A 228,803-nucleotide genomic window follows, 5' to 3' on the forward strand; every position below is an offset into this window, starting at 1 on the left:
ATTTTTATTATGTAACAATTTTGTAGTTTATTAATACATATATGGTTTCCTGAATTTTTCGATACATATACAAGAAACATTATTAGATCTCAACGACATTTTTGCAAACGTTCTACTCTTGTCCGAACTTTTCAATCAACCCATCCCCTAATTTCAGGGGCCAAAAACCTAAATCTTTACAAAATTTAAAATGTAGTTTTCCACGTATTATGGTTTCCCAATGTTTAACGCAAAATTGGAACCACACCTACAATGTTTAGCCCAACTAAGTTTATTTAATACACAAACATAAACATGACACAACATCTTATTAGTTAACTGATTAAATCTAAATTTTACTGATTAAAATATTTGGGGTGAACCTTGGCGGTGGCGATACTAATGATGTACTCAATCTCCTCCACCACTTGTTTCATCGAAGGCCGATTCTGCCTCTTCTCTTCCAAGCATCCCATCGCCAGAAATCCCAAAGCCTTCATCGTCTCCACCTCCAACTCCGTCGCGCCCTTCCTCAGCGCCGGATCAATGGCGTCCACCAATTTCTGCTCCTCCACCATCCTCTGCACATAAACCGCCAAATTCACGTCCTCCGCCTCCCTCCCGAAATCGATCGCCTTCTCCGACGTCAACAGCTCCAGCAGCACCACTCCGAAGCTGTACACGTCGCTCTTGTCCGTCAGCTGGTAGCTCCGGTAGTATTCCGGATCTAGGTATCCCAGAGTCCCCTGAGCGCAGGTTGAGATGTGGCTCAGATCCGTCTCCGCCAATCTCGACAGTCCAAAATCCGATACCTTCGGATTCAGCTTCTCGTCCACAAGGATGTTGCTCGATTTCACGTCTCGGTGGTAGATTGCCGTCGCCGCCGAGAAGTGGAGGTACGATAGACCCTCCGCCGTCCCCGCCGCGATCCGCAGCCGTTCTTCCCACGATAATGATCTCGTATGATTATTACCTGATTTCAGAAATTAATTAGATGTGAAAATTGATGTAATTAATGTGAATCGATTGCAAATTGATGCGCATACCTTGTAAATGGTCGAGCAGAGTGCCGTTGGGGATGTACTCGTACACCAGAATTGGCTGCTCCAACTCGACGCAGCAGCCGAGGAGGCGGACGAGGCTGCGGTGGTTGACTTGGCAGAGGATTCTGACTTCATTGAGGACTTGATCGGTGCCTTTGGCGTTCCCAAGCTTGGCGCACTTGACGGCGACGGCAGTGCCGTCTCCGAGAAGGCCTTTGTAGACCTCGCCGTATCCGCCGGCACCGAGGAGGCGGTCGGCGGAGAAGTTGTGGGTGGCTCTCTTGATCTCTTTGCCCGTGAAGATCTTTGCGGCCCTTCCGACTCCTCCGTTGGAGTTCAGAATTGCTTCCCGCTCCCTGGTTAAACGCTCTTGAGCTTCTTTCGCTCGTCTATGGCGACTGTACAGTAGGAAGGCAATCGTTGACACGATGAGCGCGGCTCCGACGCCGGATACTAAGCCTACAAGGATAAATCTTAAATTCTAAAACATTGATTTATGTAAAATTATTTGGTTCACGGGGTTTTCAAATTATGTCTATTTAAATAAGTCATTATTTGAACTTATTTAAATAAGTTTAAAATACATTCCACCCACTTTACATTCTGAAATAGTTTGTCTTTATTTTATCCAACCAATTTAGTCTCCCTAGTGTGTCATTTGTGACCTTATCATGTTCAATCATCAAAATGAATCGAAACTAAAAATTAAAAAAGAAAAAAAAAATAACGATAATTTTTTATAAACTAGACCACGTTAAAATTGTAACTTAAAACGGTGTCTTGAACTTTTACTTCCACTCAGTAAAAAGGGCAAAAAGGGGAGAGAGAAGAAATTACTGGCAATTAGTGCAGTTCGGGACTTGCTACAACCGTCAGGATCTTGACACGTATCTGGACAGAAATAAAGCAACTGTGATTAGTAATTAAGTTCTTTTAATTTCTCGGTCAAAAAAAGTGCGGTACTGACTTTGGGAGCAGACGCCAGCAACCGCGTCCCACACGAACCCAGGCTTACAGAAACACCGTCTGAGCCCCGCCCCATTGGGATCAACGCCGCAGGCCGCGTTCCCGTCACAATCACCGGCCCTCTCACACACTGGCTCACGCGGCGCCACCCACTGCAACTCCAACCCCGGCTCCGGCCACCCCCCTGCACTCGGATTCAAGTTCACGAAGCTCGTGTACGCGCTGCACCCAGACTCTCGAACCCGTATCATGTATGAATTCGACGATCCCCCCGCCCGAAACGTGCAGCACAACGGCGCCGCCTCGCACGGCTTCACGGCGCTCGTGCCGTTGATATAGCTGTGGCACAGGCTCGTGGAGGAGCAGTTCAACGGCGAGCGAAGGAGTGATTCGGTGCAGTTGAAGTAGAGGATCGTGTTCCCGCTGGTGACGTTGAAGGGTAAGGAACTGTTGAGTTTGATTCCGTCGTGGGCGATATCCGCTGTGACGCAGGTGTTGGGGAGGAAGCCCGAGGGGCGGATCACCAGCCGTTGGATTTTGGGGTTGATGGAGATGATCGGGTAGGAGTTGTTGAGCGTGTCGAATCTCAGAGAGCCCGCGTCGCACCGGATCTTGTACGATTGGCCCCCACAGGTGGAGCTAGTGCTCAGAGGATAGGGGACGGGGGTGCCGCCGCAATTCGGGCATCGGGTGGTGGAGGTTTCGATTTCCGCGGTTGCGAGTAGCGCCGCCGCCAAGAGGAGTAGCCGCCGGGAAATTGTTGCCATTGATGACGGAGAAAGTCGTTGAATGGAAGGTGAATGGGATGGGTTTAATTTCAAATTGCTGCCTTTAATAATATATTTTAAAAGTAAGTAGGATAGTCAAAGTCAAACTGAATGCGGGGGCGAAATTGAGAGCTTGTTGAGCTGTTTTATGGAGAAAATATTTTGTCAACTTTACGTTTATAAAATGAAGACCATCACCTCTTTGCCCATTTTTCTATTAGGGAAAATGGAATTCTGGTAAGTCTGAGGAGGGTTTTCTTTTTTTTTTTCGGAAGACGAAGGGGGCAATTGCCCAGAAAGAAAACTACACAATAGCTAAACGGGGTATGGTGACCCCAGATAAATCTGTCATCAGCAATGGATATAACCCTCGAGGAGGATTTTCACAAATATGGACCCCAATAGGGCGTCGACAGGCTCTGATAGCAAACCAGTCCGCACAGTAATTGGCCTCTCTATAGATATGCTTAATCGAAACATTCCAATCCTGATCCATCAGTTGTGTGATCTTCCTCAACAATGGTTGGATGATGGTATTAGGCCGAGAGTGGTTCAGAATCATATTGCAAGCTACAATAGAATCTGTTTCTATTTTCAAAGAGCGGCACCCTAGCTCCCAAGCCAACTCTAAACCCGTTAAGATTCCCCATAACTCTGCTACCAGAGCCGTTGTGCTTCCAATATTTTGCTGAAAGCCTTTAATCCAATTCCCCTGGAGGGTATTCATTTAGACGATGAAATTTCACAATATTTTTAATTTTTGAATTTTGAGAATTATTCAAATGGTCAATCAACTCCTGTAAATTGAATAATGGTAATATAACATAGAAGTTAATATATTATTTTATCAGTTACCTATTGTCGATGCTGATTGATCACCAATCTCGCAACTCTGGAAGGAGGAACGTTCCTCTTTCAACATCGGTTCCTCGCTCGACTAGAACTAGAATGAAGATGGCAACTGCAGGCAATTGAAACGAAGACGGTGGTTGGTGAGAATTTTCGACCACGAGCCAGTGTTAAAATTGATACTTGATAAAGACTTTCCACGATGAATTGAGGTAAGGAGGAAGATGAAAATTTTGTCAAAAGAGGAGAATGGATTGAGAATTGCCTATTCACTTAATAAAGTACCCATCAACAACTTAATTTCTTACTATTAGTCAGCCAAATCATTAGCTGAAGAGCGTTTAAAATATTTTCTTAAAACTTAGTTCTTTTAAAACTTTAAAAACCAAATTAATATCAACCTCATAACATATAACAAAACAACCTACACCAAATAAAATAAATTAAATGAAGTTACATCATCCCATCACATTTCCCAACAGCAAAGGAGAGACAGTGATGGTGCATATCTTTGAGATTGAACTTATCGATAAGACTTTAGAATGGGAAAGTGACAAAAAGTAAATAATATAAAGTCTTCCTTCGGAAATTTGAAACCCTTAGTCAAACCCCAAATTCCGGCCCACTGAATTTCCTTAACCACCCCTTCCCCGTGAGCTTCCAGAAGTTCATTTCTCATATATAATTTTTTAATTTACTCCATATTATTTTAATGTTTAATTTTTTTCAATTATGTTAAAAGTCGTCGCATACGAGCAGCATTGAAAAGCCCAATAGAAAATAGAAAGTCCAAATCCAGAAGAAGGGTTGGCCCAAATCTCAGCCAAGTTGTTGATGAATGATGAGAAAATTGCATAGAGAGAGCATGAGAAGTTAGATCAAGCAATCCTTGTGTCCTTCCCATGCCTCCTGTGCCGCCCTCTCCCACAGGCCTATAATTGAGACGCCTCCGAGCACATTATTATATATCAACATTCAAGAATATAATCAACAAAGAACAAACATGGAGAAGCAAGAGAAGATCAAGATGAAACCAAGCTTCTTTCAAATGCCCCTTCACTATCCTAGATACTCGAAGAAGGACTACGAGGACATGCCTGAATGGAAGCTCGACCGCCTCCTCGCCGACTACGGCCTCCCGACCTCGGGTGACTTGCCCTTCAAACGCCGCTTCGCCATGGGTGCATTCCTCTGGCCTGAGTTCCACCATCCCTCTCTTCTCAACAAAAAACTCATCTAGTACTTCAAGTTTTGCCACCTTTTCTTTTCTTCCTCTTTCTCTATGCTTTATAATACAATGCTGATGGGAGTCTCTCAATGGCCATCCAATATACTAGCCTTTTAACTGATCTTCACTTTCATACTTCATGCAAAGGAATATGGGATTATTACAAACTGTTGTGTTATATTGACTCTCTTTTCATGTGTCCCCTATTGCATATAAATAAGAAAAATTTTAGGTTCAAACTTTCAATGTTATATCTGTTTAATTAAATGTACTTTAAAAAGTTTTTAATACATTCCGTAATTTATTTTGTGTCTAATAATTAATATTGTCAATATTGTTAGCTTAATGTTGATGTGACAGATTAACCGTTTTATTTAAAGATTAAGCGGTAGGGTGAGATTTGGAATAGGTTTACGGAAAATTTATAACTACTCTTACAATTCATACTCTCCTTATCATTTATATTGTGAATTCTTCTACGCAAATTGTTCTTTAGAGTTGATAGGCTAACATCATTCTTAAATGATATTGGCATCTATACTATATATGAAATTTTCGTGTAGGTTTAGACACTTGGTGGCATAAACGTTAAATCAATTGAATTAATGTAGAGAGCTATTAAATAGAAAATTAAATATTCAAATGTTCCTGCCCTTGGAATAAACACACCTCAAACATTATTACAAATTTTGTAAAAGAAGTTTCTAAAAAGGGATGAAGTGCGACTATGTCAATACGAGCGTAACTCAAAGTAATTAACATCGACTAAAAAGTTATAAGTTCGAATTTCCAACCCTAAATTTTGTACTAAAAGAGAGAAAAGGAAAAGAAGTGCGACTTTTCCTACGTTCATGTTAGTGGATTGAGAATTAAGATTGATGATTGATTTAAACATTCAAATATTCGACTAATTTGGTTGAGATATCTTCTCGCACAACTCGCTTGGCTCAATTCAACTAGTCACCTCAAGCAGATCTCAAACCCTGAGTTAAATATAAACAAACATAGTTCATTATTATCTGTTTATGCAAGGATATGCACAACAGTGTATTTCTGATTGCAGCTCGAACTTGGCCTCCGGATCGATCTGAATACTTGGGCGGACCTGCACAAAAAAGGTGAGCACTCCGACGATCAAGTCAGTATAGGTCGGATTCCCAGTTTAGTTCAAGGTCAGAAATCATCATACCTGATCGTGGAGTGAGGTCCTCTACTTATGGGTGGTAGTCCCGCTAATCTCGCGACGGTTACACCCGGTAATCTCGGGACCGTCGGTTACACCCGGTAATCTCGGGACCGACGGTTACACCCAATAATCACGCCGCTGACAGTAGCTCACCTCGGCCCCCACCGAGCTTCCCGGTAGATCGGACCTCGGCCCTCATACTTAGCATCTGTCAACGCTAGTGGTGGTGATCTCGGCGGCCCGAGCTGGGCATGACTCATGAGTCATCTTGGAGCACCAATAGGGGTCCTCCACGTGTCTAGGGTATTCTCTTCCCCAAACATTATCTATTCAATTTTTTAAAGTTAGAAGTTGAAATCTAAATGCCGTATGGTTTATTTTTCAATTACAATCAAAACCATATGGTAAAAAAGATTTGATTGTAATATGGAAGAATATTTGACAGAGAAAAATTTCCATTTTCCAAGGCTGTGTATATTGGCAACGCCATCTGTACGGACAGGTCAGCGTCGAGGTGCGCCACCGACATTGGTTACAGAAACTGGACGCGGCTTTCCCTTCCATTTATGAACGCCATCTGGATCCGTGTGGCGCATTTCGGACATCCTCTTACCGGAAATTCGATCCCCTATTCCGACGGGACGCTCGCCGTTGTAATCAAATTTGTAATCATCATCCTCAAAAATCCAAATCCGCCAACTTCACTCCCATATTTATATTTATACTTCGAGTGGAAGTAAATAATAATAAAATAGACTCCTAAATTCTGCAATATCTCCTTGAATTTTCCACCTTCCATTCCACTCCCCAATTGCTTCGAGTGTAGAGAAAGTGCCCATTTCCCCATACCCATAAGCATATCCCACTCAGTGGAGAAGATCTCAGATCTGGAACTCTGCAATTGAAGAAGCCCCATGAGATCCTCCGTGAATGGCGATTCGTTTACAACTCCTCCGATATTCAAGATCGCCGCCTTCGTTGTCGTTTCCGTTACCTTCTTTTACTTCGGGAAGCATTGGTCCGACGGGTACCAGCAGCTCATCTTCTTCTCCAGCACTGCACAAGCTCCTTCCGTTGCCATTTCCCCCAACTTCAATAAGCACTTCAATGTTTCTAATCTCATTGATCTCAACGAAACGCAGTCTGTTCCTGATAAGACACTGAACCCGGACCCCACTGCACCGCCGTTGCTCGCTACGAGTCCTCCTCCTCCTCCTACGCCGTCTGATTCGGTGCAGAGATTTGGAATCGTGGATGAGAATGGGACAATGTCGGATCAGTTTGAGGTTGGGGATTTCGATCCCGAGTTTGTGGATAACTGGGGGAATGCCACTGAGCTTGACAATGGGGAGGGTGGTTCTCAGAAATTCCGGATTAAGAAGTTTGGGCTATGCCCTCAGAACATGAGCGAGTTTATACCTTGTCTGGATAATGCGGAGGCAATTGCAAAGCTGACGTCGACGGATAGAGGGGAGAAGTACGAGCGGCATTGCCCAAAGGCTGGTGGAGATTTCGATTGCTTGATTCCGCCGCCCAAGGGGTATCGAACACCAATCCCTTGGCCAAGAAGCAGGGACGAGGTATTTGCTCGCTTACAATTATGAGTAATTCCAGAAATTGAATGAATAAGAAGAAGACTGAGTTCTTTACTCTTTTAAACCACTACAACTAAGCTTGATTCTTTTATATATGAAATTCCGCTCCATGAAGTTCTGATGGGAAGTATAGTAATTCTCTTTATCTGCGCGTTTATGTTTCGAAATCTTATTTTGTTGAAAGTATTTGGAGTTTTCTTACCTTGGGTATATCATCGGTTTTAGGTCTGGTTCAGCAATGTTCCTCATACTCGTCTAGTTGAGGATAAAGGGGGCCAAAACTGGATTACCAGAGACAAGGATAAGTTCAGGTTTCCTGGAGGTGGTACACAGTTCATACATGGTGCAGATGAATATTTGGATCATATCTCAAAGGTAAATAATACTCCAATTCTGACAGTTCAGTATAGAAATAAGCACTCAGTGACACGGCATTTGATGTTGTTTCTCATCATATTGACTAGATGATACCTGATATTGCATTTGGTCATCATACCCGTGTTGTCTTGGATATTGGATGTGGCGTTGCGAGTTTTGGCGCCTATTTGCTGTCACGGGATGTTGTTACCATGTCCGTTGCTCCAAAAGATGTTCATGAGAATCAGATTCAGTTTGCTCTTGAACGTGGTGTGCCTGCAATGGTTGCTGCATTTGCAACTCATCGTTTATTATATCCTAGTCAAGCTTTTGATTTGATACATTGTTCACGTTGCAGAATCAACTGGACTCGTGATGGTACCTTTTTCCAATTTCATCCATCATTTATTTCACAAAAGTATGAATAGGTTAAAGAATGGAATGCTCTATGGCACTCAATTTAAGAATACATTCTTCTTTGCTAGAACTAAACCAGAGGTCCACTGGCTTTGCTTCCACACCAGACTCTTTGATATACGGAATACTACATTACAAATTAATATGATTTTGCTGGAACCTAGCCCTATAACTTAAACTCCCTAGTACTTGTGAAGAGTGGAACTTTTTATTCTTTCCCCCTGGACCATAAATCATTGCTGTAAAAGATAAACATCATGATTGCCATTTCACTTTGTTGCTCATCAAGATCTCTGTGAATTGTGAGTATCAAGTAGGTTTTTGTGAAATTCATGTTTCTGGTCTGCCTGGTTAAATTATTATCCTTTACCCTAGTGAAGTCTTGTGAAGCATATCCACTATAAGATTATGTCGTGGTTGTTGACTTTTCATCTTCAATTTGTCATATGAAGATGGCATTTTGCTGCTTGAGCTCAACCGGATGCTCAGGGCTGGAGGATACTTTGCCTGGGCGGCGCAACCTGTTTATAAGCATGAAGAACTTTTGGAGGAACAGTGGGAAGGTAACTAAAAGCTTTTTTTTTATGATTTTCTGCTGACGATGTGTTTTAGCGTTAGAAGTTTGGTTTGGCTGGGCATTCTTAGTTACAGCTTTGAAATTTTGCACTCTGCACTCTTGCACACACCATTTGCTTTCTTAGGAACTCAAACACTCTTCTCTTGCAAGTTCTTCCTGTCCTCTTGTAATAAGAATTTGAACTTTTTCTATGCTAGTTTTAAGTATAAGCATCCAAGATTACTGTGGCAAGGTATATGTTGTCCGTACTTGTTATTAGTTCAGGTGAAGTTGTCCTGATGTTTTATGCCCTTTCAAGTGTGGTTTATATGTGTATTCTTCTTCCTCTTTGGTTGTCAGAGATGCTCAATTTGACCACCCGACTTTGTTGGGATTTCGTGAAAAAGGATGGTTATATTGCAATTTGGCAGAAGCCATTAAATAACAGTTGTTATCTAAATCGTGAGGTGGGAACCAAACCTCTACTTTGTGATCAAAACGACGACCCAGATAGAGTATGGTATGAATGCAGTTATAAGGTTATTAGAGAATTGTAGTGTGTGTTTGTTTGTATGTTTTATTTTTTTTAGGGTTAGTTTTATTTGTACATAATTTTTGTGCGTAATCCTTAATTACTTCTTTGTGGACAGGAATGTCGATCTTAGGACATGCATCTCTCGTCTTCCAGAAGTTGGTTATGGGGCAAATATCACCGCTTGGCCTGCGCGGTTGCATACACCACCTGATAGGCTTCAGACAATTCAATACGATGCCTACATTTCCAGAAATGAACTCTTCAAGGCGGAATCTAAATACTGGAATGAGATTATAGACAGTTACGTTCGTGCATTTCATTGGAAGACCTTTAAATTAAGAAACGTAATGGATATGAAAGCTGGATTTGGAGGGTATGTTTATCAACTACTTTCTCTCTGATCTGGTATTTATTCATTCTTTCCCTGATATATATGGTTAAATCTGCATTAACAGATTCGCAGCAGCATTGATCGATCTCAAACTAGACTGCTGGGTGTTGAACGTTGTCCCTGTTAGTGGGCCCAACACCTTGCCTGTTATTTATGATCGCGGACTTCTTGGAGTTATGCACGATTGGTAACATATGCTACTTTTTTTTAATTGATTAGCATGAAGCTTTTGAAGGCATGTTTTAAACTACAGTGATATAAAAAGAAGTGATGATTATTGATAACAGAACATAAAATATTGTAACATGTCAGGTGCGAACCAATTGATACATATCCAAGAACCTACGACCTATTGCACGCAGCTGGTTTATTCTCAATCGAAAGAAAACGGTATCCCAAGTTTCTGTTTAAGTTTTTTATTTTAGATGTAATCTATTCCTGCTTTATCTTTTTTTCCCTCCCTTTTTCTTATGAAATCTGTGGAATTAATCTGGATAATTACTTGACGGATACCAGCTGCCAGATTGATGTGAACTGGTTCATTGTAATGATGTGTGTTTCAGGTGCAATATGTCGTCTATAATGCTCGAGATGGATAGAATACTGAGACCGGGTGGACGGGTGTACATTCGAGACTCCGTTGCAGTCATAAACGAGCTTCAAGACATCGGAAATGCCATGGGTTGGCACGTGAATGTTCGCGATACGTCAGAAGGTCCTCATGCAAGTTATAAGATCTTGATGGCAGATAAGCTTCTCCTAAATGCATAAAAAAGAAATGAAAACGAAAACCTTTTAGTCCCTGTGTCTCTACTAACCCCCTTATCAAGGCCAGATTAACGAAGCAAAGAAATGCCAAACACTGTCTTAAGAAGCAATAAAAGATGTCTACCGAGAGACGATCATCGAGAGAGTGAAGACTTCGGGATGCCCTTGGTTTACCAATCCCAACTTGTAATCAATCACATAGGTACTCTCTATTATACCTCAATTAAAGCTGACAGTTACAATAGCTGATATAGTTCATTTCATTCTATTCTGTTAAATTATTGAATTAAGGTGGCCTCAAAATAAAGAGCCAAATTTGTTGTATTGATTTTTGTCACTCAATGGTAAACCTCAATTCACTGTTTGTAATTTTGCTAATTAGCGGGTCGTGCCCGATCTATGTGCTTGTTGTGTCCACAGTAGGAGGCGTTTCGTTTACGGATTAAACTGGTATAACTTGTAGTGGAAAAGTGTTAGTCTCGTGAATTATACATTCTGGTTTCTGTTATTTAGCTTTTATAGAATCACAAGTCTACTTACCGAACATATCCATACAAATTTAAGTTTCTTAAATTCAGTTCTTTGGAGTTCAAACGTAAACAAGTTTTAGGCTTTTCTAAATCTTATGGAACACTCACACTAGTAATTCTTTGTTAGATACATGATCTAGTGGGGGGTGTAGGTCCCCAAAAATTGACCTCCTTTTTCACGGCTACTTCTGTGTTCCACATGCAGAGTATTAGATTCTGAAATCATGGAATCTGAATGATGAAATGGTTGTTGTGCATGAATTATAGAGTTTGTGTTGAATGGAGGCATAACAAGAGACGTCATTCCATTTATTTTCTTGGGTTGGGCTCTCTGTGATCTCTTGTTTAAGGCTGCAAAGAAAGAGAAAAAGTACTGGATACTGGATTCTTTGATTCTTAGAAACAGGGGCGATTAGATTATTCTTTTTTCGTCATTCTTCTCAGGATGTGAAGCTCCTCTCTCTCTCTCTCTCTCTCTCTCTCTCTCTATATATATATATATATTTGTTTCTCTCTCATGCAGTGCAGTTGCAGCCTGCAGGGTGCAGATTAGCAGGCAGTATTACGTAATGTGGACCAGGGACACAGTAGAAATACATATGAGAATAAATTCCAATTCCAAAGATTAAAAGAAAAGTGGTTCGGAAATGGTTGATGACGTACATTACAGACATTTTTGAAATTTTCAACTCTGTTTCTTTCGGTTGGCTTTGGATTGAGGCAGGGGGAAAAGTTGATCATCACTTTCTAAACAATTCTAGATTCTGAGATTCATAAATTCAAATACACCTTAAATTAAATTGAAGCTCAAAATATAGGTTTGTTTTTCAAAGTATACAAAAAGTTTCACGTTGAGTAATAAATAACAACGTTTTTATCTTTGAATAATTAAAAAAAAAACAAATTAACACTCATGTATGATCATACTATTTTCGTTCCTAGTTTTATACTTTAAAATGTTCAGTTTGATATCTTATTTTAAAATTTTGTTCATTTTAATCATGATATTTTTAAAAAGATTATTTTGATCTCTATTTGTAAATTTTTAACACAAATTTTATACATTAAACTGTAAATTTAGTGAGTAAAGTATAATGCTAAAATTAGAAATGAAATAAATAAGATAAAAATAAAATAAAATTATTCAATAGAAAAATTAAAATGAATAAAAACTAAAATACATAAACTAAACATTTTGGAAATATATACATAACACCAATATATAAAAATAATACGTTTTGGAAATATATACATAACACCAACATATAAAAATAATTTTACTATGTACTTTCAAAGCGAACGAGCATACCCAGCAATAATTGACATATACCTCCAACCTTAAGGTTGTGAGCTCGATCCTCCACCCCACATAAATTTGTTAGTGTAAACGGTAAAGGTAATTCAAGTTTAGCTATATCCGTATAATGCTTAATTACATCAAATTCTTATCAAATCAACACAACCATAATAACTTTTTGTCTACATTTTGAAGGCTTTTGATTTGATTTTAAAATAACAATTGAAATTTTTAATATATATTTTTTAATGCCATATTTGATGAAAGAAATTATTTAAAATTTTGAAATACGTACAAACGCGCATTCCAATTCCAAGGAAAAGGAAAAATATGGCATCCTTATGGCATGTAATAAAACATCATTCCCTTTCATCTGTCAGAAAATAAATAAATAATTAATAAACACGAAAACAAAAATCCCATGATATTGAAAAATAATGGTTAAAAAAGTTGCACAATTAATTTCTAAAACCACAATATCTAAGCTACGATTAAGCACACATTAATTAAATTTACCAATATATGATCTCCGCATTATCAAACCTCAGAATACACTTAAGCTATATATACCCTTCCCTCTTCATCCCCTAATTTCCATAATCCTTAACATTGAACCCTAGCTAATTGTTAAACAAAAATTAAAATTTTTTCCCCTACATGGGTGTGTTCGGAATCAAGTTTTGGATGCTTCAATTCTGTCTCTTCTCAAATCTATGACTACTACGCTAATGTTGTCTGAACTGTGTCTGGCCATGGCCAACTTGGTGAGAACAATGGAGGCATCGGAGCAAGTTTTGTCGCAGCTGCAGCCCATGCCCCTCGGCGACGACTGCGACGGCGCAAGCGAGGACGTGGGGCGGTCCCTCTGCGCCCTCATGCACGTGCGAACAGCCTCGCATGCCGTGTCATTGGACACCACGTCCCACAGCCCATCCGTGGCTAGTACCACAAACTCATCCTCCGCCGTCCGATCCATTACCACCACCTCCGGCTCCGATATCACGTACGGCTTCAAATTGCCGTCTCCGATGGCTCTCGAGGTCGCCAAAACCCCCAGCACTCTCGGGCCATCCCAGTTTATCACTCGCCCGCCGCTCGATTCAATACGCACCAATTCGTCTGGCCGATCCGGCTATACTCCAACAAAATTAATAAACGCTTTAAAAAAATTTAATAAAATCTGAATTAAATTTATCCAACAGCTTAAGCTTTTGAATTGACGACCACCTACCTTGTGGTCGTTGGAGAGGGGAATGGCGAGCTTTTTGCGGCAGAGGACGGCGCGTGAATCGCCGCAATTGGAAATGATGAAGTTGTGGGGGGTGAGGACGGCAACAAGAGCGGTGGATCCAACGGTGTCGTATTGATGAAGAGTATGAAGTTGGCACCTACAAGAGGTCGTTTGGTTGGCATCATCAGAATCAGTATCACGACGGTACTCCCTCACTTCCTCATCCATTCTTGCGAAGCTTCGTTGCATCAATCTCTTCCACTCCTCCTGATCCGCCACCGTTTCTCCTCCCAATTCATTCTCAATCATCTCTTCCTTCACAATTTCGTGCATCCGATTCTCGCAGCTCATCGACACCTACCCAAAACAAACAAAAACCCAAAATCAAATTTTGAATTTTGAAGAGGTGGGTAATTTGTAATTTGTAATTTGTAATCGTTGTTACGTGAGAGCAGCCGTGGCCGTCGAAGACTCCAAAAAAGTGAAGGGGGTGATCAGTTTTGAGAGCGGCGAAGAAGGGATGAACCGAAACCGCGTCCTCCATGTCTCTTCTTATCCCGCAAACAGAAGTGACCCCATATTTAACTTTCACCACATAGTTGTTGTTTTCGTCGTCGTCGGCGTTTTGGCAGTGGCGGCCGGGGAAGACGTCGTGGACTCCACGGCGTTTCCGGCCGGCGAGGTGAAGATAGTCCATTCGGCGGCGCCTAGAATTTCAAGGTCCAGATTTAGGGGGAGGGGCAGGGGCAGGGGAGGACTCGCCATCTCCAACAAACCAAATATCGGCCATGTCCAATGGGATTTAAAAGCTGCTGCAAAATCTCTACATTCATCTCCCCTTTTTCCCCTATAAATATTTAATCACCCACTATATAACATCTCAACCTTTTACACACTTTCTCTAATTAATTATCGAATAAAAATCATTTCTAAATACCTGTTCAAATATTTCCACAAATATATACCAACAATTTTTTAATTCTGTAATTATGATAGAATATTTGAAATTTAATCTTTTTTACTAACTAAATTTTTAAAAAACAGAAACTATTTTTGAAAATTACTTTTAAAATTAAAAATAAAAAATTAACTTAAAGTATGAAAATGTTTATCAAAATTATAAAAAAACTAACACAAAGATTAGAGTAATGTTAATTTAATTTTTAGGAAAAAAAAAGTAAAATGCAAAATGATTATGAATCGGATCTTAGTTATTATGATTTAATAATCCTTCTAAATTTTTAAGTATATATCAAAATGAGCATGTCAGTGTAATTAATTTCTTCAGTAGTATAAATATAGGCATTTAAATTTTATAAAAAGATAAATATTTAATCTCAATCTAAAATTTTTAGACAACACCATTTAATTAGGATGAAAAAATAACTGAACGCAATAAAAATATATCTCAAATATATTATTGATATTCAAACATTTTATTCTTATCAAATATATGGTATTATATAATTATTATAATCAAATATATCAATAATATATCAAATCGAGTCATAACTATATAAGTATATCAAATCAAATCGATCATTAGATAAATTGCCATCTCAATTTCATGTTCATTGAGATTATGTTAGACTTTGCTTCGTCATCGAATTGAACCTTCAATTTATACTACTTTTGTAAAAAATATTATTATTTATTATTTGGCTTGAAAGTAAAAAATAAGAATTTATTTTCCGAGGGGGGTGTACGTGGCACAATACGGCGTCAAGTTATGACACGCCTAGGCGACCGCCTCCCACTTTCTCTCTCTTTTACTATTTATAATATTCGTTTTGCCGTTTCTTTTTTAGCAGTTCGATAGAATCTTATACGTGGCATCATACTACCACCCCACTTTTACCCCTTCTTGAAAACCAAACACTCATCCGTGGGCCCCACCCCAGATTCTCCTCGCTCACGTGGCACATTCTCAAGCAGTCGGACGAAACTAATCACGCCCACCAATATTTTATATTTTTCTTTTATTAATCTTTATTTCATTCTCTTCAAGTTTTCGCCCTTATTACAATCAAAGCTATATTTGGTTAGAAATCGATGAAAGTAGGATTTTAATCGAGCATATTTTTAAATACAATACTTTTGTATGATAAACTATTAAATTTATTTAAACAGGAAAATATATTTCTTTTATTTTAAATGATTCACCCACCTAAACACTTTTATGCAAAGAAGGTACGTTTTAACTTAATAAATTGTCCACATTTTTTTTCTTTCTTTTTTTGTTTCATAATAATTTGTTAATCATTAGTTAGCTAACTTTGCAAAGATATATTTTCTTTTTAAATTCACTCACCGCGACGAAGAGTTGAAATGGTAATTAAGTACATCAATTATTGCATCCTTCAAAATTCAAGATTCTTTAAATTAAATTTTATTATTCAGATGTATCCGACAATTTCAAGACTATCTAACTATGTTCTTGCGGTCTATTATAATTAATCATGTCAAAATATTAACAGCAAAGAAAGCTCTTGATACATTATTTAAAATCATACACTTGAATTAGTATGATAAAGAACAATATGGAAGGCCTTAAAATAGGTCATAATGTGGTCATTGATGCAAAAAAAAAAAAAAAGTGTGGCTTTAATTTATCCAATAAACTGACACCTCATCAAATGTGATGGATTGTGAGGAAAACGATATTGTATAAATAAAGAAAACTTGAAAAAAAACTGTAAGTAATATCTATACCAATAACATATATTTTTATTTTTTTAACTAATTTAGCTTAGAGTAATTATATAGGTGAATTTTTGTTTTTGTTTTTTTGGTTTAATAATATTAGAATGAGAACTTTAAATTTTAATATTTTTGACAGATATATAATACTTTAATCAGTTCAATTATACTCGAATAAAAGCATTCTTTAAATTTTGTCAAGAAAGTGTGTAATTTGATGGGTCTAATATTCAATCCTGTAAAATTAAATAAGAATTGTGGTTGGAATAGTGGGCTTGGGATGGTAGAAATTTGGGAGATTATTTAAAAGCCCAAACCCAAGCTTGACGTCAACAGAAGTTTCCGGATCAGAAATTATTTGGGAATGATTTAAATCAGCGTCAGAAGCAAACAGGCGTTATTTTGAAAAAAGAAAAAAGGAGTAGTCGGTTTTTTTTTCTCTTTTTGATAATAAAGTAGTCGGTTTTATTATTTATGACGTAAGGAAATTTATGGAACACGTGGCCGTTGGCAATTGGTTGCATCACTATTGTGTTGGCCTACATAAAAATTGTAAGAACGAATCAACGATAGGGTAGGTGTAGCGTGTAGGCAGGGTTAGAGTAGTACAAGTGTTACGTTTCATCAACGCTCGCCGCTCAACGCTACGTATGAAAATAAGAATTGATATGACAAGTTTTGAAAATATTAACCCAATTTTAATAATGTTGATGGATGCTTGAAAGAAACAAAAAAGAGAAAAAAGAAAAGAAAAGAAAAAAAGTTTTTGTTAATTCTTTATTATCAAATTTTAATTTCATCAAATTACATCTTATTTTAATTTTAAAATTTAAAAGTAGGATTGTTGACGCCGAATTTTGGAGAGGCCACGCGTCCCTCAGACAAGTAGCTTCGTCAATGATCAAATGAGTCTGCAATCGAAAACTCGACGTCGGTGACCCCGCCTATTACACTCCGACGCTTAAGTTAGGAATTAGAATTCAAAAACATTTAGGGTTTTAGTGACAAAGTTTTCACTTACCACACAAACATGAGGGTTCCTTCATTTTATAGGTTTGGATGGCCGACCAGAAAGGACGACAGTTGGGATGACAGAGATGCGCAGTGTCATACAGTACCTGACAAGGAGTTACGCCCCCCGACAATTAGCAGGTGGCGCATCTACCTACATACTTGAAACCTATCGTTTGCAGCTGTCTGATCGCAGTGCTTGGCGTGTTTCCCGTACAGCAAGAGAGGAGGCGTGTTCCTTTGCCGCTGCAGTGTACGACAGGTAACCATATGTAGTCCCGCGCCTTGTAGCCGTTGATGCGTGTCCTGCTCGATTTTACACTCAACAATGATAATTTTAATCTTTTGATACATTTTTGCTACAATAATCTTTGAAAACAAATATTCACACGTGTCTATTAAATTATAATACATGTATCTAGTATGAATTTCGCAAGATTTAAGTCTAAATAAGATTATTTAGAGTTTTTAGTATTATTAATTTTTACATTAATCCAACTTAATTTTAAACAGAATTTTATTTTTATAAGTAACGAGTTTTGTTTAATTAAGTTTTTTAATTTTTTTTTGTTTGGTTAAAATAGAAAGTAAAATTTGTAACACATATCTATATATAAGATCTAATTGGATTTGAATAAAAAAAAATCTAATTTAATGTATTTATTATTACCAAATCAAAATAGGATGACTCCAACTTGTATAAATCATTAGATTCTAGAAATCCAATTAGAATGATAAATTCATTGAATTGTAAAAATTAAATGGATTGTTAGACTTTAAGGATGTTACTAGATTAATTTGATTATGTACTATCATTAATTTGATTGTCGAACTATTTGACAACATCAAAAATCATCGGAAGGTTCCAATCCTTATTATATAAATATGTAGAAAAATTATTGTATATTGTATGGTACTAATGATTGAAGAGTTTAGGGGTAGAAATTGAGGAAATTACGAAAAGACTCATTGTGGCGCACTCTTTAAGAGAAAAGGGTTAACTTTTGCGAATTTCATGTCCTTTATGCACGTATACAACCGCCATAAAAGCTCTGACTCAAGGTGGGCCCTACCCATACAAATCAAATTACCATAAGGGCCCTTAAATTAATGTTCTTACATTTCATGTCCAACTCCAAGGGTACGTACATTTCACCATACATTTCATCTCTAACTATTCACTAATTTAATTGCAAACAACACCATTCAAACTCAAAAGTTACCCAAACGCCGTTGAAAGAAAAGAAGAGAAAAAAAAAAAATCACCCACAGTTCCTTCAAAAATTAAACAACAATGGTTCACTGTTTGCTTTGTACATTTAAAGGAGTATCCATCACAAATTTTGAGTTATATTTTAAGTTTATAATATTCAGCCTTTATATTCCAACATTCATTGATTAAGACGGTTACTTCAATTGTTTAGAATTCCACCTTTTCTTTATAGAAAAAATCCATGATGGGGTTATTCAAAATTAAAAAGTTAAAATCATAAGATCAATTTAGATTTTGAGATATGTTTCATTTAATTGAAGCCCAGAAAACAGAGAATTTGTAGGTGGCACAACTCAGGAGTGGAAATCCCATTTGGCAGTTAAAGAATGGCATTCTTTATCTTTGTAAAGCACAGCAGGAATCTCCACCCGCATACTCACCATTCGAAATCACACAACAGGTAAAAAAAAAAGTGACCACTTTCCCGTCTTTTCCCTTTTAATTTTCTTCCTCAAAACTTTGTCTCTCTTCTCTGAATTTTCCTTCTTCTCTGTACCAACAAATTAAACCCCATACCATACCAATTTAGTTTTCCCATTTCATCATGCAAGTAGAAAACCGAAACATGACTCTCAAAAAATGCTTCGTCTTCCTCGAGAAAGTGTCTGATTTCTTCGTTCTCTTCGCTCGGGCTGGCCTCCTCCTCTGCCTCGTTGCGTCTATGTCACTCGCCCTCCACTCCGCTTTCACCACCCGCTCCCGCCGGTTCGTTCTCCCGGACCGCGCCCGACTCGTCGTCTCCGAGCCGGACCACAAATCCACCCCCGCCACCAGCATCTCGCACGTCGTGTTCGGAATCGGCGCGTCGGTTCGCACGTGGCGGGATCGCAGCCTGTACACGCATCTCTGGTGGGACCCGAACCGGACACGTGGGTTCGTCTGGCTGGACGAAGAACCCACAGAAAACCAACTCCGGCCGGGGAATCGGGTCCCGTATCGGGTGTCGGAGAGGTGCCGGGGGGCGGGGTACTCGTGTGGGGCGGCGGCGGCGGTTCGAATCGCGAGAATAGTAGTGGAGAGTTACAAATTGGGACTGGAAAACGTGAGATGGTTCGTGATGGGAGACGACGATACGGTATTTTTTACTCACAACTTGGTTTCGGTGTTGGGGAAATACGATCACAATGAGATGTACTACATTGGCGCCAACTCCGAGAGCGTGGAGCAGGACCAGGTTCACACCTACGAGATGGCCTTCGGCGGCGGAGGATTTGCGATCAGTTACCCACTCGCGGCGCGACTGGTCAACGCCATGGACGGCTGTCTTCAACGCTACGCTAATTTCTACGGCTCTGATCAGAGGGTGTGGGCATGTGTCGCCGAATTCGGGGTTCCACTCACCATACACCGTGGCTTTCACCAGGTAACTATTTTTCCTTTTTCCTTTTCCGTTTTAATAATGACACAGGTGGCGGACTGTCAGTGGTTATTGGAACGTAAATACTGCGTTCTATTATTTTTCTGACACGTGTAATGAGTGCTTGATCGTTAGGTGACCGATGAAACCCCCTTCCTACGTCGACGTGGAAAATGGGAAAAGGAACAAGGGAGTCAGATGTCATATTTATTTTATTTTCGCTATGCAATGCTTAAAATAAAAATGATAGAATCAAAAAAGACTGATTGGGAAAAAAATATATTTTAAATTTTTTTCTTAAGAATGAAAAACAAGAAATTGCTTAGATTTATATCCGATTGAGTCTAGAGGGAGCTATTTTAGATTATAACTTTGACCTATTGAATAAGTACTTGTCCCGTAACATTTTTAAAATTTACTATGTGAAGTTCACTAGTAATATGTGGCAATAAGTTTAAAGGAGTACTTACAGTTGGATCATTTTCCCCATATTGTATCCGTAGGGTTAGGTTTAGAGAAGGACATTGAAAATTGAAATTACTTTCAAGGACTTGTCCTTCTTCATTTTCTGGGCCTTCACTTGGTTAAAGTTACTATTTTGCGGGTCAAACTTATACTATTAAACCTTAAATATGGTGCATTTTATAAGAGTCTTATGTATTGAATTTATCTTTTAATAGAATCAACATGAAGAGATAGGATTTAGACTACTTATTTTGTTGATGGTTTTGTTTTCTGATGTGCTTGTTTCCTTTCAAATTTGTGCAGTTTGATGTTAGAGGTAACCCATATGGGATTTTGGCTGCGCATCCATTGGCGCCACTTGTATCGCTCCATCACCTTGACCATGTGGAGCCTTTGTTTCCTAACCGAACTAGGATTGATTCATTGACGTCACTTATGCGAGCATACCAAATTGACCCGAATCGAATTCTTCAGCAAAGTTTCTGCTACGATAGACGGAAAAAATGGTCCATCTCCATCGCATGGGGCTACACTGTTCAGATAAGCTCTTTCCTGGAGACAGCCAAGGACTTGCAGACTCCATTACGGACGTTCAAGACGTGGAGGAGCTGGAGCAATGGGCCTTTCACCTTCAATACACGAGCCGTGAGTTCTGACCCGTGCAGGCGACCTGTTGTTTATTTTCTGAATCGTGTTCAGGAGGTGCAGACAAGGGGTACTCAAACCCGATACGAGAGGTTTGTAGCCAAGGAAGAGAAAGTATGTGAGACAGCTGATTACGCTCATGTAATGGCAGTTAAAGAAGTTACTGTCTCCTCAATGAAGATGGACGCTGAGCTTTGGAAGAAGGTCATTTCTCTTCCTTTCCATAACAAGTTCGGTTATACATCGTCTCGTTTCTACTTCTTGTTGACGTTTTTAGTTTGATTGAATGTACAGGCACCACAAAGACAGTGTTGTGAGATTATGGATCGAGGAAGCGATGACAGTATTTGGATCAGGATTAGAAAGTGCAGGAAGAGGGAAACAATTACCATATAGATTCTAAATTTTGTAAGAATTTTTTCCTAGTTTGAATTGAGTTTTAGGCCCGAGAATAATGATGGCTGATTGCCCGTCTTGTAAATATCACAGTTATAATACTCACAGATAGAAAGATTTATGTATATTTAGCAGGACCAGATTCTTTTTATTCTGGGGTGTAAACTTTTCTGCTAAGTGAGTGAGACAGTAAGACAAGACAATTAGCTGCATTATTAAAGTTGTTAAGAACATCATTGTTTCTGGTCTCAAGTCAAAACTATAGTGTTTGGAGTGGACTAAACACTGAAAAGTTTCGAAAGATTAAGCCAATGGTTTAAAGTCGAGAAGGATGTGCTAATTGCCAAATATGTGCGCTTGTAGTGGAGCTTTGCAACTTCTGCTGCTGCCATTGGTGGGTTGAAGTAAATTACCAACTGGGTAATGATGGAAAATCCTAGTGGTTTCTAATATGGTTCTCCATAAAGGATGTCTGTAGGCCAACCATCTAATAACTACAACGACAAAGTATTCAGTAATTCCTAAGCTCTTTCCTTTATATCAACTCCTACACCTTCTAAAATCAATTTCATTTTCTTAGTACCCTGTTCTTAAAGCTAACTGGATATTGAATTCAGTAGCAAAGTAGTCCAATGTGCTTTAAATCTGTCACCTCCTAAGCTTTATGATATCGACAAGCCATAAGAAAGAAAATATAATATGAGCTAAGGAAATATTAATAGCTGAATTGCAAAATTTAACTCATTGGATTGGACATTGATAGTTATTAACTTCTTTACATTTTTAAATTGATCTGTACGACTCTTGTACCTCAGTACCCCGAGGTATGATTTGAGTCTCAATTGCAGAGCAACGTATCCCGGGTTGCATTTCCAGTTGTTGGGTTCACCCTGTCAACATAAAGGCCCAAGTTTCTAAGAACAGATCTTTTTCAGTCAAACTAAAACATAGTAGAATTGTCCTTACCCATCTGCGACTTTGCAAAGGTATTCTCGCTGATCCTCTCTCAGAGGCACGTCTGTGAAGTCTGATGTTATGAGGTAAATCAACCGTGAGCATTTCATCGTCACATTAAACGACTCTATCATCATTTCTCATAACGTTATGAAGTAAGCTAATTGTCATTTCCAGTTATTATATTTCTACTTCTGCTTTAGTGCATCTCCAACAAAAATGAGTTTATCAGCAGAGACTGAAACATGCCAAATGAATTGGGACTAAAGCTAGGAAGGGTAGAATGTTAAATTTAAGAAAAATGAAGAGCTAATAATATGATTGACAGATCCCATAACAACCTATATTAATGAATTTTTCGCAGAGGAATCCCAACGAGATACTCGAAGCTACTTAAATGTTAGCTTTACATACCAGCTCCTTCTATTGTTGATCCACGAAACGAAGTATTTCCCGTGGCGAGTGCACCTTCTAGGTTGGCATTGCTTAAATTAGCCTGCTCAAAGCAGAATAATACACCATCGAGGACAGAGATTATAATTTCAGTAGCTTATAATATTTAAGCACAAAAGACCAACCCAAATGCTTAAGCTGATGGGTTGGATAAATTTAATTCATATATGGATATCAACACAATTTAAGGTTATCACATTACATCAATGTGCTGAGGGATGTGATGACGATGCCGAATACCCAACAGATTAATAGTTAAGTTTTGCATATAATTGTTGTGCAAAGTAGTTTCCTATTATGTTTTTCTTGACTTGATCAAAATATTGGACATTCAAGAATGAGATTGAGATCAACTAAGTATGACATTGCTAACAGGAATAGTCAGCACCAATCGTTAACAAGAAAGCATATCATTATAAATTATCATCAATCACCTTTGTAACATTGGCCAGGGAAAAGTCAGCACCTCTGAGATCAGCATCTGATAGATCCGCCCCTAACAATCAGGCAAAGAAACATCAGAATCAGTCTTATCGGATTTCGCTGTCCATGTCACAGGAGGAAATCCTCAACATGACATTGCAGTCCACAAACCTACTTAAAGCACTGTAACGAATATACCTGTTAAATCAGCATCGAAGAAGCTGGCACCTAATAACTTCGCACCTTTAAAATTAGCTTGCCGTAATATAGACTGCACAAAAAGAAAGTCACAAATACATATCATTGTAGTACAACATGAAGAATAGTGAATTTGGTCGGAGAGGGAGAGAGACCGTTTTGAAATCTTGCTTGATTAACGTCTTCCCACTGAAATCTTTCCCGGAGAGATCCTGACCTCTAGTGACCCCGGCACCGTAAGGACCTCCGCCCTAATTCGAAATTGAAGCCGTTCACCAAAAATCAATCAATGATCAAATTGAAGAAGCTTCACACACGCACATACAAACACACATATACATATCAACAGACATTTACTCAAAACAATCAAGAGAAGAAAAATATATTATCATCCGATAAGTTTGGAGATTTTCAGGGGAAGATTTACCTTGAAAGCAAGCGCAGGATCCGCGAGGAACAAAGAGGCGGAAAGCAAAGCGAGGAAGGTGGCTTTGGAGGCGGATTCTCCGACGGAAAGTATCAAATTCCGCGAGGCTTCCAATTGCTGCTTTAGAACCTTAATTTTTCGTAAAAACGATAGGATTTCAGTAGAAATGAGAGAAGCAGAGGAGAAATGGAGCGGCGGAGTTTGTTACCGGCGGCGTAGGGTGGGCGGAAATGGAGGGAGGAAGATGAAGGTGAGGCGCGGGAGGAATTCTGGAAGTGGAACAACATAAGGAGGCGTTGAGCAGAGCCATTTCCAAAACTCTGCAACAGCAGCTGTATCTCTTCGCTCTCTCGTGTTCTTCTTTGGATAATGTGGGCGCATAATCTGTAAACGGATTATGAGTTCTGTTTCTATGCACCCGCTTACATCTTTCTTCTGGTCCTTTCTCCACTTGGGTTCCGCCACGTGTTGCAAAACTAATCCAACCCAATATTTTACCTTTGGTTTTTTTAAGTGACGAACTTAATACTAAATCACTTCAATGAGAGGTGAGAGGTGTGTCTCGCTTTCCTTAAATTGGCAACTAAATTGTAACTAATATGTATTTGTACTATTTCTCTATTTTTTTATTGTGCTTACCAACCAGGTCAAAAAATGTTCGGTCTCCCAAGCGTAGGACCATGCTCAAAGTGGACAATATTATACCATTGTAAAGATATCTTGAGGTACGAGAATAACTTCGAAGTTTGCAATAAATTATTTATTTAGTTTATTCATGATATTTGAAGAGGGTATTGATGAATGAGACAATTTTTTTCAATAAAGATATACTTTGTAAAAATATATGTACAATTAATCTTCACATCATTTTGTGTCTAAAGTGATTCTTTTTGTTAGCAATGCAAATTCATGAATATTACTTGTGGCACCCTTGACTTGAGAAGTGTTGATACAGATGAACATTAGGTTTGGGATTTATAACGAATCTAATTATGGTTGGCTTGTAGGAGTGTTATCAAAGGCAGGACAAAGAGATGAGGATGACTTATTCGTTCTCGTCCCGGCTTCCATTTCATTTCTTATTCGAACAATATTCTTTACAAAACTATCTGTGAGTTCATGCATGGAATTATTCCCTTTTTTAGAAAGAAATTAAAAATAAGAAAAATACAGTGTAAGATCTTCATTTAAATGGTTAAATTATAATGAAGAGCCTAAAATTGGTTAAATTTACTAAGAATTGAGAGAAAGAGTGTGAGAATAGGATCCCAATAGGAGGGAAGGAAAAACATGAGAGGCAGTTAACTAGGAAAGGGTTGGCATTTTGGTAAAATTAGAAATCTAATTGGGATTTTTTTTTAAAAAAAAAAATATATATATATATATAGAGGGGACATGGATTATAAGTAGAGTATTTTTCATTCCCGTCTCCGTTTAGCTGTTGTTTTGACTTTTCCTATATTTGCCTAACTTTAAGCAAACTTGGGACGACTTTATATGGTAAAATTTTTAAAATAGGTAGATTAAAGAAAATAAAAAAGGGCACTAAAATTGTAATTTTAACTCTAAATAGAAAACCACACTTTACAGTTAATCATTTCATAAAACATATATACTTGATCTTGCTCTATATTTTTTTAGTGACTTAGCAATATTGATTGGTGACAAATGGTACCAACAATTGGTGACGTGGATGGTAAATAGTAGTTTAAAAGAGTTCTACTGGATGATGGTAAATCCAATTACTTGAATTTTGGTACTTCCAAAGACTTGTACAGAACGGTAAATAGTAGTTTAAAAGTCTAGAAATACACATTACAAATTTTTTGAAAGTGTCAAACAAAAAATTGGAGATTAAAATAGCAATGAATTAAACTTGAAATAGGAAAATGAAAAATGAAAAGAAATGAGCATCGGTGAAATCAGAGTCTGGTACATAAAAAATTGTGCGATTTGGAAGTGGATGGCTGGGCGGCACGTAGAGACACAGCGCCATCTTGGGTCATGAGTTCCGAATCCGTCTGGCGTGTGCAGGCTGCGGCTACGGCCTTGGGGTGGGCGTTTCTGCGGCGATAGCGATACTTAACATTACAGCCACACAGATACTGATACTGTTACTTACCACTTACCACTGCCACTGCCACCGCCACCGCCACCCATCCAATTCCCAATTCCAATTCTAATTCTGTTGTTATTCCACCCAAATCCGGAAAAATGACCTTAACTTGGCCATCGCCACATGAATAATCCAATCAACCACATCAGCTGATCGGAATTTGGAATGTAAAATCATATTCAAATTCAACCTCAAGGCCTAGCCAAGCCAAGCGAGCTCGGAACTTGAACTCCACTCCGCACCAACCAACCAAACCCATAAACCAACACTTTTTAATAAAAGGGAACAATGGAATCAAATCAACGACTCTAGGCGGTGTACCCAAAAACAGCCTTTGCTTTAGGCTTTTTTTTTTTTTGTTTTTGTTTTTGGAGTAGTGAGTAGTGAGTAGTGAGTAGTGGGGGATGCTGCAAAAATCTTTAAATGTTTTCTCCAGAAGCTGTCAGTCACTTAGAGCTTCGAAACACGGACCCTCCCCCCCTACGCCCTAACCAAAGCAACTACAACTACAATTCCGTCCCAAATATTTTATTATATTTCCTCATCCATCTCTACCCAACCCCAAAACCCTTCTCCACCTTTTCCCCCCCTTTCTCCGATTTCTTCATGCAACACACATTCAACCCTTCTTCTTGTTTTTCTTTTTTGGATCAATTTTTTGTATATTTGAATCGAGAATATGGCGAATAGATCTTGGTGGGCTGGAATTGGGAATCTTAGCATGACTGGAATCGACGATCCTTCCAATTTATCTTCATCTCCATCCTTCGATCATCCCAAAATTACGCAACACCAAGAGGAGGAGGACCATCAAATTGGGCCATCCAGAAACCCTAAGCCACGCGGCCAAGACTACTCCGAAGAAGACGATACTAAAAAACAGCGCCGCCCACGAGGCCGCCCCCCGGGCTCCAAAAACAAGCCCAAGCCCCCCATTGTCATCACCAAACACAGCCCCAACGCCCTCCACAGCCACGTCCTCGAGATCACCGCCGGCACCGACATCGCCCACTCCATCTCCGCCTTCGCCCACCGCCGCCGCTGCGGCGTCTCCATCCTCAGCGGTAGTGGCGCCGTCGCCGACGTCACCCTCCGCCAGCCGGCCGCGCCCGGCGGGGTTGTAACCTTCCGCGACCGGTTCGAGATATTGTCCCTCTCCGGCGCGTTCCTGCCGGCGCCGACGCCGACGCCGCATGGGGCGAACGGGCTGACGGTGTACCTGGCCGGCGGGCAAGGGCGGGTCGTGGGAGGGCTGGTGGCGGGCCCGCTGATGGCAGCCGGTCCGGTGATTGTAATTGCGGCGTCGTTTACGAATGCAATTTACGAGAAATTGCCAATCGAGGAATTAGATGATGAAGAGATGAATGCGAATAATGATGAGGAAATGGGATTAGAGAAACAATCGGGAGATGGAGATAACAGTAATGGGAATAATTCAGCATCTCAGGCACGGGCAGTGGGAGAATCGGTATATAATTTGATTCCAAATAATTCTCAAATTTCCCATGATGTTTTTTGGGGTCCTCTTCCTCCTCCTCCATCTTATTAATGCATGTAACATAAACCCTTTTATGTTGGTTTTTTTTAATATTCCACTCGTCAAAATTATCATTTCTTGATTTCTTTAGACATTATATTAAATTAATTAATGTTGTTGTGTTTAAATACATAGGTAATTAATAGCATTCCTTGGTCGTATGCTTCTAAAATGTTGCTGAAATTTTCCAATTTTTAAGGGATTATGAACTTCCTTTAATATGATCAAGTGAATTCATTGCAAAATCCAATAATGTAGGTGCATTAATTTCTTGATATTATTATTATTACTATTACGAGTTGTTTGTGAGAAGTGAGGGTTTGATGGCTTGGGCGCGTTGGGACTTTACATCTGGTTTTACCTGAGAAATGCCTCGTACCAATAAATTAGTGTTCTCTATAAATTTCTTATTTTCTCTATGAATTACAAATCCAACAGATGAGTGAGTTTTTAATGAGGGTAGGGATTTTTGGCCTCAGAAGTTGGTTATGATGGAGGCATCCAAATCCAGGGTCGGTTTTTCTGCAAAATGGCTGTTTGACACTTGGCCTTCTGAATAGTGTCCATGCCCTTTCTTCTAACATTCTTTTCAATTCCATTTTTCTAACTTTCCCCTAATGTATAGTATGCTGACCCAAATACTCAAATATTGAAAAGATCAGAAACAATGAATTTGAGCTATTATGTAACAGGTAATGAAATTATTCTTATACATCCTTTTCATGCACTATGATGGCCTAATGGATTGTATTAGTATATGGGTAGGTTCAAAGTTTATAATTAATGTTTCTGATGGAGTTTGTATTTTGAATTTTGATGGAGTCAAAGATGTGGTTTCGTTGGATATTACAAAAAAGTGGCACACATTTGTGACGTGAACAAATTTCTTGGAATCGAAAAAATTCACTGTGTTTTTCCTAATAATGAACATAAAATTTTGTCATAATGTCTTTTTTTTTTTTTTTTTCAGATTTTGAACTTTCAACCACTAGAAAATGAGTAAATGTCAATTTCGCTTGTTATAATGTCTTAAAAGTTACTCTATCATGGGCATAACAATATGATTATTTCTTCAATTTCTTAATCTTCTATTAATTGCTAAAGTGTAAATGTATATAATAATTTTCTTTTTCTTTTCTTCGTATCGAAGTTAAAATTCTCGCACCCTCATCCAATAATTTTAGATATTTTAATCAACAAGAGTTTATATATTATATATAAATATATACACACGTGATATTTTATTATTATTAGTATTAGTATTATGTTGATGTAGAATTAATTAAATAACAAAAGTTAGTCTCTAAAGTCTAAACACCTTATTTAATGTCATCACTATCTTTCTTCAAACCTTTATAATTTTTACCAATAACTGTGTGTGTATATACTTCTTATCATAAATAAATATTATTTTTTGACGCACGTTATTTCTCAAGGAATATAAATATTGTTTTGGTATATGTTCATGTTCAGAAAGTGTTTCTACTAATAAAAGTAAAAGCAAATAATCTAAGCTATATAAAAAAAAACATTAAAGTCATTTATTATTAAAATATTGTTCATATGCATTAATTCAAAACACTCTCCAACATACTTTGTGTCTGGTTCATGAATCAGGAATTATGGCAAATGCTCGAGACAATAATTCAAAAAGTAGCTCTTTTTAAAAATAATAATAATAATAATTATTATTATTATTATATATATATATGTGTTATATATATATTATTATGTGCAAAGCGAATATTAGTGCATATATATTGTTGTCTATATGCATTAAGGTATAGTTTTGATGGTTTCTAAATATTTCTACAATTGTATGGTACTAAAACTTGCATGATTTTATTTTAAATTACACTCAAAATATTTAATACTAACAAAGACGTTGCCGTTACTTATATATCATGAATTTTTCTAAATTCTAGATAAACGTGAGACATTATTTGCATTCTCAAGATTGATATGAAATGTGAACATGATCTCCCATCAATTTGAAGTAGGAAAGATCCACAATAGCAAGAAAAATATTTTCATCAATATGAATCCTTTTGGTAAAATTAAAAGGCAAACTCATACATACTTTGGGCCTAAAATGGAAAGCTAACTAGTTGGGCCTGTGATTGATATTAATGGGCCCAGAACTTCCAAAGACAGACTATCAGAAAATATGTTGTTTTTGTTTTTTGGTTTTTTTTGAGTGAAGAAAAAAAAGAAGAAAACCTATGAATATGTTGTTGATAACCGTTTGGAGATGCCACGTCACTTATTTCTTTTGGCACATCACATTTCGACAACCATAATTAATGCAACCCGCCATTTCTCCTCTATCTTTGTCGTATATATTTCCACCAATATTAATATTCTTTTAAATACAACTCAAACTTCTACTTCTTCTTGCGTCCCTTTTTAGTCCTTTTAAGACAAATATTTGGGTATTTATAGGATAGTTATCTCTCAATTAATTTTTGATAAATAGGAGAGAGAAATATATAAAACAATTATTTTTTTAAAATAAGAAGATGGACGTTGACTAATAAACATATATTTATGTTATTTTGTAATAACCGATTTGGGGAAATTGATATGGTTTGCGGTGAATATGGGACATGAAATTTGAGGTGCCACGTGGCATACCAGCAACCTTAGTTGTGTGGTCGTTAACAATTTGAAAGGCTATCCACTGGCGACATCGATTTTTGAACACTCGAAAGTTCCAAATGTGGTGTCCCCCTTCATAAGCTACAACTTCATACTTGAAACTGTGCACACTCCAAACTTTACTCCTTCCACTCAATTGCCTTATTTTCTCTCCGACCTCTGAAACCCATGGCCACCGCTATCTCCACCGCCGGAGCCGTCAACAGGATTCCGGTAATTCAAATCTTTCCCGCCATTACAACAATATTCCACTCGAACCTTGATAGTTTTCTTTCTTTCTTTCTTTCTTTCTTCTCTGTTGTTCAATTAGAATTGTTGGTCTTCTGGGTTTGTAGAGATCATGGGAAAAATTTAAACTTTTTACCTTCTCCTCAACTCATGTTCAACTGTTTGTTACCAACGATATAAACGGTGTTTACTGACAAATCGTTCTAATGCTTGGTTTCACACTTTTGAAAGTGATTTTGGTCATGTCTTTAGAGTTAGAGTTTGTGAATTTATGGTCACAAGATGTGGAATTAGAGAGGTGAAGAATGGTAAATTGGGTGAATGAAAGCGTGGGGGATTGTTTATTGCAGGTGAGTTTAAATGGCGCCATGTCTGGAGCTTCAGTTCAGAGCTCTGCATTCTTCGGCAGCAGCTTGAAGAAAGTGAACTCAAAATCATACCCCAATTCAAAGATCTCCTCAGGAAGCAGCTTTAAGGTAGTTGCTGTGGCAGAGGAAATTGATGAAAAGAAGCAAACTGAAAAGGATAGATGGAAGGGTCTTGCTTTTGATGTCTCTGATGATCAGCAAGACATCACCAGAGGAAAGGGAATGGTGGATTCACTCTTCCAAGCCCCCACAGGAGCAGGAACTCATGACCCTGTTCTGAGTTCTTATGAATATTTAAGCGCAGGACTTCGTCAGTAAGTCTAAACAAAACAAAGTTCAGATTTTTCTTTTCTTTTTCTTTTCGGTCTCTGGTTTTCATTGTAGTAATTAAGGAAGGAACTGATGGTCTAGAATGTTGTGGTTTTGATGATGATATAGGTACAATTTAGACAACAGCGTGGATGGCTTTTACATTGCTCCTGCCTTCATGGACAAACTAGTTGTTCACATCACTAAGAACTTCATGAAACTTCCCAACATCAAGGTTCGACAGAAAACTGATTTACTGTTTATTAGCTTCATGCTGGATTTGGCTAGAGTTTTCTTTAGCTTATTGATTGATCTAATCCTTCTGCCTTAGGTTCCTCTTATTTTGGGTGTTTGGGGAGGCAAAGGTCAAGGAAAATCTTTCCAATGTGAACTTGTCTTTGCCAAGATGGGAATCAAGTGAGTTTCATCCTTCTCCATCCTGTTTTTTTCAGCCATTTCAGATCATTTTCTTGATTGTGATGTGGTGCTTTCAGTGTTCTACACATTTGTATTTCTTCACCCTGCTGCTAACGCTCTGTTTCATTACTTCAGCCCCATTATGATGAGTGCCGGAGAATTGGAGAGTGGAAATGCTGGAGAACCTGCAAAATTGATTCGACAGAGGTACCGTGAAGCGGCAGACATTATCAAGAAGGGAAAGATGTGCGTTCTCTTCATCAACGATCTTGATGCCGGAGCTGGTCGTCTCGGTGGAACCACCCAATACACTGTGAACAACCAGATGGTTAACGCTACCCTCATGAACATAGCTGATAACCCTACTAATGTCCAGCTCCCTGGTATGTACAACAAAGAGGACAATCCTCGTGTTCCCATTGTTGTCACGGGTAACGACTTCTCGACATTGTATGCTCCTCTCATCCGTGATGGTCGTATGGAAAAATTCTACTGGGCACCCACACGAGATGATCGAATTGGTGTCTGCTCAGGAATCTTTAGCACTGACAATGTATCAAAAGAAGACATAATCAAAATTGTTGATACATTCCCTGGCCAATCCATTGGTAAGCGTCAAAGTGTAAACTACGAATCAAATACATAAATATTTTGGTTCATTTCCCTTCTATGTTCCAACCTGATAAACTAAATCATGATCATACAGATTTCTTTGGTGCCCTGAGGGCAAGAATATACGATGATGAAGTGAGGAAGTGGGTTGTTTCCGTTGGAGTTGATAATATCGGGAAGAAGCTCGTCAACTCAAAGGATCCACCGCCGAAATTCGAGCAGCCAAAGATAACATTGAAGAAGCTCCTCGAGTATGGAAACATGCTTGTTGAGGAGCAAGAGAACGTGAAGAGAGTCCAGTTGGCTGACAAGTACTTGAGCGATGCTGCTCTTGGTGATGCCAATGAAGATGCTATAAAAAGTGGAGCATTCTACGGTTAGATCTCTCTCTTGATTCTTTTATAGACCTTTAAGAATTGCACAAAAGCAGATTCTCCTAAGCTGTTGCTTCTGTTTGTTGCAGGGAAAGCCGCCCAGCAGGTGCATATTCCTGTCCCTGAAGGTTGCACAGACCCAAATGCATCAAACTTTGACCCAACTGCTAGGAGTGATGATGGAAGCTGCAGTTATCAGTTATAAGCCTTCCGCCAATAGCTGTTCGAGTGGAAAAAGATCACCTTCTACTCATGCTATACAAGGAGAATACTGTCACTGACTCACCTGTTTGAATCAAAATAGCCACTGGTTTGCTTTACTGTATGCTTCAGAGTTTGTGGGGGGTTTCAGTTCTCATTTCTTTTTCCCTTTTTTCCCTTGTGTTGCCACGACATTGAGATATCTTTTGTGAGTGTCCATAAAGGACGTAACCTGGCGTCTCATAGATTTTTGTGATATTGAGATATTTTCTTCAGTCTTGATTATACCATACATCCACAAAATGAATGCAGAATCATTAAGGATTGAGAACCTTGAAGACAAACAGATTTCCTTGAACGCAGCATCATATAATATCGTTAGAGATGCATTATGCATGAAACTGATTCGATCAGAGCAACAAAAACGCAGCAGCTTCACTTAAATTTATTTCATCAATAGAATAGACCAGGAATGTGACAGAAGGCAAGACAAAATCGCAACTTTAACGAGTATCTTGCAATCAAGAGCGATGGGAAAGAATTTCACAATGAGTGTTTGCTATAACAGTTTCATTCATAAAGTTTATGGATGGCGATTTCGAAGGGATGCATAGAATTTTCAGCATGGAAAGCTCAACAGAAATATCATTCATTTAACTGAAAGGTCTCTCCATCATTTGCATACACAGCTTCAATTTGAATAATCTAAATCACAAGTTACATAAAAGCCTTGTAATCTACAAAACTACCTGCTTAGCTATAAGATACAGTGACCTAGTGACCTACTATACTACGAGGCATACAACATTCAATCTGGCTCTAGAAGAGCTCGACTAAATCATACCATCTCGCCATTCCTTCCTGCACGATAGACAAAAGTTAAATATCCACCAACGGAAATGGTGTTATCTTGAAGCCATTATTGGCTAGGTACTATGAAGTATTATCATCTTCACTCTCCTTTTGTCTCCTAAAAACCTCCAAGTCATCGAACCCTGCACATCCGAGAGATCCTTTCAGTAAGGATTGTGGTTTTATGATAAGTAATAAAGCCATAATAAATTAGTCACCTGCAAGCAAGCTATCATAGTCTTCATTCAGGGGTAAAGGCATATTGGAATCAGAGGGAGGATTATCAAGTACTGTCCATTCCAGATTTCCACAGTCCTCTGCGCATAAATCCTTTCTCCAAATCCAGTCGTCAAGAATACCGAGCCCATCAAAGGAAAGGGGGTCAACTGGACACTGTTCATTGGCTTTAGCGACCCTGCCATAAAATTAAGTGGAGAACACTTCAGCAACATCCCTAACTTTCAAACATGAGACTCGTGTAATAAATGTTCATTTGACTTACATTTGTTCAAGTTGCAAGTTGAAGCGCACAAATACAAGATCACTAAGGCGTTGATGTTCAATGTGATTCCTTGTCTCATGTAATTTATCAAAAAGGATTTGATTTTTCTTAAACCCCTCCGCGGAGCAGGTTTGACTAAGAATTCTAATGGCCAAGCGAGCTAAATTTGGGCAGCCTGCTCCATATGTTGACCACCACTCAGCTGCAAGAAACATAAACAAACAAAAAGATCAACCAAAAAATCAGTCAACTAGGGGGCCAATAAGAAGATAACCATGCAAATAAAGAGTAGCTTTTGATATGTATGGAAGATAATAAAGGAGCAAACGTGCTACAAATCATAAGTATAGTTTCTACAGTCCTAGATTCCTACAGGTATAGGACATGAAAGCCTATGCAGAATTATGATTTTTTTTCTTTTTCTTTTTCTTTTTTTTTTTTACAACAAATGTGCGGATCGGGGATTAAACCTCTAATTTATAGGAAAGAAGTAAGATGTTTTAACCACTTAGCTATGCTCATATTCACCGGAATTATGAAATTTAATGGTTAGTATGATCCGAAACATTGCCTAAAATCATTATTCAAGATCATTATGCTACAATAGCATGCAAGTTATATAAACAGTCTTAGAATGTGTAATCAGCCGTATATCTGCTGTTGCCTTGTTCTAGGTTACAAGCATATTTCAGAAAGCAAGTCAGTACACCAGCAAGCTGGTAAAGTGCTAGGATGCATAATGGAAACCGAGAAATAGCAATAGAATAGGTCCTCACCTGGAAGCAGTGTCTCTCTTGCTCTTATAGCCATCTTTCTTCCCAAATCTCCAACAGCGTTCTTGTACAAGTTTATTTCTTTTATTATTTTGTCTTGAATTTTTGTATCAGAAACCAGTCTTTCTATGCAATCAAACATTCCCGATAGGATCTCACTATGCATATCTCCTTCAACGCTATAAAAGAACTTGGGGTTCAGGTAGAATCCAGCAGCATGAAGAGGATGATTCCAATGTTGCTCCCATCTCTGATCTATAATGTTCCAGTAGACCATGTAACGCTCTCTATCAACAAGCTCTGTCTTAATTGCTAGCTTAGCATTATATATTGCTGCATAAACGTATCCCATCGCAGGTCTCTTACCACTACCCACTATTCTCAAAACCCTTAAGAGAGGATTTGTCAAACGAACAATTGAACTGCATGAGGACCAAAATGATTCACTGCTGATTAAATCCAACATTTCTAGTCCCCCTGGCCTCTTTGAATATGGGCTGTCCATCCACTCTTGAGAAGTAACCACAGTCTGCAGACATCGTTTCAGATTGACCATCCGATTCAATGTGGCAAAGTTTGTGGCAGATTTTGTGGCACAAGGTTCTAAGATATCATTGCCATAGGTATACCTTCTCACAATGTTTAAAACCATACTATTGTTATAGACAAACCTTGTAATTGATCTAGCTTGTTCAAGAACGGTATTTACACTCTCAATGTTTCCAAAATCCCCAAGTATCATATCCACACAACTAGCGGCGCATGGGGTCCAATAGAGGGTTGGATATGTATCAGAAAGCTTTTTACCGGCAATAGCATAATTTTCTTCACTCCTAGTAATCACCTGCAGTACATGTTTCACCCCTACTTGTTCAACCACTTTTTTGAGTAATTCATAAAGCATATCTGGGGAATCCATAATTCCAGACGCATCCACAGATTCCAAAAATACTGTTCCCTCAGGGGAATACACCAAGAAAATCAGCATGGTTCGACATGTTTCAGTACGCCACTGATCAACCATGACAGAACAACCGGTCCTTCCCCATGTTGCTTTGAATCTATCGAAATCACTCCTCACTTCTTCCACTGAATTCTTCAATATCCAACCCCGAATATCATGGTACGAGGGTGGAATAATCCCTGTACCTGCTGAAACAATGGATTCTATCATTGGCTGGAAATAGGCTGAGTTTACTGCATCTAGAGATGCCCCAATGTCAAACAAAAATCGCCCAACTGCCATATGCACTTGATTGTTGACCTTATTAGAATCTAATATGCCACCACCATTTGGAATAACAATCATGTCTCTTTCCACACAAGAACTCTTACCTTTGCTACCCCTTTTCCTCCCCAGTTTATTACTCGCTCCTTCCTCATGACTTAATAGCAAACCTGGAGCTTCAACTGGCTCAGAAACTTCAATCAAATGAATACTAGAATCAATTTCCATATGATTGGGAATTGCATCTACCTCACCAGTCATCGCATTCACATTAGTCATCTCTTCATCAAGCTTCTGTCTCTTCCTCTTCTTCATCATAACCCCATCTAAACTCTCTTGCATTATATTCTGAACCTCAGGGGGAACGCTGTGGCAAGTAGAAGCATTACCTTTATGCCCAGCAAGATGTTCTTTTATTCTATGAATCCCACCACCCTTAAAAAGCTTGTGACAGTATAAACATTTGAGCTGCACTCTATCCCCATTCTTAAACATTTGACAGTGCTTCCACGCGGGGTCATGTTTTTGGGGCGTGATTGGAACTGGTTGCAAACCGGAAGTCATTTGAGCAATCTCAACAGACACCTTCCAGAAAAATAAAAACAAAACAAAACAAAATCAACAAAACAGGTCGATTAAAATTTCCGTTTAATAAAAAATTGAAAACTTGATTCTACCCCAAACGAAAATTTTGAATCTCATAGCGGTGCATAAATCATTAGAAGTATCAATGCTACAATAAACCATTAATCGATAGAAGCATGAATAAATCTTCAAAATTAAACAGTACTACAGAGGGATGAGATAGAAGTTGGAACCTTTTACTGGAAGTCCAGACGGGTTCGGCTTGGGGAGAAGAAAGAAACCGAGTTGGGTTTTAGGGTTTGAGTTATGAGGGCATAAAATAAGAGCTCTGGGTTTTCGTATCGTAACTGGATGGGCCGGTTAGGGCAACTACAGCCGGTTAAGTTTACTCGTTTTAGGGCTGGTCAACCGAATTATCCGGTTATTAGCTGTCAGCTTTTCTTCGTCGAACCGGTTTTGTTGAGAAGGCAACCGGAAGGCCCGGTTGCGTTTCTGGAAAACTAGACCGAGCGCCGACCTCAGACGATGTAATATTCGATTTTGGGTGAACAACTCACTGATTCTCCCTCCCTCCCAACGTTAAATAATTAATTTTAATATATCTATTTAATCTCTTTAATAAATCTTAAAAATTTTATATTTTAGCCTATAGATACTTAGCTCAGCGATAATTATCATTTATATTTTAATCAAATATATGTGATAATTACCCTCCGAGCTAAATCATGTACGTGGAATAATTAGAAGACATTTTAAATCGTTTTTCTTGTCACCTATTTGCATCACGAGTTTTAAAATAAATTGAAAAGTACTATTTTTTTCTTTTAGTACAACATGTGGAGGTGGAGTATCGAACTATCGTTGAATTATACTCAGCTTTGGTAAATTGAAAAATACTATTGTGTTAAACTTGACTTTTTCTTTAAGTTTTAGTTCAACCTTGATATGATAAAGAGTTTATTTGTTAAAATATTCGAGAAAGTTCCTAATACTATTTGATGAATCATACTTTTAGTTTCTTTGTCGGTCACATCAAGATCCATTAAAAAGGATTAAGAGATTATCATAAACAAAAAATCACATGGAGAATGAATTTTCTTCTATCCAAAAGTTACGGAGAATGAGCTCAAAACTTTAAAATCTTAATTTATTTTATATAATTTTTTTTAATATAAGACATCTAAGAAGGCGAACTTTCTTTTCTTTGCCTTCGACCTCTTCAAAAGGGGTGAGTTCATATCCGCACAAATGTTAAATTTCTATCAATATATTGATATTTTCATCATATTTCTATGTATATAATGAGTTTAACATCAATATGAGAGACAAATTGATATTTTCATGATATTAAAAAAATCGACAAAATATAAAAATATCAACAAAACAATGCTAATATTTATAGAGGTATCCATCCATCCACATCTACCTTTTATAAATTGTGATCTCATTCAAAGTGAAATTCTCAATTTGTATCTCCATTGAAGGTCCACGTTTAAAACCTTAATCCTTACTCAATATTAAGAAACAAAAGCTTGGATAAATAAATGCTCCACATCATGGATGCACAAATACATAACACTCATGACAAGCTCAATATAAAATCCTTTAATCCACTTCCATTTATCAACAGGTCATAATTAAAAGGAATACTTTCATCTTTCATCATTCGGTGTTAGGCCAAAAGATAAGAATCTTATGCCATAAAGAGAGTATAATGTTGGAGAAATGATTAGTTCCTTAAAAGAAAAAAAAAAAAAAAGGACACACCAATCAAATTCCAAGTTAAAGACAGAGCAAATTGAAGTCTGAAAATTTCCACAGAAACATCTCAACTCAACTTGTTTCGAATTAAAACCGTTTCTCGAATTACAGTTCCTCAAACTCAAAATCATGGTGCCTGTAAATTAGGAATTTAGGAACCCACTTTCTTTTCATAAATTTACACAGCACTGCGCCAGTTTCCCTCACGAAAATCTCAATCTAATGCCGAACCACTCATATTTCCTCTTCTTCTTCTCTGTGCTGTTCTTCTCTTTTGCAGGTTCATTTATTGTGTTCTTCATTTGATTTTTGTACAGAGCAACTTTCATTTCTCTTTTCCTTATGCGTGGTGTTTTGGTTTACAGATGGGGTTCAATTGATCATGGTGAACAACTGCAAAGAGAGCATCTGGCCGGGAATTCTAGGAAACGCCGGCCACCCAATTCCCAGAGACGGCGGATTACACCTCTCCGGCGGAGAACAGACGGTTGTGGAAATGCCGGAGAGATGGTCCGGCAGAATCTGGCCGAGACAGGGCTGTTGTTTCGACCCAAAAACCGGGCGGGGCTCCTGCCAAACCGGCGACTGCGCCGGGCTCCTCCAGTGCAGAGGCACCGGCGGGACGCCGCCGGCGACGCTGGTGGAGATGACATTGGGGACCTCGAAATCATCAATGCATTACTACGACGTAAGCCTGGTGGACGGATTCAATGTCCCGGTGGCGATGACTCCGATCGGCGGCGGCGTCGGGTGTGGGGTAGCGTCGTGCACGGCGGATGTGAACCAGTGCTGCCCGTCGGCGCTGGAGGTGAAGAGAGGGGGAAAAGTTGTGGGCTGCAAAAGCGCTTGTTTGGCTGCGAAATCGGACAAGTACTGCTGCACAGGAAAATTTGCTGACCCAAAAATTTGTAAGCCTTCGATTTTCGCCCATCTTTTTAAGGCAATCTGCCCCAAGGCTTATAGCTACGCATATGATGAATCCACAGGCCTTAAAAACTGTAGGGCTCCTCGATACGTCCTTACATTTTGCCCTCCTGAAGAACCCTAAATTCTGCATTTAATGGCTATTTTATAAACATTTGCATTTCGAGCCCAATGAAATGGCAAAGCCCAATTTTTTGTGCTTGTTTTAGTCTAAGCCCAATAATTTTTTTTTTTTTTAAAAACGACATAATAGACTAAGAAGGTGCAATTGGTACATGAAAAGTTCAATTTAAATGTTGAAATTGAAATTGAGATTATTTATGTCACTCACTGAATATAACCAACGAAATTTGGCGTTTTTCATTGGTCAAAGAAAACGGTGTTTGTCACTGTCGTGCGATAAACTAAGATTAAGATTAACCACTAATTTCTTTTTGATAAGATTACCCACCTGTGACAATCCACCATGTGTCCCATACATTTATCTATTGATAATGCCTTTCATGGTAATGATTTATTGGTTTTTCTTTTTTTCTTGGAAGAAACAAAAAGATGTTCTAATATAATTTTATTTGCTTTACCTTTAACTAATCTTTTCATTTGCAAGGAGAAGCTTCTTTCTTGCTTTCTTACCCAACCTATTTTTATTGATTTATTTAAGTAAAAATCTCACAATACCTTTAATTTATTAAGAATAAATTACATTAAAAAGTAAAAAGTAGTTCTTTCTTATCGAGGTAAAATCAGGATCATTTTCTATTTGCTATGACTTGTTTTTTTTTTCAACCCTCACCTTTTTTTCTCTCTCCCATCTCTAAGATTCAATATCTTTTTGTCTATTTATTAGTCTTTGATTGTCATGGTGGCATGACATGTACGGTATTATTTACGTGAAATTGCGAGAAGATTTTTTTTCCTCTATTACTATTTTTTTCTATTTTTTTTAATAGAGGATGGACAAGATAAAATACAAATTACATTAAAACTATGAGTTTAAGTATTAGTTCATGAAGAAGCTAAAATCTAATTAGGTAGGGCTATCTATTTGATCTCTACAACTTGATTCGCACACTCAATAAATATGTGAAAAGGAAAACAAAACAATAAATACATTTGAACTTTAAGCCAAATTTGAAAAGTATGTTTTTTTTTAAGTTAGTTTTGATTTTGGAAATGTTATGAAAAATTAGATAACAAAACAAAGAACCCATAATAGAAGTTAATTGTTTTATATATAAGATTATTTTTCAAACACAAAACTAAAAACAAAATGGTTATAGAATGGAATTTTAAGGATCATTTGGTAACATTCAAACATTTGTTATTTTTAGAAACGTTTCATTAAAAACATTTCTTTTCCAATAAAAAAAGAAAGAAATAAAGAAACACTGCAACATTTTTTTTTTTTTTGTTAGGGTCCTTAAATGATTTGATAAGAACTAAGAAGCTCAGACACAAATTGAATCAAGTTCTTGCATATTGGCACTATCTGTAGCGAATTTGATGGTGAAATCTCAACGCTCAACTAATTCATTGGTTTTTATGTTAAATTTTAATTTCTTTAGAAATTGCCACTTGTTAAAGCAACCCTCCCATCAAATAATATATAATGCCATCTACTCGTCCATGCAGCAGCTTGGAGTTTGCTTAAAGCTCACTTTTTTGTGCCATTTTTGAAGTTTTCAACCAACCCTACAACCCTGGCCCCTGCCTCTTACCTTTCCTTCTAAACCATCATGTATCACAAAAATTTCATACTTTAGTAAAACCCCTATTTTGATCCTCTCTCTCTACATTTGTTGAAGTGAAAGGAAAAAAAGAACAATGTTATACCTCCAATTTAGCTATTAAGATAAGGTTGGGGTCATAGTCCACCATTAAGCTTGCCAAAATGTGTATAGTAGAAGGTCTCTATCTCAAGTAGAGTTATCAAACCTGTCTAAAGTTAGTCGATTAGGGTTTTCACAATTTAATTGAAATAATAATGATTAAATTTATTGTATATAACTCATCAACCTAAGCTTTTGGGTTCATTGGTTGTTTAATCATGTTTAAGATGAGTACCGAAGTAGGATGCATTCGAAACCCAGTATTGTCAATTTCTCCTCATCAGCTTTTAAACCTTGTAGGGTCATTGGTCATTTAATCATGTTTGAGAGATATGATAATTATGATCACTTCTTGGTGTTTGGTAGTCAATAAATCCTTAATAATTAAACTATTAGTACGTACTCTTACTCGAGTTTTGGGGCTGTGTAATTAACCCTAGCTTTAATTCTCTGGTAAGCTCAATCTTCTTTTGAATGATTTATGTTGTTTACTAGTATACAGTCAAAGCTATGCTCTTGGTCATGATTAGTAGTAAATTAATTGTTAGTTTGGTCTCAATATAGATCACTAAAGTGGATTTATTTAGTTAAGGAGCTGACTTTTTTCTAATTGACATCTTCTTTAATTTATTTTTCATATATAGAAGAATGTTTCTTAATCTTTTTGAATCTATAATCTCATAGCTAGGTATATGAAAAATTTAAAACATCAAAAGAATTGAAGTCTTATTAAACGGACAAAAAGAAATATATATATATATATATATATATATAGCATTTGATAAGTCTGGATCAAAAGTAGTCTATAGAATCTCTATGGATAAGTATGAATGGCCAATATAATTTTGATGAGACCTCTTGCATTGATATTATTGAAGCGTAGAAGTAGAAAATAGGACAAAAAAGGAAATGCATAGTATAAGACATTTACATTAAAAGAGACAGCTAAGAGTAGAAAATTTTGTGAGCTCAAATGTTGTTTGGTTTTGCCTAAAACCGAAGGCTGTAATAAATATGTGGTGTGATATTTGATTTCGAAAGCAGAGACAATTTTGTTTTATTAATTTGATGGTCATATTTCTTTAGACTCCATGCTTCTGAAAGCTACAGACAACAAGTCTAATTTGAAGCCAAAAACAAATTTTTCCAGCTATCATTCACATATCATATTCTAATTTCACTCTTAATTCAAACCTTCTCACCTTTAAATTGAATTAATTTTAATAAGGTTCTACTCTTTCTATAGAGCAGAGATGAGGAGTTGGTTCAAAGATATTTTTTTTTTACAACTAAATTTAACCTTTCCACAATGATATTAAAGGTGTTGGTAAATAGAGGCGGATCTACAATATAGAGATTTATAATAATAATTGGAGGGAAAAATCTCACAAAATAGAACATGTAGAAGAGTTTGAAATATAGATTTATAAATTAAAGGGACAGAGATTTGTTGGCGGTGCAATTTGATCATATATTATAATTTAATTACATGAATAAAATAGGGTTACAAAGATCAAATATTATTTATATGGAAGAATAAAGATACTTTACCGACAATCCCTTTGAATTTGATAAGCATAATTACAAAATTAGACAGACTTTATTTTTTATTATTATTATTTTTTTTTTTTTGAGTTCAGAAATCAGAACTACTTTATTTTTAGAAAGAGTTTCAACTTTGTCAGGCGGCTGGGAACTTATTTGACAATGTAATTGGAAAGCACGAGAAAAAGAAGAGCAGCATATTTCCTTTTCGGTCAAATGTTGTCGTTGATGTAATGTCTCACACATAAATTCCCTACAAATTAATCAGGATAAAGATAATATTTTTATTAATACAAGACATTTTTAAGTAAAATAAAAAATAAATATATTCGACTTTAAATTCTGAATGATATTCTACTACGTCAACATTAACTATTTTCTCAATTAATTCGTCATAGATAGTTGTTTAGGTTTTTTATTAGAGAATTTACTTTCAATGATTTTTCTTCTGGAAACGATTCTTCCTCTATAATTTGGTTGGAGGAAGCTTTCTAAATTTCCTTTTTAATTTGACATATGCATATATCAAATCATCTTCATGTTGATGCATTGAATTTATTGCAAAAAAATTTTAAAAATGACAAAAACAAGTTTGACTCAACTCAGCCACCAAAATTGTGATATTTTACCGATATTTGAAGCCTCAATTGATTATCAATATCAAATTGATTTTGATGTTAGATATAATCAACTAAATTTATGTAGTGGTATATAATAAATGTCTATGATTTTTTTTTTATTGTCAACTATGGTTAGAATAAACATAAATCAACTAGTCAAAGCATTACTTAACTTTCTATAGATTAGAAGTTCGAATTTTCCACTTTCTTACCTGATTATAAATGATTTATTCATTTGGGAATAATTTTGAAAATTTTCAAAATAATGTTAAATTTGTTAAAACAAGAATAACAATGAAAGGGGTCTGGAAATGGTGCAGTGGCAAGTATTTGGGGTCTTGTGGTACCACTTACTTTGAGGTCTCAAATTCAAACTCTACTCTATCACAGTGTTGTTCAACTAAGACAAAGGATCTCAAGTATTACAGATATTTAGTAGCATAATTCACAAGAACTCGATTCTGAAAAGTAAAAATAAAAAAAATAATAGTGAAAGGGAATTGTAATGGAAGCTGATCCCCGGTTGGGCTGTTCCCCACTAGCTACCCAACATCAAAATTCAGATGCAGGTCTTATTTGGGAAGTATAGGATCACATTTAATTGTCAACCTGCATATTTAATAAGCTTTTACAAATTTATCAGAACCAAAGTTTTTATTACGTTATTAGAAATAGATTGATTTGATATAAAATCATCTTGACTTTTCTTTAGAAGTATATTATGGTTTATTTCTAGTGTAACTACACAATACGTGGTACATTGTTAATGATTTTACATTAAGAAAAATAATTGGATCTAACAAAATTTATAGGATTGAACTACTCTTTTCAATGTCAATTAATTTTGAAATGAAATTTTATAAATCTTGATATATATATATATATCTATAAATAAAAACATTGTATATCGATATAATTTTAGTTGTCGTTATTTTTTTTTATCAAATTATTTTTCTTAAACTTTTGAGATATAAAATTGAGAATTATGTTAAATAATTAATAAAATTTTGAGAGAAACGAAAATAGTTGAAACTTGAAAACGAGATATTCAAGGAAATAAATATATGTAAAGAAAAAGCAATAAATTTGTGATAATAAAGTATGAAATTTTGTCTCCAGCTGTAAATTGTAGAGGGCGCTTAATACTAGGACATGTTTGGTCATCGAAAAACACCAAATTGAAAATTCAAAATGGGTGAACAGTCGGATCCCATTTTCGAGGAAAAAAAGAAGAAGAAAATTATAATAATTTAGATTTCGAAAATAAAATATTTAATACAAGAGCAAGAGGTATATTTGTACGCGGAGTCCGCCAATCACTCATCAAACTCCAATCAAGGGACCATCATACTTAATTGGTAATGTATTTTTTTTACTCCCCACTTTTTAGAAACTTTTTTTTAATTGTATAGAAATGATAAAAAAAAAAAAAGAGAGTTATTGCTTTATCATTTTTGAGTCAACAAGTATTGGGGCCATTCAAAAAAATTTTTTTTTTAAACCGGGTGTTACCAAAACATGTGTTATATTTTTAGTTTTTATTCATTTTAGGTTGTATACTTTCAAAATATTTGTTTTGGTATATTTCTTTCGAATAAGGAGTGATTTTTACCTCCACTTACAAAATTTCAACACATTTTATATATAGTATAAACTTTTAAATACAAATTTATGGCTACGTTTCAACAATTTTAACAAGTGAAGTGTCATGTTAAAATTATAATAAAAAATAACATAAAAATTAAAATGAATAGACTAAAGTAGCCACTTTTTAAAAGTTTAAGAATCAAAATGAACGTTTTTAAAATACAATAATCAAAATCAAAAGTATAGAGACCAAATTAATTTCTTGGTATGGTTGATTTATTTTCTTAATATAAGATAAGGTTGACTTGAATTTTTAAAGCATGAAGTAACTTATGCGAGGTCAGAGATTCGAATCTCTACCAAACCCATGATCGATGTACTAAAAAAATGTGAAAATAGAAATTCTAACTTTTTGACTTGTAAAAGGTTAAATGACTACTCGTTTAACAAATTTTTTTTAGTATAGTCAGATATAATATAACTCAACTTATCAGGATATTAATTGTATGATTTTTAGTATTATGTATACATGTTTTTTATTAGAACATAAATTATTCTAAATCCTTGTCTGTTGACCTTCAATTTAGAAGGAAAAAAAACCATATTGACACGATTATGTTAGATTACTGACTTTATATGAAAAAACTGAGGATGCAAGCCGTTGTTCTATAAAGTTACTAACATGTTGTGAGCATAACTCAGCAGTAATTGGTATATATCTCTAATCAAAAGATTGTAAGTTTCATCCCTACTCTATATGTTGTAAAAAAAAAATAATAAAGTTGCTAACCTAGCAAAAACTTTGAATTCTTGAACATTATGCAATGAAAGCACAATATTCAATGGATTGATCACAAAATTAAATTATGTGATTAGCATGTATTTGTGATTGCTATATTTATGTCAATAAAATATCTATATTAATGAGGATGCATGCTGTTGTTACAACATATAATTATGTAAGTGAAAATATTAAAGTTGGTTATTTAAAAAACAATCTTAAAAATCAAGACTTTGTAAAGAGACGTAATAACAAATAAACAAATAAAAAAAATCAAACAAATCAACCATTCATTTCACATTATCAGTGACCTATACAATAATACAAGTCTCATTTTCAATCATTTGATTCTAAAAACACCTCATTCGAAAGCTTCCCATTCTTATTTTTCCATACTAAAAGCCTCTTTGCACAAGTTAAAAAAAATTAATGTGGCCACATATAATATATTATTAAATACAAAAAAAAAATGATAATGTAAATTAATGGTACAATCATACAATGTTTTTGCCTACTCCTTATTGCACGTTTTCGTACACAAAACCCACTATTTAAGAAACTCAGAGAACAGTCCCCTCTTTCTTGCTCCCTCACTCTGATTTTCAGTCCCAACAAATCCATTCGAAAAAAAATAAACAACCCATTGTATTTTCCTTCAGTCTTCGAGAATTGGAAATTAGATTTGGGTTCATCACGAAACCATGGCCTTCTTCATCCACCTTCTGCAACTCCTCATCTGCTGTCTCTCTGTGAAACAGAGCCTCTGTTTTTCTTCAACTCAGGCGCTTATTTTACCCCTCAAAACCCAGGCGGGTTTGGTTTCGCAGCCTTCTAATAAGCTCAGCTTTCAGCATAATGTCACTTTGACTGTTTCCTTGACCGTTGGATCGCCTCCTCAGCCCGTCACCATGGTTCTCGACACAGGGAGTGAACTCTCATGGCTTCACTGCAAAAAATCCCCAAATTTGAGCTCTGTTTTTAACCCACTTTCCTCCACTTCTTACACGCCAATCCCCTGTTCTTCCCCCACTTGCCGGACCCGAACCAGGGATTTGCCAAACCCGGTTTCGTGCGACCCGAAGAATCTCTGCCACGCCATTGTCACATACGCCGACGCCACATCTCTCGAGGGCAACCTCGCTTCCGATACATTCCGAGTCGGGTCGTCGGCTCAACCCGGAACCATTTTCGGGTGTATGGATTCGGGTTCCAGTTCGAATTCGGAGGAGGATTCCAAGACCACTGGGCTCATGGGGATGAACCGGGGCTCGCTCTCGTTCGTGACTCAATTGGGTCTGCCGAAATTCTCTTACTGCATATCGGGGCGGGATTCGTCGGGGGTTTTGCTTTTCGGAGACGCCAGTCTTTCGTGGCTCGGGAATTTGAACTACACGCCTTTAATTCAAATGTCGACGCCGCTGCCGTACTACGATCGGGTCGCCTACACGGTCCAGCTCGAAGGAATTAGGGTCTCGAATAGAATCCTAGCCCTCCCGAAATCAGTATTCGTGCCGGACCACACCGGCGCCGGGCAGACGATGGTGGATTCGGGGACCCAGTTCACGTTTCTCCTCGGCCCGGTTTACACGGCTCTGAAGAACGAGTTTCTGCTGCAAACGAAGGGAATCCTGGCCCCATTGGAGGACCCGAATTTCGTGTTCCAAGGAGCCATGGATTTGTGCTACCGAGTGCCGGGAAATCGGGGGGGTCGTCTGCCGGCGCTGCCGGCGGTGAGCCTGATGTTTCGCGGGGCGGAGATGGTAGTGTCCGGCGAGAGGCTGATGTATCGAGTACCGGGAATGGCGAAGGGCAGCGATTGGGTGTATTGCTTCACGTTTGGGAATTCGGATTTGTTGGGGATTGAAGCGTTTGTGATTGGGCACCATCATCAACAGAACGTGTGGATGGAGTTTGATCTGGCGAAATCAAGGGTGGGATTTGCGGCGACGAGGTGTGACCTGGCGGGTCAACGGCTCGGGTTGGGCCTTTGAAATGGGACCCTGGTTTTGGGTCCAATCCATGGCCCACCTTAAGCAATAGGGGTGGCCCATTGATCGGACAATGACAAGGACGGGGTCTTCCTCTTCTCCTAAAACGACAGGAGAGGGTTTTAATTTTAATTTGATTGCTCTGTGAGATTCTCTGAAAAACATTGGAGAGTAGTGGTGATGTGTCAGAATTTTTTAAATGTGGTTTCTTGGGTTTTGTTCCAATTTTTGTTTCTTTTTTTATTTTTATTTTATTGGGTTTGGTGTTGGGTCAGTGGACTCGGTAAAATTCAGCATTGTACATAATATAGATATATATAAAAATATGACCAAACATTATTGATTAGTGTTGGTTTTTTCTCCTACTCGCTACTTCTGACTTTTGAAAAAGTTGGCTAATTTGGCAGCTCAGCTCAGCCTCTCAATTCCCCACCTGCCGCCAGCCGTCCCATTTTTAACTTTTTTAACTATTGATTATGTCTCGTTCAGTGTGGCATGGTTTGGATCGCGGAATGTGTTACATAATTGTATTAAAGTTTTTTTTAGAAAAAGAAGAATGAATGAACGAACGGTTTTAGATTTTTAGATGCAAACTTTAGTTTGATAAGATAAAATAGGAAAAGTTGGTGGATGGAGTGGTATCACGTGAGATGAAGATCACGTGGGGCAGCACGCACGTGTGGATTGCTTTGAAATTAAAAGGAAAGATGTAATTTAATTTGCCAATCGACCGGCGTCAATAAAATGGGACACGCGTCAGAAGAATAAGGCTTGGAGTGTTTGTTACGCATACGTCAACGACAAACTATCTCTGACCGCTCACCGTCGTATTAGCATAAGGGTCCCATGTAGGTATCATCAGCTTCGTAAATTGAATTCCGGCCTCGTTATTTTGCTAAAGGATTTTGTCAAATCTGTATCTGATATATATATATCTCCAATTAAAAAGTTGTAAATTTCGTTCTCTATTTTGTATGTTTTTTTTAACTACAGTCAAGATCTTGAATTTTTTTTTAATATTTAAATGCTCGAAAGTTTATAGAAAAAAAACAAATAATATTGAAAAGTGCAATAACTAAAATAAATCTTTTAAGATTTTAGGACTATAATAATTTTGAATATTCAGGGTTCTAAGTGAGATTACTCATTCATAATATATTTTTTAGATATATTTAAAAATGTTATATCAAAGATATAGGAAACTACGTGAAAAAAACAAACAATTGCTTGTGGAGAAGATTTTGATTATTTCTTTTAAATATACGTTTGCAAAAATGATTTCTCTATGATTCACTATAATTTTAGAATTATTTGGAACCTTTTTAAAGGAGAAAAAAAATCCCCAATCTCCAACCCTGACCTCAACCAATTTGAGGTTTGGTTGTCTCATTTGACCCCTCTGATTAAGACAATTGTTCTGCTATATTTGAGATGGTTTCATTGTTTAAATATTTATGTTAATGGAGTCATTTTAGACATTAATTCATTTTGACATGATGTCATCGCTGCACTGCAAGAAAGTAAAAAGAAGATGTTTAAATCCTACTTTACTTCTTAAATTTTTTAAGATTTCTTATATAGTTTGGTACATTTTCAAGTTTATTGTATAATTTAAAGAACAACAATTTAAATCTATTTCCTATGAATTGATAATATGACTTCGAGTGAATATATTATTGGGTATGTATTTGAACCAATAGGTTAGTCGATAGTAGATAAAAATATATATATAAGAAAAAAAAAAACCTTAGGCTACCATAATAAGTAAAATGAAACAAATTTGCTCCATTTGCTTGATTGCCCAGAATTGTGGGAAATTATCATTCATGTATCAATTTTTGGTTTTAGAATTTTTGATCGTTTTTTTAAAAAATAAATATTATGTTCTTTTCAGTCAAACCTTGAACCTAAAATTGTTTTCTGTCCATTTCTCTTCTCACCTTTCTTTCTTTAATCCCTCACTAAGAAAAAACTCTATTTCTCTGACTTTACTATCATAGATAAAATAAAATAAAATAACTTTCTTTCTTAAACATCTCTCACAAAAAGAAAGGAAAAAACTTTTTTTTAGAACAAAAACTTTACAACCTCATTTTTATTTATTTTTTAAACTAAATTTCGCATATGAAAATATAAAGAAAACTGAAATCTCATGCTGCAACTTTATAAATAGATACCTAGAGATCAAATTGTACTGACATTAAGGAAAAAAAAAGGCTAAATTAGAAGTTCGTGACAAGGGTTAACAGTGTTATGTCTAATAAATTCTTATGTTTTATAGACCTTCAAACAAATTACAAGTTTTTAAATTTTCAATTTTGTTCTTAATAAATCTCAATGTTAATTCTTTTTATTTTAATGCTCATGCAATATGCTAAGTATATCTAAGAGGAAAAAACTTCCCTCAATTAAGGAGGAAGTTGCTCCTGAATTATTACGTGGTCAAGTAGCATGTAAACAAGTTTTTATTTTATTTTATATAATTTCTGTGTGATTCACTTGTATATATGTTATTGGACCACGTAGGAAATTAGAATCAGCTCCACTCTGAATCTTGGAGAGGGAAGTTGTGTCCTCCAACAATTATATAAGAGTATTTTGTGAGATCGTATCAGTAATTGGAATTAATAGCATAGGCCTATTAAATATTTATAAAATGAAAAAAAAAGGCTATATAACTACGATCGAAAGAAATTGTAGACTTATTAAAAACTTATATATTGGATAAGTTTATGATAAAAACTTGTAAATTATGACACGACAGGATCCCATAGAGTGGATCGGGTCATTCGTTTTGGGGAGATTAGAGATGCAAAAGCAGGCGCAAGAATTTGACGAGAGGAATACTACGTCGTTTTGTGCATTCAACAGTTGCAGAGCGGACAGGTCACAACTCACAAGCAACTCAACGCGTCCGAGTCACCTCGACTCGCTCCCTCATCTTCTCCATCGACGGAGCCGTGTCTCCCATTTCTACATAATTAAGCATCCTATCTTTTCGATTCAAAGCAATCCCTTGTCGCTTTTGGACCTACACTACAAACAAAATCAACCCCATTGACTCGATTCTGTTCTGTAAGTCTCTACCCCCTTCTCCCATCATCTGATTTCTCTCATCAAGGCTCTTTCTAGGTTCCGTTATTTGCTGATCGCCGTTTTCTTTTGCCTTCTTTTATTGGGATTCTTTACTGAAGTGATTATTGATCATTTGGATTTCACTTGTTTAGCTGTCATCGTTGTACGATTTTTGTGTCGGTCTGATTCTGTTTACTGATTAGAGTTTTCGCTCTTTGGAAGTTGGTTGGGAATGTTGAGAATTGAGAAATTTAGGAGGGAAAAAGAATTAAAATCGATCTGATACAATCGACCGACAGCTCTGGCTTTTAAGTTGGGCATTTGCATTTGAGTAGAGACCTCAATCTTGCACTTGAGTGCAGTAATCTTACAGTCTTTTGGTGCCCTTTTGATTGGATGCCCAGATGAAGGGGAAACGTCTTGTGTACTTCTGGATATCTTTTCAGACAATGCAGTTCCATTTCTTAAAGGGTTTTCAGGATTAATGTGTTGTCGTCTATGTTGTCTGGAAGAATCAATCAATTTGTGCTAGCTTTTTTTAGCAGATGATTAGCTCATGAATGTGGCTAATGCATCGAATTTTAAGACTAAGATGACAATGGACAATTACTCGTTGAATTTCACGTGTATTGGATAAACCGTGGTGTACGAATGCGTCACTTTTAACTCTCTGAAATTATTCATGATTATATTTTTGTTGAGGGGTTTATTTAGGCATTAAATTTATAGGGTTAAGGGATTTCAAAACTTAGGCCACGAGTTTTTTATTCTTCAAATTTGCTTCTTATGTTATTTATTTGCTGAATAATCCATTTATTCCCGAGGGCTGAGAAAGATGAATGATGGGTTAGTTGTAGTAAGGAGATGCGGGCACTTTCAGTTTATATCTATTTAGATATTGGAGCCTCTTTCTTTTATTTTGGATTCTGCAGATTATTACCATAAGATTTTGGATTCTGTAGATTCATATTTCCCGAGTTCAACTAACTGACGCAGCTACTTCAGACATGAGTTTTGTTTTCCGTGGAACAAGAGTGCCAGATATAGAAAATGGTCTATCTGGATTTATACCCGAGCGACGTGCAATGGTATGCTTGATATTTAACTGAATTGACTTGTTCACTGCCAATGCTTGCAAATTTTAGATATTGCATTATATATATTTCTAATTATCTCAAGATTTTTCTTGAAAATGTTTCTTTTTCTTCTCCCAATCAGCGGGTCCATGCAGCACGGCCTGTTAACTCAAACTCACTTGCCTTTCTTGTCACAGGTACCATTTCACCTCTGCTTAGAACTGGTGTCTACTTTCTGTGATAATTTTTATCTATTCCATTATTTTTAACTCTTTGGCTTTGTTGCAGTTCTGTTGTTATTCATGATATTAAACTCTCACCAGATGTCGCCAAACTTTCTAGTGAGTTCCATACTTCACAATGTGGGTGTCTTGTAGACTAGTTTTACTCTTACCCTTGGTGCAAAACTTGACATTTTCTTCTTCTGAAAATGCATATTTAGCTCTGGCTTGTGCTTGGTGTCTTCTTGATGGCTACAACATTAAGGATGTACGCAACGTGTCAACAACTTCAGGCTCAAGCCCAAGCTCGAGCTATGGCAGCCAGTGGCCTTCTTGGTCACACTGAATTGAGGCTACATATGCCACCATCAATAGCACTTGCAACCAGAGGGCGTTTACAAGGGCTAAGGCTTCAACTTGCTCTGCTTGATCGTGAATTTGATGATTTAGGTATGGTTCAAATCTATGCAATGCAAGTTCTTAGAATTATCAAAGCTGTAGGTGGGTATTCAAATAAAGTGGAGCACCTTGCTATCATGAAAACGCCAGCTCCACACATCCCCTCCCCCCCCCCCCCCCCCCAAAATTTTTTTGTGTGTGGTTGGGGTCATTTAAACTTGATTCGTGGCAAATATTGGGAAATTCTATAAATCAGACTTCTGTGACAAGATTCTGACATGATAAGCTTGCCATAATTTTTATATTGTGAATTGTCGAAAAGCAAATACCATGAACATGTGTTTGATATAATATTTCCAGTTGTATAAATTTGTTATGTACCAAGGTTCTTATATTATTCTTGTCGATAATACCATGTTAACATTTTGTTTAACTTCCCTATCAAAAACATTTTGTTTAACTTCAGACTATGAGACTTTGAGAGCATTGGATTCTGATAATGTTCCAACAACACCTTCTATGAGTGAGGAACAAATAAACGCTCTTCCTGTTCATAAATACAAGGTTTCTGGTCCTCAAAGGTAATCAATCCTGTATTCTACATCCCATAATTATAGGATAACTGTAGCTTTATTTTTAAAATTTTTGCTTGCAATCCACATTTTCTCCGCTGAAAGATTTTTTTCCAATGATGAAATCCGTACTCTTCAGCTTATCAAAAACCTAGCTTAGGTTCTTTAATTGTATGCAGCGACTCCGCTATGAATCAACAAGCTTCATCTTCTGAATCTAATGAGGTGAGGCATCAGACTCTTTTTCTTCCCTGCTTGTTTGATACTCTTTAAGTCTTATGTTGACCTGAATGGTGTGTATAAAGACAATAATTACTCCTTTTAGAAGAAAATGTAATGTAGCATTTTCTGGCTTCTTATATGTGTGACACCCTACTCATTAATTATCAATTTTGAAGTAAATGTTCTAAAATGTGATTGCAGAAGAGGCAAGATTCTGTTAGTGCAGTTGGCGGTACTAAGACCTTAGAGGATGAACTGACTTGCAGTGTTTGCTTGGAGCAAGTAAATGTTGGTGAGCTCATACGTAGTTTGCCATGCTTGCATCAGGTTTATCTCTATCTCTTTGCCAAGTTGCCGATATTTCATCAAAAAATTCACGTTGGTTTGTTTCAATTTTCTTATAAATGACTTCCGTCTTGTAGTTCCATACAAACTGCATCGATCCATGGCTGCGACAGCAGGGAACATGCCCTGTTTGTAAATTCAGAGCGGTGACCGGGTGGTCAGAACACGGGCATGGGGAAACCGATGCTTATATGGTTTAATTGGATGCAGAGCAAGTAATCAAACAATGCTTGATGCCTGATTAAAGAGCAGAGGATATGGACAGACGTGGTGTAATTATGTTGAGAGTAGGAATTGAAGCTCCGCTGTGATGTATCTTTGAACTTCTGACGACCCATTTGATTGTATTCTTGAAGTTAATCGTCTTTTGTGATACAGAGTCTCTGACCTGTGTTAGTGAGCAGAATTTTGTTCTTTCACTGTCGTCCATGTACTATTCCAATCCTTACTAAAGCATTGAATTTGGTTGTCTCTAGAACTCTCTTTCGTGATTCTGAAACTCATACCTGATGCATTTTGACGCACTGTTTAAAAGTAAAGTTCTCTGGTATATCTAAATCTTCATTCACACATTTATAATAATAAGCATTCGGCGTCATCTTCTCACGAGTAAATATGCAGATGCAAAACATATAAATGTGTCATCATCAGCCAAGTATGGGCTAATTATGCTAAGTTAATATTCAGCGTACAATCAGAATACTGAGCACTCAATTACTGTACCATGCCATTCGCTGCAGCAAATGCAAATGTATTACAAACATAGGCTTCAAAGTTTCGTTTCATTTTATTCTGTTCTTTGTGTTGTAACAACGATATGGTTTATGAGCGACTAGGGATATATCGACATTATTTGGCTTTGTTCTTCCCCTTTCCCTGGCCCTTCTTAGACTCTAGCTTGGCTTGAATTCGGGCAGCTGCAGCTGCTTTCGCCTCATCTCTCTTTCTTTTCTCTTCCTCTTTTACGGCAGCAGCAGCCTCCCTTTGTCTTTTCAATTCTCTGATGCACCAATGTTGATGTAAGAAAGAGATCATTATCATTAACAATGTTTGAGAAAAGTGGATCGTTGAAGTAGTAGATTACTTACTCGAGCCTGGCCCTTTCCTCAGAAACACTGCCCAGACTCGAGCCTTTCCGGGGCTTGCAGGCCACTAATTCCACCTCGAAAACAAGCGTTGCACTGCATAAAATAGAGGAGCACGTACGAGACAATAAACAGCCATTTTAATTGAGGAATTCATTGCAATTGTAGTGGCCAGCATACTTCATGAGCAAATTTTCCAGCAAAATAGCCACCTTGATACTTAAAAAGTGGAAGAAGAAAGAGAAAGGACATTACTCTGGTGGGATATCTGGTGGAGAACCAGCACTTCCATAAGCATATTCTGGTTTGCAAGTGATTTTTGCAACCTCTCCCACCTGTTGGAACAATACAGAACATCACTCAAAAAGAAAAATGCACCAGATATTCCTGATGGAAAGCATGTTTTTTCTTTACCTTCATCGTCTTCACAGCAATTTCCCAAGCCTGGATAACGGATCCTTTTCCAAGCTCAAAAGAGAAGACAGTATTATCCTCAAGAGTTGAATCAAATACTTCCCCAGATTCCGCTAGAGTTCCTTCATAATGTACTGCTCAACCGCCAACATATGGCAAGAATTAACGAAACTTTTGAATAAGCAAGCTTTAAAATTTTATCAACAAGGAAGGTTCTAATACAAATACAAGTTTGAAGAGGCCAGAATGCGGTGCAGGGAAGATCTATTAAATGACGGGGAACCGGGTTAATCAATTGTATATTCTAACTCATGGGAACTTCAATCATCAAAAAGCAGTATTCTGAATGAAATTATAATTAAACAGTCAGGTCATCAGACATAGACAGTAGGAATTCATAAAGGTGGGTACACATTCCTTTAGATCAATAGCACATCCGTATCTGCCACAAATTAAGTTAATAACAAAAGGGAAGCTTCTATCTATCCACTGACTACTCAATAAGCAGCCAAAAACACTAACAAACTGAAGCTCGAAGGTACCTTGTCCAAATCTTCCTCTTGAATTTTACTCATATACTATTAGTCTCAGTACTAAGTAATGCATTGTCAGTGAGAAAAGAAACCATAGTTTTGCTAAGAAAAAGTACCATCAACAAGAGGAAGGTCATCTGTTGGAGCATCAGCATTGGCTTTGGCATGCCTTACAATTGTCTTCACAACACCTCCATTCCCCGTCAAATCTACTGTATCGCCCATCGCTCACCAATTCTGAATGTACTGTATCAAACAAATTACCAGAGATTCGTCAGAACTAGGTAAATATTCAAGCAAGACACCATTTGTCTATGACATTTCTAGTTGTCAGCCAAAATATAATCAAGTAAAGCAACCAAGCCATAGTCGTACAACGCTAATTTCTAGAACTCTCATCTGTTAAAATAGTACTGCAAAATGGGCACCAACTAAATGGGAATAAAATCCCCAATGCAGTTGAAAGATTATTGAGACACAAATAGAAAGAAAGAAATATAGGGAGAGAGAGAGAAATAGAAGTCAAATATGTTTCTCCCAATTCCTACACCAAATACCAAGAACAGCCAAAAAGAAAAAGAAAGAAACCAAATGTGCCAGAAGGTGTACATAAAACACACGCAAAACGAACAAGTATATATAAGACATCAAAAGAAGGGGAACAAACTGGGAATTTGATAATATATGCAAGCAGAAAAGTCTATGCAAAACCAACATAAATGAACTATTCTTCGTGAGTGGATGGGATAGTACTGCAGAGAAAGATGCAAAACCAAGAAAAGAATCAAGTTCCGGCAATCTAAAGAATTTTGGGTTTTCCCCTTTAGCAAACTTCAAAGTTCCACACTTCACTCCGTCCATTCATGCCAATTCATATCGATTCTTTTACCCTTTGGGAAGCAAAATTAACTGACATGAAATTTTGCAATCAAGAAGTGATACATCCTGAAATCTAGATTGAAAAGACAGAATTTACGAACCCTACGGGAAAATTTGAAAGTCGGGCCGATTCTTGTATGTTTAATCGGGTCGGATCGTCGCGTCTGCAGGTGGCCATAAGCGGCGCGGCGGAAGTAGCGCTCGTTTTGGAAGAAGTGCGCTGGTTTAACACCAGTGCCCGTGTAACCTATGCTTCAATACGACGCAGTTTTGGGTACGCAAACAAAATTAGTAATAAATTATCTTTTAGGACTAAAAAAACAAACAATTTGATCGTATTTTTCTTTTTTCTTTTTATTTTCCAATAGAAAGCAATTTTTATTTTATTATTCAAGTTAGTTAGCGACCTTTAGGCCTTTATGTTTTTATACCTAGGGATATGTGTATTCTGTATTGTCTTCGTACTCATACATACTACTCGAACTTAAAATTTTGAAATTCAAAATTATCCAAACTATCCCTTATAAACCAATTTGATCGGTAAATTTTCAAAATATATCTATAGCTGAGTGGAGATTTCAAATGTGTTAATATGTGTCCACCTTACTATACTAATACATATTATAAATTGATGTTTTCATTTTGGGAAAGAAAAAACAATCGTAAAATTCAAAAAAGCCAATCAATATGAGTTAACCACGTCTTGTAAATAAAATAATAATAAAAGAAATTGATCAGAGGTGGGACCCATCCATCCCCAAAAAGGGACAACATTTGAACGGCACGATTCAATTTTTTTAAACACGACAGCCTCTGATAACGAATTGCACGATGTTACACGTAACGTATTCCATGACCTACACGCGCCTCCACCGGAACTTTCACCACGGCCCAATCTAGTTTTGCCACGTAATTCCATTGTCAATCGAATTAACCTCCGTTTACTCCCTCTATATTTCTTTTTAAATGCTGACGTGGGTGACAAATACTACTAGAGTAGAGATTTTCATTGATTTTCAACTGTTTTTTATTATTGGTAAAATTGATTACGCATTAGTTTAAATTGGATCAAATATTCAGTCGTTATGATTTGCAAATTTCGATTCACAATACTTTTTTAAATTGGATTCCTCAAAATGTTAACATATTTGCGTAAAAATCTCCATTCCAACAAATATTTTCAATTTGAGTGGTTTTTTTTTTTTAAGTACAAATAGCTATATGTAATCTTTATCATTTTTTCAATTACTATTATCATTATTAAATTATTGTTTCTATTGTTTGGTTTAATTCAAACATAATTTGTTTCTCTTCCTTTTTTTTATTTATTTTTCTTATCTCTCAACACGAAATATATATGTTAATATTATACCTTTTGAATATTTTATGATTTAGCGTATATCGTTTAAGGAAAATAAATTTAGCCTTTACCTTTTAACATTTTCAATTATACTAATTTTCTTCATAAACGTTGTAATTGACTCACGATAAGTTATGACATTCAATCTAAATGCACGTTTCCAAAAAATTATGATGAAAAAAAAGATTGTAATTTATCTTATAAATTTTGTCGACTTACAAAATATCATATCATGTAAATTTATTATCAACCATATAAAATATAATAATTGAAGACACTAAATTAAAAAAATAATAATAATGAACAATGAGATTAAGTTAGAGAGAGAAAATTAAATCTAGGCTACTTTGCAAAAGTAAAAAGATAAAACAAAATTGTAAAACAAATAAAAAAAAGTAGAATTTGAAAATTGTATTTTGTTTCTGATGAGGTGGCGAAAAATGGGTGGAGAAGCAGTATATTTTTATATTTATTTATTTAGAGAAAAGGAAAAGCAGTGGTTTAAAGGAAGAAGATGAAGCAGTGGAATGTTCCTTTAATTTCTCCACCTCCTATAAGCCATCAAAAGCGGCTGCCCACTCTCTCTAACCATTCACCATTAACGGACTCCCTCTTCTTCTTCCTCTCTCCCATCTCTCCCATCTCTCCCACTTTCCTTCCTTCGGAACGCAGAGTTCCGAGTGGGCAAATGCAGAAGAACAACCCCCAATCGCATGGATGAACCCCCCTTCTCAATTCCCTGAATTTTCTCGCTCTTCTATATGTCCCCAGCCCCGCCATGAGAGATCGTAGGAAACGCAATGTCGTTTCTTGGAGCGCCCTCTTCTGGTTCATTCTCTTCGTCCTTCTTTCCTGCGTCGTCTTCGCCACCTTCACCTTCTCAACCTACCGCCTCTTCTTCGGTGGTGAGCTTCTTTTCTTTTTTTTTTTTAAATTTAATTTCAATTTCGTCCCCCAATTGTTGAGTCTTATTTGTAATTGAACTCTTTGGATTCGCTGCTATGCTGTGTGTTGTGTTGTGTGTTATTCTGATCTATCTCGGCCTGGAATTTGAATCCGCCTTCGTTGGGTCTTCTAATTGTTCGAATTTTTTAATTTTTTTATATTTTTTGTTTCGATATATAAATTGTGTTGCAGAAACGTATCATCCAGAACTGGTTCACACGCGGCGAACTACGGTGAATAAAGCCGTTTCCGATGATTCCCCTATCGCTTTTCGGTATTCGATTCAGGAAACGGTCACCCTCCCCGATCAGGCGCTCGTTTTTCTCAACCACCCACCTAGTGTTCGACCATTTGCCAAAAAGGATATCTACTGTGTTTACTCTGTCTTAAACTCATCGGAGCCGCCCCGGATCCGGCGGCCGCCGATCGGCATAGATGTTGGAGATCATATCCAGAAGCAAATAGTCCGGTGCCCACTCCCATCCCGTGGATTTACAGTTTCAATTAAAGTGAAATCCAACGCCCATCTCCAAGCCGGACACTCCCACCGGTGGGACTCTCTTGTGTACGAAGCACTAATCGACCGGGACAACACCACGGTGGTCTTCGTCAAAGGCCTCGGTCTCCGCCCCGAACGGCTCTCCAACGCCTCGAAATTTGAGTGCGTCTACGGCTGGGATTTTCGGAAGACCAAGTTTCTGCTGAGGTCCGTTGTCATGTCGATTTCTCAAGAAATTGCACGCTGTAGAACACCCCTGAGTCTGCTCAGCAGTCCCAATAGAACCCACGACGCAATCAAAGTCTCCGTTAGAATGAAAGGCGGAAGAACTCTGCAGTCTATAGCCCGCCCACTGCTCCCACCGGGATCCTCCACAACCCCTCACCGCAAGCCCCACGAGATGTGCGTATGCACAATGCTCCGCAATCAGGCACAATTTCTTAAAGAATGGATCATGTACCACGCCCACATTGGCGTCCGCCGCTGGTTCATCTACGACAACAACAGCGACGATGACATACAGGACATAATTGCATCGATTTCCAGTGCCAAACACAACATCTCCCGTCATATCTGGCCGTGGATCAAGACCCAAGAAGCTGGTTTTGCACATTGTGCATTGCGTGCTCGGGATTCTTGCAAGTGGGTCGGATTCATTGATGTGGACGAGTTCTTCTATCTGCCAAATGGCTTGTCTCTGCTCGATGTGCTCAGAAACCAGTCCAGAAACAGCACCCTGGGGGAGATACGAGTGTCCTGTTACAGCTTCGGCCCATCTGGGCTGAAGCAGATGCCGCCGCAGGGCGTCACGGTGGGCTACACGTGTCGTAAAGCAGCACCAGAACGGCACAAGAGCATTGTGAACCCGGAGGCTCTGAACTCCACATTGATCAACGTGGTGCATCATTTCCACTTGAGAGATGGGTTTCAGTACATGAATCTGGATAGGGCGGAGATGGTTATAAACCATTACAAGTACCAAGTTTGGGAAGTATTTAAGGAGAAGTTTTACAGGAGAGTGGCGACGTATGTGGCGGATTGGCAGGATGAACAAAACGTGGGCTCGAAGGACAGAGCCCCAGGGCTGGGGACCAAGGCAGTGAAACCAGAGGACTGGCCGAGCCGCTTCTGTGAGGTCAACGACACCGGGCTCCGGGACCTGGTGCTGGACACGTTGCCCAATCGACGAACCCACCTTCTGCCGTGGCAAGAAGGGCCCAGGCGCGGAAGGAGGAGGGCCAGGAAGAAGGGGAAGCACAGAGGCTTCTTATTACTTCGAACGTGGTAGTGGAACATTCTTTTTTTTTTTTTTTTTCTATTTGTTGAATCATATACTGTATTTTTGTTAGGGGGTGATAGATGAAGAATTCTTTAGCAGCGGTATAGTTTAACTTATTAACCCAACTGAAGAGTTTCATACAACAGTTTGTGCAATTTTTGTGCTTTCTTCTGCATATACTTTTTCTAACCTCTCTCTAATAGAGGTAATATGTGCCCCTTAGGTGAAAATTTGTATTAAACATCTTTTGAATTATTTTGAAACTAATTTATGTTTAGTACTCTGTATGGGTTTTAATTGTTTTATTGTTTATTGTGTTTGAATTTGTAGGTTCTATTGTCGAACTTCGTCAATTGAATCATATATGTTGTGCATCTATATACGTTTTTCACTCTACCCCTAAAAAGAATACCACTAGGGTATAATATGTTGAATAGGTGCACCACATGTTGGCACTTATATGAGACAACAACACTAGGATGTTATCTAATTATAGACTATAATTTGTTGCTTTATATAAACTAAACTTCGTTGTGTTATTATTGAAGACCAAAAAAAATCTCAAATATAATCTCTCTGGTAAAAGGAAAAAATTTTACTAAAAAATGTTTAATTCATTTTGGTTTTTGAACTTTTTAGATTTGTTCTATTGTTTAAACTTTTAAAATGTTCATTTTGGTTCATGATTTTTCAAAATGTTTGTTTTTGTTTTAGTTTATTTATGTATTTTAACGAATTGAGAACACGATTTCGAGTAAGTATTCAAACCACATAAACAACTCTAGTATAAGGGTAAAATAATATAGCAAGAACCAAAAAGCCCATCTCATGTTGTACTTCTTTTTTTTATTGAATTTTATTTAGCTAAAAAAAGAAGAAAATAAAAATTTTCAAAGTTAAAAAAGAGTAAATAAGATATTATAGAAATACCGACTAAAATTGTCTGAATGGTAACTTGATTTTTTTATCTAACTCAATACATGAGTAAACCTATCTATTTGATAAGATTTTAAAAACAAGATAAAAGATGAAAAGTGTGGGTGAAAATTTATACAATGGAGAAATTTGTCTCTTCCATGAGTTAGGGTCGAGGATTAGACATAGCCGAAGAAGCAATACAAAGCGCGTGCCAAATATTGCACAAAGACCATTTCAACCCTCATTTGAAACTCTCTATTTTGAAAGCAACTTGCCTTTTAAAAGTAATTTTGGAAACAGGTTATTTTCCAAACAAATAACAAAAAGTAGGGTAGTTTTGACTCGAAATTGTGAAAATATTTGAATGTCTCTACATACATTAATTTCTATCTCCACGATATTAAGATAAATTACAAATGTTAGCTATAGTTAGGCTACGACAATGACCAAAATTAAATTTATAGACTATAATTAATCAAAATTTCAGGTATGTGTTAAATTGAATGAATTAATTATAAAAATTTAGTAGACGAATTAATAGACACAGTCTCAATAGATCACCACTAAGTTTATAATTTAATAATGTTTTTACAAATTTAATTGTTCTGCAGCTATAATAAAATATTGTCTTTCTATATTGTTGACATATTTTCGTATCCGCTCTCCTTTCTCCTCCTCAACGAAATTCTTTGGACGAATAAAGATCAAAGATATTATTTTTACACAAAGGGAAGCCATTAGCTGCTTATATTTTTAGAAGGGTAATCTCAAAACAGAAAATTCCCTCAAATGTTGAAAGCTGAAAACCCCTGAAGTAAATAAAAATTGAAAATAAAAGGGAATGTTTTCAGTGAAAAAAAGGGGGGGTAAAAAGAGCAGAGAAAATAAATTTAAAGAAAAAAAAAGAAGAAAATTTTTTGAGGTTGAAATTCCAAAGATAGTAGGAAGGGAAAGTAAGGAAGAAATTGGAAAAGGGTATTATCAAAAAACTCTTCTTTTGCTAAACAAAGCATTGGAACAACGATCAGAACAGCAGCTATGGATTGCTGTTCTCTAACCTAACCTTTTTGCTACTGACTGGGTTTTCTCCAATCTCCGTCTCTTCCTTCTTCTCTCTCTCTATATTTCCATCTTTTTATCTCTCTCTTCGCCCGTTTGTTTATTTCTTGTAATAACAAGGGCAGCTAGTCTTTCTTTGACAGAGTAAATCGACATCTATGTCTTGTATAAATATGTAATTGCAATTTGCGACTCCTCTTTGATTTTACTTCCCCACATGTAAGTTCCCGAGCTTGCGACTTTTTCCCCTCTACTCGCACCATGTCTTTCTGTTTTGATTTCGAATCTAATTTGAATGTGGCTCAGTTTTGTCATCCTTCGCTTTTTGGAAATTTTGCAGGCTGCTTTTGCTGGAGATTGCTATGGGTCAATAGATCATGCCCAGATCTTGTTCTGTCTTGATCCACTTCCTTATCTTGTCGACCTTAGCAAAGTGAAGGAGGATAGAGGCGGAGGAGAGAGACGAATAGAGCGAGGTGATTATCCACTGCCATTCTCTTTTTTTTTTTTTTGTGGTTGAAGATGGAAGTCAATGTTTCTGGAGTTTGTCTGGTGATTCTGCTAAAAATTATCCTAGTTTTCGTTTAATTTGATTTTCTTCTGCATCTGGGTATCTGGGCTTGTTGATGTACACTCCTGAGAAGAAAACCCGTTGTTATTTTCTTGATGGAAGAGTAGACATTTGTTTTTCTTGAAGTCAATGACAATAGGGAACATAAATTTTTAAGGTTCTACAATTGAAGTGCTAAATGGATTTAGATTCTCAATTAGGAGGTTCCCCCCAGTTGATTGCACCATTTTCTGAGGGGCTAAGTGCCACTGCCCTTGTCAATGTGGTGTTGTTAAATCTTATGCTTAGTATTATCTTTTTTTCGACGGAATTTGGTTGACTACATTTGGGAATTTCTTGTTTCATTGTAGGTTGTTCATTGTTCAATGTAAAAGAAGCTGTATTGGCTTTGGAGCAGATAGAGAATTAGTGAGTGTTTGAAGTGAAGGAAAGTCTTTTGTTTTTCCATTGAAGTCATGATTAAACAAATACTTAATAGGCTTCCACGAAAACCTTCAAAGTCAACTGAGCATCGTGAAGGAGCAGGGACGACTGTCTCTAATTCGAATGCCTCTACAAGTTCGAGGAGCAATGATTTAGTAGCTAACCACCATGTGAGCACTGGTACTGGATCTTTTTCTGGCCCCAATTCTTCTTTGAATGTTGGGCTAAATCATGGCAGTAAGATATCCCAAGGGCTCAATTCAAAGTCAAATGGTAACTCACAAGCTTCTTATGAGCCACTGCCAGGTTTCAAAGATGTTCCAAATTCTGAGAAGCAGAGTTTGTTCATTAAAAAGCTGAACATGTGTTGTGTGTTGTTCGACTTCACTGACCCATCAAAGAACCTCAAAGAAAAGGACATCAAACGACAGACACTAATAGAGCTCGTTGATTATGTTGCATCTGCCAATGGAAAGCTGTCAGAAAATGTTATACAAGAAATTGTGAAGATGGTGACTTCAAATTTATTTAGAACACCTACCATTCCATCACGAGATAACAAAGCATTAGAAGCCTTTGATCTCGAAGAAGAAGAGCCTTCAATGGACCCCGCATGGCCACATTTACAAGTTGTTTATGAGTTTCTGCTCAGGTTTGTGGCATCGCCTGAAACAGATGCAAAGCTGGCAAAGAGGTACATTGATCACTCTTTTGTTCTCAGGCTGTTGGATCTTTTTGATTCCGAGGATCCCAGAGAGAGGGATTACTTGAAAACAGTTCTGCACCGCATCTATGGTAAATTTATGGTACACAGACCATTCATCAGGAAATCAATCAACAACATTTTCTATCGGTTTATTTTTGAAACTGAGAAGCATAATGGGATTGCAGAGCTGTTAGAGATTTTGGGGAGTATAATCAATGGGTTTGCTCTTCCTCTAAAAGAAGAGCATAAACTGTTTCTAGTTCGAGCGCTTATTCCTCTTCACAAACCTAAATGCATACCCATGTATCACCAGCAGTTATCTTACTGCATAACACAATTTGTGGAGAAAGATTGCAAGCTTGCTGATACAATCATAAGGGGCTTACTGAAATATTGGCCAATTACAAATAGTTCTAAGGAGGTGATGTTCTTGGGTGAACTTGAGGAAGTTCTAGAAGCAACTCAGCCTGCTGAGTTTCAGCGTTGCATGGTACCCTTGTTTCGCCAGATTGGACGTTGCTTGAGCAGTTCACATTTTCAGGTAGACTGTTGACTTGGTTCCTTTTACTTTTTCCCTCAATTTCCTTGCTTCTCCTCTTTCTTTTAGCTCAATAATGGTCTTTGAATCCAAACATGTTCCTACCCTGGGAAGTAGAATAAAAGGCATTAAGTACTAAAAACTTGATGCTTATCGTTATTATCATTTTTTTTTCAACTTTTGCACACCTAAAATTTGGTGCATAGTGCACAAAAGATTTTACTTGCATGATTTTTTGTTTTTAATAAATATCTGGGATTTAAGTACAATATAGGTGACCTTAACTATTAAGCTCAATGAGGAAGAAAAACCTTATGTTGTTCTATTATTGCACAGGCTCCTGTCCAGCGGTGGATTCATGATTTTAATTTGAAAGGCTTCATATAAATTCACGAATGTAATACAGCAATTCTTTGAATTAGTATGTTATAACACTCCATGCGTTCTTGGACTGGATTCCATGGCTAGTTTGTTTTAAGGCGAACTTCGATAGTTCTTTTCCTAGAATTATGATAATTTTACGTTGCCTTCAATGGTTAGGTTTTGCTGGAAATTTGATTCAGCAATAGACTTTCTTTGAGTGTATCCTTTGAATTATGTTTCAGATTAGATTTTGTTTATGCCTATAGTAATCAATATTCAGAAAATTAATTTCTAGATTAAATTCAAAAATAAAATGGATAAGAAACTTAGATGTGAGAGCAATGAAAACTTTCTGCAATGTAATATGCACTTTTCTTGGGGTGATAAGAACAATATTTCCATATGCTAGGTCAAATAATGTCAATCTAAGCCTAGCTTAACTGATTAAGACATATATCTTTGACCAAAAGGTCGGAGGTTTGAATCCCTACACCCACACATCGTTGAACTGAAGAAATGCTAGGCCAAATAATAACTTAAATTATTATCCCAAATTCTAAATTGATTAGAGAGATCTTTCAAGAGGCAGAAGCTATGTTGTGGCTTACACAAATTAACATAATTGTGATATGGATAGGTACTTAGGTTGGCTGGCTAATTGACCTGTGAGATGATATTTCAGAACTTTAGGATCTGAGTTTTGATCATATATATGACTTTAACTATAGTTCTTTTCTTTTATATTTAATATAAACTATTGAAAATGGCTAGGGGCCTCCTGGCACTCGACCCATGCAGATATTACTCATCAAGTTGGTAAACATCAAATGTGCTTATGTGAAGTTTCTCTAATTAATTTTATAATGAATTAATGGCAAGGATTAAAATAAATTTCTATACAAAGTTCCGGGACTAAAAAAATTTTAAAGTTTAGGCTAAAAAATGGAATTATGATTGCAAGTGGAACAATATGATTGCTTAGGGACCGAAAGAAGTGAAGGCTTTGTTTAAGGCTTTATTTTAGTCAAAGAGTGATTGTCTTTACTATAGGCATCCCAATGGTTTTCTACCTTAGTTCTTTCTTTCTTTCTTTCTTTTTGGAAAAAAAATGACGAGCACGACAGAAAGAAGCCCAGCCTACAAGAAGGGGCTCCAATATCTCCTTCTAAATGGCTGAGGCTTAGGAAGAAAGGTGCTCGGTGTGCACCTGAACGAGGTTGCTTCCCCTCATGGGTGCCTAAGCCCTAGGTGCACTTTCCGATACAGGGCATGTTGCTGACAAATAGTTTTTTAACCTGTGAATCTAGAGATGTAACCTTTTTGGATTAGTGAGATTATCCTTGTGGACTCCCAAGTGCCATTTAAATATAGCTGTCGTTGGCTAATCTCTTCATTTTAATTCTTATCTAATCTCTCTCTCACTCTCTCTCACTTCAATTCTTCTGATACACCAACCACAATGTGTTGGTCATAGCAAATTAATTTGTGGAATTCTTTTGATTGTTAAATAGTCTCTTCAGGGTTTTTATTTGTTTGTTTTCAAATAGAAACAAGTCAGTCTGCTAGATTGCTTATCTCAGACTGTACCATGTTTATCTTGTTCATTTTCAGGTGGCTGAAAGGACTCTGTTCTTATGGAACAATAATCACATTGAGAACCTAATCAAACAAAACCGCAAAGTCATTTTGCCGATTATATTTCCTGCGCTAGAGCGAAATTCAAGAAACCACTGGAACCAGGCTGTACAAAACTTGACACAAAATGTCCGCAAGATCTTCTCAGATGCTGATCCTGAGCTGTTCGAGGAGTGTTTACTCAAATTTCAAGAAGAGGAGACACAAGAGAAGGATACAAAATCAAAGCGTGAGGCAAAATGGAAACGCTTAGAAGAGATAGCCACTGTGAAAGCTGCGAGTAATGAAGCGGTCCTTGTCTCTCCCAAAGTAGCCTTACGAGCACCATCTGGCTAGCTAACAATAGATCTCCAAATGGGTCTTCAGCAGATTTGATATTCCAATTGGTATGTGGGCATCAAAGGTAATCTAATCACCTCACCATGTCATCAAACCAGCAGCAGCAGTTAAATTCGTCGTCATATTTTGGACAAATCGGATTGAGGTGCAGTCAAGAAAGTCATGACACTGCTGCTTTGTATTTCACGAAAAAGCTCGAATTTCTATTTAGCATGCATTTTCTCTGTGTATATGTGATTGGGAGAGAAGGATTTTCGGGTCTGCGGAGCCGGGTATCCTTGGGAAATTCCTCTTTTGTTGTTGAATGGGTGAAAGGCAAGAACGAAGTTCCAATTTTTCATAATTGTGCAACATCAGTATCTGGATAATGGTCCCTTGTAGTTTTCCTGCTTCTGTAATTGAAGTTATTGTTATTTTTTGGTGTCTCTTTCTGGATATATTTGGATTTTAATTTGTTTGAGCAAAGGATACAACTCTATAGAATCTAAAGGATATTCAAGGGGGAGGTATATATATGTTTATGGATGATCTGCCTCTTTATGTTAAGCTTTGTTATTTATGCAATTTTGTTTGACTTGGGTAGAAGTTTTGCAGGCTGCAATGGTTGGCTGGTTTGAACTCTCTGTCTGCAGAAACACGGAAGAAAGCTTTTTTTCTCTATCTTTCTTCTTATCCTCCTTTTTAAAGACAAACTATGTCAGATCTGGTCGCTTGAGATTCTTGGTGATAACTTATGATTGAGTTCCTTTTTCTTTTTTCCTTTCTTTTGTGCGGGCTAAATCGAAATCGAATAATTATTTGGATGCTGATCGAAAAGTTGACTTTGAAGAGAGAAAAAATTCATGTTTTTTTTTTATTTCAAATAAATAACTGTCAAACTTTTTATAATAGTGACAAGTAAGAAGATACCGCTCACTTCAGTCAACAATACTTAAGTATTATTCAGCTAAATATATCATGTTTCAGTATATGCTATTTTTTAGTCGTCTTTTTAAGTTTCAATTTCATCTATACTATATTTTAGTACTTTTTTAAAATTAAATTCTTAGTTTATAACTTTGTGTTGAAGGGTAGAATAGGTCGTATAACATTTGAAATGCTATGTGATGATTTAAAAAAAGAAATTAATAATTGGATGAGATAGAAAGTATAATGTGACAATATTTTGTTGAGTGAGTTTTTAGCTCTTTTGGAATTTTAGATTAGGTAGTATTTAATATTTAAAAAATGTTGGTTTCTACAAAATAATATTCTTTAAATGGTACATTGCATTTCTATTATTACAAATCGAGGATATTCAATTTGGTTGAATTATCACTTGTGCAATATATTGTGAATATTGTACCTATTTAGTGTTTGAATTTTAAAATATTTCATTATGTTATTGGACTTTAAATTATATTTAATTTTAGCATCTAGACTTGAATTGAACTAACAAAATGTTAATGTGATACTCTAACTGACAGATATAATTAAGGCTAAATTATATTTTAGGACAAATAGTTGTAGTTGAATCAAACATATTAAAACTAGTGTTAAATATAATTATTGGTATGATTGCTCCTTCTAATTTGTCTAACTAATTGTTAGATTTGTAATAATTAATATACCAAATTTGTAATTTATTTTAGTCGAACATGTTATTGTAAGGTGAGAATTTCGAACCTCTAACTTTTAATTGATTGATAATATATGTCTTAATAATTTCATTAACAAAATTTTTTAATATCTTAAACAGGTAGAGATTGTAATTCATTTATCAAAATTCTTAAATCCAACGCATTATACTGTGAGAAAGTTTTCTTTAAATTGCACCACAGAAATTTAAGGAGAATAACTTCCAAAACTAAATATTTATTGCCATAAATTAGATGACATGGGAAGAAAATAACACACCACATGATGATCATGAACATAATAGACTACAGAAATGAAAATACGAGCAAATAAATATGTTGGAAAATAAAATTCCAACATGTATATTTTTTTCCTTCGTTGTTTTTGTTCTGCACATATATATTTTATTTATTAGTAGGAGAAAGACAATTAGCTTAATGAGAAAAAAAAGTATAAGCAAAAACACGATATTATCATCAAAATCTGAGGACTCATATCGGCTGCAGGTGAGCCATCATCGCCGCCGCCAGATGCCGTCGGAGATGGTGAATGAGCCAACGACCAGACGCTGTCGGCCATAGCCACCGCCATGGACATGGCAAAAACCAGCAATAACATTGGGCAAAAATGAGCCCATGCTGATCTTCCACCTGCCATCTGATCTCTGTGTAATTAATAATTTGAATTTGGTCCCTCTCGAGGCCATTGGGTGCCTCCTTTTATACTCTTCTCTCCATTATTATTCATCCATATAACCTATTGATTTATATTATTTGTTTATTTTAGTTTGAAAACAAGTATATTATATAATAATAATATTAATACTTTTCCTACCTCTGGCTTGTCAAATGTCAATTTGTTGTTCATATTAGACCTTTTGTTATTATATTATTACTGGCATAAACTAAATAGAAGTATTTTTCAAAGTTCAATACCATAGTTTAAATCCGATACGATGCCTAAAATTTAGGGATTAAATTTTTATAGCAGCATGGTTGATTTAAAGAAACAAAAAACTTATTAAATTTGTACTAAAAAAATTGTCTACTACTTAAATTTAACTAATCAAGAAATTAGTGATCTCCTTTTATTTTATTTTTTAAGTTCAGTAAATGCATAATCGAGTATTGAACGTTAAAGATATAGAGGGGATGGTTTCTTTACACGCAATTTCATATTTTAGAAACATAAAGTCATTATTGACATTTTTCTCAATTAATATTTGTCTGACCAAATTTACAGGTGAATGTCAAATTATGTAAAGAGAGAGCAACTTATTTAATTAACAAATAATGTTGAAAATCTGCAATCGATTTTTAAATTAGCCGAAAAGGCTGACCTCTCCCTCTTTCTTGTTTCATTAAATACTCTCTGTGGTCATTTATCAATAATTTGAATTAGATATATATATATTTTATTAGTACAAACTTGAATTGGTAGTGTTCGTTAGTAAGAGGTGGTTGTATATATTTTAATCAAAATGTTCTTGATTTAATGCTAATTGCTTTAGCCTTCTATAATATGTGGTTCAATTTTACTTTTGTGTTAATTTAATTGGACGGTACTTTCTAATTTGTCCCCGAGCAACGAGCCTAGTCGATTGAAATCCAACAATAGTAAAAAAGTCTAGCTAGTTCATAAGCCTAGGAAGATATTTGATTAAAAGCCAGCTAATCAAAAAACTCGAAAATGGTATAGAATTGAAAGCAGGCAAACGAGTCAAACCATTAGTAAACCAAGGATACGAAGGCCAAAAATAGGCAAATAAAGCTTAAGGCAAACCAACTGAGTCTAGTCATTTGAAACCCAAGGAAAATTGAAAGCAGGTGAATAAACACAACTAGTTAAGTCTAATAGATTTGATTAAAAAGCCTAAGAAATCCATGAACAACAATGTTAATTGAGCAAACAATACTCTCAATGTATAGAAGTCTAACATTTCATCTAACTTATTATCTTTCAACTTTTTGAAGGTGGGGCTAATGTTACGAATAGAAAAAATTCTTATTTTCTATAATATGAATTCCTTTCATCTAAGGAATTCAAAAGAAAAAGATATCGTAATTATTTTTATGTATTGAAAGGGAATGAGTTCAAACCTCATCATAGCCACTAACTTGAATTAATTGTTATATATTTCCTGACACTAAATGTTGTAAGATCAGATGATTGTCAGATTAGTCGAGGTGCGCTCAAGCTGGTGCAAAGTATTACTCCATGAGATTAATCGAGAGCTGGCCCAAACATTTACGATTATCATGGTTGACTTAACTGTAGTTAGTTGTAATTACTTTGAGTTAAAATTTTAGTTAGTTGGTTAAGTCATTTAGTCAGACTTTCTTGTATTTAATCGGAGAAGATACACTACTCTATTATCTTTTAATGGTGAATAAACTACTCTTTTCTCTCATCACCTAATTAATAAACCATGGCTATGGACGATGTTTTCTCCATTCTCCTTCAAGAATAAGGTGTGGCTGGTAGTTAGCTTTATACTATTGGAGATATTGAATGTATGAGAAAGAAATTATAAAACGATTGAATCATAACATTAATATTTGTGACTGTGTATTTGTAAAAATACACAATTTTAAGGATCCACCTTAAAAAGAAAAAAATTACCTTTAACAGATCAGTTATAACGACTTAACTAACTTAGGTTAGCTAGGTTTTGATGAGATAATCCCATGAGATATATAGAATTCAGGATATTTAGGTTAAATGCGTTATAATTACAAGAATAGCTGCTAAAATAAGATTTAAACTAAAATACGACATTGGGAGAAAAACCAGTACACACATGACGATAATAGGGTATAGCAATGACAATACGACCAACGATAAATAGAGAAATATGTAGGAAAATTACAACATATATATTTTGTTATTTAGTGGGAGAAAGAGAAGAAGAAGCATATGAAAATACAGAAAATAACTGTCGTTAAAAGCTGGGGACTGAGATCGGCAGCGGCGGAGCCATCATCTCCGCTACCGCTGCCGCCAGATGCCAACGGAGACGGTGAGTGAGTCAAGGCCCAGCCAAGGTCCGCCATAGCCACCGCCATGGACATGGCAAAAACCAGCAATATTAAGCCAAATTGAGCCCATGATTTTGCAGCAGCTGCCATGAATTATATCTCTGTGTTTTGGATGAGAAAAAAAGAGAAGATTTTTTGGTGTCTCTGAAGGCTAATGCATGGCTCTTTTATAGCTCCGCGATGGGCCCTAGCTTCATCTTCTCAAATATAAACATTATCTACCCCTTTGCGTTTAGTACAAGGGATTGAACGTAAGCTAGCTCCTCCTTCTTTGATCGTAGTAAACTTATCCATCAAATAGATAAATATTAGTTGCTAAACGTAATAATACATCAACAATACTTGGTATTTATCTTTTAAAGATTTTATATCTTTTATATTTCTCTCTTACTTTGTCAAAAATTAATTTAATTGTAGTTGTTTGATTACAAAAATGACCAAACTGCGAACTTCGGCTTGGACGAGAAGAAGACCTGGAAGACTAGATGCAAGTACTTCGAGCAAGGAGCCTGCAAAACTAGAAGACACTCCAACGCTAAAGTTCAGAAGTATCATAGTTATATTGAACAGTGTTCGCGTCCCTGGAATAGAGACAAATTAATGACTTTCTATTTATAGATGATTTTCCTAACAATGTTCCTGACAAGACATTCAATGACTCTTTAAAGTAAGCGTGAATCACGACATGCTGTCATTGAGTCTGTTGGAGAAATGGGGCTGCGTTGAAGATGATCAGGTCGGTTCGACCAAAGAATGGGAACGGAACCCAAGGAAGCTTGGTTGGCTCGACCACTTGGTCGTCATCGGCTCGATACTGGAACCCACTACGGAGGTAATGAAAGCTTGGATGTGTCACGTGTGAGGCTGAAAATCACCTTTAATAGTAGTTACATAATTGATAAATATTTATTACGGGTTCATATTTTTTCATTTATTTAATTTAGTTGGAGGACTTAGTATACACTTTTTTTTTCTTCAAAGAAAAATACCATTTCAAAAGATGAGTATATTTTATTAGTAGTACTGAAATTTTTCCATCCAAACACAACTCTTCCTCATGAGTTAAAGGTTCATAACTCCACCATCCTCGAATAGTTTTGATTAATATTTGATTGAACAAAATAAGTGGAAGATCAAAACAAGGTCAAACGTAAAGAGATGCTGTGTTGTAATTAATGTAATCCTCGATGTAAATAGATAACTTAATTAGCACTTTAATGTTGAAAATCTCTGCAAATGTATTTTAATTAATTTAGCCGAAAAGGCTGACCTCCCCCTCTTTCAAATTCCTATTATAATCTTCCATCGTTGATCAATAATTTCCATTAATTAGTAGTGTTGGTTAGTAAGGATTAGTTGGTATTTGCATTGTATATATATGTTATTAATCTAATAATGTTAATGCTAATTGACTTTAGCATTCCCTACATGTGCCAATTATAAACTGGATGATTATTTTTGTTGCTATCTATCTTAGATATTATTTTATATTTTTTACGAACGTCAGGCCGTTGAAGATATATAACATAGAGAACCGTACAAAGTAGTTCAAAGTAATTATCAAATGCAACGTATTATTTTTAATTGAGTCAAAGAAATTGATTTAATAAAATGTCTAAACTTATTTTAAAATTGGTGATTATCATGTGGTTAGAAAATATGCATGAGTATTGTTTCATATTTGTAATTTAATGAGCATGAAATTAGAAAGGTTAAATACCATTAATGTTGTTACATTTTTCAATATTCTTCGTAATCTTTTGAAATTTTTATTTCATATTTAAATCGGTATAAGGTATTTCTTTAGTATTTTTGCAATTGCTTTATGGATAGACAATATTAAGATGATTTCAATCGATCAAGTATATGATTAACCTTCTTATTAGTCTCTAAAATACTTTAAGCAACATTGTAAAATACATGTTTAGCATAATTTAGATTTGATCGAAGTTAGCATCCCTTTGCGTTACATTCTCTCTAAGAAACTAGCTTAACAACAACTTGAAAATATATTTGGTAAGTTGAAGTTACATATTTTATACATTATATCAATGTGAAAGGATTGCTTTTAAGTGCTAAATATGGTCCTCCACACTTGAATAAGCTTGATGAGTGTATCGTGGATAACATCTTCAATTTCTTGTCGAGTTGGATAGATTCTTGAACATTTTCTTAACGAGCCTTTAATAGGCGGCGCTTATAAAAGAAATTTCTTCTTAGTCAAAAAAGATTCTACTTCGATATCTTATTCTATCTCAAGCTTGGATTAATCGATTCTCCTACAGGCGAAAAAGAAAAAGGAGAGGAAGATGGTGATGGGAAAAGAATATAGATCAATCTATCATTCTGTAAGTTTTTTAAATAGCTATTTGATTTTTCCATTTCACAGGCTAAAAGCATATAAGTAACAATAACAAATGAATAAGAGATAGGGAAAGAAAAAGCTTAACACCATCAGGATTATACTGGTTCACCCCAATCTTGGGAATATATCCAATCTTCTGCAAAAGAGCATGTTCTACTATAGTTGAGAATATTACCATTGAGATCCCACCCAACATATTCAATGACTATCTTGTTTCTAAGTACTCTAACAATAGTTACTCAGTAAACTCACATGATATAAATTCTTTTTCACACACTGTCTACAACCATTCAAGTCTCCTCTATTTGGATTCTATATACATAAAACCTTAACAAAAAGATTCTATTTTTATAAGAGGCAGCATTACAGTCCCTCCACCCCGTATCTACATATCTAGTAAACACATTTTTGTTTCATTATCATCAAGCTAGACAGGAAGAAGGCTCACCTTTTTTTGGGCTGATAATTATCTTTTGTGGGTCGTTGGGTTATTTTCTTAAATAAATGGTAAAGCCACCCAGTTCGGATCCCATGAATCGCGTAGGCGGGAGCTCGCCCGGCCCAGCTCAGAGGCCGATCGTGTGAGAAAGCTTGCCGAAGCGAGGAATTCTGATTCCCTGAGTGCCCGCATCAGCCGAGTGTGTTCCCAAGCAAGAAAAGGAAGCGAAACCAGAAGAAAAAAGGAACTATTTATATGAGACTCGCGTTTCTTCTTTGTTTCCAACTTCGCTCTCTTTGCTGATGGTTATTGATGATTTTTACTCTGTAGCACTGAAGAGAAGGAGGTTCACCTACAACATCAACTCCATGGCTGACGAATCAGCAAAGGTCTTTTCCACAATTCATTATCAACATCCACAAATTTACGTTTCTGAAATCGAGTTCTTGCCTCTTCTCTCTCTCTCTCTCTCTCACTTTTTTTGGCCCCCCAGTTGCTAATACTTCGTTGATTGTAGTAGTTCTTATGCTTGATCCAGTAATTTGATATTGTTGATTGAGGATTATGGGTATTCTTTAATTTGGTATTTTTGGCTTCCTATTGCACTGATATTGTACCATTCTGATCTTAATTTCCTTATTTATTACTCTTTGACTGTGGGCATATTCGCTTTTTTTCCCTTTCATAACTGGGTTAACATTGTTTAGTGAATTGGATTTTTTTTTTGGGTGAAGGAGAAGGATTGTGCTCATGTGCCTAAACAAATTAGATTAATAAAATCTTAAGGGTAACCTACTTGAATTATTCGGTGTACAATCTAATTATCTGGTCGAAAACTATAATTTTGTTCTCTTATTTGGCTGACTTCTAGTAGAAATCTGTAATGATTCTGCAAACTTGGTCCATTTGAATGATATATGCTGCTATTGGTGAATGCTCACTTTTTTATATTCCCCCATGGGATTTTTGAGATTAGGCCAAGTTCCTGGGTGTGAGAGAAAAATTTGGACGAGAGATCCGCGTCTTTGAAACATCACCACCGTCTTCTTCAGCTGATGAAAAACCCAACACTGGTACATATGAATTTAAGTTTGCATCCTTGGATTGAGCTGGACATTAATTACAGATAAATAGATTCTGTGATTTAGAACATCGTTGCTAGCAACTCATTCTATATGCCCTTGTTCTTTTTAGGAGAAGAGGCAGATGATTTTTATGAATTTACAGCGGAAGACTACTATCGAGTATTAGCGACCAGAAAGGATGGTAAGTTGTTGTTATTTCTATTTCACTACTAGAACAATAGTAATTGAGGCACACAATTTTCTTTTGGTCCCTAATATTTTAAGCGTACCACCATGCTTTCCATTTTTCCGTTGATATGGTTGGAACTATCATGTAGGAGAACCATTTTTAAATTTAATAGGTGTTCTGAAACGTGTTATTTCAATCATTTATGATGTTAGCAACAAGTTGGTCTTTATTTTCATTGTGTTATCAGAAGTCTACAATGTCACTTTGAACTCCAAAAATCTCAATGATTATTTGGTAAGATTAAATGGATATTCCTACTTGGCTTCTTCTAGGAATGCATTCAAATATTCATATAAGTGACACAGTGTTACTGTTAACATATATCTATACACACATATAGTGAAGCTCTATTTTCCATCCTAGCAGAGAAATTTTTAAAAACAAGGAAGATCAGGGAGGCAGAAGAGGCAGCTCGCAGGTCAAGGATAACAAAGGTGCTACAAAGACTTTTTATCTAAACTTCTATTCGATAACCCTGATGTTTTTTTTTAGTAGCATTGATATGCTTAGCATATTGCAACTTCTAAAATCATTTTTAGGGCTTTTCCTGACCATTGTGCTGCAGGTTGGTGTACGGGTTCGCTTTCCTGATAACCACACATTAGAGGCGACATTTCATCCATCCGAAACAATGGAGACCTTAGTTGATCTTCTTACCAAAGTAGTTGCTCAACCAGAACTACCATTTTATATTTGTACGTCAGGAAGAACTTGGAACGATCTAATTACCTTTTCTTTATTGTTGGTTTGAAGGGTTCTTGAGGTTTCTTAGAGTTGATTCATTGTTACCAAACATTGCAGATACTACGCCTCCAAAGAAACAGATAAAAGACTTGACACAGGATTTCTATTCTGCTGGCTTTGTTCCTGGCGCAATTGTCTACTTTTCATACGATCTACCTGAAGGTTTGAAATGTAACATTCACCATGATTATTTGAAATTTCTGTGGTTTAACCTTCTAAATACTACATGAGCTTCAATTTAAACTTCTACGCGTGGTATTCAACATGGTATCAACTTTAATGCTTGAATTCTTTCTGTCCAGTCTATTTCTGGACTTTTGTACTTGAGATAGTTCATTAGGACTCCTCCCTCGCATATTACTTATGGTAGATGTGAAACAAGGGCCGGTGAATGACTGTGGTTAGGGCAGTTCAGGAAAAATGTGACAATTATCAGTGGGGCGTATAGGAGAGTGTATAGGAATGAGTTAGAAAATTATTGGGTGATTATAGAAATTATATATACAGCCCGAATTGTGTTGGAGAGGATATCCTTCTTTTACTTGTGTTCACTGGCAACTTTCAGTTTAGGGAGACCATCGCAAAGCTCTTGAATTCCCTAAGGTGGCATGATTTGTAAAGATATAAATCTTTTTTTCCCTTAGTTGAATGAGAGATAAGAATTAAGTTGCTCTATGGGATTCTGAACTTTCAAAACAGGCTACTGATTTCCATTGTAAATTTATTTGGTGCTATGGGCAAACATCAAATAGTTCTTAAATTTTTGTACATACAACTTGAGAAGTCAGTTACAGAGGTTTGGGAAGATGGACTTTCCATATATAAGCTTCGTTTTGTTGTTGCCCTAGATCTTAAAGCAAAAAGCAAACAATGAAGGAAACAGAGAGAGTGACAATCTTTCTTATCTTGCAAAATACTGAACTCCGTTACAACGAAAATCCACTAAGACAGTGGTTGATCTGTAATTGATTAGAAGATTGTTTTAGATTGGCTTGAATGAACTAAAGTTCTTCCTGTAAGAACTGAACCTTGTAGTCTTCAAGAAATCTTTGAAATTTTGAAGGAAAACATTCGTAGTTCAGATGAACTGTTCCAAATTAAGTTCGAATATGCATGACTAATTTTTTGTTGCTTATGTTTCCTATATACAACATCCTACTATATAGAGCGTCTCATATGATGAAGATTGATGTTGATATCCTTATCGTGCATTTATTTTCTTCAAGTATTTGATTTCAGACAAGTATTTTCTTATTTTCCACTCTTTATAAACTGGAATGATATCATAATGAAGTCAAATGTGCATTTCTGGTTCTGATATCTTTTAGTTGTTTCCTAATGTCTGTATTCTTCTTTTTACCCTTGAGAATTGCTTTGAAATGCGATGCATCTGACTCTCGAAACTGTTACGTCTTACTCAGGCGATGCAATTGGTTCAGTCTCTTACCTTAATGAAGAGGTCATGTCTTTGAACGGTCTGGAAATTGTGAGCGAAGAGGAGTCTGTATCTGCTGTTGCAGAACCCGAAACAGAAGCTCCTCCCCCTGCCCCTACTCCTGTTGTCAAGGAAACCAAGCCTACTGGTAAGAAAGCTGTCAAACCCAAGTGGCTGAAAATGTAAAAGACTGCTGCTGCATGGCAAAAACTGCTCATATTTTGGTGAACTACTGCACAGGAGCTTCGAAGCATTGGTAGAGAGCCAGTTCTTGCCCAGAGTTGAGATGAGAGTGAGAGTGAGCAGAGAAATCATCCAGAATTTGTATTTGGTTGAAGGAGTTGTAAGGTGTTGAGGTTGAAGAATCTGGCTCTTTTTCTCTGTCTGTTTGATTAAACTTGTTAATATCCTGTTATTCTATCTTCAATGATGATAATGGATTTTCTTTGACGTTCTCTCTTTTTTTTGTTCTGTGCTTTAAGTTGCAAATGCATGTGGATCTTGCTCCATTGTTGGTGCTTATCATTTCAAATGTATGGTGGTAAGACAGTAATCTGAAATATCCAGGGTTCACAACCACGTTAATACTCTTTATAAATCATTAACTTAGAAATCAAAGGCAAGTTGCACAAAGGTATACTTTTACCCTCTATTTGTTTGCATCATTCAACCGTAGTATTATACAGATACAGAATTTTCAATAGATTTATTTAGATTGCAAACTAAACATTTCTTACCTTTCTTTTAATTACCTTACACAAATTCAAAAATAAAAAAGAAATAGGGAAGAATAAAGAGAATGAACATTAATAAAATCTTGTTCAATTTGAAATCAATGTGTGTTTTTTATTTTCTATTTTAAATATATACATTGGAGTGGAGATTTGAAATTTCTGTCCTAACTCCTATCTCGAAAATTAGCATATTGTAACCAAAGTGGGATGTTTTGACCTCCGGAATCATTGTAACGGAGTTAGCATATTGTAACCAAAGTGGGAATGTTTTAACCTCCGAGACCATTGTAATGGAGTTAGGATAGAGACAATATAGTTAAAGGTGATTGAACGAGAGTTGGAGAGTTAGGATAGATATACATTGTTAGAGGTGACGGGAAGGTATTTGAAATTCATATTCAACATAGTTCCTATAAATAAATAATGAGTGAATCACGTATATAGGAGTCAAAAGAGATATGGAGGACTAAGTCATTCCACCTCTAGTGGTGGCATGATTTGATCTTGTCAGAAGAATTCGAGATATTTTAACATACATAAAAAGAGTTAAGATAGAGATGACATAGTTAGAATTGAGAGTTCAATTTCTTATTGTTGGTTGTCTTCGTCTTCTTCCAGCCATTTTTTTATTCCTTGTTCTTCTTAGTCTTCTACCGAAGATTCGTCTTGATGCATGATTCTAGTAATCATTTTTCAGTTTTTTTTAGCTCCATTGCTCAGTTACATAACTTATGATGGCTTCATCAAGATCAAACGACTTTTTAACATGCTCTATGTATAAAGGCAATTTGAAATAAATGTTTAACTACATTCTTTTTCTTTTCTTTTGAATAAGTAGGTTCAAATTGCATATATCTATTCGATTAAAGGGTGTTCAGAAAATTCAACAACTTGAAAACTTGTAACTCAACCTTATTCAAAATGTTTAAATAAATAAAATTTTTATTGGGTGGGTTAGACATTATAAGTTTAGAACTTTTTTTCTTTTTCATTACCCTAGACAACTTCTTTTTAGTACCAACGATTTGGACCTGGAGTAATTCCTTGACGTTATTCTCATATCGGCTGGGCTGACTATTTTGTTAATTTCTTTTCTATTTTTAACTACATATTATTCTTTTTTGTGAAAGTTCTTCTTATTTCTAAATATTTAGGCGGTTAAAATCATCTCATTTATTTGAGATTTATTTGAGACAGATGTAAAAATATATAAAGTTAAAGTAATAAATATAAATTTTAATTAAAAACTTAGATCTTAAAGCTAGTCAAGTTTATTATTTACTAAATTTTATTTGAGTAGAAAAAAAAGTACCGACTCAAATGATTGAATTGGGTCTAAAAGATATTTCATCAAAAATCTACCCACACAATCAGTATGATAATTATATTATTACGTTTTATTTAAAGAAATTTTATACACAAACAAATAAAAAAATATTTATTTATTTATAATAATATATATATTTTTTCCGAAGATTTTAGTTCTAAATTTTAATTATAAAAAAATTTAAAACTATAATAAAATATATAAAAATTTAAAATGATTCTCTCTCTGAGATGAGAAATTAACGGTGATTAAGCCATCACACCACAATAGGGTAAAAAAGAATATCCGAATCTCTAGCTTCATTTGTGGCCCCACTCTTCCAATTTTCTCGACAAATCCGCCTCCATTTCCCTTAGGTTACCGCTCGCTTGCTCCCTATATATTCCACCTCATAACCCTTCACTCCTGCATACACTACTTTTGTTTTCACTCCGATCTCCATACTTTTTAATCTGTTGATTCTCCTTTCCACTCAGAATCATGGGCAAGGTTAAGATCGGGATCAATGGTATCTATTTCTCTTTTCAATGTGTTTGTCTATCTGTTCCTGATTTTTGCTTTCTGGATCTAGATCTAATATGTATTGCATTTTGGTTATAATCAAGGATTTGGAAGGATCGGTCGCCTGGTTGCTCGAGTGGCCTTGCAGAGTGATGATATTGAACTCGTTGCTGTCAATGATCCGTTCATCACCACTGATTACATGGTAAACTTACGGATTTTCTTCTATGTGTACGTGTTTACATTTTTACTCTTTAGATCTAAGTAAATTGCACCCGATCATAGAGTTCTTCAAGTTTCTGATAATATTGATAGTCCTTGAACCCTAAACCCTGACCTCGAAATTCTAATACTACAGAATGGCTCTGAAGCTTAATTAGATGTTTGGTTTCCTTTCCTTGCCTTTCCTGTTGGATCTTTTATTTAGATTTCACATCATTCAGATCATTGTGAAATTCTGGATCGATTTTTTGTAGTTTTCGAAATGTAATTTTACCGTTGTCTGCAACAGACCTACATGTTCAAGTACGATAGTGTACACGGCCAATGGAAGCACCATGATATTAAGGTTAAGGACGAGAAGACTCTTCTCTTTGGTGGAAAAGCAGTCACCGTTTTCGGTATTAGGTATCTTCATGCGCTTCTTCTTCTACTTTGTCATTTTTCTTTTAGTGATATCATTTTTGTTAATTGAACATTTAAGCATTGGACTTATTCATTAGGAACCCAGAGGAGATCCCATGGGGACAGGCTGGAGCTGATTATGTTGTTGAATCCACTGGAGTTTTCACTGACAAGGACAAGGCTGCTGCTCATTTGAAGGTTTGCAATGACCTTAGCCAATAAGCATATTCATGATCACTGACATTATATTTTAACATTTTCTTTAATGTTGATGGTAGCCGTACGAATTTTGATGAATCATTATTAGTATTTCAATGTGCTGCGCTTTAGCTTCATATTTTGAAGAATTTAATTATGATTGTATGTTGGTTTGGTAATCGGGAAGCAATGCATTTAACAAAAACATGTTGTGTTACTTTCTTGGATCTTACACATTATTTTTTGTAAGGGAGACTAAAAAGAAAATCTTGTTTAGTTTCATTCTGCCAAGTTTTTACCTAGTTGGTTTCCTCTAAACTAGTTTATTTGTCAAATTTTCAGGGTGGTGCAAAGAAGGTTATCATCTCCGCACCAAGCAAGGATGCCCCAATGTTTGTTGTGGGTGTCAATGAGAAGGAGTACAAGTCAGATCTCAACATTGTTTCCAACGCTAGTTGTACCACCAACTGTCTTGCTCCATTAGCAAAGGTAGTTTCATCATTTTAGGATAAAGAGTGCTTAATTCATTTTGAAGTAAATTAGAAATTGACTTTGAAGAAACTAACCCAACTTTCTGTATTAGGTCATCAACGACCGATTTGGTATTGTTGAGGGTCTCATGACCACTGTCCACTCCATTACTGGTGTGTACTATCCCGTATCGATTATTCTGATTTAATGTATAATGTTCAACACTTTCTTACCCTTTTCACCTATGCAGCAACCCAGAAGACTGTTGATGGACCTTCAATGAAAGACTGGAGAGGTGGAAGAGCCGCTTCCTTCAACATCATTCCCAGCAGCACTGGAGCTGCCAAGGTAGGTTTTCCTGGATTGCAGTAATTTGGTTGGAGACTGATTCTCATGTGTTTCATTATGTTTTCAATAATTTGTCTAAGTTCACTACTTTTTGTTCAAATGTGTAGGCCGTCGGCAAAGTGCTGCCTGCTCTAAATGGCAAGTTGACCGGAATGGCTTTCCGTGTTCCGACTGTCGATGTCTCAGTCGTCGACCTTACTGTTAGGCTTGAAAAGAAGGCCACTTACGATGATATTAAAGCTGCGATCAAGTAAGAATCAAGAATTTGTCATTATCTCCTAGTAATGACTGCAATTACTAAGTTAGATTTTTTCAATGGACCTGATTCCTTTAGAGAGGATTCCTCATGGTTGCTAAAGTGGGTTTTTTACTTATGTACCAGGGAAGAATCTGAGGGCAAGTTGAAGGGAATTCTTGGGTACACAGAGGATGATGTTGTTTCAACCGACTTTGTTGGTGACAGCAGGTGAGTAGTACACTAAACAATTGTCTTCAGATGAGTTTTTTTAACTCCATTTTCAATAATTGGTTACTGTTATTGTCGCAGGTCAAGCATTTTTGATGCCAAGGCCGGCATTGCCTTGAACGACAACTTTGTGAAACTCGTCACTTGGTATGATAACGAGTGGGGATACAGGTAAGAAATATTTCATTCTTTTATGCATTTCTTAATTTGACCGACGGATTCGCAGAACAAGAGGCTGAGTTTTCTGTGTTTTGTTGTTTGCAGTTCACGTGTGATCGACTTGATCCGTCACATTAGCTCAGTTTAGGAAGAGATTTCTGATGATGCCTGGCGCTGGTTTTTGAATTATGGAGTTTCTCAGTTATTAGGCCCTGTTATTTGTAGCAGGGAGTTTTAATTTTTAGCGTTGAGTTTGAATAATTGGAGGTTGGCGGAAGAAAGTTTTGTTGGAACTTCGTACTTGTACCCATCCATTCTCTTTTTCAGGGAATTAAATTCGAACGCCTGTTATTTTTTTCCCTTCAAATGAAAAGTTGATACTTTTCTTGGGTTTATCTGATATTCTTGAATTCTGCATTCTTTATATCAATAGGTTAATTGCTTAACAAGTAGCCAAGTAACCAATTTTGCTTAAATCTCCAGTTGGTCGTGTTATGATATCATTTGAAAATCTAATTGTTTTCTTATTTTCAATTTAAAGAAATGTTTTTAGAATTTTATATCAATTTTGAAAACCTATAGGGTTATTCTTTGGAAATATAAGTGGGATCATGTTTTTGTTTTGTTTTCTCTCAGAATATAGAAAACAAAAAATAAGACAAGTATAAAGTATTTATTTTTAAGATTGATAAATTATAAAAGGGTATTTTTCGAAAATTTCCCATGTCCTTAAATATTAAAATCTATCACTAGAACTAACCTTTCTTAGCACTACAGGGTTTATTGAATTAAGAAAACAAAAAGGTCATTCTTTTTATTTTGAGTACAAGTGTACAACATCACGTGGGGTTTGGCACACTTAATTAGACTAGTGAGGTTAATTTGGTAAAATAATTGCTGCTTGAGAAACCTGTTGGGACCTGCGACAAACTAATTAGACAAATTAACCAAGATTATTGCGTTTGATAAATTAAGTTGACCGGAATGGCTTACCGAACTCAAAAAAGAATTCCTATGTTTAATCTTCTTTTCAACAACAAAATTGTTCAAATTTAACAATGGAATTAAAAAAAAAGGGTACGAATGATGACAGTTAAATATATAATAAGATCATATTATCACAATACATTTCATATCTTACCCAATTGAAATATAGAAATAACACAAGACACTTCAAAATTCAAAATATATAAGATCTTATTATACCATTGATTTTTTTTTCTTTTTGATAACATTAGCAATTCAAAATTCTGTTTAAAAAAAATTGAAATTAATCAGATATAGTATAGAATAGGTAGACGTGATATCACCATTTCATTATTTAATTTTAATAGTGCTAAGTGATGTGTTTGGAAAACAAAATGAAACTCAAGACACAAAATAAAAATTATAACATAAAATTGAAAAATAGTATACATTTCAAAAAAAGAAAAGTAGTATGTTAACAGTTACCCTACGGCCCACCCTAAGTGTTTTAAATGTAATATTGGGCCTAGCTTAACATCCTGTTAGTCTTGGGCCAAGCCCAAATAACGTAAACCTAGCCCATATCTTCTGAGAGCTTTCGTGTTGCACAACCCTTGTCCGAATCTTTTCTTCCTCCTTAAACCCCAAACCCTCCTCTCCCCTCCTCTAACCCTCGAAACCCCCACAAGGCCTCGTTTATCGCTCTTTTTCCTCTGTTCTCTAATGGGTAGTAGCCAAGCTGCCGTTTCATTTCTCACCAATCTTGCTCGCGCCGCTTTTGGTCTCGGCGCCGCCGCGTCGGTACTTAACGCCTCCCTGTTCACCGTCGATGGTGGTGAAAGAGCAGTTCTCTTCGATCGATTTCGCGGTGTGATCGACGATACTGTTGGGGAAGGAACTCATTTCTTGATCCCATGGCTGCAGAAGCCTTTCATATTCGACATTCGTACGCGACCTCACACTTTCTCCTCAGTCTCCGGTACCAAGGATCTTCAGATGGTTAATCTGACCCTCCGTGTTCTCTCTCGCCCCGAGATCTCTCGCCTCCCTGATATTTTCAAGACCCTAGGGCTTGAGTACGACGAGAAGGTCCTCCCCTCTATTGGGAATGAGGTTCTGAAGGCCGTCGTCGCTCAATTCAACGCTGATCAGCTTCTGACCGAGCGGCCTCATGTGTCGGCTCTTGTGCGTGAGAGCCTGATTAAGCGTGCCAAGGACTTCAACATTGTTCTGGATGATGTTGCCATTACTCATTTGTCCTATGGCATGGAGTTTTCTAGGGCCGTGGAGCAGAAACAGGTAGCGCAACAAGAAGCTGAGAGGTCAAAATTTGTTGTGGCGAAGGCGGAACAAGAAAGAAGGGCTGCCATTATTAGGGCTGAGGGTGAGAGTGAGGCAGCCAAGTTGATTTCTGATGCTACTTCAGCCGTCGGTATGGGTTTGATTGAGCTTAGGAGAATTGAAGCATCAAGGGAAATCGCATCCACGCTCTCCAAGTCACCGAATGTCGCTTACTTGCCCGGTGGTCAGAACATGCTTTTGGCTCTGAACCCATCGGCTCGTTGAATTGGTAAAATAATGAACTTAAAACAACACGCCATAGGTTTCTTGCTTCATTCTGAAATGGGTTTTGATTTTACTTCTTGAAATTATGGTTGAGTTTGTCACTTTGGAATTTTTTTTTTTTTTAATAAACGTTGCCTCTGTTACATGTGACCATTAATATGTGATTCTACTACTCATTAGCCTGATTTAATAGAGGATTCTTGCATGTATGGAATGAGATCCGCGATAAAAGTCCTTCAAGAAAAACAATACAATATAAAGGCTATTATTGTAAAAGCATTAAAAAATTTTGATAAATCATTATTTAAAAATTTTAAGAATTTTGATAAATCATCATAGTCTTATACTAAGTCGAATTTGTAAATGCATTTTGGTTTGGCTCGAAGGTTATCGTTACCCCTATCTATTATTTTGAAGCAGGTTTGCATTACATAGTTGATCGATTTGGAATATTAGTTGGAGAGCCAATGTCGACACATAAATGAACCCAAGGGTACATAAAAACTAGTGGTAAAGGAACATACTAATATCTAGATTTTTTTTTCAAATGCGAAGTGCTCTTAGAATAATAATCCTTTGGACCCTAGGTAGGTGCCAAGTACATAAAAGCTCAAATTTCAGTGAGGTAAGTCACATTATATATATTACATAACATTGTTCATTCAAAAGAAATTTTAAAGCTTGCTGAGAGGGTATTGGCATGAATGGAGACTTTTTTCCCAAATGAATTGAGAAATTGAAGAGGTAAGCACCTGCCGAGCAGTAAATTTTTTGACTAATTGCCCTGATAAAAGTAGTGTAAAGTTTGAAGCAATTGGTTACATCTTTGTGAAATATCTGTTTTGGAAGTTGGCGGACAATCCTAAAGCAGCTTTGTGAAGTTGGAAACATAAGATTCCATAAAAACGAATTTTTAATGGACATGACTCCTTGGTAGAGTTAATATGGGGGGCTTATTCACATAGGTGGTGGACAATGATTTATTCATGCTTTCTTTACAGGCTGATAGAAGTCAAAACCATCTAATTTTTTAATGTGAGTATAGTTATACTGCTGGGAATACTCAATTTAGGTAGTTTTTAATGGGTAGGATCAAACAATTGCATGCCCTGTTTCCTTTACATTACTTCTACCTGGTTCCTTGAATGCCTAAACCTCTTTGTAATTACGTACCAAGTGTAATTATTACTTCTTGGATAAATTTTTTGTGAGCTACTTGAATAGGGTATATTTTGTTTCCATTTTGTACCTGATCGATGAGAACTTCATTTCTTATTAGAAAAGTAAACGATAGAAATTGATAGAGATTAGAAGATCTTAGGGAATGAAATGGAAGAGTCATTGCTCAAGTCTTCCAAATCCAATGGGCATGAACTTGTGAGAGATAGAGGAAGTGAGTGGAAGAGAGATCACAAGACTAAGAAAGATGGTAGGAGATAGAGAGATATAGAGATGGAGATGGAGGAAGAGATGAGAAATGAAGGGAAAGAGAGAGAACAACTGGAAGGTGTAGAGTTGGTAGTTGAGACTTGGGTATTAATATTATGCCTCTAGTTTAAGGTAGATAGAGGGATAGAATCTATCTTGGATAGAAAAGCAAGAGAATGATATGAATAGAGAAAGGAGGGCCGGCCCTTGCCCAAGGCTAGCTAAAAGTTGCCTGTATTGATCTTTGTGAAATGGCCTTAGCCGGGCTTTTAATTTTGATCTAGATGATTTTGAGGTCAGGAATGAAGCTTTAGCAGTCTTTTTGTTTAGGATATAACTGTATTTTTGATTTACCTATTTCAAGAGTTGGACTTATAGGTGGAAGCCTTTTTAGATCAATGCAAATGTTAAGCTGGCCTATTAAGGTTACGTGCTTTTTTTAAGGTGGTATTGAGGTATGTTAGATGCTCCAGAACTGAGTAGACTGTAACATAGTAAAGTTGAATTAAATAAGAGTATACCACTTGGAAGTCGTTATTAATATACAGGATTCTTGGTCCCCCCACCCCTCTCAATTTCAATTGGTGGAAGTTCTCGGGTTAGGCATTTTGTGATATCTATGCATGTCCCGAACCCCCCCTGGACTGTTATCCCTTTTTGTTGTTAATCCTATAAAAAAAGGGTTATATGTGCATGTCCTATACATCTGTTCCATAGTTGGAATTATTGGGAGCATATACACATGTATAATTTATTTAGTTAGAGTTGCAAGGCAAATACCCAATTTCTTTGTCATTCAGTTCACTTTATCATCATATTGCTATTATATTGCTCCGAGGTACCCTAGGTCCCAGCACGAACAAAATGTTGGTGGAAAAAGAATCTTTTATACTGCCATGGTTGTGAGTGTAGGGGATGAAGTGTATGGCGGGCTCTTTTGAGTCATTTTAGTAAAGAAATACGTCGATCTCATTTTTCAACTTTTTCTACCACTTATCCGTTTTGACATAACGAAAAAAGTACGTTATATTAGTGGTTGAGCTTAGTTTTACAGAACACTTGTATCTCTACATGCAGAGTTTCTTGATGGAGTGCTTGGAAGGGTGATCTTCTCGGACATTGAGTTCTCTCCCTCTTGTTCGTATTGGTAAATGAATATCATTTCAATCTTCTGTAGAATAAGAAAAATTAACAACTTTTTTGTCTCGTAGAAATATTAGTTTGATTATCGACCTTATTCTTGACTTGAGAAACAGTTTTCATGGAATTTTTGCCTGGTTGGGACTTCATATTCTATGAGCATGCCTTCGTTTGAACATGTGGTCTGTTTCATTTGGTTCCCTCCCAAAGAAAATGGAGGATGGTGGTCTTGTTTTATTTTCCATCTTACAGCATCGCTGTGTAAACAATATTTTCCTTTTCATTTCTGGGATACTTTTATAATAGAACTTCAAATTTATTGTCACTTGGGAATAAATGTGGTTGTTTCTAACAGAACAAACAGTAATTTCGAAAATAGTTTTCGACCTTTGAAGAAGAATAGAGATTTTAGAACCTACTGTGTTCTTCCTCCAGGTCTTCAAAAATCTATCTTTTTTATCTTCCTCCCAAAAAGAGGTATGCTTTGCTCCTTAAAAATAAAGAGCAATTAAATAAAGACTTTATTTTTTACGACAAAGTTGACATCTGATTATGTTTTGGTTTTCACGTTTTTAACTATTTAGTTTTACTTTTAAAAATTTTACAATATGATCAAGTCTTTGACATTAAAAATATAAAATAAATGTAAATTATAATAAAATTTGCGAGAAATTGAGAAATAAAAATACAATAAAAAGTCAATATTTAATTAAAGAATATGTAATTATAAATATTTTCTTCTGATTGGTGGGTTTAGACTTTAAATATGCGGAAGATGTACGTTTTCCCCTTGGGATTTGAAATCCTTATAACAACGGGCCTAGCCGAGCTTATAAATTCTCACAATTAAGGTTTCTTTTTGCACAAGCAACTCACAAGCTCAAAACAAAAACAATCGATTTTTTTTTTTTTTGGAATGGGGAGCAGCCGCGCTGCCGTGTCGTTTCTCACCAAATTAGCCGCTAGCTTCGCATTTGGCGCTGCCGGCGCCGCCTCGATTATAAATACGTCCACGTACACCGTTGGGTGCGGCGAACGAGCCATAATCCTGAACCGATTTGGAGGCGTAATGAAGGAGAGTTTGGGGGAAGGAACTCACTTCGTCATCCCATGGCGGCAGAAGCCAATTATATCCGACGTGGCTGCACGAACCCACAGTTTCGCCCCTGTTTCGCAGACCAGAGACCTCCAGTGGGTGAATCTGAGAATATCCATGCAGTCACGGCCGGATGCGTCTCGACTTCCCGATATTTACAAAACCATAGGGATTTCGTATGGCGAGAATGTGATCGCGCCTTGTATCCGCGACGAGGTTCAGGATGTGGTGGGTCAACTCCACGCCGACGAGCTTTTGAGCCACTGGGTTCGTGTGTCGGCGGTTCTGCGTGAGAGACTGATTTCGCGAGCGAAGGAGGATTTCAACATTCTTCTAGATGATGTTCGTATCACTCCTGACTGATTAGATTTTTTGAATTCAGTAGGGTTTTTTATGGTCTTGATTCATTCTGTATCTATGGTTGATCTTCGTAAATTAGATTTTTGTTTATTATACTTCTTCGTGGCTGCCTCTTTTGTCTATTAGCCTGATTTAGTAAAGATTTATTCTTCCATGTACGGAATCGGTAAAATCTTAATAATAAAAATGTATAAAAACTAGAAAAAAAATGATTACCAAATCACATCTAAATAATGTGAAGCGTACGTCTTCAACATAGCTAATTTGAAACTCAATATCATCATTTGGATTTCATTGGGCTCGAAATCCAAAGACTGGCTCAAGCCCAACCCATGTTTGAATCCAAAGCTAATATTTCATCGGCTCGGTCCAATACAGTCCATCCAAAGTCAATGTTTGATTGTCCTTTCACCCCGCCATTGATTGTTTTTTAAATTTGGATTGGTCTGTTTGACTGATCCAAAGGCCTAGTCCAATATAATAATATTTTAAATATTAATATATAATTAAATAGTATTCTATCTTATTTCTTATTCTCATTTTCATTTCTCTAAATTTTCATTCTTTATATTAACATAATAATACAATTTATTTTTCTAAAAATAAATTGATTAAGTTATAAATGTATGATGTAATAATCTTTTGGAAAAATAAAAAAAATAGTAAAAAATTCAAATAAAAACAGAAATTCTAAAACTAAAAAAGCTTTGGTTTGAAAAAATATTTTAAAAATTTAAAAATACTTTGTTATATGGGTCAATTCAAGCTCGATAAAACTAGTCAGGTTCGATTTAATTTTGACTCATTGAATTAGGTCCATGAATTGGACCATAAACTTACGTTTTAGTGGTTGGGTCGTCTCAAGTCCAAACCAAAACATTATTTGGGGTCCATATTGTTTGAATCTTGATTTCTTTTGAGATTAGCCTAATAGCGAGGATGATTTAAAAATGATTTATAAAAAGGGAAAAGAGAAAATAACAAGGTTGTTAAATTGGCCTTAAACAAAAAATGATAAATTTGAGGCATAAGGATTAGTAGTAGGAGGGCAATCATAGATGTTGACTAAAATAAAAAACACAAAGATGCAAAAACTGAACGAATGGGATAATTTTTGCATCCATTCCCATAAAACATCAGTTCATTTATTTTGCAACAAACAAAATCAAATCTTTTAACTTAGAGCCATCATTATTGCAACGCATCACTTCCTGCCTGCTGTGGCAAAAATCATCCTCCCTCACACATTTTCCTAAGTTTAATAATTATAGAAACATTTAAGATCCATAAGATTTACAAATTTAAAAATAAAAAAGATAGTAAAATGTATCTTATCCATTTGAGCTATACTTCATTATTGGAAATTTTTTTTTATTCATTCATTTTCTTTTTCACATTTTCATGTCCCAATTATGCCTTCATTATCACTTTTTTAAGACTTAACCGTCTCGTCTCGTCTCGTTATATTTCTAAATGCACAAAAACTAAATCATTACAAATAAAAATATGAGAATCTAATAAAGTCGTATGTTTATGTAAGAAGTTGTATTTGCCATCCATATCCAAATTTAATGAAAACGATTCATTACATTGAAAATATTTAAGATACTGATGATTCGAGAACAGCAGGAAAAGTACATTGAATTTGGAGTTCCATGACAGGGGAAAAAGAAGGTTGTTTGTCGCTTACCACACCCAAAAACTCTTGGACTCGACCTTCACTTCTATATATGCTTTACTTTCTTAATTTTTGTTAGATTTGACTTGATGTTTCTTGCCATTTTTCTTTGGCTTCCATTCTTCCCCACCTGTTTGACTACAACAAGGAAAAAAAAAAGTGACTAAATTTCACTGTTATAATCAATTGCAATTATTTGATACCAAGAAAAGGACAATGGTACCAGTTGGTTATGAAGTGGGTCCTATTACACTCTGTCGTTCACTGCTATTGTAACATAAATCTTATCAAGAACTAACTTTTGAAATAAACAAATTCCCGATACATCAGGATGGTGTGGGTAAAGTTTCAAGTGATACATTTTTTTTATACTTGTCCGACCAGTTACGATTCATCTCAGGGAACAACTGTTTAATCCTACAATATTTGTTATTAAGAAATTCATAGAAATTACTAATTACTAAAGTAATATATTTCGATTAATATTTTTGAACAATGTCAAAAGGTAGATAAAATATTGAAAAGTATGAGAAATGTCACACAGCCCAATATATGACTTCAATAAAATTTTTATAATTATTTTAAGAATATCTTTCAACATTAATATCTCGCTTTTGTTCTTGCTTTTATTTTTATTTTATCTCTTCCTCAGTCGTTCTCCATTTTGGAGAGGTGAACGAGTAGAAAAGTCACATAAACTTTTTCTATGCAATGATATCGTATGTGACTTGATTTATAGTCATTTTTCATTGTTTTATAATCCATAATTTAAAACTATTTACAAATTATGTCCAAATTCAAATAACAAAGTAGTTTTTTAAACTATATTTTTGAAGTTTAATTAATATTTTAGAAGTACCTCTAAAAAGTAGAAGACAAAAAAGAAATACTTATTGGTATACAATTTTATTTTAAAAGAAAAAGATGGAATTTTTTGAAAATGAAATAAAATTGGGTCTAATTTATAGGATCAATGTAAAATTTAATGTGGGGTTGAAATAGTTAGCTCACACTATTGTTGAATCATGTATAGGGGTTGAAATGTCCTATCTTGCTTTTATAGAATGTATAGCCACACTAACTATACAATAGTTTTTCAAAAAAAAAAAAAAAATCCACAAATCATAATTATATTCTATTGGATTAGTAATAAACATTGCAAAGTGACTGTTTGTGATACATCAATTTTTCTACCTTGAAGGCGTAGTGCAAATAAATATAGGTCAATTTTTTTTATTTTTTAATTCGAATGGAAGAATTCAAACTTTTGAGTCCATTTAATCGAAGTACTAATGCTTTAATGAGTTAAATTATGTTCTTTCGATATATAATAATGTGAAATGATTTTTTTTGAATACTGATGTGAAATGGTTTATATCAAGAAAGAAACTATTTATCCAAAAATATCATCCCTCTAATAGATTTTTTAATGAAATGGTTTATCCAAAATTGAGTGTGCAATAGATAATAATCATAGATTAAAATTAATTGAAAACTAGTTACTCCTTTAAATAAAATAATAATAACAAAAATAAAAAATAAAACTACCACACCTTGTGAACCTCTTCCAATATAGTTGTTGTGATAGTGGATAAAAGTCCCACAACAATGTGATATTGTCCACTTCAATCGTCTATACTCGCAAGACTTTACTTTTAGGCTAAATTACAAGGCACCACATCACTTCTAATCCTAGATTATGTTGGCATTTTTAATAATATCAATCGGTGTATCACAAACATAAACATAACTCAACTGATTAAGGTACATATCTCTGATTAAGATATCGTAAGTTCGAATTTTGACTCTCACATGTGATACTAAAAAAAATGTAGTACGATAGAAAAGCAAAGAAAAAGACTGGTCGAGAGAGATAAATGTGGCGGTGCATTATTGGTGTTAAAAAGGAAGCAAGGAAGGCAAGAGACAGGTGGTGAGGCCAAGGCCTTTGATGAATAAAAAAGGAAGTGCTTTTAAAGTTAAAGCTGTCCTTACTCACATGCCCCTTCTTTTTCTTTCCAACCCCAATCTCACCAAATCTTCCTCTTTACACACACTCACATTATTTCCTCTTCCCTCTCAAATATATGTAACACATTATGTACTTTTAGTGGGAGATTCGAACTTATGATCTCTCGGTCAAAACAAGTGTCAATTATTACTGAGCTGAACTCATGTTAACAACAAGCCTAACAACGTTAGTTTGTAGCTACATGGGTGTGTTGGCTCTTTCTCGATATGCTCCTTTGGAATGAGCGCATGCTTTTGATGGACCACTCCAACTCACTATGTAAGCTCACCACATCTCCACTAAGATGTATATGTATGCGCTCTTGCTAAGAAATTTTGTTAATAGCAGCATTAGGTTAAGAAAATAATTGATAAATTATTGACTCATTTTTATCTAAATATATAATTCATTTACAAATTTTACTCGATAGTCTTAAAAAACATTTATAGATCCAATATCGCATTTAATAAAGATTTATGATACATATATAGGGTGTACTCAATATGTTCATACTTGCCTCATGGATGTATTAAGAATGATATTTTAAAGTGTGGACGGATTATAGTGAAGTAAATAGTTTTGGGTCTAAAATAAAAGACTGTGTTGATTGGAAGAGAAGTGAATCCACTAAATAATGTAAATAACTCACGCATGGATTAAAATAAGAAAACTGTCTTACGAATGTCCATAGTTAAGCTACATTATAGCCTTGGAAAATGAAATTAAATACACTACTAATTCGAAACCTATTAACTAGAATACAAAAAAATGAAGGTAAAATAAAAGAAAGAATAAAGAAGAGCAATGAATAATCTAGAATTTTTTTTTACTGAATTGACCATAATATATATATATATATATATTAGTACAGAAATGACCTTACAATTGTTGCTCAGCCTCCCCCTTTATACGGTCCCCAAGCCCAAGATGTGTAAAATCGCTCGAAAGAGACTTTAAATAAGATACCTTGGGACGAGGTTCAGGTGTTCATAGGGTAATCTTTTTCTCTCTTTTTTTACGTAAAACCTCGTTTGATCATAATTCAATTGATTAAAGTTTTAGTAATTAAGGGTTCATTTGGTAACGTTCTCGTTTTTCGTTTTTTATTTTCTAAAAAAATCTAAGTATTCTACAACTAACTTTATTTCTTGTTTCTCCTTTTTTTTAACATTCCCACAATTATATAGAAATTTTGGGAACAATCAAAATAAGTTTTTCTTTTATCATTCCCATTTTCAATTTGTTCCAAAATATAAATAAAAATATTATTTATTATACTTAAATTATTGGAAGTTGAAATCATACATGTAACTCTTTTTTCTTCATTATTATTAAAAATAAAGAAACGAGAAACGAGAACGTTACCAAACGAGTCTTAAATTTTCCTTACTAGATTTGAAGCTCCATTCCATAAAAAATGTGCATCGTCTTGACTTTTCCAGGAGATTCAAATCACTTTAAGTCATGGTACAAGATTATTTATTTTCTTTTTTTTTTTTAAAAAAACATTTACATAAATTTAAGATCACAAAATGTACAATAAATGAATGAATTTACATATCAGTCTGTCCTAGGTATGGCTGTTGAAGTCAGTTCTCTCGTGCACTCAAACAAAAGTGGTCCTAATTTTTTAACATAGCATAGTTGATTTTGACAAATCAATCTACATTTTTGCTTTCATAAAGAAACAACTTTGATAAGAAGATAAAAGGGATCATGATTCTTCCTCCATGGAGCAAGCTTTTTTCTTTTTTTCTTCTTTTAGAAACAATGTAAAAGAAGGGTAAAGCTAACACAAAAGTATTAAACAAGAAATATACTTAAAAAAAAAAAAAGGTGGATAAAACATTTCACCCCCTTTCGCCTTTCCCTCTTCTCTCTTAATTTTTTTAAAGTGGAGGAGTAATTGTAGTTCTTGTAAACAAATTTGAAAAAAGAATTGGTGTTAAGAAAAGAAAAGAAGGAAACAAAGAAATATGAAAAAAGAGAGTGGGATTATTGGAATTCCCTCCTTGTCATGTAGTAACCATTCACTTAAATTCAACCATTATTCATTGAGTTGCTTAATACAGAAACTTAAATAAAATTAATAAATAATGGAGGTATGATTAGAGATCTGTTTGGGGAAAAAAGGGAGAGGGTTTTTTCCTTTTCCATTTTACACAAAAAAGCTTCTCATTTGTTCTCTCTTTTGTGTGTATCCCCCACTCATTCAGCTGTTCCCTCCATCATTGCATCTACCAACATCACTAGTTATGTCAAGTGTACGGACATGTTTCTTTCACATCTCTTTTCTTTTTTTAAATCGAATATTTTGTTTTTTATACTTTTAAAATATGTATTTCAATTTGAAATACAGCCATAAATGGTGACCAAAATAGTCATTTTTTAAAAATACAGAAAAATTAAAATGAACAACAGTTGAAATTAAAGAGACCAAAATAGATGTTTTGATAGTATATGGGTCAAAATGAATCAAAGTTGAGAGCACAGAACACTATTTACTAAAACACTATTTAAACCAAAATTTTTAAATATTTTGTACTAACCTTTTATTACTAATGTTTTTTTAATAAACTCTATAAACTATCTTTTTGTTTATTTATTTGAGGAATATATACTTAATGTAATACTTATGTAGTAAGTGTTGGTTTAACAAACTCAAAATTTTTGTTAAATAGTTTTTTTCAAAGAGACTAAAATGAAATATTTAGAAGTTGAAGAATTGAATAAAAAATTGAAATTTTAATGATGAAAGTAGAATAAATAAAAAAGTTCAGAAACCAAAATTTAGATTTTTTTTTATTTACTATCATTGACTTATTTTTTTTCAGCAGCTTTAAAGTTATATAAAACTCAAAAGATCCCTATTTATCAATTAAATTGATTGTTGAAGTTACAAAAAAAAAAAAAAACCTGATTAAATAAAATGGATTCTGTTAGTTAATTCTCTAGACCTCGAAGGTAGAAATAAGAAAAATATCATTTCACATCATCTATCTTCTTTTCCCAGTAAATCTCACACGAATAGTTCGGTGGGTCACCGAGCCTCAAGAAGGTCCTAGTTTGAAGCATCTCGTGCAATCGTCAGCATCGTGTGTAACATATTTTTGAAACGGCCATAATAGATCGAAGATCAATTCCATAATCATGTATGCAATTTTTGTTTTTTTAAGTATTTGTTCTCTCACATGCTAGGTAATCCAACATAAACAATATGTAAGGAGACATGCACACTCTAATAGTTTGAAAATTCACATGAATAACCCTTGTTTTAAACTGAGCTAAAAAAAACTCTTATTTTATTATTTGAACTATTATTTTTTTAAAAGTACTTGTCAAAATTGTTTTGAAGTATAAAATCCTTTTTTTATTTTGTATACCTAAAAAGTCGAAATTTTGTTTTCATGAAAAAGAAATCTAGTTATCTTCTTACATGTAAATGGAGCCACTCAATTGTTCGTTGGTTCTTATTAGTTGTTATATCTAATCTAACTCAATCTTTCCCTTTCCATAAAAATCTATTTACCACAATATTTGTATTTTGTTATGTCTACTCCAATTCCCTAACTTATGAGGAGGGGAAAATTTAACTATTTAACATCACAACTTATCTTCATTATATCATAAATATGAATACACTTCTAATATTAGTTTATTTTACTAAATTATTAGGGACTAAATTAATAAATATACAGTGTAATCCCTCACTTCATATAATTAATATATCATTCATCTCTTTCATGGGTAGACTCTTAAAAAGATCTACAATTTTACCAACTTAATTAAGTTTATGAGTTAATTCAAGACTAATCGAAAATATATAACTTTCGATACAACTTGTTAAGAATACATCTGGGAGTGATTTTAATTATGCCAAAATATCAGGATATGTTTGAAAAGGATTTTAGCAGTGACCAAAATCACCACTTTTGTTGTCATGGTCACAATCATTTTAATTGAAAATAGTAATATTTTACAATAATATATAAATACTTTTAGAAAGAACAAAAAGAATAATTTTGGCAGTGAAAATCACTCCCAAACATTTCTCTTGTTCTTTTTGGATGCAATAAATGAAATTTTTTAAGATTAAGGTATTTTTTCAAGAAAGAAAAGTGATTTCTTATGATAACAAAGATAAAAATAATTAAAATTTTTTAATTAGGAGAATTGAAAATAACCATAAAATAAAGCCTTTGCTGTTGATTTAGTCGGCCATGGCGTCTTACTAGTTACCATAAAATTCCCTTTGAATACAAAATGGAGCATTATTCTCCGCCATTGAAAATCCAAAAATCGGTTAAAGAAGAACCAATATTTGGTTTGGCTTCGATATCTCCCACGAGCCACGACCTTATTTTCAATATAGTCCACCGTCCAGCTTTCTCAACAAGGCCTGCTACATTTTTTCTGAATTCTGAAAACCTTTTTTTCTGAATTCTGAAAGCTTTTTCTGTTCCCAATGATGGCTGCCCCACTCCCTTTCTCCCTCCATCATCTCCTTCTCCTTCACCCTCCTCTCACTTCCCGCCAATACCCTCTTCCCCTTCTTCAACCTTCTCCCATGGCCATGGCTTCCGCTCCTCTTAGGTCAACTCTTTAACCCATCGCCAATCGGGTTCGTTCTTCTGTTTTCTTAATTTTTCCAACAATTACTTTATAATTGAATCGTGGGTCTCTCTCCAAATCTCCTAAGAACTCATAATTTTGATACTCTGTTTTACTTTTAGCTCTTGAATTCATTTTGGGGTTTCAAACTGTCGCCTCTTTTAGCTTTGCTGTGTCTTTTTCTGCTGTTTATTTGTTTAATGCCTCCGACGTATTTTCCTCTCCGGTGGGAGAGCACCGGCGACCAGTGGTGGTACGCTTCTCCGATCGATTGGGCGGCTGCGAATGGCCATTACGATTTGGTCCGGCAGCTCCTCCGGATAGACGGCAACCACCTCATCAAACTCACGTCTCTCCGGCGGATTCGCCGCCTCGAGACCGTTTGGGACGACGAAGAACAGTTCCACGATGTCGCGAAATGCCGCTCCGAGGTTTCTCGGAAACTTTTAATGGAGTCCGAATCGAAAAAGGGGAAAAGTTCCCTCATCCGCGCCGGCTACGGCGGATGGCTGATTTACACCGCCGCCTCCGCCGGCGATTTGGGGTTCGTTCAGGAACTGCTTGAGAGAAACCCTTTGCTCGTGTTCGGAGAAGGGGAATATGGGGTCACCGATATTCTCTACGCCGCCGCCCGGAGTAAGAACTCTGATGTCTTCCGCCTTCTGTATGACTTCGCAATCTCGCCGCGGTTCTCGACGGGGAGAGGCGGCGTTTCGGAGGAGCATATCGGCGAGCTTCCGGTGGTTTACAAATGGGAAATGATGAACAGGGGTGTTCATGCCGCCGCCAGAGGAGGCAATTTGAAGATTCTTAAGGACCTTCTCGCCGATTGCTCCGACGTATTGGCTTGCAGAGACGCCCAAGGATCCACCATCTTGCATGCAGCTGCCGGAAGAGGACAAGTCGAGGTGATATTTATTTCCATGACTGTCGTTTTCTTACTTTTTTTTAATCATTTTTCATGTTCTGTTTGAGGTTTTTCTGATATGAAACAATAGAATAGGCCTCCATGAATGCATCTTTGTTTCTTATTTAATTCTCACAGTTGTGGTTAGTTTTAATTTTGTCTCTAAGTTAATAACATCTAATCAGTTTCAAGATTTAACCAGATCATAAGTATCATATTGAAACTTTTAAAATCATTAGATGAAATTAAAACTAAGTACAAATGTTAATTTAAAATTTAGAAAGAAGTTGAGGGTGGAATTGTTTGGTTACTGCATGTATGTGAGAACTGAGAACTGAAGCTTTGTTGATTAATGCAGGTGGTTAAATACCTTGTCCAAACATTTCCTATCATCAATTCCATTGATCATCAGGGAAACACAGCATTGCATATAGCTGCTTGCAGGGGTCAACTGGCTGCAGTTGAAGCTCTTATTGCTGCATCTCCTTCATCCATCTCTTTAAGAAACAATGCTGGTGAAACTTTTTTGCACAAAGCCATTTCTGGCTTCCAAACTCCTGCTTTTCGTCGACTTGACCGACAGATCGATCTTCTGAAAAATGTGATTTGTGGTAAAGTTCATAACATGGATGACATAATCAATGCCAGAAACAATGATGGAAGAACTGCTCTTCACATGGCTGCCATTGGGAATGTTCATTCTGATCTTGTGCAACTTTTGATGGCTGCTCGGTCCATCAATTTGAACGTTCGAGACATGGACGGCATGACGCCGCTTGATTATCTCAAGCAAAATATGCATTCTGCATCAGCAGACGTATTAATAAGACAACTGATTTCTGCTGGGGGAATGTTTGGTTGTCATGACTACAATACAAGAAAGGCTATTGCTTCACGGTTAAAGATGCAGGGGATTGGAAGCAGTCCTGGGACCTCGTTTCGAGTCTCGGACACTGAAATACTGTTGTATACAGGCATTGAGAATGGTTCTGATATAATACCTGATCACGGCAGTGCAGGAATGAGTTCATCTTCGGTCGAGTTGAGTCCATACGATTCGACCAATGATAATCACAACTCATCATCAGCTGCTAAGAAATCTAGTTCTGTAAACTCTGCAGCGCAACGGTTGAAAAGCGTCTTCCAATGGTCCCGAATTAAAGATAAGAAGAAAAACGAGACAACAAAGAAGCCAATGGATGAGGGCTCCATTGAAGATTCACACAAGAAATACAGCAGTTCAGATGAAGCTCCAACCCCTTTGAGGCAACGGTTCTCAAAGCCTTTGGCTCTTCCCAACAACAAGCGGACACTTTCGGTTCGGAGTAATCAATCGAGCCCATCCGCTAAGAAGAAACACGCAACTGGTTTAATGCGCGGTGTGACTCAGGGCATGCCACACATTGCCATTCCCCATCGATCCCGCTCTAGTTCATTTTCAAAATCATCACTTTCATCACCCAATTCAGTAGATAAACAGAAAGGCGTTTACTTTGACAATGATGGTGCAGGACCATCTTGTTCAAACCAAGCCATCGACAACGAAACGCCGTATCTGGGGAAGCAAGGATCGGTTGATAGGAAGTTGAGGAGCCAGTATTTCTGTTTTGGTGCAGGAAGCCTAATTGGGAAAACCACAGTTAGCAAGCAGAAGCAGAGCCAGAGTTACAAAATTCCAGCGGTTTCAGTGACATAGAAGAGAAGAAGAGGGAAGACGAGCGACGCTGCTGTCGGGACTCTTAACTTAGAACCTAAGAAGTAAGTGCCAAACTGTCTGATATATGTTTCTGTAAATTGAAGCAAACTTAACTGAAGTAGCCATGTAATATGTTGTAGTTTGGAAGTTTGGTTTGTTTCTAGGAACCCTGGTGATACAAAATAAGAGATGAAGGGCCATGTATAAGTAAAATATGGTGGTTGGTTGGATTATATGATTTTCAATAATTAACTAGAAAGAGTCAATGTCAAGTAACCTACTGGAATGGCTTGCAACTTGCAAGTGAGAACTGCAGACAACATGTGATTCAAGGCCTTCACTTCATATCCAATTTTGTATCTTTTGTTTATTTCTTTATTTTTTTAGTCTCATTTGTTGGGTGATAAAAAATGCTAATTGACACTAGTCTCTCATCACGAGTTCATGAGTTCGAAAATCCCGCTTGTTTACTAAAAAAAAGATTCTAGAATCCCAACAAACATAATATTTATATTATTACAATGAAAGAAACACCATACCTGTTGTGCATACATATATACTAGATGCCAGCAGGCCATGAAACTATACTTTAATATACATATTTTGGAGAAGAAAAAGATGACCTCTAGCTATAACCAGAAAAGGTTCAATATTCCATTCATACATGAATCAAAAAAGGAAAATATCAACAAAAACACTCAATTTTCTCCATTTTGAGTCCCGTAAAAAATCAGAATCAGAGTGTAATTAACATCTCAAATAGAACAATACAGAAAGTGGGTCTGTCTTTGTTTCCCTCAATCTGGAAATCCTATGCACGCAATAACTTCGTTGCCTTGTTTGGAACTGAAATTCGTAGACAATTTCAAGACACACAGAATTTTGCCGGCAAGCAATTAATTAATTCGAATCAATCCCACAATTAAAAATGAATACCGAGTCTTTGGCCCAAAGAAAAAAAAGAAAAAAAGAAACCAAGTCAAACAAACAAATATTGAATTTTTGTGTTTGGATAGGAACGACGAGGAGAATCATATTTTCCATAAGAACTTATCAGTTTCTTGCGCTGTGAAGACCTTTAAGGAACTCTCAGTCGTCATCTCATCTGAGTTTTGTTTTGTGTGAGAGAAGTGATTATGGGAACTCAAGCTCCAGAATTTGAAGCTGATTCTAAAGCTTTTAAAGATCGTTCTTTTGTAAGTTATTCCTCTCCAGGCTTCTCTCCTTTACCTCTGTTACTTTACTTCATCTTCTTCTTCTCTTTCATGTGAAAGATGAACTCCCTGATTTGTTTCAAATCTCTCCGTTGCCATATGCTTAAAAATTAGTCTGAATTTCTGTAGAAATGTTTGAGTTTATGCGACCTGTGCTTTGATTATATGCTCGATAAATAATATAAGGTTTTAAAAGTTTTCATTTTCTTAGTATAGCCACTTATGTTTAGTATGTGAGTTCACGTAATTTAGAAAAGTTAGTAGATAGAAAATAAGGTGAATTTTGAAGACTAACACGTAGAACTAAAAGAATCGATGTATCAAATTTTGTTTTGGCTTTCCAATCCATGCCAATTGGGATATTTTTCAAAAACAATTTTCCTCCTAAAGAAAAAGTTTTATTGAGTTGAGGATGATTGTTTTGATTAGAAAGAAAGGGAAAAGGGAAAATTTTCCATCATCCTTGGTATGCTATGAACAAAATTTAAATGTGTGGGATAGTTTTTTGTTATCTTATAGTATGCAATTAATAAGAAAAAAAACATTAAAATTTTGTAGATATAGAGAACAACGAAGAAAATTGTACGTAAAAGATTAAAAAAAGAAGAAGAATGAAGAAGAAATTTTCTTTTCCTTTCAAGATTTACATGTGATTTCATATAACATTTTGGGAAAAAAAATTAATGACATAAAATGTCATTAAATACACAAATTTGAATTGAAAAAGAAATAAAAACAATGAGCTCCCTCCTACCCAAAATTGTTTTTCTTATTTTTTAAATAGTTAAAGGAAAAGGGGAATGGGAGAAAGTTTTTTCAAAAAAGAAAAAAATGAATTTCAATTTATGACTTAGGAAAGTCACGTTGATGTATGATCAAATTGACCCCAAAAATATTATTTTACGCTATAAAAGAAATATAATTAGGGTCGCTTTCTACATCTGCCTGTAATAATTTGTGCTAATTGTCAATTGGAAACCAAATAAATTATCATAATCATATACACGCAAATGTTATAAATTAAATTATTTAGTTCACATGGGCATAAATGAGGGACCGTACGATACGTGCCCTCAGTGTTCCTTTATTTAATTAATTAATTATTATTATTCTTTTTTTTAAGACCCTGAATTTATTATTATTTAAAAGTAACACTTGACTCCAAAAAAAATGAATAAATGGTTGATGAACTGCAACGCCGGTTAGCGTTAAATCGGTCTGTAGACTTTTGTACACATGGATATACTTTTTTTCTTTTTTTTTTTATCTATATATTTTTTTGGACTCTTTAAAATATGAAAACTTTGACTACTAACCAATGCTCTATCATGAGGCAAAGTCAGTGAGCCCATTGACTCAAAAACATATCAGCATTGATCTGACAAAGTTATAAAATTCCATGGGCAAATAATAGGTTAAAATTAGTTATTAGAAGATTTTTATGATATTTTCAATAATATTTAAGTGCTTACTAAATAGCTACCTTCTTATTTACCACCAACAACAAAATTGACAGAAATTAATTCTATTTTTCCTGTCTTTTTTATGCATTCATCTTTCTTTTGTCAATTTTTTTTTACAATCATACCTATTTATGGGAATTAGTACATAAATATTATTCCATTTATTTTTCCTACCTAATTTTCTATTTTTTTATAGTTAAAAAAAACAGTCTAGTGAATGAATATATTATAATTAACCAGGTTGGCCAATGAGCCAAAATAAATGGCAAAGAATTTGGAGGGAATGAGTTCATATCACAGTAGTAATTAAACTACCCATGATTTAATTCTTTATGAATTTTCTGGACAACCAAATGTGGTATAGGTCAAGTGATTATCTAGTGAGATTAGTCGATGTATATACAAATTGGCTCGGACAATATCTACATTTTGAAAGTTTCATTTTTAACGTGATGTTTTAATTTGTTCATGGAATTTTTTTGTTAGCAATCTTTTCTAAATGCAAAATTAGTGAATTGAAGGTAAAACTGTAACTTTTTTTGTTTTAATTTTTATAATGAGTACTTTGTATAATTGATTTCATTTCAAATTGCAACCTATTTCTCTATTTCTACTTTGATTTCAATTTTTACATATAACATTTTCTTTTTTATTCCTAATATTGTTTCTTAATGTTTTACATTTATTTGAGTTTAAGTTTGATTTAGATTGTGTTATTTTTGTAAAATTTCAAAATTTATGGTGTAATTTAAATATATACACTAACTACATAACAAAATACACAAACCTAGCTTTAAAAAAGACAAAACTAAGCAAACTTTGCAGCTAAACAGGGTGATATTTTTAATGAATTATTGAATGACAGAACGAAGAGAAACTAAAGGAACAAAAGGCAATCGACGACTGGCTCCCAATCACATCCTCAAGGAACGCAAAATGGTGGTACTCCGCTTTCCACAACGTCACCGCCATGGTCGGCGCCGGCGTCCTCAGCCTCCCCTCCGCCATGGCCTCCCTCGGGTGGGGCCCTGGCATGACCGTGCTCATTATTTCATGGATCGTCACTCTCTACACTCTCTGGCAAATGGTAGAGATGCATGAAATGGTTCCTGGCAAGAGATTCGACAGGTAATGTTAATATTACATCTCTTCAAGACGGGACTTTTTAGATTATTTTTTTGGATTGAATACTCAGTTGAGTTTTTGAACTCTTATACTATACTAGTATTTATGTGTTGCATCTTAAATCTAATTGACCATGAGATCAATAACCTACTTCTATTATAAATATGTCTTTATTTTATCAATATGAAATCCTTAATAGGTACCATGAACTCGGGCAATATGCTTTTGGCGACAAGCTAGGTCTCTACATTGTCGTACCGCAGCAGCTCGTGGTCGAGGTCGGTGTCAACATTGTTTACATGGTCACCGGCGGCCAATCCCTCAAGAAATTCTACGAAACCGTGTGCCCCAGCTGCATCAAAATCAAGCAGACTTATTTCATCATGATTTTTTCCTCCGTCCACTTTGTCCTCTCCCACCTCCCCAATTTCAACTCCATCTCCGCCGTCTCCTTGGCCGCCGCCGTCATGTCCTTGAGCTACTCCACCATTGCATGGGCGGCGTCGGTGCACAAGGGGGTGCAAGAGGACGTGCAATACGGTTACAAAGCCCACTCCACCTCCGGCACCGTCTTCAACTTCTTCACGGCGTTGGGTGACGTGGCGTTCGCCTACGCCGGCCACAATGTGGTGCTGGAGATTCAGGCCACCATCCCGTCCACTCCGGACAAGCCCTCCAAAGGCCCCATGTGGCGCGGCGTCATCGTAGCCTACATTGTCGTCGCCCTCTGCTACTTCCCCGTCGCCCTCATCGGTTATTGGATGTTCGGCAACGCCGTCAAAGACAATATTCTTCTCTCCCTCGAGAAGCCCGCCTGGCTCATCGCTACCGCCAACATGTTCGTCGTAGTTCATGTCATCGGAAGTTACCAGGTTCGGTCTAACATGTTAAATCATCATGAATTATCTGAAAACTCAAATAGGAAACCTAGTTAAGTAAAGTTGATATTAAATCGAAAGAAAATGTCAAATACGGAGTCTCCTAGATATCATCTTATTAAATTACCAGTCTTATTAAATTATCAGTTAACCTAAAAGCTTTCGATATCCTCTTTTATTTCTTTCAAAACTTAATGTCGTACATTTTTTGTGCTTGCAGATTTATGCCATGCCAGTGTTTGACATGATAGAGACGATGCTAGTCAAGAGATTGCATTTCAAGCCTTCTTTCATTCTCCGTTTTGTCTCCCGCAATTTATACGTTGGTCAGTATTTTGACATAATTAAAATAACTTTTATCACAGCCAAAATCACTTTTTAAATAATGATGTTTGGTGGAGAGATAATTATTTTAAAGTAAATTTTGGAGTATTAGTTAGTTAGATCACCTCTAATTACATGAAAATAACTTCAAATAAAGCATAAACTAGCTAATGGTAATTAAATCACTTTTCAAAATCAATTCTACGATCACTCTCAAACAGATTGTAATACCGGGGATCATTCTAACCAAATTTTGCACCCTGTGTTTTTGTTGGTAGGATCTACGATGTTCATTGCCATTACCTTCCCTTTCTTCGGTGGGCTGCTAGGATTTTTTGGTGGCTTTGTTTTTGCCCCAACGACATACTTCGTAAGCTACAAAAATTTTTCCCTAACCCTTTTAAATATTTAATTTCCTTCAACCAAATTGATCATATATTGTCTCATTCTACTGTAAATTTCAGCTGCCTTGCGTCATGTGGCTCGCCATTTACAAACCAAAGAAATATAGTTTGTCTTGGTGGAGTAACTGGGTATGTTTTTACTTATCATTTGGCCATTTCTTTTAAGTTTTTAGCACGATTAAAGTTACTTTTTGTTTTTCTTTTATTTTCATTTTTCAGGTATCCATATTCCTTGGAGTGATTTTGATGATCTTAGCACCCATTGGTGGATTGAGAACAATCATATTGCAAGCCAAGGATTATAAGTTTTACAACTAGACCTATATGCCAAGGCCAAACATATAACTGTGTCTTCCTTCAGTAATACTTATATAAGCTTTACTCTCAAAACCTATATATATGCCAAAGGCCAAACTCATATATTAATTATGCATGCCTTCAATATTTAACTTTGAAATCTGTAAACTTGCTTCTTATTTAGGCATAGATCATATTGTTTTTTCAGTATAATATTTGCGATTGGAGATTGAACTCACAATCTCTTAGTTAAAGATTATGTCAATTACTACTGAACTATACTTACTTTGACTATATATCGTCTAATATTAATTTAGGGGAGGAGTGACATTTTCTCAAATGAAGAGAATTAATGCAGGTTGAGTGTGTTTATTATTTGAAATAAAAAGAAAAAAAAATATAAAGTGATGCTGTTCTTCACCAATTGGGCCCAATGACTAGAAATACTAATGAACTCCAAGTGTGCCCTACCCCCTGCATTGGATGTGACTTACAAAATAAAATTAATTAAAAAAAATTGTCCAATCAATCAACTACCCTTACCCTTATATAGCCCATGGAAAAGGTGTCAGGATTAAGGCATTTCCACTTTTTCCATTCAAGAATTAGTGATGTAAATGAAATTATATCATTGAAAAAATCAAATAATTATAAATTCCAGGTTTTGAACACCCAAGAATTTAATAGAGACAAACTTAAAAGTTGAAGAACAGAATGACAATTTATTCCTAAATAGTATTATGGTCTATGATAGTTAAAAGTTGAATTTAGGTGAACAAAAAATTAATAATATGAATATGATTAAAATAGGAACAAAAGTTTGAAAAATAATTTTGGTAAGGAATAAAGTTTGATTTGCAAGCTTTCGCTGTCATAACAATTAACATCACCAATGAGCACATGGCTGTGTGTGAAGGACCAATACCATCTCTCAATTTTCCTCCAACCTTCAACTCCTAAAATCTTTTCCTTAGATCCTCCCCCAAATTCCACCCTCCACGCGTCCTCATCTAAAATTTCACTCCCAAATCCTACTCCACGCGCGCCCCACGCCACGCTCCAATCAGCAATATCGAGTTTGCTCCACGCTCTTGTAGTCGCGTGGAGGAATGTGGTCGTTTAGAACTGAGTTTCACCCCTCTAATTACAGCGAACCACGTGTTGCCTCTCTCGAACCTACCGAGAAAAAATAAAGGGGAGCTTCCCACTTCACGCTTCACGGAACATTACGCTTCCGCCAAGGCCAGCCACGTGTGTCCCACCTTTCGGCAGTGCTTGACACTCTCTCGCTTCCTATTGGGTGACGGTGGGGCCCACCCCAACAGAACCCAATTACACCAGATTTGCATCTTTCTCCCTGGGTCCCACTGTCAAAAACAATTCAACCAATTAACGTCGCGTCACTGTTTCGCCTTCCGTAGCCCTAGAGCCACGTGGTAGTTTTCCGCCCCCGCACTGTACTTACGCTGCGTCTCTTCATGATCATCCCCTCTCTCTCTCTCTAACAACATAGAAGATGGCTATGGCTTAGAGAAATCGGTTCGTTTCTTTACTCTTTTTTTAGTTTGTTTGTTTGGTCATGGATGGAGCTGAAGCGGCGCGGCGGATGCTTGGATCATGCGCCGGCGATGCGTTTCGGAATAAGGCGATTATCAATCCGATAATGATGAGATTCCGGCCGATTGCGCCGAAGCCGGTCGCCGGAGGCTCCGTCTCCGGCGCCGCCTCGTCGGTCGAGAGTAACAACTCGTTGATCTCCAAAGGAAGAACGAAGAGGAAGTACGTTAGGGTTAGGAGATATAATAGGAAGAAGAAAACGGTGAGTAGCGACGGTAACAAAAATAACAACGGTGAGTTCGCCGATCAGATCGGCGTCATCTCCACGACGACGACGACGCTCCAACTGATACCGGAACGACGTGTAAAGTTCAACTTGGACTTCGTCGGCGGCGGATCTGTCCCGTCGGCGGAGAATCAGATAACGGAAGGAAGGTATAGTCGGAGGAGCGAGAGCGAGGTGGTTCTGGTATCAGATCCGAGTGGGCGAGGAGTGGAGTTGTGGGTGACGGTAGAATGCGTGACGGACGCATGCATGGATCTAGAACTGGAGCAGGAAGACATAGGGTGTACGGACGAGGAGAGGATAAAGAATCTGGAAGCGGACACGTGTCCGGGGTTCGTATCGGACGGCAGTAATAGAGTGGAGTGGTTAAACAAGGCATTTAAGAGGATGGTGAGGCAGAGGCAGAGGCAGAGAAGTGACAGTGAGTCACCCGCGGAGATAGGCGTATGGTTGATATCAAAGCCGAGACTGGGACTGGGGTATTTTAGGAGAAGTTTTACGTGCCAAATAAAGCTGCAGTTCAAATGGGGTACGGAAATGGAAAAGGACTCCAAAGTAGTGCCTTGTGATGCGTGGAGAATGGACGGCGGAGGATTTGCATGGAAACTAGACGTCAAAGCTGCCCTCACTTTGGCTCCTTTGCTCCAAGAAGATTGAACTCCAAAAATTTCAGGTACACTTTCAAATTCCAAAACTTACCCAATCAAAACTCTCACTCCTTTTATTCTTATCTTCACGAAACCAAAAACACTCTCCTCAATGCTAATGATAGGGACACTGTTTTTGTTTGCCAGCATTGCACCAAATAAAAATAGTTTCTTCTTTTCTTTTTTTTCTTTTTTTCTTTTTTTCTTTTTTCCTTTCTTTCCTTTTTTAAATTGTGAAAAATTATGTTACGGTTCTAGAATCCACAATAATAAACCAAAAAGCATCAAATAAAGCTGTTAAAGTAGAATTACCACTATTTATACCCGACCCAAAAATTAAAAACAAGTACTAGAATAGTAGGTACCCATATCCTATAATTATAATTAAAGCAACAAAACTTATATTTTAATTTACAAAAAATAATTGGGTCTCCTGATCTTCATTAGATGGAGAAGATGTCTAACTTATCTTGTATACCAATAAATCCTTCCTTTGACCTTATGACCTCACCTAATTAAGTAGGGTCTAACAAAAATTTAGGTGGATTTTTCTTTGATTTGGTTATCTTTTATAAAATCGTAGCAAATCAAAATTCTAATACTTTATTTAAGATTGCTTCGTACCTAGAATAAGATTATAGTGTTTCTTAACCGTAGTCATACAAGGTTTAGTTAGGCCGAGCTTCTATATAACCTCATTTTGATCGAATCACTCTTATTAATTTTTTCATTGCACTATGATTACGTATATTTAGCTACCCAATTAGTTATTTGTGCTCAAAAGTCATTTTCTAGTTTAGAATCATGTACTAAAGTATAAATAACTACTTCAACTGGATTCAGATTCTTTCACAGGATTTTGGTGCTTTGAAATGTAAATTCACGAGGATATTGCATTCTTTCTCAATTACTAAACATACATATGCTTTTACATGAATATAAATTTAAGACAAATTAATATGGCAATTACAATTTAAAAATTGTGTTAGTATACTACAATTTAAATCTATAATATTATATTTTCGGCCAACAGAAAAAAAGAAAAATTATTCCTATATCAATTTAAAAGTTAAAGAAATGAGATGTAAATCACGATGTGCCTATATGATTATTATCACAATTAGCGAAAACTTGATTGTTATACATTGTAGTGATCTAGAAATTAGATTACCTTGATCTTTATGTAGTTGAAGCTGTCATTCCTGAAAAAGAATAATCTAAATTGTTATTCTCATCTTGAGCTAATTAAAGTCAATTTCTAAACAATGTTGCAGGTCATAATGGAAGGAGTATAAAAAGGACCGAGGAGTTCCCACTTGAAAGTGTAAATAAATAGAGCTATATTTGTAATAAGAACTAAGGAGTAGCGTGCATTATAGATCACCATGCAACCAAAGAAGACACTTGGATGGAAAGATCGCTCAATGCAAAGAAAGAAACTGCTATTATTACGTACGTCAAGTTGCACTACAAATTGGCTTAAAATTGTAACATAAATGGTGGCTATCAACATGATCACATCCCCTATTTCTATATATTCTAGGACCTCACTTTCAGATTTTTCTTTCCCATCCGAAATTTGATGACTTTATTTTGATCCATAAGGAGTTCTAAGATGTTGCAAGTTGAGCACTAAACCAAACGTGAAAGTCGTTTTATGGCTTGATGTTAGATCCACACGGAGTTCTTGATGTTAAACTTGCCCTCTAAACTAAATGTGTGGGAGAGTTTCAGCTTCATTGTTAAATGTTGATGCAGGATTTGAATTCAAGTTTTGACGTTGAATGCTCTAACGAGCAATAACTACAGTACACTTGTGTGGTGTTAAGTACAAATTCATTCTGGCGTCTAAATTAGTAAGGGGTTCAATCAAAACTAAAAAAATTAGAACATACGCCCCAGACATGTGTTCTTTTTTATAGGGTGGTCTTCTCAGATTGATTCAGGTGGACTGACTCAATTGAGTCTTGTCGGCTCGAGAATCTAACCCTAGTCAGATCGGTCGAGTGGTCTAACCTGAAAAACTTGACTACCTCACTTTTTTGACCTCATTTCAAATTAATTTATTTAGTACGATAATTTCATTCATAGCACTAAGTATCTTCCCGGGCCACCTTTTGTAGGAGTTTGGGATATGTCTCAATCGCATTACAAGTATAATTCTATGCGAGTAATGTGAATTTTACCATGAGTTTTTAGTCAGGCTTCTGGATAGATTAGTTAAAAGATAATTGTCGCTTTGAAATAGTGTTTTTAATATGCCAAAAGATTAAATATGCTTTTAAATTTCCATAAATATATAGAAAACAACGTGTTAAAAATATCTTTTTAAAGTATCATTTTTTAAAAGACATACTTTACAAAACACTTTAAATACCTACCAAATATTAAGAATGCTTTTTTGAAATGTAATATTATTATTTAGTCAAAAACAATTTTAGAATATTAAAAAAAGTTCTTTAAGCACGTTATTAGGAACGATACACATGGTTGAAGTACTTTTTAGACCCAACTTAATTGAAGTTTTAAATTTATTCAATCGGAAAAACCATTATTAGAAAATGAAAAATCAATCCAATTTAACTATAAAATATTTGGGTTGGATTGATTATAGTTATTATGGTTACTCATTCAAAATATTGTATAATAATAATAAAGATAATAATAATATATCTTAAGCATTTATTTACATATATTCTAATCTTGAATTGGGATAAAAAATTGTCAATATTTATTTATAAGGGAAACATTACACCAAAAAAGTTATAAAGTTGTTGGAGATTAAATAATGCATATAGAATTATTGTATGAAATAAAATTAAAATAAATTATTCATTATATAATTTTACCGTAAGTGAAAGAATTGTTTTATAATTTACGGTTGGTTCGGTTTCAACTCAATTTTATTACTTCATCAAACTCAATTTATAGAGTTTCCATTCATTTGAAAAACAAACCAAATTCAAGTAAGTTTATAATCCAATTTATGAGTTGGGTTGGATTGATCAAATTTTTCGGTCATCAGTTTTTGAACACTCCTAAATAGACACGTACAATTTTGATAACTATTTGTTTTCTCTTCTAACAAAAGGTTTATCGAAGTAGTTAATTATTTAAAAATAATTTTGATAAATTTTCACGTCTATTTTTAAAATTCGTTATTAAAAAATCAATTGATGAAACATTAAAAAATAATAAAATAACTATGATTACCATTGTATTAGATTTTAGTAACTCTAGTTTGAAGAATATTTATTATATATATATATTATGTGCATAAGATGCTGACAAAAACATAAAAAGTCACCATATAGGATATTGAAACCTACGTTAATTAGGGGTCTATACAAAATCGGATAATTTGAAAAAACTGATCCATGCAATTCAATCATACATCTGATTTGAGTTTGGGATAAAATTTATTCAAATTGAGCATAGTTCTACTATAATTGGTATATATCTCCAATCAATATGTTGTGAGTTCGATCCTCCACCCATCCTCCACCTCACATATTGTACTAAAAAAAATTTGTTCTCATTATATTTGGTTAAAGAAATTAAATTTTTATGTAATAAATATTTATGCATTGGACTTGAGAAATTTGAAAGATCATTTTTTTATAAAAGTAATTGGAAATTCTTAAAAATGGTTAATGACTTACTAGTTTTGATATTGACAATTAGTATTTTTTATATAATAATAAATAATTTATATCATCAACTACTGTAGTATTCTAGCGGGATGAACTACTAACCTGAACATAACTCAATTGATTAAAAGTTATGAATTTAAATTTCTACTCCACGTGGTTGTACTAAAAAAGAAGATCATGGATGAACTTAGATTTTTTTTATAAAAAAAATTAGATGAATGTAGATATTGATTGTTTGAAAAATAATATATAAGTATCTTGTATTTTTTGTCGCGCTTCAAACATCTCCTTACCATTTCTTTTTAAAATTATGATACTATAAATAAATATATAGGAGTGGATCTAATAGTGATCCCCTTCAACTTTGAAAAACATTTTATTATATATTAAATATTTTAACATTGTTAACAAAAATCTCTCTTGCTTTGGTGGTTCGTACGCTCTCACCTCAAACTTCACTCGAGGTCGTTATTTCTTTTAGTGTAATTTTAATGTTGCTACATTTGTTGTTATTGTTATTATTTTTGTTAGTATAATACATGGGAATGGAGATTCAAACTCACAATCTGTTAGTTATTTTTGTTAGTATAATACATGGGAATGGAGATTCAAACTCACAATCTGTTAGTCGGATATATGAACCTTAATCCGTTCGGCTCGTAATAGCACATCACATTCAAATATGATGTATATCTAGCACTTTTGAAGAAAAAATGATTTTCAAATTAATTCTTCCTTTGGTAATTTTATTACCGACTACACTAATCCTTACACATAGGCTAAGGGATCTAAGTTCCAGAGGTAATAAATGAGAGTTCTCTGCTTTATGACTAAGCAAGTACCGTTGATGGCAAGCGTGGAAAATTGTTAGATATAATTAGCCAAATGGGTGTTAGTTTATCTTGTCATATTGCACATCATTACCTAATTAATGCTTCATTTTATCAATTAAAGTTTCTTCACTTGTAGAAGTAGTTCTCATTACTCAACCTCCAGTCGTTGCATACACTTCTACGTGTCTATAAACTACACATGCATGTATCTATTTTCATTCTTTTTCGCTAAAACATACCTAGCTTGACAATCATTGACATATATCTTAAATCAAGAGGTTATGAGTTCGAACCACACCCTCAAATGTTGTAAAAAAAACAATTTAAAGAAAAAATAAAAACTTTGTTTGATATTTTATGTTCAGATTCATCACTTTTCCATTTCAAAAATTTACATGGGTAAAATAGAGAGAACTTTTAAGATCCTAACTTCTTCGCTCTACCATGGCATTGTAGTCGAGTCCCTTCTAGACTCCGTCTAAAACACTATCTAAAGCTTCAAAAATCCGAGCAGACAATGTCTTATCAGCAACGCTAATTATAGACCTTGATTCTTGGATTTCTATCACAGCCTCAGTCGGATCGTGTATGCGTATTACACGAACATTGCTTGCCTCAGCTTCAGACATTTCTTGCTCCAGAGAGCCCTCGATGCCCATCTTTGATAACACATTCAGAAGCTTTTCCAAATCAGGCTTACCCCAATGTATTAGTGGCCTCTGGTCTGAGGCTCTTTGCCCATTTTCAGGCAGCAACTTGAATTTCCCACCATGTAATGAGAGCTCTCCATTCAATCTTGTGATGTTTATATTTTCCTGACATAACTTTCGCCAACCAAAACTCGTAGCCAAGTCGGAGGCGATGTCTAATTCTACACTGTCTTTCAAGTTTGGTACACATACAGTTTCGCCTTCAGTGTATGGGAAGACCGACAATGATTCTGTATTTGTATTGATCAACCGGCTCAAATTCTCAGGGAGCTGCGTCAAACAAAACAGGGTTGGTCTGAAGAACATGTAAACTCAAAAGAATGATAAAAGTTGAGAAGTAAATACACTACCAAACAAAATTTTGGTTGCAAGACCTTTAGCAACGGTTGAACCTTCTCCAACCTTCAAATAGGAAATGCAAGCACGAGAAATAAGAATACTAACCAAGAACTCGCAAGTTCAAAACCAAGAGAAGATATTGGTTTTTGTTTTACTTTATGCCAAGTCCTATTAAAAGCTCAGCTCTACTTGAGTCCTACGAACCATTGTTGGGAGCTCCGAGTTTTTTAAGTCTATTGTACAAACAAATGAACTTCAATCTTATCTTCAAGCAGAAATATCGATTGTAGAAGTTGGTATCAAATTTTATGCCTTGGGGCACAGGGAGAAAGGTCGAAATGGGAGTCCAAACATATTGAAGCCAATAAAGCAACTCAATCTGCAAGAGCACAAGAATAATGGGGAGAAAAATGAACCATACTTTATACCAGAGAGGAATGCACACTGAAGAACCTTCATAGCCATTGGCCTAAATGGTAAGAGAGCAAACTCAGCATCAAGTCCCTTCTGCATTTCACATTTTCCTATTAACATCAAGTCATTGAAGTAAAAATTAATATTCAGTGCGTAGGATTATAAGCACCTCTAGAACAAGTAAAGAGCAAGGATCCCCACACCAACGCCGAAGCAAGTGGACCACCGGACCAAGTCGTAAGCTCCAATGAGGGGAAAATACGATGCACGGTTCCTGCCAGTTCATTCTATACACAGTGTCAATTTCTCAAAGTTGATCATGGTTCAAAACCAAAGTTATACATTAAAGTTTAGGTTGATGATTATTTATGAGAAAGACCTATACTATATTCTAAACAATATGGAGACCAATTAACAGAGAAAGATGGTAAGAAATTTGAATATAATATAATTGTTCACTCCACATAGTAAAAGACTTCAAAGGCACATAATTAATAAATTACTGTGTTTGCGTGTGCAGATGAGAAGAAAGTTTAGGTTAAATCATACAATAATTTGGGTGCATGAATTGAGGGAAAGACGTGAAGCTTTTTCTCTCTAAGGAGCTCAACAAATGCAAACATCGGCTCACCAGAAAATAACTGCAACACCAACCAAATGTGTAAAAACAATACTCACATCAATACTATACTACTATGATTTGACTACATGCTCCAAGTGGATTGAAACCACTAAACAAACAAATTCAAACCTTTTGTTGTCTTTGCTTGCATAACCATTCTGGTATAACGTTGGCAAATGCCAACAACTCCTCAGCTACAGAAGAAATCAAATATATAGGAACCTACACAATATAATTGCATATTCTGTATAAAGAAAGGAACCAACAAATATATAAACCAAGCTTCATGTCTAATGATATACCCTTTTTACTATCTAAGCTCTACCTTCATTCATGACAGTTAGTCCAAGTTTGCTCCATCAGCTAACTAATGATATCAGCTGATGGATTTATTGGATTTATTGGGGGGGGGGGGGGGGGGGGGGGGGGGATATATGTGGAACTAGTTCTTTTTATGCAAATAAACAAGTTAACAAAAAAGGGTAGACGAAGAGGATTTCCATTACAGGCGATTATAGCTAGTTTGAATTTTGTTAAATTAGTCAATATTGACCTTAGTTGTAGTCTAAATAAGAGGTTAACTATTCATATGTTGTCCAAATCTAAAAAAGAAAAAAGGGAAAAGAGTCTACTAACCTTCAAATTCGAATAATCTAGTGAAGCTGATATATGCTCTAGAAGTTGCAGGGTTATACCAGGTCGATTTATAGGAATAAGGACTGAACCTCCAGATTCCACAGATTGAATAGCACATGAACATATAAAAGACAGCTTTTCCAATTCCTCCGCACTCTCAGTAGGATCACTCAATAAATTAGCAAGAGCTTCCTCATTACTTCTAATAAATAAATAAAACAAAAACATACCCTCAGAAAAAATATTCGATGAATTATCCAAGAGAGTGGAAAACAAAATTTTGATGTCTAAGCATACTTGATAGTTGATACGAGATACGAAATCAAAGTAGAAGTGCAAAATACCTGAGTGAAGATAAGTTGTTGGTTAAAGGGACTCCTGTATCATTCTCTACGACATTTGTAAATTCCAAGGATGAGAAATCAGAATAAATAATTGTCTCTTTCTCTTGAAAAGCAACGTAATCAAAATTCATTGCATTGGAGGAAAAGAAGATGGAACTTGAAATATATGCAATGTCTCTCTTTGGGCCATTAATGGTCCAGTTACAAGCGCCAATTTCAAGACCAGAGCTGAATGCTTTTATAACTAGTGCACCATTATAACATGTTTCTTCACCATATCTAAGAGTTTCAACCTTCTGCATACAATCCTTAACGTCAGCTGCACTGAGAGAAAGTCCCTTTATTATATCTAAGCACATTTATGAACAATGAATGAGAGCACAAAACGGATTGATTTTGAGTGGTTTTAGAAAACTGCAGTTTCCTTATTTCAATGTCTTTGCTAATTAACTTCTAAAGTACATCGATAAGCAACATACATATGATCAAACCAAGTTGAGAGAGAGGGAAAAAAGATACAAGTTTCACAAAACTCCAAAATTATAGTTAGGAAAGCAAAAGGAAACAATATCCAAGGAATTTTTCGCTCCATAACAGGCCATTGGAGCATATAGAACACTGAACGATTCCCACAAGTAGCCCCACCAAAAGGAGGTCAAAATGATGTCCCAATAATTGTACGTAACAAAATAAACAAATGCAGTATCAGATCAGAGTGCAGGTATGACACCACAATTGTAAGCTTTCCAACCAACAATGGCAAGATGATAGAGAAATATTTCACAAACACCATCAGATAAACAGTAATTATCGTTTAAAAAATTAAAAAAAAAAAAAAAAACCTCAGTTTCCCTTGGTCTTGGACAACATTCCACAATGGTACAATATGAAAATGATTCTCTGTAAAATATCAGGTCAATCAGAATAAACAGGAACCCACCTAATTACTTTTGTTTCTGTTTTAGTCTCTCCAGTTTATGCTCTCCTTTTAATAACCCTCACTTTCATTTATCTTAATTAAAACCAGTTTCTTATCCAAAAAAATGCAACATCATTACTTCATATTCCTTGCTCTTAAAAGGTCTATGTGAAGTATTCAAATAAATACTAAATCATTAATTTACCTGTACATGGGCATCCAACCACCAAGATCTGCTCCATCTGACCCAAAAGCCGCTTCTCTTAGCGCACAATGAAGCAGCTCTAGCTCTTCCTGCCTCATCCACTGAGGGAAAGCACCATCTTCACATCCATAAAACTGCTTGAACTCCATATGCATTGCAACAAGGTCATCCATCATAAATTTTCCAAGTCTTGCTGTTGCTTCTGTCACATATATCTATGACAAGCCAATGAAAAGTATGTGAAGTCAAGTTTTCTCAGTAATGTGAAACTTATCAGAACCTATTTACGCGGTATCAAAAACAAAGAACACTGCATCATCTACCTTTGCAGAGAACCCCTTCTGTCGGGTCAAAAAGGGTAGCCCTAACATGCCCATTGGACTTGAAATCAAAATGATATCAGTGAAAGATGGGTTCCACATGTGCAAGTTCTTGACGATTTTGTACCAAGGCTCCGCTTTTATCAAAGAACTCGCATCAAGTGGCTTTTCAATTTCTTTCTCAGACACGTTTTCCGAATTTAAAGAACTATGGCTGGGATGACCTGACAGTTCTTCGTCTGAAACAGCATCAAAATCAGAAGGAACAGGGGAGAAGATAGGGAGAGCTGAAAAGTCCATAGGGCAATCAAACTGGATTCGGAACCCACAAACATTGAGCATATGGCATGGTGGGAAATAGTAACATCCACCTCTGCTTAAACTTGTCTAAAACGAAAAAAGAGAAACTGAATGAATAGGTTGAAATTTACTAACTTTCCACGAATTCACATGTATGTAAGCATTGAACTAATATAGCAGCTGTTGAGGAGCGACTTACAAACTCCATGAGAATGAAGAGAAGTCAAACTTGTCGTTGATGCACTCACAAAGATAGCCTGCACGAGCAAATTAAGCAAACCATCGTGAAAACCAAGTGAAAATTGAGACCCCATAAAATTGAGAGGAAGTTGCAGATAATCCAAGTGAAAACCAAGTCAAGCCGGCAAATTTCAAGAGCTTGATCTCAAGACTGAGCAAAAAGGGCGCCAAATAAAGAGTCTCTTCCTACGGCCATACCTTAGTTCTTTACTTCTTAGTAGGGTGGAAGTAGCCAGTAGGTCGGTTCGATTTTTCATCAAAGATAACGAAACCATTCGATTCGCTTTTCATGGAGGTAATCGAAGCGAATCAAACTGTTCGGTTTAGTACGGTTCGGTTCAATAATTAGTTACTGACATTGATTTTCAAGAATCAGTTTTGTAGATGACTTTCAATTAATTAGTTAAATGTATACTAATTTATTAATATTTGTTATTTATGATTAAGTAATACCTTTGATATTTTAATACTTAACTTTTCACTCAACGTTTAAAAAAAATCAAATTTTGATTCAAATAGTATTTTTCAAGTTTCTATTAAATGATTAAAAAAACTAACAAAAGTATATATATATATATATACACACTAGGGTGGATGAGATACTTTAATACTATCTAAAATATCTATAGTTCAACCTCTTACCTCATAATTGTTGAATTAAATAAAACAAAAAGCAATGTCAAAGCGAGCATAACTAAACGATAATTGACATATATCTCCAATCAAAACGTTGTAAGTTTGATCCCTCGTCCCTACATATTGTACTAAAAAGACAAAAAAAAAAAACAAAAAGAAATCTAACAAATGATAAATTTAATATCTATAATTTTACTCGTTTCAATTTAGTTTTTATGATTTTAAAATTTTAAATTTAGTCTCTATATTTTAGTTGAATTTTACAATTTGTCTATCTACAATTGTCATGTTTTCTATTTAAAAAAAAAATATTGTTAAATTTTAGGGACCAAACATAAGAATTATCTTGTTTTGGAGGTATATGTCAATTACCACTGAGGTAGGCTCGCTTTGGCAAATTTAATTTACTCTTAAATTTAGTGTACTATTTTAATTTTATAGAACAATTAGATATAAAATGGAGAAGGTTATTTAAGAAAATGAAAATCCATTTGGGAAATTGGCGAAAATAACCTGAAAAAGTTTATAGTTTGCTCAAATGACCTCAATTAAAAAAATTGACTCAATTGACCCAATTTATTATCTGGAATATAATATTGAAGGGGTAAATTACTATTTTAGCCTCAATCTGGAACGCAAATAAGAAGTCGCAATTTCCCCCCTTTGTGTTAATATTTTCGTTCGTATATTAGTCTAGGTTGAGGCTAAGAATCGTATATTCACTTCCCCCTTTTAAATTATAGTACCACGACTCAATCTGAACGTTCGTGATGGAATTAACACGACCATGGTTTGATGATTTTTAGCCTGACCATGGTCGTGATTGTTAGCTAGGTTGACTGTGGTTCTTGTTTAGTTGACCATGGCCGTGAAAAGTATAACCACGGTCGTGGTGTTCATGAAGACAAGCAATGAACTAGGTTGACCATGGTTCTTGTTTAGCTCACCATGGCCGTGAAATGTATAACCACGGCCATGGTGTTCATGAATACAACCAATGAGCTGAGGTTGACCATGGTTCTTGTTAGCTGACCATGGTCGTGAAAAGTATAACCACGGTCGTGGTGTTCATGAAGACAAGCAATGCGCTAGGTTGAACGTGGTTCTTGTTTAGTTGACCATGGCCGTGAAAAGTATAACCACGGCCGTGGTGTTCATGAAAACAACCAATGAGGTGGGGTTGACCGTGGTTCTTGTTAGCTGACCATGGCCGTGAAAAATACAACCACGGCCGTGGTGTTCATGAAGACAACCAATGGGCGCGGTTTGACCGTGGTTAAATTGGTTGCTTTACCATGGCCTTGAAAGGTACGACCACGGCCGTGAATTAAATGACAATTATACCCCTCAATTGAAATTGTAACTGTTGGTATCCTCTCATTTCATCTTCGTTTCTTTTCTTCCGTTTTTGTTTTCGTGTTCGCCCATCCGATTTACTCTGCTTCACTCTATACTGGTTTTTGCAATTGCGTGCTCAAAATCGCTTCCTATATCTGAAACGTCGAGGTTAGCACATTTTTTTTTGGGTATTTGCACCCAATTTATGGCAAGAAAAGAGTTTTTTTGTACTCATATTTGCGATTTTTTTCGTCTTTCATTCCTTCAATGGCCGCCTATTTAGTATTTGCGGTACTTCTAGGGCTCGAAATCGGCGGTTTTGGTTTCTGATTTGATGTCTTTCTTTCTCTGCGCGGTTGTGGTTGAAATTTTTATTTACGGCCTTAGGGTTTATGTTTTCTGCTGTAGAAGTCGTTCAAATTTTGTGTTTGCGTTGGTTTGTCTGGGTTTTTGTTAAGCGTTCTCCTTCTGTTTTAGTTGAACCACGGCCATTAACGGGTTTCGAAATTTTGGTTGAACCACGGCCATTAACGTGACCGTGGTTGGCGAAGGAAGTATCGATTCTAGGCAAATTAATGGGCTTGTTAAGGACCGTGGTTGAACCAAAATTTCGAAAACGAAGAGCCTCCTTCAAATGACAGTAGTTTATGTTCTCTGTCCAATTTCACGGTCATACCACGGCCATGGTCGTGCTCGAGAATTTTGACAGATTCAATATCATCGTACCACGGCCGTGGTAAGCCCGTGAATTTGGACAGAATATGTGGTTCCTTCCTCTTCTTTTATTATTTTCATTTGTTCCTATCTCTGTTTGGGTTCTGGCTTTTTGAATAATAAGTTTTGTATATATCGTATTTGTTTTTCAGGTTTATAAGATGGAAATGGTACCTAAGATTCCTCCCTCTAACTATCGTTCAGCCAGTTTGAGCTGCCTATCCCACTTAGGGAGCACGGTGAAGGCTATTAAGAGTAAACTAACCCCTAGGCAACTTAGTATGTTTAGGAAGACAATTTTCGGCCATTTGCTAGACGTAGAGCTCGTACTTAATGGGCCACTTATACATAACCTATTGCTTAGGGAGTTGGAGGATAATAGAGCAGACGTAATTACTATGAAACGTGCTTGGTAATAGAGTTTCCTTTGGATTTAGTGAATTTTGTCTAATCACGGGCCTAAAATATAGTAGGCGGCCGATTCGTAAGGACACTTCTCCTAAGAACTTAGAAAGTTGTACTTCAATGACAAAGTCGATATTTTACTAAGCGAGTTCGAGACGAAGTACATGGAGATGGCGTTCGAGGATGACATTGATGCGGTCAAGGTATCAATGTTATTATTGGTGGAGCTTGTCTTGTTTGGGAGGGATAGGACTTTGAAACTGAATAATAACCTCTTAGGGGTTGTTGATGACCTAGAGGTGTGCTGTAATTACGATTGGGCCAAGATGTCTTTCGAGAAGACCATAAGAAGTTTGAAGCGTGCCCTAACGAAGAAGGGGAAAGATGGGGGGCTGAGGAAGACATAGGTTTGGGGATATGAAACAATATCCTGTTTGACAGGTCGGATTGCGCACCCTATAAAACCGGATGCTGTCCCACGCATACTTAGGTGGAAGTGCGGACATTCACCTGCGTGGATTGTCATGGAGAAGGAGATATTCCAGTCCACATCGGTAAGATCCTTTACTACATCTATATGGTGTTTAGCTTCATATAACGTGCCCTTAGTAGTATGTTTTGTGTACAGGCTAAAGTGGTTATCAGACTTTTCGCAACGGAAGCGGAGGAGAGGTTCATGGAAAGGGAATTCGAGCCACCATCCACTGACGGCTTAGATGGCGAGGAACAAGCAAGCGAGCAAGTGCAACCTGCAATGGAAGGTCGTGACGCGCAGCACGATGCCACCCATGTCGATCCTGATGTCCATAACATGAATACAGATGTGAGAAGTGAGAAGAAGACGAAGAGTGGCAAGAAGCATCGTTGCAAATGCAAGTCCGGCTTGAGGATCTTGACTGAGCAGGTGGCCGCCATAGATACGCGACTTGCGAATGTGGAACAGGTAGTCACTTCTATGGACGATCGCGTCGCTGGCATAGAAGGTGACTTGAAAAGCATTCGGAAGTTCTTGCGTCGTCTAGTTAAGGTGGGTACTATATTAATACTTTTTATGTCTCAATTAGATGTGCTCTGATATTATGCTTTCTGCATATAGGGTATACCAATCGATACTTCGGTTCTTCGAAAGAACAATAATGGAGATGGCAACGGCATTGGTGACGGAGATTCTGCAGGACCAGTTGGTGGTAGTAAGAGTCCGACTAAGGACACAGACAAACCGCACGACGGTGTAAATGAGGCTGACAAAGGCACCGACGCAATGGAAGCGGAGCCTACGGGCCGAGGAGGTGAGGTTGGGGACGCGTTGAATGTACTGGAGGCTATGGAAACCGTGGAAGCGAAGCATCGAGATGTCAGTGGGACTTTGAAAGATTTTGAAACTGTAGAAACGAAGCAGTCCGACGTTCTAGAAACCGACCATTTGGAAACTACAGCATTAGCCGGTGTGACACAGCAAGTTACAGAACATCCGAAGGAGATACCAGTTCCACATACACCCGAGGTAAGTACGAATTATAAAGTTTTGATGCACTTCACTTGGTACCTATAGTTTGAATTAGTGACTAAACTGTTTTACAGGACGAACTATACGATGACTTTTCGGACACGGAATCGGATGAGCTCCTTGACATTCAGTCACAACCCCTAGAGAGCTCATCACACGTGGCAGACGATCATTCAGAGGACATGCTCGTTCTATCCCAGCCATTTAATCCCCCCCACCTCGTCGAGGTGAACGGAAGAGGAGAACACCATTGAAGCTTCGAGGGTCCTTCGAAGTTAAAGTTGGAAGTAAATGAAAGAAGGTCATGGTTTACAATCTCGTCGCCGATATACCGAAGGAACAGGACTCCAAATTTCAGAAGTGGCTGGATGATGCCAATAACCCACGATCAACGCAGACAACATGCTACGCAAAACGAGGCAAGCAATGGTTTCAGGATATTCTAACACCAAGAAAATGGTGTTCATGCGAGGTATGACTGCTTCCCATAGATGAAATCGGTTATATGGATGTTCGTACATTCATTTCGAACCGAAATGAAATATATTGTTGGTCCTAGCAGGTAATCGATTCGTTGGTCATGTTCGTGCGTAAAAAACTCGAATTGCGACCGGACTTGTGTCGCCGCAAGTTCACCACCGGTGACCGAGTACTCTCGGTAAACTTTATTATTCTAACAGCGCAATATACATAAATATATATATATACACATATACGCCTTTTATTTAATAGTCGTATTGGTTACAGAATTTTCTTAGACGAACGGACGGTGTCTATGCCTGCATGCAATCTCATAACGCCATTGCTTCAAGGGTTGCGACCGAATATGACTGGGAAGGAAGAGCGAGGACTGTGCTCAGCTACAGCGATGGTACTCACTCGGACTACGAGAAGCGTTGGATAGATGTTGATGTCGTTTATCTACCGTATAACATCGGTGGAAAGCACTGGGTAATGATATGCATCGACTTCGAAGAGGGTGAGCTCATCGTGTGGGACTCATTCATGTCCATGACCCGACTGTCCAAGTTGGAAGCAGAGCTGAATCCGATGGTCATTATTATACCAGCACTTATTTGTAGGGCCAGTGTTCATCTAAACAAGCCGAATATACCACTCACGCCATGGCGCATCCGTAGTGTCGCATCAGCACCCCAGCAAGACATGGGCGGTGATTGCGGTATATTTTGTGTCAAATTTTTTTAGTACGATGCCACTGCCTCTTCCTTTGATACCCTAACACAGTCTAAGATGTCATTTTTTAGGCGGCAATTTGCCGTTCAGCTTTGGGCTAACAAATCGATCATTTGAATAATACTTTTGTAATAGTTCTGAAGTATGTTTTGTATAGTTCAACGTTCTTATTATTATTGTACGACCATTTCTTTAATCGTATACAGTTGAATGCATTTCTGAACCATTGTTGTTGACATACTAGATTTGAGGGTTGTTAAGATAAACAGAGGTACATGTAATGAAAAACTGGAGTAGTGAATTCAAATAAATGCAGGCACCACGGCCATAATATTATCAATTCATGGTCGTGGTGTAGTGAATTCATGCCCGTGGTTGTCTGCATTCAAGGTCGTGGTGTTCAAAATTAAAGCTCGTGGTTATCTAGATTCAAGTTCGTGGTGTTGAAAATTAAAGGCCGTGGTGTTGAAAATTGCTATAATATTATCAATTCATGGCCGTGGTGTAGTGAATTCATGCTCGTGGTTGTCTGCATTCAAGGCCGTGGTGTTGAAAATTAAAGCTCGTGGTTGTCTTGTGTCAATGTCTTTACTCATGACCACGACCATTAATCACACAACCACGGCCGTGGTCCTAAACACCCCGGTCAAGAATCGACAAAATGGACCATGGTCGTCAGCCGATCAAGGATATCTGTATGCAATCGACCTAAAACCACGGCCGTTAATCATAAAACCATTGACCACGGCCATTAAACGAATAAACACGGTCATGAATCATTGACTTACGTAACTTCTTTTACCCACAAAAATACTGACAAAAATTCAGAAATTCCATTCACTCCAACTAAATACATCATATTCTAGACGAATTGAAAACAATATTATGAACCAATAAAAAACTAACCTCGTTCAAGGTGTCAGAGATGAAAAATTGACTTCCTTTAATGGATTCAAGATGTGAAAAATGTTGGAAAAGGTATGGAAGTTCTTCAAAACCACGTGAAAGATGTGCTTCTGAACAATACGGACTGAAACGTACTTTTATTCTCTACACTCGGTGAGAATGTGTGGGTATATAATAAATGATAGTACAAAAATTTGGTGGGGAATTATTAAGTTGGTGGTACTTTAATAAATTTATGGCCATGAATCAAGTGGAACTCGCCCATGGTCTTAATTACACCAACCTAGGTGATTCTGTGCCAGATTTGTTGTAGTTCAATTCATTTGGGGGTATATTCGTAATTGCAGACTCTCTAAAATGTCAGAAAAATTAAAACTGGGTCAGTTAAGTCAATTTTTATAATTTAGATCATTTGAACAAAATGGAAACTTTTTCAGGTAAATTGATTCAATTTCCGAATCCATTTCCACCGCGTTTCTCTTGCAGAAAATCTAAAAAGCTGTGTGCTGCAATTGCGCAGTATGGCTTCTAAACCAGCGGTGCCCAAGTTTTGGGTTCTCCCAGGCTCTCTCTTTTCTCCATTTTTCTTCCTATTTCTACTTGTGTCGATCATGGGTTCCATAGTTTGGACTAGAAATGACCAGAAATCATCAAAAGAACGCTTCTTATACCAAGAAATTAGTCTTTCTGCTAACTTGTGCCGGTCTTCTGGGCTCCGCTCTCATTGCAGATATTCTTTGGACATCGTCTTCCTCTTCATCTTCTGCGTATTTGTCCATTGCATCAAATTGGGCGCTCGAGAGAACCAAGTTTCCAGTTGTACCAGATGAATCGACTGATAATGCTGGCAAGGTGAGACTTACTAATTCAATCCCAGTTCGTTTCGCGCGATTTCATTTTTTGAATTATTTTTTTTGGCGTTTTGTCGGATTCAATCGATCTTACGAACTCATATTTTGTAGGAAGTATCTACTCTAGAAGAAAAGAGGATTGATTCTAGAAAATTCTTGCCTGGAACCTATTTTGATTTACCTGCACCTGATTTAGAATGGGAGGAGATGCCATCAGCCCCTGTACCTCGTCTTGATGGAGCAGCGATTCAGATTAAGAATATATTTTACGTGTTTGCAGGATATGGAACCATCGAATATGTAAGAATCTTTTTGCAATCCTTGTAAAGCATCTTTGATTGTGTATTAATTTATGAACTGATTGCTTTTTTCAGTTCTACTCCTTGGCTTTTGATCTAGGATTTTAATGTCCAACGTATATCAGGTTTTCTTGAAATCCTAAAAGAGAGAGAATAACATATTATATCTCCTCCGCTTCTTTCAGCTTAGACGACTCGTGATTGGGTTGTTGAAAGTGTCATCATATTTGCTCAGCCTCAATTTTGTTAATATGGTAGTTCTACATTATTGATATTTTAATATTTTTGTAGGTGCATTCTCATGTTGACATGTTCAACTTCACCGATAATACATGGGTTGGGAAGTTTGATATGCCTAAAGAGATGGCACATTCTCATTTAGGAGTAGCAAGTGATGGCAGATACATTTACGTGGTATCGGGACAATACGGACCCCAATGCAGAGGGCCTACAGCTCGGACATTCGTGCTTGACACTGAGACGAAGAAGTGGAATAGTATGCCTCCATTACCTGCTCCTAGGTATGCAACTTTTTTATGAAGTGTACAAACCATGTTGTTGTTCCTGCAGAAAGTTATGCTCTTACCAGGCAAAATTTCATTGTCCATTATCGATTGTCCTCATAATTTTTCTGAAACCGTATTCTGCTTGATCAATTGTTTAGTGGGTTCTGTGGGTATGGATTAGTTCCTTGCATTGTGATTTTATCTCTTTATCCACGTCTGGACTAAAAAGCCCGAGTTTATGAAATCTGGTTGAGAAGTGTTAATTTGTGTAAATTAACACAGTATAAAAACTCGGTTTATTGGTTTATTGGTTTATGGATTGTAAAAGTTAATTTATATTTAAAGTATAAATATGGGTCTCATAGGTCTAGGTTTAGGTGATATGAGTTTACATTGTTGGTCATATTCAGAGATGTTCTTCCTTTTTGTTGGGTCTCCAGTGATGTGTCATTCGCAAAAACGCTCACAAGGACCTTGACCATATACTGGAGCCGCCAGTTTGCACAGTCTATTTGGGGCGGTTCCCAGAAGTTTGTGGGGTTTCCTTAGCTAACAGGGGATGTAGGGCAATGGTGAAGGAGATTTTGCTTTGCTTCCCTTTTCGAGGTAGGGAGATGCTGTTGTGGCAGTCTTTTTTTTTTTTTTTACTGTTTTGTGGGGTATATGGATCGAGAGGAATAACATAATTTTTAAGGGGTGGAGAGGTATTGAAGAATTTTGGGATCTAGTTAGATTTAATACATCTATATGGGTGTCGGTTTCTAAGACTTTTTGTAATTATCAGTTAGGTATCATTCTTTTGGATTGGGTCCCTTCTTAACTTGAATACTTTTTTGGTGGGCTTGGTTTTTTTAGCCCCTGTATACTCTTTCAATTTTCTCGATGAAAGCTCAGTTTCTTATTAAAAAAAAATAATAATAAAGAAGGTTTACATTGTTTTTGAGATTAGGCAACTTTGTATTTTAGGATAACCAAACTCACATGCCAATAAGCCCGTCTTATTACAAAAGGGTAATTTGTGTGCCAAAACACTCTCTAAATGTTGTGATAAGCTTTGTATTTGTAAACTTAGATTCAGGAAGAAAATAATAGAAGCAAACGATAATATGGATGAGCATAAGAATTTATTAATATATTAGGAGGTTGGGCATCTGATACATTATTTTTAATATGGAGGGTACAGGGCCTATCATATTTCTTGGACTGGACCTGCTGCTTGTCTCAATGTGTAGTTTCAAATTGCACATCTAATAGAAAAACAACTTGAAATTGCACCAAATAAGTAAACTTGCAAATCCTGAAAGAGTTACATACTGGCTGCTGCCATAGTGCAATCAGTTTTTGATCCGAGATCTTTATCTGAACACACGAAAATCTTTTTGTGATGTATTAGCTTTCAGTTCAGAAGCTTAGGGTAGAAAAGATATTCTGCCATCGCAAATTGAAAGTTTTTAACACAACATTTTGCAGGTATGCTCCAGCAACGCAATTATGGAGGGGAAGACTCCATGTGATGGGTGGTAGCAAGGAAAACCGCCATACACCTGGATTGGAGCACTGGAGCATTGCTGTAAAAGATGGTAAAGCATTGGAGAAGAAGTGGCGGGATGAAGTGCCCATACCCCGTGGAGGACCACACAGGTTTTCGGACACCCTTTTTTATTCTAATCAAAATTGTCAAAATTATGTTCACAAACGAGACAAATTAGTCATTTAACAGTTCCAGTGTTTTAGGCAATCCATATATTTCAAAACGCTTCATCTAACGCATTCCAATACTGCTATTTGACATTGTCCAGGGCTTGTGTCGTGGCCAATGATCGGCTTTTTGTTATCGGTGGTCAAGAAGGCGACTTTATGGCCAAACCCGGTTCACCTATTTTTAAGTGCTCCCGTAGGCATGAGGTATGTTTGAATATAATCGTAAGAGTTGTGAATTGTGACTAGATAGCTGATAAGCTGGCTTATAATATTCATATCATGTTAGTTCATGTGTAGGTCAGATTTTATATTATCCCCAAGAACTCACAGAGATTATTGTTGATCATTAATAGCCTTCATTTTTTCATGTTTCAGGTTGTTTATGGTGATGTTTACATGCTGGATGATGAAATGAAATGGAAAACATTAACTCCCATGCCAAAACCCGATTCTCATATTGAGTGTGCTTGGGTTATTGTCAATAATTCACTTATCGTCTCCGGTGGTACAACCGAAAAGCACCCAATTACCAAACGGATGATCTTGGTTGGGGAGGTCTTCCGATTCGATTTTGATTCATTAGTATGAACCGATATCTATCTTTGAACAAATCTCTCTCTCTAAACAATGTTGTTTGTGTAATGATCTTGTTTTTTTTTTCCTTCCCCAACAAATGCAGGCTTGGTCAGTGATTGGAAAGCTTCCTTACCGCATAAAAACCACACTAACTGGTTTTTGGGATGGATATTTGTACTTTACTTCAGGGCAGCGGGACCGAGGACCCGATAACCCGCAGCCAAGGCAGGTTGTAGGAGATATGTGGAGAACCAAGTTAAGGATTTAAGCTTATGATACTATTTTTTTTTTCCATCAACTTTATGAGATGTTGATGCCTTCTCCATTTGGCAGTTTTTGGTCTAGATTTTTTGTTGAATTGTTAAAATACTTAGATGTTCATTAATTCCTCTATGAATAGAGGTTAATCTCTTGTAATGACATACTTATTTCTTTGATAATTCTTGGAGATTTTCTCCTTTGTCGTGTAGGTTAAACCGCCCAGGTAACATCATTGTTCAAACTCAAAGATCTGAGTTAAATGACAACTTCAATTCCATACATATCTCATGCAAGGCCAGATACAACACTTCTCATTTATAGATATCGTTCTCCCAAATTTTCCTTTTCTAGACTATTTCCAATTGTTTGAAAGATGTTTGGCTCACGATTTCAATATATTACATGCAATAAAACTTTCAATAAAGCAAACACAAAATTAGTTTTTAAGGAAAGAGGATGGAATACAAACATACACTTCTCATAAGGAGCAAATGGCCTTGAAAGGCTTTGTCTCTTGGAACGAGATAAAATACGAATCAATTTCCATTGCCCCCATCAAAATTCATAGTACATAGGGTGGTTAACATTCAAACATTAAATTTTTGAGGAACAGAGTCAAAGTCATCGTAATCGAATCTCTGCCTCTCTCTTCCAGCCTGAAGACAAGAAAAAAACCTTTTAGTTACCTACTTATATATTAGTATAATGAAATTTTAAGTTGGAGATGCTCACCTTTGCCAAATACAGAGGATCAGATGATATATTTTCATCCATAGTAGTCAATTTCTTCGCAAGTGTCATTATCCTGTAATGAACAGAGGAAGGTGGGAAAAGAACAATCAAGTATGGTCAGACCAAAACCAAGTACGTATAACCAATATCAGACGTCTGTTTAGTCATAAATCGCGATAAATATGGCAACTGAGCCAATGCAGCTTATCTTGCCACAAAGCTCTACAAAATAAGGTAGTTTTTTTCATATAATAACTCCAACAACATCCATTTCATCATACTACAATCGTTCAATTCCAAACATCATACCTCCGGATTGACGAGTCAATATGTTCAATCATCTTGCTGGATTTGTACTGCTCAGAATCCTCAAGGAATCTGACCATTCCATCTTTCTGATTAATTGTTGCAAAAATCTCACCGTCCTGGATCTAAAATTGTACAAAACTTTGATATTACTAGAGATGGAGGTTGATGAATAGATTAATAGACTAATCCGGCGATCCTGAAATTACCATTTGTAGTACATGCATTTCAGCTTCCTTTGGGCTGTTGAGTTTAACAGTATTGGCTATATCTTGGAGAGAGAGGGTCAAGTACGTCTGTGTTAATCTCTGAATGTTGCGCTTATACATAGAAGATACAACCTGATTCACGAGTCCAAGATTGTTGTCCTGGTAATAACAAAACCAATACCTCATATCAAGGACCCAAAATCATTCAGATTATAGATCCATAAACCAAGATCTAAATAACTAAGTTCTCTTCTCTGCATATATATATACCACTTAATTAGACCATCTGAAGTGATAATAAATGAAAAAGGAATTCTTACACTTTCAAATTTCTCCTTGTTTGTTTGAAGAGCAGTGTCTAATTCGGTAATATTTCCCGTGCTATAACTATTTGCCAATTCAATGTAGGGCTGTAAAAGAGGAAACAGACAATAAATAAATCAAAGTAGCTTGGAGACATCACTTGGATCACAGAGGGGGAAAAGTATTCTTATAGCTACAGTCACGGTCAAAAGTGAGGGGATGGGGATAATGCACCACATCGGCTACGTGGGTAAATTGGCAAAAATAACTTCCAAACACACAACTGGTTGATCGTCAAGGGTAGAGTAACCTCTGCCACTGCCTGCTCTCCCAACTCCCCCTCTCCCAATCCAGAAAAGAAAATGTCTACTGAAGTTATGGGGGGCTTGTGGCAACTGAATCTGCTCATGCATTTTCCCTTCAGCCCTTATGCACAGTTTCCATCAGCAAAATTTGATTGCAAAAATATATCAAATGGGACCAGCACCAAACCTCTAAAGCAATTTGTTCACTTTCTCCAGCAATGCTGCTACAATCAGAAACGGGATTGTGCTCTACCTAAATACAATCTAGAAGCATGTCTCTCGAGCTAGGTTGTCAATTTTTCAGGATTGTAATAAAGAACTGCATTGCTCATGCATCTATATAAACCCACCAGTATGCCGCAGTGGTGTGTTCTTTGCAGAGGGGCCTCTGAAGACCTCCAGCATTTGTCATGGTGCTTCGTTTTTTTTACTGTTTTGGGGTAGAGCTAGCCCTTCCTAGGGATATTAGGGTGTTTTTGGAGGAGGTGCTGCTTTCCCTTCCTTTTCGTGATAGGGGGCGGTTCATGTGGCAGGTGGGTTTTTTGTCTACTTTGTGGGGTATTTGGCTGGAGAGGAACAATAGAATTTTTAGGGGGGTGGAGAAGACGTTGGATTCTATTTGGGACCTTGTTAGGTTTAAGACTTCTTTGCGGGCTTCGGTCTCTAAAGCCTTTTGTAATTATCAATTAGATATTATTTTGGATGGAACCCCTTTTCTTTAATGGGTGCCCTCTTTTGGGGCTGTTTTTTTGTATGCCCTTCTTGTTTTTCTTTTCATTCTTCTCAATAAAAGTGCAGATTCTTATCAAAAATAAATAAATAAATAAACTCACCATTGAAGGAGGAAAACTACTATATGGAATCTTATCCTAAAAGCAAATTTCTAATTTCAAGTAAATACAGATTCATCGTTGCATTAATAATAATGATCTTAATTTGTGGATTTGATAACTAAACCCAAAAATGATCAGTAATTCCTACACATTCAAAATGAGGTACAGTCATTTTCGCCAAAACTTAATGAGATTTTGCTAAATTAGTAGCTTGAAATCAAACATTAAAAAAGTAATATTCATGTAATGAATTACATTAACCTAGTATCAAAATACTTAATCTGTCCATGAAAGAAGAGATGTACTTCAATTTACAATACCTGACAGAAGTTTTTTAAATTTCTCTGAGCTACTGAAGAAGTGTACTTCGGGAGACTGGTTGAAAACTGCCACCAAATGCATGTATAGGCATATTAGTCTCCATAACATCATAGGAACACATAAGCTACAAAGTGATTTAAAGCTGTAAAGAATATGAGCAAATAAAAAAGCAACAAGAACCACTATGCAGATAAGCATTGTTAAGTTAAAAATTCTATGATATGAAAATCCAAGTTAATTTGCTCCATTAGTCAAAATCCAACAATGATCACACATTACATCCTTGTTGAGTGCATAATTACTTGTGGCCACCTCCTCCTTGATGGAAAATCTCACTTTTACTGTAGTAGCATGTTTCTAGGTAACAGTTGCCAACAGAAAGGTGCCAAATATGGAGACAGCAGAGCCATAGAAAGCCAAAACATAAAGCATGAGACACAAGAATATTTAGTAATGCTAAGATCTGACAACTGTACAACTATTGTATATATGTAAGAAGCAAGAACCAACGTCCAGATATTCATTTCACATTTCCAAATATTCAAGGCCTTAGAACCAATAATACAAACTAATAATAAAGCATATATAAAGAATAGCATACTTGTCCATTGTAAATGAGTGAGACCAAAATGTATTTTTTGTATGCTTCAACAGCTATAGCATTTATTGTTGGCATCGGAGCAGTTACAACCTGTAACAAAATAAGGATAGTGGTTTTCAGATCATGCAGAAGCATGTTAAATAAATCAATATCAATAATATAAAAGGAAAGAGTTCCATTTAGATGGTGAACATTATGAAGAAGCTCAAGCGCTTTATGAAATAGCTTTAGTCCTATGCATATCATCCCCCTGTCACATTATCATAAGAAAGATATCGTCAGAGAATCCCTATTTATGGGGAAAGACAAAATTGAATCTCAGCGTATGGATGATCGCATAAAACTAAATCGTGTATCACATTTTATTAAAAGGACAATGTCATTCAGAAGATGATAGATTTGTCACAACTTACAACGAGCTTGTTAAACAAAATTTATTGCTTCCCAATTAAATAAATGTCTTTAATAGGACAGTTAAATAATTTTATAAATGAAGTCTCGAGAGGCCTTATTTTATATATTTTATGAGAAACCAATGAGAAAATATTGACAATAAAACACTCCAGAAAAGTTGAGGGTCCAAACACATATACCTCATGCAAAGATAAACATGCAGAAGGGAAAGTAGATAGGACAACTCAAGAGCTTCTGTATCAGAAAAAGACATCTTAAAGTGAAAGTCATATGAAGTAGAACTCCCAAAGAGAGAACTAAGGCAATGAATGTTCCTTTCTCATAGGGAAGGTTACAGGGATGGGAAAAGCAATCAATAAGACCATCACCTGGCTAATAACCCTTCCTTAGGATCCCTCTCCAAAGGTAAACTTCTTTTTTTTATGAAATAAACAATTTCATTGATGTATGAAATTACAAAAGCCTTAAAGGACGATTACATGAAGCACTCCCAATTGGCTAAAAGGGAAGTGTAGCTATAGTTGTGAAACATAGGGGAGGATTTACACTAAGTAATGACTGTAAAGACTATAGCTTCAAAAAAAAATTTCAAAAGGGAGAGTTTTGTCGCTGAAGATGCGTTGGTTGCGTTCTCTCCAAGTGACCCAAAGGAAAGCATGCATAAAGTTCTGCCAAAGAAGAGCTTTCTCTGAAATGGGTGTCCGGTTAGAGTAGCTTCAATGAGGAGAGGGGGATCCGTTGGCAGAGCAGTGTACCAACCAAAAGTGCTATGGGTGAGGTTCCAGAATTTGGAAAAGCAAGGGAGACCCCAAAAATAGACTTTCATGAGTACCTCAAAGTTCCTCACGTCATTATAGTCATATTCCAATTAGCACGATGTCACCGGTATTAACTCGCTCACTATAGTCTTATACCACAAAGTACTAGGCTTTAACAGGAACCACCAAAACTTCGAGGAATAACATAGGCAGGACTAAAAAAGTTGACTGAGTACATGAAGATAATAAAATGCATCTCAGGCAAGAAAATATTAATCAAAGAATGAGAAATACATCATTTATTTTTTTAATTTTTTTTTAAGGAAACGATTTCATTGATATATGAAATTAAGAAAACAAAAGGAGGAGAAAATCCCTATCCGTGGGAGTTACAAAAATCCTCTCCCAATTGGATAACACTGATGCGATACTGTAATGATGAAAGAAATACATCATTTAAGAGCTTAACGTGAAGAAGACAAGCAACTCACCCGTAATAACAATAAAGAAACAGGTCCCTCGGTTGATCAACCTCGAGAATATCATTATCCAAAATGGATCTGCCAGCTTTGTAGCACTTTGCTAATACGCAAAGAAGAAGAAACTCCGGATGTAAAGTAGTTAAGTGTTCTGAGGAGGTCTGGAGTTTTCTAATAGCAGTAAGAAGTGGAGCCACTCCTCTTAATGGAGCCTCAAGTAGCAAAACTTGTTCTTTGAGCCTCTTGCAAACAGAGACGACTGCAGAATCAGCAGAATGTGATAATAGATTGTGGAAAATCCAGACGGCAGCACTCCCATCTGTTAATAATAATAACGTTTAAAGTTCACGATGATTACATTTTTCAGGTGCTAAGCGAATCTGCTCTGGGTTGCAAGAAGAGATAAATCTTGAAATAGTCAGAACAGTTGAACTGGATTGCTCTTGTGAAATTGGTCCGGACGTGCATGCCTCTCTGCGAATTATTTCAAGAAGATATTATAGATAATAGATCAATCCCCTCTGCGCACATATTCAGTAATGAAAATGGTAAAGGATTTAATCAGATGCATTCCCATTACTGCTCCAACCATATACTCAAAATCAAGGCCTAGAATAATCTGAACATAGGATGTCGCGGCCATTAGAAGTCGTATCCAAGATGAGTGTTATCCTAACAAAATCCAAACCATCAAACGCCAATTCTTTAACTCCGTCGCTTCAAAATTTTACCAAAGGAAATGATCGTCCAACACAATTTCCTACTGGCAGGAATAAATCTTGATAGTGGCGTGATATACAGGGTAGCAGGCGGGACCCTAATTAGCCTAAAGAACCAGAATACAGATAGAATAGTTGAGAGAAGAAAAACTTACAGAACGTAGAGATATCCTAGAGAGTGTTTGGAAGCATCAAGTTGAGTCAATGCGGAAGGTAAAGAAGCGGTGTCGGTGTGAAGCAGTTCTTCTGATTGCTTGAGAAGAGTGTGGAGGCGTGAGATATCGCCGGCCGTACTGGACAACCCTTGGATTTGAGCCACGAGAACTTCAACCGTGCCCATGGTCGATGAATGCGAAGCTCGTAGTTGAAGTTACACAGTGGGTGTAGCACCTGCAGGAGGAGAATCTTCTATCTTGGGAGAGGAAACTGAAATGGAGCATCAATTCATCGATCACTCCTTTCTTTCTTGTCGAGTCGGGAATCCGAACGGTGAATTGAATATCAGAACCAGTTAGAACTTGGAAGAAGGGGTAGGCCCATTACATCAGGCCCAACTCTACTTCTGGGCTCACCGCTTCCAGTAAGCCCAGCTATCATCACTGAATTCCACGTGGATTTCAAATTAATTCTTTCTTATTACATGAATTTCCATAATTTAATTCCAGCTAATCATATTTTGATTTTTCATTAATCATTAAAAGTCAATGTTAGTAAAAATTTTCTCTTCATTTTCCGCGAGCATTCAAATAGAGAAGAAAATAAAACAATTACATTTCTTTCAATTTTTTCTTATTCCAAATAAAATACAAAATTCAAAATAATTTTCTTAAAGTGGTTTAAAAGGTCACATTTGAGAAATTATTATAAAAGTATAAAGTATAAATTATAAATTATAAAATTGGTCATTTAGGTCTATTACGTCTTTTGAATTTTAAAATGTGTTAATAAGTCTATTAAATATCAAATTTGATGACTAAATTTCGAAATTTAGTACCTTAGTCCGAAGTTCATTTTCTATTTGATATTTTATAAAATATAAAATAATTTCAGGTTTTATTTTAGTACAAAAGACATAGTAGGAGGGGACCTTCCGACTTCAAAATCAGAATCAAATGAATTAACTGAAACTGAATTCAGGGATTGAAAATTTTGTAGATGGATAAATAAATTTTTTGGGCAATTGACTTGTTTCCTTGTCAAATGTTCGGTAAAAAAAAGATTAATAATAATAATGTAAATGTACAGTTTTCGAAGTCGTATACAATTTAGGGACTACACTGGTAATTTAACCAATATTTGTGATTTTTCAGTGGCGCCAGTTTGGAGAAGAGTGAGGTGTTCCATCTCCAGCAACAGTGCAATTTTCGCAGAAAAAAGGTGTTGTTTCATGGCAATCTCGTCCTGTAGAAGCCCAAATGAATAGCTATTGGCAGTTGCCTTGTCGAACATGGGAGAGGGTTTCTCCGATGGTTCTTCCCTCGCACACGAAGAGGTGCGTCGTCTCCTTCTGGGTTCACTGCTTACAGGTTTCTTCTAATTCAGCCTCCACATTTAGTTTTCTTCCGTTCTTATTCTCTAGAAGATGGTTGAGTCGAAGAGTTCCGTCTTCGTGTTTGCTTCAAACCAGACCGTTTCCTGATTATTCTCCCAAGAAACCTACGATTAGAGATACTGAACTCGTCAGTTACATCACCGCTGCAATTAAGTTGCGTCGTTCTGAGCCCCTCAAACGCATTCTGAAGCCCCATGAATCCAACTTTAGGCATCATCATCTGATTTGGGTGCTGATGAACATTAGGAATGATTATAATCTGGTTTTGGCTTTCTTTGATTGGGCACGGGTTCGTAGGGATCCATCACTGGAGGCCCGTTGCATTGTTATTCACATTGCCGTGGCATCAAATGACCTTAGAATGGCTCATGAGCTAGTTCGTGATTATTTCATCAGCTCAAAATTGGACGTTGGTGTTACAGTGGCTCAATTTACAGACCGGTTGATATACACGTACAAGGATTGGGGGTCAAATCCCATTACATTCGATATCTTTTTCCTAGTTCTTGTTGAAATCGGTTTATTCAGTGAAGCAAGAAAACTATTGGATAAATTGTTGAGCTATGGATTGGTTATTACTGTCGACTCTTGTAATTTCTTCCTTAGTCGCATTGCTCGCAATTCTGAAGGACTAGAGATGGCAATAGAGGTTTTCAGTGAATATGGTATTTGTTGGAATACTACATCATATAACATCATTATTTATTCTTTATGTCAATTGGGTAAAATAAAAGAAGCCCATCGATTACTGCTGCAGATGGAATTCAGGAGTTCTACGTCTGATGTTGTTAGTTATAGTACTGTGATTAGTGGATATTGTCATTTGGGAGAACTCAAGAAGGCTTTGAAGCTTATAGATGACATGCAGATAAATGGATTGAAGCCAAACCGATATACCTACAATAGCATAATATTGCTTCTGTGTAAAATTGGTAAGCCATTTGAAGCTGAAAAAGTATTGGGAGAGATGATTTCTCGAAAGATTATCCCTGATAATGTAGTCTACACAACTCTCATACATGGTTTCTACAAATTAGGACACGTTCAAACTGCAAATAAATTGTTTGATGAAATGCTGCTTAAGAAGATCAGTCCTGATTATGTAACCTATACAACTCTTATCCAGGGATTTGGTCAAAGTGGAAAGGTGATAGAACCAGAAAATCTGTTCCATGAAATGATTAGTAGAGGCTTAAAGCCTGATGAAGTTACTTATACAACATTAATTAATGTTTATTGCAAAGCAGGTGAGATGATGAAAGCATTTTCTCTTCACAATGAGATGATTCAAATGGGGCTAACTCCAAATATTGTTACTTACGGTGCTCTGATTGATGGCCTTTGTAAGCATGGAGAACTAGATACAGCAAATGAACTTTTGGATGAGATGCGCAAAAAAGGCCTTCAGATAAATGTGTGCACTTATAACTCAATTATTAATTGTATTTGCAAAGCTGGAAATATTGCACAAGGAATAAGATTGATGGAAGAGATGGAGGTGGCTGGGATTTATCCTGATACTATCACTTATACCACGATCATTGATGCTTATTGTAGATCAGGAGATATCGTTAAGGCTCATAAACTTCTTCAGGAGATGTTGGATAGAGGACTTCCACCAACAGTTGTTACGTTTAATGTTTTAATGAATGGATTTTGTATGTTGGGAATGCTTGAAGATGGTAATATGCTCTTGGGATGGATGCTAGAGAAGGGCATCATGCCCAATGCAACAACATACAATAATCTTATGAAGCAATATTGCATTAAAGATAATATGCATGCTACAAGTAAGATTTACAAGGGGATGCGGGATCAAGGAGTGATGCCTGATAGCAACACCTACAATATTTTAATAAAAGGGCATTGCAAAGCACGGAATATGAAAGAGGCATGGTTTTTGCATAAAGAAATGGTTGAAAAAGGATATATTCCCTCAGTTACTTCATACAATGCACTCATAAAAGGATTTTACAAGAAAAAGAAAATATTGGAGGCGAGGGAACTCTTTGAAGAGATGAGAGGACAGGGGTTGGTTTCTGATAGAGAAATATACAATATCTTTGTTGATATATACTATGAAGAAGGAAATACGGAGATAACTCTTAATCTTTGTGATGAAGCAATTGAGAAATGTCTTCTTGGTGAGAGACAAAAATAAAAGAGCCTCATCCGATATTTTTCCCTATACAATGATCAAAACTTGAAAATGGATTTTCAGTTTTATATGCATCAACGGTATTCCGTGCTCTATTAATCTAAAGCTTCTTGCTCAGTGTCATGGGAATGTACATGTTGGCACAAAAAGCAACTACTTAGGAGCTAATTTTATTGTTTGGATGTCCTATAAGCACATTTGCATAATTGATGCAAGTTTTATGATATTACCAAGCAACTTGGGTCAACAATCCGATGATTTTTCATCTTAGAGTGGGCTGGTGTTATTTGAGGCATTGGATAGCCTGATAATAGAAAACCACTTTTACTAAGAGCTTCTAGTAGTTTTGACCTGCAACAGTGGCAGAACTTATGGAACGGAAGTGGAGCTGCTAGGATTCACAACTCAAGGTTCAACTTCAAACTTTACACGTTAAATCTAAGAACTTATGTTATTATTTTTTCGTCAATGTCATCATAACATCTTGCTTCCTCTTCTTATTTTCTAACCATAATGTCCTCATCTTAGGACAGATAGCACTCAGAAAGCTAACAACTTTTTCTTTTTGTCCAGGTTTTTTCCAATAATTTCAAGATTTTCGAGATGTAAACAATTAGAAGGTCGTCATCAAAATTTGGAAAGCATGAAAGCAAAATTGAAGAAGAATATGGTAGTGGCAGCTGGTAGATCTCTCCTTTAAACTTCAGAAAATATTTTACTAGGTTAGTAAATTTTCAGTGCCAATTTATATTTTTTATTTTTCTTTATGGAAAACAAACTTTCATCGAGAAAAATGAAAGAATACAAACCGTGCCGATTTTTATGGTTTTTGACATTTTAGAGAAGTGCTAGTATTGAATTTAGTTTCCATGTAAATTACCTTCCATTCAACCTTGTACTGCCAATAGTCTACCTCCCAAATGGTAATTTACTAATTGAGGATAGCAAAATGAGTTGAGAATGATACACAGTCCACATTATCTAAGGTGTTCTTGTCATTTCATCATCTAACCACATTATCTAGGTTTAATGCTCCCTTTTTATGTTCTTTTACACATTAGTTTTGCAATTACACCCTTTTTTATTTTTATTTAACTCCAATTGGAGTGTTTTTTTTTTTTTTTGGGGCTCCAAGGGGCTTTATATTTTTAAAAATTTTCACTATATCAATAAAAGGTTCTGTCCTTGTCTAGAAAAGGAGCGTCTGGAGTTGGGAACTTGAAATCGAGAAGTTGCTGATACTGGAAGGCCCAACAGAACACCGTGGAGTTTGTGAAGAGGATACTAACAGTAACATGTAAATGTGAGCATCTTAGTAAGCAACTTCTCACTTGTAGCTCAGTAGCTTGTGTTGGTATAAGATTGATTAGGATGACACGATCCTTAACTTTTGCTAAGATGCTGGACATTATGTGCCCAAGTAATTTGCTAAGATGTTTTCAACAACAACAAAAAAAAAAAAAGTTAATTGCGAAGATGCAGTAATTGTATTCCAATTATATTATTATGGACAGTCAATTACCATTATGTGCCAGCTTACTGGTGTCACTACTTAGAACAATATTGTAAAGCCTTCTTAGTCTGGGAAACTCTTTCCAATTTCACATGTTCATGTCCCTGCTTATTTCTCAGTTCTCAACTTCTTTTTTCAGAAAAATTATTTAGTCACTACCCATGCTTTGAAGGTTGATTTATTTGAGTAGATTCTTTGAATAATGCTGCTAAACACTCGTTTTCTTATGATAACCATTCAATTCTTGATAACCTAGTATTTTTTGACCTGTCAGGATCAAGTATGATTGCACGAGATGGATTAAAAGAAGTCATTTGGGGGACAGTTGCATCAAGATAGTCTTTTGCTGCTGATTAACGACAACTTCAAAGCATGCACTTTTATTTCAAAGGTTTATTTTGTCTATTTATAGTCATTATTCTTTTTTACAAGCTCATCCTTTAGATTATAAAAGCCTTGCCATTGTTAAGCTCTCATGAAGTAGTACCAAATTAAGTTGATTGGCTCTTTTTGCTTATTTAGAAATTATTTTAGGACATATTGATGAATACGATTCGTCTGGTTATCTGTATAAGATGGAAATACCATCTGGTTATCTGTATAAGATGGAAATACCTCAAGAAACCGCACGATGTTAATAGTACAAAATTCTGGAGGCAAGGCAGCTTGAATCGTATTACGCAGCTGACACGATAGTTGAGCATTTGGCCAAGCTTCCTTGGGAGGTCAGTTTGCATCAAACACTTAAAAAGTATCTTCGCAGATGACGAGCAGGTAAGATATGAGCATCTGTTGCCCACATTTATTAATGGATATCATCGACTTAGATTGTTGTCTGACAATGGAATGTTTTAAATTGGGGCAGGTAAAACGTGAATAATTCATCAAGATATCATCGAGAAGAATCACAAGTATCATGACCGTTAAATTAGTTAACTAGAGAGAGCAAAGGCCACTGCCTTTCGCAGGGGTCGTATTATTTGTTCTTGATACTGCTTTGGGAGGCCATTATGTCTATATTGACAGGAGGCATGCTGTTTTTCCATATGGGTGGCATGATGAGATGTTAAGAAACTTTGACACAGCTTCTTCTAGTCCCAATAGAAATGTTTGACATTTTTTGGGCATCCTTTGAAAATATTGATGGTATTTTTCTAACATTGACAACAGCCAGTAATTTGTGACATTTATAGTTGAATGTGTTATCTTCAATACATGCTTACCACCACTAAATTAAAAAGGGAAATGCATACGAAGAGATAATTTTTCTATTTTGTAAAAAATAAATACCTGTCAAATTTTTTAATTGCTGACTTTTAGTACCTAAGTATTGTTCATAATTAAAAGGTATCATATTAGTCACGAGTCATGTCCTTATAAAAATCGAATGAAGAAAATGAACAGGATATCTTTCTCCCCCATCACGTCCAGCCAAACAGAAAACAAAAAATTACTTTGTTCAAAATAATTTAGAAGTTCAGAGTATCCTCAATTCATCCTACAACGTGATACAATTCAAGGACAATTTTAATGAGATTGCCTTTTCCGAGAACAAAATCATTATTATTTTTTATAATACTTCACCAATTTCAATTATGTACCTATTCTTTCTTGTGTAACAGATGTAGAGAATCTATACCAACACACTCTGGAAAGCAATTTATGCAAGTCGAAATCAGATAGAATCGAGTATCTTTCACCAGTAGCATGATATGTCCAAGAGAAAATAATAATATTTTCGACATCAGCTAAAGAGGGGAAGGGTTTCAGCAAAATCAAACTGTATTGATAGTATCTGCAAGGGAACGAAGAATGCAGCCCAAGCCAGCCCTTTCTGTCAATTTTTCATGTATCCTAAGACACTGATCACATGTGGGACGATCACCAGTTGACAATCCTCTGTACAAGTACCTGTAAGTATACATATCAATGCTCACGTTTTGGCAAAAGTCCTTACCAAGAAACAACAAGAAAACAGCACCCAGATTTGGGGCTTGTTGAAGGAGGGTGAATTAATGGTTGTATTTTGGAAGATAGTGATTATATCATCACTAGCATCAGCCAGGAAAACCCTTGCCCGAGTGAGACAAGGAAATCTTTTCTACCCTTTCTATTCATTTTAGCAACCGATTGCTTCATCATGCTCAGCTGATTTCTTATAGGTGTTCAGAATTCCTAACAGATCAGCAAAATTCTGGAAAAAAAGGTGAGGGACTTCTTGGGGGGAACTAGGAAAGTAGAGGCAGAATTTATCTTGTCCAGTGGAATAAAGTAGTGCAGCCCATTGGCAGGAGTAATTTTTTCCATCAAGAAGTCACAAGCTACAATCTGATGAAGAAAGAACCCAATTTGGATCCGTCTCAAATCTTTCTTGGCAAATGCACAAGCAAGTACCATAGGAAGAGCTTTATTTTCTTTGACACTTCACTTTTCTAGTCATTCTTGTGTAAAAACACAAGCAAGGACCGTATACTCAGGAGAGAAACCTTCCTTTTGACTCCTCATTTAGAAAATGACTTTTACTACTGGTAGATCTAATTGCAACTTCCTTAGCCCCGAATCGAGTGTCTCCTCATCCCCTCAAAGTGGTGCAGCCTAATGGGAGAAAGGTTGGTTGGGACTTGCTAACTTAGAAGATGTGATGGGATATTTCTAGCTAAATGGTTATGGAGATTTCCACTTTTACAAAGACTCCATGGGACAAAAACAAATTCATATCAGCCAACCAATCATCCAACGTTCCAAGTAACTAAATGCAACACATGGCCTATTGAAATTGGCATATCTAGCAGTAGAAATCTGATGAGTTTGACATAAAATCAGAATGTTTAATTGCATAACTCATAGTAGGATCAGAGGCAGAAGAACAATATCAGAAAGTAAAGTTGGAATTTATTAAAAAGAAAAACAATTAGAATGGCCAACTTTAAACTCCCTCCTGCTAAGAAAAGTAGAAGCAATAAGAATGGATATTTTAGCAGCTAAATACCACACAAACTTACTTCATTAGAATATCATAGTACTCTGGATCCAACGAAGAAAACATCCCATCTACATCCTTTATAGCCATAAGAGCCCTATGCACCGCAATCCAATTTGCTGACTGCACAAGTCCAAATAATCACATCAGATTTATTCATCCTGCCACGTTAAGCAGACCGACAAAACATAAACATGAAAGAAAACAGCAAGCCTTCCAACAGATATAATTGGCCCCATCATTGAGATAATACCCAGAAAGTTCTAATTGGCCCCATCATTGAGAAAATGTAGGAAAAGCATAAAATTGAAAACTGATTATCATCCAGTAACAGAGACTCTCCAGTAATTGCCTTCAAACTTATAGGATTAACCACAAATTAAATATTAATAACAACAACATTAATCAATCATCAGATAAAATCGCAAGGAAAAATCATGATATAGAACAGAAGAAAAAATTTAATATCTATTCTTCACCGCCATTACATCTGAACAAAGCACGAGGGATCAGAAATCAAAGTGATAGACGAAAAAAAATGGACGAAAGGATACCTTGCAGCGCTCATCTCGGGTATTCGGAGGCGAACCTTCAAGAGCAGTTTTTAGAGCTTCCACTGGCCTAGACCTTAACGAATCGAAAATTGACTAATTGAGCATTATCAATTATTAAAAGGGAAAGTCAGAAGAAGGAGCTACATAAATTTAAATCCTATAAATCAAAGAGAAGGTAGAGAATTCGTTACTGTTTAAGTAAGCTCTCGATCTTCCGAGATTTGTGCTCAATTCTGGTGATTATGGCTTCTGCATTATCTGCTTCGACAAATTCAGCTGCAGCCGCCATTTTCTCCTTGCGCTATCACCCTACCTTCAGCAGGACTTCTCGAACTTAACCGGAAATCGATTATACCGATATAATTCAATAACCCAACAGTTATATGAACGAAATCGGATGTAAATCAGTGCAATCTGCCATGCACGATGTTGATTTATCAAAAACAAAAAACCTTTATTTCTGGTATTTTCACGATCCTTTCGAGTATCAATTAAAACGAAAAGAGAAGTTGATTTTATTTTTCAGATATTTATATGGCAGGTGAACACTGGTTCGATTTTATCGGTTTGTCCTACCGAACCAAACCATCTTTGATTCGACAAAACCGGTCATGAATGGAGCGAATCGGTTCGGAGCACAGACCAAAAAACAGATATGGGAAATAACCACACCGATATGAGAATCCCTCTTTATCTTTATCGCAGTTTCAAATATAGCAAAAATATTTAGTAAAATAAGTAAAATAACAATCACGTTTAGTTTTTTCATTGAATTTTAAAATTAAAAATTTATCCATTGATTTTGATATAACTATGATATCTTATGAACTTCTAATATGGTTTACTATTGATACACAACCATGATATCTATTAATATAACTATGGTACAGGTGTATTGATATAATATTATCATATCCACTTTTTTTTATATGAAAACCACGGTGCAAGAAAAAAAATTGATATATAAAGTTATTTTATAAAAAGTTTACGTGGATCATGCACGTCCAAAAAAAAAATTAAAATCTAATATAATTTATAAATTTAAACCGTTTATATATCTTATATTTAGTATCTAATTAATATTATTGATAATATTAGTATATTAACCAACAAATTGCAATGAAAACTGATATATGTGTAGATCAGATATATATATATATATATATATATATTTATATTTCGAAGGTATACTATATACTACAGAAGTACATCGGAAGTATATCAAATGTATATCAGATATAGATATACACTAAATATATATCAGATACAGATATAAGGGTAAAATTGAAATAATAAAAATTCTAAAAATAAATATTCAAATATTTTGTTATATTTGAAATTTTGAAAAACTGGTGACATTTTTTAAAATACATAAATTAAATTTATTTTTGCTGCCCACTCCAATTACCCTTTAGACAGTTTTTGAACATGAAGACTTAAAAAGACAGTTTGAACATGAAGACTTAAAAAGACTAAAAATCGCTATTGTCATGTATTTTGAGAGTGATTTTTAGCATAACAAAAAATTATTTTTGTTATCGTCAAATTCACCATATTTCAATTTATCATTTTTGACAAATTAAAAAATCAATTTTAAGAAAACATAAAATCGTAATTTTGAAAAATCAATTATACTCTAATCTTTTTTTTTTTTCAAAATCACTCATTTTACAGTCACTTGCAAACCCTTAGTAGATATGATTAAAAAAAAAAAACACTTCAATAGAAGCATAAAAAAAGATCACTTTATTTAGATCAGAGCTCAATACATATATATCTTACTGACTAAAGGTTACCACCTAGAGCACCTACAAAGGCTGTTAACTTGTTACTGTACATCAAAATTAGCCTCAGGCTTTTAACACCACCTAAAACACCTACACACTGTTAACCCAAGGAAATTACTACATCAAAATTAGCCATAACTTCTTTTAACATGAAACATATACAGGAAATTCCACTTCTACCCTAAAAACTTCACACGGAGTCGTCATGCGCGATGGACAAACCAGTTCCAAAAGCTGTGCCCCAGTTTGGCAATTTCCATACTAAGATGTCACCGTAGGCATGATCCTGTTTCACATCCACGCAGTCTTTCGTTTTCAGTACCTGCAGTATCATATTTGAATGTCACCCCTCGCACCAACGATTGTAATGGTTTAATATGAAAAACAGGGGATTTCACAGCGCTTGGCATGTTTTTTTACCACAGAATGATGGATCAAGCGCTGACAACAGAGCATGTGAGAACCAAACTGTACTAATAATTCAATATGAAGTATGAAATCAATCACACAATGTCTTTAGTTTTTATGGCTAAACTTTTTCAAAGCATACGAGTCTACAACGCCACAATATCTGGTTATCAGAAAAAACTTGCAAGAGTCTAATATTTCAGATGAGTTGTCACTATAGATAGGAATGACCACTATGCAAATTCATTTCGGTTCAATGCATTACAGCTAAACTTTTTCAAAGCTTCATTTTTCTTATCCTTGTATCAGCCCTACGTTGCATGTCTCTCTTCAGAAGTCTTTCTAAAGATAACGGCTATATGGAATTTCCTTTCTAACTTTCTAGGGTTTTGTTAAAACTTAAAAATAAAAAATAAAAAACAAAACAAAACAAAACAAAAACAAAAAAATACCCATTTTGGTCTTGTTCGGTTATATCTTGATGGTTGAGTTTTCGGCTAGATTTTGTCCATTATGGGTTCGATGGTAATCCACCACGGGCTCCTTTAATTTGTTGGGTTTGTTGTTTGAATGTTCTTTTATTGCTGATTGACGAACTTTGGGGGTTACTTCAAATATAATTTCTGACTCTTTCTTGCAATCGTTCAGATTGTAGAGGATCTTTGTATACTAATATAAGGAAGTTCAGAACTTTGTAACTTTTTACCATTTTAATGAAAACAATCAGTATAGTTTCATTGAGAGAGTTTTCTGAAAATGCTGAGGAGGTTGCAAAACCAGGTGAACGATTCAGATAATAATCTAATATAATCTTGTCAACATTTTTAACGAAATTATATAATAACGCCCATATGCCTAAAATGCATCAAAGTCCCTTTTCAGAAAAGGTGACAATACCTCAGAGAAATACACTTCAACACGCACTACCCATTATCAAACAACAAGAAGAAAAATGAAAAATCAGAAAACGACTCAGAATAAAATAAGAAAATCAAAACAAAAGAAGATGAAACATACCAATATCTCGTAGAATACACTTGAACTCTCTTTTCTAGTCTTTTCTCTAAGAAGGTGTGATAAATTTACAACCTTTTCCACACTTTCCACCCTTCTACTTGTAAAATTTTGGAGAAGATATTCGGCTACCATTCTGTGTCATCAGAGGTTTAAGAAGTTAAAATCAAGTGGGAATGAAATGTAGAGCAGACGAGAAATGTGAAGACCACACAACCCAATCCACTTTACCTGGTTCTCCCAGACCATCCATCTACAATAATAAAAAAAAATCCAACATTAAATATATAACCTATAAATAAATTCCTGAATAACACAATAAAACGCTTCGTGATGCTCCTTACCAGATTCTATCTCATCCGCTTCACAAAACCTTATCTGCCAAACGAAGGGGGGGAAATTAGGAATCATCAAAGGGTATATTTACAAATATCCATTATGGAAACTGCAAATAAAATGGCTACAATTGGCCTCAAGTAAGTTTGGTATCTGATATTATCCAGTCTAGCAGTGTGACTAACATGGACTCTCATTTAAAACATGAATGAAGATAAAGTCCATGGTAATTGACAAGATATACGTTTGCTGTACAATTTTAAAAAATTCACAAGCCTTACAGCATTCGAGTTAGGAACTTTAGGACTCTCTGGACTCCCAAATGATCTAGCTGATGTTGGGCACCGAACAGGTGTTCCGGGTGCTATTGATATCTGCTCAAGCCTACCTGAAGTTTGAGGTGTTCCGGGTGCGATTGATATTTGCTCAAGTCTACCTGAAGTTTGAGGTGTTCCAGGTGCCACTGATATTTGCTCAAGTCTACCTGAAGTTTGAGGTTCTGATGTGGACAACTGTTCCAGGACAGAAGATTCAGAAACTCTGTCTACACAAGTCATAGTTTGCTCCGACCTGTTGGTAGTTATAGATCCAGATATCTCCGGTGCATTTGAATGTTCTCCATTTTTTAAAATTGTTACAGGGCTATCTATTTTTACTAGCATGTGAAGAACCGGGGAACTTGGAGCATCCAAGTTTTCAGGAGATTTCAACATTTCAGCAGATTGTGATATATTCACTCTGGTCTCAGAAAGAAGGGACCTAAGATCTGACGAAACACCTGTAGAAAACCACCATCAGACGACAAAAAAGTGTCTTTTTATTTTATCTTTACATATATATATTTATTATTTAAAACAAAAAAAAGCTTTCAGAAACTGTATAAGATTAATTTTCCAAATAAACTTTTTGCTTATTAATATTAAGTATGACTTAAAAAAAACACAAGCGAGAGTCTCAAAAACTTACAGGACATCAAAGGCACCGAGAAACCAAAGGAGAGATTAGAAATTTGACTAGCTTTCCAGGCAGTAAGAGCACTATGAGGACATTTTCTTCTTTTTGAAACCAAGTCACTTGCATCATATATGCTTTGCTTAAGTGTCCTGAAATAATTTAGCAACATATTATCTCATTTGTTATTCAAAAGAAGACAATTGTTCAGCAATAGATCTGATCTAACCCAGAATTAAGGTGAAAAATCAGGCTACTGGTTTTCTAACATTCGAGGGCAAAAGGCATTCAATTTTTTTCTACAAGTCACTAACTACAACGAGGTGCTCTTCAAGTATTATAAATATAAAAAGTTTATCCTCACAATCTCTTCAGGAACCATCCAGAGTCCAGACTTCAAAACATGCATCACCAGTTGAAAACACATTGGTTGGGAATCCAAAGTAACTGTCTAACATTTGCAAGATCCAACTTAAAGGTTATGATAACTTACTCATTAGACAAAACTATATTATCATCGACAATGCATTTTCTTTTCCTTGTTGCCCTAGGTCTCTCCTTGTTAGCTGGTGTCGAAATTGTTGTAAACTCAGGTGTCTTGATACCTAAATGGGAAAAATAGGACAGATTTTCACACTAGGCATAAGTATAACACACGGTTCGAGTAGTCAAAATAATACAGAAGCATTTGTTCCACTAAGAAAGGTTGGAGACAAAATGGCACATAATGAAATTCTAGATAAATCATTTAAATTGTGGAACTTGGGTCGGAAAATTTTACACACCTGCAAAATCTGGAAATTTGGGATCAGAAATTCCATCAACTGAAATAGATAGTTGAAGATTGTTTCTAACATCATCATGGTCTTCCATTTCTGGTGATTTCATTTCAAGAATTTCCAAATCATGCCCTTCACTATCCATTTCAATAAGATTTTTAGGTTCATTTTGCACGCCACAAGACATATCAATATCCATGCTATCCACTAGAGTTATAGTATTATCTCTAAGGTTCTCCATGCTTCTTTCTGAGTTGCAGATAATATGGTCTTCATTCATGAACTCAAGTTCATTTTCTGATCGATCTTGTTCCCTATAGATTCCCTCACTCAGATGATCTTCATCAGATGATTTCACATGCTCTGAATGTTCTTCCTCTATAATAGAAATTGCCTTGACAATTACATTTTCTTCATAAGAAAACCCATCAGCCAAAAACATTTCAGTGCTTGATTCAGGGACTACATCTTCATATTGCTGCATTTTCTCCTTCAATAGATCTCCTTCATCAGATTGATGATCTTCATCAAATAGTTTGATTGCTTTTAGATGTGCACTATCAATTCCAGTGGATACCCCAACCTCGTACTTTACTCGAGAGAATGTACTCACTTGAGAATTTTCTGGCATAATGTGGTAATGTGATGTGCTTGCCTGCATCTCAATGTCCTTGAGGTGAAGTGAAAAGACACTGAAGCAATAATAATATTAAAGACTTTCTCCCCAACTTAGAATGAAAATAGAATATTGAAATCAAGTAACAGGGGAGCTCAGCCTCATACTCTGTATCATCAGAAAAGCAAATACTGTGAAGTGCAATGATTTCCTTGCGATGGTTCTGCAGCAGTGAGATAAAATTGTCAACTATAAGTCTGATGAAATTTGAACTTCTAACGTTAAACTCTTAAATTGACTAGAGGTATCTCAAAAATCATTAACAACTATTATACAAACAGAACAGTATTGTGGCATTGAAACACTAGAACCAACATCATCAATCAAATTAATTTAGGTCTGACTCAAGTTCTAAGCATGATGATGACAAACTTGCCTCATCAAATGACAGCATGACATCATTTTTCCACACATTATCTGCATAAATTACATAAGATGCAGGTAGAAGTGTTAGAAGGAAATGAAAAATAAATATCAGCAGAAGAATGTAAAACAGACAGTGAACCTTTAAGGGTAATCTCTTCATGGGATGCCACATTACTTCTGAAAATTAGATAACTTCAAGTTAAAAATAATTATAATGAAAGATGCATAAGATAAGCCTCACCGAGAGATTAACTAACCGAATACCTACCCAGTAACATCCTCGAGAATCCCCAGATCAAACGCATCAAGTTCAAATCTTTTAGGAATGGTAATAGCATAGTAAGGTGTTCGCAAAGTTTCCTTTCTCGTGTCTTCCTTTGTATTGACCACAAATTCGTTGATTTCTGTCAGCACTCCATTGCAGTCAATATACAGATATTCAACTTTTTTGGAGTATATCCGGGCAAGGCCAAGGACAAGGTAGGCCATTACTCTATATGTCACAGCATTCAGTTCATCTCGCAAAATTTTATCTACATGAGGTAATAAATACAGGACAGAGGGGGGAAATGGTATCAGAAGCAATAGCAGAAAATAGCAGTAACAACCAGGAAATGAAGAGGAAGGGTGTGAATATGCAATTTCTGATGAAAAATAAAATATTGAAAAGCAGATCCTTTTAAAAGATGTAGTATAACTGACCATTGAAAAGGCCAAGAATGAACTAAACATTAATTCAGACTATGAATCACTGTAAAAAGGGCATCATCTTCTTCGTTTAAAAGAAATAAATTTTTTTGATAAGAAACCGAACTTTTCATTGAGAAGAATGAAAACAAAACAGAAATACAAGGGTACACAAAAACACAGTCCCAAAAAAGGAAGTCGGCCTAGAGAAAGGACTTCTAATCCAAAAGAATATGACCTAGCTGATAATTACATAATAAATTCAAAACATACCCCCATAAAGAGACATTAAACCTAACAAGGTCCTAGACAAAGGACTACACAATGTGTGACAGCATTCATTTCATCTTGCAAAATGGCGATCAGAACTGAGAGTAGAAAAAAATATTTACAAACAGAGCCTTAACCAGTTATTTGAGACAGGGAATCAATACATGGTTATGCCTGAGCTTTATAGATATTATAGATTGGTTTCCTCTTCTTCGTCATCAATTTGAAAAACACACATTAATGCTAGTTGGTCTCCCATTCATGCTAGTTAAGCTCTCTCAAAAACTATACTATTTTTTAGGCTACCAAATCTCTCAATAGTTGATTTCAGTATCTCCGACCACAATATTTACCATATAGAAATTTGCATATCGTAAGGTGTTTGTAACTTGTATCTAAAAGTTGTTTCCCCATGTTTTTTGTTATCAGAGGTAGCCTACTTTTTCAAACAATAGAAGTTGTTTTTCCTTGAAACTTGATGACCTTCCGAAGGATTGCCATGACCACCGTTTTTACAATGTTTGAGAGTTGTTGTGTAAAACAAGCTAGAAAGCAACTCATAATATTCTAAGTAACTACTCATCAAGACTAAATCCCAAAAGCTCATCTCATCTCATCTTACTTATTTGACCACCGATTCCACGATGGCCCATTTTGCACATTTTTCCTATTTAAACAATTACACTACTCGTTCTTCTCCGCAAAGCGCACACAGCCGCAATTATTTTCACGCACAATTCCTACCCAGAAACAGAAAGTAAACAGTATTACCGAATCCAAATATAATATACTGAGATAAAAATCCAAATCGATCTTCATTTACGTTTTAGGTTTTTCGAGAAACAAGGCAACCCGGTGATTAAGCAAATAATCTGTTAAAAGCTGAAAACCAATTTCAAAATTGAAAATCAGAAACTCCATCAAAAGTGCAATCCTCTCTCCAGACGGATCCTTCTACGATAACCTGCGATGAATTTCATAGACAACCAGCAATAATCAAACTGACAAATGCACCACCAATAAAAGAAAATGGTTTCCCCGTCTTCCTTCCAAATTGGTAATAGCAAACACGATTATGTTCAAAATACGTTAGGAAATATGACCGTTTGGTCACTAGGAAGAAACTCCGTAACCCAAAAGACAGGCGCACTGGAAGAACTTCGGCAAACAACTCAATACTGGGTGACATTTAAAAATCCCAAATGCAGATATGAAAATAAGAAAAAAATTTCAGGAGGGAGAAGAAGGGGAAGACGAACCTACAGAGGAGGGGATATCAGTCTCCATAACATGAGATTTCTTGAGCTTTTTGAAGCAGTAAGCAGCGACCCAAATGGCGCCTAATGGGCCTTTCCTCGAGAGAAGGCAGTGTGAGTGAAACATGGCTTCAATGTCTTCTCTTTTACGCCCCAAAAAGTGAAGGAACGGTGAACCTTTCGGCTCTGGAATTCAAATGGAGCGGAGAGTGCAGAACTTCCATGCAAAATGGAGAAGAAGAAGAGTGCTCGGGAAGCTTTTAATCCACCGAACCCCAAAAATAAAAAATAAATAAAATAAATGAATAAGAAGCTTGCGAGGTAGGAATCTGAAATGGAAATGAATTGTGTCCGGAAAAGGAAATTTGTGAAAAGTTTTGGGGAGAAAAAGGAAATTGGATAAGTTGGAGGCTGGAATTGAATTTGGGGCAAATGTTTTGAAATATTTTGTGAGAGAAAATCAACCGACGGCCAACGACGGTTTTTCTTCAACATGGTTGTGTTAGTTCACAATCAGAATCACAGATACGCCGATCGTAATGATAAAAAGTAAGTAAATAAATACGCCCATCCTAAATCTTTCTTACATCCTTATATTTATCTTATAACATTACTAAAGTTTTCGCTCCTCCTTATTAATTTATACAATTTTTTTTATATCCTTCGGACCAGCTTGCATGCCTCAAACTAATATATTTCTTAGATTTAAATTATAAATCACATATAGATATAGAAAATGAAACAATTTGACCAGAGAATTTTAACTTTTTAACATAAAAGTCAAACCTAGCATAAGAATAAATAGTATCTATTCCATCCTTTAAATCAAATTTATATATAAGGAATATTGGGGTGAGGATCGAACTCTCAACTTCTTAATTTTAGATATATATCAATTAACTTTATTTCGTTGGTGTGAGATTTAAATATAATAAGAGATAAAATTATATTATAAATTTTTTAAATACAACAATGAAATTGAATATAAACTTAAAAACATAAAAAAGACATTTTTTATATCTCATTGGGGTCGAAAAGAAAAAACATTTATTATTTCATGCCCTCAAATAATAGTTTTGATGGTTCTGGAAGGGCTCAAATCTTCACCGTTGGGTTTAACGGAAAACCCTAATTAGTATTCTCAGGAAGCACAGAAATTAACAAACAAGTCCGGGATTTTTGAGGAAGTGGAATCAGTTGGAGCATGAAAGTCTAGTTCCATGGCTATGTTTCTGAAACGTTCACTCTCCTACAGAAATTTCCTTCTTTTTCGAAATTCTGCAGTTCCTAGTCGCAAGTTTTCCTTCTTCGTCAACGATCCCAGCATCGCATGGACCTCCGAAACGCCTGGGGTTTTTGCTCTTCCTCCTGCAGATTTCATCCGAGAAAGTCGCAGGGGCTTTGCTAAAGCCCGAAAATCAAGTAATCGTCTTTATATCTCTTACCATGCTTTTTTCTGATTTCGGAAACTCGTCGCATTGACTCTTCCCATGGTTAGAAATCAACATCAATTTTTTATATTGTTCATGGCCCTCCTGCTTCTTGTAAGCTCTGGTTTTGAATCGCTTTAATTTTCTCATTGGGAAGATGATTCTTCTACAAGCATGGCTGAGGCACTGCCTGATATTAGACCCACTATTAAAGCCAACGCTAGCTCACAGATGGAAGCTGCAATAGCTGCATTATCAGGAGAACTAAGCAAACTTCGAACAGGAAGAGCATCATCAGGTAACACTTCGAGGTTTCATTGTCTTGGCCTTGCATTATGATTGCTTACACTATCTTATACACTGTATTTACAGGAATGCTTGACCACATTATAGTAGAAACTTCAGGCTTGAAGATGCCGTTGAATCAGATTGCTGTTGTATCGGTCTTAGATTCAAAAACACTGTCGATAAATCCGTATGATCCTAATGTAATCAACTTACAAACCCCTGTTGTTATGTTATTACTTCTGCTTTCTACTTCGTGAGATGTGGTTAAATTTTCAGGTTTGTGCTTATTCCTGTTAAAGAGACTATATTGTGAAGTGAAATGAACAGAAAAGATGTTGCATCTAATTTACATCTTCCATTGTTCTTGAAATAGATTCTTTTGAATTTTGTTTTATTAGATTATTGACACGAGAATTGGATACACTTCTGGCACATCTGTTAGACTTCTTGATGTCTACTCGTAAAGGCTATTCTGTTCTGAGACACCGAACTTACGATATTTACTCCTCTATGCAGACACTGAAGAATTTAGAGAGTGCTATAGTTTCATCTCCTTTAGGCTTAGCACCAAGAGTAGATGGAGAGAGGTTAATTGCAGTCATTCCACCGTAAGCCTACATTTTGCTCTTCCAATGTCTATATTCTGTTTGGGCTGGTAAAGCCTTTAGGATGAGATTAGAAAGATTGCTTAAGTTAATATGGCTGTTTACTGTTTAGAAGTTGTTTCTCTAAGAATTATCAGGGCAAAATAGTTGTCTCAGCTGTTTATTTAACATGAAAGTTAGATTAACATTCAACACCTTGACCAATATTATTTCCTGATTTTTCTTTTTTATGCTCGCTATACCAGATTGACCAAAGAGCATATCCTGGTAATCTCCAATTCTTTTTTCCATCTCTCCATCTTGTTACTTTGCCTTCTTTCTGTAATTCATACTGGTCGACATTTCTTCTAGGCTGTATGTAAGCTGGTCACTAAGTGTTGTGAAGATTCCAGGCAAAGCATACGAAGAGCTCGTCAAAAGGTATTTTTAGCAATGTCTTCACCTGCTACATTTATTTTTCAAAAATCACTTTACATGATCATAGAGAGCGTAAAAGATTTCAAACAGTTCTCTATTGATTCATGATGTACCTCGTGTGGTAAGTTCGTGTGGCCTTGTGTGTGTGTGCATGACAAAGTTGAATTAGTCTGCAAATAGTCCCAGGTTTTGCAAATGCATCATAAAAGCACTCTATTCGATTATTATTTTACAGAATTATGAGTATATTGGTGGTCGATTTGCAGGCAATGGATACAATTAAAAAAATGAACGCTAGCTACCCAAAGGATGATATTAAAAGACTGGAAAAAGAAGTGAGTTGGAGACTACGTACCTAATCAAATCACAGTTCCAAGTTTGGAACTTGCTTTTTATATTTGTTGAATCTTGTTGCGTTTCTGCTTCCAGGTAGATGAATTGACTAAGAAGTTTATCAAGTCAGCCGAAGACCTCTGCAAGGCAAAGGAGAAGGAGATCGCTGGAGGTTGAATAATCGAAATTTTTTCTAGTACCCAATTTTGACAAATTTGTTCGCAAATAATTTGTTGTAGTTCTTTTGATTGTTATAAACTAAGATTAAGTCCCATTATAGAGCTTTTCATAGCCATATTGAGGGATGAAACAATGAACTGAATGAATACGTCACATTTTGAAACATCGACACAATCCTAGTGGATTTCACTGAAATGGATGTTGTGGTCGTCGTTCTTGTCAACAAGTTTTGATTCTTTTTATCTTTTTGTTGAAAAAATCAGTAGGTTTCACAAATCAAAGATTTGGCTGAAATAAACCATATATGTGATTTACAATCCTCTTCTTTTGAAAAGCTGAACTTTGTGCTTTGTCATCCTACTTTAAAATAGTTTTGAAACCTTAACGAGATTTTAAAACTTAAAATTCTTAAAAAATAAAAGATGAAGAAAGAGAAAAATCCTGTTAAAAAGGGTGCATAAGAAGCGAGACTGCAAAATCTGAATAACCCAACTTCTCTTCTGTCTAATTCTAATAAACGAGAAAGCATTTACAACAACTCCCAACCTTGATTCATAAAAGGAAACGAAAAAAATATTATATACTTCGAGATGGAAGTACACCATACGAAACACCGGTTTATATACATAATCCCCTCATCCTTCAAATTTCCTTTCGCTCGCCAATTATGGCTTCTCTTGTCACTAGTCTTATACCTCTCACCCACAACTCAGCCATTTCACACCCACCTTCACATACAAAATGCAATTCCTTGTTCTTGACAGTCACCACTCTGAATAGCCCAGGTTCACTACCATCCCCCTTGTTACGTCTGTTCCTCATGAATCTCGGGCTCGACCCGACCTTGACCTCTCCGCAGACGACGTTTCTTCTGCTTGACTTCCCCCACCGCAGCATCCCCATGCTCCCTATCATTCTCAGCTCTTTCCCGTGTGGGCTTCCTTTTCCTCCTCTGGTGTGTTTCCTTACACGAGCACCATGTAACACGAGCCGACGTGCTAGCTCGTCTAGTATCACTTCCTCAGCTTCACTCTTCTCATTTTTCCTTGCAAGAGAGAGCGCGGTTTCACCTCTTGTAGTTCGTGTGTCTGCACAAGCTCCGTGAGAGATCAGAAGTTTACACATTGATCCATGGCCACCCCTTGCAGCTAACATGAGAGGGGTGTAGCCATCACCATCTACAACATTTACGTCGTAGCCTTTATTTGTCAAGAACTTCACTGCATCCAAGTCTCCACGTCTTGCAGCACAATGCAAGGCATAGAAACCAGCTGCATTACGGTTGCCCATGTCGAGGGCGAATTCGAGCATCACCTTCTCAAATTGGTCGTGGTTTGGGTGCAATTGATAGAGGCTGATTGCTGTTTCACCAGATTTATTGCTCAGCCTTACATCAGCGCCAGCATAAACCAGCAGCCGGAAGGCTTCAGCGTGACCATTCGAAGCAGCAACCATGACTGCTGTAGAACCATGGTCGTCCTGGTAGTCCAGATCATGTCCTCCCCAGCCAATCAAAGCTTTCAAGGCTTCCATATCACCAGTTTGAGCTACAAAGATAAGTGGACAGAAGACAGACATATTTCCGGAAATGGGTCTTTTCCCAGTTTTTATTAAATCAATCACCGATTCTTGAAAACCTAGAGACCACCGATTTGAGCCAGCAATTGAACTCACGGACTGTCCAGCTCCATTAACCAAGCCAAAGTCAGCACCAGCTGCACCCAATACTTTAAGACATTCTTCATACTTTTGTTTTGCACATATCATAAGCGCAGTATCCCCTGAATCTGTCTTTGAGTTTATATCAGAACCAGCATCAATGAGACATTTAAGGACGGTTGACATCCCTAATCGAGCAGCCATGTGCAGCGGACGAAACTCTGTTTTTCCGGTTGTTTTGACGGGGAATTCGACATCAGCGCCACATTTAGAAAGGACATCGACAGCTGCTGCATTGCCACAGAGAATAGCATGGTGGATGAGGGTTCTTCCATAGTGAAGAACATTGGGGGACGTGTGGCGAAGAAGCATGCGCAAGATAGCACCACTGCTTTCGAAATACTCCACTGCGCACCAGGTAACATCATAAGGCTCTGCCAGTCCTGCACCCACTCGGAACTCCTCTCCAGTATCCATATCCCATGACCATGCTCCCAACCTTACGCTAATATCAGTCCGGGCTCCAGCCTGTTTCCCATTGAAAACGTCATAGATTTGTTAAGCAGTGCAAAAGGATTTAAATGAAGGAAGAAATGAAAATTATTTTCCTTGCATGCGCCATCTTCATTTTTCTTTAAAGGTGAGAAAATCACCTGGAGAAGAAAACGAACAATTGAGATCTTTCGACTAACTACTGCAGCGACCAGTGCTGTACAATTGACATTTGTATGGAGAGAAGGCTTAGAGGACTGGAGTAGCACTCTATCAGTAGCATTTGCATTCACACCACACTGCCACCAGCAAAAGATACAGTCGAAATTACGTCAGAAAAGATACAATAAAGAAAACATCTGAAATGACAAGACCAATTAATGAAGTTGCTCCGGCCCACCATCGGATTAATTTAATTTTATTAGTGAAATAAGGTGCTACCAGCAACACAAAGTCTACTTATCTAAAAGAGGGGAAAAAACCAAAATTCGGTACTCTCACAACCAAACGAAATTGTACTTAACAGTACTTATTAGCAAATGAATATGAATGGTACCTTTAATAGTGTGTCCACCACATCAACGAAACCCCTGCAGCATGCAGTCACGAGAGCGTGAACTGCAATATTGGGTCGAATCAAATCAGACCCCATGAGCAGCTCTGCAGACCTTGCATGTCCGTGGCAGCTCGACTCCAGAAGAGCTTCCTCGCAAGCTGGCTGAGATGCTCCAGCCTTGAGCAAGATCTCGAGTATCTCAAGATGGCCCTCTCTCACTGCTGCTGTTGTCGCAAATCCCCTGAATAGTTTCTGGTTCACATCAGCTCCAACGCTCTGACAATCAAATTAAACTCAAGTCTTAGCAGAACTCCAGTAATAAGATTCGCATTATCCCTAAAGTTACCTAAGAAATAAGATAACAGCAAAAGAATTTCTAACGTGATAAGCAGGCATTGCGGCGTGGAACTATGATCAGGTAATGGTTCGTACAGAAACGCGCAAATAAACGATGAGGGGAATATATGGAACTGTATGTGGCTTCTATTCTACAGACCGGTAACAATAAATATATTCTAGTAAAATATAAATTACATATATTTCTAATTTCATCACCACAAACGCACATAACGCCCCTTAAAATCTTCATATTCCAGATTTTTTGGGGACAACGGAAACGAGTATACGATATACGGAATGGACATTCAGCAATGGTAAAAATGTTAGTAAAAAGAACCAGTCATTGTTTGAAATTCGAAAACATTAACAGAAATTAGATAAGAAAGCACGAAACGGAAGGTGCGAGGAGTAATTGGTTCGCCATTTATTGATAGAGTAAATCGGCGGCCTCGGATCGAGAACGAGTAAACATCTCTGTTCAGCGCTAAAATCGATCTGAACACTGAAGTTCAAAAGAGAAGAAAGCAATGTGATAGTGGAAGAATACTCAGAACAGGCTTATCTGAATTTAAAAATCTCTGGATTTAAAAGTCAACCAGCACTTCTCAATGAAATGCATCGAAGATTCAAATCATTGAAATCGCGCCAGATGCAGAGGAAAAATAATGCAGTCTAGTAAAAGAAAAAAGCACAAGCAACTTAGAGATGCGAGAAAATCAACGACGAAAAACGTGCTCGTATTTTTTGAGAAAACAAGACATTAAATGCTCAAGCAGTGATGCAAATCCGCAGGAGCGAAGTAATTCAAATCTCAGCTTCGGAACAACAGAAATGAAAATTCAAAAAAAGACGAACCAACAATTTCTTCACGAGAGCCACATTTCCGGTGTGAACGGCGATGAACAAGGCCGTGACGTCAGTTTTAAACTCATCATACTCGACGCGAACTTGTGAGGCGGATTCATCACTCAGCACCAACTCAGTCTTCCTGTTCTTGAGATGCACAGCGCCGACGAAGTTGACGTCAACGCAGGGATTGGCAATGCAGTCGAGAGCCGATTTGAGATCTCCGGAGTGGGAGGCTTCAATGAGCCTCTGGGAGACCTCCGCCTCGAAGTTCAACGGAAACACCTGTTTTCCGGAGAACACCGTCATGGTGAAGGTGAGGGAACGGGAGGTCCGGCAGTCCGACAGAGTCGCCGGAAAGCGAGGTCCCTAGTCTGAGACTCTGAGACTCAGTGTGATTTTTGAAATGAAAAGAGAGAGAGAGAGAGAGCAGAGACAGAGGAGGAGAGTGCGGAAACTTGAAACAAGTGAGCGGCAGAGACAGGAAACTACAGCGAGCGTGCGAATTTATTGGGATAGTTTAAATTTAACCCCGTCTCCCTTTTTTTTCCCTTTTTTATTTTTCTCTCTCCTTCCCTTTTAATTTAAAAAATAAAAGATAATAATGTTTGACTCAGTCGCTAACGCCAAAATTTGAGATTTATAGATGTGGGGTCCACTTTCACTGTTTAAAATTTTAGCCGCCGAAGAGCTGAGCATCCGGCGGCTCGGCTTTCGGCTCGGCTTAGCAGGCACTTGCTATTATCACGGGGGATCCTTCCAGTAGTACAGTGGCGGTGCGTTCCTGTGAGATCATCTCCAAATCATATTTAATACTGATTTTATATATTGATTTTTTTAAAATGTGATCTATTACTTTAATAATGTTGAATCAAGAAATCGACAAACTCTGCGAACGTCGGTCCAGATTGGATGAACTGGACAGTGAGCTCCCAAACGTCAAATAGCAGACTTGCAAAACAGAGTAAGCACTCCGATGTCAAAATTAGTGATAGTTCCAATGAAATCGAGAGAGAATCGAAATGTTTGCATACCTCTAAATGAACGAAATGTCTATATTTATAGGCGAAGACCCGACAGTATTCCCGACAATGCTTCAACGGCTCTTTAAGGTTAGTCTGAGGTAAGCCAATTGGCTCAACCAATATCATGAGAACGCAATCCCGAACAAGCTTGTTCTGCTCGACCACCGAAGGTAATCGGCTCGGTCAAACGAACGAGCTAAGATGGGTATACTTAAGTGTAATTTCTATGGTATCTATGAGCCACGTGTCATATTTAGCATCCACCTGCCATCTATCAACGTGTACGCTAAAATCTACCTCCAACAAATAATTTAGCTCAGATTTAAAATATTATGCTTTTTTTTAACAAATTATACATGCTAACTCTAACTCTTCTGTTAATAACAAAAGGTTAGCCTGCTGCATTTTCTTTAAGAAAATAAAATGCAAGATTAGTTATAAAATTAAAAAAAAAGGAGAGAGAGAGATAGAGAGAGAAGGTATATCTTTTTACATAATAATAAAACAAAAATACTTTTGTTTAAAAATATCAATATGCTAAATAGTTTGAAAATGATGTTTTAAAAGACACGCCCAGCAATCTGAAAAGTGTTCAAATTAATAAAATTAGTTTTTCAATTATTTTGTTTCCGACACATTGATATTTTAATTTTATTATCCTTAAAACTTTCGTTCTATAATCTTTTTTTTTCATAACAAACGATCACGTTTATGGACGTGGACTTTTCTAATCTTTGTTGAGTTCACAAATTTGAATATTTAAACTACTAAATAAAAAAATTCTAATTAAAGATTTGTTGGTAACGTTTTTACTTATTGTTGTTGTTTCATCACAAAGAAAACAGAATTGTATGATCTGAATACCTACAGATTCATTAATGATAAAACAAAATATTTATTTGTGTTTGAACAAATTGAAACGAGAACAATAAACAATAAATTTATTTTTATTGTTTCCAAAACTTCTATACAATTTGTTGAATGTTCTAAACAAAAATAAGAAACAAAATACATAAATAAGTTGTCAAATATTTAGATTTCTTAATAAAATTGAAAACAAGAAATAAGAAAGGATGACATTATCAAACAAACTCTAAATAATTGTTTTTTTTCCTACGCAACCGGAATCGTGTTCTAGAAAGAACAAAAAAAAACTTCATAATTTAATTTGCGGCTAAAATATTATATAATTAAGAGAATAGCAAATTTTAATTTTAAAAAGCCAAATTTGAAGTTGGGGGACGCACGCCTTTAAACTTTGACCAAATACTTAAAAATTTACCTGCAGTAAAAGAAAGCATGTATATTGTACTCATGAAACAAGTTAATTTCTTTAGTAACGGTTTCCCGTAGTAATTTAAATTGGATATTATTGGCCCATTCATTCACGAAACGCTGCGTTTATAATTATACATTATTAGATAATATCGGTTGCTTCTTTTTTCTTTTTATTTGAAAAAAGGTATTATCAGTTGATAAAATATTCACTTATCAATTTCTATTTATAGCTCAATTATTGGCCATTATTATATATTTATTGAAGGAATTGAAACGTGAATTTCAAAATTTGAGATTTTTTTATAAAGTCAAATGTCCTTTTTTTTTAGGAATAAAGGATCTATTGCATTGGTCATCATATTTGGACAACCTTTAGTATTAGGAATTTATTTATCCCATGGGTTATAGATGAAATATATATTAGCACTCCAAAAGGATAAATAATAAAAATTGTTTTTGAACAATAACATGGGCACATTATTTAAAAAAAAAACAATAATATGAGTATAATTCACAGTAAATGATATATCCCCTTCTATAAAAGTTGGAAGTTTGAATATCTCATATTATGAGAAAAAAAAGGAAAAAAAAAAAGGCTATGCACTTGAACATAGTTTATTATAATTGGTTAAAATAATGGTAATAAGGCAACATTGGCAATAGTATAACTAATTAGACATCTGCTCTTTTTCTCCATAAAGTATAAAGTAATGTCTACTAAAAAAGCTATTAAGTATTTTTTTTTCTTTTGGAAAATAAACGATTAAGTAATCTTGAAAAGTATGGCATTATATTGAATCATCACCGTGCGTCGCTTGAATGATAATATTCCAAAATTAATATTTACTTAAATGTAGTATATAAGAGTAATTTCCTTCATTAATGACATTGAAAAATTGATTTTGGCAAAATTTGATATTTTTTATCTCTTTAATTACATGTCAACATGGCCTCACTTTACTTAAAAGAATAACTCTCAATCGATCAAAGCATTACTTAATTACTTTCGTTCTTAAAGGTCGGATATTCGAATTATCATCTTTTATTTGTTGAACTTGTTATGGGCTCAAATACGACGAAACATGTGGGTGAATCCCCAAGTGACACGAAGGTGGGGGGAACAAGCCCACGTCTATAGGCCAATGAGGCAAAGTCATCGTGTGTCTTAGAGACAAGTCCATTCTCCTTAGACTAAGACTAATCAACAGAATATCCGCTAACATTTTGCAGAAGTACGGTCGTGGTGTGATATGGCTGCAGAAGTATGATTTCGTCAGTTAAAGTATTTTTATCACTAGTCGTAACATTTACTAGTTTCTCCAAAAGTATTATTTGAATCTATTGCAGCACGTTCTCCCAAAACACTTCTCCATAAAATGAAGGAGTCAAATCATTCTCAAAGATATATAACAACTTGCACAACATATTTGTTCTCCTCTTAGTTGATCATCTGAACTGATATCAAACTTACACGCATTAGAGTGTAGTCATACAGAGTACTACATTGGTGTTGAGTTTGATCTTTGTACGTTATACGGGAGCAATTATGTCATCCTCTATCAACAACGTTAGCATACTATATTCGGACATCAACAAAATTAAAAAAAGAAAATTATACCTATCAAGTAACATAACTCAATTCATCAATACTACTCCCATAACCCTCCAAATCAAGTAACTAAATCTTTACAATACCACTATACTTTTCATACCATCTACATTAAAATATGACACCAGAATAACAAATTTCAATTTGATATGTGTGTATATGATTCCTTCCCTCTAAATAATTTATTTAGAGGGAAGGAAAGGCGTGGGCGAGAAGGGGGCCTGTCCCAATAGGACAAATATTCTTTGTTTTAAACGGAACAAGGCCGAAGCATAATACATTATACGATAAATAAAATAATTTTGGCAGCTGTTTTTTTTTTTTTTTTTTTTTTTGAAACAATTGGCAGCTGTTCTTACAACTTACAAATTACAATACATTGCATTTCTATCATTTAATCCCATAACTCCCTCCCATACCACCATTATTATTAACTATTATTCATCCTATCCTGTATTCCCCCGTTTCCGTTTCCGTACTCCATCAATCAAAACAAAACAAATAAATAAAACGAGGCACAGACATAAGACGACGTCCGTACGAATTATACCACCCCTCAGCCTGTGGGGTACGTAACCTATACCCCTACGGTAGCACACAGATACGCCTACAAAAATCTCATTCGGATTCACTGCCCTCAGTTTTTGTCTTTAAATATATTCTTTTATTAGCAAATTAATTAATTTGATTATCCACTCTCTTGCCCCGGTCGTTTATATGCTTCATTTTAAGATTTCAGTAAACTCCACATTTTTAGTAATATCATGTACTACTGAGTTAGAAATAATTGACACCAATTAATGAGTAAATTAAAAAAAAATGAGTGAACTTTTTTTCTTACCTCTTTGGGGTGGCGTACTCATCAAGTAAAGCAAAGGAAAGCAGCCCTCAGTCAAAACTCAAAACGCACCATTTTTTAGCTTCCTCTGCCTCTGCCACGGCCAGGGCCTTTCCACGTGTAAAGCAAGGAGAAGAGCTACGAACAGATGAGAGAGATCAGGACCGCACATCCGGGGGGCCCACGATCAGGTGGCTTAGATTAACAGAAGTGGGGCCCAGAGTGATTGCAGTTTCTGTTTATAGTGAAAGTGGGTGTACGGGATTGGGAAGATCCTGGAAAATCACCGGCTGCCCCCACGCCCTGACGCCACTCCCCCTCCCCCATTGAAAATTTTTCTTTGTACGGTGAGCGCACAGCCGGATAAGGCTGAGCCGCGGCGGCGCGAGTGGCTTAGCCGACAGTGGAGTCGGCGGGACATATGAGATCGCACGTGGCGGAACGTGATGGATTTAGATTCTAAGGATTGGGCGTGGGAGATCAATATGGGCCATTCCAGATCTCTGCCGGGCTTCGGCTTTCCCTAAATTAAAAATATGGCGCCGGACTCTGCCGGCAGTTAGTTACGCTTTCCTCCCTTCTTCGGAACCTTCACCAGCTGGCTGTACCAGGGGAATTCCTTCAGCCAATCAGGAATTGACACGTTTAGAGAAACGGAGCGCTCAAAAAATCAATGTCAATTGCTGCATCAACGCCGATGATATTACATTTTCAATGTTTAATTAAAAATTCACTTTTTTAATTGTGATTCCCTGTAATCTTATAAGGTTAAATGAATAGTGGATATGACATGCTAATCAGCCAACTTTTATAACATTTCTTTTTTTGTTATTTTGGTACATCAATTGCTGATCTAAAATCTAATTCAAATTCCTCCATTTTAATTAATTTTTTTACTTTATTTTCATGATAGATCAGTTAACGTCTGAAATTTAGAGTTTATCAATATAATTTTATAAGGCACAGAGTAGATGATGGTAAATTTTATGGAATTTTTCCAACCAAAAAAACAAAACAAAACAAAGGAAGGAACATGATATTGGATATTTTTTTTAAAGAAGAATACACATTATATCTATTTATCCTTTGTAAAAATTAAGCAAAAAGATTGATTATTTAATATAATTCAATTCAAAGAGAATTCCAGAAATTATAAGTTTTATGCGAAGCATTTATATGTAAATTATAACAGCAATTTTTTTTTTTTTTTTTGTAGTTTACAAAAGTTACAAAAATTACTTAATAGCTTTAAATAATTATTCAATTAACCAACTGTATGTTTTTTGGGTCATTATGGGAATAAGATTCAATAATGGATGAAATAATCTACCAATAATACACGCTAGTATCAAATGACTAGCTACCACATAGTATCTTCACTTAATCATCATGTAGTTTTTGTAAAAAAAAATTATCATGTAGTTTTTTTTTAATAATAAAAATGTAATTCTATCAATTAATAAGTAAATATATATCATTAAAGAAACAAGATATTTTGGAATATTTCATTATAATTTGAGTGTGATTGTGATCAGAGATAATAGAGGAGAAGTTTATCTAATATTTTTGCTCCGCCACCAAATAATGAAGCATAAGAAGCGGACGCTTTGGAAATCAGAGAAAGCTTGGTAATTGATATGGAATTTACCTGGCTAATAGTAGAGACTATACCTTGCACATTTTCTCCCTTATTCGATCCAATAAGAAAGATCGAAATCCCAACTAGATTTCATCATAAGAAATTATTAATCTCTCAAAACATTTAAGGGAGGTGAAGTTTACTCACTATAAATAGAGGAAGACATCGCCGTGTGTGGTTGGAGGAGGCAACTTTAGATAGATCTTTTCACGATTATCTGACGATGAAGTTGTTAATTTTATTGTCTAAGTTCATTTTTGTCTTTATCCCACTGTAATGTCAAACGAGAAAAAGAAAAATCTAATAATAATAATTATTATTACTTTAAATTAATTAATAATAGGCGAGGGGGAGATTTGAACCTCTAGCAAAAATCACTTTATATCTTTAACTTAAACCTTCAATAATTATTTATACATTATTTAAAATTAATATTAAAATTTATGTAAATTTAAATATATTTTAACTATTACATTTTATAGAAGAAAAATTGGAATATCCAATAAAATGTTATATTATAAGATTAAAAGACAACGTGGATACAAAATAAAAATAAGATGCAGAGAATTGAATTGACTATGAATATGATTTGACTCTCGTCCTAAACATATCGTCATTGACTTGTTTCTTCACAAGTATCCAATCATTTTGGCCTACCTTTCAGATTAATTCTTTAAACGGCGGCGTTTCCGACCATCCAAATTCCAAACACCATTTCTTTTTCTTTTAGTTGGCAATTGGCATCAACCAATTTAAGTCCCAACGCGGCCCCACCAGTGTCTTCCACTTTCGAAACCGATTACCAACTGTTTATTATTATTATTATTATTAGGTTGTGTTTTTGAAAAAAAATATTTAATTATATTATCCAAGTGATATATTACAAATTAATTTAAGATAATTTTAAATTTTTCTAAAATCAATTTTTTATTTGTCAAACATAACCATTGAAACCGGAGTGGTTTTGATAGTGGAAAAGTAGTTTTGATTATACTAAAATCACTCCAACACACATCCTTATTATTAATATTCATTCTAAAAATGATAAATTACAATCTTAGTTTTAAAAATGTTAATTGTGTTAGTCTCTTCATTTTATTTTTCATCTTAAAAAAATAATAATAATTTCAACGACACTACACTTAATAAATTGATTCAAATGGAGTCATAACTATGTATTAAATTTTTGTTCGGTATAAAAATTATGTTAAAATTTTACAAACATGGATCAAAATGACCACTCTTAAAAGTACCAAAATTAAAATTGACACTTGAAAGTACAAATACTAAAACAAGCACGAGTTGAAAGTAGAACCCAAGAAATGATAGTATTGAACCTATATTTTTATTGCATTTGAAAATAGATTGATATAAGTAATATTCTTAACCTCTAAAAATAAACTATATTGAGACATGAGTAAGAATTTCTTGTCTTTTGAGTGTAGGAGATATATTTTTTTAAAAATTTACAACATATAATAATGTGTCCACTGACATAGAGAATTATTAGGTCAAACTAAAACATAGTTGTACAACGATCTATATTATTATAAAATTAAGCAGAATAAATTTGAATTATTAGAACACTTCACTTCATTTAAAGGAAAGGGAGGGATAAGTTTGATTCATAAATTGGTTGATGAAAAATGATGGGAAAAGTAAAGTGGAAGAGGAGACAAAGGATTGAAGAATTTGAAGTTTCTTATTTTAACCCCACATTGTGTAAGTGGCAACCGCCTGTCTCCATTAATACAATTCAAATTGCAGAGAGCGGTCCAGCCAAAGCCTTCTCTTCAACTCAACCAAAGACAAAAAGACAAAAGCTTTTCAAGTTTCAAACTCCTCCTTTCCCTCTGCCATTATTTAACTTCGTCCAATTTAACCTTTTAAAATTATTATGCCAAATAAATTTTCTTAGCCAAAAAATGTTTGAAATCTAAGAAAGGCGTAAGCTGCTTTAACTACTGCTAAATTATACTGATGTTCGCATATTAATTTCACTTTCTAATCAAGTTGAAAATTGAATATATGAAATTAAAATTTTAACCATAAAAGTAATGAAATATAAAAATAAAAATTTTGCAGCAATAAGTTTGAATTTGAAATATAAAACCACAGAAAACAAGAGCGAGGCAATGCCATTCAAACAATGATAGAAAATTAACTTTCGTTTACATAGTAGGGCCACTTTAATGCCGTCCAACTCAAGCAAATAATATTTTTTATTTTTTCCTTTTCATCTTTCATAACCACGTAGCAATATTTTTACAAAAACAGAGTACGTCTAAAAATAATAGTTGAAATCAATAGGGCGGTTCACAAAATAATGACAAAATTAATATAATATTTTTTTAATCAAAATTTACCCTGATAATATGATATCGTTCATGTCCATATCTTTGGATATGATACTTTTTGTTTCATTAGAAAAAACCTTAGTATATCAATAATGAGAAGGTTGATGACTACAATATTCTTAATTCTAATAAAAATCAGGTTTATTAAGGACTAATTTCGAGTTTTATTCATCTCCCCAATTAAAAATACTTTAGGCATGATACACTAATTCTAGTTTTGTAAGTGGTATAAACTATAAAGTTTTGAGAGAGTGTTTTTTTGTAATTGAGGTCGATGAGAGAATTTTGTGCGATTATAACATTTTTCACGAAGTAATTTTTTTCAGGTGGCCCGTTGTTTTTATCTAATTTCTAGGTTTTCAGGTAAATTATTGTGTTTGTTTATTTGTTAAAAGGGAGAGGGGCTTTTGAACAATTTTTGTATTTTTTCCTCTCAAAGTATATGCTATGTTTTTCCTTCTTCTTTAATCATATTAGGCAAAAAAAAAAAAAAAAAAACCCAATATAGCGTGGGCTCTAAGGAGGGAAAGTGGCAAGAACAAGTAATGACATTAGGAAAAAATAAGGTGACGGCAAAACCAAGTGACAAATGATACCAAATAATGAGACGAGGGTTATGTCCAAAGCTTAGAGAAAGAGCTCAAACTATGTATAAGGCCAAAAATCATTGTTTCTTGTAGGATAATGAAATCTATATGCTTTTTATTTGGTTGGGTGTAATAAACTACAGTGATAGATAAATGAGTAGATAGGTTATTTGACTACTCGGTGATTTAAGGCTTCGGATTTCTAAACTGAAGGGTTGTGAGTTCAAATCTCCACTATCACAGGTAGTTGTATCAAAAAGAAAAAAAAACTTCAAATTATTAAAATGTAAATTATACTTTTGATTTTCGAATTTGGAGTTAAAAATGTATCTCATCATTTATTTTATTTTAGCCTACTTAAAACTATATAAAAATATGTTGTATGCCCATATAAAAATGTTTGTGGAACTTTTAAAAATAATAATTAAGATAAATTTCAATTTAAAATGAAGTATATTTTTCTAGTCACAAATAATATGGAACTAGATAAGACTCATTTATAAGTGATGGAACTATAAGAAAATCTTAAATATGACTATCAACCACTTAAATAAACACATAGTTTTCTAAAAATAACAATAAATTCATGATTTTTTTTTTTTTGAAATGAACAATAAATTTATGATGTTTGGAAGAACACGGTAAAATATATGAATCAAACCCAAATATTTAGATTTCAAACTTTCTTGATTGTCGTTTGAAATTACTCATGAAGTAGATGCATTCAATTTTTTAGTTTTCGTACCTCACAAATTAAGGAAACAATTGGAAAACAAATTCAAAATTAGCAGAATTAATCAAACATATTGGTAAGGAAAATAAAATCTTGATTGCTTGAAATTGGCTCAAAACCACGCATATTGTCAACTCAAAATTATATCGATTGTTGTAACAACCAGAAAACAAAGATCAAATAAGCTATTCTTTTGATGGAGTAGTTTCAAATTCTTACTTCTTTTGTCTTTTTTTCACCTTTCATTATTCATTCCCTTCATCCTTTCCTTTGTGTATTCAAATTATATTTTAACCGGGTAGGAACAACATTTGCATACATAATATACACTTGATACTTAAATTAGACAATATAATAAATTTAGTTAAGCTTAATTATAATTAAGGTTTTGTAATCTATTTCGCATCTACGGTCTCTTCCGATCTTATTTGTAAAGAGAGTCACCTTGGATCTTGGATTAGCAACATTTTTAAGAGTTTGGTTTTTCTTTCTAAAGATTTTCAAGGGTTAGATGGATCTAAAGATTATCTAGATTCCTTTAGTCATATTGGTATACTAAAGAAACTAAATCACGCCTACATACCACATTGTTTATATTTAAAACACTTTATAAAATAATCCTTAGTATTTACCGAAATTTGTAAAGAATTATGTTGTGAAATTATTTTAACAATAAAAGTTATATTTTAATAAGGCAAGTAAAATAAGAGAGCAAAGTTTTATTTTTTTGGACAACAATAATTATAGAAGTTATTATCAATAACTTATTACTTATTCAATAATTACCCCCGGTTTAATTCACTGAACACTCATAATCAATGAATTATGATCACATTTTCAATAATTTAGGCAAACATTTAATTTTTTGTTTATATTTTTATTAAAATTTTTAATTTTAGTTCGTTCATAACTTATTTATTTTGTTTTTAAAAACCATTAAAAAAATTTTCAATTGATTTAGTCAAATTTTAAAAATAGGTTTGACAAAAAATTGGAAGGAAATAAACTTATTAAAAAAAACCAAATAATCATGGTTAAAAATATTTCATCAACAATGAACCTTAAATGATAACATAACAATTAAGAAAAAAAAAACAGTTTGAGCACTGAAATTCTCAAAAGTACCTAGTAATGAATTAGATCCAGTTGATCAATATATTAACAATTTATCTAAATTAAAATTTTATTAATCAATTATAAATAATTCACTAATTAACTTTTACTCATTAAATTATTACACAATTGTAATATTTTATTTTTGATATATGAATATAGAGGATCTGATGGATGAGCAGGCCCATTATTATTACGGACGCCAATGGCCCATTAAACAAAACCGGCAGAATTTTCTGTTTCGGTGGTTTGAACATTTATCTCTTTATGGTATCCCACGTCTCCAATGGAGGATTCTAAGGAAGAAGAACGTTGACAGAGCATCCAGCTTAACCAAGCTACACGGAAATGGCCCCGCCAACCAAACAAGACCAGCGAAGTATCTCTCTCTATTTCTAAACACATTCTTACTTGATTGCATTAATCATCGAGGCAACTAATCACTCTGAAATTATCATCATTCTGTAATTGGATTGTACTATGAAGTCTTCACAATGTAAATATCAGTGACTTTCTTGCTATACGAGTCTGCACTAGTTTTAGTTTTCTCCTTGAATTACCTGTAGTAAGTTTCTTAAATATATTTTTAGCCATTTCTGTTGCTATGTGGATTATGCTTACCTTTTCGAGCTAAAATTTGCTCGAGATATCGTAATTCTTTGCATCTTCTTTGATGTTGTAGCCTCCAGAAGAACGGTGGCTGTTGTTGGCGCTGGTGTTAGGTATGCTGTTTCTAGATTTTCTAGCTTCTTTCTATACAACGGTGTTGTTACTGTTACTGATGAGGCGCGGGATTAAAATTTATGTACCAAATTTAGAATTATGGTATTTGTGGTTCGATGGTTTACTTGTACTATGCGACGATTACGTTTAATTTAAGTTTATAATATTATGTTTAATTAGTATGCATTATTGATGTCTGATGGGTTGAGATTAGTAATTTCCACTGATAATTCAGGATTTGGTTTTAAATTTAATCTTAATTGTGTTATTATGCCAAATTGAGAAGATTGTGTGTTTCTCTTATCCCTCTCGATACTCTTCTTCCTTGTTTAACTTCCACATTTGTTTTTTTATATCCGTGAGTGTCCGGACCAGCTTACACGCACCTCGACTAATCTCACGGGACAATCGCTTGACCCTAGGTGCCGGAAAACACATAGGAATTACTAATTCCGTGGCCATCATGGGATTTAAACTCATTCTCTCTTAATTAACCCTAGTCCATTTGGACGAATGCCTTCCACATTCTTTTCCAGACTTGGTTTGCGAGGTTCTTCCTTTCCTCTGGCCGGTAATTTTGTTGGTAAAAAGAAAATTGGCTACACACGCTTAACTAAATGGTCTGGAATTCCAATATGCGTGACATTCGTTTTTCTGGACTGTCAGTGTAAATGATTATTCATATAAGTAGTGCGAAACCCAAATTTTATTAGATGGTAAATAGATCAAGAGAAATATGCCAAATCAGATGATAGTTAGATATTCTTACTTTTCGGTCCATAGCCATACTCCTATTCTATCTTTGCCACTGATATCACACCACCTTCATTGTCTGCTCGTATCATCAATCTTAAAATTGTGGAAATATCCAATGAGAAAACTGATGCATGAATTGAAGGATGCAATGCACGACTGGAGACTGTGAGCATCCACTCAATGGATAATCCCTCAGGGACATAAATGTTGACTTAGAAAAGATAAAGCTGAAATCCTTTAGAATTGGTCAATTTGATGGATAAACTGTTGATCATCTATTCCTGCGGTGTTCTATTATGGTTTGAAGGTGGCCCTTCATTTTGAATTCTTTTGGTTTGTCTCTTTACTTTGATGATTTATTGGTTGAGACTCTCATGGGATGGTGGTTCAAAGACAAAGCTAAGATCCTTTAGGATTTTGAAACTAGAGCTTAACTAGAGCTTTATTGTGGCATATTTGGATAGAAAGAAATCAAATAACTTTTAGGGATAGAAAGACTTCCTTCAATGCTTTTTGTGAACTAGTACATTTTGTACTTTGCGGTAGAACTCCCATCCTGAGTTTGTTTGTAATCCACGTGCTTTTTTTAATTAATTTTGATTGAATGGCTTCCCCTAGCCCCAGTTCGTATCCAGTCGTGTTCTTTGTTAATAATATTGTCGTGTTATTTTCAAATTATGTTTTTGCAGAAAACCTTAGATTCCAAGTTTGCATATTAAAATTTTTCTCCTCCAGTGAGGCTAACATTGATTTTGTATTCTTTATGGTTAAGTGGGCTTGCTGCAGCTTACAAATTGAAGTCACAAGGTTTCAATGTCACGGTGCTTGAAGCTGATGAAAGAGCTGGAGGAAAGATAAGAAGCGTCTCATACGAGGGTCTTATCTGGGACGAAGGAGCCAATACAATGGCAAGTTGACGATTTTGCATTCTTCTTCACAAGGGGTTACTTTCAATTTCTGTAAACCTTCTCAAAATTTCTGCTGCTGATTTAGATGTACTATTTTCTTGAGTATGCAGACTGAAAGTGAACCAGCGGTCCAGTGCTTACTTGACGATCTTGGACTTCGAGAGAAACAACAATTTGTAATAGTTATTTCTTTCTTTATGTATGATACAATTTAATTTTCCTTTGTGTACGTGCATGGTAAACACCTCGCGGAGCATATCTAAGTAGATTTATTCTTTCCCCCCTCATCCAGCCAATTTCTCAAAATAAACGATATATTGTGAGGAATGGTGTACCAGTACTGGTAAGTCCTTGCTTTTGTTCTTCTAATAACTAATTGAGGTATACTATGTTACTATGGATTTTGTTTTACATTATTTATCTTTCTGGTACTTTGTTTTATTTATCGAGAATAGGTGCCTACAAATCCCATTGCACTGATCAAGAGCAACATTCTCTCTGCAAAGTCAAAGGTTTGTTTTCCACTATTGTTCAACGAATTTATGTCACAGTTATAAATTATGAATTGATGTTTTAGAAATGTAGGTATACTTGCACAAGTTCGATATTTGGTAGAAGATTGAAGACATATGACTTAAGTCTCCTGGTGTTTCTTCTTGAAAGCCACTATTCTGTGGTGTTATGGCGCCTTTATCCTGTTGTCCTTGTATCAAGCTATTTATAAGGATAAATAACCCTGTAAAATCGAAATATTCCTCTTTCAGTTCTCCATGGTGATCTCTATACTTATGATGACGTTCAAGCTAGAAATTTCTTGTCATCTCTTTCTCCTAATTAGTGCAATCTATGCAAACTGCAAAGTAAGGGTGGAGGATAGTGATGATAAGTCAACTGAGAGTTTTACATATGCTCAAAGAAGGAAGAGCAAGGAAGTAGCGCTGGGGTACTTTAGTACTTTTATGCATGTAGTATTTGTAATATGTTATTAGCTGGCTGTAGGTGGGTGGATGGGTATTGGACGGTTAGTTAGGCAGCACTGAAAAATGTAAAATGGAAGAGTCTTGGCAGGGGGAGAGGGGTGAAGGTGTAATTGGTATCTGATTGTGAGTGGCCGAGTGGGCAACATTGCCAGGATACCTGAATTCCCTGGAGTTCTCTCTTGGTAGCGAGTTTTTGTAATTTCTAGTTCAAATGATATTGCTTTGCAGCACAAACACATCTTTATCAAAATTTCCTCCGTATAACTGATTCACTTGTCTTCTGCAGTTCCAGATCATTTTAGAGCCATTTTTGTGGAAAAAGTATGATTCATCAAAAGTGTCAGATGATTATACTAGTGAAAGGTGATGATTTTATTTCTCTAGATTGCAAAACTAACTGCACTGAATTTCTCACTTCTTTTGTACTCCATTTTTTGAGGAAGTGATCCTAGCATACTGGTTTCTAATGTTTTTATCCACAGCGTGGGTGGGTTCTTTCAGCGCCATTTTGGGAAAGAGGTAATTTTGTGCTTTTGATAAATTCATTATCCAAAAATATGGTGTTCATATATATGATAAATAAAGACTTGTTTGGAAAACAGTCTTTTATCTTTTAGAGCAAAAATTCAATGAAAATATGTTTGGATGTTTTTTTTTATAATTGTTTTTTTCTCGTCATGAATGAACTTTTTTTTTTCTTGGAATAATGGAAGTTATTCTTTCTTTTTAAATCACAAGTTTATGAGTAACAATTTCAATATGCACAATAGCCCTAATCCTTACGTGTCATATGATCACTGTTATTAAAAGTAGTCTTAAAAAACAAAAGTAAAAAACTTAGAAAACAGTCTGTCAAAAAAGCTCTAATGCTTTATATTTTTTCTGATCTAAATAGAATATTTGTAATATTGCATATGGAACGCCTTCTTTATTCTAATTGTTCTGAATTTCAAGGTTGTTGACTATCTGATTGACCCAATTGTTGCTGGTACAAGTGCTGGAGATCCCGACTCTCTTTCTGTGAGTACTAACATTTGGGTTTCCTGTTTCTTGTTTTAGTTATAAAACAAATATGCTGCTATGTTTCGTTTCTTTTCTTTAATCACATAAGTTAATATGCTCAACTCGAAGTTCTACTTTATTTGCATGTTTGACAATGGTCATGTATAGGGTAGATTTGAGCTTCCAATTATGTGTATAAAATGCTGTTGCAACTTAACTAGTTCTACTTCTTAATCTTTTTTGACCTTTGTTAACAGATGATTCATACCTTTCCGGAGCTGTGGAATATTGAAAAAAGGTGATGTTACTATAAATCTTTTCCTTAGATTCCTTTATTCCTGGTGATAATTTTTGAAAAGATTCCTTTATTCCTGGCAATGTTTTAAAAGGCTTTTGCGGCTTACGCCTTGAGGCCCGCCTCGAGGCAAGGCTCTAACTTTTAGCCTCAAGTCATACGCCTTCTTTGGACTATAAGAGGCTTACGCCTCGCATAGAAGAGGCTTACGCCTCTTTGAAAACGCACTGAGGCTTAAAGTATACGCCTCGTGTAATGATTACAAGAATACTATTAATTTTTCTAATTCTTAAAAAATATCAAGGTTTTTTTTTATGGAATCCTAAGCAAGAGTTGTAACAATTCAATCTATTACTACTTTTACTACCTAGACTTTAAAAATATTAAAGACAACAATTTATAGAATAAGTAAGTTCTATTGGTGATAATAGTAGTGATGTTATGATGTTTTTTTTGAATTTTTTTTGAGTGACAAGTAACAGGTGGATATTTTGATAATTTTATATAACTATTATGTTTGGTAATACTTGACCACACAAATTTAGGATTTGTTTAATTCTTTTAATTAAAATTGAGGCTTACGCCTCATACCGCCTTGAGGCTTACGCCTCGCCTTTTCAAGAGAAAAAGCCTCGAGGCCGCCTTTAGCCTTTTAAAACATTGATTCCTGGTGATAATTTTTGAAACCTTAAAGAATAAGCGTCTAATGTTTTTTCATAACCTATTAAATTGTTACTGCTCTAATTGAGCTTCAATTGAGTCATTCTGGTTCCAAATCCTGCATGTGGCATTAGAATCTGGTTCTACCATAACCGTGAATCATACTTGCCTCTAAAACCATTGAATGGGTAAACCATCATGGGTGGTTCATTGGTCCAAAGGGGCTAGGGTTGATTAAGAGGGAATGAGTTCAAACCCCATGGCCACATACGAATTAGTAGTTTCTATGTGTTTCTCAGCACCAAATGTTGTAGGGTCAAGCGGTTGCCCCATAAAAAAAAAACCATGGAAAGGGTAGGAAAATCTATCATAACCTCTTTATTTCTACATTGATGAAATGTATCATCACTATGACTGTTCTAGTCGGTGATTGTCGATGAATGGTTCAACAAGTTCTGTAATGTGGGCCTAAAAGATTTTATTGCGCTGCCCTCTGAGCAGTTTCATTTTCTAGAAACTCATCGTAAAAGGATATTTCTAGAAACTCATCCTAAGATGTAGGCCTTATCCTAGTTCCAATCACTGAATAGGTAGGCTTTAATTATGGGCAACATGTTTTTGGTTGATTCCGCTTTGCAGCAGTTTTGAGAGTTGAGATATTACAATTTTCTTGTCTTCTCTTGGTGGAGGTAGGTTTTAGATTCTTTACTTCTTCATTTTGGCGATCAGTTTGTGTTAAGTGATTATTTTGGCTTGCTCCTCAGCAGTCAGTTCTTTTGAATTGGCAAGCTTTATTGGTGACAATTTTTTTCTTGGGCTTCAAATCTCATCTATTTCATGGGTTCTTGGTTTCTATGTTTTGATGATTTTTCTTTTTCTTTTTTTTGCTTCCTCTGGGAGCTTGTACCCTTGAACCTTTTTCTTTCTTTTCATATTATCAATAAAAAGTGTGTTTCTTGTTCAAATAAAAAAAAATTGCTAGAATTTGAAATATTTCTAGTTCTAGCCTTTCTACAGTATGCAATGTCTATCTTTTGGTCTGAGTATTACATAAGTTTTCTGGTTTTGGGTCTTTATTAATTTAATTAACTATAATTAGAAGCAATATCGTGCTTTATGGTATTGTAATGCATGTTGTGTATATGTGTTGATTGGTAAGTTAGCTTTCTCTCTTTCAGGTTTGGTTCGATTTTAGCTGGATTAGTGCAATCAAAATTGTTTACCAAAAAGGAGAATAGTGGAGCGAGGAATGGTACTGCAGAAAAAAGGAAACCTGGTCATGGCTCATTTTCCTTTCAGGATGGAATGCAGGTACCTTTTGAGGCATTTTCTTTAATCTCTCTCTTTTGTAGGATTTGGTCCATTTAGTTGGACTGTTCTTTAGTTCATTTTCTGCTTATTGTCACTTGCCGCTTGACCAATATCATTAAAGCCTTGTTAACATGGATTCTTGTGGTGTACTGTCAGTTGATACTAAATGCTTGGATTGACCTATCTTGTGGCAGACACTCACCGATAGACTATGCAAAGAGCTTGGTGAAGATGTGCTTAAGTTAAGATCAGAAGTTTTTTCATTATCCTACAATGCTGGGCAGCCCGCATCACAAAATTGGTCACTCACTTATGCTAATGGTCGGAATTCACAGGATTTAACTGCTGATGCTGTAATTATGACGGTTAGGCCAATTGAAGATTTGTGTTCACTTTTTTATCATAGCTTACTAGTTCTTTTGATTTGCATAATTCCCTTTGTATTAGAAGACCTTTACTGATGACACTGTGATAAGCTTCCCTCCCAAATTGGAAATAAATGAGCAAAAGAATGTCAAATCTCATATCTGTAGATGACTATATACGGACATTTCTTCTGTTTCCTATATAAAAAATATATATATAGGGACATTTCTAGTTTCTAACTGGGTACCACTGGTTGATAGAAAACTTCAAAATTTGGATTGGCACAACAGGGACCATTTCTGGGGACAACTGTACTTATTTATTATTATTATTTTTGAATTTTATTTATTTTTGGTTCAATTACTAACTTTATGTTGATTAGAGTGCAAGTATTTAAATATACGTGAATTGTTTTCAATTGATCTGTTATTTTCTGAATATTTTTAATTTTGTTTTGATAATTAATAATACATTAAATTAAGGCATCTTATGACACTTTTAGTCAATGAGGCCATCCTAATGTTAGCTGACCTGGAGCTTGTCTATGCCAGGCTCCTGTGTGCTACGTCAGAGAAATGAAGTTTATGAAAGGAGGAATTCCATTTCCGCTAAATTTTCTTCCTGAGGTAAACATTTGCTGAATTACGTCAAGAAAAGCAACAATTCTATTGTTAGTTCTTTGAGGACATATGATTTTCTTTTGGTTATGTGATATGCTTGAAATAAAATAAAAATGATAATGTTTAAGTTCATACGAATAGAAATTATGGCCAGAAAAGAGATTATGGTACTAATTTTTAATTTGTTTTCTTTTGAAGAGGTGAAACTCTTGTCAGTTGTCAAACTTGTTATGCTTCTCTATTTTTTTTCTTTTCAAAATATTATCTTCAGAAAGTATGAAGAACTCCTCAACCACCTCCGTGCTTCTATATCTACTCTGATGCAAGTTGGATGGATGTTAGTAACATTTATCCTATATTACTAAGGTCGTCCTTATGTTTCCTAACCGAACTCCCCTAACTTACATCACATTCCCATTCCCAACAGTTGCGACCCACAGAATCACTAAACACCTGAACTCCCTTCCTCACGACTTTTCCCTTTCTTCATTTGGCACACAGGAAATATTGGAGGTCTATGAAAACCACAAAGGAATTTAGTAAGAGTTAGTCTTATGCCGTCTTAGTTCTTGTAAGATATTGTTGGAAAGTAAAAAAATTGGATGGGTAAAATTGTATCGTTGATATTCTTTGGTCAAGGGTGGCTGAAGTAGCTGCACTATTTTTGTTACAGGTGGCTTATATGCCATTGTCAGTCATGATAACTACCTTCAGAAAGGAGAGTGTTAAGAGACCACTTGAGGGATTTGGAGTTCTTGTACCTTCTGTAGAACAACGAAATGGTCTAAGAACCCTTGGTAATATATGTTTATTTTTTTTTGGATTACTGGAAACTTACATTGTTACTCCAAACAGACGTAATTCTGCTCCACAGGTACACTCTTTTCCTCCATGATGTTTCCAGATCGTGCATTAAGTGATGAGTATCTGTATACGACTTTTATTGGTGGGAGTCGAAACAGGGAGCTTGCGAAGTCATCAAAGTTAGCAGAGCTTCTTGCTTTTCATTATTACACAAACAAACAAAACAAAACAAAAATTTTTCTTGCCGCCAACTATCTAGTTCAACAATTTTCTTTTTGTTATTACCTATTCTTTTAGGTTGCAACTAACCTTCCCTTCACACTTGCTTTTCAGAGATGAGTTGAAGCAAATCGTTACATCGGATCTAAGACAGTTGTTGGGAGTCGATGGGGAGCCCACTTTTGTCAAGTACGCAAACTTTCATTTACCAATCAATTTTCATCTTATCACTTCTAATGGTTTTGATTATAAATAAATGTCAAGACTTTCACGTTTGTTCCCACTTTCTTCTGGCCCAATATATGTATAATTACAGCCATTTCTATTGGAGCAAAGCATTTCCTTTATATGGGCATAACTATGATTCAGTTGTGAAGGCAATTGAAAAAATGGAGAAAGATCTTCCTGGGTTCTTTTATGCAGGTAACTACAGGCCATCCATAATTTATAGGAATTATTCTTGCGTTTGCTCTGAATTTGAATTTGAGGTTGTTAGTTAACTGTTAATGTTAATAACTTTTAAGGTAGAATGAACTTATAATTTATTTTTTGACGCACCCTCTTATATATGTATTTGATTATCAGATTGATTAACAATATCTAACATGCGGCTTAGTTCTACTCTTGATATGAGGCAAAAATAATAACACACCAATTTAGAATCTCTGTTTTTTCAAAATATGTTAAATAATTACTTTACCAGTTAAAAAATTTAAGCTATTTTTTCAGATAAGCTAGAAGTTTAAGGTTAATTTATTCTTTTAACTTTCTTTCTTAAATCATATTTACCCTTTAGCTTAAACGTTTTGTCATCCCCATATCTTTTTTTGGTTCTTGTTTTATTTTACTTACAGCTAGCTAGCTGCCTACATATTTGGTATCTTAAGAAAAAAGTTAAAATCCTATGATATGAATTTCAACAGTTAAGGCATATATTATCGATTAAAAGGTCGAAGGTTCAAATTCCCATCCCAAATGTTGTTGTTGAACCCAAAAGAGAAAAAAATCCTATGATGTGATGGATCAGGGATGTTACTCTCAATTTTTGTTATCCTACAGTAACAAAAGTAACAAAAGCCTACTGTTTGTTGCTCTCAATTTTCCTACCCCAAATAATAGCAGTTGCCACGTAGGTCCATGCATTTTTGTTATCAGTTATTTAATTTTGCAACAGGAAATGCCCCTTTTCACATGCATGGGTACACATAATAACTCTTGCATACTTCGAATGCCTTGTTAGCTGTGGATTTTCAGCTTATGGATCACGCACCTTGTAGGTAACCACAGGGATGGTTTGTCTGTTGGCAAATCTATAGCCGCCGGCTGCAAAGCTGCTGATATCGTAATTTCTTATCTGGAGTCTTCTTCTACTGACAAGCCCCGTGCTGAACAGATACAAAATTCAGAAAAATAGCAAGTTCACCCTTGCAACAAAGTGAGTGATTTCACCATTTTCTGATCCTGGCGCCTTACATTTTCCTAGACCAGAAAGGATGTGAGAATTGCTTTTACATTGCCATGGTAGCTAGCCTGTGCCCCTTTTGGATGGACGGGGGTAAATTTCGAGACTTGATAGTTATTAATTAAAACATACGAAAAGTCAAGGCCTAGACATGTTTTTGTTTATATCTCCTTTTTCTTGCTTTATTTATTTTTTAATTTCATATCCTTTTCCTCCTTTTCTGGTGTGCAGGGTCTCTCAAATTGGAGGAATCAGCATCCATTATCTGCTTACGTAATTTACAATCATAGCTTTTATTAGTTGTATGACTCATAACATCAACTTCTAAGTGGACGGAAATGCTGTATTGTAATTCTTATATTCTGCTTGATCTTTTTTCTTTCTTTCTTTTTTCCTTTTTCAATTTAAATATGAATAAATCGTTCATGGAATAGATATTGATAGAGAAAAACAGGAGTAGCATACATTTTTTCTCCAACCTTTGAGGTTACAAACATCAAACTTTCGAGCTTCTATTTTACACTCCTTATTGTAAGTTACGTTTTCATACCATATGTTATTTAGATGTTGAATTTAGTCAAATGGGTAACCACACGCTCTTCAATTTTTGTGGTATTTGAAGAGCATGATCTTGATACTATTTTCATGTGCGTGCTTATACAGTAGCACAACCAGCTAGGCAGCTACATTTTTTTTTCCTTTCTTTGTAAAATGTACAGTGCTTTACTGTTTGAAGTTGGCTTAGATCAACACTGGAGAAAGCCAGTTTTAGCGTGGATCCACTCTCCTGTCGCTGGATCCCATGTAAATGGATATTCCACCGCTTCTGTTGTTTTAATTATATTGAGACTAGTACTCGAGGGATAGCTTGGGTGGTTTAAGGCCTCAAGGAATAATCTTGAAGTCTTGGGTTCAAGCCATATGGGAAGCAACTTTCACCAAGTGACTCCTTGCCTATATGTATAGGAGCATAAAGGTTAAAGGCTCGTCGACTCTTGGATAATAAAAAAAAAAATTTATTGGCACTGTCTCAACACCTTCTAATTGGAACTGCTTTACATTTTGCCACTTCAAAGTCGTAAGCCTAACATGTTGTACTTGTATCTATTTCTGGATTTTAGGTAGGGAACGTCTTTAAAGCTTGGGCTCTCTCTCCAAACTCAAAGAACTCTTCTTGACCTGTTTTGGATGTAAAAGCCAAAAAGGTACAAGCATCTTTGTCAGGTAGAATAAATTTCTTTTGAAGAAACATAATTTCTGTCTGTATAATTCGTCATTTTGCTCTTTTAAGGGAAATAATTAGATCATCAATAGAAATCTTTCTGTGCATAATAGATATCAATTAGTTACAAAGCTAGTTATGCATAATACAGATCCGAACTCTGTTACTAAGAAAGTTTATAATTTACCTTAACAATTGGTTGTACTTTCAGAATTTGAACTTCCAATCTCAAGTTAGATATCTTAATAATTGAGATATGCTCATGTTAGCAACAATGGATAGAATTTTTTTTTTTTTTTTTTTGAAAACTAATATTATTGGAAGTTCTGTTAGTTATTTGAAGCATCCTAATTCAACCACCGATGATAAAAAGATAGTAGATCGTAGGTGTATAGGGTAGGTCTCCCAAGCCTGATTTAATGGTTTCCACAGTCAAAAGAGGTCAGGAGTTTGGTAAATGTATTCAAACTTTGATTGATTGCTCATTATTGTATTTGGGTTCTGACAATTACTTATACAATCATCAATGTCTCATAGTGAAAGCTTGCTCTTTTAATTAATTTTTTTTCCTTTCATATTTCTCAAACCAAATATAACTATATCTTTTGTATGTATCTGTAGAAATATAATAAAATTATGGAACCAAATTTATTTTTTTACCTCTCCACCGAACTCCGTGAGCTACATTTAATATTAAAATCTCAACTTCAAGACTGATGTAACTTTGGATCAAGAAAATATTTAGAACTCATCACTTACCAAACTTCATTATTCAATTCACGACATTCAAAAAATATTATTTCTTATGAGCTAATATTTTATTTAATATTGTTAAATACTGTCTCATCTTTATTGAATTTAAATCTATTAGACCGCCAGTAAATATAAAAAAAACCTCTTGACCTAAATACTAAAATAGAAGGAAGAGGATACTTACGGTTTTCAAAACACCACTTTAAGATCTAATGGTGTTGAAAATACCATGAATTAATAATGGGATTTTATTGAAATTTTTAAAATGCCAAGTCTCCATTTTGTTGTTCAATTTCAATAGTATTATTGAGTAGAAATTTAACTAACTACAGCCTACTTTAATTATAATTATTTGCTTTGTAGTTTACCAAAATAAACCGAAGGTAAAATAGCTATCCTCAAGAATTGAAGATAAAGAAATGGATAAGGGTAAGGATAATGTAAATGGCTAAAAGAAACAAAAAGAAAAAGGCCATGTAATACTAAAACGGCAGAATTAAAAATATAAAATCTTTAGGCAAAGATGGTCCCAGTTACAGCCTTTTTTTTAATTGTTTGGCATTGAAAAAGTTTGGTTCTGTTACCCATAAAATTAAATCTGTTAAAACTGTGATGCTGTTTTCTTTTTTGCTGAATAATTGTTGAAATGTATGGTTTTTATCATGAAAATGAGAGCCCACTTTTTTTGACACTCTCTTTTGTCCCCAAATGGAGACCGAGGACTGATTTCTTAATCTCAGTTCCTTCTAATCATTAATTAACTGAATTTGGTACATAATAATAATTCCATAATTAATCATCTTAAATAATTTTGAGTCAACTGTCAACTGTGGATTCGGTTCTTATTTGATGGAACACTCTTTTGATATTTTCTTCCAATATTTTTGCTTTATTGAGTCGTTTTCATGCCAAATTATGTATAGATTTTATCTCTAATTAAGCTGTGTTAGCTCCAAAAACTAAACTATTTTAACCTCAAAGACATTTTAAATCAAGTAAATAAAGTTTTTATTATTTTATGACAATTTAAATCATTACGACAGGTTGGGAAGTAGTCAAAAAGTTGAAAAAGGTAATTCTTGTATAGGATAATACTTGGAAATGAAATATCTCAACAGAAATATTGTGCATGAAAACTTTCTGGTAACAAATAGTCATAAATCTCTCTCTATTGGGCCAAGTTCCATTCCATTTAATGTTTTGTCTTTAAGAACACAACTGCCTTTTTTTCTTTAATTTTATTTTCTTTAGAATATTTTTTAAGTCTAACGAAGAAGATTTGACCAGTATGCCACCTCAAACAAATAGTATTTTGAAAAATAAAAAAAAAGAAAAAGAACCCCAAATATACAATCCAACCCTTTCCATTCAAAACGTAAAAAAAAAAAAAAACTTAATACGTATTTCATTCCCAGATGTGCAATTTCATAATTTACCTTAGAAGGTACTAATTTTTTTTAGTTCAATAATTGTGGGTGAAGATCGAACTATCGACTTTTGAAATGATAATAATTACTTTACTTATTGAATTATACCCGGCTCGATTAGAGTTGATATAAAAATATGTTTAATTTTCTAATAAGAGATGTTAAAAAATGTGAGTGTGACATGTGAAACATACTTGAGAGGTAATATTAAATTGAGTTCACAGGTAGTTTGACTTTATTTATTAATGGCGGTTTTTGGTTTATGATCATTTCCATCACCATCTAGTACTAGTGGTAAGTGGTGGTATAAATTCAATTTCAACTATTATTAATTTATTTGATTTGTGTTTTTTTTTTAAAAAAAATTATTGCCATTTGCAACAGGCTGGCTGTCCAAATTAGGTCCCCCCATCATTTCCTTGTCCTTTTTGGAATATATCCTCTCATTAACTTCCTACCAATATTCATCAATCATATCATATTCTTTCCTATTCATTTTCATTTCCAATTTTCACTCACTCCTTAAACTACCTATTTTCTACTTTCATTAAAATTTATTATCCTACCCGAACCCAATAATAACATACTTAGACAGCCAAATTATCATGTGAACTTATTTGAGTAATTCTATTTGTTTTAGTCGAAATCTTACTCCTCAGAAGATTCTCTGTGAAATAATTTAACTTGTAAAATATTTTACAAGTGAGTACTTCAAAGTTCAAGTTAGTTGTAGGTCGAACTATTTCTGTGTGTATTATTTGCTAAGAGATTCGCTTATACCTAAGAATGAAGTTACCTCTAATATTTATAGGTGAACGACAATTGTAAATGCTGCTCAACTTGTAGCATGTTATCATGAATTCTGACGTTGAACTCGCTAGTGTGGTCAGTGGAACGGTTGAACGGTTATCAATCAACAATAGAGGAAGCTCAACTCTCATAAATTGGACTTCATAAATATACATACACTTCGGACATCATATCTAAAGTATTATTCTTTTTTCCTTTTGCTTGACGTATTTCAAGACATGTGACACGTTGATATTTACCCTCCAATACTATCATTCTATTTATAAGAGTGGTATGCCAATTAGAAATTAGTCATAAGTGACTATGTTAGAACGATGTTAAGCACGAGATCCTATACTAGTGGATGTACCTTTCTTTGTATTCGTCAATGATAGCAACATAATGAGAGTGACAACTTCTTAGCTATATGATTAATAATTGAGTGATAGCTATGCATTAATGATCGATGTAGACTAGATAAAGATAAAGCTCCGGTGAACATGATCATGCCTACTAAACATCTAAAATTAATCTCCATATTTATGTGGATTTCTAGTGGGTTATTAAACTTAATTTGTGAGTTAGATAATTTGGACATGAACATATATTTTTTTAAGTACTATATTTTCAAATTTTTTAGTACAAGGTGGAAAATTGAACTTTTAACTTCAGAGAAGGTAACATGTGCTTCTAAATTGTGTTCGTATTAGTATATTTGCAATTACTTCTTAAAATATATATTTTACAGGAGCTCAAATAATTATCTTGCAAACATTACAAAAATGACATTTTATATAATAAGGATTTAAAAAAAATCGAAATTAAGTTAAATATATAAATTGCGTGCGGGAATCGTGACTGCGGCGGTTCATTTATAACGGCAACATCTTTCAGAGTTCAGATTAGTCAAAAAATAAAAAATAAAACGGGTAACTGAAAGGGAAGCACGTGATGGCATCATCGTAAGTACCGCGAAATCTGTAGAATAATGACGACAACAGAAAGAAGAAGAAAAAAACTATATCAAAATTAAAAAAGATTAAAGTTCAGAGAAAAAAAAAAGGAAGCGAACAACGAAAACAGAGTCGCATGGCGCTTATATTTCGCAGCGCGACAGAGTTCGCCAGCGCAGCCGCCCACTTTCGGTCTTCTTCACAGAATTCGCTCACTGGGCTTCACTTTCACGCCCACCGCCGTATGGTTCATGTTCTCCAAAGAGGATTTTTGGTCTCTTTCATGTCAGAGTCAGAGAAGACCACCTTGTAGATGTATTTAATGCTTTCTCAGTGTTGCTCTGCTTTCAACTACCTCCACCAATTATCTTCTATCCTCCTTAATTCGCCTTCTTGTGCTTCTTCTTTTTATTGGAACAGCAACGCTAGTGCTTTCTTTACTTTACTTTACCATTCTGTCTCCATACCCATTTACCCCCTTCTTGTTCTTTTTTTCTTTTTTTTTTTTTGTGTTTTCTTCTCTGTTTTTCTGGATTTTTTCCTGCCAATACATTGTTTGTAATCTTCGGCTTAAGTTTTTGTATCTTGTCTCTTCGAATTCTATTGCAGCTTTTTCATCCTTGAGCATTTTTTACATCCGGGGGAATCGTGCCCTGTTTTGAAGATTCTCTTCTTTACTCTCGTTTTCTCTTTTTTTTGTTTTCTTTTCCCCCTTTTTCCCTTCTCCCCTTTTGGTCGGGGCTCTCTGTTTGAGGGTATAATCTCATTCTTTTGTATTTTTCTTCTCGAGTGGGGAATGATTCCCGACTGGGGGAATTTCTCGACAGTTCGCTTTTGCTAATTTCGGTCAAAAGTTATCCAGGTGTATACCATGGGGCTTGGACTAAGAATTCTTGCTTTAGTTCTTCGTTTTCGATCGTCTTGTTGATTAATCAGAGAGTTTCAGAGGCTTCTCAAATGGGTTCTCTGCAACTTTTCCTTCTTGTCAGTCTTTCATGGATTTTGTCCCTTCCCAGTACCCATCAGCTACAGACTTCTCAGACCCAGATCCTGGTGCAGATTAGGAAGTATTTGGAGTACCCTTCTTCGTTGGAAGTTATGAACACTTTCGATGGCGACCTGTGTAACGTTTCTCCATCTCCAGATATGACCATTTCGTGCCAGGACAATGCAGTGACCGAGCTCAGAATTATGGGGGATAAGCTTGTCAAATTTAGAGGGTTTAATGGGGTTGCAATACCGAATCAAACTCTTTCTGAGAGGTTTTCCATTGATTCTTTCGTTACCACATTGTCAAGGTTAAGTAGCTTACGGGTTCTTAGCTTAATTTCTTTGGGGATTTGGGGGCCACTTCCTGATAAGATTCATCGCCTCTCCTCTCTTGAGTTCTTGGATTTGAGCTCGAATTTCATATTTGGTCGAGTCCCACCTAAGATTTCTACCATGGTTCAACTCTATTCATTGGTTCTTGATGGTAATTACTTCAACGATACAGTCCCTGATTGGCTGGACTCCCTTACGAACCTTACCTTTTTGAGCATGAAAAGCAATCGACTGAAGGGTCAATTTCCTTCTTCACTGTGCAAAATTAGAACTCTAGCTGATATTTCTTTGTCTCACAATGAAATTTCTGGGGAGTTGCCAGACTTAAGTGCTTTGACCAATTTGCATGTATTGGATATGAGAGAAAATCAGTTAAACTCTCTGCTTCCAGCCATGCCTAAAGGATTGGTTACAGTTCTGCTTAGCAAGAATGCTTTATCTGGTGAAATTCCTAAGCACTTTGGTCAGATGGCCCAGCTTCAACATCTTGATTTATCATTCAATCAACTGACTGGGCCACCACCTCCTTTCTTGTTCAATCTGCCGAACATTACATATTTGAATTTAGCTTCGAATAGGATGAGTGGATCTCTTCAAAATCATCTGAGTTGCAGTACAAAACTTGGGTATGTTGATATTTCTAACAACAAGTTAACTGGTGCTCTTCCCACTTGCTTGGGCAGTTCTTCAGACAAGAGAATGGTTAAGTTTGGTGGGAATTGTTTTGCTTCTGATTTGCAACACCAGCATGGAGCATCATTTTGTGCAGAATCCCTTGCAAGGACAGGAAATTCCAGAAGAAAAGAAAATCTGTTGATTGTTGCTTTCATCAGTGGAGCAATTATTGTCATTGTGCTTCTAGCCCTAGGAGTTATCTTCTTGTGCCGAAGGCTCCGCAAAAGAACGGAACAAGAGCCGCCAGTGCTGCCAAAAGTTGTGCAAGAAAATTCACCTGCTGCTGTTTCATCTGAGCTATTAGCAAGTGCCAGTAAGTAGTCTGTTTGTCTGATTTGTTGTCTGTAGACTACAGTTCATGCCATAAAATTTTTTATATTTTCCTGAATTTACAATGATATGGTGTGTGGAAGTATTTTTACGGTAGAACCCACCGTCTTCTAAAGCTTAGAGGAACTTTTCTTTTGCAGGGTTAATTTCTCAAGCTATGAAGCTAGGTGCTCAGACTGTTCCTGTATGCAGATCATTTTATTACCAAGAGCTGAAGGAAGCTACAAAAGCCTTTGATAAATCAATGCTCTTGGGAGAAGGTTCTTTAGGAAAGGTATTCCCAAATACTTTAACACATGAGATAGAGGTTCTGATAAGAATACTTTCAAAGTGGATCTTTATTAATTCACTTTGATTCAACCAAAAATTTTCTTACCTTAGTTTTTCATTATAAGCTCACTTTTGAATTAGTTGTTGCAACTTGAAAGTATACTTCATATAGTTCATTTAAGGGATTTCAACCGTTCATATAAGCTCTTCTTTGATTAATCTTTGGTATACAAACTTTCCCCAAGATGCTTAGATCCACATTTAAATATCTTGCTCTGAGGCTGTTCCTGAGGCATTTACCACACATTGGAAACTTATCTAATTTTCTTCTTCAGGTTTATCGAGGAAAATTGGAGAATGGTACCCTTGTTGCCATAAGGTCTTTAGCTTTATCAAAGAAATATTCAATACAGAACCTTAAAGTTCGACTGGATGTTCTTTCGAAGCTTCACCACCCCCATTTAGTTGGCCTCTTGGGTCACTGTATTGAGGGAGATGGACATGATAACTCAAGTGTCAACCAAGTTCTTCTCATATACGAATACGTGCCTAATGGGAATTACTGTACCCTTTTGTCAGGTTAGTCGCCATCAGAATGGTAAAAATTAAAATTTTGAAACATGGTTTTCTTTGGTCGTTGCAAGATAATATTTGTTATGCAACAGTTTTGGTGTGAAACCTGTGGACACTTGGTTTTTGTTACTGAACCAAATGCAGCCTTGAAACATGTTTTTGGTTCTTTAGGCATTCAATTTATTAATGGAATGTTCACGTTTCCTCATTTATCTGATATCTGAATGCAGAAACTTATCCAGAGAAAGTCCTGAAGTGGTCAGATAGGTTGACAATTTTAATTGGAGTTGCCAAGGCCATCCACTTTCTACACACGGGGGTTATTCCTGGTTCGTTCAACAATCGACTGAAAACTAACAATATATTGCTTGATGAACACCGAATTCCAAAGCTTAGCGACTATGGCATGTCGATGATCACTGAAGAAATTGAAAAACATGAGGTACTTCAGTTTACATTTCCAGTGATATTGAGAGATTTCTACTGGGCTTCTTTTGTTAAGTGAACTCATTTCATGTCTTTTGTTTTTGTAGACAAAGGGAGAAGCCACAAAATCAAGGTAAGAAAACAACTGAGCGTAGCACAAATATTATACCATGTTTTGCTTGTAATATCATATGAAAGAATCTTAAGAAAACAAAAACAAAGGATCTCAAAAACCCGAACTAAAAATTTTTCTTCCAGTTATTCCCTTTCAGGTAGTGTATAACTTTTACGGTCTTTGGTTGCAGCAACAGGAAAGACTTAGTGGAGGATGATGTTTACAATTTTGGATATATTTTGCTTGAATCACTTGTTGGGCCTATTGTAACTGGAAGAGAAGAAACATTTCTTCTAAATGACATGGTATTTTAGTGTTTTTTTCTTAAAATGGTTCTCTGCTCTTCAACTCAATGACTGAGAAGTGCAATATAATTTGTCTCTCAACTAAAAGGCAGAAAAAACCTGGTTTTCTCATAAGAGTTGCTTCTGTTCTTTGTGGTTTCTGATTCCTTATGTATGAAACAACAGGCATCCTTCGGCAGCACGGATGGCCGGAGAAGAATTGTTGATCCGGTCGTGTTAACCACCTGCTCCCAAGAGTCATTATCAAGAGTCATATCTATCACAAAGAAATGCATAGCTACTGACATATCGTCTCGCCCCTCATTTGAGGATGTGCTGTGGAACTTACAGTATGCTGCTCAAGTCCAGGCTTCTGCTGATGCTGAGCAAAGGTCTGATTCTACGTCTTAGTTGTAAATATTACAAGCTGTCGACGAATCCTCCCGAGCATCTTCCTACAGCGGTAGTGAGGCGAAAATGAGTTTAACGAAGAGGCTCGCAGACAACCTTACGCCATCAGAAGAGGAGTCGTGCACACGCAGAAGAATGCCGGTAGGTGATATTTTTGAGCTGCCATTTATTTCATTCCATGTTCACAACTGATGTAAATTGTAAATGTCTAGAGCTAAAACTATGGCATATCAGAGTTTGTTTGGACAGTAGACCCTTTGTAGAAGAGGAATAGTAGAGTCTTTACAGTGATGATTGAGATAAGTGAAGTTTAGTTGAATTCTATGAAAAATGTTTGCTATGAAGAATGAAAATAGTAGTCTTTATCAGACCGATCATATAATATGGGATGAAGATTCGAACTTCTAATACCCCTTTGCACCGATGTCTCAAAATTACCAACGCGGTTAACAAACTGATATGAATTGTTTAGTAACTTTTTGAAGAACTCAAAGAAGAAAAGTAAGGAAACTATCAAACTTGTCGCAACTGCAAGTTGAAAAAAGTGATAAATGAAAACGCAGATGAAAAGCGGAGAGTTTACGAAGACTTTTTCTTCTTCAGGTTTTTTTATGATTGTTGGAGAAAATTTTCGCCGAAATTAGGGCAGTTTCCACGTTTTATAGATTCTTGACTGATTATCCAACCATCGTTCCTTCCTTCTGGATGTGTCAATCTTTTACGCATAATCATTTGTTTATTCAACAATCGCTGAAAAACCTCCATTCAATTTCCATGAAAGGGTGAAGAAATGGTCGACCATCTGCTCCACGAGTGGACGGCAACCACCCCTTTCATTTACCAACCCCGTCGCCCAATCCGGCGGTCAAACCACGGTACGCGCATTCCCTTCCATATAATTGCAGATCCACTTTGCCCTAATCCCCAATTCTCCATGCTCATTCCTCCTCCTTCACTCCCGCCCTCGCCGTATTCAGAATCATGGACAAGCTCGCATTGTACGAGAAAGTGTTCAACCAGGTCGACGGCGACGGAGACGGGAAGCTGTCTCCGCCAGAGCTGCAGCAGTGCATGGCGGCCGTCGGGGGGAGTTTGACGCTCGAGGAGGCGGAGTTGGTGGTGGGGAATTTGGATTCCGACGGCGATGGGCTGGTGGGATGGGCTGAATTTGTTGCGTTTGTGGAAGGAGTGAAGGAGGAAGAGAAGGTGCGTGATCTGAAGGAGGCGTTCAGGATGTATGAAATGGATGGTTGTGGATTCATCACGACCAAGAGTCTGAAGAGGATGCTCAGTAGGCTTGGGGAATCGAGGAGCATTGAAGAATGCAAGAAAATGATTGCTAAATTTGATCTCAATTCTGATGGCGTTCTTAACTTTGATGAGTTCAAGTTCATGATGTCCTGACTTTGAACTTTGATTTTGTTCATCACTTGTTATAAAGATTACTCATTTCTTTTCCTATTTTCAAATGCTTTGCACTCTCTCTTTCCCTCTGAACATGGCGATACTTTTTAATTAAGCTTGCTATTAATGAGGCGAATAAGATAAAAACTAAATACAGAACGAACCCATTGTGTTTATTGATTCATTGAGAAGAGAGAAGGAAACTGAAGCCAAAAATGAACACTCATCAGACTACTAAATTACAGGATAGTGAGGCTTGAAATATGAACTGCAAGTGAAGGCTGCTGCTTCCACGAAGTTATTTATGGATTGGTTTCAGAAGCCTGCAGCCCCTTCACAAGAGGCTTTGTGGAGCTCTCGCAGCTCACACTTTGATCTCCTTCGGGCAGTTCTTCGACCAATCTCGATAACTTGTCGAAAACTTCAGCCGCATTTGGACGCAACGAGTGGTCTTCCTCGACACAAGCTCTTGCAAGTTTAGCCAATTTGACAGCTGCATCGAATGGATAGTTATCCCCCAATGCACTGTCCATCCATTCCCTTAGTTCTTCTGCATTATCCGATTCCATGATGGCCTTGATTTTCTCTGTTAGCCAAACACTGCCTTCACCATTGGCATTTGGCTTTGTTATTGGTGTTTTCCCAGACAAAACCTCCAAAAGAACAACCCCATAAGCAAATATATCAATGGTTGGGGAAATTATACCTTGGTGAATGCACTCAGGAGCCAAATATCCCAAACTCCAAGAGGCTGGATTGGAAGAACAGAATTTTGGGTCTTCAATGTCATTTTGAACACATCTTGCCATTCCAAAATTGCCAATCTTTGCATTGAAATCCTCATCTAGGAAAATGTTTCTGCTCTTGATGTTCCGGTGAACGTAAACCGGTTTCATGACGTGGTGCATATGCTGTAATCCAGCAGCCACGTCGAGACAGATCCGCAGCCTCTGACTCCATGTTAAGAAGCAATAGCAAGAGGTGATGAACTGGTTTTTCATTGCCAAACCACCGTGAAGCCAGTCCTTCAGGGATCCATTTTTCGCATACTCGAAAACCAGAAAGGAATGAGGATCCTCTGTTAAACATATCCCCAAAAGCCTCAATATGCTTGGATGTTTGATATCATGTAAAAGACTAAACTCAATCTTGGAGATAGTTTCGTGCTCCGTCCTCTTTATTGCCATGTTCTTCCCATTGAGACGTCCTTGATACATAGATCCCTCTATCTGATTACTCGGATTGAAATTCTCCGTCGCTCTCCTGATCTCCTCAACTGTGTACATAGCAATGAGCATCTTGCTCGCATTCGATTCAAGGAGATGACTGTCAAAAGTGTCTTGAGATCCCTCGAAAGAGAATTTCTTGTCGCTTGCCGTTCTAACACTGAGACTAAGTTGTTGTAGCTCCATCTCGCCTCTCTCGTATGCCTTCTGTGTCTTCTTCTGCTTGTTTTTCTTCAGCTTGATTACCAAAAAGCGTGCTATTGCTGCAATGCACACGCCGAGTATGACTCCGCCAAGTGCAACATACACTCCGAAATGCAACATTTTCGCCGTGTACTTGTGCGAGTTGACCCCCGGGATGCTGGTGGAAGGAAGACGTAAATCAGGTTGATGAGGTTTTGCTAAAGAACCAAGGATTGGCTCACCATTCACCGGAATCAATAGAGCCGAAAGTGGTACAAGGCGTTCTGGTTTGAAGGCAGCTATGGATCTGCTGTTAGCAGATATAATAGATTCAGGAGTTGTATTGAAGTTTGTGGCTAAATTAAAAATTGTGTCACCTTGTCTCACTGGGTAGGAGATCAAGAGCCTTGGTTTTGGACCACCTGCATAGGAAGATGGACAGCCACACTTCATCGGTATCAGTAACCGGACCGAGTCTCCGAGACCCCACGGCGACACCCCGGGATTCTTCTCTTTTATTGCTCTGCAAGTAGTCAATCCCTCCAATGATTCCGTAATGCTGTAAAAGCTCTCTCCTTTAATGGAAGTTTTTGTCAATTCAGCTAGAAAGAAGCTGCCATTGCACTTGCACTCAATTGGTATCAGTAAAGGCTGATCTCTAGGAAGAAACTGTGCCTCAGCAGAGAAGCCATTAATTTCAGCAATGGCAAACTGGTTGATTCCCAAGTAATAGCTAAGGTTAAAAAGAGACGAAAATTCCGAATTTGTGAAAAGAACTGCAAATGTTCCACACTGCACCAGAGTCTCATTTCCATTGCAACGGAAGCCGAAAGCATCAGGCGACGTCGAATCACAGCTCAACAAGCCCTCCCCAAAAGCAGAGGAAACCAACAAGATGAACAAAACAAGAGTTCTCAAGAACAGAACACTGATAACAAGATCCATTTCCAAGAAAGAAAACTCCCACAAAAGCACAGAAAACCAGTTAAAAAGGTATGGAGATTTCTCCCTCTTGGATCCAGAAGCTGGCATTTTGAAAGATGAGCACTTCTGTCATGGCTGTTGGAGGACAAGATTATTGGGGGACACAAAACAAGAATTGCTTATTGCATTTAACCAATCAACTTTGATTCGATTTGATCCGAAAGGGATGGTTATTTATCCAAGTTTTTTGTTTGTTTTCTATCTCTCCCATTGGTTGTGATCAAAAGCATAGCTTTATAACTGCTATAGTTTTTCACAGACAAAATTTGATTTTTCGTTGCTTTAAGATTGCGGTCCTGTCTGGAAACAACCACATGTTTTAACTCTTTGTTCAGATGTCCATATCCCATATGATTGAAGAAGCATTTAGGCCAAATAGACTTGGCCGAAAGTTGCTCCTTTGAATCCACATATTATTGTTGGAGAATTTTCAGAATATTGAGAAATTTTTGTGTGTAGAAGCTGCTGAGTTTCATGTTGGGAAATGGGAATTTTAAGGGGGCACTCTTATGAGGCAGAAATTTAAGAAGTAAATTTTACAAAGATAATTCAAAAATTGCAATTGTTGATGCAAAATTTTGGATGAGGCGACACGTCAATTTCGTGAAAGCCAAGTACCTAAGTCAAGAACTTGTGCTCGACCAAGTACACCTTGAAGCTAAGTTAGAACTTAATCCGAGTTGGTGTCAAGACATTCTTAGTTTGGTTGCGTGGAGATTGCATACTCTAGAAAAAGAGGAACTCCGTCTTTTTATAGGGGAGCTCTAGAGAGCATGGTCCTATCCATTCCATATTTGGTGTTAGTGGAAATCCACCTGTGACATCCGCCTTTTTTAGGTTGGTGCCAAGCCGAGCTCTCCTCAGGTTGATGATAGGTGATTATGCTAGTCTCACTTCATCTTCGACTTGTCTGAACTAACACGTATAATTCCAATTGAGTGATCCACGTGGCAGACTCTAAACCTACCTATAATAACAATAATTATAAATCTACATAGCATATCCTGACCCTATCTATAACAACAATTATTATAAAAACTAGTCAACAGTATATCTTTTTTTTTTTTGAAAAGATAGTCGATAGTATATCTTGATTGATTGGGTCGGTTATTAATAATAGTAGTTTCTTTATTTAACTAAGTTAAAGTTGGATGAATTGCGAAATATTGCTTTATTTTTCATAATTTATTACTGTAATATTTCTAGATATAGAATTTGATTTTAATAACTTAAAATTTTTATTTTATTTTTTAAAGAATTACGAAAAATAACACCAAAGAATATGTATTTACAGAAACAGAGGATAGCAACAGTAGTTGTTCTTGTGATGCTCAAGGCAATGCATAGAAAATCAAAAAATTAATTGGTGATGGTTGAAAAAGGTTTTAAAAAGAAAACTACATAAAAGCTATGTAACCAACACACTCTTCAAAAGTCCTAAAAAATAACTCTTCAATAATTTAAAATTTAATATAAAGTTGGAAAATGGTAGATACCAACTCTATGATGGAGTATATTTTCCAATCAATAATCAATCTAAAGACATTATAAAGAACATCACAAAGGCAGGCAGCCCTACCTAGTTAGCCTTCCAATTTAATTCCAACATTTCTCTACAATGCTATGAATAATTATGATGATTTGCTATATGTTAGGGGCTGCCTAATAATTATGATATCACTCATGAGACAAATTTCTATTGAAGAGCCTTCCCTCCATATATTTCCCATCATTACCTTTACTACTACAATATGACACATGAGTTTACTTCTAGAAAAAAAAAATTATTTCTATTTTATGGTTATTTAATTTTTTAAACCTAAAATAGTTTCAACCCTTGACTTTCATTGAACTCCACGTTTAATTGCTATTAAAAAAAATATTTATTTTGAGACGACTAAAAGTTGAAGAACGTGTTTCTATTGATCAGTTGATATGACATACTCATTAGATAACTTGGAGTTGAATTGGTTCCAATTGGTTGTAATGCTACATCACATAACGTGAACCAAAGTTTATTTAATGGACATATTACATCAACGTTTTATTGTGAAGTAGAATATAATGAAATAAAAGTATAATTCAAGTTTCTAGGGCATGATTAAAACTTTTGAGGTTAAACATAAATTTAAAAAAATAGATATAATGTAAATCTAATTTAACCTATAAACAAATAATAAGTTTAAAAAAGATGAATAGAAGTGTTAAGTTTAACTGTGTTTAAGTGAGTTGAAGAAGAATGAATGATGTAGAATTGAGAATAAAGGGGTGATAAAAGAAAGATAAGAAAAGGCATTTGTTTGATGCATGCTAAAGCTGAGGCATGAAACAAGCAGCACCAATACCATAGAATATATATATAAATAATTATGATCATACAGAACCTAGTAATCTTCCATTTCAATCCTATTCCTCCCTTCAAAATGCCACCTCAAAAGCAATATATTATTCAATTATAAAATAATACTAAAAAAAAATCTCACTCTTTGATATCCGAACTCGAGCGTGAGGCTCGCATGGACTATGAATAAGTTTAAATCTTATTTTGAACTTAAACTTTTATGAAGGGTAGATGATGAGTAATATCTACGATTTTTTGCTATTATGCTACATAGGAAAAGAGAGTTTCATATCTATCTTGAAACTTTCTTGAATCAATGGTCGATACCATAATTTTAACCAAGAACCAAGTATCAAATACCAATGCGGAAATTTTACAAATGGTTATAACTTGTAAGAGAGTGAAATTGAAGATGTTGGCATAGCTTTCCTGAGAAAAATGTGGAAGATGGAAACAAAAGGAATAAGGAAATTTCTTCCCAATGTATAATATAATTAAGAGGATGCTTTGCATGAATTGGATTTCCATTAAACCTAACCAACTGGAATAGGAAGGATTCAGCCTTGAATTATAATTATCATTTCTAAAGCCCTTGATCCAAAAAGTTGCATATAATAAAGGAAGGGACCACACATCAGCATTTTGTCTTACAAATTTAGAAAACATATCATCAAAACAAGTTAGGAGGATGGAAGCATATGCACGTGAGAGCACATGTGGATCCCTCTTGGAAAACAAAATAGAAATATTTGGGAATTTGGGGTAAGAGACATACCTTCGGCCGAGGAATGAAAGGGGATCCCTTCGTCAAGAAACACAACCATTTTTCATTCCCTTCACGTGCTCGTGATCTGCTCAACCCCCACTCTAATATCTTTGCATTTTCCTTGGAAAAAACACCATGAATGTGAATTTCTCAAAATATATATGTACATTGAGAACAAAAACTCATGTCAATCTACAATTCAATGAATTCATGCATCTAAAGCTTCAGTTTAGAACTTTGGATACATAATAGATAGGTAAGAGATAAGGGCTCGAACCACGTTGGAGGCAGAGAGCATATAATCGAGCCCAACGGTCAATGACTTATCAGACATAAATTTTTATATAACCAACAAATTCATAGATAACCAGATTGAGTCATTAACATCTACTGTTTAATATGAAAGTAGGTCTCTCTTTTCAAACTCTGTAATTTATTTGTTCATCATCTTATTGCAAAGCAATTATACATGGAAGTTTTCTGTTAAAAGAAAAAAAAAATTACAAAATATAAATCAACTTGTTCACCCTCTACTTCTATTAGAGATTTTATTGAGGGCTCACGGACCATACGGTAGCTCAGATTATACTGAAACCACCTAAATCAAATCAACTTCTGTTCATCTAAAAATATGTCATGGGTCTCAGAAGTGTAAACCAAGTTTTGATGGAGGATTCTCGAAGCTTGTAACAAGATCAACAATTTTGTTGGGCCTCCTCAACACTTTTCCTCAGAATGGAGATAACTTTGGAAGGCTCGGGAGCTCCGAACACAGAACTTCCTGCAACAATGCAATTCGCCCCAGCAGAAGCTGCTGCATCTATGGTTGAAGGTCCCAATCCGCCATCCACCTGGCAAACAAACCAAAAATGACTGAGTTGACACTGTCCCTCATACAGCCATCTGTACACTGAATTGGAACTACAACGAACAACAAGTACACTATATCGAGTTCGCATCCAAAGTCTATTTGCTAGATAAGTTTAATCTTTTCAACAAAGTTTTGAACATGGGGGAAAATCTATGAAGACTTAAAAAGTTAAAAGACTGGTGATTGAAACTATGCTCGTACCGAAGTGACTTCTTATATCAAATTACTATTGAATGAAATAGAACCAAAGAAAATATATGAACAAGTTCGTCTCCAGCTTGCAGAGTTTTTTGGACGACAAAAGTATGCATGCCAATGAGGGGCTACATTTTTCCGTGTTTCATAATATGGTGGGTGAGGGGAACTTTTTGACGGAACCAATAATTTAAAGAAACATGCATTAGAAGGTTGCAGAAAATTAAAAGAAATATGGAGAAAGTGAGAGAGATACCTCAATGTCAAGAGATGGGTACTTCTGTCTTAATTTCCGCACCTGGATGAGTGAAAATCGGTAAGGAGATTCAACAAGAGATGTCAATCAAACATTGCTCAAGTTATGAAAATGTCAAAAATGGTACCTTATCCATCGTCTCTGGCATGAACTTCTGCCCACCAAAGCCAGGTTCAACTGTCATAACAAGGACCATTTCTACAGGATTGTCACTTTCTACCTGAAGATTGAAGAAATAACGATTAACAAGGATCAAAAGTTTGGTGTAGCAGCATTTGCACAAAGCCATTAACACTTTCCTTGTTATGCAGATGAATAGGATCTTACAACCCATCATTGAAATATAACATTTACGTAAATGAAAGATATGAAATCGAGAGTAAATTAGAAAATCAATTGCATACCAGAGGATAAACTTCTTCAATGGGTGTTTTAGGTTTTAGCGCCACCCCAGACTTCATGCCCTTTGACTTAATTTCTTGGATTAGTTGTTGCCAATTGTCTACAAGAGAAAAGAGGGAAAGAAAAAGTGAAAATTTTTGTGTAATAGAACTAGAACAAATCTTAAGTCCAAAAACAAAATGTACCTTTGGATACTTCAACATGAAATGTAAAACCTGATGCACCAGCTTTTGCCATGGGTTCAACGTAATCAAGTGGATTCGTAACCATAAGGTGGCAATCTAGATATGCCCTGCATGACAAGGAAATAATTCTTCAATAAGTCATGGTAATGTCACCAACTTCTAACAATTGACTAGCAAAAAAGGAGTTCAGATCAAATTCATGAAACTGAATAAGCAATGATATTACTTCGTGTGTTTTCTCAAACTCTCGATGACTGGAGCACCAATTGTCAGATTTGGAACAAAATGCCTGTGGTAAATGCATAGACAACAAAATAATCACTTTGCTAGCTAGGGACAGGAAATAAACCCAATGTAAACTTTAAGAGTGAGAAAAGCGAGCCAAAATTGTGTAATCCAGATCATGCACAAATCACACCACCAAGAAATAATGCATATTCCTGCTACAGGGTGAATTCAACCAAATGATCATGAATAAATTCTCATGGGGACACCATATTGGTGTATTTAAAAATTAATAATAAATAACTTTGAGACTTTCTTGATAATTAATGGTCGTTAATCTTAAACTGAAGTAGAAAGGTTCAACAGATTACTGATACAAAATAAAACACTACATCAAAAAATAAATGTAGACCCATCTAGATCTTCTGCAGAATATTAGATTAGCAGTTCCACCAAGAAAATGACATTGATCCTTCCCAAAATTACAGTTGATAACGTGGCACGAGACATCAAATCCTATAGCCTTCATATTTTTTAACAATAGTTAATTAGTTTTGACTTTTCTGATTCACAGCCCTGCCACCATGCCAGTTTCAACAGAAGCACCCTTTAATCTCCATGAAGAGAAGCACATTATGAGATACCGTACATTACATATCATAATAGATTACCAAAGTCAACAATATATAGTGCCAAATGGGAAACTTTAAGATAAAAATATACATTTAACTCTTATAAAAGTGATAATGTAAAATGAATGGAAAAGGCATGCCCTAAGAAGACCTTGATTGAATCTTTCAGTGTTACACAGGACTTCTGATTACGTGAGACAAAAGTCCATTGTGATCTTAAAGGCAATCAAAATAGTTTTTAAATCCCTATCAAGGTAGTACAAGACGACTTTTGTTCAAGTTAACCCTTTTCTAAAAATTTAAATTGACCCTAGTAAAAGCATCGCATTTTAGCAAGAAGTCCACGCTCAACAAGGCAAGGCATCTCACCAATGCCTAAGCACGCGCTGTTTGAGGCCTTTTAAAAAACTAGATGCTTCTCAAGTTTCTTCAGCAAATATTTACAGATAAATAAGCAGTGACATTTCGATAGAAAGTTGATGCCAAAAGCAATCAACACCAAAAAGATCAAGGTCAAGTTATTTCCAGGTAAAATTTAATCCTATTTTTAACAAGTGATCGGGTGTTAGATTAACCACAGTAATCAAACCAATTCACATGAAGCACATTGCAGGGCAACAGGAGTATGATATGAGCAAAGCATCAACCTACCCATCCTGCAAATAAAGCAACAAGATACATCAGATGTGATGGCATATAAATTTATCAGCATAATGTGCACAGAAATTGCAGTTTGTACGACCCACGTCAACTTGAGAAGAATTTTACACTACCCCGTCTTCGTAAGCATGTCATTATAAGATCACTAGTTTGATTGTGCACCTCCATGCTCCTTTCTCTACACTCTCATCAACCAATTAACGAGTACAAGTATACATGAGAAAGGCATATTACTTCTACAAGATCAAAAATCTTCATCCTTTAAAGTCCACATTAGGGAATGATAGTGATGGTAAAAATGCAGTCGTCGTAAATGGGTTAATATACTTGAAAGAATCCATGGAATACCTTCCACTAGAACTAGGAATAAGGTTCTAAAATAGTGTTGATATAATATTGTTTTAAGACCCAGAAAAGCATAGACAAATCATATGATTCAAACCATTAAAGCCAAGTAGATTCCGAACCAATTAAAGTAAATTAGAACTGAATGGTAGGAACTCAGACTCGGAAGATAAAAATTAGGATTAAAATGAACAAAATGGGAGCAACAAACAAAAAGTATTTCACCAAACTATAACTGAAGTCTGAAGAGAAATAACAATCTGTGAAAAAGGAAACAGAGAGAGAGAGAGAGAGAGTGTGTGTGTGTGTACCATAATATCCATGTGAAGCCAATCCGCGCCAAGTTTAAGCATTCGATCGGCCTCCGAAGCTAAATTGGCAAAATCGGAGGATAGCATTGACGGTGCGATTTTCGCAGCTACTCCCATTTTGTTCTACCTCTTATTCGATTTGCTGATCGAAAACTCGAGCGATTCGACTGCGAGGATTTTGCAGATACAGATTTATTTCTGCAGAACTCCTTGAAAAATGGAGGAGACGGCTGTTCCAACTCCCAACTCAGAGCCTTTTTCAACAACTGCGTCGTTTCTATAGATTATCTTACCAACCCCTGGCGGCCCGACTGATAAAGATCAACTTCCGTGGGCTCTTTTTGGACCCCCTGAAAGTGGAATGCCCATTTTTCTACACGAAATTGTCTCATTTTTACAAGGTTCTTCTTGATCTCACCCTTTCACGATTCGAATTTCCTGAACTTTGACGCGATTCTTTTTTCTTTTTTTTTTTTCCTGGACTGGGGGCGAGGAAATTTGACATAATTGTTTGTTCCGAAAAATATTCATTTTTTCTATAGTTTTTTCTCATTTATTTTGATATTGATCCTTTTAATCCAATGTTTAGAGGCTTTAAAAAAAACTAATTTCTATGGTAGTTTTTTAGATGGAAATAAGAGTTTATTGGGGTTTTCCGAATTTGAAATGATAAAATATCAAATTCAAATCAACTATATTTTGTTTGGTTTAATTTGAAATAATTATGTAGGAATCTTAGGTTTTTTTTTTTAAGAAATCTTAGGTTATTTTGTCTAGTTTTGAATTTGTAACCTTCATCCCTACAATTATGCTACTTATTTTTTGCTTTTATACGCAGTTTTTTTTTTTTTTTTAGGCAAGATTTTATATGCAGTTGGTATCCGTATAACTATTTTAATTATAGATTTACTAAAAACAATGTTTTTTTCCGTTCTTAGCAAAATATACATGCACACCCACATTTATCCATTTTTTCACGGCAAAAAAAACCGTTGGATCCGATCCCCGCGTAACGGATCGGAAATCCCCGATTTGACCGGGATGGGATCAAATCGAGGTCCCAGCGGAGACGGGATGGAGATGGTCCCGCCCATTTAATATTTTATTAATTTTTCTATTTTTTATATAATAATATTACTATATATTAATTTTATAAATACTTTTTATTTATTTTTTATTTTTTTAAATACTCAAGACTTATCTAATAGCTTATTTATCCACTTTTCTTATACTAGTAATAAAAATTAATTAATTAATTAAACAATATATATTTATAAAGGAGACGGGGCCAAAATTTCATAGATGGGCGGGGATGGGGATGACCCGTGACCCGTCCTGTTACCATCCCTACCAAATACCAATAACAAAATTATTATTATTATTTTTTCAAATGCATTCATTTCAAAACTTGATAGAGTTAGTTTGATGTGTTCGGGGCAAAATTATCATTTTCACCTTTTAATTTTCATCTCCTTCTAATTTCTATCAATCATAATCTACCTTTACACCATCCAAAGCTAATGATTAAAATAATATTGATTCACATACGAATTAGGTAGACACCAAATTAAAAATCCAAGAGATCAAATTGAAATTAAATGATCAGATTAAAAATATAGGATAAATTTAATAATTCAACTCAAAATTTTCAATTATCATACTAAAGTTTTTTATTTTTTTTCATGTATACCAGAAGTAAAGTTGACCAAAATCAGAGAGATACATGTATTGATCATATATATACACAATTAATAGAATTGCATTTCAACTAAATATTTTAACAACTGAAATTGATTCCAAATAACAGTGAGATTGATTGATATCACATTTGTTGAATATAATTGCAAAATTGGAATATAAAAAAAGTGATAATGAAGTTTGAGCTACCAAATACAAATGTTTTGATTGGGGGTGGAGTTTTGTCAGGTGTGAATCGTGGCCGACACCAAATCCACATAAACCACATTTATTCTTTCATTATATTCTCCACTATTCATAAGGTTTTTCTTCCATCTTAATTATTGGTTTTATTTCTTAATAATTAATTAAACTTGCTTACAAACAATTTCGTTGTTAAATGATTTAGAAATTGCGTTGCTTAATAAATATGTTTTTTGGTCTCATACCCTTTGAATTTGGGGTTGTGTTTACTTGTACTTAATTTAAAAAAAAAAATCTAATTACATACATGATACCTCTATCTAGTTCATGTTGTCCATATCGTTAATATAACGGTAATATGGTTGTCAAATAAATTGGTTTTGATTGGATATAATATACATTTTGTTATTTAATATAAATGACGGAGACTAAAAATATATACAAATTAAAGTCGGACGACATAATTTGAAACATTTTAAAATTTCAATAAACTTAATAAACAAAAGTTTAAAATGAAAAGAAAAACCAAATTTACAGTTAAACTTTTTAAAAGAACTACATTTCCTTGTTAGTTTCCACTTTCAAGTAAAAATTTCAGTCAAATTTCACGAAAAAAAAAAGCTACACACTCTAAAAATATTTTTCATACCACAGGATGGATATTGAATTTTCAATCCGGAAGAAATCTAGTAGGTAACTTAAACTGCTAAGTTGGGATAAAAAATAAAATACCGTTAAAAACAAATCCATTTATCAAATAACCCTTAATTTTGTATATCATGCAATAGTTTTAAAAAAAATTAAAATTATATTATAAAATAAATAAATAATGACTAAATATATAAATAAGAAGCAAAGTTATTATCAAATGACAAATGGTATGATTTTAATTTTAAAGGTTACCTTGACTTGACTAAGAATAATTTATTTTTCTGGTCAACTTTTGTACACATAATTTGTCTATTGCAATGAAATTAAATGGAATCAATGCGGAAACATGGAAAAGTTGAAAGATCACAACTGATAGAACTGTTCTGTCCAATCTCACAACTTTCTAATAAGCCAATCGAAACTGAATAGAACCCCTTAACAAATTCCATTGTTGTAGACATTATAACATATTATATATTAAAAAAAATCATATTATGATCACAGCATTTTCATATGTGATAATAAAAATATGACACTTTTTTAGGTTAATTATTTTGGTCTCGATATTTTCAGCATTGGTTCACTTTGAAAATGTTCATTTTGGTCATTATATTTTTAATTTTGATTCATTTTAGTTGAATTCATTCTTGTTGCTTGTAAAAATGGATCATTTTAGTATTTCTTTATAGAATTTTAACACAAATTCTACAAATAACGGAATATATTTAGTATAAAATAATATTTACATTTTAAGAAATATATTGATTATAATGTCGTGTTGAAATTGTGATAGAAAAAAATATTAAAAATAAAGTTAAGAGATCAAAATAGTCCATTTTTAAAAATGAAGAACCGTTTTGAAAGTATAAGAACCAAAACAGACATTTTGAAAGTACACGTATCTATACCGAAAAGCTGAAAGCACAAGGACCAAACTAATATTTTAACTTTTTTTTAAGCACTACAAGCTTTAATAGATTATGTTTTTAAAAGTCTTCTTTTTATCAATGGTAATGCTAACATGCATGACATGAAGTACCAAACAAATGTAAGCTAATTTAGAATTATACGACAAATCCTAAGTTTGATACAAATTAACCAATTATGCACTAACATAAACGTGTAACAAATTTCAAAATTAGAGTTAAGAGTATTTTGGAAAAATTAAAGAGAAAGGACCAAAAATATGAATTAAGAATAGGGAGAAGGCAAGGGAAGAAGCCGTTAGATTGATTGATTGGAATAATTGGTTGCCCTTGCCAGCCTACCACGTGAACCAAACATAGGAAGAGGCAACACCATGATGCTGACGTGGCAATATTTTGTTCTATTTTTTTTTTAAGAAAAATAAAATTAAATGTCCCTCAGAACATGGGAAAACGTGTCATTTTTTGTCACGTAGTTTTTTTTGTTTTAATAATTGATAAAGCATGAGAGATTCAAAAACCGTGCAAAGTCGCGTAATCAAGATTATTAGTTTTTTTTTCTTTTATTATATTATGACCTAAATTTTAATGCACATTTGGAACTATTTGCAAGTTTGGTTAAAGTAATTCTTTTCTGTTCTTCTCTAATAACCGGGGTATATAGCACTTTTTTTAAAAACTAAAAAAACTAAATTCTTTTTAAGTTCAATAATATAGAGATTCAAATTAACAATTTATTAGAAAAAAATGTATGGTATTAATTGGCTGAATTTTATTTAGACTGACCATTTAAAATACTTAAATGACTTTGATGTTCACATATTATTTGATCACTATTTGAAAAAATATGACAAGACAAGTATACAAATTTGAATGTTCACTTTTCCAACTCAAATAACAATTTTAATTTGCAGTCTTTTTTAATTTATTCATGCATATTATATATATATATATATATATATATATATATATATATATATATTGAACAACATGTGTATTATATTTAATAAAGGTATATTTTTCAAAAATAATAATAATAATAAATGTAGATTTAACCAATCTAGAGAATTAATAAATATAGTAAAAAATAATATAGTAGGATCACTATGTTATAGATAAGAAAGATATTTGATGTTGTTTGTTTCAAAATGTGGTTTCCTTTTCAACAACATCAACCATAATTGGATAAAACTTATTTAAATATTGTTCAATCATTATTTATCAACTAATTAAAATGTTAATATATACTTTTTCTTAAGCTGTATGTTTGAAAATTTATCTTTTTTTGTTTAATTGAACTTTTATTGCATATTCTCCCTTTGAGCATTGGATAAGTTTTTATAATTTGTGTTCGAATTTCCATCCTATTCTATTATTTTAAAAATGTATTTTCCATATTTATAATATTATATTTGAAAAAGATATGACTAAACTACAAAATTTAACTGTTTTGGTATAGTTTGAACTTTGGCAAAGTTTCAATTTAGTCTCAAACAGTTTAGTATAACAGAAAAAAAAGTTTGATGTCAGATAACAACATGTTACAGTCGATCTAATATTTAATCTCACGAGTAATTCGAACTTCAAGATCTCGGAACACAAATATCAATCTATAGCATGATTTTAAGGGACGGTCTATCGGAGAACCAAGGATTAAGACAACTGAACTAAGCAAAACCATCCTTCAACTCCCCACTCACAATTGTTGTTGGATTTCCTCCGTTCTTTATGGACTGAGTGGTGTGGTCGGACGACAATTCAACTACTCAATATCTATAAATACTAGAGGTAATTCTATCCTCAAGTACCTTACAAATCTAATTACAAATTCCACACAAAAATAGATTGAGCATTTATTAATTCAAGCGAACCCTTATTTTACAAGTTCATGTTGCATTTGATTCCAAAAACTCTTTTTCAGATTTCGACAGAAACAATAACTTCACAAAATTTCCTTACTTATATCTATAGGTAATTTTTTTCCCCCAAACCATAACAATGAAATTTATAATTTAATAAAAAAATAAAAAATAAAACTCCTGAAACGGTTCACTTTGGGAAACCTCCAGGTCGATCTTCTCTAAAGTCAGGGCTGTGTGTTTGACCGGTCAATTTCCTTCAGGTCCTTTTTTGGGATGTCCCTTCATTTTTCTTAACCACATTTCCCAAAAAGCACTTTGCTTGGTTGTTTTAAACAAATTATTTATTTGGCAGATTTGTGTCAAACTCACTTATTTATGGTTGTTTTCAAACCCATAAAGCAATGGAAACATCGTTGATTTGGTTCAATTGCATATATTTCATAAATTGATTGTGAAGTTTTTAACTCAATGAATTACATTTCTAAAAGGGTAAAGATAAAATTTTGGAAAATAAGAGTGGGTTGCTTTGCTTTGTTGTAAAAGTGAAATTTGACGTTGCACATGAAAATAATTGAGTCGCATGTCCCAAGATGGGCAACAACACCTCCCACAGCTTTCTGTTCAGTTACTTTCACAAATTGCAGTCTTAAAAGTCACTTTCGTCTCTGAAATCTCTGTTTACTGGGTACCCAATTCCCCATAAAAACTTCTTCCCAATTAGTTATAGTAATCAACCTCTTCAAATTTTAATTAAAAAAAAAAACTAAACTAAACTTGGTCCAACTCTCATTTGGCCATTTCCATTTCCATGCCCTCCACTTCTCTTATTTTTCTTTCTTCTTCTTCTCTATCTGTCTTTATTTATTTCTTCTTCAATTGCTTTAAAGTGAAGACAAATGGGTTCGTGCGCTTCCCTTTACGGCAGATCGGCCGTGGTGAAGGCGCCGCCGCCGCCGGAGACTGTGACGGACAAGTTCGAGATTCCGCCCTCGCCCATCAAACACTTTAAGCTACAAACCAATACCGAATCCGCCATTAAAGACATCTCTGTAGTATCTCACCACAAGACGCCTTCTGGTTTGGGTTTTCTTCTGCTCTCTGTTTCCGCCATGGCATTCATTCATTGCCCTGTTTGTTCTCTGTTCCGTTCAGTCTTCTCTTTTGGGTTTAATGATCCTTCAATCCATATATCTGAATTTAGGCAGTAAAGAAGAAGCGTTTTTTGATTCTCGGGCGTGGTTGGATTCTGATTGTGACGATTTCTTCAGTGTCAAAGGAGGTCAGAGCAAAAATATTCCGACCCTGTTTTGTGATTGTTTACAGGCCTTGTTTGCCTGTTCTAAATCTCTCTGCTAAACAAAATTTTATTCTGATTCATGTAGTTTTCGAAGATTTATTTGATTTCAATCAGCAATTGAAAATAAACTTAAATCATAGGATTAAGATTCGTAATTTAACCATCTCTTTTGTATTCAGATTTCACCCCTTCCTGCGGCAGCACTCCACTTCACCACCGCTTTCCGGCGGAAACTCCCCGAGCAAGTGGCGGCGACGACCAACTTCCCACTGTCAAATCCCCGCCATTGCCCGCGAAGAGGAGGAAGAAACTAGTAGAACTCTTCCGGGAGAGCCTCGGCGGCGATGCGAGTTTCGCTTTCCTAAACAGCGAGGAAAATCCGCCGGAGGATTTGACGAATGGAAAAGTCGATGAACCTTGCGTTTCAGGGGCTGCTTCGGTCTGCAGCAGCGGTAGGACCACAGCCGGCGCCGGCACTGAGTTGGGTGACGAGAAGGCGATCGGATTCGGGTCGAAGCTGTGCTGTCTTCCGGCGTTGGTTTCGCGTCACAGTTCGAGCGAGAGGAAGGAGGATTTGAAGGCTTCTGCCATGGCTGTCAATGGCGTATCTTGAGCGCAAAATCAACGGAAATTTGTATGAATTGCAGAAAAGGCAAACGGAAAGTTGCAGAGGAAGTGGGGGACCTCTTGAAGGTTTGATCTTCATTATTTTAAATAAATCAGCTCAGCTCCTCTGTAATGGAAAATCAGCCATTTTTCCCACGCAAGGGAGGGAGAAGGTGGGATGGGGTTTTGAAGCACAAAATAGTAAATATGAATACTTCTTGTTGCAGTCAAAGGTAAAATTGTACATTTGGTCCCCTAATTTTTTAAGTTGGGTTTAATATCACCTTGAAATTAGATTTTTAAGATTGCCTCTAATAAATTAACTAAATATTTAATTTAACTTAGTTTGTCGGTTAAGACACCTGATTCTTTCTTTTTAGGTTGAGGTTTGATCCTCTATCTATATAGGAAAGAAAAAAAAAAGTTAACTAATTAGAAGTATCTATATCTCTAGAGATCATGTTAGACAAAGATTCACATTCATTTAAAACTCAATTTTAAAATACATTTTAAATTGAGATGGATCCATGAAAACTATAATTATATGGCTGGAATTACAAGTAAAATAGTATAATAGAAACAATACCAATTATCATTGGATTAAAATCATGTTCGCTTTTAAATCAACAATTATAGAGGTAGATGATTGAACTATCGAAGTAATGATAAATATCCAACTTCCCAGTTTAAATTTTATTTTTTGTGTTCATAGAGAATAAAATAGTTTAAATTGGTGATAAACCAATCTTTTTTTTTTTAACAATAAATATGAATGTGATAGATTGAACTTCTTAAGAAAGTAGAATAGTAAGATATCTTGACGTTCATCTTGATTGTGGTTGGTAGTATAATTCAATAAATAATTTTTTATAAGATTGATTCCAAAGGCCAATTGGGTGTTGAATGGACTAATCTCGATAATAATAACAATATTGAATAAAAATGTGACACCATATCCAAGTAGAATATTGCAAAGAGCCAAAGACAGCACACTTATTCTTCGATTCATCATGAATAATGACAATTACAGAGGTGTTTAGCCTCTCCTTTTTCTGTCTTTGGAATTTATAAGATATTTTTCCAATTAATTAATCTTTGGACTTTTATGATATCAAGATAAGATAACACTGTTTGATATTCCATGTATACAGATTGTTTTCCAAAATTAATAAAGTTGATTTTTTTAACCCAATTCATTGTATTTGTCACCTTTATTTTCCTATAAATTTGTCATTTATGATAACATGGAATCAATGAGACATCATGAACGTTGAAATGACTACACATCTAATGAACTTTCATATTAGCCTTCTATATATATATATATATATATCTCAATTTGGATACCGAGGAATAGTTACGAGGTATTATCAAATAATGAAATAATATGATAGTTAAAGTGGAGAATTAGAAGTCCGTACGATTTAATTTTGATGTAATTATATATTACATAAACTGTCAATTGGGAAGATCATCGATATCAATAATTCGAAGGAAGGATGAAGCAATGAGAATATTAAGCAAAAGTATTTTAAATTGGGTTTAAATACTATTTTATTTTTGGTATTTTTAGCCCATGTTCCCTTAGGTTTCATGTTTCCAAAACATCTACTTTGGTTTCCGTATTTTAAGTCAGTAAATGTACTCTTAAAACGTCCATCTCGATTCCTATATTTTAAATAAGTGGCCAATCTTTATTTTAAAAGTTTAATACAAATTTTTGTTAAAACAAAAGTTCAACACAAATTTAATGACAACGGAAACCATTTAATACAACGTTATTACTACATTTAAAAAAATTTATTAAATACAGTATTGTGTTGAAATTGTTATGGAAAAAAACTGGATACAAAATAAAAATATTGGGACTAAAATGTTTACTTTGTTTTAAACACAAATATTAAAATAAATGTTTTGAAAGTACAACGACTAAAACAGACAACAACTTAAAGTATAAAATTAAAATTGACGATTTGAATGCCTAGAGACCAAAATGATTAAAATTATCATTTTTTTAAATTAGAAATATTAAAATAAACGTTTTAAAAATATTTTGAATCAAATATACCAAAATTGAGAGTAGAAAATAAAAATAGAGGTTTTGAAACTATACACGATAAAACAGTATTTAAACTTTTTATTTCGAGGGAAAATTCATGTTTTATTCAAATTTCATGAGAAAAAATTTAGTCTTACATACAATTTTTTATTTCATCAAACTTAAATCATAAATTGAATAGGTAGAGAATATTGCAATTTTTTTAAGTACAATATGTTTGGTGGTGATTTGAATCTAGGATGTTTTGGTTCGGAAACCATGTGTTATCTAGACGTAGGTTGTTGAAAAAAATAGGTAATGCAGTTTCATCAAACTATTTAAAAAAATTTCATAAAACAATCAATACCAACGATAAAGATATCGTATAAACGATTAAATTTACCGTAACTTATTAAAATTTTTGGATTCATAGATAATTTAATGATGTTTAAAATTTAAGACAGTATCAAAGTAGGAGTCATATTTAAAAGTAATGTATTGTCGTTTTAACACGAGAATAACTAATATATCTCAAACCACGTCAAGGTTCAAATCTCCACCATCACACGGAACTAAAATTAATTTGGATGGAATTTGAGAAAGGAAATGTAAAACATGAAAAACCTACCTTTTATTTTTATTTTATATATTTTATTTGAGGGTATTTTCACTGATGGATTTTGGAAGAGGGCATCAAGCCGAATTTCCCACTTTCCCTCTCCCGCCCCCTTCAGTTCCCTCCTCTGTTCCCTCACTGCTCTTCCAGAGTCGGCTTCGTGAACTCCCATCAACAAAAATCAAAAACTTCGATTACCTCTAAATCATCTTCATCAGATATCACTCCACCGTCCCTTATCAAACATGGGTGTGAAAGGTACATATTTTCGTTTCTTTTCTATAATCTTTTGTCTGTTAATGCCGTTTGTCTGCTCGTGGTTATTGTTCATTTGTATTTTCGAGTAATTAAAGTTTGATTGTGTTGATAGCAGCTAAGAAACGGGACCTCGAACTAAACCATGGGGAGGTAGAAGAGGAAACTGGGAGGAATGCGCTTCCGAAAACACACGGCCAAGCCAAAGAGCATATTGAGCAATTACAAAGACTCCAAGAAAAGGTATTCTGGTTTTGTATACAAGTAACAGAAGACATGGGCTATGATCTTATTTTGGTTATCGATCAATTTGAAGTCAATGTTATTGAGCGTTCATGGGTTAGGTTGAGCAACTTGTTGGACCCATCATGATAGGTTTTGAAGCGCAAAAGTGCACGTATAACGTGCAATAACCTTTAAGACACGAAGAATTCCCTACATTCGTGTTTACGATATAATGGTGTTAATATAGATGGTATTTCCCCTCGATGTATGGAGTTCACCTTGTGGATTTTTGGTACAAATCTAAAAACAGGTGAATGTTTTAGGAGAAGATTTTAGAAGCTCGTATATTTTTCTGACTATTATTCATTTAGTTTCTAGATGAAGTTTCTCATCCGAATATTTTCAATTCTTTTTGATATTCCAGCCACATGGACAGTTCTACTTAACTCCATGGGTGATAATGTCTTATCCTCATTTTTCCATACTTCTTTTGGTTAATGAAAATTTTCCTCAAGTCATTTTTCAGGAAATTATTGTTTATATAATTAATTTAAAGAGGAGCCAATTAACACTTTAGATCTATTTTTCTGCGTCTATGCTTTTTCTTCCCTTTGTGTGAAGTTGTTTGCTATTTTGTTTATAGGACCCAGAGTTTTTCGAGTTTTTGAAAGAGCATGACAAGGAGCTTCTCGAATTTAATGACGAGGATGTTGATGTAAGTACACTACAGTTATTCGAGCTGCAAACATGCTTCCAATGCTCCAACTGCGTGGTACAGAATGCGTTGTCTCAATTTCTTGCTATTTGGTGCAGGTGGATGCTGATGATGATGTGCGAGATGAAGAGTTAGATGAAAATTATAACAATGAACACGAGGCTTCTGAGAAGGAAGAAAAACTATCTACAAGAGTTATAACTACGGAAATGGTTGATTCTTGGTGTCATTCAATAGAAGAAAATGGAAAATTGGCTGCTCTTCGTTCTCTCATGAAAGCTTTTAGGACTGCATGTCATTATGGTGATGACAACGGAGATGATACTTCAACAAAATTTAGTACCATGTCCAGTAATGTTTTCAATAAAATTATGTTGGTTGTTCTAAGTAAAATGGACGGAATACTAAGGAAATCTCTGAAGCTTCCCAGCTCTGGTGGAAAGAAAGAGACGATACAAGACCTGATTACCAAAAAGCAGTGGAAATCATTCAACCATATTGTGAAGTCATATCTTGGAAATGCCCTTCACATTCTTAACCAAATGACGGACACGGAGATGATATCATTCACGTTGCGACGCCTCAAATATTCTTCTGTGTTCTTGGTTGCATTTCCTAGCTTTCAAAGAAAGTACATTAAGGTACTCACTACTTTCAAATTCCTTAATGTTTAATTTCCAAGGCCCCTATGATGTGATATTTTAATCGAGCTACATAGCCTAGTGGAATTGCCAAGAATAGGAGGAAATGTCATTTATCATAATCTCGTCCATTCACACCACATTATTTTGTCATTATCAATTTTACAAAGGACATGATTTAATTATCTGATTTTTTCAGGTTGCCCTTCACTTTTGGGGTACTGGGGGTGGTGCTCTCCCTGTGACCTCGTTCCTATTTTTAAGAGATTTATGTATTCGACTTGGATCTGATTGTCTAGATGAATGCTACAAAGGGATGTACAAAGCTTATGTTTTGAACTGCCAATTTGTAAATGCAGCTAAGTTACAGCACATTCAATTTCTTGGAAATTGTGTCATCGAACTTTTTCGTGTTGATCTTTCAACTGCTTATCAACATGCTTTTGTTTTCATCCGTCAATTGGCAATGATTCTCAGAGAGGCATTAAACACAAGAACTAAGGTAACTATCCCTAAACCATTCTTATTTACTATGTTCCATATGAAAATTATTTCTCTAGTGGACGGCCGAGGATTATTCTTGTGGTATTTTCTTTAGGGTAGTAATCATTGGCAATGCACCATTTCCCTTTAATGGAAAATTGACAACACGATGGGGTGAACAGATAGGAGTTGAGAAAAATAGCGAGTATGAAGATAAATTAGCGGGTTTTATTAGGACATCATATAATGGGTTGGTTATTAATCATCCTAGTCTTTGGTTGAACCAGAACCGCTGAAATGTTCTCTCTTTTTTATTTTCATTTTTTTCCCATGTCTAACATGGCATATTTATTTCTTCAACTTGATGAATTTTTACAGGAAGCATTCCGGAAGGTTTATGAATGGAAGTACATAAACTGCCTTGAGCTTTGGACTGGTGCTGTGTGTGCTCATGGCTCAGAAGTTGATTTTAAACCTCTTGCATATCCTCTGACTCAGATTATTTCTGGAGTAGCACGTCTAGTACCAACTGCTAGATATTTCCCTCTGAGGTTAAGATGTATTAAGATGCTGAATCGAGTAGCTGCTTCTATTGGAAATTTTATACCTGTGTCCATGCTTCTTTTAGACATGCTAGAAATGAAAGAATTAAACAGACCTCCAACAGGAGGTGTTGGCAAAGCAGTTGATTTACGGACTATATTGAAGGTATTTTTCAACCCTCAGGGTTTCTTTATTGTGTATTGCTGCTTTTATTTTTAAATACTATTTTCCATCTTTAGTTTATATAGTTATTCCCCTTTCCAGGTAAGCAAGCCCACCCTAAAAACACGAGCTTTTCAGGAGGCATGTGTCTTCTCAGTTATTGAAGAGCTTGCCGACCATTTATCTCAATGGAGTTATTCCATCTCTTTCTTTGAGTTGTCTTTTATCCCTGTTGTGCGCTTGCGTAGTTTTTGCAAATCCACAAAAATTCAGAGGTTTGAAAAAGAAATAAGGCAGCTTATTCGTCAGGTATCCTTTTTAGGTGTTATCAAATTTCTTATGCATATATTTTCTCTTCAGAAACTAAATTTACTTATACTATAAAATAATTGGGGGGAAGTAGAAGAAGCAAAAGGATAGTGAACACTGAGCAAGAGAATTAGGAAAATTACAATAGGATCCCAGAATACAATTAGGGAAATAAGGAAAGACAAGATTGTTCACATTCAAGGATGAACGACAAACAATCCCCACTTTATCTCAAATATTCCAATAATTAGGCCGAGTTTTTAGAGATGGTTTAGAAATAGTGTATTTGAATAAAGTGTTTTGCCCTTTTTTCTTCTTTCCTTTCTTTTGTGTGGGTGTGGAGGTGCACAGGATACAAGAACGGGACAGAGTTAGCTACTGAGCTTTTTTTTAAGAAACAGAAACAAAATATATTCAAAAAGCCAAACAGGACAAAAAGAGAACAGCCTAAAGGTAGAGAGTTTAGAACCCTCCCCAACGGATTATACAATCACAACTTTCCAATCATTTGCTACTGAGCTATCTTGAGCCAATAATTACAATAAGGCTTTCCATTTGGCCTTAATTTGAGAGAAAGCTACTGAGCTTGAAGTATAAAATAAACCAGCCGAGTCTCCAGAGGAGTTATCAAAAGCCCCACTGTTTCTTTCCAGCCAGAGGAACTATAAAGATAGCTTTACATCCATTAAACCACGAGATAGATCCTTCACTTTTCAATTTGAGCCCACTACAACGGTTGACACAATGCTTCCTAAATCCTTAGAAAGTGCCTCCCTTTTTATTTGAGACAAATATTTCATTGGTGGTGTGAGTTATTTAAAAAATGAGAGGAAAGCCAAAACATCTAACCAAGTAAGTTTACAAAAAAGTCTTCCAATTGGCCAAAGAACATTGAAACTATAACTACTAAAGGGAGTGTAACATTTACACGAAGATAGAACAACAATAAGAATGGATTCTAGGGATTCCAATTGGCCAAAGAACATTGAAACTATAACTACTAAAGGGAGGGTAACATTTACACGAAGATAGAACAACAATAAGAATGGATTCTAGGGAACTATAATAAGGCTTCCGAGTGTTGTTTAACAGATTAGTTTAAGTATTTCGTACATTGCAAAGTTATCGTACATTAATATTTCAGGTCTCTCTTATTTAGGTTGAGGCAAATTCAGAGTTTACAAATGAAAGGCGTAAATCAATTTCCTTTTTACCAAATGATCCTGCTGTATCATCCTTTCTTGAGGTTTGGACTTTTCTTTTGCCATTTGTATTTTTGATGCTTCCAGGATATTTATTTATGCTCTAGGTCAATCATTGTTGTGAATCACTGGAGCCTTTTGTTTCCCAAAAAAAAAAAAATCTAATCATTCCAAGGAAGACCACTGTTCTACACAATTGAATTTGGAGTATGTTTAAATTCTGGGGTTGTAGAGTTTGTTATATTTACATGTCATAGTTGCTATGCCATAACATGTTTTGAAAGCGATGGCTTTCCGTTTAAATGGAAGTTTCTTGCCTTAAAATACTACTCTAAAATCCTTGACTACATTACATATGGAGCTACTACAGATTCAGTATTGTCACTATTATTATTTTTATAATAATAACTACAGCGTTGAAGGCCATCCTTTGCACTCGACACTAATCTTTAAAGAGGCTTCACCCATCCTTGTTAATTGGCATGCTGTGTTCCTTTGCTTCTTTCTTGTGAAGTTCTTTACTCTGACATTGAATGGGTGAGTGGAACATTCCATTGATATTTGATGGAATATCTCAGGAGCATAATAGGAAAAATATCCTTTCAACTTTGTCGTTTTGGTTGTGTCTTGTGGAATATGGATGGAGAGTAATAAATTAGAATAAAAGTTAAATCCTCGAGGGGTCGAGGACAAAGTTGATGAATGCACAATGTGGCTTCAAGTTCTATTCCTGGAAATTTTGTAGTCTTTGGTTTTAATTTTCTTCATTATTATTTATATCATGATTATGAAGACAACTACCTAACCTTGCAATATTAACAATATTCAAATGATTTTAAATTTTGGGAAGTTGTATGCCTGTTGTTTTGTAGTTATTCTTAGTCTAATCTTGCATTAGTAGGACTATGTCCGAGTCTTTTCCTGTTGATATTTTTTTTCTTATTAAATTTTGTTACATATTTGAAGAATATAGTTGTGTGAAATGGGTTTTTAGTATCATTCCTTTTGTTTTAGGATGAAAAGAAGTCAGGGGCCAGCCCACTCTCTCAGTATGTCTCAATATTACGTCAAAGAGCTCAGCAACGAACACATTCTTTAATGGAAACTAGGTATATATTTATTTGTACGGAGATGTTTCTTCATCTTTTTCTTTTTCTTTTCTTTTTTCCTTTGTAAGAAATGTTGTATTCAATCAAAAAACATATATGAAAGGAGGAAGAGGAAGAGGAGATATTCTTCTCTCAATAAGAAACCAAAGGAGATTATGCAAGAGATGTGCAATGGATTTGAACAACCCTATGGTAACTTTTGGAGCAAATCCTACCAATTGACGTTAATCACTTGCTACACGTATCACTTTTCCCCCTTAAAAATCACCAAAAATCTAGATACCTAGCAATGAAAGACTCGAAATAATTCCTCAAATTCTAGGTTCAACATAGCTAAGAAGAAATCTAGCTGGTTCCCTAAAATCTTGGGCACAACTGACCAAGAAGAACTATTGAATAGTTTTTAAAATCTAGGAACACTATTTCACACTGCTGGATGACCAAAGAGGCTGAGAACCATGCAAGAGATTACAAGAGAAGGGATTCTTTTTTTCTTTTGAATTATATATATATATATAGCACATATATAAAATACAATCTAGGAGATTAATAGGCCACTCGATGTACATAGATTTTGTAAATTAGCAGAGGGCAGCAATGATACACATGCCATCTCGATTTCTTAGAAACATCATGATGCAAGAGTAGATGGTTTCAAGATCTCTCCACAGAGTACACCAATCAGGTGACATACAAAAATTGGGATGCTTGTTATTTATTTATAAGAAACAGAGTGACATTCAAAGGGGCCACAGCCAAAAAAACAACCTAGAGGACAAAAGGCAAGATGTTCTTTTTGGAAAAAATAAGAATAACTATTAACATCATAACTTGTTTTCTGCTCTTGTTGAACATCTATAATTCAACATGCTTGATTATTTAAGCAAAGGTTTTGAAGATAATGTCAAGAACCTGCGTTAGTAATTGATGTGTGTGATTTTGTATGTTACAGCGTTCTTGTTGGTGAACATTCATCCGTATTCGGGGAAAGTATGTTGGACAGTGAAGATGAGGATATTGAGGGAAGAGAAGGGACTTCCGTCTTTAGTTCTGCCTGGTTGCCAGGAAGCGATTCCAAGTAAGTTACATAATAAACATGGCACATTTTCATGCACCTGCATCTTCTTGCTGGCTGGCTTTTTGGCACACAACGAACCATGGTTAAACTTTATAATTGTTAGGGCGAGGCAACCAGAAGAAAAGAAAAGTAAGAAAAAGAAAAGAAAAAAGGAGCAACAAGATAAGGCAGCTCCTAGAGATGAAGATATCGTGGAGGACTTGGTACTGAGTTCTGATGAGGACGACGGACTTCTAAGTGACACTTCTGCTGAAAGTGATGGCAATGAGAACGTAAAACCTGTTAGAAAACAAACTCAGAAGCCGAAAGTGCCATCACGGGGATCAAAGAAGAATACTCATTCGCCTGCAAATAAGGCAAAGAAGAGGAAAACGTCTCGATAGAATGAATATACAAGCTACATAGCCTAAGCAGAAACTCAATGAAAGAAATAGGTAAAATGATGCATTTCCCATTATTTTTGGTCTTAATAGGTCGGGTCCAGCCGAAGTTATTCATTGCAGCTGGATAAGGATTTTAGTGTCTGTATTGTGATTGAGAAAAATTTTGGCGAGACAAGTCACAGCTCATTATTTATGGTTTCTTTTTCTTTTGCATTTTGGACAGGCCTATTGTACATTTTGATTTTAGAGTGACTGTTCACCATGATTTATTTAATGTTAGGCAATACCTCGAATTTTTTCTCCGTGAATGCTTATTTTCGTTGAAACACGTGAAAATGTACCATCAAGAAACTATATTGATTTTGTTAAAACCATTAAAACTTATCTTCAGTCCCAAACTCCCTATAAGAAAGAAGGAAAAGGGTTTACCAATCTTCAGATTAGAAGTTGCAGGGTTATACCAAGTCACCCCCAGATTCCACACATTGAATAGCATATGAACAAAAACTAAAACCAACAATACTCTCATAAAACAAATTGATTTTGTTTAAGGAGTTTATCCAATCACATTTTCTTAGACTTGAACATGAACTGACAAGTATAAATTGATTTTTGTGTCAATTTTTAATTTGGACAAGTCCTTGTGGTTTTACTTTTAGAATCATCTAAAAGGTCTTGTACCAATGAAAATGTTGTTACTTCACTTGTATATCCATGTTGCTAGCTAATGTGGAACTTCGGTCGCATTTCCAACAAAAGGGTCATCTTTACTTTTTGGATTTCGGCACTAAGTTCTTTCACATAAATTAGATAATCAAAGCGGTGTCACCTTTTTAACCCTTGGAATGGCAATGCAATTTGGTTGCTTAAACATAAAGAGAGCCAATCATGGCCGGGTGATATGGTTGGCAAGTTTTGCTCAACAAAAGCATTCTCGATGAATAAGTGAACTTAATAGAGACAGAAAGCTATTTGATAATGGCAATGGAGCCGACCGACTTGTCGTTTTATGAGCTTCCAACAACTGATGAATCAGACCATTTACAGAGCATAGCTTTGTTTCAACTCCAAGCTTTCTCTTAACACTCAAACCAACCACATTTTTGCTTTGCGGCAAATCCACACATTTCAACATCAACTAAAGCATTCCCTCCATGATTTTTTTAGTTCAAACAACAAGAGGTGGAAATGAGATTTTAATTTTCCAACTTTTTGAAAAGATTTCTAATATTTTAATGCGTGGAGCCATACCCAATTTGTTGCTTTTTGTTTACAATATTATTCCCTGTTTCTTGTTTTCTCATGTTAGAAAAATATTACTAAAATTGTATATAAATTTTGGAAATCGAAGGTAAGCAAATGAATCGTTATCTCTTTCTTTCGAGGTAGGAAAGATAAAAAGGTGCTTTTTAAGATGGTGTTATAGAGGTGCATAAATAGAGGAGAAGGCACCAAAAATCAAGCAGCTAAGGATTCTAGAGGAAGCAAATAGAGATGGAGGGATTGTGGAGAGTTGTGTTGGTAATGGTAATGGTTGCTGCTGCTTCAATGGCAGAAAAGGCTTGGGCAGATCAAAGACATGTGGTTGGGGGAAGCCAAGGTTGGCAAGAATCCATTGATTTTGACTCTTGGGCTTCTGCCCAGACCTTCAAAGTTGGTGATCAACTTGGTATGCATTTCTGTCCCATTTCTCCATTCTAAACAATCTTATATATATTTTTTCTTTGAATACGATCAAGTGGGATGGGGAGATTTGAACGTATGACATTTTGGTTAAAGACAAATGTTAATTACCGTTGTTGAGTTAAGCTCATGAACCCTTATTTTGGACTGTTGTCATCTATATTCATAAACATCGTAGAAATTTAATGTAATGTCTATGCCAAATCCTTACGACGAAGCTTAGAGAATCGATGAATTGTGATATTTTGGGCAGTTTTCAAGTACGCCTCGGGGCTGCATAGTGTGGTGGAGCTTCCGGACGAGAGTGCGTACAAGAACTGCGATATCGGGAGCGCGATAGAGTCGAAGAGCAGTGGCAACGACGCGATCAAACTAACGAAGCCCGGAACCCGATACTTTGCCTGTGGGACAATTGGGCATTGCAGCCAAGGCATGAAAGTGAAGATCAAAGTAGGCAGTGGCACTGCTTCCTCTACTCCATCACCAACTTCATCTCACGCAGCTTCTTCTTCAACTTCTCTTGTGGGCTACTTCCTCCTGCTGGCTTTCTATGCCTTGAGTTTCATGGTTTTGTAAACGAGGTTTGTTGTTAGAATTATATTCATTTTGTTTGGTTTTATTTTATCTATGGGTTTAAAGGAGTTTTTGGCTTTGGATTATGGGGTTCTTTTTAAATCCTTTGTCCTGCTTTTTCTTTGTATTGCTGAGACATATAATTTGGGATTTATTAGATTTACGATCGTGGATTATTAATATGAAATGAGAAGGAAATAACATGGATTAGTATAAATTATCTCTTGCTTAGTTTATTTCCATCATCTACTCTTCTTGAATATATGTATGTGAATTATCATAATTGAAAATACAGATTCTATGTTTGAATGAGCATCCACCTAATAAAATCGTGTTTAAATAAGTATGTTGTTCTTCTGGTTTATCTCAATTTTTAATTTAGTTTTAAAATACTCTGTCAAATTTTAGTAAACAGTTAAAAACCGATTAAGTGACGTGATTGGAGAATCTCTTTGGGCTTTTGACCATTCAAGAATTAACTTAATTTAGAATAAAAAAAAAAAACAAATGAAAAAATAATTCTCCGCAAAGAATCTATAAATTTTGCGAGGATGGGAATGAAGAAGTCATGTCGCCCCTGCCCCACCCCGACAACACTCCAACTACTTTGATGGTTCAAAATTTAAATTTTTAAGTACTGATAACTACTGAATAAGTAGAATTTAACAATGAAAGTAAACTTTATTGACCATAACTATATTTCAACTCAAAGCAAAGAAAAAAAAAAATCAAAATTGAATGGACAATGACAATCCATTTGTTTATTGTAAAATTAAATAAATGAAACACAAAATTGGCGGGAGGAAAAGGTAAATAATGGAAACAATTATGAAGAAGGAATGCAACAAAAAACCAGAAAATGTGTCTCTGGAATGGAAGAAATTGAGTTCAATTTCGTTTGTGATTGCTCCTAATTCTCTCCAGATGAGGAAACGCACTCAGAATGTTGTAAGGCCTCAAATCCTGCCTCGTCAAAATCCCAACCACAGCCGGAACCTGCATCCAAATCAAAACCAAAACCAAACAAATTAACTTTGAAGCAGAGATCTCTGGTTCATGCCTGCAATGGAGGAAGAAGAAGAAGAAGAAGAAGATGATGATGATGAAGAAGACGATGATTTTCATGAGAGCTTACCCCAGCTGCTTCATATTTAGGAACAATGAGCAAATGGCGGAGCCCCACTTGCCTGAACAGAACCAGAGCTTTGGCCACCGACATGCTCTCCATAACTGTATAAGGCGTGGTGTTGGTGAGAGGATGAAGATCCACGAACATCTCCATCTCCTCCTTCGTCACTGCAAGCTCCTCGATCTTCCCTTCCCTCTCTGCCAATTCCACCCACGTAAATTTCTCCCTCACCTCCCATTCCTCCGTCCTCCGCCTCTCACTCAGGAACCACTTCTTCTTCAGCACCTGCAGCAGGTGAGCCCTCAGCACCAGCCCGTGCAGCTCCGTCGCCGGCCCCATCGCCATCCCCACCGGCGGCACCACCGCATCCGCGTCCACCACCGGGAACCCGTTGTGCGTCGTGTTCTTAAGAACCTCCACGATTCGCGACACCTTCTCCAGTCCCCGCAGCGTCACCACCGCCGGCTTCGCGTCCGCCAGCTCGCCGACGGTGATGTTCCTCATCCACGGCTCCGGATTCGCGTCCAGGAATGGGAGCCCCTTCAAGTGCAGAATGATTTCGTAAATGCTAGGGTTGAAACTGTCCCCGACGGTTTTCGCAATCAGAAGCACGATCATTGTAATCGGGAGCAGGAGGAGATTGTTGGTGAGTTCGAGGAATATGACACAGAGCGAAACCGTCATCCGCATCGATCCGGACATTAACGAGGCAGCTCCGAGAACAGCCAAGAGGCCCTGGTCCAGATTCGTGTAGGGGCGCATGAGGAGGCCGATGAGGCGGCCGTAGCCGGAGCCCATCAAGATGATCGGGAGGAAGAGGCCGGAGGGCACGGCAATGCCGAAGGTGATGAGCCCTAGAACGCAGTAGAGGAGGAAGAAGATGACGAGGGAGAGGGGCTGGTACTCCGCCGGAGTGTTGACGGAGAAGATGTTCCGAACGGCGTCGTCGTTGGTTGTGAGGAGAAGGGTGGCGAGGTCGTTGTAATGGCCTTTGGGGCAGTTGAATTGCTTGAAGTTGCCGGAGCGGCCATTGGTGGGGCACACGGATTCTGCAAGAGAAGGGTCGCAGGGGGTGCATTGGGCAAGATAAGGGAGGCTGTATTGGCAGATTGAAGTGAACAGAGAAACTCCTAAACTCAGCAACAGTTTGTGCAATCTTCCCTTCCTGCAAATGGTAACATTCACTTTCACTTTCACATGGCAGATTCAACTTGTTTTTAGGTTCATGGAAGTGAGAGTGAATTAGTTGCTTACTGATTGATGAGGTTGTAAACTCTGAGAACTTTGTGAAGAAGATGGTTGTAGAGACTTCCAAGAAACCCACCAAGAAGGCCAATGATAGCAACTGGAATAATGTCCATGATATGATAACTCACAGAAACTCCACTCACATCAAACATTATAAGCCCTCCTTCTCCAAACAGCCCACATTGCCCTGCTTTGCATACTTCAATGAAGGTTCTCAGCACCACTACAACTATGGCTGTGCTGAAAAATGTCCTCCACAGCAGGGAACTCCTCCACCAAGTAGCCACCTCTTCTAAAGCAAATAGAACTCCCCCGACCGGAGCTCGGAACGCTGCACAAACCCCCGACGATGCCCCGCAGGTGATGAGATCCCGACGATCACGGTCGTTGTTGAAGTAGCGCAGCCATGTCCATTTGACTCGATAATTGTCTGGACCGCCCTGCCCGAGTAGGGAGGCAATGCAGCTGCCAATGTGTACTAGAGGCCCTTCTTTCCCAAGATCTAGCCCTGCAGCCACTGCCCCAATGCTCCCAATAATCTACAGGGATCAACAATTTATAGTGCCACTTGGTTTTAGCCGAGAAAGATACAGAAAAACAAATACATCTCTTTTTGCTTTCAGTCCAATAACAAAGGATTAATCTACATTCTGTATGAGCTTCAGATCAGTCTGATTTGATTCACATTGACATTCATGACTCTGTAGAACATGGTCTAAATCTTAAGCCTATCCAATCCAATCAATCAGATGCAAATGAGAGATATGATTCTTGAATTACATCTGATCAGTTTTCATTGCGCCGAGATTGGAGGATGGGATACACACCTTAACGATCAATGTCGTGGCACCGAACATATTAGGAGTATCTATGCCATTGAGATAGGCTTTGATTTCTGGTATGCCAGGCCCAGCTGCGGTGGGGGCAAAGAATACACATAGAACAGCAGCAACAGAAGTCAAAAGGAAATTTACAGCGGTAAAGTAGGCCAACCCCATTAAGTACCTAAAAATCCAAATCATTTCAAAACCAGATTCTTTTCTCAGATGAACAAAATCAAAGTTAAATCGGGATGAACTAACTTACCTTTCTTCTTCTATGTAGCTGACCACTTTCAAAAGCTTGTAGCCAGCAATGTTTTCAATGGCGACATTGATGAGAGTGGCAATGATCCCTGTAAGTAGTCCAACAAGACAAGCCAATGTCCATTTCGAGAATATGTACTGCAACACTTGAACTTTGGATCTGCTTCTCCAATCGTGCTTAAACAGATCGTTCTCATTGATCCTGCATTAATTCAAACCAAACCAAACCCACTTTAGAAAATGAAGAATTCAGCCCTCCCAGCAAAACAAAAGAAAAGAGGATTGGGATTTCTGTTATGTTCTTACTCGTAATCCAAGCTTTCTATGAGAGAAACTTTGGTTCCAACGATGGCGAGAGGACTGGAAGACAGAGTTCTGCTTCTCTTGAGGAGGGGTTGGTTTAAGGGATTGCTTTCTGGGTCTCTGTCTTCTTCTTGAGGTTCTGCTTCCATGGCGTTACTGAGAGTTGATTCTGCAACAAGGCTGGAATTTTCCTCCATTGGTGCAGTGGGGGAGAAACAAATGAAACAGCTTTAGGAGAGGCTTATGAAGAATGGTTGGTTGTGGATTGGAAGAAAGTGCAAAGCTGCTCCCCTGTTTCTAGGATTTTTAATGCACCAAAGTTATCTCAATCATGCATTTGTCTTGTCACTTTCTCTCTTGTGGTCATTTTGAAATACCAGTTGTTCTTTCTCCTTTTTCTTTATTTCTTTTTTTTTCTTTTTTTCTTTTTCATGTTGTTGTCGATTCATAGTAGTTTTCAAGGCAACTTGGCACTCATTTGCATCACTTCTTACTAATTTACCATTATTGCACCTTTCTTTCACCAAATATGGCATTTGGTATTATCCAAAAATTTCCTCCCTTTTTTGGACTTTATAATTTCAAGTTTTAAATCCTGATCTTATTTGGCCCCTTACTCTAAAACACCAATGGTCCCCTACTCTTAAAAAAAAAAAAAAATTTTAATACATGTTCTCTTATATTTTCATCTTTTATACTTTCAAATCATCTATTTTGATTTATTTACTTTTAAATAACTATTGTTTTGATCTATTTTATCTTTTTTTTCAATGTTAATTTTCATACAACACTACACTCAATAAATTTCTTGATATATCATATTTTTATATTAAAAAAAATTTTATTGTATATAAAATTTATGTTAGGATTTTTCAAACAAGACTAAAAAAATCATTTTATTAATATATAATGACCCAAATATATGTTTGGAGATTACAGGGACCACAATATATAGGATTTAAACGTAATTTTAAATAATAAAAGAAACTTACCTCTTTAATAGAGATCCTCTTTATGGCATCATGTGTTTATTATCGTAAATATTAATACGATGTATTTATCTATTAAATCTAATAAATTAATTAATTGGCTACCAATCACCTTTACAAAGATAAAATATTTAAAACTAGAAAGTGATACCTATGTTTGTTTATAATATGAAAAGTTTTTTTTTTTTTTTTAAGAAAGCAATTATGGTTTCTTAGATAGGCTTCTCCCGTTGAAAATTCTACTCCATATCCACAAATCCATCTACAAGTCTTCATATGCATACCCACATGTGCCATGTGCCACTCAATGATATAATAAATTCAAATATATTAAAAGTAAATTACAGATTAAAGATTGAAAAAAATACTACAAATTATAGGTCTCTTTTCAATGTGATGTAACGCTTTACTATCCTAATCTCTATGCACTTATCTTGCACAAATTTAAATGATGATATTAGCCTTGAATTTTCATCTAAAACACAGCTATCTCCGATGTCAATTTTATGTCGTTTTAAATATTTATTGTATGGTTTTATTTAAAAAATGCAATTCAATATTATTTCCACAAATTGTCTCTTTTGCAAATATTATTACTGATTCCTCACGGCTCATGGCCAAGTTGGCTGGAGATGAGCATAAATCGGTCCTCCAATTGCTTTGTACCGGGTGGCGTGATCTACACCGACAGATCAACGACGATGGACGGTGGAGAAGAAACGGCTCTTCGGTTAACGAAGAGGTGGCCGATCTTGGTTTGGTAATTTACGTAATGTGATTTCAATAACTTCGGCCAACAACTTTATAGCTTCTTTTATTTATTTATTTATTTGTTTTACTTTTTGAAAAATAAATTTATAGCTTCGTTTGTCCTGTCTTATTTTTTTTTCCCAATATATTCATTCGTCCTTATTTTATAGGAGTATTAATGTTCAAAATGACGAATAATTGCTTTTGGTATAATTGCAACCTTCTAATTATGAAAATAATAATAATAATAATAATAATAATCATCATCATCGATATCAATTATTTGTTTGGCTTGAAAATTACTTCTGAACACAATTTAAAGTATAATCGTTTTCTTAGTCTATTTAATGCTTATGTTCTTTATGTATAATTTTTCTTAGATGAATCTTAGCTAACTTTTCTTGGAAGAGGAAGTTTTTTAATTTTTACTCTTGAATATATACCAATTTTTGTCCTAAAATTTTAATTTCATTAGACCTTAGTATTGGGTACATGTCACAATTTTGTACCTTAAACTTGAATTATTATTATTATAATTCGTATTTTCTAATAAGTTTTCGTATGAATAATTATTAAGAAAATATATATATTATGGTATGTATTTAATGAATTATAAAACACAGGCTTAGTAGAGAAATTAATAAACTTGAGAAATATGATATAGAGTTAGAATTTTGTTTGGAGCTCTCAAATTTCAGATTGCCTATTTAACAATTAATTTTGTGCACTAGACTTGAATTTGTTGAATTATTGAAATTTTTTATTTCTACACAATTTTTCATTAGATTAATAAGGACATGTAGCAAAACTTTGATATTAGGGGCAATAATTGTATAAAATTTACATGGTGCAATTAAATGAAAAGTTAGGTAAAAAATGATAACTTGCTAACTTCAAGGTTAAAACTCAGGTTTTTTTTCCTTAATAGAGAAGATTAATAAGAAAATTTTGTTTAATCTTAAATTCAACTAAGATATCATAAACTAATAAAAACAGAAAACAAACAAAAACATTATAGCGAGAAATACATATTTTTTAAAATTATAAAGAAAATAAATTCGTAGAAAATCATTTTCACGTACAAATATGTATTCCGTTGTTGTTCTATTAATGATTGAAAAATTACAAAAAACAGAAAAAAAAAATAATAATGGACAATAATTGTACAACGTATGGTCGAAATTAATGAAGGGACAGATGGCAAATAGCTATAGGTCTGTTCCACGTAGAAGCAGATCTCATCAAACATGTGCAGGTGGCTGTATCAAAGCCCAGGAAAAGTCAATAAATTGGATAAATCTCAATTATTCTCAAACAGAATGGGTGCCCCTCTCGGCGTTCGGTTTCCACATTTTTCCTTGCCTTACAAATCCTTTTTTTCTAATTAAAAAAAAGGGGGAAATGATAACTAAAATTTATATAATTTGAACAATAAAAATAAAGAAACGAAAATATTTCATGTGGAAATAAAAATAACCTTTTGCATTTTGTTATGATCTTATGAATTTTTTTTTTAATGTAAAAGTTTAATGGATCACAGTTCACATTTTGATATTTAACAATTATAGTAACATAGTTATGATTGTACATATATGACAAAATTTAAAATTCTTTTACCAGACTATCTATACATTTTTACATAATTATATTTTTAACCTCACGTATCACATGTTGATGTCAAAATTTAATTGTTGATGTGTTTAATGTCGTGGTCGTCAAACAGGGATACCTACGACAATGGACCTCGGCATCAATGAAGTGACCTGTCAAATATCCTACAACACTCAAGTTAGAAGTTTAGAGAGAATAAAATATGGAGAGCTTTTAGCATAAGTTGAATAATGGTTTTCACTTACCTTGGGAGATTCCTCCTTTTATATTGGTGACGGGGCTACCAAGAAGGTCGCTCGCCATGGAGCGTGATCAGTCCTACCTGCATGGGAATTATGATGTGCCGCGAGATCACATGTACGTCTCTCGTCGCCTCCTTCGTTTGTCACCAATCACAATGCAGTTGGTTCCTGTTATCACGTGAAGTCACACTGGGCTCCCACATCTGCGCCTCTATTCTTATCCATAACATCGCGTATAGCAATAATATAGTTTTTATCATATTAGCAATATAGTCTATTTCTGATAGATTAATAGACGTTTCAAGTTATTTTATTATTTTATTTTTTGCTATATTTGCAAATTGATAATGTTATTGTCCTATTTACCATTAGTTTGACTTATAGCTAAATTTTTTTTAGAAACCATCATTTTTTGAAAAATCATTTTTCGTATGGATTTAGCTCAATGAAGCAATTTATTATTAAAAAAAACCAATTTAACCCCAAAACTCTGAATTTTACTAAAATCAAATCCTTATTTCTGACAATTTTTAACAAAATGTGACAGAATTATTTTATTCTCTCGAGTAATGAATACAATTTTATAAATAAGTAAACTCATAGGTTAACTATTCTCTTGACAAACTACAACAGAGTTAACAAAATTAAAAAATAGTTAAATCGAACCTAACTCAGCGGTAATTAACATATATCTCAAATCAAAAGTATGTGAGTTGGATTCTCCAACCATATGTTGTACTAAAAAAACAAAACTAAAAAATAATAAACCGATTTACAACAACTTAATTCACATAATAAATTTGAACAATAAGTAAAATTATTGCCCATATGTATTTATATATACAACTAGTTTTCAAATTTTA

At 35.6% G+C, this 228,803-nt stretch overlaps 36 protein-coding genes, 1 long non-coding RNA gene and 2 pseudogenes across 66 annotated transcripts; 26 read left to right on the forward strand and 13 right to left on the reverse strand.

Annotated features, from left to right (window-relative positions):
- Nucleotides 1-118: 118 nt before the first annotated feature.
- On the reverse strand, nt 119-2,963 carry LOC111006582 (wall-associated receptor kinase-like 20). The gene is made up of 4 exons (XM_088122471.1): nt 1,990-2,963; nt 1,860-1,913; nt 1,026-1,481; nt 119-952 (listed from the first exon to the last, which is right to left on the reverse strand). Exons 1-4 carry the CDS (start codon nt 2,753-2,755, stop codon nt 336-338), a joined length of 1,893 nt encoding a protein of 630 aa, XP_087978597.1. The 5' UTR covers nt 2,756-2,963; the 3' UTR covers nt 119-335.
- Nucleotides 2,964-6,570: 3,607 nt separating this feature from the next.
- On the forward strand, nt 6,571-11,015 carry LOC111006306 (putative methyltransferase PMT11). The gene is made up of 9 exons (XM_022278163.2): nt 6,571-7,598; nt 7,839-7,988; nt 8,078-8,348; nt 8,840-8,950; nt 9,304-9,463; nt 9,594-9,851; nt 9,934-10,056; nt 10,182-10,259; nt 10,433-11,015. The coding sequence occupies exons 1-9, from the start codon at nt 6,933-6,935 to the stop codon at nt 10,638-10,640; spliced, it is 2,025 nt and encodes a 674-aa protein (XP_022133855.1). The 5' UTR covers nt 6,571-6,932; the 3' UTR covers nt 10,641-11,015.
- A 1,848-nt stretch (nt 11,016-12,863) lies between these two features.
- Nucleotides 12,864-14,562, reverse strand: LOC111006141 (protein phosphatase 2C 3-like). The gene is made up of 3 exons (XM_022277909.2): nt 14,141-14,562; nt 13,696-14,052; nt 12,864-13,596 (listed from the first exon to the last, which is right to left on the reverse strand). The coding sequence occupies exons 1-3, from the start codon at nt 14,390-14,392 to the stop codon at nt 13,138-13,140; spliced, it is 1,068 nt and encodes a 355-aa protein (XP_022133601.1). The 5' UTR covers nt 14,393-14,562; the 3' UTR covers nt 12,864-13,137.
- A 4,336-nt stretch (nt 14,563-18,898) lies between these two features.
- On the forward strand, nt 18,899-21,754 carry LOC111006016 (uncharacterized). Its single transcript, XM_022277751.2, has 3 exons — nt 18,899-20,042; nt 20,805-21,350; nt 21,441-21,754. Exons 1-3 carry the CDS (start codon nt 19,224-19,226, stop codon nt 21,540-21,542), a joined length of 1,467 nt encoding a protein of 488 aa, XP_022133443.1. The 5' UTR covers nt 18,899-19,223; the 3' UTR covers nt 21,543-21,754.
- Nucleotides 21,755-22,242: 488 nt separating this feature from the next.
- LOC111006104 (Tetratricopeptide repeat (TPR)-like superfamily protein) lies at nt 22,243-24,382 on the reverse strand. Of its 2 annotated transcripts, none has more exons than XM_022277854.2 (8): nt 24,206-24,382; nt 23,998-24,126; nt 23,726-23,821; nt 23,571-23,643; nt 23,384-23,430; nt 22,911-22,992; nt 22,509-22,569; nt 22,243-22,432 (listed from the first exon to the last, which is right to left on the reverse strand). In XM_022277854.2, the coding sequence occupies exons 1-8, from the start codon at nt 24,305-24,307 to the stop codon at nt 22,381-22,383; spliced, it is 642 nt and encodes a 213-aa protein (XP_022133546.1). In that variant the 5' UTR covers nt 24,308-24,382; the 3' UTR covers nt 22,243-22,380. The 2 variants fall into 2 exon arrangements, with proteins under 2 accessions (XP_022133546.1, XP_022133545.1); XM_022277853.2 differs by having other exon boundaries at nt 23,384-23,445; nt 24,206-24,378.
- Nucleotides 24,383-25,837: 1,455 nt separating this feature from the next.
- Nucleotides 25,838-27,725, forward strand: LOC148212106 (AT-hook motif nuclear-localized protein 15 pseudogene; annotated as a pseudogene).
- Nucleotides 27,726-30,363: 2,638 nt separating this feature from the next.
- Nucleotides 30,364-33,102, forward strand: LOC111006741 (ribulose bisphosphate carboxylase/oxygenase activase, chloroplastic). The gene is made up of 7 exons (XM_022278825.2): nt 30,364-30,521; nt 30,887-31,218; nt 31,343-31,448; nt 31,545-31,630; nt 31,766-32,238; nt 32,337-32,618; nt 32,706-33,102. The coding sequence occupies exons 1-7, from the start codon at nt 30,477-30,479 to the stop codon at nt 32,819-32,821; spliced, it is 1,440 nt and encodes a 479-aa protein (XP_022134517.1). The 5' UTR covers nt 30,364-30,476; the 3' UTR covers nt 32,822-33,102.
- A 331-nt stretch (nt 33,103-33,433) lies between these two features.
- Nucleotides 33,434-37,134, reverse strand: LOC111006587 (uncharacterized). Of its 2 annotated transcripts, none has more exons than XM_022278596.2 (5): nt 36,991-37,134; nt 34,948-36,757; nt 34,172-34,373; nt 33,888-34,084; nt 33,434-33,812 (listed from the first exon to the last, which is right to left on the reverse strand). In XM_022278596.2, exons 2-5 carry the CDS (start codon nt 36,734-36,736, stop codon nt 33,751-33,753), a joined length of 2,250 nt encoding a protein of 749 aa, XP_022134288.1. In that variant the 5' UTR covers nt 36,737-36,757; nt 36,991-37,134; the 3' UTR covers nt 33,434-33,750. The 2 variants fall into 2 exon arrangements, with proteins under 2 accessions (XP_022134288.1, XP_022134289.1); XM_022278597.2 differs by lacking the exon at nt 36,991-37,134 and adding an exon at nt 36,850-36,980.
- Nucleotides 37,135-38,507: 1,373 nt separating this feature from the next.
- On the forward strand, nt 38,508-39,643 carry LOC148212107 (thaumatin-like protein). The gene is made up of 2 exons (XM_088123270.1): nt 38,508-38,798; nt 38,884-39,643. The coding sequence occupies exons 1-2, from the start codon at nt 38,741-38,743 to the stop codon at nt 39,564-39,566; spliced, it is 741 nt and encodes a 246-aa protein (XP_087979396.1). The 5' UTR covers nt 38,508-38,740; the 3' UTR covers nt 39,567-39,643.
- A 6,560-nt stretch (nt 39,644-46,203) lies between these two features.
- On the forward strand, nt 46,204-48,138 carry LOC111006558 (aspartic proteinase PCS1). The gene has a single exon (XM_022278564.2). The coding sequence runs from the start codon at nt 46,506-46,508 to the stop codon at nt 47,793-47,795; it is 1,290 nt and encodes a 429-aa protein (XP_022134256.2). The 5' UTR covers nt 46,204-46,505; the 3' UTR covers nt 47,796-48,138.
- Nucleotides 48,139-50,592: 2,454 nt separating this feature from the next.
- On the forward strand, nt 50,593-54,180 carry SDIR1 (RING/U-box superfamily protein). 5 transcript variants are annotated; one of them, XM_088123038.1, is made up of 9 exons: nt 50,593-50,924; nt 51,830-51,955; nt 52,086-52,140; nt 52,232-52,305; nt 52,386-52,614; nt 53,030-53,144; nt 53,315-53,360; nt 53,559-53,684; nt 53,780-54,180. In XM_088123038.1, exons 2-9 carry the CDS (start codon nt 51,875-51,877, stop codon nt 53,900-53,902), a joined length of 849 nt encoding a protein of 282 aa, XP_087979164.1. In that variant the 5' UTR covers nt 50,593-50,924; nt 51,830-51,874; the 3' UTR covers nt 53,903-54,180. The 5 variants fall into 5 exon arrangements, with proteins under 5 accessions (XP_087979164.1, XP_087979163.1, XP_087979161.1 ...); XM_088123037.1 differs by having other exon boundaries at nt 50,594-50,867; nt 51,800-51,955; XM_088123035.1 differs by having other exon boundaries at nt 50,595-50,867.
- Nucleotides 54,181-54,341: 161 nt separating this feature from the next.
- Nucleotides 54,342-56,872, reverse strand: LOC111006266 (FKBP-like peptidyl-prolyl cis-trans isomerase family protein). 6 transcript variants are annotated; one of them, XM_022278090.2, is made up of 6 exons: nt 56,715-56,872; nt 55,851-55,980; nt 55,202-55,335; nt 55,043-55,122; nt 54,791-54,883; nt 54,342-54,702 (listed from the first exon to the last, which is right to left on the reverse strand). In XM_022278090.2, exons 2-6 carry the CDS (start codon nt 55,957-55,959, stop codon nt 54,552-54,554), a joined length of 567 nt encoding a protein of 188 aa, XP_022133782.1. In that variant the 5' UTR covers nt 55,960-55,980; nt 56,715-56,872; the 3' UTR covers nt 54,342-54,551. The 6 variants fall into 6 exon arrangements, with proteins under 6 accessions (XP_022133782.1, XP_022133783.1, XP_022133785.1 ...); XM_022278091.2 differs by having other exon boundaries at nt 56,720-56,869; XM_022278093.2 differs by lacking the exon at nt 56,715-56,872 and adding an exon at nt 56,488-56,625.
- Nucleotides 56,873-58,486: 1,614 nt separating this feature from the next.
- LOC148212108 (glycosyltransferase family 92 protein RCOM_0530710-like) lies at nt 58,487-60,976 on the forward strand. Its single transcript, XM_088122650.1, has 2 exons — nt 58,487-58,878; nt 59,111-60,976. The coding sequence occupies exons 1-2, from the start codon at nt 58,752-58,754 to the stop codon at nt 60,703-60,705; spliced, it is 1,722 nt and encodes a 573-aa protein (XP_087978776.1). The 5' UTR covers nt 58,487-58,751; the 3' UTR covers nt 60,706-60,976.
- A 1,598-nt stretch (nt 60,977-62,574) lies between these two features.
- LOC111006311 (serine/threonine protein phosphatase 2A 57 kDa regulatory subunit B' theta isoform) lies at nt 62,575-67,673 on the forward strand. Its single transcript, XM_022278173.2, has 4 exons — nt 62,575-62,892; nt 63,014-63,149; nt 63,595-64,914; nt 66,886-67,673. The coding sequence occupies exons 3-4, from the start codon at nt 63,700-63,702 to the stop codon at nt 67,243-67,245; spliced, it is 1,575 nt and encodes a 524-aa protein (XP_022133865.1). The 5' UTR covers nt 62,575-62,892; nt 63,014-63,149; nt 63,595-63,699; the 3' UTR covers nt 67,246-67,673.
- A 7,076-nt stretch (nt 67,674-74,749) lies between these two features.
- Nucleotides 74,750-78,650, forward strand: PUX1 (plant UBX domain-containing protein 1). 2 transcript variants are annotated; one of them, XM_022278542.2, is made up of 7 exons: nt 74,750-75,096; nt 75,684-75,780; nt 75,902-75,973; nt 76,388-76,455; nt 76,587-76,716; nt 76,823-76,936; nt 78,187-78,650. In XM_022278542.2, the coding sequence occupies exons 1-7, from the start codon at nt 75,010-75,012 to the stop codon at nt 78,384-78,386; spliced, it is 768 nt and encodes a 255-aa protein (XP_022134234.1). In that variant the 5' UTR covers nt 74,750-75,009; the 3' UTR covers nt 78,387-78,650. The 2 variants fall into 2 exon arrangements, with proteins under 2 accessions (XP_022134234.1, XP_022134235.1); XM_022278543.2 differs by having other exon boundaries at nt 74,758-75,096; nt 76,823-76,927.
- A 1,961-nt stretch (nt 78,651-80,611) lies between these two features.
- On the forward strand, nt 80,612-83,423 carry LOC111006370 (glyceraldehyde-3-phosphate dehydrogenase). The gene is made up of 11 exons (XM_022278270.2): nt 80,612-80,769; nt 80,867-80,967; nt 81,274-81,389; nt 81,485-81,584; nt 81,927-82,073; nt 82,168-82,228; nt 82,306-82,403; nt 82,511-82,653; nt 82,786-82,869; nt 82,951-83,040; nt 83,134-83,423. Exons 1-11 carry the CDS (start codon nt 80,742-80,744, stop codon nt 83,174-83,176), a joined length of 1,011 nt encoding a protein of 336 aa, XP_022133962.1. The 5' UTR covers nt 80,612-80,741; the 3' UTR covers nt 83,177-83,423.
- Nucleotides 83,424-84,623: 1,200 nt separating this feature from the next.
- LOC111006407 (prohibitin-3, mitochondrial) lies at nt 84,624-88,306 on the forward strand. 2 transcript variants are annotated; one of them, XM_022278342.2, is made up of 2 exons: nt 84,624-85,564; nt 88,066-88,306. In XM_022278342.2, exon 1 carries the CDS (start codon nt 84,718-84,720, stop codon nt 85,558-85,560), a length of 843 nt encoding a protein of 280 aa, XP_022134034.1. In that variant the 5' UTR covers nt 84,624-84,717; the 3' UTR covers nt 85,561-85,564; nt 88,066-88,306. The 2 variants fall into 2 exon arrangements, with proteins under 2 accessions (XP_022134034.1, XP_087979402.1); XM_088123276.1 differs by lacking the exon at nt 88,066-88,306 and adding an exon at nt 85,981-87,803.
- A 140-nt stretch (nt 88,307-88,446) lies between these two features.
- On the forward strand, nt 88,447-89,679 carry LOC111006615 (prohibitin-3, mitochondrial pseudogene; annotated as a pseudogene).
- A 7,865-nt stretch (nt 89,680-97,544) lies between these two features.
- Nucleotides 97,545-100,857, forward strand: LOC111006427 (Ankyrin repeat family protein). The gene is made up of 2 exons (XM_022278371.2): nt 97,545-98,792; nt 99,150-100,857. Exons 1-2 carry the CDS (start codon nt 98,085-98,087, stop codon nt 100,485-100,487), a joined length of 2,046 nt encoding a protein of 681 aa, XP_022134063.1. The 5' UTR covers nt 97,545-98,084; the 3' UTR covers nt 100,488-100,857.
- A 604-nt stretch (nt 100,858-101,461) lies between these two features.
- LOC111006445 (lysine histidine transporter 1) lies at nt 101,462-106,360 on the forward strand. Its single transcript, XM_022278395.2, has 7 exons — nt 101,462-101,683; nt 104,030-104,292; nt 104,489-105,161; nt 105,388-105,493; nt 105,770-105,861; nt 105,956-106,024; nt 106,115-106,360. The coding sequence occupies exons 1-7, from the start codon at nt 101,624-101,626 to the stop codon at nt 106,211-106,213; spliced, it is 1,362 nt and encodes a 453-aa protein (XP_022134087.1). The 5' UTR covers nt 101,462-101,623; the 3' UTR covers nt 106,214-106,360.
- Nucleotides 106,361-107,656: 1,296 nt separating this feature from the next.
- On the forward strand, nt 107,657-110,240 carry LOC111006188 (uncharacterized). Its single transcript, XM_022277960.2, has 2 exons — nt 107,657-108,708; nt 109,957-110,240. Exon 1 carries the CDS (start codon nt 107,772-107,774, stop codon nt 108,690-108,692), a length of 921 nt encoding a protein of 306 aa, XP_022133652.2. The 5' UTR covers nt 107,657-107,771; the 3' UTR covers nt 108,693-108,708; nt 109,957-110,240.
- Nucleotides 110,241-113,473: 3,233 nt separating this feature from the next.
- Nucleotides 113,474-118,515, reverse strand: LOC111006475 (integrator complex subunit). Of its 4 annotated transcripts, none has more exons than XM_022278439.2 (12): nt 118,416-118,515; nt 118,177-118,234; nt 117,681-118,064; nt 117,358-117,572; nt 116,234-116,557; nt 115,890-116,091; nt 115,383-115,475; nt 115,181-115,272; nt 114,801-114,918; nt 114,639-114,724; nt 114,229-114,280; nt 113,474-114,148 (listed from the first exon to the last, which is right to left on the reverse strand). In XM_022278439.2, exons 2-12 carry the CDS (start codon nt 118,183-118,185, stop codon nt 113,636-113,638), a joined length of 2,088 nt encoding a protein of 695 aa, XP_022134131.1. In that variant the 5' UTR covers nt 118,186-118,234; nt 118,416-118,515; the 3' UTR covers nt 113,474-113,635. The 4 variants fall into 4 exon arrangements, with proteins under 4 accessions (XP_022134131.1, XP_022134133.1, XP_022134134.1 ...); XM_022278441.2 differs by having other exon boundaries at nt 118,330-118,431; XM_022278442.2 differs by lacking the exon at nt 118,416-118,515 and having other exon boundaries at nt 115,890-116,088; nt 118,177-118,405.
- A 6,878-nt stretch (nt 118,516-125,393) lies between these two features.
- On the forward strand, nt 125,394-129,307 carry LOC111006210 (kelch repeat-containing protein At3g27220). Its single transcript, XM_022277994.2, has 7 exons — nt 125,394-125,769; nt 125,880-126,068; nt 126,359-126,588; nt 128,044-128,214; nt 128,373-128,478; nt 128,650-128,856; nt 128,954-129,307. The coding sequence occupies exons 1-7, from the start codon at nt 125,554-125,556 to the stop codon at nt 129,116-129,118; spliced, it is 1,284 nt and encodes a 427-aa protein (XP_022133686.1). The 5' UTR covers nt 125,394-125,553; the 3' UTR covers nt 129,119-129,307.
- A 224-nt stretch (nt 129,308-129,531) lies between these two features.
- Nucleotides 129,532-135,579, reverse strand: COP13 (Proteasome component (PCI) domain protein). The gene is made up of 11 exons (XM_022277995.2): nt 135,247-135,579; nt 134,731-134,846; nt 134,385-134,631; nt 132,914-132,971; nt 132,722-132,811; nt 132,120-132,185; nt 130,679-130,768; nt 130,359-130,517; nt 130,153-130,274; nt 129,844-129,916; nt 129,532-129,767 (listed from the first exon to the last, which is right to left on the reverse strand). Exons 1-11 carry the CDS (start codon nt 135,429-135,431, stop codon nt 129,699-129,701), a joined length of 1,275 nt encoding a protein of 424 aa, XP_022133687.1. The 5' UTR covers nt 135,432-135,579; the 3' UTR covers nt 129,532-129,698.
- Nucleotides 135,580-136,371: 792 nt separating this feature from the next.
- LOC111006602 (Pentatricopeptide repeat (PPR-like) superfamily protein) lies at nt 136,372-141,526 on the forward strand. Of its 9 annotated transcripts, none has more exons than XM_088122591.1 (6): nt 136,372-139,211; nt 139,375-139,523; nt 139,995-140,104; nt 140,589-140,705; nt 140,837-141,088; nt 141,180-141,526. In XM_088122591.1, the coding sequence occupies exon 1, from the start codon at nt 136,507-136,509 to the stop codon at nt 138,802-138,804; it is 2,298 nt and encodes a 765-aa protein (XP_087978717.1). In that variant the 5' UTR covers nt 136,372-136,506; the 3' UTR covers nt 138,805-139,211; nt 139,375-139,523; nt 139,995-140,104; nt 140,589-140,705; nt 140,837-141,088; nt 141,180-141,526. The 9 variants fall into 9 exon arrangements, with proteins under 9 accessions (XP_087978717.1, XP_087978718.1, XP_087978720.1 ...); XM_088122592.1 differs by having other exon boundaries at nt 140,849-141,088; XM_088122594.1 differs by having other exon boundaries at nt 140,890-141,088.
- A 437-nt stretch (nt 141,527-141,963) lies between these two features.
- LOC111006055 (actin-related protein 2/3 complex subunit 5A) lies at nt 141,964-144,355 on the reverse strand. Its single transcript, XM_022277793.2, has 4 exons — nt 144,040-144,355; nt 143,849-143,921; nt 143,317-143,417; nt 141,964-142,225 (listed from the first exon to the last, which is right to left on the reverse strand). Exons 1-4 carry the CDS (start codon nt 144,135-144,137, stop codon nt 142,090-142,092), a joined length of 408 nt encoding a protein of 135 aa, XP_022133485.1. The 5' UTR covers nt 144,138-144,355; the 3' UTR covers nt 141,964-142,089.
- Nucleotides 144,356-145,573: 1,218 nt separating this feature from the next.
- SYN2 (Rad21/Rec8-like family protein) lies at nt 145,574-152,919 on the reverse strand. Of its 2 annotated transcripts, none has more exons than XM_088122596.1 (13): nt 152,382-152,919; nt 150,434-150,698; nt 150,305-150,357; nt 150,176-150,216; nt 149,907-149,962; nt 149,130-149,815; nt 148,838-148,949; nt 148,360-148,496; nt 147,675-148,171; nt 147,402-147,435; nt 147,289-147,310; nt 147,061-147,193; nt 145,574-145,957 (listed from the first exon to the last, which is right to left on the reverse strand). In XM_088122596.1, exons 1-13 carry the CDS (start codon nt 152,503-152,505, stop codon nt 145,826-145,828), a joined length of 2,292 nt encoding a protein of 763 aa, XP_087978722.1. In that variant the 5' UTR covers nt 152,506-152,919; the 3' UTR covers nt 145,574-145,825. The 2 variants fall into 2 exon arrangements, with proteins under 2 accessions (XP_087978722.1, XP_022134001.1); XM_022278309.2 differs by having other exon boundaries at nt 150,305-150,342; nt 152,382-152,918.
- Nucleotides 152,920-153,425: 506 nt separating this feature from the next.
- LOC111006057 (Ribosome recycling factor) lies at nt 153,426-155,805 on the forward strand. The gene is made up of 8 exons (XM_022277800.2): nt 153,426-153,800; nt 153,966-154,106; nt 154,181-154,296; nt 154,613-154,704; nt 154,947-154,968; nt 155,053-155,121; nt 155,385-155,453; nt 155,548-155,805. Exons 1-8 carry the CDS (start codon nt 153,599-153,601, stop codon nt 155,626-155,628), a joined length of 792 nt encoding a protein of 263 aa, XP_022133492.1. The 5' UTR covers nt 153,426-153,598; the 3' UTR covers nt 155,629-155,805.
- Nucleotides 155,806-156,111: 306 nt separating this feature from the next.
- LOC111006039 (ankyrin) lies at nt 156,112-160,002 on the reverse strand. Its single transcript, XM_022277775.2, has 4 exons — nt 159,533-160,002; nt 158,339-158,614; nt 157,944-158,081; nt 156,112-157,818 (listed from the first exon to the last, which is right to left on the reverse strand). Exons 1-4 carry the CDS (start codon nt 159,830-159,832, stop codon nt 156,274-156,276), a joined length of 2,259 nt encoding a protein of 752 aa, XP_022133467.1. The 5' UTR covers nt 159,833-160,002; the 3' UTR covers nt 156,112-156,273.
- Nucleotides 160,003-170,924: 10,922 nt separating this feature from the next.
- HEMG2 (Flavin containing amine oxidoreductase family) lies at nt 170,925-181,286 on the forward strand. Of its 3 annotated transcripts, none has more exons than XR_002600861.2 (19): nt 170,925-171,081; nt 171,385-171,424; nt 172,954-173,089; nt 173,200-173,265; nt 173,382-173,432; nt 173,545-173,601; nt 174,356-174,432; nt 174,552-174,588; nt 175,024-175,089; nt 175,329-175,369; nt 177,205-177,337; nt 177,532-177,702; nt 178,255-178,329; nt 178,997-179,120; nt 179,198-179,306; nt 179,461-179,535; nt 179,663-179,769; nt 180,624-180,901; nt 181,040-181,286. XR_002600861.2 is itself a non-coding variant. In XM_022278250.2 (19 exons), the coding sequence occupies exons 1-18, from the start codon at nt 171,051-171,053 to the stop codon at nt 180,758-180,760; spliced, it is 1,533 nt and encodes a 510-aa protein (XP_022133942.1). In that variant the 5' UTR covers nt 170,925-171,050; the 3' UTR covers nt 180,761-180,781; nt 181,040-181,286. The 3 variants fall into 3 exon arrangements, 1 of the variants encoding a protein (XP_022133942.1); XR_015790351.1 differs by having other exon boundaries at nt 179,228-179,306; XM_022278250.2 differs by having other exon boundaries at nt 180,624-180,781.
- Nucleotides 181,287-186,040: 4,754 nt separating this feature from the next.
- Nucleotides 186,041-190,727, forward strand: LOC111006308 (Leucine-rich repeat protein kinase family protein). The gene is made up of 7 exons (XM_022278168.2): nt 186,041-188,263; nt 188,421-188,554; nt 188,886-189,129; nt 189,354-189,565; nt 189,657-189,682; nt 189,855-189,969; nt 190,135-190,727. Exons 1-7 carry the CDS (start codon nt 186,910-186,912, stop codon nt 190,357-190,359), a joined length of 2,310 nt encoding a protein of 769 aa, XP_022133860.1. The 5' UTR covers nt 186,041-186,909; the 3' UTR covers nt 190,360-190,727.
- On the forward strand, nt 190,455-191,820 carry LOC111006309 (Calcium-binding EF-hand family protein). 2 transcript variants are annotated; one of them, XM_022278169.2, is made up of 3 exons: nt 190,455-190,500; nt 191,141-191,234; nt 191,337-191,820. In XM_022278169.2, the coding sequence occupies exon 3, from the start codon at nt 191,341-191,343 to the stop codon at nt 191,761-191,763; it is 423 nt and encodes a 140-aa protein (XP_022133861.1). In that variant the 5' UTR covers nt 190,455-190,500; nt 191,141-191,234; nt 191,337-191,340; the 3' UTR covers nt 191,764-191,820. The 2 variants fall into 2 exon arrangements, with proteins under 2 accessions (XP_022133861.1, XP_087978679.1); XM_088122553.1 differs by lacking the exon at nt 190,455-190,500 and having other exon boundaries at nt 191,094-191,234.
- Nucleotides 191,821-191,915: 95 nt separating this feature from the next.
- LYK2 (Protein kinase superfamily protein) lies at nt 191,916-197,503 on the reverse strand. Its single transcript, XM_022278580.2, has 2 exons — nt 197,273-197,503; nt 191,916-195,123 (listed from the first exon to the last, which is right to left on the reverse strand). Exon 2 carries the CDS (start codon nt 194,202-194,204, stop codon nt 192,066-192,068), a length of 2,139 nt encoding a protein of 712 aa, XP_022134272.2. The 5' UTR covers nt 194,205-195,123; nt 197,273-197,503; the 3' UTR covers nt 191,916-192,065.
- A 132-nt stretch (nt 197,504-197,635) lies between these two features.
- LOC111006649 (Aldolase-type TIM barrel family protein) lies at nt 197,636-201,844 on the reverse strand. Its single transcript, XM_022278678.2, has 8 exons — nt 201,346-201,844; nt 200,681-200,685; nt 199,399-199,461; nt 199,173-199,279; nt 198,990-199,087; nt 198,713-198,805; nt 198,586-198,627; nt 197,636-198,114 (listed from the first exon to the last, which is right to left on the reverse strand). Exons 1-8 carry the CDS (start codon nt 201,460-201,462, stop codon nt 197,959-197,961), a joined length of 681 nt encoding a protein of 226 aa, XP_022134370.1. The 5' UTR covers nt 201,463-201,844; the 3' UTR covers nt 197,636-197,958.
- A 5,545-nt stretch (nt 201,845-207,389) lies between these two features.
- Nucleotides 207,390-208,871, forward strand: LOC111006194 (uncharacterized protein At3g27210). The gene is made up of 3 exons (XM_022277973.2): nt 207,390-207,742; nt 207,867-207,944; nt 208,142-208,871. Exons 1-3 carry the CDS (start codon nt 207,562-207,564, stop codon nt 208,573-208,575), a joined length of 693 nt encoding a protein of 230 aa, XP_022133665.1. The 5' UTR covers nt 207,390-207,561; the 3' UTR covers nt 208,576-208,871.
- Nucleotides 208,872-211,269: 2,398 nt separating this feature from the next.
- On the forward strand, nt 211,270-218,629 carry LOC111006381 (Noc2p family). Of its 2 annotated transcripts, none has more exons than XM_022278284.2 (11): nt 211,270-211,480; nt 211,593-211,720; nt 212,346-212,417; nt 212,516-213,058; nt 213,258-213,560; nt 213,920-214,249; nt 214,349-214,555; nt 215,715-215,801; nt 216,772-216,866; nt 217,819-217,944; nt 218,048-218,629. In XM_022278284.2, exons 1-11 carry the CDS (start codon nt 211,468-211,470, stop codon nt 218,325-218,327), a joined length of 2,184 nt encoding a protein of 727 aa, XP_022133976.1. In that variant the 5' UTR covers nt 211,270-211,467; the 3' UTR covers nt 218,328-218,629. The 2 variants fall into 2 exon arrangements, with proteins under 2 accessions (XP_022133976.1, XP_022133977.1); XM_022278285.2 differs by having other exon boundaries at nt 211,596-211,720.
- Nucleotides 218,630-219,592: 963 nt separating this feature from the next.
- LOC111006448 (Cupredoxin superfamily protein) lies at nt 219,593-220,800 on the forward strand. Its single transcript, XM_022278401.2, has 2 exons — nt 219,593-219,996; nt 220,264-220,800. Exons 1-2 carry the CDS (start codon nt 219,822-219,824, stop codon nt 220,584-220,586), a joined length of 498 nt encoding a protein of 165 aa, XP_022134093.1. The 5' UTR covers nt 219,593-219,821; the 3' UTR covers nt 220,587-220,800.
- Nucleotides 220,801-221,244: 444 nt separating this feature from the next.
- Nucleotides 221,245-224,545, reverse strand: LOC111006192 (chloride channel protein CLC-b). The gene is made up of 6 exons (XM_088122384.1): nt 224,352-224,545; nt 224,047-224,247; nt 223,788-223,965; nt 222,967-223,499; nt 221,719-222,877; nt 221,245-221,579 (listed from the first exon to the last, which is right to left on the reverse strand). The coding sequence occupies exons 1-6, from the start codon at nt 224,543-224,545 to the stop codon at nt 221,472-221,474; spliced, it is 2,373 nt and encodes a 790-aa protein (XP_087978510.1). The 3' UTR covers nt 221,245-221,471.
- Nucleotides 223,797-224,751, forward strand: LOC148212109 (uncharacterized). The gene is made up of 2 exons (XR_015790153.1): nt 223,797-223,938; nt 224,065-224,751. It is a non-coding gene; the product is annotated as an uncharacterized LOC148212109 (long non-coding RNA).
- Nucleotides 224,752-228,803: the final 4,052 nt, after the last annotated feature.

This window comes from Momordica charantia (genome assembly GCF_013281855.1).
Source record: "Momordica charantia cultivar OHB3-1 chromosome 4 unlocalized genomic scaffold, Mcharantia_2.0 BLBB01000004.1, whole genome shotgun sequence".
NCBI lineage: Eukaryota > Viridiplantae > Streptophyta > Magnoliopsida > Cucurbitales > Cucurbitaceae > Momordica > Momordica charantia.

Excerpts from the sequence above, each read along its gene's own strand:
- LOC111006055 (XM_022277793.2), bottom strand. The coding sequence starts at position 144,137 with ATGGCGGCTGCAGCTGAATTTGTCGAAGCAGATAATGCAGAAGCCATA. Across the intron at positions 143,922-144,039 it reads ATCGAGAGCTTACTTAAACA|GTCTAGGCCAGTGGAAGCTC; the intron begins GTAACGAATTCT and ends CGATTCGTTAAG. Across the intron at positions 142,226-143,316 it reads TACTATGATATTCTAATGAA|GTACTTGTACAGAGGATTGT; the intron begins GTAAGTTTGTGT and ends GTATACTTACAG.
- LOC111006582 (XM_088122471.1), bottom strand. The coding sequence starts at position 2,755 with ATGGCAACAATTTCCCGGCGGCTACTCCTCTTGGCGGCGGCGCTACTC. Across the intron at positions 1,914-1,989 it reads TGCTGGCGTCTGCTCCCAAA|ATACGTGTCAAGATCCTGAC; the intron begins GTCAGTACCGCA and ends ATTTCTGTCCAG. Across the intron at positions 953-1,025 it reads TCTGCTCGACCATTTACAAG|GTAATAATCATACGAGATCA; the intron begins GTATGCGCATCA and ends TTCTGAAATCAG.
- LOC111006104 (XM_022277853.2), bottom strand. The coding sequence starts at position 24,307 with ATGGCTCTGCTCAACGCCTCCTTATGTTGTTCCACTTCCAGAATTCCT. Across the intron at positions 23,644-23,725 it reads TCAAGCAAGATTTCAAAACG|TCTATATTACGGCAAGCTAA; the intron begins GTCTCTCTCCCT and ends CTTTTTGTGCAG. Across the intron at positions 23,446-23,570 it reads CTTCGATGCTGATTTAACAG|GGGCGGATCTATCAGATGCT; the intron begins GTATATTCGTTA and ends CCTGATTGTTAG.
- LOC111006141 (XM_022277909.2), bottom strand. The coding sequence starts at position 14,392 with ATGGACTATCTTCACCTCGCCGGCCGGAAACGCCGTGGAGTCCACGAC. Across the intron at positions 14,053-14,140 it reads ACGGCCACGGCTGCTCTCAC|GTGTCGATGAGCTGCGAGAA; the intron begins GTAACAACGATT and ends TGTTTTGGGTAG. Across the intron at positions 13,597-13,695 it reads CCCTCTCCAACGACCACAAG|CCGGATCGGCCAGACGAATT; the intron begins GTAGGTGGTCGT and ends GTTGGAGTATAG.
- LOC111006475 (XM_022278439.2), bottom strand. Across the intron at positions 114,725-114,800 it reads GCTCTTTACTTGTTCTAGAG|AAGGGACTTGATGCTGAGTT; the intron begins GTGCTTATAATC and ends TGTGAAATGCAG. Across the intron at positions 114,149-114,228 it reads TGCAACCAAAATTTTGTTTG|CTCCCTGAGAATTTGAGCCG; the intron begins GTAGTGTATTTA and ends TGTTTGACGCAG.
- SDIR1 (XM_088123038.1), top strand. The coding sequence starts at position 51,875 with ATGAGTTTTGTTTTCCGTGGAACAAGAGTGCCAGATATAGAAAATGGT. Across the intron at positions 52,306-52,385 it reads TGAGTTCCATACTTCACAAT|CTCTGGCTTGTGCTTGGTGT; the intron begins GTGGGTGTCTTG and ends ATGCATATTTAG. Across the intron at positions 52,615-53,029 it reads TCGTGAATTTGATGATTTAG|ACTATGAGACTTTGAGAGCA; the intron begins GTATGGTTCAAA and ends GTTTAACTTCAG.
- LOC111006266 (XM_022278090.2), bottom strand. The coding sequence starts at position 55,959 with ATGGGCGATACAGTAGATTTGACGGGGAATGGAGGTGTTGTGAAGACA. Across the intron at positions 55,336-55,850 it reads TGACCTTCCTCTTGTTGATG|TACATTATGAAGGAACTCTA; the intron begins GTACTTTTTCTT and ends GCGGTTGAGCAG. Across the intron at positions 55,123-55,201 it reads TTGCTGTGAAGACGATGAAG|GTGGGAGAGGTTGCAAAAAT; the intron begins GTAAAGAAAAAA and ends TTGTTCCAACAG.
- LOC148212108 (XM_088122650.1), top strand. The coding sequence starts at position 58,752 with ATGAGAGATCGTAGGAAACGCAATGTCGTTTCTTGGAGCGCCCTCTTC. Across the intron at positions 58,879-59,110 it reads CTACCGCCTCTTCTTCGGTG|AAACGTATCATCCAGAACTG; the intron begins GTGAGCTTCTTT and ends ATTGTGTTGCAG.
- PUX1 (XM_022278542.2), top strand. The coding sequence starts at position 75,010 with ATGGTTATTGATGATTTTTACTCTGTAGCACTGAAGAGAAGGAGGTTC. Across the intron at positions 75,974-76,387 it reads ATTAGCGACCAGAAAGGATG|AGAAATTTTTAAAAACAAGG; the intron begins GTAAGTTGTTGT and ends CCATCCTAGCAG. Across the intron at positions 76,717-76,822 it reads AGAACTACCATTTTATATTT|ATACTACGCCTCCAAAGAAA; the intron begins GTACGTCAGGAA and ends CAAACATTGCAG.
- LOC111006016 (XM_022277751.2), top strand. The coding sequence starts at position 19,224 with ATGCAAGTAGAAAACCGAAACATGACTCTCAAAAAATGCTTCGTCTTC. Across the intron at positions 20,043-20,804 it reads TACACCGTGGCTTTCACCAG|TTTGATGTTAGAGGTAACCC; the intron begins GTAACTATTTTT and ends AAATTTGTGCAG. Across the intron at positions 21,351-21,440 it reads ACGCTGAGCTTTGGAAGAAG|GCACCACAAAGACAGTGTTG; the intron begins GTCATTTCTCTT and ends TTGAATGTACAG.
- LOC111006192 (XM_088122384.1), bottom strand. The coding sequence starts at position 224,545 with ATGGAGGAAAATTCCAGCCTTGTTGCAGAATCAACTCTCAGTAACGCC. Across the intron at positions 222,878-222,966 it reads GTTTACAACCTCATCAATCA|GAAGGGAAGATTGCACAAAC; the intron begins GTAAGCAACTAA and ends TACCATTTGCAG. Across the intron at positions 221,580-221,718 it reads CTAAATATGAAGCAGCTGGG|GTTCCGGCTGTGGTTGGGAT; the intron begins GTAAGCTCTCAT and ends ATTTGGATGCAG.
- LOC111006587 (XM_022278596.2), bottom strand. The coding sequence starts at position 36,736 with ATGACTTCCGGTTTGCAACCAGTTCCAATCACGCCCCAAAAACATGAC. Across the intron at positions 34,374-34,947 it reads AAGAGAGACACTGCTTCCAG|CTGAGTGGTGGTCAACATAT; the intron begins GTGAGGACCTAT and ends TGTTTCTTGCAG. Across the intron at positions 33,813-33,887 it reads CTATGATAGCTTGCTTGCAG|GGTTCGATGACTTGGAGGTT; the intron begins GTGACTAATTTA and ends TCGGATGTGCAG.
- LOC111006309 (XM_022278169.2), top strand. The coding sequence starts at position 191,341 with ATGGACAAGCTCGCATTGTACGAGAAAGTGTTCAACCAGGTCGACGGC.
- LOC111006311 (XM_022278173.2), top strand. The coding sequence starts at position 63,700 with ATGATTAAACAAATACTTAATAGGCTTCCACGAAAACCTTCAAAGTCA. Across the intron at positions 64,915-66,885 it reads TGAGCAGTTCACATTTTCAG|GTGGCTGAAAGGACTCTGTT; the intron begins GTAGACTGTTGA and ends GTTCATTTTCAG.
- LOC111006039 (XM_022277775.2), bottom strand. The coding sequence starts at position 159,832 with ATGACGGTGTTCTCCGGAAAACAGGTGTTTCCGTTGAACTTCGAGGCG. Across the intron at positions 158,615-159,532 it reads CTCTCGTGAAGAAATTGTTG|AGCGTTGGAGCTGATGTGAA; the intron begins GTTCGTCTTTTT and ends TTTGATTGTCAG. Across the intron at positions 158,082-158,338 it reads TGGTGGACACACTATTAAAG|TGTGGTGTGAATGCAAATGC; the intron begins GTACCATTCATA and ends TGCTGGTGGCAG.
- COP13 (XM_022277995.2), bottom strand. The coding sequence starts at position 135,431 with ATGGGCACGGTTGAAGTTCTCGTGGCTCAAATCCAAGGGTTGTCCAGT. Across the intron at positions 132,186-132,721 it reads CACTCATTTACAATGGACAA|TTTTCAACCAGTCTCCCGAA; the intron begins GTATGCTATTCT and ends ATTTGGTGGCAG. Across the intron at positions 130,518-130,678 it reads ACAAGGAGAAATTTGAAAGT|GACAACAATCTTGGACTCGT; the intron begins GTAAGAATTCCT and ends TGTTATTACCAG.
- LOC111006210 (XM_022277994.2), top strand. The coding sequence starts at position 125,554 with ATGACCAGAAATCATCAAAAGAACGCTTCTTATACCAAGAAATTAGTC. Across the intron at positions 125,770-125,879 it reads CGACTGATAATGCTGGCAAG|GAAGTATCTACTCTAGAAGA; the intron begins GTGAGACTTACT and ends CATATTTTGTAG. Across the intron at positions 128,857-128,953 it reads GATTCGATTTTGATTCATTA|GCTTGGTCAGTGATTGGAAA; the intron begins GTATGAACCGAT and ends CAACAAATGCAG.
- LOC111006308 (XM_022278168.2), top strand. The coding sequence starts at position 186,910 with ATGGGTTCTCTGCAACTTTTCCTTCTTGTCAGTCTTTCATGGATTTTG. Across the intron at positions 189,566-189,656 it reads AAGAAATTGAAAAACATGAG|ACAAAGGGAGAAGCCACAAA; the intron begins GTACTTCAGTTT and ends TTGTTTTTGTAG. Across the intron at positions 189,683-189,854 it reads GGAGAAGCCACAAAATCAAG|CAACAGGAAAGACTTAGTGG; the intron begins GTAAGAAAACAA and ends CTTTGGTTGCAG.
- LOC111006427 (XM_022278371.2), top strand. The coding sequence starts at position 98,085 with ATGCCTCCGACGTATTTTCCTCTCCGGTGGGAGAGCACCGGCGACCAG. Across the intron at positions 98,793-99,149 it reads CCGGAAGAGGACAAGTCGAG|GTGGTTAAATACCTTGTCCA; the intron begins GTGATATTTATT and ends TGATTAATGCAG.
- LOC111006445 (XM_022278395.2), top strand. The coding sequence starts at position 101,624 with ATGGGAACTCAAGCTCCAGAATTTGAAGCTGATTCTAAAGCTTTTAAA. Across the intron at positions 105,162-105,387 it reads ATGTCATCGGAAGTTACCAG|ATTTATGCCATGCCAGTGTT; the intron begins GTTCGGTCTAAC and ends TTGTGCTTGCAG. Across the intron at positions 105,494-105,769 it reads CTCCCGCAATTTATACGTTG|GATCTACGATGTTCATTGCC; the intron begins GTCAGTATTTTG and ends TTTTGTTGGTAG.
- LOC111006057 (XM_022277800.2), top strand. The coding sequence starts at position 153,599 with ATGGCTATGTTTCTGAAACGTTCACTCTCCTACAGAAATTTCCTTCTT. Across the intron at positions 154,107-154,180 it reads AACAGGAAGAGCATCATCAG|GAATGCTTGACCACATTATA; the intron begins GTAACACTTCGA and ends CTGTATTTACAG. Across the intron at positions 154,705-154,946 it reads TTAATTGCAGTCATTCCACC|ATTGACCAAAGAGCATATCC; the intron begins GTAAGCCTACAT and ends TCGCTATACCAG.
- SYN2 (XM_088122596.1), bottom strand. The coding sequence starts at position 152,505 with ATGTTTCACTCACACTGCCTTCTCTCGAGGAAAGGCCCATTAGGCGCC. Across the intron at positions 149,816-149,906 it reads TGCTTTTCTGATGATACAGA|TGTCTTTTCACTTCACCTCA; the intron begins GTATGAGGCTGA and ends TTATTGCTTCAG. Across the intron at positions 147,311-147,401 it reads AGCGGATGAGATAGAATCTG|ATGGATGGTCTGGGAGAACC; the intron begins GTAAGGAGCATC and ends TTATTATTGTAG.
- HEMG2 (XM_022278250.2), top strand. The coding sequence starts at position 171,051 with ATGGCCCCGCCAACCAAACAAGACCAGCGAA. Across the intron at positions 173,433-173,544 it reads GGAATGGTGTACCAGTACTG|GTGCCTACAAATCCCATTGC; the intron begins GTAAGTCCTTGC and ends TATCGAGAATAG. Across the intron at positions 179,307-179,460 it reads GAGCTTGCGAAGTCATCAAA|AGATGAGTTGAAGCAAATCG; the intron begins GTTAGCAGAGCT and ends CTTGCTTTTCAG.
- LOC111006188 (XM_022277960.2), top strand. The coding sequence starts at position 107,772 with ATGGATGGAGCTGAAGCGGCGCGGCGGATGCTTGGATCATGCGCCGGC.
- LOC111006306 (XM_022278163.2), top strand. The coding sequence starts at position 6,933 with ATGAGATCCTCCGTGAATGGCGATTCGTTTACAACTCCTCCGATATTC. Across the intron at positions 7,599-7,838 it reads GGCCAAGAAGCAGGGACGAG|GTCTGGTTCAGCAATGTTCC; the intron begins GTATTTGCTCGC and ends CATCGGTTTTAG. Across the intron at positions 8,951-9,303 it reads TTTGGAGGAACAGTGGGAAG|AGATGCTCAATTTGACCACC; the intron begins GTAACTAAAAGC and ends TTTGGTTGTCAG.
- LOC111006448 (XM_022278401.2), top strand. The coding sequence starts at position 219,822 with ATGGAGGGATTGTGGAGAGTTGTGTTGGTAATGGTAATGGTTGCTGCT. Across the intron at positions 219,997-220,263 it reads CAAAGTTGGTGATCAACTTG|TTTTCAAGTACGCCTCGGGG; the intron begins GTATGCATTTCT and ends TATTTTGGGCAG.
- LOC111006407 (XM_022278342.2), top strand. The coding sequence starts at position 84,718 with ATGGGTAGTAGCCAAGCTGCCGTTTCATTTCTCACCAATCTTGCTCGC.
- LOC111006381 (XM_022278284.2), top strand. Across the intron at positions 215,802-216,771 it reads CTGTATCATCCTTTCTTGAG|GATGAAAAGAAGTCAGGGGC; the intron begins GTTTGGACTTTT and ends CTTTTGTTTTAG. Across the intron at positions 217,945-218,047 it reads TTGCCAGGAAGCGATTCCAA|GGCGAGGCAACCAGAAGAAA; the intron begins GTAAGTTACATA and ends TATAATTGTTAG.
- LOC111006370 (XM_022278270.2), top strand. The coding sequence starts at position 80,742 with ATGGGCAAGGTTAAGATCGGGATCAATG. Across the intron at positions 81,390-81,484 it reads GTCACCGTTTTCGGTATTAG|GAACCCAGAGGAGATCCCAT; the intron begins GTATCTTCATGC and ends CTTATTCATTAG. Across the intron at positions 82,870-82,950 it reads GACTTTGTTGGTGACAGCAG|GTCAAGCATTTTTGATGCCA; the intron begins GTGAGTAGTACA and ends TTATTGTCGCAG.
- LYK2 (XM_022278580.2), bottom strand. The coding sequence starts at position 194,204 with ATGCCAGCTTCTGGATCCAAGAGGGAGAAATCTCCATACCTTTTTAAC.
- LOC111006649 (XM_022278678.2), bottom strand. The coding sequence starts at position 201,462 with ATGGGAGTAGCTGCGAAAATCGCACCGTCAATGCTATCCTCCGATTTT. Across the intron at positions 199,280-199,398 it reads AGTTTGAGAAAACACACGAA|GGCATATCTAGATTGCCACC; the intron begins GTAATATCATTG and ends CTTGTCATGCAG. Across the intron at positions 198,806-198,989 it reads TTGAAGAAGTTTATCCTCTG|GTAGAAAGTGACAATCCTGT; the intron begins GTATGCAATTGA and ends TTCAATCTTCAG.
- LOC111006602 (XM_088122590.1), top strand. The coding sequence starts at position 136,507 with ATGAATAGCTATTGGCAGTTGCCTTGTCGAACATGGGAGAGGGTTTCT.
- LOC111006558 (XM_022278564.2), top strand. The coding sequence starts at position 46,506 with ATGGCCTTCTTCATCCACCTTCTGCAACTCCTCATCTGCTGTCTCTCT.
- LOC111006194 (XM_022277973.2), top strand. The coding sequence starts at position 207,562 with ATGGGTTCGTGCGCTTCCCTTTACGGCAGATCGGCCGTGGTGAAGGCG. Across the intron at positions 207,743-207,866 it reads TCACCACAAGACGCCTTCTG|GCAGTAAAGAAGAAGCGTTT; the intron begins GTTTGGGTTTTC and ends ATCTGAATTTAG. Across the intron at positions 207,945-208,141 it reads TTTCTTCAGTGTCAAAGGAG|ATTTCACCCCTTCCTGCGGC; the intron begins GTCAGAGCAAAA and ends TTTTGTATTCAG.
- LOC148212107 (XM_088123270.1), top strand. The coding sequence starts at position 38,741 with ATGCCGAACCACTCATATTTCCTCTTCTTCTTCTCTGTGCTGTTCTTC. Across the intron at positions 38,799-38,883 it reads GCTGTTCTTCTCTTTTGCAG|ATGGGGTTCAATTGATCATG; the intron begins GTTCATTTATTG and ends TTTGGTTTACAG.
- LOC111006741 (XM_022278825.2), top strand. The coding sequence starts at position 30,477 with ATGGCCACCGCTATCTCCACCGCCGGAGCCGTCAACAGGATTCCG. Across the intron at positions 30,522-30,886 it reads GAGCCGTCAACAGGATTCCG|GTGAGTTTAAATGGCGCCAT; the intron begins GTAATTCAAATC and ends TGTTTATTGCAG. Across the intron at positions 31,449-31,544 it reads TGAAACTTCCCAACATCAAG|GTTCCTCTTATTTTGGGTGT; the intron begins GTTCGACAGAAA and ends CTTCTGCCTTAG.